This window comes from Salmo salar, chromosome ssa04, assembly GCF_905237065.1.
Source record: "Salmo salar chromosome ssa04, Ssal_v3.1, whole genome shotgun sequence".
NCBI classification, from domain to species: Eukaryota; Metazoa; Chordata; class Actinopteri; order Salmoniformes; family Salmonidae; genus Salmo; species Salmo salar.
In genome coordinates this window covers 41106782-41393720 of record NC_059445.1, presented here as the reverse complement: position 1 = coordinate 41393720, position 286939 = coordinate 41106782, and the positions used below count along the sequence as shown (strand labels likewise).

General features: G+C 43.7%; 12 protein-coding genes, 1 long non-coding RNA gene and 1 other non-coding gene across 36 annotated transcripts in view; 7 read left to right on the top strand and 7 right to left on the bottom strand.

The window, feature by feature from the left end:
• The window catches only part of LOC106603100 (disks large homolog 4), a 92726-nt gene extending 5275 nt beyond the window's left edge, over positions 1-87451 (top strand). Inside the window, exons 1-22 of one of the 10 annotated variants that reach the window (XM_014196315.2) lie at positions 17281-17393; positions 31048-31209; positions 41296-41352; positions 69626-69679; positions 69841-69891; positions 70697-70821; positions 75461-75630; positions 75893-76029; positions 76695-76836; positions 76923-77061; positions 77337-77571; positions 77835-77937; positions 78055-78169; positions 79236-79412; positions 79680-79722; positions 79853-79883; positions 80067-80114; positions 80223-80324; positions 80433-80605; positions 82979-83091; positions 83221-83312; positions 83893-87451. In XM_014196315.2, coding sequence (XP_014051790.1) covers positions 17352-17393; positions 31048-31209; positions 41296-41352; positions 69626-69679; positions 69841-69891; positions 70697-70821; positions 75461-75630; positions 75893-76029; positions 76695-76836; positions 76923-77061; positions 77337-77571; positions 77835-77937; positions 78055-78169; positions 79236-79412; positions 79680-79722; positions 79853-79883; positions 80067-80114; positions 80223-80324; positions 80433-80605; positions 82979-83091; positions 83221-83312; positions 83893-83999 — 2418 coding nt within the window. In that variant the 5' untranslated portion in view covers positions 17281-17351 and the 3' untranslated portion in view covers positions 84000-87451. Of the gene's footprint in view, positions 1-17280; positions 17394-22861; positions 22944-23153; positions 23624-31047; positions 31210-41295; positions 41353-47108; positions 48129-69625; positions 69680-69840; positions 69892-70696; positions 70822-75460; positions 75631-75892; positions 76030-76694; positions 76837-76922; positions 77062-77336; positions 77572-77834; positions 77938-78054; positions 78170-79235; positions 79413-79679; positions 79723-79852; positions 79884-80066; positions 80115-80222; positions 80325-80432; positions 80606-82978; positions 83092-83220; positions 83313-83892 lie in introns of those variants that run through there. The other 9 variants (XM_014196318.2, XM_014196313.2, XM_014196316.2 and 6 more) reach the window with 9 other exon arrangements.
• Positions 87452-91655: 4204 nt separating this feature from the next.
• LOC106603099 (ephrin type-B receptor 4a) lies at positions 91656-124779 on the top strand. Of its 2 annotated transcripts, none has more exons than XM_014196312.2 (16): positions 91656-92673; positions 107105-107175; positions 107581-107862; positions 109227-109617; positions 113193-113345; positions 114833-115168; positions 115294-115418; positions 115643-115817; positions 118959-119058; positions 120463-120524; positions 120693-120806; positions 120913-121160; positions 121641-121856; positions 121950-122293; positions 122781-122939; positions 123137-124779. In XM_014196312.2, the coding sequence occupies exons 1-16, from the start codon at positions 92595-92597 to the stop codon at positions 123240-123242; spliced, it is 2961 nt and encodes a 986-aa protein (XP_014051787.1). In that variant the 5' UTR covers positions 91656-92594; the 3' UTR covers positions 123243-124779. The 2 variants fall into 2 exon arrangements, with proteins under 2 accessions (XP_014051787.1, XP_014051785.1); XM_014196310.2 differs by having other exon boundaries at positions 120460-120524.
• A 22056-nt stretch (positions 124780-146835) lies between these two features.
• Positions 146836-149551, bottom strand: LOC106603098 (proteasome subunit beta type-6). The gene is made up of 6 exons (XM_014196309.1): positions 149403-149551; positions 148841-148908; positions 148513-148644; positions 148172-148301; positions 147932-148076; positions 146836-147108 (listed from the first exon to the last, which is right to left on the bottom strand). Exons 1-6 carry the CDS (start codon positions 149493-149495, stop codon positions 146981-146983), a joined length of 696 nt encoding a protein of 231 aa, XP_014051784.1. The 5' UTR covers positions 149496-149551; the 3' UTR covers positions 146836-146980.
• Positions 149552-156827: 7276 nt separating this feature from the next.
• On the top strand, positions 156828-186494 carry LOC106603097 (voltage-gated potassium channel subunit beta-3). Of its 4 annotated transcripts, XR_006769617.1 has the most exons (15): positions 156828-157698; positions 173618-173661; positions 173778-173815; positions 178000-178079; positions 178253-178297; positions 178563-178607; positions 178735-178778; positions 178876-178962; positions 179150-179235; positions 179361-179481; positions 179711-179805; positions 179967-180093; positions 180296-180384; positions 180637-181887; positions 184395-186494. XR_006769617.1 is itself a non-coding variant. In XM_014196306.2 (14 exons), the coding sequence occupies exons 1-14, from the start codon at positions 157418-157420 to the stop codon at positions 180724-180726; spliced, it is 1266 nt and encodes a 421-aa protein (XP_014051781.2). In that variant the 5' UTR covers positions 156829-157417; the 3' UTR covers positions 180727-184222. The 4 variants fall into 4 exon arrangements, 3 of the variants coding, with proteins under 3 accessions (XP_014051781.2, XP_014051783.2, XP_014051782.2); XM_014196306.2 differs by lacking the exon at positions 184395-186494 and having other exon boundaries at positions 156829-157698; positions 179973-180093; positions 180637-184222; XM_014196308.2 differs by lacking the exons at positions 156828-157698; positions 184395-186494 and adding an exon at positions 162539-163994 and having other exon boundaries at positions 179973-180093; positions 180637-184222.
• LOC123742641 (U7 small nuclear RNA) lies at positions 172055-172109 on the top strand. The gene has a single exon (XR_006769791.1). It is a non-coding gene; the product is annotated as a U7 small nuclear RNA (small nuclear RNA).
• A 7739-nt stretch (positions 186495-194233) lies between the features above and the next one.
• Positions 194234-203041, top strand: LOC106603096 (chordin-like protein 2). Its single transcript, XM_014196303.2, has 11 exons — positions 194234-194448; positions 195005-195117; positions 195381-195474; positions 195567-195712; positions 195974-196067; positions 196175-196236; positions 196550-196718; positions 200554-200742; positions 200835-201023; positions 201142-201234; positions 201571-203041. The coding sequence occupies exons 1-11, from the start codon at positions 194373-194375 to the stop codon at positions 201693-201695; spliced, it is 1350 nt and encodes a 449-aa protein (XP_014051778.1). The 5' UTR covers positions 194234-194372; the 3' UTR covers positions 201696-203041.
• A 10000-nt stretch (positions 203042-213041) lies between these two features.
• pold3 (polymerase (DNA-directed), delta 3, accessory subunit) lies at positions 213042-231020 on the bottom strand. 2 transcript variants are annotated; one of them, XM_045716200.1, is made up of 12 exons: positions 230872-231020; positions 230352-230407; positions 230156-230255; positions 229939-229978; positions 216594-216726; positions 216226-216472; positions 216058-216130; positions 215789-215939; positions 215457-215566; positions 215239-215330; positions 215031-215109; positions 213042-214391 (listed from the first exon to the last, which is right to left on the bottom strand). In XM_045716200.1, the coding sequence occupies exons 1-12, from the start codon at positions 230926-230928 to the stop codon at positions 214189-214191; spliced, it is 1341 nt and encodes a 446-aa protein (XP_045572156.1). In that variant the 5' UTR covers positions 230929-231020; the 3' UTR covers positions 213042-214188.
• A 3098-nt stretch (positions 231021-234118) lies between these two features.
• Positions 234119-235059, bottom strand: LOC106603183 (uncharacterized). The gene is made up of 3 exons (XR_001328381.1): positions 234755-235059; positions 234480-234616; positions 234119-234175 (listed from the first exon to the last, which is right to left on the bottom strand). It is a non-coding gene; the product is annotated as an uncharacterized lncRNA (long non-coding RNA).
• Positions 235060-239577: 4518 nt separating this feature from the next.
• On the top strand, positions 239578-242323 carry LOC106603094 (sialidase-3). Of its 3 annotated transcripts, none has more exons than XM_014196300.2 (3): positions 239578-239807; positions 240114-240269; positions 240409-242323. In XM_014196300.2, exons 2-3 carry the CDS (start codon positions 240234-240236, stop codon positions 241399-241401), a joined length of 1029 nt encoding a protein of 342 aa, XP_014051775.1. In that variant the 5' UTR covers positions 239578-239807; positions 240114-240233; the 3' UTR covers positions 241402-242323. The 3 variants fall into 3 exon arrangements, with proteins under 3 accessions (XP_014051775.1, XP_014051773.1, XP_014051772.1); XM_014196298.2 differs by having other exon boundaries at positions 239579-239811; positions 240021-240269; XM_014196297.2 differs by having other exon boundaries at positions 239580-239807; positions 240021-240269.
• Positions 241571-244920, bottom strand: LOC106603095 (WD repeat-containing protein 73). The gene is made up of 8 exons (XM_014196301.2): positions 244791-244920; positions 244475-244542; positions 244285-244370; positions 244094-244182; positions 243945-244012; positions 243588-243752; positions 243100-243468; positions 241571-242948 (listed from the first exon to the last, which is right to left on the bottom strand). The coding sequence occupies exons 1-8, from the start codon at positions 244895-244897 to the stop codon at positions 242710-242712; spliced, it is 1191 nt and encodes a 396-aa protein (XP_014051776.1). The 5' UTR covers positions 244898-244920; the 3' UTR covers positions 241571-242709.
• A 3042-nt stretch (positions 244921-247962) lies between these two features.
• On the bottom strand, positions 247963-249745 carry defbl2 (defensin, beta-like 2). Its single transcript, XM_045717654.1, has 3 exons — positions 249305-249745; positions 248764-248875; positions 247963-248505 (listed from the first exon to the last, which is right to left on the bottom strand). Exons 1-3 carry the CDS (start codon positions 249360-249362, stop codon positions 248484-248486), a joined length of 192 nt encoding a protein of 63 aa, XP_045573610.1. The 5' UTR covers positions 249363-249745; the 3' UTR covers positions 247963-248483.
• A 7372-nt stretch (positions 249746-257117) lies between these two features.
• On the top strand, positions 257118-270682 carry LOC106603093 (nuclear factor related to kappa-B-binding protein). 2 transcript variants are annotated; one of them, XM_045716936.1, is made up of 27 exons: positions 257144-257229; positions 257626-257761; positions 260799-261000; positions 261082-261209; positions 261295-261466; positions 261614-261712; positions 261805-261878; positions 262045-262156; positions 262253-262442; positions 262672-262783; positions 263537-263663; positions 263771-263848; positions 263951-264027; positions 264127-264173; positions 264295-264355; positions 264478-264652; positions 264735-264841; positions 264960-265083; positions 265448-265527; positions 266051-266185; positions 266265-266437; positions 266554-266806; positions 268339-268545; positions 268718-269428; positions 269658-269764; positions 269892-270027; positions 270167-270682. In XM_045716936.1, exons 2-27 carry the CDS (start codon positions 257636-257638, stop codon positions 270296-270298), a joined length of 3945 nt encoding a protein of 1314 aa, XP_045572892.1. In that variant the 5' UTR covers positions 257144-257229; positions 257626-257635; the 3' UTR covers positions 270299-270682. The 2 variants fall into 2 exon arrangements, with proteins under 2 accessions (XP_014051768.2, XP_045572892.1); XM_014196293.2 differs by lacking the exon at positions 266051-266185 and having other exon boundaries at positions 257118-257208.
• A 1536-nt stretch (positions 270683-272218) lies between these two features.
• On the bottom strand, positions 272219-282404 carry tm45b (Transmembrane protein 45B). 4 transcript variants are annotated; one of them, XM_045716208.1, is made up of 8 exons: positions 282230-282359; positions 280061-280159; positions 278198-278293; positions 274607-274809; positions 274264-274476; positions 273893-274077; positions 273649-273791; positions 272219-273485 (listed from the first exon to the last, which is right to left on the bottom strand). In XM_045716208.1, exons 4-8 carry the CDS (start codon positions 274794-274796, stop codon positions 273383-273385), a joined length of 834 nt encoding a protein of 277 aa, XP_045572164.1. In that variant the 5' UTR covers positions 274797-274809; positions 278198-278293; positions 280061-280159; positions 282230-282359; the 3' UTR covers positions 272219-273382.
• A 473-nt stretch (positions 282405-282877) lies between these two features.
• gbg8 (Guanine nucleotide-binding protein GI/GS/GO subunit gamma-8) lies at positions 282878-286209 on the bottom strand. 3 transcript variants are annotated; one of them, XM_045716221.1, is made up of 3 exons: positions 286023-286209; positions 283432-283579; positions 282878-283243 (listed from the first exon to the last, which is right to left on the bottom strand). In XM_045716221.1, the coding sequence occupies exons 2-3, from the start codon at positions 283513-283515 to the stop codon at positions 283115-283117; spliced, it is 213 nt and encodes a 70-aa protein (XP_045572177.1). In that variant the 5' UTR covers positions 283516-283579; positions 286023-286209; the 3' UTR covers positions 282878-283114.
• Positions 286210-286939: the final 730 nt, after the last annotated feature.

The following is a 286939-nucleotide window of genomic DNA, read 5'->3' as shown; positions in this document are numbered from 1 at the left end:
CAGTCACTTAGTCAGTCAATTAGCCCATGCCAGCTAACATTTTTTAGATTGCTAAATTAGTTTAGCGACCAGCTATCTAAACTTGTTATCATGGCCCCATTGATTTTGTTAGTCAGTCTCACTCAGATATCATATTAAAAACTGCAAACATTTCTCTCCACCCTATGGCTAAATGTGTAGAATTGCAGGAAATTAGCTATAAAACAGTACATTTTCCTCTCTGCCCCTGGCAAATTGAGTAGAATTGCACGAAACTTAGTGTCCCCCGACTGTGGATGTAGGTACGAAGACCCGCGAGCAACTGCGCCCCTCATGAGAGTTCAGTTTTTTTGTGCCCCCCACCCCAGGTCAAAGTAGCCCATCCCTGATCTAGAGGGTTTATTTCAGGTGTTAACTTCATGCAGGCGAGAGGCAGCCATGATGACATTTTATTTTGGATAATATTGTGTAGATTGATTCATTTCAGTTTGACCTTTCATCCCTTCCTTTAAAAAAAAAATCAAACAATTTTTACTGTTTATGTTGCTGGTTATTATTACAGTATAATAACTGTATTATAAGTTGAAAACATTACGTTACGTTTCCAACCATAAAGTATGTAGAGCAGCAATAGTAACAACCTGACAGGGGAAGTGAGAGAAATACTAGGAAATGAATTGTATGGTAGCAGAGAATGAGTACAAAATGGTTGTTTCATTGAATATATCCACATTAACAGTCACACTGGTATTCAGTACAGTATGAATAGCCATGACCTTAAGACTGATTGGAATGTACCAGAGTAAGTGCCCCTCTACAAGGCCCCCCTTAGCCCTTAGCCTTGTAAATTCGCCTATTTATAAGTTAAGATTTGTCTGTTTCTCAAAAGTCACTAGAAATGAGTATTTAAAATCTGTTTTTCCGCAACAAAAAAGTGCCCCCCCCTAATGTTGCTCCTACTCCTTACACACACACACACACACACACACACACACACACACACACACACACACACACACACACACACACACACACACACACACACACACACACACACACACACACATTCAATTACTCACACACGTTCACAAACACACAAACAACATGGCGGCTGCTCCTGCATGCTGGCTGTGGGATGCTGGCTGTGGGATGCTGGCTGTGGGATGCTGGCTGTGGGATGCTGGCTGTGGGATGCTGGCTGTGGGAGTGTGTGGGAACCATGCCAGTAGGAGGAGCGTGGGACAAATGAAAACGAGGCATCTCATACACACACTGAATGAACTTGGGCAGACTCTTGTCGTTTTTGATGGGAAATGTGGTCCAGTATTTGCTCAGTGTGTGGGAACTTTCACCACAAGCCCAGAGTTTTTTTTACAGAGGGGGGAAGAAAGCTTCGTTTTTTTTCTCAAATTAGGTAAATCATTGCTTACTTAGCCATGGAGAATCAGAATCATTCGCTTATCAATCAGTTCAAGTGTATTTGATGTAAGCTAGTTCCCTTGACAACAGAGCTCCTTATGGCCAGCTGACAGACATAGCAGTGATAGGGAAGATGAACGTGGGGGTTAGGGAAAATAGGATTTTGAATGGGAATACATTTTTTTGGTCCCCGCATGGACAGTAAAACAAAAGTGTGTGTGGTTTTAACGGTTGGCAAAGCATCTCAGTGTGTTGCACATTTTGATTCTGTACCACTGAGCAGAGACAATTAATGGTGTGCTGTAAATATGACAGTATGGCTAACAGGCTTCTCTGGGTTCCCTGGTGAGCTTCAATGTGTATTAATGCAGGCTGAGACGTATTTAAACTGCAGAGCAACGACAAGCTTAACTAGCTCAATTAAAGAGCAGAGAGAGAGAGAGAGAAGGAGAGGGAGAGGGAGAGGGAGAGGGAGGGAGCGAGAGAGAGGGAGAGAGAGAGAGAGGGAGAGGGAGGGAGCGAGAGAGAGAGAGAGAGGGAGAGGGAGGGAGCGAGAGAGAGGGAGAGAGAGAGAGAGAGAGAGAGAGAGGGAGAGGGAGGGAGGGAGCGAGAGAGAGGGAGAGGGAGCGAGAGAGAGAGAGAGAGAGAGGGAGAGGGAGAGAGAGGGAGGGAGCGAGAGAGAGAGACTCCATCAGGCCTTCATTTAATGAATAATACAGGTAAAATCTAACTCCTCACTCTCCCTCTATCTATCCCTGGGTAGGATAACAACGTACCGTAGCTATATTGTTATGTAATAGTTTTGTCCTTTGATTGCTTTTCATCTTTTGTACCCGACTTCAAGGTAAAGTGTTGCTTCAACTCGAATCCAAAATGGCTGTGTCTTCTGCCCATCAAGCTGTATTCTAGCTCTGTGCTTGGTGCAATGGACCAGTAGAGAGAGAGGAGGTCCATGCCTGCTTCCATAGGCATAGTCATACTCTTTCCTCCTCTTTTTGCTGTTTCACTCATGATGTTTCCTCTGTCCTCTTTGCTCACTATCACTCATTCTATTTACTCCCCCATACTTTTACCGATTTCATTTACAGAATAAAATGAAGGCTGAAATATCAATCCCCGTTTGAATATAATTATGCCGGCTAACAGACCTCAGGAGTTTCTTTAGACATGCCATGAACAACTGATCGAAGAATCGACTCTGAAAGAGCACGGCCAGTATCCATGGATATCCGACAACCTTGTTCCAGGATCAAACATCTCTCGCCGGATCAAACATCTCTCGCCGAATCTCTCTCGCCGGATCAAACATCTCTCGCCGAGTGAGAAAGAGCTCGAAGCTGGCAGAGAGAGGAAGGCCCACTTTTGCCAAACATTCTGAGGAAGATGGTGGTCAATTTGAAAAGGGAAGCTAAATTAGTGCATGGAGAAGCAAGTCTCTTTAATGGTGTGTGATAAAGCATTAATGGTGACTGGCGGTAGTGCAGGTGAGGAGTGTGACAGCTCGTGTAGCCGTCAGGTAGCAGGTCAGCTGTGTGATTTCACCTGTGACGCCCACGCTCAGGAGGTCATGTGAGTGGTAATTGGTTTCCTGCAGCACTCAGGGTCCTTTACATGTGTGGGAGACTTTGGATCTAGCGATGTGAGCTAGCATTTACTGCAACAGCAGATTGTATATGAGCACGATGTAAGGACCCTCTTAGTTAAATGGATAATAACAGATGATTGGCATTGAGCGTCACAGGCCACAGCCCCACTGTATCAAGGGTTTTGAATGAGACTGTTATTAACCCTTAACCCTTACTCTAAAGGACACAGGTCAGCTAGAAATAAAGGACGTGTCAGTCTGAGTTACAGTAGGTCACTTCCTACCTTCTCACAGAGTGACTGACCCCTAACCTCTGACCCTTAACCCTGTGGATGGCTCTCTGTGTTCACTGTGTACAGTAGGTGAAAGACACAGGGGAAGTGAGAAAGGTGGAGGGGGAGGTCAAAATCAATTCTGTAAGCCTTTTTCAATTCCACTTTAAATCGATGACAAAACATATATTTACAGTAATAGGTAATAATTATGGTAGGCAGGTAGAGTATAATTGCTATGAAGGTACAGCTTCTACAAAGCAGCTGTGATTGCATATTCAGGTTTTTGGGATTGCATCGTGAAGTTTATTTTTTTACAGGCATTAGGTTTGCAAACAAACGCAAATTGATTGTGATAAAAACCCCCCCTCACTCTAAAACGATGACTTTTTATTATCACAGTTTACAGTTTTGCAAATATCTGAGATTGTGTCATTTCATCCACCAGCAGACAATTGCACACGTGGACAAGGTTAGAAATTATGCAAGCCACAAGCCACAAGCCACAAACAGGTAAATACTTAACAGACTATTCTATGACCATATACAGTGGCGGCCTGTCATTCAGGGCAGGTGGGGCTTGTTATTTTGGTGTTCTTTTTTTGCAAACAATGTAAAAAAAAAATATATATATATATGTTATCTTGAGTAAGGCAGCTCCAGAATGCAGGTGTTTCAGCCTAGCTCAGTGCTTTCAATGGTAGTGGGGCAAGCCAGCAGAAAATACGGAGCATTGCGCCGTGATTGGCTCAGTGTTTTGTCACTCATGGCAAATCCTTTCTAATCCTTGTCATAGGAAGAGAAATTACGGAGAAAACGTATCGGTGCTCATTGGCCATTGGACATAAACATTACACAAGAAGTTGGAAATCGCAAATTCAACAATGAGTGGTTTGGAAGAAATCAGTGGCTAACTGCAAGCATTGCAAAGCAATCATTAGCCTGCTATTCAGTGGCTGTGGCTGTGTGGTCCCAAGTCTAAGATTAAGGGTCTCTTTTCCTAGTTTAAAATGATAAACATTCAACATTGGCCATGCTGTCAATGAAGCATGATTTGTGCTGCGCTCAAAACAACTGTTAACTCGGAACTGCAAAATCTGTCTTTAGTGAGTTCAAGACATCTGGAAACTCGGGAAAAATGAGCTACGACTAGGAAAATACGTTTTGAACATTCATCCAACTCGGAATTGTAAATCGGGAACTCGCCTCTTTCTAGAGCTACAACCTGAAGATTGCCGACATCATCATGATTCAAGGTTGTTGTTTTTTTTAGTTCCCAGTTGTCTTGAAAGCACCGTAATTCCAGAGAATTTCCAGACTTTGATGACAAAATTTGCCCACGAAGGACCGCCGCGCCACTTTCCTGTTCAAGTGAGTCCAAAAATGTCTTGTATGCTGCTGCATAAATGATGTAATATGCCAGGGAGATATGCATACTGTAGCTAAGAAAGTAATACTAAGTGTATGTTGTGTAATAAGCTGTTAGTCGCCCATGTGCCTCAACCTAATAATTTGGTTGATTTTCACCTCTTAATTTCGCTTACTGTTCTGACTTGGTGGTGCACATGTAGCATATAACCTGTTCTTGAGAAATGTAATCATTGAATATTGTAAGAGCTTTCATTGTCTGCTTATATTCCCCCTTTATTTATCCTACCGTTCTGACCTGGTGTACAGGGAGAACACTGTAAGAACGGCCCATGTTCTGAATTCTGTCGCTGTACATTTCAAAAGTGCTGAACATATAGATATATTGACAACGTCCATCGTCGCTCGCTCATTAATGTCTTTATCGAAATTACAGATTGCCTCTTATCTGCTTGTCCTCCCCTTATGCCACAGTTTGTCCATCTCAATTGTCATTAGAAACCACATTTGTTTAAGCAAGTCAGCCATCAGCTATGTTGTTTTTAGGCAGTAAATGAGGCTGAATGAACTGTTTCGCTGCCAGACAAGGCTCCGCTGATAGCCAGGTGTAGCAGTGTTATAGTGCAGTTCATGTATTGTTTAGTGTTGTGTAGTGGCTTTGCTGGCATGCATCCAATTATAATGTTTTTGCCCCACCAAGATTTACATGCTAAAATCCCCACTGACCGTATCTATCCATACTGTACCTGGTAATATAATTACCATGTAAATGCAATGTTTTTGGGGACATGCAGGACTTTAATGTCAAGGTGAGACATCCTATTAACTAAGATAAATAACATGATGACTGTAACTGGGGGCTATTGTGCAGGGTTCTGAGATGTGAAGAATGCTGGCCAGTGATTGAAAAGTTCTCCCTCATGGTCACTGTGATATGAGTTTATATGAACCAGCTGGTTAGGTCTTAAAATCTCATCCCTCTTTGAGAGGACACGGAGTTCTTTTCCCATTCTCCTTTCCTGTCGCTCTCTCTTCCTCCTCTCCTCTCTTGTGACACTCCCTTTGTCTCTCTCTTCCTTCGTCACATTCCCTAACCTCCACATCTCCTCTCACACCCCCTCTTTTCCAATTCTGCCTTTCCTCTCTCCTCCGTGTTCATTCTTCCTGCCTCTTCCACTCGTATAATCTCCTGGATTTGCCTCTTTCCTCTTTTCCCACTCTCCCCTCTTCTTATCTCCCTTCTCCCCTCTCCTAGCTCACCTCCCCTCTCTCCACTCCTCCTCCCCTCTTTCCCCTGTTCCACTGTCTCATCTCCACTCTCTAGGCTTTCCTCATTAGTGTTTCTGAATTATACATTTGACTAGATGTACTCAAAGTCAGCAGATATGGTCTATGCGGGCATTACTGGTGTTCTTGTATGTACTATATATATATGTATGTGGCTGGCTGCTTTGCTTTAGCTCCAGTATGAACATCTTTCCACCAGCTGCAGCCAGCTTTAGCCTCCATGTTTGTATTACTGTAACACTTGACGCTGTGTTGCCAGCTCTCCTTGGTATTTTAAAGAACATGAATATTCTTACTGACAATCTGAAGCTGTGTGTGTGTGTGTGTGTGTGTGTGTGTGTGTGTGTGTGTGTGTGTGTGTGTGTGTGTGTGTGTGTGTGTGTGTGTGTGTGTGTGTGTGTGTGTGTGTGTGTGTGTGTGTGTGTGTGTGTGTGTGTGTTGGCAGGATGGGGGTTGAGAAGCTGGTGACTGCTGCTGCCTGCATGTCGGCCTGTTCCTGAGAGTCTGTAAGATGGAGTTTAGCGGTCATATCTGAGCCCCCGTCACCCCTCACCCGCAATCAAACAGACCCAGCCACTTCATTATTCATTCAGCTGGTGCTGCTGCGCAAAACTCTGCTCACTTTAACTTCTCGGACAAGACTGTGTCTCCTGAGTCTGTGTGTTCACAGTGTGTCCAGGTGTGTGTTTGAATCAGGTGTGTGTTGACAGTGTGTGTTCACAGTGTGTCCCGGTGTGTGTTTGAATCAGGTGTGTGTTTGAATCAGGTGTGTGTTGACAGTGTGTGTTCACAGTGTGTCCCGGTATGTGTTTAAGTCATGTGTGTGTTCACAGTGTGTGTTCACAGTGTGTGTTCACAGTGTGGGTTCACAGTGTGTGTTCACAGTGTGTGTTCACAGTGTGTGTTCACAGTGTGTGTTCACAGTGTGTGTTCAAAGTGTGTGTTCACAGTGTGTTTGAGTCATGAGTGTGTTCACAGTGTGGGTTCAAAGTGTGTGTTCACAGTGTGTTTGAGTCATGTGTGTGTTCACAGTGTGTGTTCATAGTGTGTGTTCATAGTGTGTCCCGGTGTGTGTTAGAGTCATGTGGCTTTATATAACAGAGTAGGTGTGTTTTTGGTGTAGTGAGGAGTGTGTCTCTATTTGTAATATGTATTGTGTGGTGGAAATGTGTAGCTCGTGAGTTTTCAGAGTGTAGTATGTGAACTCATAATGTGAACGCATAATACAGGTATGAGTATCAAGCGTGCATTTGAAAGGTGCATTTTCAGTGATAGTAAAATTAGTTAGTTCAATTCAACTTTAATGTGTAGGGTGTGTAGGGTGTTGTGTGGTGTAGTGTGTGTAGTGTGTTTAGGGTGTGTAGTGTATGTAGGGTGTGTATGGTGTATTGTGTGTAGGGTGTAATATTGTGTGTGGTGTGTAGGGTGTGTAGTGTGTGTAGGGTGTGTAGTGTGTGTAGTGTGTGTAGGGTGTAGTGGGTGTAGTGGGTGTAGGGTGTGTAGTGTGTGTATGGTGTGTAGGGTGTAGTGTGTGTAGGGTGTGTAGTGTGTGTGTAGTGTGTGTAGGGTGTAGTGTGTGTAGGGTGTGTAGTGTGTGTAGGGTGTGTAGTGTGTGTAGTGTGTGTAGGGTGTGTAGGGTGTAGGGTGTGTACGGTGTAGTGTATGTAGGGTGTGTAGTGTGGGTAGGGTGTGTAGGGTGTGTAGTGTGTGTAGGGTGTGTAGGGTGTGTAGTGTGTGTAGTGTGTGTAGGGTGGGTAGGGTGTGTAGGGTGTAGGGTGTAATATGTATTGTGTGGTGGAAATGTGTAGCTCGTGAGTTTTCAGAGTGTAGTATGTGAACTCATAATGTGAACGCATAATACAGGTATGAGTATCAAGCGTGCATTTGAAAGGTGCATTTTCAGTGATAGTAAAATTAGTTAGTTCAATTCAACTTTAATGTGTAGGGTGTGTAGGGTGTTGTGTGGTGTAGTGTGTGTAGTGTGTTTAGGGTGTGTAGTGTGTTTAGGGTGTGTAGTGTATGTAGGGTGTGTATGGTGTATTGTGTGTAGGGTGTAGGGTGTAATATTGTGTGTGGTGTGTAGGGTGTGTAGTGTGTGTAGGGTGTAGGGTGTGTAGTGTGTGGAGGGTGTAGTGTGTGTAGGGTGTAGGGTGTGTAGTGTGTGTGTAGGGTGTGTGTATGGTGTGTAGGGTGTAGTGTGTGTAGGGTGTGTAGTGTGTGTGTAGTGTGTGTGTAGTGTGTGTATGGTGTGTAGTGTGTAGTGTGTGTAGGGTGTGTAGTGTGTGTAGGGTGTAGTGTGTGTAGGGTGTGTACGGTGTAGTGTATGTAGGGTGTGTAGTGTGGGTAGTGAGTGTAGGGTGTGTAGTGAGTGTAGGGTGTGTAGTGTGTGTAGTGTGTGTAGGGTGTAGTGTGTGTAGGGGGTGTAGGGTGTAGTGTGTGTAGTGTGTGTAGGGTGTAGTGTGTGTAGGGTGTAGTGTGTGTAGTGTGTGTAGGGTGTAGTGTGTGTATGATGTATTGTGTGGTGTATTGTGTGTAGTGTGTGTATGGTGTATTGTGTGTAGGGTGTGTGTGTGGTGTATTGTGTGTAGTGTGTGTATGGTGTATTGTGTGTAGGGTGTGTGTGTGTGGTGTATTGTGTGTAGTGTGTGTATGGTGTATTGTGTGTAGGGTGTGTGTGTGGTGTAGTGTGTGTAGGGTGTGTATGGTGTAGTGTCTGTAGTGTGTGTGTGGTGTAGGGTGTGTGTAGTGTAGTGTGTGTATGGTAGAAGTGTGTGTTGTGTGTAGTGTGCGTAGTGGGTGTAGGGTGTGTAGTGTGTGTGTGGTGTAGTGTGTGTAGTGTGTAGTGTGTGTAGTGTGTGTAGTGTGTGTAGTGTGTGTAGTGTGTGTAGGGTGTAGTGTGTGTTGTGTGTATAGTGTGTGTAGGGTGTGTAGTGTGTGTGTGATGTAGTGTGTGTGTGGTGTAGTGTGTGTAGTGTGTGTAGTATGTGTAGGGTGTAGTGTGTGTAGGGTGTGTAGGGTGTGTATGGTGTAGTGTGTGTAGGGTGTGTATGGTGTAGTGTGTGTAGGGTGTGTATGGCGTAGTGTGTGTAGGGTGTGTGTATGGTGTGTATGGTGTAGGGTGTGTATGGTGTAGTGTGTGTAAGGTGTGTATGGTGTAGTGTGTGTAGGGTGTGTATGGTGTAGTGTGTGTATGGTGTAGTGTGTGTAGGGTGTAGTGTGTGTAGGGTGTGTATGGTGTAGTGTGTGTAGGGTGTGTATGGTGTAGTGTGTGTAGGGTGTGTATGGTGTAGTGTGTGTAGGGTGTGTGTGGTGTAGTGTGTGTAGGGTGTGTATGGTGTAGGGTGTGTATGGTGTAGTGTGTGTAGGGTGTGTATGGTGTAGTGTGTGTAGGGTGTGTATGGTGTAGTGTGTGTAGGGTGTGTATGGTGTAGTGTGTGTAGGGTGTGTATGGTGTAGTGTGTGTAGTGGGTGTGTATGGTGTAGTGTGTGTAGGGTGTGTATGGTGTAGTGTGTGTAGGGTGTGTATGGTGTAGTGTGTGTAGGGTGTGTATGGTGTAGTGTGTGTAGGGTGTGTATGGTGTAGTGTGTGTAGGGTGTGTATGGTGTAGTGTGTGTAGGGTGTGTATGGTGTAGTGTGTGTAGGGTGTGTATGGTGTAGGGTGTGTATGGTGTAGTGTGTAGGGTGTGTATGGTGTAGGGTGTGTATGGTGTAGTGTGTAGGGTGTGTACGATGTAGTGTGTGTAGGGTGTGTAGGGTGTGTATGGTGTAGTGTGTAGGGTGTGTATGGCGTAGTGTGTGTAGGGTGTGTATGGCGTAGGGTGTGTATGGTGTAGTGTGTGTAGGGTGTGTATGGTGTAGTGTGTGTAGGGTGTGTATGGTGTAGTGTGTGTAGGGTGTGTATGGCGTAGTGTGTGTAGGGTGTGTATGGTGTAGTGTGTGTAGGGTGTGTATGGTGTAGTGTGTAGGGTGTGTAGGGTGTAGGGTGTGTAGTGTGTGTGTAGTGTGTGTATGGTGTGTAGGGTGTAGTGTGTGTAGGGTGTGTAGTGTGTGTGTAGTGTGTGTGTAGTGTGTGTATGGTGTGTAGGGTGTAGTGTGTGTAGGGTGTGTAGTGTGTGTAGGGTGTAGGGTGTGTATGGTGTAGTGTATGTAGGGTGTGTAGTGTGGGTAGGGTGTGTAGGGTGTGTAGTGTGTGTATGGTGTGTAGTGTGTGTAGTGTGTGTAGGGTGGGTAGGGTGTGTAGGGTGTAGGGTGTAATATGGTGTGTAGTCTGTGTAGTGTGTGTAGTGTGTGTAGGGTGTAGGGTGTAGTGTGTGTATTGTGTTAAGTGTGTGTAGGGTGTAGTGTGTGTAGGGTGTAGTGTGTGTGTAGGATGTGTAGTGTGTGTAGGGTGTAGTGTGTGTAGGGGGTGTAGGGTGTAGTGTGTGTAGGGTGTAGTGTGTGTAGGGTGTAGTGTGTGTATGATGTATTGTGTGGTGTATTGTGTGTATGGTGTATTGTGTGTAGTGTGTGTATGGTGTATTGTGTGTAGGGTGTGTGTGTGGTGTAGTGTGTGTAGGGTGTGTATGGTGCATTATGTGTAGGGTGTGTGTGTGGTGTATTGTGTGTAGTGTGTGTATGGTGTATTGTGTGTAGGGTGTGTGTGTGTGGTGTAGTGTGTGTAGGGTGTGTATGGTGTAGTGTCTGTAGTGTGTGTGTGGTGTAGGGTGTGTGTAGTGTAGTGTGTGTATGGTAGAAGTGTGTGTTGTGTGTAGTGTGCGTAGTGGGTGTGTAGTGTGTGTGTGTGATGTAGTGTGTGTAGGGTGTAGTGTGTGTAGGGTGTGTGTGTGTGGTGTAGTGTGTGTAGTGTGTGTAGGGTGTAGTGTGTGTAGGGTGTAGTGTGTGTTGTGTGTATAGTGTGTGTGTAGTGTGTGTGTGATGTAGTGTGTGTGTGGTGTAGTGTGTGTAGGGTGTAGTGTGTGTAGTGTGTGTAGGGTGTGTATGGTGTAGGGTGTGTATGGTGTAGTGTGTGTAGGGTGTGTATGGTGTAGTGTTTGTAGGGTGTGTATGGCATAGTGTGTGTAGAGTGTGTGTATGGTGTGTATGGTGTAGTGTTTGTAGGGTGTGTATGGCGTAGTGTGTGTAGGGTGTGTATGGTGTAGTGTGTGTAGGGTGTGTATGGTGTAGTGTGTGTATGGTGTGTATGGTGTAGTGTGTGTATGGTGTGTATGGTGTAGTGTGTGTATGGTGTGTATGGTGTAGTGTGTGTAGGGTGTGTATGGTGTAGTGTGTGTAGGGTGTGTATGGTGTAGTGTGTGTAGGGTGTGTATGGTGTAGTGTGTGTAGGGTGTGTATGGTGTAGTGTGTGTAGGGTGTGTATGGTGTAGTGTGTGTAGGGTGTGTATGGTGTAGTGTGTGTATGGTGTGTATGGTGTAGTGTGTGTATGGTGTGTATGGTGTAGTGTGTGTATGGTGTGTATGGTGTAGTGTGTGATTTGTCGTGGGGTCTGTGTTGAACTGATTGAGCGGATGGCTCATATTTGATCTCCACTCAAGGACACAGCCTCTGTCTCCTCTGTGCTTCCACCAGACGTGTGTGTGTCTGTGTGTGTCTGTGTGTGTGTGTGCGTTCAGCCAAAGGGCCAGAGGAGCAGAGCAACTGATCCTGCCAAAGTGCTCCCAGGGCGCTGTTAGTGGAGCGGGGAGGGCCTGCCCCGGTGCCAGCCTGCTGCCACCACACTGCCATATTGAGCTGTTCTGTCTGAGACGGGGCCGAGCATTACAGTGGAGATCCATGAAGAGTTTAGTTTCAAAATACTATATACACCAATTTTTCCCATTTGTGTTTTTTCATCAGAAATTCTTGCTTATGGGTACCTTCATGTGTGTGTAAAATATAACTAACTCTTCTTAGATTTTTTTATTTATAGATTGTTATGTGTATTACAATGGGTTGTAAAATGCTAAAATTGGTGCCAAACGCTATACACTGAGTGTATTACATATGAAGAACACCTTCCTAATATTGATTTGCACCTCCTTTTGGCCTCATTTCAGTCTAAGTTCATCGGGGCATGGACTCTACAAGGTGTCGAAAGCGTTCCACAGGGATGCTGGCACATGCTATTAACTCCAATGCTTCCCACAGTTGTGTCAAGTTGGCTGGATGTCCTTTGGGTGGTGGACCATTCTTGATAGACACGGGAAACTGTTCAGTGTGAAAAACCCAGCAGCGTTGCAGTTCTTGACACACTCAAACCGATGTGCCTGGAACCTACTACCATACCCCGATCAAAGGTACTTAAATATTTTGTCTTGCCCATTTACCCTCTGAATGGCACACATACACAATCCATGTCTCAATTGTCTCAAGGCTTAAAAATCTTTCTTTAACCTGTCTCCTCCCCTTCATCTCCACTGATTGAAGTGGATTTAACAAGTGACATCAATAAGGAGTCGTAGCTTTCACCTGGATTCACCTGGTCAGTCAATGTCATGGAAAGAGCAGGTGTTCCTAATGTTTTGTAAACTCGGTATATACCCGTTGTTTAGCTGGGATGGAATGTTGGTATCCTGTATATTTGACTGTGACAGGTGGTTGTCTCACCAAGCGATCTTAAGATGAATGGACAAACGAAGTCGCTCTGGATAAGACCGGTTAAATAACTAAAATGTCAAAGGTAAATCTTTTTCATACAGATGTCATATTACTGTATTGATTGATTCATTTAAATGTATATATATATATTATATTGATGTCACAAATGTATCATTTGTACAGTTCTTTATAAAAAATATAAAAATGGTTATTTTTCACATTTGACTGTGTAAAACCTAGCAGTACTACTGATTTCTCTGAGAGTGAGACAGATATATAGCATTTTGCAACCAAATATGATTATTTGCCTCTGAAATGAAACGATCAAGTGATAGATTTCAAACAAATACACGTCTGTCATTGAACAACCACATAGCCACGATTAATGTTCTGTAAACAACAAAAAAAAAGCTAATTTACCAACATTTCTGAAAATAGATATATAGTGTTTTGGAATGAAACTCTTCACATACTGTCAGATACGGTTGATACTTCACAGTCAGCGTTTTCTCTCTGTGCGTGTGTGTGTGCGTGTGTGTGTGCGTGTGTGTGTGCGTGTGTGTGTTTGTGTGTGTGTTCGTGCTCATTCTCCTGCTAGTGCGTTTTAGCGTTTGCACAGTTTACTTGTGTTTCATTAGCCGGATCTTCCTCCCTCCTCCTGCTCTCTCCTCATGCCTGATTCCAGTCTCTTCATCTCCTCTTCTCATCCTGACCTCTGTCGTTTCAACGATCTGCTGAATGTGTCTGTATTCAACCCCATGAAAGCTCAGAATAAGTAATAACATTAAATTATACCATAGATTTGCTTTACTGTATGACTTAGTAGAATTAACACACCTGAACACGATCTTTCACAGACTGCAACCCACACGTCACAACAACCCACATCACCTACACACTCAGACACCCCACACACTGTGCCCTCGATCCACACACTCCAACCGATCCACACACAAAGCCACACACCTAAAGTTGCACCCACTACACGCATTGTACAGTCAGAAAAATACACCAACCCACACGCAAACCACTTCAACAACCAAGTGCACTGACTCGAAGTGGGAATGAGGAAGAAACGGTCTCAAACCTTTGTCCCAAATCCTAATGGAATTCGAGATGTTGCGGTACACACAGAATCCACACACAGACCCTGTTTCCTGACCCTAGTCTTTATCTCGGTGCGTGTTGGTGTCTGTGTCACTGTCTGTCCGGGAATCATTCCTGCTACAGATGACAGGTTGGATCTGTTAGGGAGTGTTTGGGCTTCGTCCCTTCACATTGGGTTAGGCGAGTAATGCTGCAACGTGACGCATCCCTACTGTATGGACTTCTGAGTCTGACGGCCTGGTTTACACTGCTGAATGCCTGACTGTGGCTAACTGGCTGGCTGTTTGTCTGACTGAATAGCTGGCTGGCTGGAGAGGTGTGTGTGTGTCAGTGAGAGAGAGAGTGAGTGAGAGAGCGAGAGAGAGAGTGTGTGAGAGAGAGAGAGAGAGAGAGAGAGAGAGAGAGAGAGAGAGAGAGAGAGAGAGAGAGAGAGAGAGAGAGAGAGAGAGAGAGAGAGAGAGAGAGAGAGAGAGAGAGAGAGAGAGAGAGAGAGAGAGAGAGAGAGAGAGAGAGAGAGAGAGATGTGTGAGATGTCCTTTGGCGTCAAGGGAGGCGGAGATCCGTACAAGACATCCCTTTGATCCCACACTGTATAAAGATGATGATAATGGTGATGATGTCAGAGGTATTAGCCTTTCAAATGGATCAGATACTATCAGTGGTCAACACACTCTTCAACATAGAATAGGCTGACACCTTGTGGCGTATTGTTAAACTACAGTGTATGAGTGCATAAAAATGTACATTTAGCCCAGGGACACAGCGCTTTTTCTATGGCTTCACTACTCATTTCACGTCATTCAATTCATTATATTCCTGTACATTATCCTATATCCTAATTCACATAGCATCTGTCATTTAGCCTAGCTTTTAGAGCGGCAGGTAGCCTAGTGGTTAGACTGTTCGCCAGTAACCGGTTGCTAGTTCAAATCCCCGAGCCAATGGTGACCCTGGCTGTGACCCCACTCTCAGGGGGAGATGGGATATGCAAAAAAACACATTTACTATATGAAATGATTGTTATATGAGACCACTTTAAAACAAAGAATCAGTTGAGAGAATGAGTTTGACTGTCTCCAGAACTAGCCTGGTGGTTTGGGAACAATGGTAGTTTTCTCTGATCTGTTCATTTGAAATGGTCAAATCTGACATTCTAGTCAGGAAGAACAGGGGGCTTAAACAGGCTGCATTGCAAAGAACAGGCTCCACTGAAGTCTTTTGTGTGGGATAAACTGCAACCTCTGCATCTGTCTCAGGCAACACTGAATAGAGATACAAATATTACAGATTAATGAAGAGTAATGAACTGATTATATGAAGGCATAAACATACACACGTGCTCACGCGCGCACACACACACGCAGTACACACACACAGTACACACACACACAGTACACACACACACAGTACACACACACACGCAGCACACACGCAGCACACACGCAGTACACACACACACGCATAGTACACACACACACACACACACACACACACACACACACACACACACACACATTTGAGTGGTTTGTTTGTTTCTGACTCGGTATCTTCATGTTCCTCTTATGGGTGATGTCAGTTGCCTAGCAACCAAGCTATCAGGGCTCGATTGTTGCCATGACAACATGGCAGGGTATCATGAAGAGAATAGAGATGAAAGGAGAGGGAAGGAGAAATGAGAGAGGGGCTGAGAGACCAAGAGAGTGAAAGGGGAGGGGAGTGAGAGTGAGTGAGGGAGAGCGGGAGAGAGGGAGAGAGGAAGAGAAAGTGTGATAGACAGAGAGTGTGTGAGACATTGATGAGTGTTGATGGTATAAAATCCGTGGTGTGCAGGTAGGAGGGTGACCTCTGCGTAGGTGGCAGCAGAGAATGCCTGTGAATGCAGAGAATAGGAAATGATCACTTTTTTACACGGTAGTATTCACGCATTGAATACGATGCAGATGCTCTGTACGATAAACCATTTGTTGAGTACCGTGTCGATGAAAATGACTATATGACTGTTAGATACAGAACAGGATTGTCCAAATGCCCTCCATCTAATCCAAGGGGGCTCTTAGCCCAGCCACAGCTACTGTCAAAACACATCCAGCAACCCAGTCCAATGGAGCCGAGTCCAGTGTGGTCAGAGCTATTTTCACTCTGTTTACCTGCTGGTAAAATGACATCATGTTACGTAGCTTTGGTATGAATGTAGTTGGATCTGGGCCCTGTTTACACATGGTATTGGTGTTATACTCTGTGGCCACATCCAGTGACATCCATCCATAGTGGGCAGGTGTGGCTAGATGCTGTGACCCAGATAGGGTTCAGGGCTCAAAATGTCCTCCTGAGGCAAATGAGGCCAAGTGTCGACAAATCAGGTAGAATGTGTACCAAACGGCCCGCCACACTGCGCCCTAACACGTTTCTATTGGGCACGAGACGGGGAACCTGTCAAATAAGGTTCATGAAATCTCAATGCCGATACATGATATTATTTTGGACCCTTTTTTGAAGGCCCGGTGTGGTTGTGGTCACCAGGTGTAAATGGGGGTATGTTAATGTATGTTACGTATGACGGTGGAAGATAGACTTTTTATACTCATTAAATCATCGTAAGTAAATATTCTGTTTGGATGTCATTAGCAGATATCGTGACATTCATAATTCACTGCATTTGAACTCTCTTTCAGTCGATTTGATTTTGATTTATTAGGACCCCCCCTCCCCCCCACAGATTACTCCAAAGGCAAAGAAAAATATTTTTGTTCTGTGGCTGTAGGTTGTTTTGGGATTGGACCAGCCAATAGGTCATTTGAGTTGCAGATGAGTTGGCCTACTAATACCTCTACTGTTGCTTAGGTAGCTCCACATCATGTTGATTATAATGTGTACTCCAACTGCTGCCAGAACACAGTTGGCTATTAAACAGCTATAATTGACCCGCACAGTGCTTTCTCAAATGACAAATATGTTGGTTGGATTCCATGTGTCCTCAATAGAAAAAGCTGCAACAATATCACAGTCCAATACAGTGTTTCCTCCACTCTCAATTCCCACCGCTGTCTCAGACCTGAGTCATATAGAAGGAATCTAAATGAGGAAGGAAAGGGGGAGGTGTCTGTGTGTGTCAGAGAGAGAGAGAGAGAGAGACAGACAGAGAGAGAGAGAGACAGAAAGAGAGAGAGGGAGAGACAGACAGACAGACAGACAGACAGACAGACAGACAGACAGACAGACAGACAGACAGACAGACAGACAGACAGACAGACAGACAGACAGACAGACAGACAGACAGACAGACAGACAGACAGACAGACAGACAGACAGAGAGAGAGAGAGAGTGAGTAAGAGTGTGAGAGAGAGTAAGAACAGTACTGCATGTTTGACTGGAAGAGCAGAAAATACATGCGAAAAGCGTAGGTGAGGTCTACACTCTTACTCCTTCTCTCCCTCTCTCTCAATTCTCTCTCTCGCTCCCCTCACTGGCTGTGACAAAGATATTTTGTGAGTCACGGCTGGATCAGTCCGCCAGCTCTCTCTGTTCAGACCCTAGCCTTAACACTGAGACATACCCTACACCAACTCTGTCTTCCAGGAAAAACTCTCTCTCCTCATCTGCTACGACAACCCCCCTCCCCCTCCGTCTCTTCCCCTCCCCACTTCTCTTTTTTATTCCACCCCTACCCATCCACAGTCTCCCATCTCTCTCTCCCCCCATCCCTCCATCCCTCCTTTACTGCGGGTGTCTGAGCGGCTGTTTTTCTGTGTCTCTCGCTCATGAAGGGCCGCACTAAGCTCCCTTCACTCTGCTCGTGTGTGGTAGGTAGATTTACCTCTCTCTGTGTCTGTTGTCCTTTCCTCTCATTCCTCTCTCCGTCTGTGTCTGGCATGTCAGGTCGAAGTGTTGTTGATGAGGGGGTCGTTGCTGTGGGAGACGGGGGTCAATCTGTCTGTCTGGTCTTCTATAGCTTAGCACTGATAGGAGCTGGAGGTAAAATCTCTGTTTTTGTCGTATGTCGTGCATGCTGTGTTTGGGTGTGTTCCTTAGATTTATAGTCATGCAGGCGTACGTATGTGTGTGTAAGGGAGGGTGGGGACTTGTGTGAGAGCGTATGAACGTGCCCTGGCACATGTGGGTCTGTGTCAGAGTAAGTGCATATTGAGAGTGGTTTTAGTAGACTTGTTGAACACAGGAGTACATGGATGTATATGCCTTTGATATACTCCCTCTGTTTTTGCGTTAATAATATTTGTTTGGGTGTGTTAGTCTGTACAGTGTGTGTGTGTGTGCGCGCGTGCGTGTGTGCGTGCGTACGTGTGTGTAAGTGCATTAATGGGAACATGAGAGCATTGATTAGTTACTGGGAACCCAGGTCTCCTCCAGGCTTAATAAGCTGAGTGGACATAAACAGGGCCTGAGCTGTCTGGCCATTACTGCACTGAGAGATGACTTAATGTAGCCGGGCGCACAGAGCTGTGTGCTGTGTGTTTGTTTGTGTGTGTGTAATGCTGCATGCGCGCCAGTCTCACTGTGTTTGTTGTGTCTCAGGGTGGTGGGTGTCTCGTCTGGAGTGGTGTGACAAGGTGACGTGTGTCAGGTCATTGTTTGTCCAGAGAGGATGCAGGTCTCTGTGGTCATAGAGAGGTAGGGGGAGACAGACCGGGGCTAAGGGAGGAACATCAGACCCTGTAACTATTCACTCCACTACAATTGGCCCCTGATGAAACCCTATATCCCTAATGCAGGTAGGTGCATTTAGCATGTCTCGAAAATTTACTAAAGAGCAGAAGCCAACAGACAGGATTCTATGAATGTCTTTGCTCGTGTGTGTGTGTGTGTGTGTGTGTGTGTGTGTGTGTGTGTGTGTGTGTGTGTGTGTGTGTGTGTGTGTGTGTGTGTGTGTGTGTGTGTGTGTGTGTGTGTGTGTGTGTGTGTGTGTGTGTGTGTGTGTGTGTGTGTGTGTGTGTGTGTGTGCATGTGTCAGGGTGAAAGGGATATATTGTTTTGTCACATGGGTCACAGGGGCCTTGGTCACATTGGCTGTCATCTGTGGACTGAAAGCAGAAGTCATTTGTTTGCACCAACACACTATGCTATATATAGCTGTCATCTGCATGCATTGACGGCATAAGCATAACACATCGTTTATGGTAAATTATGCAATGTGGACATAGTTCTTGTGGAGAACCGACATTGGTACATTTTCTATGGAAATACAGGACATGAGGTTTTAAAAAAGGATTAGGCATAGATGACCCCTGTGTTAAAGTGACCAAACATCTGTTGACTGCGCCTTTAAAGAGGCAACAGGTCTCTGGCCTTCCCACTGGAGAGGACAAAAGGAATGTCTTCCTGCAATGTTAGTGTTTACCAATCTGTTCACAGAGACCCTCAGGATTGGACGTTACTCTTCCAGTCCAGCACTACAGCACACCAGATTCAACTAGTCAAATTACCAAGCCTTTGGTCAGGATTGAATCAGGTGTGTTAGTCGTTGCAGGCGTTGAGCTGGAAGAGAAATGTGTAGTCCTGTGGGTCCCTGACGAGGCTTCTCCTTCTCAGGTTGTCCAACACCGCTGCTGTAGGTCTTCAACAGGTTGCAACAGGTTGCATTCTCTCAACAGGTCCTTTCAGATAGAGCCTCTCCTTGGGTTTCATATCATGAATATCTGACAATCTGCAAGAGCTGTTATGCCGGGATGCTATTTATGTTACCTTCTAACTGGTTTTGAGTTGATTATACCATTTATAGTGCTTTCATCTGACCTTCCACTGAGACAATGACTGTAGTAGTATACAGTAGTATTCACATTTACATAGAAACTGTGTACAGAGAGTCTTATACTGGCCAAAATCCCATTCCCACGTTGATCTGAATGGTCCACAAAACATTCTGTGATGAGAGAAGAAAGAGAACCCTATTACAATCAAGCTTACATTTATCCAGGGTTAGCTAGCTTGAAGTTATCCAGGGTTAGTTAGCTTGACTGTATCCAGGGTTAGTTAGCTTGACTGTATCCAGGGTTAGTTAGATTGACTGTATCCAGGGTTAGTTAGCTTGAATTAATCCAGGGTTAGTTAGCTTGACTGTATCCAGGGTTAGTTAGCTTGAATTTATCCAGGGTTAGTTAGCTTGAATTTATCCAGGGTTAGTAAGCTTGAATTTATCCAGGGTTAGTAAGCTTGAATCTATCCAGGGTTAGTTAGCTTGAATTTATCCAGGGTTAGTAAGCTTGAATTTATCCAGGGTTAGTTAGCTTGAATTTATCCAGGGTTAGTTAGCTTGAATGTATCCAGGGTTAGTTAGCTTGAAGTTAGTCAAGGCCATTGTATCCAGTAATCCTGGTGGGACTGAGGAGTCTGTATGTTGGTCTAAGCCCTGTAGAGAGGGACCCAGTAATGAGTCTCAACACTTCCCTGCGTGGAACAATGTTACAACAGTTTAGATGACCTTTAACCAGCCCTACCAATAAAGGTATAATTCACCCAAATTCATGAATTGGTTCATTAATGAATCTGTTTTTTGTTTTGTAGTCTATGGGTCAGGAGTGACTGTAACCTACAATTAGGCTTTTGTCACTTAACTACAATAACAACGTATCCCCAGTGTTATAATCAAACCTAAGTCACATCAAATCACGAGAGAAAGGAGACTGTATCAGTCAAGGCCAGTGTGGTGGAATCCAGTGATAGCCAGTGTCGCAGGAGGAAGGAGACCTATGGCCTGACTATACTATGCAGGAGGCTGTATAGGAGAGTTCATGAGGACTGACTGTTCACTGCAGGAGGCTGTATAGGAGAGTTCATGAGGACTGACTGTTCACTGCAGGAGGCTGTATAGGAGAGTTCATGAGGACTGACTGTACACTGCGGGAGGCTGTATAGGAGAGTTCATGAGGACTGACTGTACATTGCGGGAGGCTGTATAGGAGAGTTCATGAGGACTGACTGTAAACTGCAGGAGGCTGTATAGGAGAGTTCATAAGGACTGACTGTACACTGTAGGAGGCTGTATAGGAGAGTTCATGAGGACTGACTGTACACTGTAGGAGGCTGTATAGGAGAGTTCATGACTGTACACTGTAGGAGGATGTATAGCAGAGTTCATGAGGATGTGTGCAGCCATCCTTTAGAGGAACATGACGACCTGACCATCAGGCAGCTAGCCAATGGACTATTCGATGGGGAATCCCGCCCCCTGCAGATGTTGTCATGGAAACGATCTGGCTCTTGTGGGGTTTCCTCTCTCTTCTGTGTGCTTGTTCACCCAATGCAGTGCAGAGCTGTGATGTGAAGTTCACCACTACACAATGCACTGCTGGGATACAAAAATCACTGATACACAACGCAGCAGTGAGATGTGAAACACTATTACACAATGCCAACTCTCAATGTAGCAGCTGTGGATAGTAGTTGAGTGGTTTTGCGAGTTCTATTTCAGAAAATGGGGGGGGTGTTGATGACTAAACAGAAACCTTTTTAAGATCCAGAGAAACGTTTAAAAACGGGCATTATTGATCATATATCCAAGCAGAATCCCACGTGATGCGAGAGCTAGAAAGCAGTACTGCCAGAGCCCACCGAGGGGCAGGCCAGCCCCACGTATAGGCTGCTGGGACCGGGGCAGCTAGGGGCCACACTGTCTGTGGCTAGCCATATAAGACACCAGACATTGACTACATCATGGTATATGTCCATAACCAACACCATTATCCAGAGCCGCTTCAAACGGGCTATTAGTATTTTGCATAACACTGTTTGGAAGGACTCCAGTTTCTTCTAACATGGATAATGTATATGTTCCCTTGAATGTTTCTTAAACAATTAGCGATTATTTCCTTTGGGTTGTTGTGACTAATAGTTTGTGGCGGTATGCATCTATCAATGCAATCTTTACCTTGTTTGTCCCCATGTGTTTGTTTGCATATATCTGAGTATTTTATCAAAGTACTGCCTCCACAATGTTTGGTACACCGCAACCAAGGTCGAAGCTCTATTTCAGAGCAAAATATCCATGGAAACCGCGTTGTGAGGCTACAAAGCACAGCATGCTTCGTCATCTACACATAATAACGGATCATGCAGAAACAGATAGAACCACCAACATGTTCTCTCGCTCTCTGTGTCTCTCTCTCTCTCTCTATATACACACACACACACATATATATATATACACTTATTTAGTTTTTCTACTTGTTTTTCTTTTCTACTTGCTGCTTTGTTCCATTCTATTATTTGTGGGCAAATAATACCGTGGTTTTAATGTTTTATGAAACAGTGAGCTTTCTTGTTTCAGACATTGAGATCGCTCAGATCTAAGTGTTTTGGTATTGATCGGATAAAGAGCCTCATGGAGTAACTTTGTTGTGTACACAATTGATTTGTTAGTTTATGAACCACTGTGGTCTCTCTGGATTGGCAGCAGGTAAAACAGAATCCAGGATATTTCACAGAAACTGGAAATGTTGAACTTCTTTTGGAATAATGACAGCCCACGCATACAAATGTTATCGTTCGCCACACTTTACTTGACTGAATCTTATTACAGGGGGGAGACAAGGTTTTTGGAATGACATGAAAAGGGTATTTTATCTTTGCACACCCTGTACGTCTCGAACGGTTGCATCTGTTCCATTTAACATTGACGTCATTCGAGAGCGTGGAGCCCCGCGCCGCAGTCGGTCCTGAGATGAATGCACAATATTTAGTCCACCTGCTTCTCTCGCTCCACCTTGTGGACGCAGTCAGCCAGCACCGACCACTTGAACCGTTTGATTCCGATCAGTTTAGTGTTACGTGTGTAAGTGTGTGAGAGAGAGAGAGAGAGAGAGAGAGAGAGAGAGAGAGAGAGAGAGAGAGAGAGGATGGGGGCATATTAGGCCTAATCTGGACAATAATTCTTTACCGGAAGAGGTAGAGCCTATAGTCTTTCCTGTGTTTTAGCTAGGCCTCTGCTAAGTGCTTTCTAAAGAGCATAGAATATGGAGGCTCTGTCATACAATGATACTAAGACCTTGGATGACCTTGTGTGTGTGTCTCTGTGGGTTTGATCATAAGCGTCTACTTTAGATTGTTTTAAGACGGGTCTTTCAGTGCTAACATACCACCTCATGCTGACATAGGCCTACAGGTGTGACAGCATTTGCACGCTGAAAGGAGCGTGTTGCTGGCCACTGCTGTGTTGAAGCTTTATTCGCATTTCAGGACCATGGACAGTTCCTTGCAGACACTTTTCCATTGGTCCACGGGGGGGCGCCATTAGCACACCATAGGCACAATAGACATTGTATGATCGCTGCAGAGTTGGTGTGAGCGTGAGCAGCAGACAGTGTGAGGAGACTATGATGTGGAAACGTCAGCTCATGATAGTAAATAATTTACTGTATTCGCTTGTGTGCATGTTTTGATCAAAGTAACCTATACCGTCTAATATCAGTCGTGCATGATGTGTTATAATCGATAGCCTATGTCCGCGTGGGAGCCTATAGCATAACTGATTTTGTCTTGCTTCACAGATGCAGACCCTATATGTTCCAATTAGAATTGCGCATGAAATCCAAACCTTACGGTGGAGAGAGAGAGAGAGAGAGAGCGAGAGAGAGAGAGAGAGAGAGAGGCCGATGTGGATGAAGACTTGTGCAAATCATGAATGATGGTGTTCTTGTAACACTTGAATAGGAGGAACATGAGGGAACAACTGCATTTCAACCTTAACATCTGCCCAGAGTCCAAGCTGCAATCCACAATTCATGTTCGTGAACGTAAAGTTATTTCTGAGTTGAACATCGGATTTCAACGTTGGGTAGCCTAGCACGTCTTCGGGTAGCCTACCAACCGTGCACAGCCTAGTCACCTGCCTCGACTACCGCTCTTCGACCCTCCCTCTTCTCCAGCATCGCGGCTCCGGTGGTGGACGGGTGTAGTCTAGTGTATGGGTGTTGAGCTGATGTCTCCGCCCGGTAGGAATCTAAAGTGCCCCTCTCCGGTGATGTGTCAGTGTAAGGTCATCTGCAGCAACCGGACTCTCTCCCTCATGTTCGGTTGCAAGGTAAGCTTGGAGCAGGTTCGGTGTAACAGTTGTTGTAGCGACGCTATTACGTCGACGGAGAGGAGAACGCGAGGAGATGATGAGCCGACTTTAAAAAAAGATGAATGAGATACCATAGTGCGCGCGCGTGTGTCTGTGTGTGTATTTGTGCGTAATCATGTTCCTAGTTTGTGATCCAAGTGCTATACAAGCCTAAACCATTCTGTTGACACAATGAAATTGCTGACTGAGCATTGTGATCATTTCCCCAAAGATAACCCCACTACCTTACATTTATCGGTGACTGTTGTGTTTTCACTTTCCCCATTATGATTTCCATCGCCGATTATCTGGGGTTTTGAAATGTGACCATCTGCTGGCAATATGTGTTACATGTGTTTCCTGGTGTTCCAGGCCTGCGCATATGGATTATTCACGCCTCATAATACAGTACGGTATGTTCAGATCAACACCGTGCTCAAGCGTGTTTGCATGCCGACATTTAGATGTTTCATTTCCATAGGCCATTTACATGGAATATCGACCGGCATAGCCTATCTGAGCCAACCATGCATGTTACGTAGTTGGTACCGTTTGATTATCTTATGAAGACATGAACAACTCACATTATACTTGACAGTTGTGCTGTTCGGGACAACGGGCAGGGTGTAAACCAACGAGAGCATTGTTCTGCTTTTACCATCCAGCTGTGTGGTCATGAGCTTGGTGTTTTGCTTCCCAACAAAGAGATACAGATATAGCTTGTTGTTCTTGTAATCTGAGAGAGTTGTTTGTGACCTTGGGATAAATCGCTAAGGGCGTTCACTTTGATGACACCCATCAGTCCATATAGGATGCTAATTGGTAGGGGCGATGTCTATTGTGAATCGCTAGTGTAAGGAATGGTGCCACTGCTAATTAAATCACTGTCATGGAGACTGTATTAATGCCACCAGCCTTGGTAGGCAAAAGGTCTTTTGGAGTGAGTTAATTGAAAAGGTCTTTAGAACGTCTGTGGAACCAGTAGATTTGTCTCCCAGTGGTGGGCTGGGCGTGTGTTTCCAGTGGGGCAACCACAGCCTGTGTATATAACTTAAAGGCCCAATGCAGCTGCTTTTATCTCAATATCAAATCATTTCTGGGTGACAAGTACCTTCCTGTTGTTTTGTTTTTTCTTCAGTTAAAATGGTCAAAACAAAGAGCAGTTTCTCAAGCAAGAATTGTGCTAGAACTGTCTGAGTGAGGGGCCTAGTTGAATGAGCCTAATGGGAGGGATATGTAACCTGAAAAGTAGCTGTTATTGGCAGAGAGGTTTGAAACTCTCTTTGTTATTGGTCTATTAACTTATACTAAGCCAAAACTCCATCCCACCAAAAGTATTTTCAAACAACTCTTACACTAAAATGGCGTCATCGTTTTCATTATTTCACAGAGTTATTCCAACCTCGTAGTGTGGAAATATATATGTCAAACACAGGGAAATCACGTTTTTGACTTCACTGGTCCTTTAATGGTTTCTATAATGCTTTCAAAGACACTTACTAATAAGATTGGGGTTGTCATATGGCCTTATCTGTAGGTTTGATTGCCTCACCCTCCCATTCACCCCCCCTCCCATTTTCAGGTGTTTCCGGCCTGACAGCTTGCTCTGTCTCCTTCCACATGGCATGGAATGGGTCTTCTGCCTGTTTTCCTCCCAGTCTGTTAGCTGTATCTAGCCAACCATTTCTTCTGTGACTCTGCCAAATGGCCATGCTGTGTCCACTAGCAAGGTGCCTAGGACTCCCTCCTTGATCTGGCCACAGTGCTCTGTGTGAAAGTGGGTTTCTCTCTGGCCCACCGATTGACGGGGCTGTCTCTGACGTGTACAGGTCCTTGGGTTCCCTCATGAGACCCAGGAAGCACCTCCACTTCGCCTCCTCTCACCTCCCTTCAGCACCAGACCCTACTGCCCACCTTCCCTCCCACCCTCAACACCATCCTGGTCCACACCCACACTCAAACAGACTCCACTCCAAAGCCACTACAAATAGCAATATGTCCCCTCCTCCCCTTCTACTCAGATCACCATGTGAACATGAGGCACCGGTGAGAATTGTTGGAGCGTACCAATCATTTGAAGTGTATTGAAAATCAAAATGGAAGTACTGACATGCACTTACTCAGAGACAGAGATTTTATATAAAAGGAGAGATAGTTGGCCAGCACTTGGTTTCAGTCTTAGCATGATTTATTGTTCTTCCTGTTTCACATGCTGGAAATAGGTCAATTTCCAGCCTACTTCCTGGGTACTACTTGACCAGGCTATTGTTCCACTGTGTGTGTGTTATGTTCCAATACTTTCTCTATACTGCTCAACTCCTAAGGTGATCTCCACGGTGATGATGTCCAGAATTAACCTCCGTGATGCACGTTCACCTCACTACCTGGCAGTCATGATAATGCTAGTCACTCCACTATCATTGAAACCTCTGGTTTTCATGTGGAAGAGAGCGATTGAGGAAGTTCTGTCGTGCACTTTGCTGCGGTTCATTACTCCTATTGGTGGTATGTGTAAATATTCAACTTTCTAAAATGAAGTCAGCGGAGCATGTAAGAGATGTTTGTTTTTCCTAGACCCATCATCAAAAACCTGAAAGCTGTGTTTAGCGTGACCTGGTTTGAGTTGCTGTTCTGGTTGAGAGGGATGGGGGAGGTCTTTGAGGATAGCAGTTCAAGTTGAGGCTAACTCTCCCAGTCGTGAATGGTTAAAGACTGTTTCGACCCAACGTGGAGATCAATGCTCAGCACACCCAGGGAATTTACTCATGAGCTCTCTATCGGAACACTGCCCTGGTCACTGGCTATTCACAGGAACCCAAGGACCCGCTGTCACTCACTGCCAACCAGCCAATAACACAATCAATAAGCCTGTAATACTCCTCACCTGCCTGCCCCCACAAAGACTCAGATGGCCACGAGTCATATGAGTCAGGTCCTGCAGTTCTGTGTAGGAATGTAAATCGGTGTTGTCTTGTAAGTGTTCAGTTTATTCAGAGAGTTCTATTCTGGGGGTGTTGCACTTCAGACAGCTAGCTGGCTTAGTAGTTTCACTAACACACTTTCCCCTAGATCAAGCTGACCCATTTATTCTGCCGCTTGTGTTGTCTTCTGTTGGATTCAGTACTGGACCTCTTCCACTCTGAATGATCTACTGTATCTACCATCATGCACTGGATCTGGGAATGGGCTGACGTATTCAGCAGAGTAACTGTGTGATAGTAAAGAGAGGATATTGAATTGACTATCTTCCCTCTCTTCCCCCTCTCTCCTCTCTTCTCTCCTTCCCTCTCTTTCCCCCCTCTCTTCTGCTCTCTCCTTCCCTCTCTTTCCCCACTCTCCTCTCTCCTGTTCTCTCCTTCCCTCTCTTTCCCCACTCTCCTCTCCTCTGTTCTCTCCATCCTTCTCTCCCCCCCCGCCTCTTCTCTCCTTCCCTCTCTCCCTGGTCTTTTCTATCATTCCCGCTGGCTGGCTTGGCGTTACTCTTGCACAAGCACATTACTGTGTAGACTTGCTGGGTTGAATCCCAGCCAATGAGTGGACAACTAAAACTAGAGATGCCAAAAGGTCAGTGGAACAAATGGAGTGAAGCCCGGGACTTATGTAAAGCCACATACACTAGAACATATGGTTCACATTCTCTTAATAACCCCAAATGATTCCAAATGTCTTTTTTGTCTTGATGTTTTGTCTGTGTAATCTCTTTATGGAGATGACCGGTAGTGATTGAGCTGAGAGCTGCTGTGTCGTGTGTAGGCTATCTTCTATCTCGGCCTGCGTAGCAGCTGTCCTGGACACACTGTCCCTTAAGACCACACATGAGAGATTTAATTGATTGAATTATCTTCCATTATCTTAAGTTAAGAGTAAGCATTCATTGGTATACAATTACGTTACATCTAACTAGCAGTGCATGTTGCCGGAACTATGGTGACACAAGGCGAGAGCCAGATTCAGACACAGGAGGCAGATGGTTGGAGTCTTACAAGGTTTATTCATTTAAAGAGGTAGGCAAGAGAATGGTCATGGACAGGCAAAAAGGTCAAAACCAGATCAGAGTCCAGGAGGTACAGAGTGGCAGACAGGCTCGTGGTCAAGGCAGGCAGAATGGTCAGGCAGGCGGGTACAAAGTCCAGAAACAGGAAAGGGTCAAAACCGGGAGGACTAGAGAAAGGAGAATAGCAAAAATCAGGAGAACAGGAAAACCGCTGGTTGACTTGGAAACATACAAGACGAACTGGCACAGAGAGACAGGAAACACAGGGATAAATACACTGGGGGAAATCAGCGACACCTGGAGGCGGTGGAGACAATAACAAGGACAGGTGTAACAGATCAGGGCGTGACAGTAACATACGTTATCACATCCAAAGTCGATTTTCTTCTCTACCTCCTCTCCTCTGATAAAAAAAGAAGGAATGTTTTCTTACATTTTTACTCTCCGCATTTCTCTTTGTCTCTGTTAGCATCTGTTGTTGGAGGAGTCTTGAAACACATTGTCATCACCTCACTCCTCCTTGCTCTCTCCTCCACCCCTCCCACCTTTGTCCTTGTTCTCCCTTTCCCCCTCTATCTTGACCCTCTTCCATTTCTCATCATTCCTCTCTCAAACCCCCCCCCCCCCTCTTTCTCATTTCTCCCCTTCCCTCTCACAAAACCCCTCCCTCTCTCTTTCTTATTTCCCCTCCCGCCTCTCTCAAACCCCCTCCCCCCTCTCTTTCTCATTTCTCATTTCTCCTCTTCCCTCTCTCAAACCCCCTCTCTTTCTCGTTTCTCCTCTTCCCTCTCTCAAACCCCCTCCCCCTCTCTTTCTCATTTCTCATTTCGACCTCTTCCCTCTTCCCTCTCTCAAACCCCCTCCCCCTCTCTTTCTCATTTCTCATTTCGACCTCTTCCCTCTTCCCTCTCTCAAACCCCCTCCCCCTCTCTTTCTCATTTCTCCGCTTCCCTCTCTCAAACCCCCTCCCCCTCTCTTTCTCATTTCTCCTCTTCCCTCTATGAAACTCTCTCCCCCTTATCCCCCTACCCATCTCTCCACATCTCTCTTCCTCTCATCTCTCTCCCACTCTCTCTCCCTGTGTGTTTTGTGGTCTTGCTGTCTCAGTGTAATGTGATCCAGCAGCAGTGCTGACTGCCCCCTGCTCTGGCACGGCAACGCACTCTCTGCTCTGCTCCGGTTGCTAGGCAGCTGATCTGAGACCAGTCCTCTCCTCAGTGCACCTCCCTCGCCGACCCGTCTGGCTGCTTCCAAAAAGAGCAGAGGGGATGGTAGCACCGTGACACCAATCCTAATGCCACACTCAATCTCAGGCCACCAGGAAAGGCAGGGGACACTCAGTTAACCCCTCGAATCTTCTAGGTTCTGAGAGGATAGGTGGAGGCTCATCTGACGGCAGTACGGCAGACTGTAGTGTAAGTGTACACAGCCAGGGAGTTGGGCTAGTCAGGGGTTAGCTGTGGGCTGGTTATACAAACATAAACAATAACCCTTAGGTCGCTCCTGCAGATTTGTTTTATGATGCCTTCTTTGGCTGTGTTTGTGTTAAAACATCGCATGCACTTTTGCAGCTCTCTGTGTCATTACCTGAGTGTAGGCTACTGTGTGTGGCTAGCGCAGTGGGCTAGTTGTTGGAAGGTTGCCCAGGTGTTGGAGGTCAGTAGGGTAGGAGCTATGGTTATTGGTTAGTAACAGAGTGTTATCTTGCTGGGTAGGTAGGCGTCATGTGCTGCTGTGGTGTTGCTCCATTTGGTGGTGGAAGATAATGGTCTTAGATTTACTTCACAGTGGCCCCATTTAGGGCCCCATTTTCTGTCCAGAAACAGCCTTCAGATGCACTTGTGGGTTTGCTACAACAGTTTTTGTTATTTTTGTGCATAAATGGAACCACGTCGGAGCCGCCCGGCCTCCTTTACGGGACGGAGTTAAAAACACATCGCTAAGGCTCTTTCTTGGTTGGTGCATTAAAAGTGTAACAACCACAGAAGCACAGAAAGTTGACATGGATATGAGTTACATTTTGCTGAGATGTCGGCTCTGTTTTGTTCCACAGGCACAGTGTCTGCATTGAAATGATAACTGTTATTAACACGATTTACCCCTGATATGTGATACCTAATAGCATTAACCCCCCTCTCTCCTTCTCTCTCTTCCTCCCCCACGTCTCTCTCTCTCCTTCTCTCTCGTCCTCCCCCACGTCTCTCTCTCTCCTTCTCTCTCTTCCTCCCCCACGTCTCTCTCTCTCCTTCTCTCTCTTCCTCCCCCACGTCTCTCTCTCTCCTTCTCTCTCTTCCTCCCCCACGTCTCTCTCTCTCCTTCTCTCTTCCTCCCCCACGTCTCTCTCTCCTTCTCTCTCTTCCTCCCCCACGTCTCTCTCTCCTTCTCTCTCTTCCTCCCCCACGTCTCTCTCACCTTCTCTCTCGTCCTCCCCCACGTCTCTCTCACCTTCTCTCTCGTCCTCCCCCACGTCTCTCTCTCCTTCTCTCTCTTCCTCCCCCACGTCTCTCTCACCTTCTCTCTCGTCCTCCCCCACATCTCTCTCACCTTCTCTCTCGTCCTCCCCCACGTCTCTCTCACCTTCTCTCTCGTCCTCCCCCACGTCTCTCTCACCTTCTCTCTCGTCCTCCCCCACGTCTCTCTCACCTTCTCTCTCGTCCTCCCCCACGTCTCTCTCACCTTCTCTCTCGTCCTCCCCCACGCTCTCTCACCTTCTCTCTCGTCCTCCCCCACGTCTCTCTCACCTTCTCTCTCGTCCTCCCCCACGTCTCTCTCTCACCTTCTCTCTCGTCCTCCCCCACGTCTCTCTCACCTTCTCTCTCGTCCTCCCCCACGTCTCTCTCACCTTCTCTCTCGTCCTCCCCCACGTCTCTCTCACCTTCTCTCTCGTCCTCCCCCACGTCTCTCTCACCTTCTCTCTTGTCCTTCCCCACGTCTCTCTCACCTTCTCTCTCGTCCTCCCCCACGTCTCTCTCACCTTCTCTCTCGTCCTCCCCCACGTCTCTCTCACCTTCTCTCTCGTCCTCCCCCACGTCTCTCTCACCTTCTCTCTCGTCCTCCCCCACGTCTCTCTCTCACCTTCTCTCTCGTCCTCCCCCACGTCTCTCTCACCTTCTCTCTCGTCCTCCCCCACGTCTCTCTCACCTTCTCTCTCGTCCTCCCCCACGTCTCTCTCACCTTCTCTCTCGTCCTCCCCCACGTCTCTCTCACCTTCTCTCTTGTCCTTCCCCACGTCTCTCTCACCTTCTCTCTCTTCCTCCCCCACGTCTCTCTCACCTTCTCTCTCGTCCTCCCCCACGTCTCTCTCACCTTCTCTCTCGTCCTTCCCCACGTCTCTCTCTCACCTTCTCTCTCGTCCTTCCCCACGTCTCTCTCTCACCTTCTCTCTCGTCCTCTCTCTATCCCTCTGTAGAAGTACCGGTACCAGGATGAGGAGACGCCCCCCTTGGAGCACAGTCCAGCCCATCTGGGTCAAGGGAAAAGCGCTGAAATGCTTCACATGAGTGACAAGAACCTCGCCGCCATGGAGGCAATGCATGGCTACACGCCACACACACACATCTCCCCTATCAAGGTAGGACACACACACATTTCTATAACTACACACTACACACATACATCTCCCCTTTAAAGAAGGACACACAGACAATCACAAGCGAACACATCCCTCAATGCATGGTACCACCCACACACAAACACTACTGTCACACTGGGCGCACATACAAGGTGTTACTTACAAAAATAGCCTTCATCTCACCCAGCAGGATCAACTAACTGTGTGTCATACAACAACACATCCATGTCGGACAGTTTGCCTCGCTGCTCTCTTCCGTCGCTCTGCTCTGGGAGAGATGTAGCCCGCAGATCCATCCCACTTGCTTACAGCTCCACTAGGGCCGCACAGGCTTCCTGTGTAGATTAAGACATCGCGGGGGCCGGTGCGAGATCTGGCTCAGGAAAACATACCTGTCTTAATCTACACAGGAAGCCCGTCCGACCCTAGTGCAACTGTAAGCAAGCGGGGTCGGATCTGTGGCTAGGGAGAGATTGTGAGAGCTAAGCCCCAAGACAAGGAGAATATAGAGGCTACAGTAAAGCTCATGGGCATGCAGCCAAAGGACACTACTGACATGAGTACAAACGTGAACACAGTCACCTTACAGTACATTAATACTACAGCACATTAATGGGTGTGTATGGGTGATTCTACAGAAGTGGTGCAAATTTCAGTCCCACCCCCAAAAGAACTATTTAAATAAACAGTTAGGTCTCCAAACTTAGGACATTTAATTACATCATGGTATGTTCTAAATCAATCCAAGGCAATAACAAATATATTGTTTAATTAATATTGTACAAAATCATTGTACCTGTTAAACTCTGAGCGATTGTTTTGGACCGGGTCCGGCGATATTTGGGTGGTACTCCCCTCCCCCATTTTTTGGTAAAAAAATGTGAAAGTGACATATCATTTGAAAGCTACAGTACTTGTCTTTTTGGAAATCGAACTCAAATCTTACTGCTGGCATTGTCATAAAATCTCCCTCTCCCAACACCCCTCCCCATAAAATACAGAAATCATGCACTATGGTCATGTTCATAGAGTATGCAATGTAGTTCAAGTCACCGAAAGTGCAAACATTTAGTATGCCTGGAAAGGGTACACCCTGACGGTCTTTGTAAAGCAATGCATTTCCTTCTCCATCCACATTACCTTGCATGCATCTGCCACATGCACCATTGATCTAGCTTATCGTTTGCAATAGTTCAAGTGAATGGGAAAAGAAGTTTGTCTTATTTCAACAACAAAAATAACTCCATAACTTGACAGCCCTGATTGCTAAGGTCCTTTTAAGATGTCAGGCTTGAAATTTGACCAGTGTGACTCACTACCCAGTTGTCCAAGAGACGTCATGTGATCTCCTACTGCTGTCTAGTGGATGAACTGGGAATCAGACGGGATATATTTACATCAATGCCTAGGTAGACTGAAGCTTTCGCCTCGTATGTATGCCATTCCTGTAAGACAAGTTGCACAAGCAATGTTCCCATGGGAATATGCGCATGTTTAGAGCGCCACAATAAGGCTTTCAACATGGCAACGTCATAGGATGCCACCTTTCCAACAAGTCAGTTTGTCAAATTTCTGCCCCGCTAGAGCTGGCCCGGTCAACTGTAAGTGCTGTTATTGTGAAGTGGAAACGTCTAGGAGAAACAAGGGCTCAGCCGCGAAGTGGTAGGCCACACAAGCTCACAGAATGTGACCGCTAAGTGCTGAAGTACGTAGCGCGTAAAAATTGTCTGTCCTCGGTTGTAACACTCACGATCGAGTTCCAAACTGCCTCTGGAAGCAACATCAGCACAAGAACAGTTAGTCGGGAGCTTGGGTTTCCATGGCCGAGCAGCCGCACACAAGCCTAAGAAGCCTAAGCTCACCATGCGCAATGCCAAGTGTCAGCTGGAGTGGTGTAAAGCTCGCCGCCATTGGACTATGGAGCAGTGGAAATGCGAACTCTGGAGTGATGACTCACGCTTCACCATCTGGCAGTCCGACAGATGAATCTGGGTTTGGCTAATGCCAGGAGAATGCTACCTGCACCAATGCATAGTGCCCACTGTAATGTTTGGTGGAGGAGGAATAATGGTCTCGGGCAGTTTTTCATGGTTCGGGTTAGGCCTCTTACTTCCAGTGAGGTGAAATCTTAACGCTACAACACACAATGACATTCTAGATTAGTCTGTGCTTTCAACTTTGTGGCAACAGTTTGGGGAATGTCCTTTCCTGTTTCAGCATCACACTGCCCCCGTGCACAAAGCGAGGTCCATACAAACTGACTTGTTTGTCGAGATTGGTATGGAAGAACTTGACTGGCCTGCACAGAGCCCTGACCTCAACCCCATCAAGCACCTTTGGGTTGAATTGGAACGCAGACTGCGAGCCAGGACTAATCGACCAACATCAGTGCCCGATCTCACTTATTATCTTGTGGCTGAATGGAAGCAAGCCCCCAAGCCTTCCCAGAAGAGTGGAGGCTGTTATAGCAGCAAACTCCATATTAATGCCCATGATTTTTGGAAAGAGATGTTCAACGAGCAGGTGTCCACATACTTCTGGTCATGTAGTGTATCTACAGAAGTATGACAGATCCTGCTTGTGTTGCTTGTATGAGTGTGTTTAATAGCCTATTGATTCCATGAGCAACAAGCCTCATTCAATCATTACATGTTGGATTAGCAATTTAACAACTTTGGCTGTTTTTAATTTTGCTATGCTGTAACAACTTTGCTATGCTGTAATAAAAGCTTTACACTTTAAAAAAAAAATGTTATTATTACAATTATTATGATCATCATTATAATAATATGTGATGTCGTTATCACTAGTTTATCACTAGTCAAATTTATTCCACACATCTGACTTCCCCTTTACCTCCTGAGCAACCAGTAAACATTCCCCCGTTTCGAGAGTTTATTTGTCACGTCCTCTGCATCCATTTTGCTGTCACATGTTACGGTGTTCAGAGTTTGTTATAACCAATTTATTGATGTGATTATGATATGCTATAGGTCAGGCCCTATTGGTCACATGCATGTGATGCATATATGTGTCACGTAAAGAGAGCAAGGGTTGAGGGAATGTTTTTCCTAAACAAATGAGGGATTTTGGTAACAGAACTTTTCAGTCAGAAATAGCTGTAATTATGTTGCAGGTTCAGCAACATGGACAGCGTGATAAATATTGTTGATGTTCTGTGGTGGTCGCTGCAGCAGAGAGGAGAGAGAGAGAGACAACGGGTGCTCGTCACAGTCACTCGCTGTCTTTTTTTTAAACACAGTGCAGCGAGTCAGACAAGCTCAGTGCATATAGTTGATTTGATTAAAACACATGGGATATGTGTCTGGAAAAATACTCTTGTTTGAAGATTTTTTTGAGTCGGGACAACCCTAATTTTTAAGAAGTTCACTACCGAACATCTACAATATCAATAAATATTTTAAGTACGGTTTTAGGATAAAAAATATGGGTTTGCTGGGATGTACATCTGTCCAAATGAAAGATACCCAGCCTATGTTAGCTATGATAATTCTTTAAAGTCGAAAATAAGTCAAAGTTGTCCAAAATGAAACAGTCACAATGGAAACAATTGACGTCATAGAGATATATAGAGGACTCATCTTTGTATCTGTGCTATTATGGTGTCTGTGACAGCACGGGCAGGCAGCACCATTGAGGCTATTTCCATTTTAAAGTTGCATGCGCCATGCTCTACCAACTGAGCTACAGAGGACCACCATGTGGGTAGTGGAGAGAATTGAGATGCATAGCCAGCAGAGGGGGCTCCAACCAGCCCAAACATTGACAACTATTTGACCAAACCATAGATGTCTATAATGTGCTATACTGTGCTCTTCTGTACTATACTGTGCTCTACTCTACTGTACTATACTGTATAGAGTGAGACAGGTAGCCTAGCAGTTAAGAGCATTGGGCCAGTAATGGAAAGGTCGCTGGTTCGAATCCCCGAGCCGACTAGGTTAAAAATATGTCGATGTGCCCTTGAGCAAGGTACTTAACACGAATCGCTCCTGTATGTCGCTCTGGATAAGAGCTTCTGCTAAATGACTAAAATGTAAATGTCCTGTACGGTACTCGAGTTCACTCTACTTGAGTTTCTGACAATTGAAGAAAGGGCCTATGGACTATTGCCTTGACCTTGTCATGGTCTCAACTCACTGCGTCTGGATCTGGATCTTGGGACCAATGTCCTGGTATAAATCTTGGTCTTGGTTCCAAACCATAGGCATTGGCTGATCACTCCCAAACCATAGGAATCCCCACCCAGTTGACTACTTTTATATAGTGGAAGCCCTCAATGGTAATAGCTACACTAAAACGAGTTGTACCCATACAGAGTCCTCTATTTATGATTGACACTTGACACCGAAACGCCTGTTATTTTGCCAAAATAATGATAGGTGTTTAAACATCTGACAACATAATTAATTAGATGCATAAGTCATTCAATCAATCAACAAGTTTCAGATTCATACAGTCAACACTGAACCTTTTACAGAGAACAATAGAGATTATATTTATCTTAATTCAATTATAAGGTTTTGAAAATCTGTTTAAAAATCATGTTTTTACTATTTTGTGAATTTGATATGCAAATACAATTTATTAAATGAATCTGTAATAGGTTAATCAAAATGATCAATACTGTGCATGATTCTCTCTTTATTGCGACTTTGTCAGAGTTTCAGTAGTGACACATTTAGTGGGGTGGTAAGCAATTCAGGTAAAATGTCAAATATGCAATACAAAATGTGTGTGTGTGTATTATATGACATATATTGGAAGACTTGTGCTGGACGTTTGGAAGAAATAGGTTAAAAAAAATACTTTGAACACCCAATTTGCACCACTTCTGTAGAATGACCCATATGCACAGACACAAGCAGACACATGTATACACACCCCAATGATATTTTCATTGTTGAAAGGATACCAGGCTCTTCCTCTCTGATCTATACAGAATTGTCTATTTCTATCACTCTACATCTTTTCCTGTCCTTCTCTCTCTCCGTGCATTCTCTTGGGAAACACGCATTTACATTTGTCTATGTTTCTGTAACCAACGTTCACAGTTTGTCTAGTGTGTCTCAGTCAGTCGGTGTGTTGGATTTCTTTTGTGTACTGTGACATGAATAATATGACTTCAGCCTTTTCCTGGACTTATTTTCGATCCAGTAGGCAGGAGGGTAGAGTCAAGGACCGTGAAAACGATCGCAAACCGTATAAAGTTACCTGAGGGAAAGATCATTATGACATCACTGAGAGTGTCTACGACGTCACATTTGGACCTTTGCAATATGACGTCACCGAAACATCATCGGTCCAGTTGAATCGTCCTACGCTCCCTGTCCACAGGGCCTAAGGGGACTTGATGTCTCTCTTTTTTTAGTTCTCTGTATATGCTGCTCGTATCAAATGCCCCTCAGTGGGACTGTCTGGTTAGTATAGATTTAGGCTGGATTAGATTATCACTGATTCGGGTTGTGTTGTTGCTGATAATACGTCACATGCATTTCATGATCATCTCTACGTTGTGACAAATCAATTCCAATAACATTTGATCGGTCCCGTACACATATTCTGTAGATGTTATTGCGGGGTTCTAGAGAAATGCTTATGTTTCTAGCTCCAACAGTGCAGGGTCTACCTAACAATAGAAAACGATACACGCAAATCGCACAAAAAAAAATAAAAGAAAGGTATGAAGAAAGATATGAATATTAGAACGAGCAATTTCAGAGTGTGGAATATAAATATAGATGTATATGATGGTGTACAGTATGTAGACATTATGGACAGTATATGAATAGAAAAGGTGTGTACAGCAGTAGTTACAGTGCATTGGGAAAGTATTCAGACCCCTTCCCTTTTTCCACATTTTGTTACGTTACAGCCTTATTCTAAAATTGATTGAATACGTTTTTTTCCTCATCAATCTACACACAACACCCCATAATGACAAAGCGAAAACCCGTTTTTTTTTTTTTTGCAAAAGTATTACAAATAAAAAGTATTCAGACCCTTTGCTATGAAACTTGAAATTGAGCTCATATGCATCCTGTTTCCATTGATCATCCGTGAGATGTTTATACAACTTGGAGTCCACCTGTGGTAAATTAAATTGATTGGACATGATTTGGAAAGGCACACACCTGTCTATGTAAGGTCCCACAGTTGACAGTGCATGTCAGAGCAAAAACCAAGTCATGAGGTCGAAGGAATTGTCCGTAGAGCTCCGAGACAGGATTGTGTCGAGGCACAGATCTGGGGAAGGGTACCAAAAAATGTCTGCAGCATTGAAGGTAACCAAGAACACAGTGGCCTCCATCATTCTTAAGTGGAAGAAATTTGGAACCACCAAGACTCTTCCTAGAGCCGGCCGCCCGGCCAAACTGAGCAATCGGGGGAGGAGGGCCTTGGTCAGGGAGGTGACCAAGAACCCGATGGTCACTCTGACAGAGCTCCAGTTCCTCTGTGACAATGGGAGAACCTTCCAGAAGGACAATTTGCAGCACTCCACCAATCAGGTCTTTATGGTAGAGTGGCCAGACGGAAGCCACTCCTCAGTAAAAGGCACATGATGGCCCACTTGGAGTTTGCCAAAAGGCACTTAAAGGACTCTCAGACCATGAGCAACAAGATTCTCTGGTCTGATGAAACCAAGATTGAACTCTTTGGCCTGAATGCCAAGCGTCACGTCTGGAGGAAATCTGTCACCATCCCTAAGGTGAAGCATGGTGGTGGCAGCATCATGCTGTAGGAATGTTTTTCAGCGGCAGGGACTGGGAGACTAGTTAGGGTTGAGGGAAAGATGAATGGAGCAAAGTACAGAGAGATCCTTGATGAAAACCTGCTCCAGAGCGCTCAGGACCTCAGACTAGGGTGAAGGTTCACCTTCCAACAGAACAATGACCCTAAGCAAACAGCCAAGACAATGCAGGAGTCGCTTCGGGACAAGTCTCTGAATGTCCTTGAGTGGCCTAGCCAGAGCCCGGACTTGAACCCGATCGAATATCTCTGGAGAGACCTGAAAATGGCTTTGCAACAATGCTCTCCATTCAACCTGACAGAACTTGAGAGGATCTGCAGAATGGGAGAATTTCCCCAAATACAGGTGTGCCAAGCTTGTAGCATCATTTCTAAGAAGACTTGAGGCTGTAATCACTGCTAAAGGTGCTTCAACAAAGTACTGAGTAAAGGGTCTGAATACCTATGTAAATGTAATATTCCAGTTTTAGATTTTTTTTATACATTTGCAAAAAAAAATATAAAACGTTTTTTTGCTTTGTCATTATGTTGTATTGTGTGTAGATTGATGAGAAACACATTTTTTTAAATACATTTTAGAATAAGGCTGTAACGTAACAAAATGTGGAAAAGGGGTCTGAATACTTCCCGAATGCACTTTATTTAGGATGAGCCTTGACTAGAATACAGTATATACAAATGAAGTGGGTAAACAGTATGTAAACTTTATTAAATTGACCAGTGTTCAATGACGATTTACAGTGACTTCTGAAAATATTCACACCCCTTGACTTACAGCCTGAGTTCAAAATTGATTAAATAAAAACATTTCTCACCCATCTTCACACAATACCCCATAATGACAAATTGAAAAATATGTTTTTAAACATTTGTGCACATTTCTTGAAAATGAAATACAGAAATATATAATTTACATAAGTATTCACACCCGAATCAATTCTTTGTATAAGCATCTTTGGCAGCAATTACAGCTGTCTTTCTGGATCTGGTCTCTAAGAGCTTTCCATACCTGGATTGTGCAACATTTGCTCCTTATTCTTTTCAGAATTCTTCAAGCTCTATCAAATTTGTTGTTGATCACGGCTAGACAACCATTTTCAGGTCTTGCCATAGATTTTCAAGTAGATTTAAGTCAGGTTTTCCTCTTGGATTTTGCCAGTGCTTAATTAACTCCATTCCATTTATTTTTTATCCTGAAAAAGTCCCCAGGCCCTAACGATTACAAGCATATCCATAACATGATGCAGTCACCACTATGCTTGAAAATATGGAGAGTGGTACTTAGTAATGTGTTGTGTTGGATTTGCCCCTAACATAACACTTTGAGTTCGGGACAAAAAGTGAATTGCTTTGCCACATTTTTTTGCAGTTTTACTGCAAATAGCATGCATGTTTTGGAATATTTTTATTCTGTACAGGCTTCTTTCTTTTCACTCTGTCAATTAGGTTGCCATTGTGGAGTAACTAAAAACAGTAACTACATCTTCAGTTCTCCTATCACAGCCAGTCAACTCTCTAACTGTTTTAAAGTGACCATTGGCCTCTTGAAATCCCTGACTGGTTTCTATGCTCTCCGGAAACTGAGTTAGGAAGTACGCTTGTAATTTTGTAGTGACTAGGTGTATTGATACACCATCCAAAGTGTAATTAATAACTTCACCGTGCTCAAAGGGATATTCAATGTCTCCTTTTCATCTACCAATAGGGGCCCTTCTTTGCGAGACATTGGAAAACCTTGGTCTTTGTGGTTCAATCTGTGTTTGAAATTCACTGCTCGACTGAGGGACCTTACAGATAATTGTATGTGTGGGGTACAGAGATGAGTTAGTCATAAAAAAAATACATTAAACATGCAACTTATTACTGTATGTGAGTTGTTAAGCACATTTTTACTCCTGAACTTGTTTAGGCTTGCCATAACGAAGGGGTTGAATACTTATTGACTCAAGACATTTCAGTTATACTTTTTTATTAATATATATATATATATATATATATATATATTTTTTTTAAAAACATAATTCCACTTTGACCTTATGGACTATTGTGTGTAGGCCAGTGACAAAATTTAAAATTTTAAATTCAGGCTGTAACACAACAAAATATGAAAAAAATCAAGGGGTGTGAATACTTTCTGAGGGCACCAGTCTCGGTAAGGTGCAGGGTTGAGTACCGGGTGGTAGCTGACTAGTAACAGTAACTAAAGTTCAGGGCAGGGTACTGGGCAGAGACCTGCTAGTAGTGACTATTTAACAGTCTTTTGGCCTGGAGATAGAAGCTGTTTTTCAGTCTCTCGGTCCCAGATGTGATGCACCTGTTCTGTCACTGCCTTCTAGATGGTAGCGGGGTGGACAGGCCGTGACTCGGGTGGCTGAGGTCCTTGAGGATCTTCTTGGCTTCCCTGTGACACCGGGGGAACAAAGTGATGCAGGTGCGAGGTTACTGCACCTGCACCACTTTGGAATAGTGCCCTACTTTGTTGCCTCCACTTTGAGGCTGTTAGATCCGTTATCAAGGTCTCATTTGCCCCCTCATGTGTTAAGAAAGAGGAACAGCAACTCAATTTCTGCACTGGAGAAACTGAATTTACTTCAGGCGAAATGTTCTGTTTGTTGACATCAAAAACAATTACAAGTCTGGCTTTAATGGTACAATAATCATCAGTGGTCCTCAGTGTTTATTTTAAAGTGGATAACTCCGGTCCTAGTTGCTGATTGGACGAGGAGAGACCAAGCCGTTCTACAGTTTATGATATGAAACGCTACACCCCATTGCAGGAATAATGATGGTGACTGCAGGTTTTTTGTGTTTTTATCTCATATTATTTTTGCACAAAACCTGATTGCATTTCCACATCCATGTCCCGATTCCATTCTTGTTTCTCGTCTTCTTATCGTCTGGCTTTCCCTCTCTTTCCTACCACCCTGCCCTGTTTGAACAAACAATACTAACCCCCTTCTATTCCCGTTGAATAATTGTATAATCCTTCCTTTGTTTACTTACGTCACTCCTCCTCCTTCTGGTTTGGGTTGGGCACTTCTTTCTGGATGTTTACCTGCTTACCACTCTGCAATATAACCTCTCAGTGTATTACCTGATTATTACTCACCACCCATTTATACTATTTTATCCCGACTCGCTTTCTTTGCTGTGCTATTAACGATTCCTCTCAGCTCACCCCCTTCCTTGTTTCTTACTTCCTCGCCAGTAGTTACCCCCTCCTCTTTACCCCTCTCCTGCTCTACTCTAGTTACCCCCTCCTCTTTACCCCTCTCCTCCTCTAGTTACCCTTTACCCTCCTCTGTTGTTTTGCAGCCGGTGTTGATGTCGTCAGGCCACAATCCTATGTACACCTCTGCTGTTTCCACACTGGTAAGAGCACAGCACCTCCTGATGCTCACAGCGCTTCTGTTCTATCATCATCATCATCATCGCAGTGGCTTTCTTACATCTTTACTAGTCCTGTATTGTGACATCATTTTGAGTCCTGCAAGTCAAGCTTGGTTGTATTATCACAGTTTACTCTCTGTTGCAATAATGAGGTCATCTTCGCTGTGGTCATAGTGCTCATCCGTGACATATGATTAGGAATTAGAATACTAGAATGTACATGAACCTTCATATGATGGTCCAAAGGTTAGCCATGTTGGGCAGGGAGTTGTTCAACCATGGTTTGCCAGTGCTGTGTTAAGATTTTGTGTAAAACGATGACTGTGAAGAATTTATCTGCACTGTATGTATGTTAATTAGCTAGCCAGACAGTTTTGAAGGAATGATTCCATTCATTTTTCACATTAACTGCCAGTATGCCAACATTCCATTTCAACAATGAAGTCAATCCACAGCCAGACACTGTCTGGAATCAGTTGATGATAGGACTTAGTTGTAAATACAACAAGTACTGATATTGTATCAGATAATAGCACTCACAGCTTTCCAAGAAATCTGTGACATTTATGGTCTGTTTAAATATATTTTAGAGGCTATTTATACAAAAAAATTGTATAACACCTCTATAAACTGTATTTATAATTATATGACTTTATTTTAGGTTGACTATAATTCCATTACACAATTTCTGATAAATCATATGCCTTACTTTCATTTTCCTGCATAAGTAAAAGCAGGAAATGCATCCCCTATGCCTCTACTGCCATTCATTCCAGTTAGACTGGTTTTGGATGTCTGCCATTTTTACCCCATTATGGAACTTTGAGGGCATATGACATATCCCCTCTAGTAATGTAATAGGATCTCTATTGTCTGTGATGTGGTCATGATGTGGTCATGATCATACAGAATCAACATCTGGACTGGTCGTTCTCACATTGCAGATTATGTTTGTTGCTACGGAGCGGTGTTACATCTTCTGCAGTATCCTCTTGGCTAATGTCTGTGTATTTCTTTTATGTGTGAAGTTTCACTCTGTTTTGAATCCAGGTGAAAAAATGTGTGATAAGCTCCTAGTATTGTTATTTTATGGTGAAAAGCAGGTTCTGACTAGAGGGAGTACAGCTACGACCGGAAGAGACGTTTTCATAGCAGGTTAGGGTGATTTACTCAGCAGGTTAGGATAATTAGCGTGGCAGGTTAGGAGACTTAGGATAAGGTTGAGAAAATGTTTAGGGTTAGTTCAAACTCTCTCCTAACCTGCTACGAAAAGTAACTTCCAGTCGTAGCTGCACTCCCTCTGGTCCCGACCTGAGAAGCATTGGCTGCCTAGTCTATTTGACTGGCTGATTGCCAAGGTCAGTTGTGATATTGTGTCAATGATCTATCTACAGGATATGGATATTTGGATAATCCGTCTGTGAAGTACTGTATATTTCAAAGGCGCTTTAGGCCAGTGCAGAAAGGCTTGACTGTGGCCAGGAGGGGGCAGTGTTTAACTGTGGAATTCTCATCTCTTTTTTTATAACCTTGAAAGGGTGGCCATGCTGCATAAACAGTGATGCATATGTTTAATGATGAGGGGCAGAGTTGTAGTGATCAAATTGAAGTTGCTGTTGGACCATTATTCTGGCATTGAGGCGTTCAGTTACTGTTCGATTGAACGTTAGAATTGGCAAAACGAGTTACCTAAGAGTTACCTAAGCGACTTTGATGATGCCAGGCGCGCCAGCTTGGTCTCATAGACTAGACATTATATAGTAACCGTAAGGTTGCAAGTTGGAATCTAATCACGGACAACTTTAGCATTTTAGCTAATTAGCAACTTTTCAACTACTTACTACTATTTAGCTACTTTGCAACTACTTAGCATGTTAACCAAGCCTTCCCCCTAGCCCTAAACTCAACCCTTTAACCAAATTCCTAAACTTAACGCTAACCTTAAACCTAACCCCTAACCTCTAGCCTAGCTAACGTTAGCCACCTAGCTAGAATTTGTAACATATCATACGTTGTACAAATTCGCAACATATCATACAAAAAGGGTGATGGCCATCCATAAATGAATACATACCATACAAAATGTAACATATCATACTAAATGGAGTGTCTCGGATTTACATACAGAATAATATGAAATGCTCTGAGACCAGGTTGGGCACCTCGGTTCCAGTAGCTCAGAAATGGCCGGCCTCCTGGGCTTTTCACGTACGATAGTGTCTAGAGTTTTCCAGAGAATGGTATGACAAACAAAAAACATCCAGCAGTCATGTGGGCGAAAACAGCTCGTTGTTGAGAGGTTGAAGGAGAATGGCAGGAATCGTGCAAGCGAACAGGCGGGCCACAAACAGGCAAATAACAGTGCAGTACAACAGTGGGGTGCAGAATGGCATCTCAGAACGCACAACTCGTCGGTCCTTGTCACGGATGGGCTATTGCAGCAGACGACCACACCAGGTTCCACTCCTATCAGCTAAAAACAAGAAGAAGCGGCTCCAGTGGACACGCCATCACCAACACAGGACAATAGAGGAGTGGAAAAACATTGCCTGGTCTGACGAGTCCCAGTTCCTTTGGCGTCCGTGGCCCCATCCTGCCAGGTGTCAACGGTATAGGCTGGTGGCGGTGGTGTAATGGTGTGGGGAACATTATGTCACTTAATAACAATTGAGCAATGTTTCCATGCCCGAAGAATTCAGGCTGTTCTGGGGGCAAAGAGAGGTCTGACCCAGTACTAGATGGTGTACCTAATAAACTGGCCACTGAGTGTATATGCAGCTCATTTGAAATGTAGAAGGCAGGAAGGGTGAGGAGGGAGTGAGGGAAAAAAAGGTTTTAACACATTTATCCCCATATGGCGGTGTGTGTGTGTGTGTGTGTGTGTGTGTGTGTGTGTGTGTGTGTGTGTGTGTGTGTGTGTGTGTGTGTGTGTGTGTGTGTGTGTGTGTGTGTGTGTGTGTGTGTTAATATGAGCTGGGGTGTGATGCTGCATTGTGTAGAGTGCGCCTGAGGGATTCAGCTCCCCAGACGGTCAGCAGTTATCCAATAAATGATGTCTCCCCCAACACACGTACACCCGCAGCCACACACACTCTTGCCTCTGCATTGACAGGAAGACATTGATGTGGTTTTATAGGCAGATGGCAGCAGTTGTGATGTCGTTGGCTGCTAGGTGCTTAAATGTGCTCAGTTTGCCAACAACACTGAGGACTCCTGCCCTGTTCTGCACTGTTCTTATGCTTTATGGGTAGGATCGCCTCAGGAAGCACTGCAGTGGGTTGGCATGGCAACAGGAGATGGCCCTGCCCTTACAAAAAAAAAGTTACGTGGGGAAAAAAAACATGTGGTTTTCGGACACGTGAACGTATGACGTGGAAAACATGTTATTCTCCTCACATGTGAAAAAGTGGTGTTAACATGTGAACTCTAAATGTAATACATGTGAAAATACGGTTACACGTCAAATTTAAGATCAACATGTTAAACCGCAAATTTGACGTGTTTTTTGTTGTTGTAAGGATGCTGGCTTAACCCTCCTCAGTTATGGAGATGACGGCACCAGGGTCTCGGTGCTTTGGCTTGGAGCCCTGAAGGCTGTTTTCAGTCTGAGATCTAAATGAGGTCTAAATTAGATCTGTTTATGATTGGGCCTTCTGACAGGAATTTGACTGATTGGCTGTCAGCGCCAATCCAATGGTGTGTTTTTGTATTATCACCACTCTGATCCTAATCAACCCTTCTTATACATGACTATATTGTTCCTTATTACCCAATACTACTCCCCCCTATCCACTGCACTACACTGAACATTAGCCTACTTTCCTCACTACACTATACTGTTCTATCACTCGACTGCTCCCTCACCCTGTGCTCAGCATCCTCCCTCTCTCCTCTCTCCCTCTCTCCCCTGTAATGTATACTATTAGAGTTCAGTCGTTTGACCCTCAGATTAACTGCCATGTTTGGGTTACAGTAAAGTAACCCAGTCATTTTTTTTTCTGCAGGAATTCAATTAAAAATGTTCTCTAGTGTATTCCACCGGGGCCCTGCATTCTCCCTATTCCCTGCCTCTCTCCTCCCCCTCCCTCTTTCTCTCTGCACTCCTCTCTGTATCTGACTTGTATCTTCATTTTCTCCGTCTTCCTTACTTTTCTTTAATAAATGTTTAAAGACGTCCCTGCAGCTCCAATGTAATTACTGTGCAGGAGCAGCTCGGGTCTACTGGGGAGGGGAGAGGAGAGAGCAGAGGGAGGCAAAGACGATGCACGTTAGAAGAGGAGAGAATCGTCAGCATTAGATGGAGGAGAGGGGGGATCGTAGTGGGAGGGAGAGTAGAGAGTAGAGTGGGCACTGTAATTGGAAGTGAGAGAAAATGAGGTAAGAGGGGGAGAAAGGTATTGTATTTACCAAAGTGAGGCTGTCAGCTCTGCTTGTTCTTACATAACTCTTGTGTGTGCTTGTGCGTGTGCTTGTGCGTGTGCGTGTGCGTGTGTGTGTGTGTGTGTGTGTGAACGCGTGCCCTTGTGCATATATACTGAGTGTACAAGACATTAGAAACACCTTCCTAATATTGAGCTGCACCCCCTTTTGCCCTCAGAACAGCCTCAATTCGTTGGGGCATGGACTCTACAAGGTGTCGAAAGCGTTCCACAGGGATGCTGGCCCATGTTGACTCCAATGCTTCCCACAGTTGTGTCAAGTTATCTGGATGTCCTTTGGGTGGCAGACCTTTCTGGATACACCCGGGAAACTGTTGAGCGTGAAAAACCCAGCAGCGTTGCAGTTCTTGACACAAACCGGTGCGCCTGGCACCTACTACCATAACCCTGTTCAAAGGCACTTAAATCTTTTGTCTTGCCCGCTCACCCTCTGAATTGCACACATACACAATGACTATGTCAGCTTTGCATGTTCTTACATAACTCCCATGTGTACGTGTGTGTGTGCATGTGTGAGTGTGTGTTTGTGCGCTTGTGTGTGTGTGCGTGCACTTATGCATTTACTTAGCGCTCCATCTCTGTCCTGTGTTGCTGTCCATGGTGCTCACTTTATTGGCTGCAGCAGAGTGGGGAGGAAGAGAGGAGGGAAGGGGAGGACACAGACATAGAAAGAGAGAGAGAGAGAGGGGGGGGGGGGGGAGAGAGAGAGAGAGAGAGAGAGAGAGAGAGAGAGAGAAACAAACAAACAAACAGAATATTGAATTAAATGTTAAAGTGCTCTCTGGTCCCAGTGATATTGTGGTAAAGTGACAGCCCTGTAGAGTCGGACAAGCCTGGAAGTGGAGCACTGTCAAACTCAGCTCAGACAGACAGACTGGCTGAAAGACAGACTGGGGCTGCCTGCTAGAGAGGACAAGCTCATTGGAAGGCTGCATGTCGGCAGTACATACTGCACTGCATTGGGATAACACTGTGTAAACTCTAGGATGGTAGAGTGGGTTGCTGCTATGCCATGTTTAGTTGATGAGAGGTGCAGATTATGCTTTGAGCAGACCACGGGGATATTAAACATGTATGACCAATCATATTGCAGTGGGTTTCACTTTAGATTAAAATGTCAATGTAGGTTTATCACCCATTGTGCCACAGTCCCCACCCCAACCCCACCTCTACCCTCTTCAAACATCGACACCACTAACACAATCATCTCCCCTCCCCCGCCATCATAATTGCCATAAAACTTTCCCACTTCCCCGGGGTGGGAGGGGGTGCAGCAGCCGCTGCAGCATCATAAACTGTATCTCAGTGAGCACAGGACAAGGGTAAAGAGACAGGGGATATTCGCTCAGGAGAGGGAGACTACAGCGGGCTGTTGTAAAGCGGAGGATGGAGCTCGAAGGGAGACACCGGTCGCGCTCCTCAGAATAACCCATTTTAGATCAGAACGAGATATCCAGATGTCGAATGTGTTTTTAGCTTGTTTTCCCAAATTAGATGCAGCCATATTCAGTTCGATCTGAATGGCAAATACGTAGCCCGGTCGTAGGCTATTCGTAGGCTTGGCTATTTTGACAGCTGTTAAAAATAGCGCTATTGCTCATATTTGAACAGTAGCCTGATTATCAGACCGACAGGTAGGCTATACAATCCCACTCAAACCGCCGTGTTGGGGATTCCTCAAATGACCGACTCCACACTTGGATTACACAGCAGAGCAGGGGGTGGAAGAAACATTGTCGCCGGAGTCCAAACTCTCTCCCGTTTCTCCAGAGTTATTTTGGTACCCAGCCCGGGACTGTGGCTCCCCCGGATTTAAAAGTGTTTGTCTGGCTTTGAATGTAAAGCTATCTGCGTTCCCAGCCCAATGCTTGATATCAGGGGTATTGTTGAGATTTTTGTCTTTCTATTGTTGAAGTAGGCTGGCCTAATTTTGCAATATCTGAAAGTGCATGTTTAGTATGAGGTTATGTTACAAGTATTTTTCACTTATATCGAGATATTCCCAGACTATACCGACATTCCTAATAATGTTGTCATGTGGCAGACAAACTGCCTTGATATAATATGGGTTAATGAATTTGTCATATTTTTTTGAGAGGAAACGCCCCTTGAGAGCACCTCCTCTCTTCTCTCTCTGCCACCCACTTATCCGGCTCGTCCATCATTTTGGGAGGTGAACGGTGTTTGTTAGGTTCCCCACGGCGGCTCAGTGTTCAGCACTCAGGCAGGATGTTCGTCTCCGTGTGGTATGCCAAAAAAATGGGCCGGCGGTTCATCAACAACGTCCGGAAAGCCAAGAAGCATCCGCACCATATAATGGTAGGCACCAATTAGAAGTGGTTGTTGACTGACTGGTTGACTGACTGCTCTGATGATAGATTTGTCAGATACAGCTATGTCATTTTGATATTTGGTATGGTTTCCGGTGGTTTCCTATGGATTTTGAAACTGGGAATGTATCTGAAATGATCTAAATGAAAAATGGAGATGTGTGAGTTTCTATGGAAATAGATATGATAGATCGGTTTCAATGTAATATTGAACATAGACATCCATTTTAAAGGGGGGTGCACCATGAGTGAAGGCTTATTCCTAAGAATCTCTAGATAAACTGCTTTATGGAGTCAAAGAAGTGAATTGGTATGGTCATATGGTCCATGTCTGTTCCAGCATTTGCAGTCTGACTCTCATCAAAAGCTTTGTTTGGTACCAGTTTATCAGGATGGTCACCTCTCTGTCCAGAATGCCAAATGGAAACTCTTATGCTGGCAAGATGGGGAGAAATTATAAACTCTATTTCTTGAGTGAGACTTTTCTCAATTCAGTGGATGGTTTCTTTCACGGATTCTTTACGCATTTGCTAACATTGGCACTTACAAACATAACGCTTGGATTTCTGGAATGAGGATATAGCAGCCACACATTTGGCCTCTGAGAAATGCGTGAATCACAGACCGTATGTCCCAATAATGTGATAAAAATCTTCCTTTGTAGCTCCTCTTTGTACTCTGTAGCGTTGTCTGTGTGGGAGTATATTGTGCTCATAACTCTCTGACCAAATCCTTTGAGTCCCTTCTGTTGTAACAAAGTGATGCTACGCATTTGTCATTTACAGCTTCAGTGTGCAGGGATGTGTAGGAGGCCCTTATCTCGCTCTCGTTCTCCCTCTCTCTCAAACACAAACACATGCAGCATTACACCCATGTACACACCCTATGGCTTTTCTGTGGGAGTGCATTTGAGGTTTTAATAAAGAACGGTGTGTGAGATAGAAAATGAAAGTGTATTTGTCACATGCGCCTAATAGAACGGGTGTAGACTTTACGGTGAAATGCTTGCTTTACGAGCCCTTCCCAACGATGCAGAGTAAAAAAAATCAAATATAGTAACAAGAATGAAGCTGTATACAGGGAGTACCAGTACCAGATCAATGTGCAGGGTACAAGGTATTTGAGGTAGATATGTACGTAAAGGCAGGGTAATGTGACTAGATAAGAATACAAATAAAAATAAAGACCAGAGTAAGGGCAGCATGAGTGTGAAACTGTGTGTGTGTGTGTTATGTGTGTGAGCGTATGTAGTGTATGTGAATGTGTTTGGGTTTTGTGTGAGAGTGTGTATAGTGCATATATATATATTATTGTGAGTGTACATAGAGTCAGAGCAAGATGGGGTCAATGCAGATACTCCAGGTAACCATTTAATGAACAATTTAATGGTCTTGTGGCTATTTAGCAGTCTTATGGCTTGGGGATAGAAGCTTACTCGGAGAATGTTTGTCCGAAAGCCAATGCTCCGGTACCGTTTGCTGGAAGGTAGCAAAGTGAACAGTCTGTGGCTTAGGTGGCTGAAGTCTTTGACAATGTTTCAGGCCTTCCTCTGACACCGCCTGATATAGAGGTCCTGGGAGACAGGGAGGTTGGCCCCAGTGATGTACTGGGCTGTCCGCCCCACCCTCTGTAGCGTTTTACGGTCGAGGGCGATGCGTTTGCCATACCAAGCAGTGATGCAGGCATGCAGCCAGTCAAGATGCTCTCGATGGTACAGCTGTATATGACAAACCTTTCAGCCTCCTGAGGGGTATGAGGTGCTGTCGTGCCCTCTTCACGACTGTGCGGGTGTGTGTGGACTATGTTAAGTCCTTAGTGATGTGGACGCCAAGAAACTTGAAGCTCTTGACCTGCTCCACTACAGCCCCGTAGATGTGGATGGGGGCATACTCTCCTCTCTTTCTCCTGTAGTCCATGATCAGCTCCTTGGTTTTATTGACATTGAGGGAGAGGTTGTTGTCCTGGCACCACACTGCCAAGTCTCTGACCTCCTTCCTGTAGGCTGTCTCATCACTGTCAGTGATCTATCAACATCATGTAGTCAGCAAACTTGTTCTATTGGGTCATGCAGTCGTGGGTGAACAGGGAGTTCAGGAGGGGACTAAGCACACACCCCTGAGGGTCAGCGTGGCGGAGGTGTTGTTGCCTACCCTCCCCACCTGGGGCTGCCCATCAGGACCTCCAGGATCCAGTTGCAGAGTGAGTTGTTCAGTCCCAGGATCCTGAGCTTGGTGATGAGCTTGGAGGGGACTATGGTGTTGAACGCTGAGCTGTAGTCTATGAACAGCATTCTCACATAGTTATTTCCCCTCTCATCCAGGTGGGAGAGGGCTGTGTGAAGTGCAATTGAGATTGCGTCATCTGTGGATCTGTTGGGGCGGTATGTGAATTGGAGTGGGTCCAGGGTGTCTGGGATGATGGTGTTGATGGCCAGCCTTTCAAAGCACTTCATAATTAAAGATGTGAGTGCTACACGGCAATAGTCCTTTAGGCAGGTAACCTTGGAGTTCTTGGGAACAGGGACAATTGTGGTCAGCTTGAAACATGTTGGGATTACCGACTTGGACAATGGGGGATTGAAATTGTCCATGAAGACACTTGCCAGCTGGTCTGTGCATGTTCTGAGAACGCACCCTGTGTTCTGTCTGGCCCGACGCCTTGCGAGTGTTAACCTGTTTAAAAGTTTAACTCGCATCGGCCACGCAGAGCGAGATCGCACAGTCATCCGGAACAACAGGGGCTTTCATGCAGGACTTTGTTGTTTTCCTCAAAGTGAGCATAAATGGCATTTAGATCGTTTGGGAGTTCTGCATCACTGGGAATCTCATGGCTGGGTTTCCCTTTGTAATTCGTTATCGTCTGCAAGCCCTGCCACATCCGATGGATATAAGCTGATATGTTGGTGTGTGAATGATGTCCCATCCAAATAAACCCCTGTAACATCCCCATTGCACGCACAGTGACACATGCGCACACACTGTTCATGCACGCACGCACACACACACACACACACGTATGGATCTGCTGGCATTCCCTCCCTTCCCCCACATATACAGTATCTCTCCCTCCTTCGTCCCCCCTCCTCTCCTCTCCTCCTGTCCTTCCTTCGTTGGAGCTGTACTGCCCTCAGGTCAGGGCCAGTCTGGAGTGTGCTGGCCTTTTCTGTTCCTGTCTCTTCTCCTGGTATCACTCTCTATCTCACTCAGCATCTGTTCTCCCTTAAACAGAGTACACATTTAGACACAGCAGCTACAGAAATAATCACAATCAGTGCTGTTTTGGAAGATTAAAACACTCCAATGAAAATGTCTGATTGTTGCTACTCACGCGAGTCCCTTTATGTCTCTAGATTGCAATATGAAGGGTATGCCAGATGAAGCAGTGAAACGACCAGAGGGTTGTGATTGATGTTATGAGTGATATAGTGTAGGTGTGTGTTAGTAGATCTTGTTGACATAGCTTTTAGGTTAATTGTGGTTAATTTTGTCCTGACTGACTGAAGCCATTTGATAAGCTGCTTTGTGTTTTGCTCGATGAACTGCTGAGTGTATATCGGGGCACGCTGTTCTGACACTTCTGGTGTTAACTTGCGGTGACACACATTGCTTGTAACACAGCTGCAACATACAGCTATCCTGCTCGCCATATGTTAGGCTTTTTATTTCCTGAAAATGAAGTCTGACAGAGACTAGGCCTGTAAGATCCCTATTATAGCTATGTCCTACTTCATTTGAAACAACACATATTCATTTTCTCTAAACGCTCTGTAGTCTTGAAGACAATATCTGCTGACAGCATTGTTCTGTCATTTTTCTTGGCTGTTTCCAACTGCTACAGTGACGTACACTAAATATACAAAAGTATGTGGGAACGCCTTCAAATGAGTGGATTCGACTATTTCAGCCACACCCGTTGCTGACAGGTGTATGAAATCGAGCAACAACGGCTCGAAGTGGTAGGCCACGCAAAGCTCACAGTACTGGACCGCCGAGTGCTGAAGCGCGTAGCGCATACAAATCGTCTGTCCTCGGTTGCATCACTCACTACCGAGTTCCAAACTGCCTCTGGAAGCAACGTCAGCACAAGAGCCACACACAAGCCTAAGATCACCATGTGCAATGCCAAGCGTCGGCTGGAGTGGTGTAAAGCTCGCCTCCATTGGACTCTGGAGCAGTGGAAACGCAAACTCTGCAGTGATGAATCATGCTTCACCATCTGGCAGTCCGACGGACTAATCTGGGTTTGGCTGATGCCAGGAGAACGCTACCTATCCCAATGCATAGTGCCGACTGTAAAGTTTGGTGGAGGAGGAATAATGGTCTGTTTTTCATGGTTCGGGAAATCTTAACGCTAGAGCATGCAATAACATTCTAGACGATTCTTTGCTTCCAACTTTGTGGCAACAGTTTGGGGAAGGCCTTTCCCTTTTTCAGCATAATAATGCCCCCGTAAACAAAGCGAGGTCCATACCAAAATGGTTTCTCAAGATCGGTGTGGAAGAACCTGACTGGCCTGCACAAAACCCTGACCTGGTCCTGTAGTGTATAGTGTTTTAAAAAGGAGCTTTCTGCTTCCTGCTGCCAGTACAGACATGTCCTCTAGTGCCAACTGATCCTGAGGAGAGGGATGATAGATTTGTGGCTGGAGCAGAAACAAAATGAAGGCTTTGTTTAAGGTGTAGCAGCCATCGATCGCTTTCTTAATGAACACACAAAAAGTACCGCTCCGTTGATTCTACCTTCCCTCCAAGCTCTCTCTCTATCGTTCTCTCTCGCTCTCATTCTCTCTCTCCCACCACTGTCTTTCTCTGTGCTCCCCTGTTGAGGCCTGGTGAAAGCCTGCTGGTCAGCATATTTAGGCTAGCTGTGCATTTATATTTCAGCACTCTCTGAGGCCTGACTCCGATTTGATGTTAAAACATTTCAACTCTGGGGAGGAAGTGATCATGTGGGGCTATTTTCAGTTGTCTGCCGGTAAACTACCTTTAACCTCTGCCTCTCCAGCAGACTGATTGACATAACACTGGCTGTCACTCCTCATCACCTAAACCTGCACACTGACTCACCACTCCCTCCTCCTCTTCCATAGGAGCATGTGCATACGTCAACAGTACACTCAGCAAAATGCACCCTTGCAAGCACACACATACACTATCTATCTCAATCAGATAACAAACAAAGCACACATTCTCTCTCTCTCTCTCTCTTTCTCTCTCTCTCTCTCTCTCTCTCTGTGTATCTCACAGACAGACAGACAGACAGACAGACAGACAGACAGACAGACAGACAGACAGACAGACAGACAGACAGACAGCATCAATAAATGAACAACCTTACTTTAGGAAACAAATATATTTGCATGTTGGTGTATATAGGGCTCTATCTCTCTTTTTCTGTCTCTCTCTTCTCTCTTCTCTCTCTTTGTAATGGCTCCAGGGTATCGTGAGTCTAGAAATCAAGCAATTACATCACGCTCCTTCAACCCCTTATCTGTCCTCGCAGTCACACTCCCCTCCATGGCTCTCCATCATTTCTCATGGCTCTCAGTGATTTTGTCATTTGCCCTTACCCCTTGTCCTCTGGTGATTACCGCTGCTTGTTTAGACCCGGTCGGCAGAGTGTGCTGGTGTAGTGGGCAGCAATACATGTGTATATACTGTGTAGATGACATTCTACATACCTCACATGCAACTCGTAATAAGACTAAGCAATTAGCCTATTCAAATGTTTATCTAACTCTACAAAGATAATAAGCAATATGCCGGAGGCTTCAGTTGAACCATGTGTAATCAAGTATTATGGGTTTAAATGACTAAGATCAAATGGTCATGAGGAGTGAATATCAGAGCAAGTATTATTTAATAACTTAGTCAAATGAATGGTTTCACATACAAGGCATACATCTTAATGTAGGCAACACTGACATTAACAAAGCCTTATTCTAGGCATATAGATTCTAAGGTTAACTTACAAGGCAAAGCATTGACAAAGAGATGCTTACTAGGCCAGAGGCCTAGGAGCCTAGCAAATGAGAATTGATCATCAACTTTCCTCCATTTGATTACATTTATAACATCTGAAGGTGTATCACAATTCCAGTGGATCAGAAGTTTACATACACTAAGTTGACTGTGCCTTTAAACAGCTTGGAAAAGTCCAGAAAACGATGTCATGGCTTTAGAAGCTTCTGAGAAGGCTAATTGACATCATTTGAGTCAATTGAAGGTGTACCTGTGGATGTATTTCAAGGCCTACCTTCAAACTCAGAGCCTCTTTGCTTGACATCGTGGGAAAATCAAAAGAAATCAGCCAAGACCTCAGAAAAAAAAGACCTCCACAAGTCTGGTTCATCCTTGGGAGCAATTTCCAAATGCCTGAAGGTACCACGTTCATCTGTACAAACAATAGTACGCAAGTATAAACACCATGGGACCACGCAACCGTCATATCGCTCAGGAAGGAGACACGTTCTGTCACCTAGAGATGAACGTACTTTAGTGCGAAAAGTGCAAATCAAAACCAAAACAACAGCAAAGGAGCTTGTGAAGATGCTGGAGGAAACAGGTACAAAAGTATCTATATCCACAGTAAAACGTGTCCTATATCGACATAACCTGAATGGCCGCTCAGTAAAGAAGATGAGGTAGGAAAATTATGTGGATATATTGAGACAACATCTCAAGACATCAGTCAGGAAGTTAAAGCTTGGTTTCAAATGGGTCTTCCAAATGGACAATGACCCCAAGCATACTTCCAAAGTTGTGGCAAAATTGCTTAAGGACAACAACGTCAAGGTATTGGAGTGGCCACAGAAAGCCCTGACCTCAATCCCATAGAAAATTGGTAGGCAGAACTGAAAAAGCGTGTGCAAGCAAGGAGGCCTACAAACCTGACTCAGTTACACCAGCTCTGTCAGAAGGAATGGGCCAAAATTCACCCAACTTACTGTGGGAAGCTTGTGGAAGGCTACCCGAAACGTTTAACCCAAGTTAAACAATTTAAAGGCAATGCCAATCAAATACTAATTGAGTGTATGTAAACTTCTGACCCACTGGGAATGTGATGAAAGAAATAAAAGCTGAAATAAATCATTCTCTCTACCATTATTCTGATATTTCACATTCTTAAAATGAAGTGGTGATCCTAACTGACCTAAAACAGGGCATTTTTACTAGGATTAAATGTCAGGAATTGTGAAAAACTGAGTTTAAATGTATTTAGCTAAGGTGTACAGTGAGGGAAAAAAGTATTTGATCCCCTGCTGATTTTGGACGTTTGCCCACTGACAAAGAAATGATCAGTCTATCATTTTAAGGGTAGGTTTATTTGAACAATGAGAGACAGAATAACAACAAAAAAATCCAGAAAAACGCATGTCAAAAATGTTATAAATTGATTTGCATTTTAATGAGGGAAATAAGTATTTGACCCCCTCTCAATCAGAAAGATTTCTGGCTCCCAGGTGTCTTTTATACAGGTAACGAGCTGAGATTAGGAGCACACTCTTAAAGGGAGTGCTCCTAATCTCAGTTTGTTACCTGTATAAAAGACACCTGTCCACAGAAGCTATCAATCAATCAGATTCCAAACTCTCCACCATGGCCAAGACCAAAGAGCTCTCCAAGGATGTCAGGGACAAGATTGTAGACCTACACAAGGCTGGAATGGGCTACAAGACCATCGCCAAGCAGCTTGGTGAGAAGGTGACAACAGTTGGTGCGATTATTCGCAAATGGAAGAAACACAAAATAACTGTCAATCTCCCTCGGCCTGGGGCTCCATGCAAGATCTCACCTCGTGGAGTTGGAATGATCATGAGAGCGGTGAGGAATCAGCCCAGAACTACACGGGAGGATCTTGTCAATGATCTCAATGCAGCTGGGACCATAGTCACCAAGAAAACAATTGGTAACACACTACGCCGTGAAGGACTGAAATCCTGCAGCGCCCACAAGGTCCCCCTGCTCAAGAAAGCACATATACAAGCCCGTCTGAAGTTTGCCAGGATAACTGGGTGAAAGTGTTGTGGTCAGATGAGACCAAAATGGAGCTCTTTGGTATCAACTCAACTCGCCGTGTTTGGAGGAGGAGGAATGCTGCCTATGACCCCAAGAACACCATCCCCACCATCAAACATGCTAAGGGGACAGGACAACTTCACCGCATCAAAGGGACGATGGACGGGGCCATGTACCGTCAAATCTTGGGTGAGAACCTCCTTCCCTCAGCCAGGGCATTGAAAATGAGTCATGGATGGGTATTCCAGCATGACAATTACCCAAAACACACAGCCAAGGCAAGAAAGGAGTGGCTCAAGAAGAAGCACATTAAGGTCCTGGAGTGGCCTAGCCAATCTCCAGACCTTAATCCCATAGAAAATCTGTGGAGGGAGCTGAAGGTTCGAGTTGCCAAACGTCAGCATCGAAACCTTAATGACATGGAGAAGATCTGCAAAAAGGAGTGAGACAAAATCCCTCCTGAGATGTGTGCAAACCTGGTGGCCAACTACAAGAAACGTTTGACCTCTGTGATTGCCAACAAGGGTTTTGCCACCAAGTACTAAGTCATGTTTTGTAAAGGGGTCAAATACTTATTTCCCTCATTAAAATGCAAATCAATTTATACAATTTTTGACATGTGTTTTTCTGGATTTTTTTGTTGTTATTCTGTCTTTCACTGTTCAAATAAACCTACCATTAAAATTATAGACTGATCATTTCTTTGTCAGTGGGCAAACGTACAAAATCAGCAGGGGATCAAATACTTTTTTCCCTCATTGTATGTGAACTTCCGACTTCAACTGTAGATAGCATCAGAGTTATCCTCAGTGGTCAAGTTTCAGAGAGATGACAGAGATACCAAACATAGAACAATACTATATTTTCCATCACATTCAATAGTCAGTCCTCTGAATACTGTAACAGAGAGAAACATTTCCACCCCTCAGAGTGGGGAAGGGCTGACTAGTCCTTTGTCGTTGTCCTCTGCCTTCCAACTCCAGGTGTCAGCGAGCATATACATTAGGGCCGAGTCTACACTGGATTGGATCTTAGCATGCACTCCTATGGGGAGGATAGTGATTAATATCAGGATCAATATTCTAGTCGGCTGTGATTTTTATCCAGAGGTTCAAGTTAGTGGCTAGGGTCAAGGTTCGTGGTTTGATATCGGAGAAGGGGAGACAGGTTTTGCCAGGGGTTTCAGTTTATCAGTGAAGGTTTAGGGGTGGCCCGGGAATTAGAGAGGAGGATAGGGTAACCGCCTCTAAGGCACGGAGATGGGAGAGCTGAGTAGGCGGCATAAAAATGGAAGTGGGCGACTGCTAAATCCACTGAATCCTGGCAACTCCAGCCTCCCACTCCCTGACAAAGCACAAGGAGGGAGTCGCCTGTCAAAACCCCCTGCAGGAGAAATGTGTGCACTGGTGGTTGTGCACTGACTGCAAAGTGTATGTTTCTTAGCCTAGATAGTGCCTATAGAAAATCTACACCCTCTTGAACGTTTTTCACATTTTGCTGCCTTAAAAATTGTATCTAAAAAGCGATTTGATTCCTTTTTGTCCCCTACATATATATACACAACCTACTCCACATTTTCAAAGTGAAAATGAATTCAAATGTCAAAATTTAAGAAAAGAAAAAAACTGAAATATCATAATTGGATGTCTCCACTCCTCCACCCCACTTGGTTGAAGCACCTTTGGCAGCCATTCCAGCTGTGAATCATTTTGAATAAGATTCTACTGATTTTGCACAACTCTTAAGGCAACATAAATCCATTGTTTTTGTCAAAATTGCTGGGAATCATTGATGGACAGCGATATTTAAATGTTGTCTCTGATTTTCAAAGTACAGACCCCTTCTATTTTTCCACATTTTGTTACGTTACAGCCTTATACTAAAATGTATTAAATAAAACATTTTCCTCATCACAATACCCCATAATGACAAAGTGAAAACATGTTTTTAGAAATGTGTGCAAATGTATTACAAATAAAATAAAGGAATACCTTATTTACATAAGTTTTCAGACCCTTTGCTATGAGACTTGAAATTGAGCTCAGGTGCATCCTGTTTCCATTGATCATCCTTGAGATGTTTCTACTAGATTGTAGTCCACCTGTGGTAAATTCAATTGATTGGACATGATTTGGAAAGGCACAACTGTCTATATAAGGTCCCACAGTTGACAGTGCATGTCAGAGCACAAATGGAAGAAGTTTGGAACCACGAATACTCTTCCAATCCATTCCTTGGTAGAAGGCACATGACAGCCCGCTTGGAGTTTGCCAAAAGGCACCTAAAGGACTCTCAGATCATGAGAAACAAGATTCTCTGGTTTGATGAAACCAAGATTGAACTCTTTGGTCTGAATGTCAAGCGTCACGTCTGGAGGAAACCTGGCAACATCCCACCATCCACCACAGATGGACTTCTCAGATAGAGTTCAGTGTGTAAAATCGGAGGGCCTGTTGTCCAGACCTCTGGCAGTCTCTATGGAGGTGCCACAGGGTTCAATTCTCAGGCCAACTCTTTTCTCTGTATACATCAATGATGTTGCTCTTGCTGCTGGTGACTCTCTGATCCACCTCTACACAGACGACACCATTCTGTAAACTTCTGACCCCTCTTTGGACACTGTGTTGACTAACCTCCAGACGAGCTTCAATGCCATACAACTCTCCTTCCGTGGCCTCCAACTGCTCTTAAATGCTAGTAAAACGAAATGCATGCTCTTCAACCGATCGCTGCCCGCACCCGCCCGCCTGACTAGCATCACTACTCTGGACGGTTCTGACTTAGAATACGTGGACAACTATAAATACCTAGGTGTCTGGTTAGACTGTAAACTCTCCTTCCAGACTCACATTAAGCATCTCCAATCCAAAATTAAATCTAGAATTGTCTTCCTATTTTGCAACAAAGCCTCCTTCACTCATGCTGCCAAACATACCCTCGTAAAACTGACTATCCTACCGATCCTTGACTTCGGCGTTGTCATGTACAAAATAGCCTCCAACACTCTACTCAGCAAATTGGATGCAGTCTATCACAGTGCCATCTGTTTTGTCACCAAAGCCCCATATACTACCAACCACTGCGACCTGTATGCTCTTGTTGGCTGGTCCTCGCTACATATTCGTCGCCAAACCCACTGGCTCCAGGTCATCTACAAGTCTTTGCTAGGTAAAGCTCCGCCTTATCTCAGGTCACTGGTCACCATAGCAGCACCCACCCGTAGCAAGCACTCCAGCAGGTATATTTCACTGGTCATCCCCAAAGCCAACACCTCCTTTGGCCGCCTTTCCTTACAGTTCTCTGCTGCCAATGACTGGAAGGAATTGCAAAAATCACTGAAGTTGGAGACTTATATCTCTCTCACTAACTTTAAGCATCAGCTGTCAGAGCAGCATACCGATCGCTGCAGCTGTGCACAGCATATCTGTAAATACCCCATCCAACCAACTACCTACCTCATCCCATATTTGCACTGCTTTGCTTTATCTTGGACAGGTCGCAGTTGTAAATGAGAACTTGTTCTCAACTGGCCTACCTGGTTAAATAAAGGTGAAATATATATATTTTTTTTGGCAGCATCATGCTGTGGGGATGTTTTTCAATGGCAGGGACTGGGAGACTAGTGAGGATCGAGGGAAAGATGAACGGAGAAAAGTACAGAAAGATCCTTGATGAAAACCTGCTCCAGAGCGCTCAGGACCTCAGACTGGTGCAAAGGTTCACCTTTCAACAGGACAACGACCCTAAGCACACAGCCAAGACAATGCAGGAGTCGCTTCGGGACAAGTCTCTGAATGTCCTTGAATGGCCCAGCCAGAGCCCGGACTTTAACCCGATCGAACATCTCTGGAGAGACCTGAAAATAGCTGTGCAGCAACGCTCCCCATACAACCTGACAGAGCTTGAGAGGATCTGCAGAGAAGAATGGGAGAATCTCCCCAAATACAGATGTGCCAAGCTTGTAGCATCATACCCAAAAATACTTGATGCTGTAATTCCTACCAAAGGTGCTTCAACAAAGTACTGAATAAAGGGTCTGAATACTTATGTAAATGTGATATTTCAGTTTTAGTTTTTTTTTCTTCATCATTATGGGGTATTGTGTGTAGATTGATGACGGGATTCAACCATTTAATCCCTTTTAGAAGAAGGCTGTAATTTAACAAAATGTGGAAAAAGTCAAGGTATTCAGACAAATACTTTCCGAATGCACTTTATATTCAGAGCCATATCCATGTAATGCTTAGAGAAGAGCTCATGTCAAGTGTTATTGAAGTGCTGCGGTTGTAGATTTACCTGCGTCATCTCAAGCCTATATTTTGGGGGTGTTGCTATAGGCCACCAAGTGCAAACAGTCAGTATCTAAATAATGTGTGTGAAATGTTTGATAGTGTATGTGATGTAAACAGAGAGGTCTACTTTCTTGGGGACCTGAATATTGACTGATTTTCATCAAGCTGTCCGCTCAAGAGGAAGCTTCTCACTGTAACCAGTGCCTGTAATCTGGTTCAGGTTATTAATCAACCTACCAGGGTGTTTACAAACACTACAGGAACAACATCATCCACATGTATCGATCACATTTTTACTAATACTGTAGAACTTTGTTCTAAAGCTGTATCCTTACCCATTGGATGCAGTAATCACAATATAGTGGCTATATCCAGGAAAGCCAAAGATCCAAAATCTGGGCCTAAAATAGTGTATAAGAGATCGTTCAAAATATTTTGCTGTGACTCTTATGTGGATGATGTTAAAAGTATTTGTTGGTCTGATGTGATTAATAAGGAGCATCCAGATGCTGCACTTGATGAATTTATGAAATTGATTCTTCCAATTATTGATAAACATGCACCTGTTAAGAAACTGACGGTTAGAACTGTTAAGGCCCTGTGGATTGATGAGGAATTGAAAACCTCCTTGAAAGAGATGGAGCAAAAGGAGTGGAAAATAAGTCTGACCGGCTGACTAAACTTAACAAAAAGAAGAAGAAACTGTATTATGAAGCCAAGATCAATGATATAAAGAATGATGGAAAAACACATTTGGAGTACTTTAAATGAAATTATGGGCAGAAAGACAAATTCAACTCCATCTTTCAATGAATCAGATGGCTTATTCATCACACAACCATTTCATGTTGCTAACTATTTGAATGATTACTTCATTGGCAAAGTGGGCAAACTTAGGCAGGAAGTGCCAACAACGAACAGTGATCCATCGTATTCATGCATTAAAAATAAATAATGAAAGAAAAGCATTGCAAGATTGAATTTTGTAAAGTTAGTGTGGGAGAGGTGGGAAAATGATTGTTACCGATCAATAATGACAAACCTCCTGGCATTAACAACTTAGATGGAAAGCTACTGAGGATGGTAGCTGACTCCATAGCCAGTCCTATCTGTCATATCTTTAATCTGAGCCTAGAGGAAAGTCTTTGTCCTCAGGCCTGGAGGGAAGCCAAAGTCATTCCGCTACCCAAGAGTGGTAAAGCGGCCTTTACTGGTTCTAACAGCAGGCCTATCAGCTTGCTGCCAGCTCTTAGCATGTGTAACCGATGTGAAATGGCTAGCTAGTTAGCGGGGTACGTGCTAATAGCGTTTCAATCGGTAACGTCACTCGCTCTGAGACCTTGAAGTAGTTGTTCCCCTTACTTTGCAAGGGCCGCGGCTTTTGGGGAGCGATGGGTAACGATGCTTCATGGGTGTCAGTTGTTGATGTGTGCAGAGGGTCCGTTGTTTGAGCCCAGGTAGGGGCGAGGAGAGGGACGGAAGCTATACTGTTACACAAACTGTTGGAAAAAATTGTGTTTGACCAAATACAATGATATTTCTCTGTTAACAAATTGACAACAGACTTTCAGCATGCTTATATGGAAGGGCACTCAACATCTACTGCATGGAAACAAATGACTGATGATTAACAAAGCCTGTGTGTACACTACCGATCAAAAGTTTTTTAGAACACCTACTCATTCAATGCTTTTTCTTCATTTTTACTGTTTTCTACATTGTGGAATAATAGTTAAGACATCAAAACTATGAAATAGCACATATGGAATCATGTAGTAACCAAAAAAGTGTTAAAAAAAATCTAAATCTATTTTATATTTGAGATTCTTCAAATAGCCACCCTTTGCCTTGATGACAGCTTTGTACACTCTTGGCATTCTCTCAACAAGCTCCATGAGGTAGTCACCTGGAATGCATTTCAATTAACAGGTGTGCCTTCTTTAAAGTAATTTGTGGAATTTCTTTCCTTTGTAATGCGTTTGAGCCAATCAGTTGTTTTGTGACAAGGTAGAGAATATAGCCCTATTTGGTAAAAGACAAAGTCCATATTTTTGCAAGAACAGCTCAAATAAGCAAAGAGAAACGACAATCCATCATTACTTGAAGACATTTTCAGTCAATATGGAAAAGTTTCTTCAAGTGCAGTCACAAAAAACATCAAGTGCTATGATGAAACTAGCTCTCATGAGTACCGCCACAGGAATGAAAGACCCAGAGTTACCTCTGCTGCAGAGGATAAGTTCATTAGCATTACCAGTCTCAGAAATTGCAGCCCAAATAAATGCTTCACAGTGTTCAAGTAACAGACACATCTCAACATCAACTGTTCAGAGGAGACTGTGTGAATCTGGCCTTCATGGTCAAATTGCTGCAAAGAAACCACCACTAAAGGACATCAATAATAAGAAGAGACTTGCTTGGGCCAAGAAACACAAGCAATGGATATTAGACCGGTGGAAATTTGTCCTTTGGTCTGGTGTCCAAATTGGAGATTTTTGGTTCCAACCGCCGTGTCTTTGTGAGACGCGGTGTGGGTAAACGGGTGATCTCAGCATGTGTATTTCCCACCGTAAAGCATAGAGGAGGAGGTGTTATGGTGTGGGGGTACTTTGCTGGTAAATTCAAGGTACTCTTAACCAGCATGGCTATCACAGTATTCTGCAGCGATACGCCATCCCATCTGGATGGTGTATCCCACACACCTCCAGGCTGATTAAGGGCTATTTTACCAAGAAGGAGAGTGATGGAGTGCTGCATCAGATGACCTGGCCTCTTCATTCCCCCGCCTCAACCAAATTGAGATGGTTTGGGATGAGTCGGACCGCAGAGTGAAGGAAAAGCAGCCAACAAGTGCTCAGCATACTCCAAGACTGTTGGAAAAGCATTCCAGGTGAAGCTGGTTGAGAGAATGCCAAGAGTGTACAAAGCTGTCATCAGGGCGAAGGGTGGCTATTTGAAGAATCTCAAATATAAAATATATTTTGATTTGTTTAATACCTTTTTTGTTACTACATATGTGTTATTTCATAGTTTTGATGTCTTCACTATTATTCTACAATGTAGAAAATAGTAAAAATAAAGAAAAACCCCTGAATGAGTAGGTGTTCTAAAACGTTTGACCGGTAAGTGTATGCTGATGATTCAACCAATGAAGTCACTGAAACCCTTAACAAGGAGTTGCAGTCTGTTTTTGGAATGGGTGGCCAGTAATAAACTGGTCCTGAACATCTCTACATCTAAGATCATTGTATTTGGTACAAATCATTCCCTAAGTTCTAGACCTCAGCTGAATCTGGTAATGAATGGTGTAGCTGTTGAACAAGTTGAGGAGACTAAATTACTTGGCGTTACCTTAGATTGTAAACTGTCATGGTCAAAGCAAAGATTCAATGGTTGTAAATATGGGGAGAGGTCTGTCTGTAATAAAGAGATGCTCTGCTTTTTTGACACCACACTTCAAAAAGCAAGTCCTGCATTCTCTAGTTTGTCCAGCCGTGTGGTCAAGTGCTGCGAAGAAAGACGTAGTTAAGCTGCAGCTGGCCCAGAACAGAGCGGTACGTCTTTCTCTTCATTGTAATCAGAGGACTGATATAAATACTATGTATGCCAGTCTCTCTTGGCTAAGAGTTGAGGAGAGACGTCACTTCTTTTTATAAGAAACAATGTGTTGAACAGTCCAAGTTTTTTGCATAATCAACTTACACACTTACCGAACCAGACATGCCACCAGGGATCTTTTCACTGTCCCCAAATCCAGAACAAATTCAAGAAAGCGTTATATAGATATACAGTGTTATACAGTGTTATATAGAGTCATTATTGCGTGGAACTCCCTTCCATCTCATATTGCTCAAATGAACAGCAGACCTGATTTTAAAATAGCAGATAAAGCAACATCTCACGGCACAACGCCGCTCCCCTATTTGACCTAGATATTTTTTAGTGTCTACTGATATTTAGGCTATGTGTGCCGTTTTTTAAATTCATGTAGTTCTGTCCTTGAGCTGTTCTTGGTTATTCATGTTCAGTATTATGTCATGTTTCCTGTTTTGTGTGGACCCCAGGAAGAGTAGACGCTAACGGGGATCCTAATAATATACCAATACCAAGCAGATTTAAGTCAGGACTGAGACTAAACCCTCAGGAACACTCAACACCTCTTGGAAAGCCATTCCAGTGTGTCTTTGTCATCAAAATGTGTTTTAATTGCCTCGCTGAAACTCTTTCCCAAGGTGAGGTTTACAGAAGACTGAGGTTTCATATAACTTTTTTTTTATTTTTTTAGGATGCACATTTTGGTTTTTCCCCGAGCACCACACAGCTGATTCAAATAACCAACTCATCATCAAGCTTTGGTTATTTGAATCAGCCGGGAGTGAGTTTGTGAAACCCTGGTCTAGAGTGTATAGTTTGTGTGGTCTGTAACTTACTGCTTGGATATTAAGTAGTGGATAAGAGCTGTGGGTTTTGAGTGGTTTAGCAGCTTGGTTTCGAGGTTGGGAACCTGGAATTGAGGTAAGGGAGAGGTTTTATAACACCTACACTCCAATAGGCTCTCAAAGCATCTGTCTGCCATGAGATATGAGCCTTCCTGGTTATTTTTATTCCTGCCCTCCTCTCTCTATCTTCTCTCGCTCCTCTCTCTCTCTCTCTGACAGCAATGAATTAAGAGCCTAACGAGCTGCATTAATGAGCCTGTTTGGGGGGAGGGAGAAGGGGGGGGGCACTGCAGAGAGAAGTTTTCTGTCGGGTCAGATGGGCTGTCTTTAGGTAAAAACGAAGAGAGAAAGACGAAGGAAAGGAGAGAGAGCCGAGTGAGTGTAGGACTGTAGCCCTGTAGGAACACAAACCTGGGTTTCTGGCTGACGTCCAGGTGAAGATGACATCATGCCTCAGGTGTCCTCAGCTCTGTCAGTAAGAGTGCGTCTCAGCTGAATGACTCATCACCATACAGATAGATTACCATGCACAAAAGGGAGATGGAAGGGAGACTTCTACTCCAGACGGGAAATGACACAGCTAATGACCATATCTCTTGATCTGCTCTCAAGTACCTCTGTTCATGATTGTATATTCTCTACATCATAGCATATTTTGTTTGTCTAACCCCATAGTTACAGCATAGGTAAGCAAAAATCAAATCAAACTTTATTTGTCACATGCACCGAATACAACCTTACAATGAAATGCTTACTTACAAGCCCTTAACCAACAATGTAAATAGTCCGCTGGCCATTTGATTAATTGTTCAGCAGTCTTATGACTTGGGGAAAGAAGCTGTTAAGGAGCCTTTTGGTCCGAGACTTGACGCTCCGGTACTGCTTGCCGTGCGTTAGCAGAGAAAACAGTCTATGACTTGGGTGACTGGAGTCTCTGACAATGTTATGGGCTTTCCTCTGACATCGTCTATTATGTAAGTCCTATAGACAGTTTATGTTAATAATCATTTTCCCATAGAAATGGCTCCCGAGTGGCGCAGTGGTCTAAGTCACTGCTAGAGGCGTCACTACAGACCCTGGTTTGATTCCAGGCTGTATCACAACCGGCCGTGATTGGGAGTCCCATAGGGCGGCACACAATTGGCCCAGCATCGTACGGGTTAGGGTTTGGCCGGGGTAGGCCATCATTGTAAATAAGAATTTGTGCTTAACTGACTTGCCTAGTTAAATAAAGGTTAAATAAATACAAATAAAAGCAAGTGCTCCCATAGGAATAGTTCTGGAAAGTACAGAGCAATGTCCATGAAACGCCTAACAGTTCAATGTACAACAAACATGTAGCTGTCAAGAGTTAATTTAAGAGCCAATTCATGCAGTGATGCTTCAGATTACGTAATAGACGTAGTGGAAATTATTTGTATTCCCCTGTTATTTTCGCTATGATTTTCTGTGCCATATAGCTAGGGCTTTTAGACCATCGGAATGGAAATCCAGGTTACCATGGAGACAAGCTTTCTACCATGGAGCTTCAGAGAACCCAGTGGCTGATGCTATACTGTAACCATGGTAGCGGTGGTCAGGACAGGAGTGAGGGATGGAGTGGGAGAGATGGTTGGCATCCTGGCTGGCTCAGAGCTGTGGGATGCCACGGTGAGAAATGGAGAGAAGGAGAGAGTGAGAGAATGACCTTTGTCCGTATGTTAACCTTATTATTGCGTAAGCACTTTCAGTGCAAAGGAATGGATTAGACGGGCCAAACCTCCAGAGGATAGTTTGGGACAATTTGGCCAATAATGAATAGAAACTGTCTGTACAGAGAGAACATGTGACGTTTCAATAGATGCGGTATGTGATGCATAAGCAGAATGGAGAAAGAGGAATGGTTGGATAGATTCACAATTTAAGGGATGGAGAGGGAATATATCTGGGACTCATTGGAACAGTATGATTGTGTGTGTGTGTGTGTGTGTGTGTGTGTGTGTGTGTGTGTGTGTGTGTCTCTCTCTGCGGGCTGTCAGCTGTGTGAAGGTCGGCAGGCTGATTTCATGCTGCTGCTGTTGTTTGCTGCTCTGTAAGCACTTTGCATGCCCAGTGTCTTCCTCATTTTAATCAGGGAGGGACAACATTAAGAGCGTAAAAGGATAGAGGGGGGGAGAGAGAGAGAGAGAGAGAGACTGCTGTGCATTCTCTAAGAAGGAGTACAGAATGCAGAATAGTGCATCCACTATTTTTACAGTACACTCTTAGATAAAAGGGTTCCAAAAGGGTTCTTCGTCTGTCCCCATAGGATAACCCTTTTTGGTTCCAGGTAAAACCCTTTTTTGGTTCCCTGTATGTAGAACCCTCTGTAGAAAGAGTTCTACTTGGAACCCGAAACGGTTCTACCTGGAACCAAAAAGGGACCATAAACAATATGAAGATGCACCTGTGGAACGGTCGTTAAGACACTAACAGCTTACAGACGGTAGGCAATTAAGGTCACTTATGAAAACTTAGGACACTAAAGAGGCCTTTCTACTGACTCTGAAAAACACCAAAAGAAAGATGCCCAGGGTACCTGATCATCTGCTTGAACGTGCCTTAGGCATGCTGCAAGGAGGCATGAGGACTGCAGATGTGGCCAGGGCAATAAATTGCAATGTCCGTACTGTGAGACGCCTAAGACAGCGCTACAGGAAGACAGGACGGACAGCTGATGGTCCTCACAGTGGCAGACCACGTGTAACAACACCTGCACAGGATGGGTACATCCGAACATCACACCTGCGGGACAGGTACAGGATGGCAGCAACAACTGCCCGAGTTATACCAGAAGCGCACAATCCCTCCATCAGTGCTCAGACTGTCCGCAATAGGCTGAGAGGCTGGACTGAGGGCTTGTAGGCCTGTTGTAAGGCAGGTCCTCACCAGACATCACCGGCAACAACGTCGCCTATGGGCACAAACCCACCATCGCTGGACCATACAGGACTGGCAAAAAGTGCTCTTCACTGACGAGTCGAGGTTTTGTCTCACCAGGGGTGATGGTTGGATTCACGTTTATCGTCGAAGGAATGAGCGTTACACCGAGGACTGTACTCTGGAGCGGGATTGATTTGGAGGTGGAGGGTCCGTCATGGTCTGGGCGGTGTGTCAAAGCATCATCGGACTGAGCTTGTTGTCATTGCAGGCAATCTCAACGCTGTGCATTACAGGGAAGACATCCTCCTCCCTCATGTGGTACCCTTCCTGCAGGCTCATCCTGACATGACCCTCCAGCATGACAATGCCACCAGCCATACTGTTTGTTCTGTGCGTGATTTCCTGCAAGACAGGAATGTCAGTGTTCTGCCACGGCCAGCGAAGAGCCCGGATCTCAATCCCATTGGGCACGTCTGGGACCTGTTGGATCAGAGGGTGAGGACTAGGGCCATTCCCCCCAGAAATATCTGGGAACTTGCAGGTTCCTTGTTGGAAGAACTGAACTGGCAGATCTGGTGCAGTCCATGAGGAGGGGATGCACTGCAGTACTTAATGCAGCTGGTGCCACACCAGATACTGACTGTTACTTTTGATTTTGACCCCCCCTTTGTTCAGGGACACATTATTCCATTTCAGTTTGTCACGTCTGTGGAACTTGTTCAGTTTATGTCTCAGTTGTTGAATCTTATGTTCATACAAATATTTTACACATGTTAAGTTTGCTGAAAATAAACACAGTTGACAGTGAGAGGACGTTTCTTTTTTTGCTGAGTTTAGGTGGCACCTTTTTTTCCAAGATTGCAGATGAGATGCAACGAAAAACATTTTGGAGAGAGAAGCAACGAGAGGAGAGGGGCTGAAAGGGATGAAGGGAGTTAAACAGAGAGAAAGAGACAGAGATAGATAGAGAGGCGGAAGTAAAATACAGTGTACAGAGTGTATTCTTCGTACAGGATGACAGATGACACCCAGTCGGGGAGCAGGTAAGCCTTCACCACCCTAATGCCAATAGGCCTGGCATGTATTAGAAGCAGCTCCCTGATTAATGGCATCTCGTCTGCTTAGAGATAGATGTCCTGTTCATGGTCTCAGCTTTCACAGGTTGGGCTCTGCTTTGCTCGCTACTCATCAGTGATGCAACATGCGCCCGGAGGCTTTGTTGACACTGAGTGAGAGGAACCACACTGATAGCCTTGAAAGCTAACAGCTCTGATAGATGTTGCCACGACGTTGCCTTTCGTGATGGTGTTATGAAACGACTTCTTCCTTCTCCCTAAACCTGAATGTATTTACAGAATCATTTCACAGAGCGTTGTCATTGTGACACCAACCTAGGGCTTTGTTAGATAACGTTGACTCACAGGAAAGAGCTGCAAAGTCAAGGCCTTGTGGCTGGTGGCTTGTGGCTGGGGTGTGGAGCAGTCAGTCAGTGTGCCAGGCAGGCAGGCAGGACATGTCACAGTGACTATGTGTGGTGTTGTCATCGTCATTAGGCTCTAAAATGGCCGTGCTGTGACTGCAGGGCCTGCCTGCCTGCAGAGGGAGAGGCTCCACAGCCTGAGCAGGGCAGACTGACTCCATGCCTGCTTATCCTGAGATTCACTCAAACATTGTCTCAGTGTACAGAAGTAGGGACTGGGACAGGAAATGTTGTTTCTGCCATAAGGCCCTGACCCTGAAGATTTGGAGTGTTTGTGTGTGCTTGGGTGCACGTGTGGGCTAAAACATTTTCTCTCCTTCTCTCTCTCCCTTTCCTCCCCTCTCTTACCTCTTCCAGGGAAATTCTCCTCCAGTGGTGGTGAACACTGACACGCTTGACGGCTCCCCATACGTAAGAGTAATACTCCGACTATACTGCATTATTTACTGCAGAATACTCGATTATTGATGACCATCCTACACAATACTCATCCCATATTGCTGCGTGGTTTTCGTCCTAGTTTTTACTCATCATTCATTGGAAGTGTGAAAAACACTGTCTTCCTCTCGCAGGTCAATGGGACAGAGGGGGAAATTGAGTATGAAGAGATTACACTGGAAAGAGTGAGTGTTTTACAGCAAATAATTAGAACATAGGGTCAAAGCCTTATTATTATCTTACAACTGATCAGGGATAGCCAAATAACATTGAAATGTATGTAATTTAGTACAGTTTGGTCTGTAATAGTCATGTTTGACACTGTGTGATGTTGTGTGTAATGCTGTGTGTGATGCTATTTCTGATGTGTGTAATGCTGTGTGTGATGTTGTGTGTGTGATGCTATTTGTGATGTTGTGTGTGTGTGTGATGCTATTTGTGATGTTGTGTGTAATGCTGTGTGTGATATTGGATGTAATGCTGTGTGTAATGTTGTGTGTAATGCTGTGTGTGATGCTGTGTGTGATGCTGTGTGTGATGCTGTGTGTGATGCTGTGTGTGATGTGGTGTGTAATGCTGTGTGTGATGTTGTGTGTAATGCTGTGTGTAATGCTGTGTGTAATGCTGTGTGTGATGCTTGTGTGTGTGTGTGATGCTGTTTGTGATGTTGTGTGTAATGCTGTGTGTGCTGTGTGTGATGTTGTGTGTGAGATGCTGTTTGTGATGTTGTGTGTAATGCTGTGTGTGATATTGGATGTAATGCTGTGTAATATTGTGTGTAATGCTGTGTGTAATATTGTGTGTAATGCTGTATCTAATATTGTGTGTAATGCTGTGTGTGATGTTGTGTGTAATGCTGTGTGTAATGCTGTGTGTAATGCTGTGAGGGATATTGTGTGTAATGCTGTGTGTGATGTTGTGTGTAATGCTGTGTGTAATGCTGTGTGTAATGCTGTGAGGGATATTGTGTGTAATGCTGTGTGTGTTTAGGGTAACTCAGGCCTGGGCTTCAGTATAGCTGGGGGGACAGATAACCCTCATGTTGGTGATGACCCCAGCATCTTCATCACCAAGATCATCCCTGGAGGAGCTGCGGCCCAGGACGGACGGCTGAGGTACGCCACTAATTACCTACCTACCTACCTAGCACAGCTAACATCATCTCCTCTTCACCACCCTCAAGTTGTCAATCCCAACCCTTGACTCTGTATACAGACACACACACATACAGTTGAAGTCGGAAGTTTACATGCACCTTAGCCAAATACATTTAAACTCAGTTTTTCACAATTCCTGACATTTAATCCTAGTAAAAATACCCTGTCTTAGGTCAGTTAGGATCACCACTTTATTTTAAGAATGTGAATTGTCCGAATAATAATAGAGAGAATGAGTTATTTCAGCTTTTATTTCTTTCATCACATTCCCAGTGGGTCAGAAGTTTACATACACTCAATTAGTATTTGGTAGCATTGCCTTTAAATTGTTTAATTTGGGTCAAACTTTTCGGGTAGCCTTCCACAAGCTTCCCACAATAAGTTGGATGAATTTTGGCCCATTCCTCCTGACAGAGCTGGTGTAACTGAGTCAGGTTTGTAGGCCTCCTTGCTCGCACATGCTTTTTCAGTTTTGCCCACAGATATTCTATAGGATTGAGGTCAGGGCTTTGTGATGGCCACTCCAATACCTTGACTTTGTTGTCCTTAAGCCCTTTTGCCACAACTTTGGAAGTATGCTTTGGGTCATTGTCCATTTGGAAGATCCATTTGTGACCAAGCTTTAACTTCCTGATTGATGTCTTGAGATGTTGCTTCAATATATCCACGTAATTTTCCTTCCTTGTGATGCCATCTATTTTGTGAAGTGCACCAGTCCCTCCTGCAGCAAAGCACCCCCACAACATGATGCTGCCACTCCCGTGCTTCACGGTTGAGATGGTGTTCTTCGGCTTGCAAGCCTCCCCCTTTTTCCTCCAAACATAACGATGGTAATTATGGCCAAACAGTTCTATTTTTGTTTCATCAGACGAGAGCACATTTCTCCAAAAAGTACGATCTTTGTCCACATGTGCAGTTGGAAACCGTAGTCTGGCTTTTTTATAACGGTTTTGGAGCAGTGGCTTCTTCCTTGCTGAGCGGCCATTCAGGTTATGTCGATATAGGACTCATTTTACTGTGGATATAGATACTTTTGTACCTGTTTCCTCCAGCATCTTCACAAGCTCCTTTGCTGTTGTTCTGGGATTGATTTGCACTTTTCGCACCAAAGTACGTTAATCTCTAGGAGACAGAACGCATCTCCTTCCTGAGCGGTATGATGGCTGCGTGGTCCCATGGTGTTTAAACTTGGGTACTATTGTTTGTACAGATTAACATGGTACCTTCAGGTGTTTGGAAATTGCTCCCAAGGATGAACCAGACTTGTGGAGGTCTACAATTTTTTTTCTGAGGTCTTGGCTGATTTCTTTTGATTTTCCCATCATGTCAAGCAAAGAGGCACTGAGTTTGAAGGTAGACCTTGAAATACGTCCATAGGTACACCTCCAATTGACTCAAATGATGTCAGTTAGCCTATCAGAAGCTTCTAAAGACATCATTTTCTGGAATTTTCCAAGGTGTTTAAAAGGCACAGTCAACTTAGTGTATGTAAAATTCTGACCCACTGGAATTGTGATACAGTGAATTATAAGTGAAATAATCTGTCTGTAAACAATTGTTGGAAAAATGACTAGTGTCATGCACAATGTAGATGTCCTAACCGACTTGCCAAAACTATAGTTTGTTAACAAGAAATGTGTGGAGTGGTTGAAAAACGAGTTTTAATGACTCCAACCTAAGTGTATGTAAACTTCCGACTTCAACTGTATGCAAGTGTATGTACACACATGAATATAGGCTCATGCATATGCAAATACACACACACACACACACACACACACATATAAACACAAACACACAACCCAGGGCTACAACAGTGATGTAGGCTACTCATGTCAATGCCAGCTGAGTCTCAGAGAGAGAAGTCCCACTCTGGTGCCCAACCCCCAACCTCCTCCTCCCCTCCTCCTCCCCTCCCCTCCCCCTCCTCCCTCCCCTCCTCCTCCCCTCCCCCTCCTCCCTCCCCTCCACAGACTGCATTCACTCAGTCAGCCAGACAGATGCTTTTCACCACTGAGTCCACTCATCACAGTGGAGCTGCCTAAATATAGTCCTCCCCCTCCTCCTCCTCACCCTACCTAGGCCCTCTGTACTAGTACTGTCTCTGTCAGCCTTGGCCTAGGGAATGGCTAGCACTTACACACTCTGTCCCTCACAGGCCTGTCCATTACTGAAGGAATTTAACATGGCATTTAAAGGGCACATCTGGGATTCTAGAAGGTATCATCAGAGGAGATGAATATGACACGTCTACCCGTCGTACAAGGCTGGCTGGGCCGCCTCCATCAAAATCACACTTTCCGTTATTCCTCATACATTTGATGTCTCTTAATGTTGTAGAAAATTCAATAGCTTTGAATGCATCAAAAGAACGTTTGACAGTCGCTAGAATGTGCAGGAATGTGTCTCTGAAATCTATATTTACCTGTGTAAATGGACATGTTAAGCGTGGTCCACGAATGAAGCGTATACAAAGGCTAGTTTCTTAATGTTACCTTAAGAGCAGATGGCGTAATGGATAAGGTCATACACATGTCAGGTCCTGAATATTTATGAGCACCAAGGCTTTGAAAAATATGACTCACATTATGGTGCTTTAAAAGCCTTGACAGCTCTGTATCTACACAGTGCATACTCTGTGGACTTCAAAAGCCTTGTCTTCTCTGTATCTACACAGTGCATACTCTGTGGACTTCAAAAGCCTTGTCTTCTCTGTATCTACACAGTGCATACTCTGTGGACTTCAAAAGCCTTGTCTTCTCTGTATCTACACAGTGCATACTCTGTGGGCTTGGAGCTGACGCTGAACTAAAGGGTTACTGGTGGGTGGACTGATTGACGGACTGACTGACTGACTGACTGACTGACAGACGGACTGACTGCTCTTCTCTCTGAGTAGTTAGAGTGACAGAGTGAAGGCCAGGCCAGCTGGTCACGTGACACAGGACAGGAGGATGGGGCCAAGAGAGTACGCTGTAGAGAGGATGGTGTGCAGGGCTGTCTCAAAGGGGTGAGAGAATAGACCCGCTCGACCCCATCCCCTCCTCCCTTCTCCAGACCATCTCTGGAGACCTTCTCCCGTTCTTCACGTCCCTCATCAACTCATCCCTAACCACTGGTTGCGTCCCCTCCGTCTTCAAAATGGCCACCGAGTCGCTCCCCTCCTCAAGAAACCAACACTCGACTTCAAAAACTATAGACCTGTATCCCTTCATTCTTTTCTTTCCAGAACACTTGAGCGTGTTGTCTCTGATCAACTTCCTCGTTATCTCTCTCAGAACGATCTTCTTGACCCTGACCAGTCAGGCTTAAGTACGGGTCGCTCAACCCGAGACTGCTCTTCTCTGTGTCACTGAGGCTCTCCGCGCTGCCAAAGCTGACTCTCTCTCCTCTGTTCTCATCCTCCTAGATCTATCCGCTGCCTTCGACACCGTGAATTATCAGATCCTCCTCTCCACCCTCTTAGGACTGGGCGTCTCAGGCTCTGCATACCCTTGGATTGCATCCTACCTGGCAGCCCGTTCCTACCAGGTGACGTGGAGAGGTCTGCACCACGTACTCTCATTACTGGTGTCCCCCAGGGCTCAGTTTTCTCTATACACCAAGTTGCTCGGCTCTGTCATATCCTCACATGGTCTCTCCTATCATTGCTATGTGGATGACACTCAACTACTTTTCTCCTTTCCCCCTTCTGACACCAAGGTGGCGGCAAGTATCTCTGCGTGCCTGGCAGATATCTCAACTTGGATGTTGGCCCATCTCCTCAAGCTCAACCTTGACAAGGCGGAGCTGCTCTTCGTCCCGGGGAAGGTCTGCCCACTCAAAAACCTCTCCATCACGGTTGACAACTCCACAGTGTCGCCCTCCCAGAGTGCAAAGAACCTTGGTATGACCCTGGACAACACATGGTTGTTCTCTGCAAACATCAAAGCAGTGACTCGCTCCTGAGGGTTCACGCTCTACAACATCCGTAGAGTACGACCCTACCTCACACAGGAAGCGGCACAGGTCCTAATCCAGGCACTTGTCCTCTCTCGTCTGGACTACTGCAACTCGCTGTTGACTGGGCTCCCCGCTTGTGCCATCAAACCCCTGCAACTTATCCAGAACGCTGCAGCCCGTCTGGTTTTCAACCTTCCCAAGTTCTCTCATGTCACCCCACTCCTCCTCACACTCTACTAGCTTCCAGTCGAAGCTCGCATCCACTACAATACCTTAGTACTTGCCTATGGAGCAGCAAGAGAAACTGCCCCTCCCTACCTTCAGGCTATGCTCAAACCCTCAACCCAACCTGAGTACTCCGTTCTGCCACCTCAGGTCTCTTGACCCTTCCACCCCTACGGGAGGGCAGCTGCCGCTCAGCCCAGTCAAAACCCGTCTCTGTCCTGGCACCCCAACAGTGGAACCAGCTTCTCCCTGAAGCTAGGACAGCAGAGTCCCTGCCCATCTTCCCAAAACATCTGAAACCCTACCTCTTCCAACACTCTTAAATAATCCTCTTCCTCACCTCGACACCTCACCTTGGTGGCAGATTCGTCACTAACAATAAACCTCTCTCTTCTCTCTCTCTATTTCTCTCTCTCTCTCCCTCTCTCAGTGTGAATGACAGTATCCTGTTTGTGAATGATGTTGATGTGAGGGAGGTGACCCACAGTCTGGCAGTGGAAGCTCTGAAGGAGGCGGGAGCCATCGTCCGCCTCTACGTGCTCCGCAGGAAACCAGCCGCAGAGAAAGTCACCGAGATCAAACTCATCAAAGGGCCGAAAGGTACAGCTCTGTTTGGGTCTGTTTGTGTGGTTAGTGCTTACATATTTATGTACCTGTCCGTTATTATTTACATCTTTCTTTCTACCTGCTCCATCTCTCTCTCTCTCGCTTTCTCTCTCCATCTCACTCTCTCTGTTTCTCTCCATCTCTCTCTCTGTCTCTCTCGCTGTCTCTCTCTCTCATATTCTCTCTTACTCTCTCTCTCTCTCTCTCTCTCTCTCTCTCTCTCTTTCTCTCTCTGCTCCACCCGTCCCTCTCATAGGTCTAGGTTTCAGCATCGCTGGAGGGGTGGGTAACCAGCACATACCAGGAGACAACAGCATCTATGTCACTAAGATCATCGAGGGCGGGGCTGCTCACAAGGACCAGCGGCTGCAGATAGGGGATAAGATACTGGCGGTCAGTCGTCACACACACACTGGCTAGTAGAGGCCCACTTAGACGAGCCAGCATATCTTGTCCACTTCAGCAGCGTAGCTGCATTAAGAATCTCGATAAATAACAGTTGTAATTTTCACAGCCTGAGATGACTTTCATTAATATGGTAATAGATGTGTGGGATAGGAGAGTTATTTAACATCACCAGCACTGCTTCTGCTGCTGCCTGCACTGTGTAGCTCTACTGCCATCTGCTGGGACATAGAGAAACTGCACTGTGTAGCTCTACTGCCATCTGCTGGGCCATAGAGAAACTGCACTGTGTAGCTCTACTGCCATCTGCTGGGACATAGAGAAACTGCACTGTGTAGCTCTACTGCCATCTGCTGGGCCATAGAGAAACTGCAGATGAGTGGTGGATTAGACTCAATATGGGCTCTATGCAGAAACTACAAAATGGTGCCTGATCCACTGCTTTATTTCCCAATGAGCTATGATACCATGCCTGTGATTTCGAAATAGCTTCAGAACGTCCTCAGAGAGAAGGATCACGTTGACATTCCATTGACTGAGAAGCTGTATAATATGCCTGTCAGCACTGCAGGGGCTATTTTACTCCGTCCGTGATGTACAGGTCAGCACCATGTGTAGCAGTAGGTCTGATCCCATGCTGTCTGTGGGTTCAGGTGAACAGTGTGTGTCTGGAGGACGTGATGCATGAGGATGCAGTGGGAGCCCTGAAGAACACAGCCGAGGTGGTTTACCTCAGGGTGGCCAAGCCTAACAACCTCTACCTGAACTCCTACAACCCGCCAGACCTTACCAGCAGTAAGTGTGGTGTGTGTGTGTGTGTGTGTGTGTGTGTGTGTGTGTGTGTGTGTGGTCCTCTAATGGTCCATGTCTTTTGTCTTCAGCTTACTCCGCTCACATGGACACAGATCTTGGCCACCCCACCTACCTTGGATCAGATTACCCACAAGCCCTCACTCCCACGTCACCCAGTCGCTTCTCTCCAGTGTTGCACAGCATGATGGGGGATGAAGACCTTCCCAGGTGAGCAAAGCTTTCTGGGCTGACTCATATGCCAAATCAACCTATGGCGTTTCCCAAAGCCCTCTCATAGGGATCGTAAAATGACGGGCTTGGTGTGAAAATGGAAAGCTCCTGATGGAAGTAGATTTGGTTAGCATAGGCCTGACCCAGAGCTAACCAACGATTATTTTCTTTTTCTCTCTGCCTCCCTCCTCCTTGTGCCCCAAAATGCGGTGTCCCCATTTCACTACTCATTTACATCTCTCCCTCCCCATGTTGCCTCTCCCTTTTGTTAGTCTCCTTCTTCCCCTCCATTTCTCCTCGTCTCTCCCTGACCCTCCGTCCCTCCCCTTCTCCCCTGCTCTCTCTGTCAGGGAGCCTAGGAGAGTGCTGATCCACCGGGGTTCTACAGGCCTGGGTTTTAACATCGTGGGAGGAGAGGATGGAGAGGGGATCTTCATCTCCTTCATCCTGGCAGGGGGGCCTGCCGACCTCAGCGGGGAGCTGCGCAAGGGCGACCAGATCCTCAGCGTAAGGACACACACACAAGTGGATTCATATTCTGTACACACACACACACACACACATACTCACATGTGTATAGTCACGCAACCACACAGGCACACACTTACGTATATACACACACTCTCGATCGCTCTCTTGCTTAGGCACATACAATACGCACACACTTCTCTGAGTGTTGAGGATGTGTTAGTATTGTGTGTGTGTGTGTGTGTGTGTGTGTGTGTGTGTGTGTGTGTGTGTGTGTGTGTGTGTGTGTGTGTGTGCGTCAGGTGAATGGAGTGGACCTGCGTATCGCCACCCATGAGCAGGCTGCGGCAGCCTTGAAGAACGCTGGCCAGACTGTCACCATCATCGCCCAGTACAGACCAGAGGGTGAGGCCAGCACTACAGTAACCTACCATTGCACACAACACTGCATCACCGTACGCCAATGGACCATACATGTACTAATGTGTGTGTGTGTGTGTGTGTGTGTGTGTGTGTGTTCAGAGTACAGCCGTTTCGAAGCGAAGATCCACGACCTGAGGGAACAGCTGATGAACAGCAGCATGGGTTCTGGTCAGACGACACTGAGGAGCAACCCCAAGAGAGGCTTCTACATCAGGTACTCATTAATACTGCACTATATACTATATACAACCCCAAGAGAGGCTTCTACATCAGGTACTCATTAATACTGCACTATATACTATATACAACCCCAAGAGAGGCTTCTACATCAGGTACTCATTAATACTGCACTATATACTATATACAACCCCAAGAGAGGCTTCAACATCAGGTACTCATTAATATTTATATACTATATACAACCCCAAGAGAGGCTTCTACATCAGGTACTCATTAATACTGCACTATATACTATATACAACCCCAAGAGAGGCTTCTACATCAGGTACTCATTAATACTGCACTATATACTATATACAACCCCAAGAGAGGCTTCTACATCAGGTACTCATTAATACTGCACTATATACTATATACAACCCCAAGAGAGGCTTCAACATCAGGTACTCATTAATACTGCACTATATACTATATACAACCCCAAGAGAGGCTTCTACATCAGGTACTCATTAATACTGCACTACATACAACCCCAAGAGAGGCTTCTACATCAGGTACTTATTAATACTGCACTATATACAACCCCAAGAGAGGCTTCAACATTAGGTAACTTATTAATACTGCACTATATACAACCCCAAGAGAGGCTTCTATGTCAGTTACTCATTAATAATGCACTATATACTATAATCAACCCCAACAGAGGCTTCAACATCAGGTACTCATTAATACTGCACTATATAATATGTACAACACCAAGAGAGGCTTCAACATCAGGTACTTATTAATACTGCACTATATACAACCCCAAGAGAGGCTTCAACATCGGGTGCTCATTAATACTGCACTATATACTATATACTACCCCAAGAGAGGCTTCTACATCAGGTACTCATTAATACTGCACTATATACTATATACAACCCCAAGAGAGGCTTCAACATCAGGACACAACACTGCTACTACCAGGCTAGTACAGCACTGTGAACACTTCAGAGCACAACAACCCACTTAGACTTCAAAGAATGGCTGTATCTACGTTTGTAACTGTGTCTTCTTCCTTTCCTCTCCCATGATCTCCTCTCCTCCGTCTGTCCCAGGGCCCTGTTTGACTATGATAAGACAGCAGACTGTGGTTTCCTGAGCCAGGCGGTGGGCTTCAGGTTTGGTGACGTGCTCCATGTCCTGGACTGTGGTGATGAGGAGTGGTGGCAGGCCAGGCGGGTCAGTCCGCAGACAGACGTTGAGGAGGTTGGCTTTATTCCCAGCAAACGCAGGTCAGACACCTCACAGCTGTGTGTGTCTGTGTGTGTGTGTGTGTGTGTGTGTGTGTGTGTGTGTGTGTGTGTGTGTGTGTGTGTGTGTGTGTGCACTATATGCTATTTGCTTTCTCCGTTTGCATGTGGAATTGCGCAGACAGCGTAACTGATGTTGTATTCTATGGTTATGTAGCGGATCTTTCACTTTCAGCCTTTCTTCCCCTCTCCCGCTCTCTTTCTCTCCCTCTGCCCTTTACTGCCTCATTTCATTCCTAACCCCTTCAGGGTAGAAAGGAAAGAGTGGTCTCGCATGGGCACCAAAGAGAGGGTAAGCACATAAGTTAGTGAGCGTCTATGAATGATCTTACATCAGTGTCTTCGTCTCTCTCTCTCTCTCTCTCTCTCTCTCTCTCTCTCTCTCTCTCTCTCTAAACATCTGTTTTCTCTGTGTTGTCTAGGATCACAGTCGGGACAGCCTCGGATCTCAAGGTAAGCAGCTGTAGCGGAGGAGATTGGCTCTGCCCTCAGTAGTGGTAGAAATGATTATGATTTGATTTAGCTAGAATGACACAGTGATCAGATGAACAGTAAGATCTGATGTAAGATCTGATGTAAGATCTGATTGACTAACTGTCAGACCGACTGGCTGGTGTCGTTGTGTTCTGGTTTCAGGGAGGGACGATTCTCAACACAGCTATGAAACAGTGACACAAGTAGAGGGTGAGAATAGACTTTCAAGTACTATTTTATTCACGTTATACTTCTATTTACTCCTTATTTATTCCGTCTTACCTGTCTCTCTCTCTCTCTCTCTCTCTCTCCATAAAGTGCATTATGCCAGGCCCATCATAATATTGGGTCCCATAAAGGACAGGGTAAATGATGACCTGCTGTCGGAGTTCCCTGACAAGTTTGGATCTTGTGTCCCTCGTAAGTATTGACCCGTCGTAGATGAACCATTTCCCTGCTCGCCCCATTGGTTTACGTCGATCTATTGACAGGGTGATTGGTTGACAGCCTTGTCCCCTCCCCCCACAGACACCACGCGGCCCAAGCGGGAGTACGAGGTGGACGGGCGGGACTACCACTTTGTGTCGTCACGGGAACAGATGGAGAAGGACATCCAGAGCCACCGCTTCATCGAGGCGGGCCAGTACAACAGCCACCTATACGGCACCAGCGTCCAGAGCGTGAGAGAGGTGGCGGAGCAGGTGCAGCATAGATAACACCCCCCCCCCAGAGATACAGTATATTATCATGATGTTATTAATGTGATTCTATATTATTTATAATGGGTTTACATGAGAGGGGTGATACATTAGGCCGCGCTACATTATTTAACATGGTCCCAACAGCTGCTGTACTGTATTGATTGGCTTAAGAAGTGTAAAAGGATCTGTCTGATTGAATCCCCTCCACCCTCCCTACCTCCCTCCGTCTCTCCCTCTGTTCTCTCCCTCCCCTCCACCCTCCCTACCTCCCTCCGTCTCTCCCTCTGTTCTCTCCCTCCCCTCCACCCTCCCTACCTCCCTCCGTCTCTCCCTCTGTTCTCTCCCTCCCCTCCACCCTCCCTACCTCCCTCCACTCTCTCCCTCTGTTCTCTCCCTCCCCTCCACCCTCCCTACCTCCCTCCGTCTCTCCCTCTGTTCTCTCCCTCCCCTCCACCCTCCCTACCTCCTACCTCCCTCTGTTCTCTCCCTCCCCTCCACCCTCCCTATCTCTCCCTCTGTTCTCTCCCTCCCCTCCCCCTACCCTCCCTACCTCCCTCTGTTCTCTCCCTCCCCTCCACCCTCCCTACCTCTCTCCCTCTGTTCTCTCCCTCCCCTCCACCCTCCCTACCTCCCTCCGTCTCTCCCTCTGTTCTCTCCCTCCCCTCCACCCTCCCTACCTCCTCTCTCCCTCTGTTCTCTCCCTCCCCTCCACCCTCCCTACCTCCCTCCGTCTCTCCCTCTGTTCTCTCCCTCCCCTCCACCCTCCCTACCTCCCTCCATCTCTCCCTCCCCTCCACCCTCCCTACTCCTCCCTCTGTTCTCTCCCTCCCCTCCACCCTCCCTACCTCCCTCCGTCTCTCCCTCTGTTCTCTCCCTCCCCTCCACCCTCCCTACCTCCTCCCTCCATCTCTCCCTCTGTCTCTCCCTCCCTCCACCCTCCCTACCTCCCTCCGTCTCTCCCTCTGTTCTCTCCCTCCCCTCCACCCTCCCTACCTCCCTCCGTCTCTCCCTCTGTTCTCTCCCTCCCCTCCACCCTCCCTACCTCCCTCCGTCTCTCCCTCTGTTCTCTCCCTCCCCTCCACCCTCCCTACCTCCCTCCGTCTCTCCCTCTGTTCTCTCCCTCCCCTCCACCCTCCCTACCTCCCTCCGTCTCTCCCTCTGTTCTCTCTCTCCCTCCACCCTCCCTACCTCCCTCCGTCTCTCCCTCTGTTCTCTCCCTCCCCTCCACCCTCCCTACCTCCCTCCATCTCTCCCTCTGTTCTCTCCCTCCCCTCCACCCTCCCTACCTCCCTCTGTTCTCTCCCTCCCCTCCACCCTCCCTACCTCCCTCCGTCTCTCCCTCTGTTCTCTCCCTCCCCTCCACCCTCCCTACCTCCCTCCGTCTCTCCCTCTGTTCTCTCCCTCCCCTCCACCCTCCCTACCTCCCTCCATCTCTCCCTCTGTTCTCTCCCTCCCCTCCACCCTCCCTACCTCCCTCCGTCTCTCCCTCTGTTCTCTCCCTCCCCTCCACCCTCCCTACCTCCCTCCGTCTCTCCCTCTGTTCTCTCCCTCCCCTCCACCCTCCCTACCTCCCTCCGTCTCTCCCTCTGTTCTCTCCCTCCCCTCCACCCTCCCTACCTCCCTCCGTCTCTCCCTCTGTTCTCTCCCTCCCCTCCACCCTCCCTACCTCCCTCCGTCTCTCCCTCTGTTCTCTCCCTCCCCTCCACCCTCCCTACCTCCTCTCCATCTCTCCTCTCCCCTCCCTCCACCCTCCCTACCTCCCTCCATCTCTCCCTCTGTTCTTCCCTCCCCTCCACCCTCCCTACCTCCCTCCGTCTCTCCCTCTGTTCTCTCCCTCCCCTCCACCCTCCCTACCTCCCTCTGTTCTCTCCCTCTCCTCCACCCTCCCTACCTCCCTCCGTCTCTCCCTCTGTTCTCTCCCTCCCCTCCCCTCCACCCTCCCTACCTCCCTCCGTTCTCTCCCTGCATCTCTCCCTCCTCCCTCCATCTCTTCCTCCCCTCCACCCACCCTACCTCCCTACCTCCCTCTGTTCTCTCCCCTGCATCTCTCCCTCCTCCCTCCATCTCTCCTCCCCCTCCACCCACCCTCCCTACCTCCCTCTGTTCTCTCCCCTGCATCTCTCCCTACCTCCCTCCATCTCTCTCCTCCCCTCCACCCACCCTCCCTACCTCCCTCTGTTCTCTCCCCTGCATCTCTCCCTCCTCCCTCCATCTCTTCCTCCCCTCCACCCACCCTCCCTACCGCCCTCCGTTCTCTCCCTGCATCTCTCCCTCCTCCCTCCATCTCTTCCTCCCCTCCACCCACCCTCCCTACCGCCCTCCATTCTCTCCCTCCCCTCATCATTCCATTTCCCTGCTGTGCTGTGTGAGTAGCAGGGGAAACACTGTATACTGGACGTGTCGGCCAATGCTGTCCGCAGACTACAGGCCGCTCAGCTACACCCCATCGCCATCTTCGTCCGGCCCAAGTCACTGGAGAATGTCCTGTACGTACACAATTACACACACGCACAAAGTATACACACACTCGCACACACACAAGATATACACACACTCACACACTAGCTGTCTGACTTGTGTTGATTTGACGATTGCGTGTGTTGTTTGTTGTGCAGAGAGATCAACACTCGTCTGACAGAAGAGCAGGCCAGGAAGGGCATGGACCGTGCTCTCAAACTGGAACAGGACTTCATAGAGTGCTTCTCAGGTAACACTGGAACACTTTGGGCTGTAATTCCAATAATGAACCTTTCACTGCAGTGGGCTACATCAGGGTCACACAGAGGTTTCTGGGTAGTCTTAAATAAATCTACTTTGAAACCAAAGTATACACCTCACACTCATGGTTATGGGCTTATAAAGAAGACACCTGTACTATGTCAGATATACAATTGAAGTTTTAAAATATAACAGAACTGTTTGACATAAAAACAACACATGTTCATCTTTTTTTTATATATATATATAATTGTTATTAATTATAAAATGATGAAAAATATGAATAGTATTCCTCCCATGAGGCCAAAGAGGGCGCTTTTGGTCATTGACTGCAGGAAAGGGCTACACACAGGGATGTTTTGACCTAATTCTCCTCTGACTTGATCTTGATGTTGCCTCATAGTTCCTTCCACACACGGACAGACACATATCTGACTCTCTCTCTCTTTCTCTCTCTCTTTCTCTCTTCCTCTCTGTCTCTCTCTCTTCATCTCTTCCCCTCTATGTCTCCCTCTCCCTCCGCATCACCTTACCTCTCCCTCTCTCTCTCTCTCTCTCTCTCTCTCCAGCTGTGGTGGAAGGTGACAGCTTCGAGGAGGTTTACCACAAGGTGAAGACGGTGATCGAGGAGCAGTCGGGGCCTTACATCTGGATCCCCACCCGGGAGAGGCTGTGAGGCTGCCCCATAATCCACCTCCACCCCCCCCCCCCCCACCCCCCCCAACCACCCTCAGCCAGTCTGCCCTCCAGCCCAACCAGCGCTCAGAGAGACAGAGAGAGACACAGAGAGACACTAAGGCAGACACACACACACACACACACACACACACACACAAACAAACACAAACACACACAGGGGGACACGTGAAGATAGAGACACATAATCACACAGAGAGAGAGACACAGAGTAATACTAAAAGACAGACACAGGTATAGAAACCCAGAGAAACAGGTAAGGACAGTATTTAATCAGTATTCATATATAATCCATGTGTGGTGAGTACTGAGCGAGACAGAGAGGTGACCAAGTTGGGCGTGGCAAGGCAGGGCGGTGGGCGTCCCCAGGATAAGCACAGGGTAACGGATCGCCATCTCCCCCTCTCCGTCTCCCTCAGTCTCATTGGCTGCCTATGACATCCCCACTGACAAACAGGCGGGCAAAACCATCAGCGGCCCCTCCGATCCCTCCTTTTTTTATATCCCTTTGCCTCCTCTCCTCCTCCTGTCAACTCTCTCTCTCCATTCAGGACATGAAACGGAGAGAGAGAGAGAGAGAGAGAGAGAGAGAGAAGGAGTGCATAGACTATGGAGGGACACACAGATCATATTGAGTCCCTCTGACCCGGAGGAGGCTCTATTCTAGTGAAAAGGCTTTGCTCCGTGTATGAACAACTAGGAACATCATCCCACTAACCAAGACTGGCATTCGCTCAATCACCCATGAATAGCATTTGCGAGGGCATTTTTCAAAAGCAGCTCAAATATAAACTCAAATTCTGAATTTGTGCATGCGTCCTCAAAGACAACAGATATGGGAGTTGAGGAAAATGGTGGATAATAAGAAGAAAGGATGTAGAAGAAGAAGAGGAGAAACCCGTTTCCCCCTCCATGTTGATGGGCGGGGAGTTTCTAGCATGTCTCAGCAGAGAGAGGAGCAGAGCGGTACAGATGGAGAAAGAGGGGCTAACTCACTGTGTGCATAGACAATGGAAGACCTCGTGTATAACCTCTGGGTCTCTTCTGTAAGGCACACACAGTCAGCCGTACAGCAGGGCCATTCTAAATCCACCCGGCTCTTCTCCAGAAGCACTGGGCGGTCTGCCCTGTTTGTAACGACCAGGCAGATTCCATGCTGAATGTTCTCTTAAGGCACAACAGCAGAGTCCTTAGCTTCAGCGCTTTAGTGTTAAGAGCACCACAGCCAATTCTCTGATCACTCTTCCAAATAGACCCTCAACAACCCACACACAGTGTTCTCACTGGCCTGTGTGTGTGTGTGTGTGTGTGTGTATGTATGTGTGTGTGTGTGTGTGTGCGTGTGTGTGAGTGTGAGTGTGTGTGTGGACTGTGTGAGGATTAAATCTCTCTTCCTCTCTACCACTCTTTCTCTGCCTCTTTCTTTCACTCTCTCTTTCTTTCCTCACAAATTAAGGCTACGTATATATAACACGTTTAACAGACAAAAAGGCCTATACAAATATATATTTTTAATGACGATTTATAACAGGAGTTAGAGCCTGTAAAATGTAATATCTCTTCAACAATATTCTATTGCTTTGTTTGGGTAAACTTTCTCTTGTGTTTGGGGATTTGTTTTGGTCCTTGACCATCGATTTGCCCTGCCACAACACACAGTCCTGACACACAAACACACAAAGAAACACATAATAACTGAGGTATAACTGAGATATAACTGAGAAATAACTGAGGTATAACTGAGGTATAACTGAGGTATATCTGAGATATGACTGAGCTATAACAGAGCTATAACAGATATATCTGAGATATAACAGGTATAACTGAGCTATGACTGAGCTATAACTGAGCTATGACTGAGCTATAACAGAGCTATAACAGATATATCTGAGATATAACAGGTATAACTGAGCTATAACTGAGCTATAACTGAGCTATAACTGATATAACTGAGCTATAACTGAGCTATGACTGAGCTATATCTGAGCTATAACTGAGCTATGACTGAGCTATGACTGAGCTATAACTGAGCTATAACTGAGCTATAACTGAGCTATATCTGAGATACAACTGAGATATAACTGAGCTATAACTGAGCCTCAGTGCAGCATGTGTATTATCTTCTCCAGTTACACATCTCACTTCCTGTGGCTAGAGTGTTTTGAGTTGAGGTACAGTAGCTATATAATACACTAGTCCAATCTTATGGATGGGGTAAGGTGGTGTGTGTGTGTGTGTGTGTGTGTATGCGTGTGCATGTGTATGTGGGCGGTTGTGCATGTGAATGGGTGGGTATGCAAATGTGTGTGCTTGCGTGTGTGAGTTCCAGGCTCATGAGATTTGGTGCAATAGTGTAATGATGATATGCAATGAGACTGGGTTTGGGTGTCTTCGAAGATATATAATAATACGTTATAGGTATGATATATAAGTATAATAATATGTTTGCACTGACAGCATTAATACAGGTTTTAATAGGGGGAGTGAGAATAAGACAAAATAAAATATGGATTCCAGGGGTTTACAGACACTCGTTTGTATTTTTAACCATTTGTTTAGAACTTTTGATTTGACGTTTAAAGAGTGAAGTTACTGGTGGAAGTGACCGTTCATATTTATTGTTCTTTTATTTCGGCTCACTTGCTTTTCCCAGTGAGAGATGGAAAGTAGTAATGTTTTGGATTGATTATTTATTATTAAGTGCTCTCACTGTTTCAGTTTTATTCACTTAGAAGTCTGTATATTCTAATTTGTATCATTTTTTTTTTTTTTTTACTTAAAGAAATCTCAGTTTTTGGGGACTGGCCAGAACTGTTGTAAATACAGAGATGTGTGGGGTGTGGGACGCTCTTGCAATGCATACTGCTCATTGGACATTAGAGAAACCATCAGTCTCAGCACTGGGACCTGAGCCCACAGCCCTACTACCCCCTCTAATACACAGGAACACATCACTTTGAGTGGGTCTCACACACACACACACACACACACACACACACACACACACACACACACACACACAAGGCTAAGATATCAGCACTTCTTATTCTCTCTCTCTCTCACACACACACACACACACACACACACACACACAAACATACACAAGCACACACATTCTACATGAATGGAATAATAGTATGTTATTAATTTCTTTATTTGAAAAATCAAATGTATTTCTTATTCTCTGTCTCAGACATCCATATCATAGTGTGATACTCCTAAACAAAATATATATACATTTTTACTGAATAGACTGATGATAAAATTACATCGAAGTCAACTGATGCAGAACATATGTTTAAAATGATTTATCTTGCAAAAGATATTTAACAATGACAATATCAAGCAAACTAATATGTTTCATTTAAGTGAATCGCTTGTTGTAAATTAGCTATAAAGACAAGACAATTAATTAAAATAAGCTTTCTGGAAGAAAAAAATTGTGTCATGGCACCATTTTGTTTTTGCAGAGACTGTTTCATGTTGTGTTTTGGGAACAAGCCAGGAACTAACCATGCAGGTAAGGTTGGTCCTCAGCCTGGGAAGAGGAAAATGACCAGAACATTTTGTCCTTTAGGGGGCGCTCATGTTCCATTTCTGTAGAGTACTTCTCCGCAGTCTCTAGTTTCACCTACTGCAATCTTTTATTTTGGCTCTCCTTCCTTTTGTTGTGGTGTGTTTTTGTGTGCTTCTTGTTTTCCCAAATGTATTGTTTTTTGTTTTGCTCTTTCATTTTTTTCTGTCTCTCCATGTTCTCCACACCCCCCCCCCTTCTCTCTCTCTCTCCCTCCCTCTCTCCTCACTCTGCTGACACCTAGGGGACCACCCTTTTCCCTTTAGGAAATCACACAACAAAGATGCTTCCTCTGTGAGCCTGAGATTTAGAGGTGTGTGTGTGTGTGTGTGTGTGTGTGTGTGTGTGTGTGTGTGTGTGTGTGTGTGTGTGTGTGTGTGTGTGTGTGTGCTCAGTGAAGACAGAACGCATGGCACTGGGCACTGCATTGTGTGAGAGGATGAGGTGAGCCCCCCCCCCCCCCGCTTACAATGTCAAGCACTTTGAGCATTGGAAAATCACTATATAACCAGTCCCGCTTACAATGTCAAGCACTTTGAGCATTGGAAAATCACTATATAACCAGTCCCGCTTACAATGTCAAGCACTTTGAGCATTGGAAAATCACTATATAACCAGTCCATTAGGTGTGTGTGTGTGTGTGTTGCCTGTGTAGCTGCGGGTGTGCACTTGGTGTGACTAATTAATAGGGCATGAGAAGAGAGGATCACGCCATATTGGCTCCCCCAGTGTGACTAGGATCAGTCTGAGAGGCCAGTTACCATAGGCATATCTAACCCCCGACCGATCTGACAATTTGATATGCAGGGGACACTTCACCAAACCAGTAATGGGTACCTGTTCCTACAGTATTTTACTTTCACTCTCGGTGGTGAATTCTAGCTATTCAGCTTCTTCCTTTGTATGTGTGTGCTGCCTGGCAGGATCCTTCATTTGCGCTCTGTGCTGATGTTCCACCTTACACTCACGGTGTGTACAGTCTTTGTGTCATCCACATATTTTTCACCGTGGCTCAGCACTTCAGGTCACAAGTATTCCATTACCGTTTCATTCATGAGCACATTATCTCGTCAGAACTGGGTCAGCTCTAGGGTTAGCTGTTAGCCCAATGAGATTTGAAATCCCAGTACTACAGGCATATGTCTCTGTTGAATGGATTACATGAGACTGTAAAACAACACCATTATCGTCATCCTTTAACAGTAATACCTGGGTTATCTCCCTGTAAGTAACCGGGTGTATGGCCAGGGTGTCACTGAACTAGGGATACAGGCATGAGGTGTGGGATTATGGAGCCGATTTGAAAGAGTGCCGGTGTTAGGATTGGGGTGGGCTGTTTTTACGATGTGAGGGGCTGAAGGTAGGGAGGGGTTGAAGTGAAGGGAGGGGTGGGTGTACTGTATGTTGGGATGGAATGGGACAGCACCTGCTATGGCAGCAGTCTGCTTCTGTTCCATTGGCTTATGGCTGTGCTGCTTAAGGTCTCCCTGCCAGCTAAACATGAGAACATGCCCATGAGCCATGAAAGCAGTTCTTTCACAGCTCTCTCCCCTCCCTCTCTCTCTCTCACACACACACACACACACACTCTTTCTCTCTTTCCCTCATGCCCGTCTCCCATCCTCTCCCTCACTCTCACTTCCTGTGTCTCCTGTGTCCTTATCCTCTCCTCCTCCTCTCTCATCCCCAACCCCCCCCTCCCTTCCCCCTCACTGCCTCTCTCTTTTGCATAATGAATTATTTTGTGTCTGCGTTATTATTTAAATCCTGCATTCCACAGCACAACTTAGCACCCCCCCGCGCCTTTCTACCCTCCACGGTTACCATGGCAACCCCCCTACTTTCATGTTATTTCCATTTCGATATCCCAATTAAAGATGGGTGACGTGAAGTGATCACGGCGGGAGGAGAGGGGCTGAGGAAGACTGCAGCTGAGCGCCTTTGGGGGTAATCGCGGTGACTGTGCAGTTATAAATCAGTCATCGGTATTATGGATGGGAAGGCTAAATGTTGTGTTGCGTATCAGAAGCAGAGATAAGCCGTCGGTGATTGCTAACTCACACCTGCTCCACTGTCTGGGGGATAGAGGGTGGACGGGTTTTGGTCCGAGCTGTAACAGTAGCATCAGATGTCCTGAGGCCATGGCAGAACAGTAGCCTGCTCATAGCCCCCCTCCCCCCTCCCCCATTTACACACACTGACGCTGAACCGCAGCAGTCTTCACACCTCTGTGGCACTGTGTGAGTCTCAGCCCTTCACGCTGTGTGTTTCTTTCATTCGTTATTTCTGGTTCCCTCTGTTCTCACCTCCACCGTGTCTCTGTCTCAGCCCAGAGAGGGAAGCCCCAGAAGTCTCGCCCAACACCCTCAGAGCTGTTAGCATATGTGTAAGGGAACATGGGGTTTATGGCCCGCTGTGGACGCGTCTCTGAGAAACTTGCTGATCCAGCCTTATTCCCACCAACGTCTGCCTTTCATTCACATTGACAGAGTGAAAGACAGTGTTGTATACTGCTGATGTAGTATTGTGTAGAGTATGAATGGATCTTGTCCAGGAGTGTGTGTGTGTGTGTGTTAGACCTGACCCCATTTAACCTTCATCTGACCCAGTTACCCATGGACCAGACTTTTTTGGGGCCACCTTGGACTCAAAAACACAACCAAATATGCTTCTCACTGCAACACACAGCTGCCTACACCACCTGCACTATGGGTGTACAGGTATGGTTTTGGTATTGGTTGTGTGTTTTCTATGCATACTGCTCATATTCTGTATCTGTGGCATATAAATGTCGGTCAAAGTGATATTTTCGTGCAAATAGCTCAATTCAACACCATTGATTATAATGCCCTAATTATTATAAGCTGATTATCACATTCAGCAATGTAGGTTACATTAATTTATGTTACAGCAGTTTCTGTGTAGGACAAGGAGTTTTACGTCGCCTAATATCTCGAGTGGAAATGCTTACGTGATGTTTTTTTATTTATTTTTAGTTAACCTTTATTTAACCAGGCAAGTCAGTTAAGAACAAATTCTTATTTACAATGACGGCCTACCAAAAGGCAAAATGCCTCCTGCGGGGCCTGGGGCTGGGATTAAAAATAAAAAATATAGGACAAGACGCACATCACGACAAGAGAGACATCACAACACTACATAAAGAGAGACTTAAGACAACATAGCGTGGCAGCAACACATGAAAACACAGCATGGTGATGTGAGCATAGCATGCGCTAAATGTGGGGTGTGAAAAAGATTTGTAGGCCATTAAGTCACACACCCTAAAGAAATGAATAAAGAATCACGTAGATCTAACACAAGAAATGTCGGTTTTCTGACTTGCGGACTATACCATAATATAGGTATATCATAGAATATCATTATAAAATGCACTGTATATCATAATAAGCATTCTTTTTCATTCTCAAAGCGTTCTTGTTCTCAGCTGAGAGTGACAGTCTTCCACTGCTACTAATTGTTTTCCACCGGTCTTCCAGATAATTTACGTAAGAAAAGGACAAACCGCTCCTTCACTTTCATGAAGTCACTGCCGAGGAAATAACAGGCTAATACACAAAGTGGGCCCCTGAGACCCTGAATTGAGAGTGCATTTATTTGCATGGGAATGACATGAAACCAGACACAAGTCTGCTGGTTTCTTCACCATATAGATGGTAGTAAGTCGCCTACATATATTGTATGCTTGCAGAGCAGACTGGGACGAAACTAAAGACCATAAAAGAGAACATTGTAATATTATCTCCACATCCCAAAAACCTGTAGGCTATTTCAATGCGTGTATCATGAATGAAACACGATACCACTTTTGGTATGAGCAATATCACTCACCAGTATTTAGGCTACAGAAACTCTCAACAACGAAAAGGAAGACACAGCTCTTCCCCATGAAATACAAGATCGCAAAAAAAAGATCACAAAAGTGGGGTCGAGTGAATGCATACATTGATTTTCATATTCCTATTTGACTGACAGCTGAAATTGACCTATGATTGGCCGAAAGTGTGTGCGTGAAGGCGGGGCGTATGCAGTCAGTGGAGGTTCGTGCTGTTCGACTGTGATTGTGTGGTGAAACATCCCCAGTGAGACGACTACGAGTGGACGGTGGATAAGTCCATAACTTTTTGGTTTTTGTTTATTTGACCCGAAAGTGATTTATCGCAACAACAAAAAAAAATATTACTTAAACTCTTTAATTTGTCAATCATTCTACATCACTGGAAACGTACAGGCAGTGGCAACGAGACACGCAGTTGTTCCCGACCCATCGACTCGATTTTTTTTTTTAGGAGGATTTTTACCAAAGAATATTCATACAATTATTGTTCTGGTCGTTTGGAAAGAAAATAGGCTACCGAAACGAACAAAACGCAGCAGTAACATTATTTTCGTTCACGTTGAGAATCGAGGGGGGTTTTCAAGTGCTTTAATTGCGGAGTCTAGACATCGAATTGAGAGGACATTTGGGAGAAGCAGAGGGCTCACGGACAAAGAGTGGACCGAATCCATCCCAAGGAGACGATAAGTTTCACATACATGCGTCCCCTTTTTCAATATGACAGAGGGGACATAGGACAACGGTGCTATATAATTGTACAGCCAAGCGATACAATATTCTTTACCACTCTAAAGGAAAGTTTTCTATAATATGAAAGTTCATATTTGATTGACTATGCTAGATTTGTAAAGAAACTGGTGGTTGATTTTAATTTTTTTTATCGACTCATTCCATGAGATATTGACTTGCAGCCGTCCGTCAAAGCAAGGTTTTCCTCGAAATGTTGTGACCACATTTTTGCATTACTCATTCCCAGTGAAACTGGTGTTTGAACTGTGGTCCGCGTCAGATGTGGTCAGTGTTGCGGCCAATGGGTACACGGTCCAGCTGACGGTGCCACTACATTCCCAGTTACTCGTTTTTTTTTTTTACCAACACGACCGAAGGAGTTCGTTTATATTACGGATAATTTGTATGCCATTATGAATTTCATATCCAGGCGCATTGCCCCACTTTGGCTGGTCCTGCTGGAATGTGTGCTTCTGTCGACAGCAGAGGAAGGTAGGTTGGATTACCTCCTGTACAATGTTCTCAAATATAACACGGCTGTTTCATGTTCTGTCATCGTGCTTATTATCGACGAAAAATGTGCGGTGGGGTTATTAGGTTGCCTAATAATAGGTTATTGAAAATATGATTAAGGCCCATTTTGCCTTCAGATTGTGGTTACATTGTAACAACAGCACCGTTACGTTGTAACAGCCGGCCGCACATGGCAATGTAACATGCTAGTTGACAATTATCGTGATGGTTAATCAATCATACACTCCTACATTAACTATGTTTACTGTACAGTATGTTGTCTTTGTATAGAGAATCGTCACCCTCCACTATCTAACTATTGCAAGGAGACTTTTCCCGTTAATGAAGATTAACTTGACTGGCCTGCACAAGAGCCTATGCAAGTGTCTGTACATAGCATTTTAAAAACAGCCCAAGACAACATAAATACCTGGATTCATTTAAGATACAAAGGTGATAATGAATTAGCTGTGTGTGTGTGTGTGTGTGTGTGTGTGTGTGTGTGTGTGTGTGTGTGTGTGTGTGTGTGTGTGTGTGTGTGAATTTAGTGTGTCTTCATGTATGTGTTCTGGAAAGGTGTGGAACAGCACAGAAATGGTCTGTGTGGAAACATACTTTTAGCCATGTAGAGTATGTGGACACCTGCTCGTCGAACGTCTCCTTCCAAAATCATGGGTATTAATATGGAGTTGGTCCCCCTTTGCTGCTTTAACAACCTCCACACTCTACTAGATGTTGGAACATTGCTGCGGTGACTTGCAGCGATTCAGCCACGAGCATTAGTGAGGTCGGGCTCTGATGTTAAGAGATTAGGCCTGGCTCGAAGCCGGCGGTCCAATTCATCCCAAAGGTGTTCGATGGGGTTGAGGTTAGGGCTCTGTGCAGGCCAGTCAAGTTCTTCCACACCGATCTCAACACACCATTTCTGTATGGACCTCGCTTTGTGCACAGGGGCATTGTCATGCTGAAACTGGAAAAGGCCTTCACCAAACTGTTGACACAAAGTTGGAAGCTCAGAATCGTCTAGAATGTCATTGTATGCTGTAGCGTTAAGATTTCCCTTCACTAAGGGGCCTAGCCTGAACCATGAAAAACAGCCTCAGACCATTATTCCTCCTCCACCAAACTTTACAGTTGGCACTATGCATTCGGGCAGGTAGCGTTCTCCTCGCATCCTCCAAACCCAGATTTGTCAGGAGGACTGTCAGATAGTGAAGCTTGATTCATCACTCCAGAGAAGGTGTTTTCACTGCCCCGGAGTCCAATGGCGACAAGCTTTAAGCCACTCTAGTCGATGCTTGGCATTACGCATGGTGATCTTATGCTTGTGTGCGGCTGCTCGGCCATGGAAACCCATCTCAAGATCCCAACAAACAGTTATTGTGCTGACCTTGCTTCCAGAGGCAGTTTGGAACTCTGTTGTGAGTGTTGCAATCGAGGACAGACGGTTTTTATACGCTTCAGCACTCAGCTTCCCCGTTCTGTGAGCTTGTGTGGCCTACGACTTCGCGGCTGAGCCATGGTTGGTCCTAGATGTTTCCACTTCACAATAACAGCACTTACAGTTGACCGGGGCAGCTCTAGCAGGGCAGAAATTTTACGAACTGACTTGTTGGAAAGGTGGCATCCTATGACAGTGCCACATTGAAAGTCACAAAGCTCTTCAGTAAGGCCGTTCTACTGTCAATTTGTTTTTCTATGGAGATTGCCTTTCTGTGTGCTCGATTTTATTCACCTGTCGACAACGGGAGTGACTGAAATATCCAAATCCACTCTTTTGAAGGGGTGTCCACATACTTTTGGCCACACAGTGTACCAGCCTCTAGACCGCATCCACCCAGACCATTTCTACGGCGTCTCACTACCAATCAATCCCGAACGGCATGGCTCGGATTAGTTCCACATTACATGCTGAAATGAAGACACCTGGTCCCTGCTATCTACAAACAATTAACATGGTGCTGTTTGACAGGCATGGATAGCTCCCGAGCACGCCTATGGCATTACAGGTGATTTGAAGGGATCCGTTGGGTATGCCTACTACAACCTCACTGTAGTTAGCCACAGCAACGCCGAAATCGATTCACAATTGTGTTTTTAGTTGATTAATTGAAGTTAAGCTCTTTTATTTAATTTTTTTTCGGTTTTGCCCTCAGTCAGTGTCTGAACTATTGCGATTCACTCTACGTCCTGGCCTGTAATGCTACTCTGTAGGCCTGCTTCACTTCCATTGAGAAGGTTTTTTGTTGTTGAGGATCTAGGCCTAGAATGTATCGTTTTCATGTCATGAACCCACCTCCAACATCTGTTCGCTAATTCCCTTTTCAACTCCCAACAGATGGAGCAGAAAGAGAAGCAACGCTGGGAGTTAGGCTAATCTATTGAATGTGACCTCTCCCTTATCTTCTGAAACTCCACTTAAACATCTTATTTACTTTTTTTGGGATAATATTCACAGGGCATTTGACGGTTTTTGAAGTGTTACCTCCGTGTGGTGACTGCAGGACTGTGAAGGTATTAAAAAGGGCAATGCTGGTGATGATTAATTTGGCCCAAGTTAAGCTTGGTGTTCGTGGGGGGTAGATTGGATTCTGTCCACAGGGTAAGATCCTCAAAAGTGCCCCAAACCCTCTGAGATTAGACAGTGTGTGTGTGTGTGTGTGTGTGTGTGTGTGTGTGTGTGTGTGTGTGTGTGTGTGTGTGTGTGTGTGTGTGCGTGTGTGTGCGCGTGAATGATTAAACAAAGGCTAATCCCTGTGCATATTGTATATTAGATATTTAGTGGTCTTTGTCGGGAAGAGTTTGAAGAAGGAATACACTTGTGAGCCGGTGAGCCTTCACAATCAGCCTCCAAGATGAACTAGCACCCCAACAGACACCACTCTGAAGGCCCATCCTCTCTCTGTTGCGTTCTCATTTCCTCCACCTACGCTTCTTTCTCTCTCTCTCTCTCTCTCTCGCTCTCTCTCTCTCCCTCGCTCTTTCTCATACTTTGAATAGAGTGCCGCGATGAGTGACATTCTGCTTCACAACCCGTAAACCCAATGTCTAAAACCAGCAAACGCTAAAATATTGTTTTTATTCCGAATGCAAGAGGCCCTAGGTGAAAGAGTTAGGCCCCCCCCCCCCCCTTTTTATTTTGTTACTCTTTCCGTTGACTCTCTTCTCTGCTGTGTGAGCGAGGCAGTGCAGTCTGGACTTACCACTGTCTGCCCCGCCGCGGAAATGCGGATTTCTTCCCCCTGAAATCCTATTAAATGGAACTGATTTTTATAAGAGAGGGATTTGCATTTAAAGCAATCCTCCCCCCTTACTGACACCCTCAGCCCATCATCCTCTGTGGCTTAATCCCACGATTAGCCCCTTGAAGAGTTAAACAGGCATCCGAGTCGTGCAGCTGTAATGTACAGGCCAGTTTCCCTCTACTCTTCAGCAGCACTCTTTCTCTCTCTCTCTCTCTCTCTTTTTCTCTCGTGGCCTGATGAAGTTGCCTCGCTGGCTGGGCTCGGCCTAGACAGATGGGTTCCTGAGTGGGTCTGGGCTGGCTTATCAAGACTACTTTAGTCACAAATGAGATGCGATGCATATGGAAATATGACAGGTGGATGGTAGTCCGGGTTGATGAGGGGATAGAAAAAGCCCCGCAGTCCACCACCACCAGCCCCCCAGTCCACCACCACCAGCCCCCCAGTCCACCACCACCAGCCCCCAGTCCACCACCACCAGCCCCCCAACCCATGCATCAACGTCAGTGGCACGCTGACAGGCAGGCAAGAAGCGGGGCAGGTGACCCACGTCCTCTCCTCTGCACCTCCACCCACACACCACTCACTGTGAGAGGGGACACAATGGGGACGACTAGAGAGAGGACAGGGAATGAGGTCACAGCCTTTTTCAAATAAGACAGGGACCGAGAACGACACTTATGGAGAGAGTCATTTCTGCCAGTGGGTGAGAGGGGGAGAGACTGCTATCAAGTCAAGTAGAAATGAGAAAGGGCCGACGAGAAAGTGAGAGGGTGTGTGTCTGTGTTGAGCGTGTGTCGTAGGTGACAATCAGAAGCACCTGGCTGTGAGACAGAGGGACTTCCCATGCCTGTGCGCTCGCTGTGATTCCCCCGAGCCCCAGAATATCTGTCCTATATACAGTAACGACACTGAGGCTCAGCAGGCAGCGGGCTTCCAGTCCCACCACACAGCTACTCAGACGAGAGAGAGAGAGAGAGAGAGAGAGAGAGAGAGAGAGAGAGAGAGAGAGAGAGAGAGTACACGACGTGTTCACACTGGTTTCACCATTTCATCCATCATCATGCGAGATATCTCCGTCTCGTTTCCCTCTTTGGAACCTACCAAAATCTGTTCCAAAGCCTGTACCCCCTCAATGTGTCTGGCTTTCCTTGGCTGCTGAAAGGGAGAAAGAGGGGGATGAGTCAGAATGAAAGAGAAGACCCATGCAGGGCGAGTATTCTCTTGTATCTGGGCTTGGACGTGCCGATCTTTGGATGGTTGATGTAGCCTAAGTCTGTGCTGCCATTCAGAGTGACTGTCTTCCAGCTTCAAGCTGTTCACCTCCCACTGCGGATTAGTCACTGAGAGCCTGTGTGTGTTTGCGCGTGTGTGTGGTGTGTCTGCATGTTTCATGTCACAAGGACCATAGACAGTTGGAATAGTCTGTAATGTTATTCTGTAACCAATGGGGACCCCAAAAGCTTGATGTGTTAAAGAAGGCAGATATTGGAGAGAGCCCCGACACTAAATGTTGGTCGTATTATGTTCCGCAGTCGATGTGTGTACTTATTTTCCGTCAGAGCATATTCGAGTGCGTCTGCAGAAGTGTGTGTGTGTGTGTGTGTGTGTGTGTGTGTGTGTGTGTGTGTGTGAGAGTTGACCTTTTGTTTGGTATTTTTCCCAGTGTTCAGTGGGAGGGAGACTCTCTCAGTGTGACTGACATGGAGATGCATGCAAACACATTTTTTTTCGTCCAGAGATAATTATAAGGCAGCGAATTGAGTCGTGGGATGGGGAGAGAGTAGTGGGCGGAACGGCGGAAGATTGAACGGCAGAATTACAAAGACAAAAAGAACCACGAAAAGCAAACCGACGGTAAACATGCTAAAAGTGCACGGAGGTTATACAGAATTTGAAAACGGACCTGTATCAGAGCCAAAGTGTGTGCTTCCTTCAACCCATGAGGAGAGTTCGCGAACTATCTTTATAATCTCTTTGCAAATTCTTCTGAACGTACAGAGTCATCGCCGTCACGCCTGTTACCGCTGAGTCCCTATCAGTTATTAAACAGAAACCATTACAAACAAACACAACTCCTTTTAATTGGAGGTTGACTCTATCCTAAACCCTTTGTTCTAAACACACCGTTGTTTCCCCCTCAGTAATCGGCGAGGTTACTCCATCTTGTAGCGAGCTGTTCCACGGTGGTTCTCTCTAAGGGATGGAGGTGAGGACTCGAGAGTTCTTTTTGTTCCACTCCAGCTCTACTTAATTAGGCTTTTATGGAGATTAATCTCACAAATAGCTCAGTGTCTTTTGTTAGCCAGGGGAGGAAGATGTGGGAAGTCACCTGGACTCTTTCAGATCACCCCTTTTGGTGTGAGATTAGCTAAAGGACTCAAAATCAAACCAGCGAGAGACAAACCCAGAACATTACGACTGCTGAACAATCTCCGTAAATTAGCTAGCTGAAACGTGACAGAAATGTTGTGGTAATATTTCCCTACGTTCTGGAGACAACTACCGCAGTCTGTCGTGTGGAAATGCTGCTGTCTCTACTTCTCTATCTTCTGCTGTGGCACGGGAATTTCAGCCACCGTATTTTACCCCAAAATTCAGAGGATTGAGTCAATTGGAGCCTGCACATTTCGGAGCCAAAATGAATACCAGACTCGGAGGGTAGGTTTAAGACACTTAATCCCCACTGCTATGGTCAGCCATTTTGGTTCCCAGCTAGCTGTGTTATTTAACTCTGGCTGCATACCCACACAGAAAAGTGACCCTGTCCAGTTCTAATAGCCAGTAGCCTGCTCCCAACAGTCACTGGATCAGGTTGTGGCTTGGGAGGGAAGGAGAGCACAGGGACCCTAGCATCTACCTGCCTGGACCAGCCTGTTTGGCATGCATCCCTGAAGAGGAGTACATCCAACTAGGAGTCCAACATTAACACCCTCATTCTCACTTTCTTTCCTCACTCCGTTCTCTCTCTCTCTCTCTCTCTCTCTCTATATATATATATTTACAGTATATACACTGTGTGTACAAAACATTAGGCACACCTTCCTAATATTGAGTTACACTCCCTTTTCCCCTCAGAACAGCCTCAATTTGTCGGGGTATGGACAATGTGTCAAAAGCGTTCAACAGGGATGCTGGCCCATGTTGACTCCAATGCTTCCCACAGTTGTGTCCTTTGGGTGGTGGACCACTCTTGATAGACACGGGAAACTATTGAGTGTGAAAAACCCAGCAGCGTTGCAGTTCTTGACACAGTCAAACCGGTGTACCTGGCACCTACTACCATACCCGGTTAAAGGCACTTAAATCTTTCGTCTTGTCCGTTCACCCTCTGAATGGCACACACACACAATCCATGTCTCAATTGTCTCAAGGCTTAAAAATCCTTCTTTAACCTGTCTCCCCTTCATCTACACTGATTGAAGAGGTTTAACAGATGACATCAATAAGGGATCATAGCTTTAACCTGGATTCACCTGGTCAGTTTGTCATGGAAAAGGTGTTCCTAATGTTTTGTTCGCTCAGTGACATAGATGTACCTCTCAAACACACACAGGCTACATGTAAACACACACAGGTCCATGCGCTATCACAACGGGGCCCTTATTGTAAAGAGCAGAGAGTGAAGTGTATTGTTTCCTCAGAGGGCCTCTCGCTCCAGTAGGTCTGCTGAATGCAGTGTGAGGATGTCAGTGGCCAGTCCATCACTCCTCAGCTCCCTCCAGATCAGGAGAGGAGCAGGAAGCAGGGAGGAGGGGAGTGGGATTAGAGGAGAGGGGGAGACCTAATCTCACAGGCTCAACTCCATGTCAAACACACAAACACACACACTCTAAGAACTGCCGGTCTGCACAAACACACACACACACACTCATGCTCACATGCACATGAATAGTGGAAGGCGTTGTCTTAGTGGCAAAATGCCCTGATAAGCTTCCACTAGTCTCTTTTCTTCTCTCCCTTTCTCCCTTCATCTGTTTCTGTCTCTCTCTCCCTCCCAGCTGTCCCATAACTGCTTAACCCAGGTCAGCCCTGTCCAACACTCTCCCGCCCACCCTTCTCCCCACTCTTCTCTCCGCTCGCCCTCTGTTTTTCCTGCTCTTTCCCTCTCTCCCCTCCGCATGTTCTCCCATCCTACCCTAACCTGAATCTCTGTTCTCTCCCTCTCCTTCTCAGCTACCCTCCCCCTTTTGCTGTTCCTCTTCCCTTCTCTCTTTCCTACTCTATCTCTCCCTCTCTCTCTAGGCGTATAGGGGGTAATTGGCACTCTGAGTTTCCTTAATTAAAGCGGGGGTCTAATTGTAGTCGATGCAGGGCGAAGGCTCACAGGCCTATAATTTCCCTATCACACTCCAGAGCCACTGGAGGGGAAAGAGAGGGAGAGAAAGCAAGAGAGCGGAAGGGCAAGTAGCGGAGAGGTAGAGAAGAAAGTGAAGAAGTCGGTCTGTGATTAAAGAGAGGGTTTGTGTTCCAACTCGATGGAGTCATGCTGTCATATTCAAGGTCACTTATGCAAAGAGCAGAGGCATTTGGGTTTATTCACCTGCTATGTGGAGTGGATGGGGTCGGAGCCTACGGGGACAGAGCTGGTAGTAGGAATCCTAGACTCTTCTGTACAGCCAGGCCCTGCTCTCTGGGGTGGTGGAAGGCCAGGATGAAGGATGGCACCAGCTTATATGGAACACTCTTGGGCAGGGGTCTAAGACCTGCTGGTCTGCAAAAAGCAGCAGGTGTGTGTGTGTGTGTGTGTGTGTGTGTGTGTGTGTGTGTGTGTGTGTGTGTGTGTGTGTGTGTGTGTGTGTGTGTGTGTGTGTGTGTTCAGTCAGCCCCATCTCAATGATAACGTCCATTTACTGTTGGATGGCCTGTACTCTCTTGGACATGTTTTTTCTAAAAGGGTTCTTCGAGGCCTCCCGAGTGGCGCAGCGATCTAAGGCACTGCATCGTAGTGCTTAAGGCGTCACTACAGACCCGGGTTCGATCCCAGGCTGTGTCACAGCCTGCTGTAGTTGGGAGACCCATGATGCGGCTTACAATTGGCCCAGCATCGTCCGGGTTAGGAGAGGGTTTGGCCAACCGGGATGTCCTTGTCCCATTGCGCTCTAGCGACTCTTTGTGGCTGGCCGGGCACTTGCAAGCTGACTGCAGTCGCCGGTTGTACGGTGTTTCCCCCGACATATTGGTGCTCGGTGTTAAGCGATTGGTTCGGAGATTCGGAGGACGCATGGCTCTCAACCGTCGCCTCTCCCGAGTCCATACAGGAGTTGCAGTGATGGGACAAGACTGTAACTACCAATTGGAAATTGCGGAGAAAAATGGGTCCCCATAGGAGAACTGTTACGAGAATTTTCAATCCCAATGTTCATAAACTGAACTTCAATTAAACTACTCAGTCTGCACCCCAGAGTTTGTAAGATTCTGGTTGAATGAAACAGACAGAGGCCCAGCTTACAATAATCAGAATGTTTATTCACGAGAGCTCTGAAAATTATACAATGCACATAGCCTTTTATACCTCACATAAATGCCCCTCCTCTTCTCTAACACTGTCAATGCTGTTTACAAGTCTTCTCCAACACATACATTGCTTATCATATCCTGCAACATGTTACATAATCTACTGCAAGCCTAACGGTTTCTCCCCTCCTGGGAGGGGTGTGACGCTCGTCGTAGAGAGGAGACCAAGGTGCAGCGTGGTAAGTGCTCATGATTAATATTTATTATAACTCAGAACACTAAATCAAAACAACAAACAAAGGGAAACGAACGTCACGTTCTGCAGGCTTTACTGAGCTGTACAAAAGCAAGATCCCACAACTGAAGGAGGGAAAAAGGGCTGCCTAAATATGATTCCCAATCAGAGACAACGATAGACAGCTGCCTCTGATTAGGAACCATACTCGGCTAAACACAAAGAAATAGAAAACATAGAATGCCCACCCCACACCCTGACCTAACCAAACAGAGAAAAATGTCTCTCTCAGGTCAGGGCGTGACATGGAGAGACCTCTGTCCTGTTATCAGTTTCACAGTGGTCACAAGTTGTCTGTCACAAGCTATCTGTTAACAGTTTCCCTTTTCCTTGAATGTCTCACTTACATTACTAAATAGTAAAGTCTTAGCTTGTCCTACACACATTTCGAGAATTAGTCTTAAAATCACTCAGTTATATGTTTTCAGGGTGGAATCATTTAGACATTACCTTAAACATATAAATTCCATTATCAAGAACCCTTTTGGGTTCCATTTAAAACCCTCTATAGAAAGGGTTCTACATGGAACCCAAAAGGGTTCTACCTGCAACCAAAAAGTGTTCTTCAAAGTAGGGCTGACCCAATATAGTCGACTGGTTGATAGGCTGTTGGTCGACCAAGATTTTTTTAGGCAAGCAGTGGCAAATATATTTAAAAAAATGTATGGCACATGAGACCCCTGTCTGATTCACCCCTGTCTCAGTGGACTAATCCATTGCAAAGGCCACGGGGGTGGCTCACCAGTAGTACATTTACCATTAATTCCCATCATTTATCATCTACAATGTTTGTTTGATTACGGTCATTTCTGTTAATATATTATTATTCCAGTCTTACCGTTGTCATTGTCGGAGTGGACACATTGTTTGCAGAGCGCACAACCTATGCTACACGTGAGAAAAGAGAAAAAAAGTTTTGGTTTAGAGGTGGGTCTAGGCTACCTGGCCTGCATGTAAACGTAAGCTTATAAATGTGCCCATTTGGGGATCTGGTAGTATTTCTGATTGTCTTAACTCGCCACCACTGTGGAGCTTCTCACAGTCATTTTTTCTTCGCCTCAAACAGCAAGTAAACAGAGTCTGTTTTTACATCCATTGAGAATGACAATAGTTCCTCAACGTAGCCTACAGATATTTCCAGCTCTCTCCCTTTCCATAACCTGTCAGCATGAAACGGGGGGAAAATGTCATGCTCCTATCCGGTGGAAACGTCATAAAACAGGCCTACCTGATTCCTTCTTATCCCTTGAGCAAATAGTCTACAGCTGTGTCTGTTTGTCTGGAGCTCGGCCGGCGCAGGAAACTGAGGGCCCAGAATATTTATACAATGTTGCAAGTTTGCTAGCATGATTGGGCCAGACCAAGTTAAGTAGTTGATACAATGTTTCAAGTTTCTTGCAGACAGGTCATGCGTAGCCAATGTGATTTATTTGATTTTATCAAGATATTTTCTACCTGCAGGCTGCAATGTTTTTATTTGTTGGTTTATGTTGGCCATGGCAATAGAAGTTACTTTTATATTTGTATAATTTTCATTTAGATACAATTTCTATTAACCACATGACATTGATTTTGAGACATGTAGACTTTATTATAAATGAAACTGTTCCACAAAAATGTGCATATATGAAAATCAAAACTGTCACGCCGATCAGTAGGAATGGTACGATAACTTGGCACTCCAAATGGAAAAGGTTGCTGACCGCTGGTACCGGCAACTTTAGGAGTGTAATGGCAGAATCGGCAAAGGCCAGCAGTAGCAGGCAGCGGGAGGAGGAAGGTCGGAACAGGTTTACTCCTTCTGGTTAGGCTATATTCATCTCTGGCTCCCTCTTTAGTCATTTGTGTGTCTTCATTTGTAATCACAGTGCTTAAAGCATCAGACAAGCTCAGTAGCCAACATGTTGTTGATTATATTCAAACATAGGGTGTGTCTACAGTACATGAACTCTCGGTCGACTAAGATTGTTTTTTGTGGGACAGCCCAACTTCAAAGGGTTCTGCTATGGGGACAGCAAAAGAACCATTTAAGGTTCTAGATAGCACCTTTTTTTCTAAGAGTGTACTCTGTCATATAGCGCGGTACTACATGTCTGTGCATGCATACACACTGAGTAAACATAACATTAGGAACCACTTCCTAATATTGAGTTGCACCCCCATTTTGCCCTTAGAACGGCCTCAATTCGCGGTGTCGAAAGCGTTCCACAGGGATCCTGGCCCATGTTGACTCCAATGCTTCGCACATTTGTGTCAAGTTGGCTGGATGTCCTTTGGGTGGTGGACCATTCTTGATAGACACGGGAAACTGTTGAGCGTGAAAAACCCAGCAACGTTGCAGTTTTTGACACAAACCGGTGCACCTGGCACCACTACCATACCCTGTTCAAAGGCACTTAAATATTTTGTCTTGCCCGTTCACCCTCTGAATCGCACGCATACACAATCCATGTCTAAATTGTCTCAAGGCTTAAACATCCTTCTTTAACCTGTCTCCTCCCCTTCATCTACACTGATTTGAAGTGGATTTAACAAATTACATCAATACTGGATCATAGCTTTCACCTGGTCAGTCTGTCATGGAAAGAGCAGGTGTTCCTAATGTTTTGTCCACACAGTGTCGAAAAACACACAGACAGACACATGCATCCTGTCTCATAAAACATAATGATAGTTCAGTGGTAAACACTGATTACACACCTCATACTCACCACACACTCACCTCGTACTCACATGGCTAGCGTAACCGGCTGTGCCTGGAGGGGGATGACAGTTGTGTTTCCGCTGCTCCTTATGATTGATCCTCATAGGACATCAGTAGGAGCAGGTTAGGAATGGCACAGTGTGTGCACGCACGCGTGACTCCATTTTATAGTAGCACACCAGTTACCACCATGAAGACGGTGTGTAATTTGGTTTCCTGTGAACTTGAGGCAGAACACACAATGGGGAAACACCGGGTGAGATCGTGTTTTCTTCAACCCTCCATTTCCACCTCACCAGCATGCCTTCCCATTCCTCCATCTCCACCTCACCAGCATGCCTTCCCATTCCTCCATCTCCACCTCACCAGCATGCCTTCCCATTCCTCCATCTCCACCTCACCACCATGCCTTCCCATTCCTCCATCTCCACCTCACCACCATGCCTTCCCATTCCTCCATCTCCACCTCACCACCATGCCTTCCCATTCCTCCATCTCCACCTCACCACCATGCCTTCCCATTCCTCCATCTCCACCTCACCACCATGCCTTCCCATTCCTCCATCTCCACCTCACCACCATGCCTTCCCATTCCTCCATCTCCACCTCACCAGCATGCCTTCCCATTCCTCCATCTCCACCTCACCACCATGCCTTCCCATTCCTCCATCTCCACCTCACCACCATGCCTTCCCATTCCTCCATCTCCACCTCACCAGCATGCCTTCCCATTCCTCCATCTCCACCTCACCACCATGCCTTCCCATTCCTCCATCTCCACCTCACCAGCATGCCTTCCCATTCCTCCATCTCCACCTCACCAGCATGCCTTCCCATTCCTCCATCTCCACCTCACCACCATGCCTTCCCATTCCTCCATCTCCACCTCACCACCATGCCTTCCCATTCCTCCATCTCCACCTCACCACCATGCCTTCCCATTCCTCCATTGGATTTACACTTGTTCCACTCCTGTCTAAAGCTGAGAGCGACCCTGCTCCCCCTTAACACCCCTCATCTCCCTCTCTCCTTGCCCCCTGGGTGTCGATTTCTTAATTCTGGCTGTTGGATTGTGCTTATCAGCCCTCTGCAGCCTGCTACTACCAGGGAAGGATGGGAGAGAGAGAGTGGTAAAGATACGGAGGGGAAACAGGAGGGAGAGAGAGAGTGAGAGGGAGATGTCAGGGCTCTCAGGGACTGTCAATGGAGATGGAGAGAGTGAGCAATATGGATAGAGAGGGAGGGAGAAGTGTTTGGCTTGTCAGAGACAGGGAGGGGAGACTGTTAAAAGGCGCATTATATCAATTGTGCCTCAGTGTAAATGACAGTCTGTCAAACCTGCCGGTTTCATATCAGCCTATCAGAATTATTGATGGCATGGCGCTGTTCTGTTCTGTTCTAAACGCAGCTGACCCAGAAAACACACAAGTGATAGAATGAAAGTTTTCTATCTTTCCAAAAGCAGACTGTGCCAGAGAGTAGGGTGCACTAAGATAGATAGAAGTAATTCCCTTACGAGGCAGAGGGAAGGTGGGGTGAGAGAGAGAAGGAACGGAAGACAGAAGAGTGCGAAGTTAGTAACTGTGCACTGAGGACGTGTATTAATAGATCAAAGGAAGCCTGGTAGTGGGGAGATGATGTGGGCACGGCTGGGGATGGGTCATGTGACCGTCTTACCTGCAGACAGCCTGACCCCTTAGAAGGACCCCTGCAAGGAAACCCCTTAGGGACGGACAGACTCTAAAAACACACCGCTGGGCTTCTGATGGAAGGAAACCTCATTCCATCAATAAGTCATGGGCGGACCACAATGCAGCAAAGAGCCAATCTACCGAGGGACGTCTGGGGGGGGAAGAGGCATTTTCGCAGGAAAAGAAATCATTTCAGCTCCGCTTGCCTGTGACATTTCTGCATTGTTCCAGTTCCGGGCCCCAGTCCGTATTGAATTACTCAATCATAGCAGAACAGTTCTTGGCTGTTAGGGACCTGGCAGTCTGCCTACACTCCAGGAGATTACGCAGAATCAATTCATTTGTAACCACGGCTGGAGGGGTGTTGTGGTGCTGTAGGTGTATGCGCAAGACAAGTGTGTGTGTGTGTGTGTGTGTGTGTGTGTGTGTGTGTGTGTGTGTGTGTGTGTGTGTGTTTGTGTGCGCACCGTGACTACTCCGGGTAGTTTGTTGTGTGCGCGTGCATCCATGTGTCTATTGCGTTGCGCATGTGGCATTTTGAATATCCCCTTGTTCCCACAGCTAGTCCATATGCCCCCCCCCTCCCTCTGAGAATAGAGAGGTTTCTCAGCAGGTTCTTTTTTAGCTAGAAACAAGGGGGGCTTAGGGGGGGCTTAGGACAGACCTGTATGGCACACTGACCGCAAACATGGAGGAGAGGGAGGGTGGGAGGGGTGTAGGGCTAAACAGCGCTAAAAGGCGAGGAAGGGAGCAGGGTCCATTTGGCTCGGGACTCAGTTGCTCCCTCTCTCTGTAGTGACTATATAATCAACCGCCTCTCCCTCCCTCTTTACATTGAAGCGGAGCGTTTAGCTAGAGCCGGCTGAATGACACAGTTCTACTGCCTCAGTCAGTTGATCACGGTGAGCACCGGGAAAGTGTGTCTGTCCGTGCATCTCTGCGACGGCCGTTGGAAGTGTGTGAAGTGTCCTCCCGTGCAGTGTGTGTCCCCTCACATCTCTCGTGTCCGTCTTCACAGAGGTCCTGATGAACACTAGGACCGAGACGTCAGATCTCAGATGGACCATCTACTCGCGTGACAGCCCTCTGGTGCGTAGACTGGCCCCCAAGCCTCTCTCTCTCTCTCTCTCTCTCTCTCTCTCTCTCTCTCTCTCTCTCTCTCTCTCTCTCTCTCTCTCTCTCTCTCTCTCTCTCTCTCTCTCTCTCTCTCTCTCTCTCTCTCTCTCTCTCTCTCTCTCTCTCTCTCTCTCTCTCTCTCTCTCTCTCTCTCTCTCTCTCTCTCTCTCTCTCTCTCTCTCTCTCTCTCTCTCTCTCTCTCTCTCTCTCTCTCTCTCTCTCTCTCTCTCTCTCTCTCTCTCTCTCTGTGTAGAAATAGGTCCATCTCATCCTGGATCCTACCTTTGACCTCACTTTATTCCTCATAAGTTTAGAATCTGTTTACCCACTGTATGACAATGTCATTGATGGGCGTGCTATCTAAACATATTTTCTCAGTGGGAGGAGGTGAGTGGTCTGGACGAGGAGAACAACAGTGTGAGGACCAATCAGATCTGCCAGACGGACGGCTTGTCCAGCCATTGGCTGCGCAGCGGGCTGATCCAGCGGCGGGGAGCGTCCCAGGTGTACGTGGAGCTGCGCTTCACCATGATCGAGTGTTCGTCCAGTGTCACACACCACCGCAGCTGCAAGGAGACCTTCAACCTCTTCTACTACCAGGCCGACTCTGACGAGGCTACACCCACTCACCCATCATGGATGGAGAACCCCTATACTAAGGTACACAGCTATTGTATACACACACACACACACACACACACACACATCAGCACTCAGCAACACATTCCTCATGGATGAAGAACCTCTACACTAAGGTATACACACCAAGGGTTGGAACCGGTTCAGGGAACAGAACCGAAAACCGGAAAATAACAAAAGTATTTGAGGAACAGAATCAGAATCAGAAACGAAAGTGATCTATACTGTTTTGGAACAGAAACGTTCTTTTTTAAAGCATGGGAGCTGGTTAATAACGTCATTTTTTCCCCAGTTCCACAAAAATCGCAAAACAAAACGCCTATGCAAAGCCCTCACTCTGTCAATTCCAGTGTCTGCCTGCCTGCCAGCTGGAAGTGTGTGTGTGTGTGTGTGTGTGTGTGTGTGTGTGTGTGTGTGTGTGTGTGTGTGTGTGTGTGTGTGTGTGTGTACTGTAGGTTACCTGCCCCTCCCCTCTGAAGCATAGGTTACTGTAGCCTACGACAACATTACAAGCGTGATTCGGAAATTAAGGAGAGATGTTTATAAGAATGGATGAACTTTTTCAATGCCAGTTAAGGATATTATAGTTATCATGTTTCACATTGGATTTCTGAACTGTTCTTAAATTCTAGCGCTGCTCTGAAAACACGAGCTTGTTAGCTCGGGTCCAACGTGAAACCGACTGGGAAGTTCAAAGACTTTCAAAGTTCCTGCGTAGAAGCCGCTCTTCCGTAGATATAATTCTGTGGGCCTAATTCAGATCAGGCATGTCATGACAAGATGGTCGGCGCTGCAAGGCAAGCTTCCCCCATCCTCTCTCCCTCTCTCCCCACCCGCAAAATATGTCAGTTGCATCTCACGCCCTACATTGTGACTGGCAGCACAGTTTGTGTGTTTGTCTTTCATTATGATTAAGCCATGTTGTTACGGCGAAATACAATTAGCTCTTAACGACTTTACAGATTAAATCGCTTACCCGCTCAATAGCCAGTTGCTCTCTCTCTCTGCGTTTATTGGGGAAGTCATTTAATGTCGAGCTAAATAAAATTAAAATAAAACGATTTCAAAGGTTTGAAAAGGAAAGGAATATTAAACTGTACTTTTGGGTCTCGAACCGGTTCAGAACTTTATTTTTCTGGTTGGAACAGTGCAACGGAACCCCAAAAAATGATGGTTCTGTTCCCGAACGAAACGTTTGGAAAACAATTTGGGTTCCACACACAGCCTGCTCTACACACACTGACATACACAGATATACATGTACACCCGTTATGGATGGAATCCACTGGAATGTGAGTAGGCTGTTGGAATGTTGGATACCACGTAGAGATATTACTTCCTGTGTTTGTGTTGACCGTCTGCCTTTCCCTCCTGTCATCTTGTAGGTGGACACAGTGGCAGCAGACTTCCTGCTGAGGAAGGGCGGGGAGCGTAAGTTCAATGTGAAGACCCTGCGGCTGGGGCCTCTGTCTAAGAGGGGTTTCTACCTGGCCTTCCAGGCCCAGGGTGCCTGCATGGCCCTGCTGTCTGTCAGGGTGTTCTTCAAGAAGTGTCCCGCCCTGGTCAGCTCCCTGTCCTCCTTCCCTGAGACCGTGCCCCGCACCCTGGTGCAGGAGGCCCAGGGGGTGTGTGTGGACAACGCCGCCCAGCAGGGGCCCCGGCCACGCCCTCCCAAACTCTTCTGTGGAGAGGACGGCCAGTGGGTGGGCCAGCCCACTACGTCCTGTGGCTGTCTGCCTGGATATGAGCCTGCTGATGGACACAGCCGCTGTTCAGGTGAGAGGAAGGGGGGGGGGCAAGGGGAGTATGCCGTCTCATCAGTTTAGGTGGAAATCTATTCTGTCTGTCCTTTCACACTCACACAGAGTTGAGGCCTAAACAATGAAACAATGGAGAAGCGGCCGGGTGGGGGGTTAGGGGGGGGGACAGGAGAGAAGAGGCTTACAGAAGCAGTATTAACCGGGAGTGTTGTGGTGGGGCAGGTTAAAGCCTGGGGGGACTGAGGGAGGTCGGGGAGCAGGGCATAGGTTAGAGGTGAGGGCGGTGTCACAGGGCTGGGCGGCTGAGGGTGGCGCTTAGGACATGTCACGACTGGCTGCCAGACGGACCCAGTGAATCAGCCATGAATGGAGGGAGGGGAAGAGAGGAGGGAGGGAAAGAGAGGAGGGAGGTTGCAGGTAAAGAATCTTCCATTACCGGTACATCGAAGCCAACCTGACAACGGAGAGAAGCAGGGAGTATTCTCTCTGGGGAGGTACAACTCTCCTAATGAGTCAAATTATCCATGTACACACACACACACACACACACACACATTCACAGGTGGAGAGAAACAGATGGACAGAAATAATGATAGTGTATAATGAAAAGCCAAATGTTTTACTCAAGCCTCTTGTTTGAAGAGAAAAAAAGTACGGAAATGTCTGCACTCACTACTGTAAGTCCCTCTGGGTAAGAGTGTCTGCTGAATGACTCAACTGGAATGTTCTTATGTTCTATCCTCCATTTCAGTGGTTAGATACAGTCTTTTGCTGCTCTGACAGGGAGTTGCTCTTGGGCCAAAACAGCCACACTCAGCAGGTCATTACAGGCACTCTGCATCATTGCAGATGACTGAAAATGTTGGAGAAGAGCTCGTAAAGGCAGTAATAGAGCTCTGCCAAGCTAACGCCAGCACACACACTGGTACGCACACGCACACAGTACGGGACACTTCTCTTCCTCGTGTCCACACCATCACACAGACACAATGCCACAGGCAGGTGGTGGGTTGCCTCTGTCTAGCTAATTACTGTGCTCTTATTTAGTTCTTTCAGTGTGTGTGTGTGTGTGTGTGTGTGTGTGTGTGTGTGTGTGTGTGTGTGTGTGTGTGAAACGGGCCTCCACCCCTGTCTCCCACTCCCCCCCTGGAGAAATGTAAAGGCAAGGTCACAATAGGGTCACATTCCACACTCTGTGCTTTAAGGAGAATGGGAACACTCTCTCAACTTCTTCTTCTCTCCCTCTCTCTCTCTCTCTCTCTCTCTCTCTCTCTCTCTCTCTCTCACTTTGTCTCTCCCACATGCTACCGCCTCAGTAGCACTTGTCTGCACAATGACATTAGCATACACACACAGCCAAGTATATCATTTAGCGGACAGTGTTTAACTTCTGTTGCTGTCTTCTCGTTTTAATGTAGCAGGTTGTACTCTTATTTTAGCATCCCTCTCCACCAAAGAGGAAAGCGTGTCATTAAAGGCAGTGTGTGTGGGTTGATGTATGGAGAGTGTGCCGTCGTGGGGGGGGGTCATAAAGCTCTTTAAGTGGCCCGGTTGGAGCCTATCTGTTAGCTATAAAACTCTCTCATCCCACCAGCAGCCGGTCTTTCTCTATCTCTGTCTCTCTCTCCCTCTTTCTCTGTCTTTCTCAGTCTCCGTCTCTCTCTTTCTCCGCCCTCTGTCTGTCTTTGTTTCTCTCGGTCTCTGCCCCTGTGCGGCTTCGATGCTCCCTGGCGTCTGGTCACTGAGGTCGAGTCTGTTAAGGGAACTCTGACCCTCAGACCTTCTGTCAAAAAGCCTTTTACTAAGATGCATTGTGTAGTCTGCTCAGTATCGCTGTACGGATTCTTTTGTGATTCTTTGGAGATACTTATGGTTTGTGTCCGGTACCTGTTTGCACATGTTTTTAAAGCATGCACTTCTATAGTACATGGACTACTATTCAAAGGCCCTCTTCACACACAAGAGAGAGAGAGAGAGAGAGAGAGAGAAAGAGAGAGAGGGTGAAAGTTACACCGTGTACACGGATAACAAAGAGAACGTCTATTTATACTGTCTGGGAAAGGAAGGCCAGGGCCACTTGAATTGTAATGATGTCATCTTATTCAGCGATTAGGTTTGACGCGGGGCTTTTATGTAGCTTCCTGCCTGGCTGAGTTAGCACCTTAACTGTTTAACCTCCCTATTTGGTTAATGATAACTCGGCTCCAGGGAGCCGGAAAATCCTCCACTGTTAGACAACCCGGCTTTGTATTAATCCTGTAAACAGTGTTTCCCCTATATTCATTTGGCAGTGGCGGGCCGCGGCTGCTCAAACTTTGCCGCCACTCCAAGAAATATGATATATATATGATGAAATATGATATATATGAGGAAATATGATATATATGAGAAATATGATATATATGATGAAATATGATATATATATGATGAAATATGGTTTAAAAATATCAATATTTTTGGGAGGGTAAAATGTTGTCAGTGTAACCTTAAATGACTAAAAATAGATATAAGTATGTAGAAAATATAAAGAAGGTATATCTTTTTCAATAAGATCATGTTTGAGTACGAACAATCACCTATAAATACTCAACAGTCAGAGAGAATCTCACTTTTAAAAAATGTCATGGCATGGGGCCCCCCATTGATTTTGTTATATCGTTTGAGTCACCCAGATAGCGTAAGAACACGGCATAAGCTACGGCAAAATGTGTAGAAAACGCAGGAAATGTTCTTTTAAACTGCCGATTTTCTCTCAGAAACGCTGATCTACCCATTAAACATAGACACAGTACAAGTGGAACAACCCAAACTAGCTCTACCTTACTGCTGATGACTTGCATAACCGTGTTATTCGATCCAGAAAATACAGTACGATAAAACCCAACTTTATTGTTCCTCACGGGGAAATTGCAATTAGTAGATAACAACTAAAACTTCAGTTATTTTCCTAAGTAGAGCAGCAGCAGTTTGTTAAAGTCTTTATCCATGGATGGTGTGTGTATGTGATGTGATGTGGCTCGTTGTCATACTGAGTGGGTGTTATGACTAATGTTTTAGGAGTCTGTTATTATTACCCAGTACTTCACAGGGGCTCACATAGCTCAAATTAGACCTTCAATATCCGCAAATGAATACATACGATCCCCAGTTATGTATTTGATTCATTTCTGTAGCCGTTTATTTAAACAGAAAGTGAACAGAGCAGATATTACAATAACACATGCGCACACACACACACACACACTCGCTGTGCCGGATCACCCCTCGCTGAATACGCCCAGTGCGTCAGGGAGCGAGCTTGATTTATGGGCTGTTTACACTGAAGCCGGGTGTCCGTGTGAGTCGAAAGGATCAGAGGAGAGGCGAGCGCATTCACATCCATTTCATTGTGTTTATGTATCTTGGCGATGATTAATGAGCGTTCCTGTACTGTTTGTCTTTTTTTTAATATGCTTTTTGGCTCCCAACCCGACCTGCTATGATGGGACGCTATGCTGCCTGTGGTGTTGGTTTCTGATGTTACGGTTTGTGGCGACGTTCAGGGCCGTACTAACTTTCCTTCTCCCCTCTCGCTCACCCTCGTCCTCTCAGCCTGTCCTGTGGGCCAGTTTAGGTCCGCCTCGGGGGGCCAGTGCCATGCCTGTCCAGGGTTTAGCCATGCTATGGTGACGGGCTCACCTGTGTGTCAGTGTCGTCCAGGTTACCTCCGCGCTGATTCGGACACCCCAGACACCCCCTGCACCAGTAAGTAAACACACACCAGTGGAGGACAGCTCATAGTAATGGCTGGAACGGAGCGAGTGGAATGTCGTCCAACACATGGAAACCACATGTTTGATGTATTGTTTTATTTTTTATTTAACCTTTGTTTAACTAGGTCATCAGTTAAGAACAAATTCTTATTTACAATGACGGCCTAGGAACAGTGGGCTAACTGCCTTGTTCAGGGGCAGAACGACATATTTTTTACTTTGTCAGCTCGGGGATTTGATCTAGCAACCTTTCGTGTACTGGCCCAATGCTCTAACCACTAGGCTACCCTGCCGCCCCATACATACTCCACCCTTTATCTACTCTCCCCGGATACTCTGTTTCTGCGCTATTTTCTTTCCCTTTCAACTTGAGTTTCACTTGTTGCCCTCCCTCCTTTGTTGTCCCTTGCCCCTCTTCTATTTCTGTTCTCTGGTGTTGTGCTCAGCCCCTCTCACCTGCTCTGTGGCCTTTTGTCCCAGGGCTGAGAGTATTGAGATGCGGTTCCTTTGTAACGGGTGTAGAGCGGGGGCGGAGCCTGGATGTCACTCCCAGGAAGGGAAGCGTTGATGGGTCGTGAGGGACACCTCAGTGTGGATTCAGGAATTTCAATTCAGCCACGTGTGATGTGTGAACTGGAGGCCTTTTGCATTGGGCACGCTCACTCAGAATGGCCACGAAAAGAGTTCGCAAGGAACAGCAGTCTGAAACTCGTCTGAAGACTGAAACCCGTCGAGGACAAACAGAATTCCCCGTAGACTCTGCTCGCCTATTAAATCACAGGTTAAGTTACAGCTGTCCCTAATTAAGTCAGACAGTTGATTTATTTGACCGCTCCAGATGTTTTGACTAATCACAAGCCGTTTTTCCCCCTCATCCTAGATGTTGACGTGAATTAAACCTAAATAACAGTAGGCCGTTGTGATGGTACACAAATGCCTCCTACTTGTGGCCACCCCAACCTCCCAGAGAGCATTGTGGCTGATTTGACTAAGCACTACTATCACAGAAGCTGTAAATGGCCAAGCCACTGGCTCAATGACAAGGCACAGTCTCCTTAGCAGGAACTAATTCACACTGGCTGAGTGGCATTGCAATTGTGTTCCGCTTGGCTGGCAGCAATCACAATCCCCCTACTACAATCTTTAGCTGCTGATCATTATAATTTAAAATGTAGACGTGTGTAATTGGAGCACCAATTCAATTCTGCATCACAATGTTGTTTCCTGCTGTGCCCCCTCAGCCTCTCGTCCCTGGTGGCTCCTCCAAACGCTAGCTGGAAATGTATCTGGAACATGACGAGTAGCATGCAAGCGATTTAATTGACAATGCAAATCTGAAACAGAGGAACCGTATTATGTCACATTGGGCCAGTAAAGTGCCTTCAAATAGAAAATGTGTTAGTACTTTTGTCTGATGAAATATTAGTGATTTCCTGATGAGGTGGTGTGTGACCCTCTCCTCTCCCCCCTGTCCTTCAGGACCCCCCTCTGCCCCGCGTAGCATCGTCACCCAGATTAACGACACCACGGTGACCCTAGAGTGGAGCGAGCCCCAGGACAGTGGTGGCCGGACTGACCTGAGCTACTCTGTGGAGTGTTCTCTGTGTGGGGCCCCCTGGGGCCCCTGCTCTCCCTGCGGGGACAGTGTCAGCTACCGGCCCTCTCAGCGTGGCCTGCTGGGCCGCAGGGTGGTGGTCTGGGGCCTCATGCCTCACACTACATACACCTTCTCCATCCAGGCCCTCAACGGGGTCACCCCGCCCAACGGCAAGGGGGCACCCAGCGACAGTGTCAACATCACAACCAGTCACGACGGTGAGAGAGAGACACAGAGAGGACGAGAGAAGGGTTTGTGGTTGGGGTCGTATGGTTAGAAGAGGAAGATTGAATGTTGTTTTTTTATCTTATAATGTCGTTTCTTTGTGTTGGTCTGAGTGCAGTTCCAGTTCTGGTGTCTGTGATCAGGAAGAGTATCTCTACAGAGAGCAGTCTGACTCTCCACTGGTCAGTTCCAGCCCAGCTGCACTACACCATCCTGCAGTACCAGCTACGTTACTGTGAGACGGTGAGGATGACCAGACGCTCTGTCCTCCCACTGTTAAATACTCTAGCTCTGACTCACCTCAGATCTTAGGGAGTCGACCGTTACATCTGTGTACATCACTCTGACCTCCCTCCCACTGGCTCAACCTGGCGCTCTTATCTGCTTTTGTTCTCCCACCGTCCCGCCATCCCTCTCTTCCTCTATCCCGCTCTCTCTCCGTCCCTCTCTCTCTCTCCGTCCTGCAGGAGCGTCGAGGTGAGGAGCAGGAGCAGTTGTGTAGCTACAGGGAGAGTGACAGTAACCAGGTGGTGCTGAGCGATCTCCGCAGGGCCACTCAGTATGAGGTGCAGGTCCGGGCTCGCACCATGGCCGGCTACGGCAGCTTCAGCCCAGCAGCCTCCTTCCGCACCATGCCTGATGGTAAGGAAAGGCCCAGGCTTCACTCTTTCAGGGAGGCCTATCCATGTCCAGGCTCACAAAGTATTCTGGGGGTTTTCACCTTTTTTGTGTGTTCTTTCCACCTTCTTGTTAATTTGCCAAATCACATTAGTTCATTAGTTACAACATTAGTTTTAGTTACAACATTAGTTCATTAGTTACAACATTCATTAGTTACAACATTAGTTCATTAGTTACAACATTAGTTCATTAGTTAAGACATTAGTTCATTTGTTAAGACATTAGTTCATTAGTTACAACAGTAGTTAATTTGTTAAAACATTTGTTCATTAGTTAAGACATTAGTTAATTAGTTACAACATTAGTTCATTAGTTATGACATTAGTTCATTAGTTAAAACATTAGTTCATTCGTTACAACATTAGTTCATTAGTTACGACATTAGTTCATTAGTTACGACATTAGTTCATTAGTTACGACATTAGTTCATTAGTTACAACATTAGTTCATTAGTTACAACATTAGTTCATTAGTTACAACATTAGTTCATTAGTTACAACATTAGTTCATTAGTTATGACATTAGTTCATTAGTTACGACATTAGTTCATTAGTTATGACATTCATTCATTAGTTATGACATTAGTTCATTAGTTACGACATTAGTTCATTAGTTACAACATTAGTTCATTTGTTACAACATTAGTTCATTAGTTACGACATTAGATCATTAGTTAAGACATTAGTTTTAGTTACAACATTAGTTAATTAGTTATGACATTCATTCATTAGTTATGACATTAGTTCATTTGTTACAACATTAGTTCATTAGTTACGACATTAGTTCATTAGTTACGACATTAGTTCATTGGTTAGTTCATTACTTACAACATTAGTTCATTAGTTACAACATTAGTTCTATAGTTACAACATTAGTTCATTAGTTATGACATTCATTCATTAGTTATGACATTAGTTACAACATTAGTTCATTAGTTACGACATTAGTTCATTAGTTATGACATTCATTCATTAGTTACGACATTAGTTCATTTGTTACAACATTAGTTCATTAGTTACAACATTAGTTCATTAGTTATGACATTCATTCATTAGTTACAACATTAGTTCATTTGTTACAACATTAGTTCATTAGTTACGACATTAGTTCATTAGTTACGACATTCATTCATTAGTTATGACATTCATTCATTAGTTACGACATTCATTCATTAGTTACGACATTAGTTCATTAGTTACGACATTAGTTCATTAGTTACGACATTAGTTCATTAGTTATGACATTAGTTAATTTGTTACGACATTAGTTCATTAGTTACGACATTAGTTCATTAGTTACAACATTCGTTCATTAGTTACAACATTAGTTCATTAGTTACGACATTAGTTAATTTGTTACGACATTAGTTCTATAGTTACAACATTAGTTCATTAGTTATGACATTCATTCATTAGTTACGACATTAGTTAATTTGTTACAACATTAGTTCATTAGTTATGACATTAGTTCATTCGTTACGACATTAGTTCATTAGTTACGACATTAGTTCATTGGTTAGTTCATTAGTTACAACATTAGTTTTAGTTACAACATTAGTTCATTAGTTACGACATTAGTTGATTAGTTATGACGTTCATTCATTAGTTACGACATTAGTTAATTAGTTAAGACATTAGTTCATTAGTTACAACATTAGTTCATTAGTTACATAGTTCATTAGTTACAACATTAGTTCATTAGTTACGACATTAGTTCATTAGTTACAACATTAGTTCATTAGTTACGACATTAGTTCATTAGTTACGACATTAGTTCATTAGTTAAGACATTCGTTTTAGTTACAACATTAGTTCATTAGTTACATAGTTCATTAGTTACAACATTAGTTCATTAGTTACAACATTAGTTCATTAGTTACAACATTAGTTCATTAGTTACGACATTAGTTCATTAGTTACGACATTAGTTCATTAGTTACGACATTAGTTCATTAGTTACGACATTAGTTAATTTGTTACAACATTAGTTCATTAGTTACAACATTAGTTCATTAGTTACGACATTAGTTCATTAGTTACAACATTAGTTCATTAGTTACGACATTAGTTCATTAGTTACGACATTAGTTCATTAGTTACGACATTAGTTCATTGGTTAGTTCATTAGTTACAACATTAGTTTTAGTTACAACATTAGTTCATTAGTTACGACATTAGTTCATTAGTTACGACATTAGTTCATTAGTTATGACGTTCATTCATTAGTTACGACATTAGTTCATTAGTTATGACATTAGTTCATTAGTTACAACATTAGTTCATTAGTTACGACATTAGTTCATTAGTTACAACATTAGTTCATTAGTTACAACATTAGTTCATTAGTTACGACATTAGTTCATTAGTTATGACGTTCATTCATTAGTTACGACATTAGTTAATTTGTTACAACATTAGTTCATTAGTTACAACATTAGTTAATTAGTTACGACATTAGTTCATTAGTTACAACATTAGTTCATTAGTTACAACATTAGTTCATTAGTTACAACATTAGTTCATTAGTTACAACATTAGTTCATTAGTTATGACATTAGTTCATTAGTTAAGACATTCGTTTTAGTTACATTAGTTCATTAGTTACGACATTAGTTCATTAGTTACGACATTAGTTCATTAGTTACGACATTAGTTCATTAGTTAAGACATTCGTTTTAGTTACAACATTAGTTCATTAGTTACAACTAGTTCATTAGTTACAACATTAGTTCATTAGTTACGACATTAGTTCATTAGTTACGACATTAGTTCATTAGTTACGACATTAGTTCTATAGTTACAACATTAGTTCTATAGTTACAACATTAGTTCTATAGTTACAACATTAGTTCTATAGTTACAACATTAGTTCTATAGTTACAACATTAGTTCTATAGTTACAACATTAGTTCTATAGTTACAACATTAGTTCTATAGTTACAACATTAGTTCATTAGTTACAACATTAGTTCATTAGTTACAACATTAGTTCTATAGTTACAACATTAGTTCATTAGTTACAACATTAGTTCTATAGTTACAACATTAGTTCATTAGTTAAGACATTTGTTTTAGTTACAACCTTTTTTTCTTTGCGTCTCAGGGCATGACTCTCCTTCCCAGCTTCTGGTGACCGGTGTCCTTATCGCCATGGGGATGCTGCTGCTTGTCACTGTCATCACTGTGGCTGTCTTTTGCATACGGTGAGAACCAGGGAGAGAGGGAGGATTGGGGGAGGGGGAGAGAGAGCGGGCAAGATGGGGACAGAAATACTGTAATGTGAATTTTACAAAAAGGGAAAAGCTAAAATAGAAATCTGGGTCTTAACATTTGCCATGCTTTTGTCTTTTTGCAGCCGCTGACTGTTACCTTCGTACACTGTGTCATATTTGAGCGAAACTCTCAAAGAGCCAAATCATTTCTCTTTGTGACTTTGTGCTTACGGGGCTAGAAGTTATTCCGCTCATGATAACACTTTCCCTTGGCTTCATTGTTTCAGCAAATAGCTCCACATGCCCTCTGAAAAAAGGTTCTGGGAATGTAGGGAACTAGAGAGTGAGAAAGAGAAAGGGAGAGTGGGAAAGGTAGAGAGAGAGGGGGGGGGTTGGAGAGAAGGGGTGAGAGAGAGCGGGAAAGGTGAATAGAGAGAGAGAGGTAGAGAGAAAGGTAGAGAGAAAGAGGGGGGGTGGAGGGAAGCGGTGAGAGAGCAGGAAAGGTAAAGAGAGAGGGGGGGGGTTTGGAGAGAAGGGGTGAGAGAGAGCGGGAAAGGTGAAGAGAGAAAGGGGTAGAGAGAGGGAGAGAGAGAGGTAGAGAGAGAGAGAGGGGGGGGTGGAGGGAAGGGGTGAGAGAGCATGAAAGGTAAAGAGAGAGGGTAGAGAGAGGTAGAGAGAGAGAGAGGGTGGAGAAGTGGGGGTAGACAGGATGCAGCCGTCCCAGCCCTGTCTCCACAGGACAGGAGAACAATAGCTCTAACCTTGGGGCACACACTACACACACATGCAGAGTTGTGCACACACATACACACACATTGTGTATTTGCGCATACACTAAGAAGTACACAGTGTGTACACCCTCACGCACACACACACGCGCTCACACTCACAGTTGTCGGCCTGGTTCTACCGCCAGATGAGGGTGGAACAGTGGAACAGTATTGCTATTTTGGGCCAGGAGGAGAGTTAGAGAGAGACAGAGAGAGAGAGAAGCAGGGGTCCAGTAGCTACAGGGCTGTACAGTCCTACTGGGATGGGCCTGGGCCAAAGGAAGTCTCACTAATGGAGCCCTCCATCACAGCAGGCACAGACACAGAGTGGCTCCTGAATGTGCAGAACAGTAGAGGGCCCAGGGTCAAGGCATTACTTCATCTACCAGTCATGTATTGTTTCTGAGACCGAGAGAGAGACTAAATGAGCTTGTTTGTGACACTAAGAAACCCTCACACACCCTAACCAGTGGTGTTACGTCACTGGACTAGCAATCTCTTTCTTCCCCTCTCTCTCTCTCTCTCTCTCTCTCTCTCTCTTTCTCTCTCTCTCTCTCCGACCCCTCGCCCCTTTTCTCTCATCCCCCCCTCTTCCTCTCCCACACACTGTTCTTCTCGGTAGTAGACACAGCAGAATGAAGGACCCAGAGCTGAGTGACAAAAACGGCCAGTACCTCCTGGGCCAAGGTGAGTACACACATACACACACACACACACGCACACACGCACACACATAGAAATACTGCATACAGCTATTTTCAAAGTCATGTTTTTCATGTTTTAGTCTGTCTGTTACTTTGGCTGTTCCGTCGTTGACTTCCCCCTACCCTCCCTCTACTCCTCTCCTCACCTCAGGAGTCAAGGTCTATATTGACCCCTTCACTTACGAGGATCCTAACGAGGCCATACGGGAGTTTGCCAAGGAGATCGATGTTTCCTTTGTCAAGATCGAGGAGGTCATCGGTGCCGGTTGGTCTCTCTCATCGCTTTGTTTTTCATGATGTAAACAGACTGGTTGGTATGGTGCTGCAGTATCATGTTTGACCTAAAGTGTATTTCCCTGGCTCGGCCGTAGGGGAGTTTGGGGAGGTGTGTCGGGGTAGACTGAAGGTTCCAGGGAAGAAGGAGAACTATGTGGCCATCAAGACGCTGAAGGGCGGCTACACAGACAAGCAGAGGCGGGACTTCCTGTCGGAGGCCAGCATCATGGGCCAGTTCCAGCACCCCAACATCATCCACCTGGAGGGCATCATCACTGCTTCCTGTCCCGTCATGATCCTCACTGAGTTCATGGAGAACGGAGCGCTCGACTCCTTCCTTAGGGTCGGTCTATCTATTGTCCTGTCACGTTGTCTCTCCGAGAGTCCTTTACACACACACACACACACACACACCAACTTGGCCGTGACCCTGCTCTCCGGGGGTGTCCCAGGGGGAGTTGGGACATAAATATACATTTGAGTCATTTAGCAGACGCTCTTATCCAGAGCAGTTAGTGCATTCATCTGAAGATAGCGAGGTGAGACAACCACATGTCACAGTCGTAGTCATTTCATTTTTCCTCAATAAAGTAGATATCAGCAAAGTCAGAGCTAGTAAGGGGGGAAAAACTCCAGTGGGAGTGTTACTTCACACTTTTTTTGGAGGGGGGGGGTTAAAATACACTCAGGACAAATATAATCCCCCACCAAATTATTATTATTATTATTACACATAAACACACACAAATGCAAACGCACACACGCTCCACTTGTTCTCCTACAATTCAAACTTCCCCATCTCTCTCTCTCTCTCTCTCTGTAGTTGAACGATGGTCAGTTCACTCCCATCCAGCTGGTGGGCATGCTGCGTGGCATCGCTTCGGGCATGAAGTACCTGTCTGAGATGAGCTACGTCCACAGAGACCTGGCCGCCCGCAACATCCTGGTCAACAGTAACCTGGTGTGTAAGGTGTCTGACTTCGGCCTGTCCCGTTTCCTCCAGGAAAACTCCTCAGACCCCACCTACACCAGCTCTCTGGTGAGACTTACCGTTCTTCCTTCATACCAATCCCATAGTGCATCTGGTTATGGTGTGTGGTTGTTGACCCCCCCCTGTCCTCTCTTCTATCAGGGTGGTAAGATCCCCATCCGCTGGACCGCCCCAGAAGCCATCGCCTTCAGGAAGTTCACCTCAGCCTCCGACGCCTGGAGCTACGGCATCGTCATGTGGGAGGTCATGTCGTTCGGGGAGAGGCCCTACTGGGACATGAGTAACCAGGACGTGATCAACGCCATAGAGCAGGACTACCGCCTACCGCCGCCCCCTGACTGCCCCGCCCACCTCCACCAGCTGATGCTGGACTGCTGGCAGAAGGAGCGCTCGGCCCGCCCTCGCTTCGCCGCCATCGTCAGCGCCCTGGACAAGCTGATCCGCAACCCCGCTTCGCTGAAGATCGTGGCCCAGGAGGGTGCAGGGTGAGTGGGCACAGATCTCTAGGCAAGGGGCTGGGTGTGGAGGGTGTGTGGAGAGTCAGAGAAGGCCAGTGTGGGATTGAACACAGCCTGTGGTAAAGACAAGGAGATGCCTGTCTCACCAGCTGGAGAGAATATACTCTTAAAAGAGCCCAGTCTTTATTCTATTGCTTCATCCCTAGAATACAGTCCTGTCTGTCAGAGTCAGTCTACATTAACCTCCTACTGTCCCTCCTCCTCTGTCCTGCTGTGACCTGTCACACTCTAACTGTGCCCATTCTCTCCCCCTATCCCACCCCGAATACTAACCTGTCACTCACAGCTTGGGCCACACCCCCTTCCCCCCTCCAACAGCCATTGTTGTTCCCTGCCACTCATGCAGCCTTAGATCCCGCCCCCATTCTGTGGAAATGCCTGTCCCTCAAGGCTACATGCCTGTGAGGCCCCTGGTGTGCTGGTGACAGAGAGAGTGTGTGTCCCCTGTCCCCAGGCCGTCCCACCCCCTGCTGGACCAGCGGACCCCCCCGGCCCCCTCAGCGTGTGGCTCCGTAGGGGAGTGGCTGAGGGCCATCAAGATGGAGCGTTACGAGGACAGCTTCCTCCAGGCAGGCTTCACCTCTGTAGAGCTACTGGCCCAGATCACTGCTGAGTAAGTTCACAGGTCACACCCGCAACAATGAGTCTCTCTGACTTACAAACCTCTTGAAGTTGAGTCCCACTCTACGACCGTAGCTCTATGTCTCTGTCCGCCTATCTGTCAGTCACTCAGTCTGTCTGTCTGTCGGTCCGCCTGTCTGTCAGGCCTTCTGTCCGTCTGTTTATCTAACAGTATGTCCTTGTCCTCAGGGACCTGCTGCGTCTGGGAGTGACCCTGGCTGGACACCAGAGGAAGATCCTGTCCAGCATCCAGACTCTGACCATGACCAAGAGCCCTGGCACCATACGCTTCTAACCCCGGCACCATTCACCTTGACCCCTGACCTCTGACCCTCACCCAACACAGACACCAGCACGCACACAGCACATCGCACACCCATGGATCCAACCAGCACCCTGCTACAACCACACAGTCCCCGACCCTGGCACCAGCCGGGCCCATTCTTAGAAGTCCATCAGTGACTGGGCGTAGTGACAGCACCGCAAGTTGAACTAACTGTAGATGACCTTCCCTACATCCTGAGCAACCTGTCCTTACTGATCAGTCAAGTGATCAGTCAGGCCTGGTGCTGAGGGCTGGTAGGAGGCTGCTGGGCTCTCGATCCTCGATGCAGTGAAAATAATACAAGAGGTTAGCTTTATGCAAAACCTCTTTCAGTGAGGACCCATTACACTTCTTTGCTCATCTGAAGTTACGGGTTTTACGCGCCCAACCAAACTTCTGGGAGAGTGTGATCGTCCCCTTTTGATAGGCTGCTGGAGCCTCTCAGACTGCCTCTCTGGCCAGTTCACCCTCACTCCGCCTCCACTGCTTCAGTGTTTACCTGTGGTCCTAAACAAACTGGTGATACCATTGGAGGAACAGGTCAGTGCCAATGCCAACCCAAGGACTAAAGCTTATCTATTGGTGTATTTCGCCAGTGGCAGACTGCAACATGGATTATTACTCCATGGGAATTATACGATGATGTGGTGTGGAGGGGTGACACCTTTTTCAGCGGACCCGGAAAACGTGTGTTTGGACTCGAATCGGCCTCACTTTTTCCTTTGGTTTCAAAATGGCCTCGGCTTTCCTCAGGTGTTATGGGTAATGTAGGCGTTTGGACCAGAACAGACTGTAGTCATACAAGCCTTCATTTCCTTATCTTCTTCAGTGACAATGTGTGACCCTCCTGGGTCAGTCGTGTGGGAGGAGAGCAGGACTGAGACGTATCAGCACTTTTATATATTGAACAGACAGAAGTTGGGTTTTTAGTCAGTTCTCTGTCTCTCCACCCCTCCTGTCAGCAGCTACATTACTTCCTGTGTTTCTCTTGGAGTATGGCTGGCTGGCATTTCCACTTCCTGTTGCTGCTGGACTGGGCAGCTCACTTCCACACACTCAGACTGAAGGAGGTCCCTGACCATTTTTACTTGGGACTTTGACCAGGAAAAATACCAGTCTGGCCTCTCATTATTTGGTTGATATTATAGGTGGTCAGTTTTTCGTCTTGCTCGAGTGCCATTTGATCTTCTATGTGGACTGATATCAAAATGCCTGTTCTATAAAGCAGAAAGCCCTCCCTGGGTTATGTAGTTAGATCTGCCATACAGAAGTCTCTTCAGATGCCACCATTTTCACATGTTTGGGGATATTGTGTGGTTCCTTGTTAACTAAAGGATTGTGGGAAATGTGGTCTTCACATTGAGGATCTGTTATGAAAACGGGAACCCCTCTTTTATAAAATTCCCTTTCAAAATATAATGTATAGATATGTATGATTTGATTCGCCCATCCTTTCTGTGTGTAATCTGTACTCAGTCACAATAAATACACACACCGGTGTCAATCATCGAGACTCCTCATTTAGCAGCGAACTGAGCTCATAATAACGACATGTTACACACACTCCCTCCAGAGATCTCAAACGCGCACACATTAATGCAAACACGCGCACGAATACAGAACGAAAAACACATGGAAGTGCGCGCACACTCGTGCATTCTAAGTGAAGCATCCCAAAAACAGAGTGCATACGCTCACCTACAGTATAATATCCATACTCCTGTAATCGTTTTAAGGTGATCCGTTTCCTTGGCAGCTCTTGTTTCAGACATTCCTCCCTGCAGATACTGTGACCTTCTCCACGGTGAAGGAGTGGAGGGGGGAGATGTGGTTCGGGGATTGAGCTTACACCCCTCCTCACCCTCACCACTTTCAGCTTAACTCCCTCGTGGACATTCCTCTCTCCTTCCTTAAGAGGGACAGCCCAAACCACTGAGAGCTCTCAGCCTGTCCTTGACTCTGTTCTCTGACACTTAGCTGGATGTTCTCCCCTCTGTTCCTCAGCTTTCAGTCCACTGGAATAGTCCCTACTTTGCTCTCACCCTGCCCCTGCTACTACGGCCCCAGAGCCACGGCCCCAGAGCCACGGCCCCAGAGCCACGGCCCCAGAGCCACGGCCCCAGACCCACTGACTGAGAGCCACAGCCCCAGACCAAGAGCCTCAGACCCACAGCCCCAGACACACAGCCTCAGACCCACTGACTGAGAGCCACAGCCTCAGAGCCACAGCCCCACAACCACAGCCTCAGAGCCACAGCCTCAGAGCCACATTCTCAGAGCCACAGCCTCAGAGCCACATTCTCAGAGCCACAGCCCCACAACCACAGCCTCAGAGCCACAGCCCCACAACCACAGCCTCAGAGCCACAGCCCCAGACCCACAGCCCCAGAGCCACAGCCTCAGAGCCACATTCTCAGAGCCACAGCCCCACAACCACATTCTCAGAGCCACAGCCCCACAACCACAGCCTCAGAGCCACAGCCCCACAACCACAGCCTCAGAGCCACAGCCCCAGACCCATAGCCCCAGAGCCACAGCCTCAGAGCCACATTCTCAGAGCCACAGCCCCACAACCACATTCTCAGAGCCACAGCCCCACAACCACAGCCTCAGAGCCACAGCCCCAGAGCCACAGCCCCAGAGCCACATCCTCAGAGCCACATCCTCAGAGCCACATCCTCAGAGCCACATCCTCAGAGCCACATCCTCAGAGCCACATCCTCAGAGCCACATCCCCAGAGCCACAGCCCCAGAGCCACAGCCCCAGAGCCACAGCCCAAGAGCCTCAGAGCCACAGCCCCAGAGCCACAGCCTCAGAGCCACAGCCTCAGAGCCACAGCCCCAGAGCCACAGCCCCAGAGCCACAGCCCCAGACCCACAGCCCCAGACCCACAGCCCCAGACCCACAGCCACAGACCCACAACCACAGCCTCAGAGCCACAGCCTCAGAGCCACAGCCCCAGAGCCACAGCCTCAGAGCCACATTCTCAGAGCCACAGCCCCACAACCACATTCTCAGAGCCACAGCCCCACAACCACAGCCTCAGAGCCACAGCCCCACAACCACAGCCTCAGAGCCACAGCCCCAGACCCATAGCCCCAGAGCCACAGCCTCAGAGCCACATTCTCAGAGCCACAGCCCCACAACCACATTCTCAGAGCCACAGCCCCACAACCACAGCCTCAGAGCCACAGCCCCAGAGCCATAGCCCCAGAGCCACAGCCCCAGAGCCACATCCTCAGAGCCACATCCTCAGAGCCACATCCTCAGAGCCACATCCTCAGAGCCACATCCCCAGAGCCACAGCCCCAGAGCCACAGCCCCAGAGCCACAGCCCCAGAGCCTCAGAGCCACAGCCCCAGAGCCACAGCCTCAGAGCCACAGCCTCAGAGCCACAGCCCCAGAGCCACAGCCCCAGAGCCATAGCCCCAGACCCACAGCCCCAGACCCACAGCCCCAGACCCACAGCCCCAGACCCACAGCCCCAGACCCACAGCCCCAGAGCCACAGCCCCAGACCCACATCCTCAGACCCACATCCCCAGAGCCACATCCCCAGAGCCACAGCCCCAGCCACAGAGCCACAGCCCCAGAGCCACAGCCCCACAGCCACAGCCCCAGAGCCACAGCCTCAGACCCACATCCCCAGAGCCACAGCCCCAGAGCCACAGCCTCAGAGCCACAGCCTCAGAGCCACAGCCCCAGAGCCACAGCCTCAGAGCCACATCCTCAAAGCAGTCAGAACAGCTCAGAGAGAGATCACCACAGGCTTCCTCACACAGACTGTCTCAACTCTTACTCTGGGTGTCGTTTTTTTCCCACTGCGTTCAAGCGAATGTATGTGTTTTGATTATCTGTGTTATTGATGAGTCATTGCCAGGTCCCATGACCCTAATGTGCCCTACGCTCGGCTGTTTCAGAGGAAGTGTGTCACAGAGATAAACAATGAGAGGATGACCCCTCCGAACTCTGACCCTTATTCAATGTAAAACAATAAATACCCTCTCCAACCACACCAGCACACTTCAAATAGGGTCTTTCTGCTGAAATCTGCCATTAAGTCCTGCTCTTAATTCTCCACACTAATACAATAAGTGTAGTGTCCCAGTTTGTAATGGTTTTATAATTTGACGTTTTCAACACAGGCAGTCCTGGGCTGTGTGAGTGGGTGGGTGTGAGAGATGGGTATTGAGCTAGCTCTGGTTTCTGGTGTTGACAGTGTCTTTGTGACCTTTAACCCCTATCTGAATGCCCAACCATTAGGGCCTTTGTTGAGGAGATAAGAGACTGGGCCAATCAGGTTTCAGCACTAAAGTAATTGTGTCATTCCCCTTGCATTCCTGCGTGCAGTCAAGTGTGGAGCCAGGGTGGTGGAGGCCCGAGCAGAAAGACAGGTGTGTATGTTTGAGTGTGAGGAAGAGAATCTGTGTATGTGGTGGGGTTGTTGAGAACTGTGTCTGGTTACTTTCGTTCCATATAGACTTCTTCTTACTGCCAGGAGCAGGTCGTGGAGAATGCCTCTTGGGATTGAGGACTAAAGTTACGAGATTTTATCCATTTAATTATCAGTGTGTCCATCCATCTCTCTGTCAACCAGTCTGTCTGCTTTTTGTGTGTCCACAACGACACTGGCCAGCCTCTCCGTCTGTCTGTCTTTACTCAAGCTTCAGTGTGTGTTTGTATAGTCATCACGCACATATCCCTCATCCCCTTATCTGTCAATCTGTCTGAACTTCCTCTATCTATCGTTCCCTCTGTCCACACATCCACACCATCCATCTCATCCCCTGTCCCTTTCTCTCCCTTATTGGATGATCTCCCCTAACCATGTAATGAGGAATTGAAGGGTCTGGGGGTGTAGCCTTCCATTACCCTACATCCTCCCCCCCCGTGCTGAAACTCAAGCCCCAGGCTTCTAGGTCTCTCTGGCCACCTCTGGGTAAGGATACCAACAGGCTCAGAGACAGTTTCTATCTACAACCCATCAGACTGCTGAACACTTGAACTGGACTGACCACCTGCACTGAATCTCTGCACCTTAGCATTCATGTACTCACACACACACATACACACACACACACACACACACACACACACACACACACACACACACACACACACACTACACACACACTACACACACTAACACACACATATACATTGATGCTACACACACATCACAACTCCTGTTATTATTGCTAAATACTGCACAATTTAGCACCACAATCCCCTCTTCCCCCAAAACATGTACAAATATTAGACTATAAATTGTGCCTTCCTGTATTATACTTGTGCTAAAATGTTTATTCTATTCTACCGAGCCATTTACTTTACGTTCGTGTTCTTATCTTGTATTATTTCTTATTGTTGTTGCGTTGTCAAGAAGGAACCTGCAAGTCAGCATTTGGTTGAACGATGTATGCCAGTGGTTCACAACCAGGGGTACTAGGACCCCTGGGGGCACTTGGCCTATCCACATGAGAAGACTCATGAGACCATAGTCCTACTGCTAAAATGCACATGAGGAGGTAAATCAGGGATACTCTAGGCAGAGAGCAGAGCAGTGGTGGAAAAAGTTCCCAATTGTCATACTTGAGTACAAGTAAAGATACTTTAATAGAAAATAACTCAAGTTAAAGTGAAAGTCACCCAGTAAAAGTAAATGTAATTGCTCAAATATACTTAAGTATCAAAAGTAAAAGTGTAAATCATTTCAAATGATTAATTTACGGATAGCCAGGGGCACACTCTAACACTCAGAATATCATTTACAAACAAAGCATTTGTGTTTAGTGAGTCCACCAGATCAGGGGCAGTAGAGATGACCAGGGATGTTCTCTTGATAAGTGTGTGAATTGGACTCTTTTCCTGTCCTGCTAAGCATTCAAAATGTAAGGAGTAGTTTTAGGTGTCAAGTAAAATGAATGGAGTAAAAAGTACATCATTTTCTTAAGGAATGTAGTGAAGTTAAAGTAAAAGTTGTCCAAAATATAAAGAGTAAAGCAAAGTACAGATACCCCCCCCAAAAAAACTACTTGAGTAGTACTTTAAAGTATTTTTACTTAAGTACTTTACACCACTGATGTATACTATGTGTATCCTGTACATATGACTTAGAAAACGTGAAACTTGAGTAGCAAGTGGAAGAACACGAGTTATTCCAAGAAGCCACCAAAAAGAGTGAGAAAGAATGACTTTGAGGTGAGAGGAGTGATGTGATGTATTTTATGTGTGTGGGGGGATGTTGAAATGTGCCCATTATCTTTAGCTGAGTGCTGACCTCTCATAGCTTTCTTATCAAGGTGAGTTCTGTTTTAAGGATTAGCTTGGCCAGGGCCCCACTGCTGCTCTTAATTCTCACCAAATTGTCAGGCAAGGGGATTTCTTCACTCTAATTTAAAACCCCTTCTCTGCCGTTTAATTCCACTGTATGACTGACAACTCCAGCTGAACTCCCTGATCCCAGGACAGCATTTCACACGGCTCTGCACAGCCATCTTATACAACTCCAGCTGAACTCCCTGATCCCAGGACATCATTTCACACGGCTCTGCGCGGCCATCTTATACACACCTCCCTCGGAGAGAACGTCTGACCTCCAAAGGATCTTAGCTCCTATATTTTACCTTCTCCAAAGGCGGAAGTTGGGTAGGACAGAAGTTGGTCATGTCCTTGCACTATACCACTACCAAAATGAGGAGATTCTGAAGGCTTTGCAGCAAGGCACTATTGTCCTTATGTTTCTTACTTACCAGGATGTATGCGAGATTGGGAGATTGCATACTTTGCAGGGGAGTTAAATGTACGTTACATTTTCAAAATGTTTACCTAAGCTTGGGTTTGAATGCTTTGAACCATGCTCCACCCAGAGCGGTTTCCCAGTCAGCCTTGCACTTAACCTCTCACTGAGGCCCCAGCTTAATCTCCCATCTTAAACCCAACCCCTCCTCACCTCTGACCCCCACAAGCGTAAATCCTTTTAGCCAATCCCCCTTGGTTTCTCTGCTTTTTCTTCTGCTGTTCTCTCCTCCAGTAAGCTCGGTTCTTTACGTGGTCTGAATGTCCTTCACCCTAACAGGGTCTTGATCTGGTCCTTGTCCTATCCTGGTTTACTCTATCCTATCTGGGTTTGGGATCTTTACTATTGTGGTCTGGTCTCTAGACCACCTCATCCATAAATAACTGTTATTTGTCCTCAAGCAGGTCTGGGCGTCTGGCTCTTCGGAGAATTGCCCAATCGATGACCGATTCGACAGATTGTGTCAGAATTAGTGGAACGATGATACCGATCAGTATTCAATCTAGTTTGTTTGTGTTCTGTCCAAGTAATCATTTCTAGGTCCTACCTCTGTTTCAGACAGTTGACTGACCTAGAAAACACATACATTTGTCCAAATAAGACAACTTAAAAGAGCTATTATCAGTGATTTATGCATCTGATAAGACCCATTTACAGTGAATTTGTAGCTGAATGGGATCTCCCCACCTGGGCTTAGATCCCCCCCAACTCCCCTCCCCCCTCTAATACCTCTCGCCGAGCCCCCCTCACCTCCTTTTCCCTTCAGGCCCGTGTGGATGATTTACAGCCCCTCATAATCACTCATTAGACTGAAAACACATGCTCACTCATGCTCAATACTGACCTGTTCTACAAACCGCCAGCATGCTTTATGGAAACTCCCATTGTGACGGTCTGCAGGGCACTCAAGAGTTTGTGTGTGTGCGTGTGTGGTTTTTTTCTTTCTTTGAATCCCTGTATCATTGTTCACAATGTACATACTTAGAACCTTGAGGACAGGGCATATGGTTTTGATTTATCCAGCATCTGGTGGCAATATGCATGTTTTGTTGTGTGTGTGCTTGTGTGTGCTTGCGTACGTGTGTGTGTGTGTTGTTGGTTAGGGGAGCCCTGAATTCCTCCTGGAGATCAGTGGACAAAGTAAAAGAAGCATGTCTGGGGAAAGCTACTGGAGTAGTTCAGTCTGTAATGAAACGCAGCCAAACACACTCAATATCCTCAGTAGTGTGTCCTCTCAAATTACAATGTAGTCATTTCAATACATTTCAGTAACTACCGGTTCATGAGATTCGTTATGACATTCTGAAAAGTCGATTTGTTATGTTTGGGGAACTTTTGAGGATAATGGAGGGTGCTGTTACACAAAATGGCTGCAGCAAATCATCCTGTGGATGCCTCGGTAAAATGGAGGGAGGGTAACTACCTCATCCTTTCTCTGTTTATTTCCACATTACAGACAGAATATGCATGCATTCACTTTGTAGTGTATAATGAGAACCTCACAAGACCGCTGTGTGTGTGTGTGTGTGTGTGTGTGTGTGTGTGTGTGTGTGTGTGTGTGTGTGTGTGTGTGTGTGTGTGTGTGTGTGTGTGTGTGTGCGCGATCAGACAGAAATGTGTATGTAACAGAGAACAGAGCCTACCCTCTCCTTGAACCCCTGGTCCTGCTCTCTGCTGGTAATGAAAGGCAGGTTTCTCCGCTCACCTCTGTAACTAGCACCCGACCCCTCCCCCCGGGCTCTTTTCTACTAGTGGTAAACATGCAGAGGGTATGATGAGGGTAGTTAGCGGGTCACGTGTGCCTGAGAGGGTGATACAGGGGGACAGTTTTGGTCTGTTTGGGCTCATTTTAAGGAACCCCTATCTGTGCTAGGTGCTAGGTGCTAGGGGCTAGGTGATAGGGGCTAGGCGCTAGGTGCTAGGGGCCTGGTTGCACTGACATGTAGGCAAGAATTGAAGTTAGCTTAGTTGTTGTTTTATGAAGTGACATTAAGTCACTGCTCTGACTGAGGTACCTGGAGCACTGTGGTCTCTGCTGACAAGAGTTTCTCCCATTCTCCATCACTCATTTCCCTTGTGGTTTGGGAAATTAGAAGGCTCATTCATCAAACACGCTGTCACAATATTATTCTACCAATTATCCCTGGCTTTTTCCTCGCTTCTTCTACATTCCCAGACCTCTGCCTTCTCCCAACATTACCCCAAAACACCATTTGAATGACTACCATAACTGACAGTAATAACTGTGTGTTCATTTATCTAATTGAGCCTCTTATACCATTAAGGACCTCAACTCCCCAAGGATGCAGTGTGTGTGTGTGTGCGTGTGTGTGTGCGTTGTGTGTGTGTGTGTGCGTGTGTGTGTGCGTGTGTGCGTGTGTGTGTGTGTGTGCGCGCGTGTGCGTGCGTGTGTGCGTGTGCGTGCGTGCCTCTTTTCCTCTTTTTCGCCTCTGTTTTACACTGCAAACCTCACCCAACATTCACAAATGACACAGGCCCACGTCTGTTCATCTGTTCTCTGTCATGTCCTGTCTCTCACTGATTCGTATACAACCACGTACAGGCCCTACGCGAACCGAGCGACGGACCGTCATATACGGCCCATTTCCAAAACTTGAGCCGCACAAAAGCGCGTCGAACAACATAGAAAACGACGCTCCATTTGCGTAAAAGCGTGTAGCGGTCTTTACACTGTTGGCCATTCAGTGGCATGGAGGCTGTTCAGCTTAATCACTACCACCTTATTCATATACCACACACACATCACCTCACACTTCTACATCCCCGCAAATCCCACACTCACTCACAACTGACATATTTTCTAAGCTGTCTACCCCACAGACAATACAGACTATAATTGTCCTTATATTGAAAACAAATATTATTCTAATTGTGTCAAGCATGTCTTTATGTTTAGGTCTTGCAACAATATTTTCCCCTGTCATTCACTAACTGAAAATCCCCTTTAGAGTTCAAGCTCCACAAGTAATCATTATTTAGTTTTGCCCCCCAGCTTCCTGTAGCAGGTATAAAGATCGATTATAGACCCCCTGCCAGTCACACACTCGCCTCACCCCTGCAGGGTGAGGAACTGCTTTATAATGACAGGGGAGTTTCTCTGTATAATTCGACACAGGTATTCATTCGCCTCTGTCTGTGTGTCTGTAGACAGCTAAGACATTCAAAGTAGTCCTTTTAAGTAATTGTTGTCTTTAAACATGAGATTGATTGTTCACACAACTGACAAAAAAAAACAGCTCATTCTGAAAAAGATGGACTTTCATAAGTCTTTGTTTGCTTTGAGATGTTGAAGGGGTAGAAAAGAACTAAGACTTTGTCTTTTCTGCCTGTAGATTCTCCTCCGGATTGAACCCAGTGAATTAGCTAAAGCTGCAGAGAGCTCTTTTCTCCAGGTCTTAGCAAACAAAGGTCAGATGCACAACTGGACACACTGCAGCATCTGCCCGTAGTTAAAAATAGATGTGCATTTTTGAACCTGGTCACTTGAAGATGACAGGAAAAGTACAGGGAAGCGGTTTAAGCGGCTGGGTGGTTTGAGAGGCCCAAGGTTCCATAACGATACGTGGCCTTGCTGCTTGACCATCTGACCACTGGTCCAGATGAGCCTTCTCAGATAAATAAAGACTGATAAAGACTGTCTGTCTCCATGTTGAAACCAATCTATAACAATCTATACCGCTGTGGTAGATGACGAGCAACAAGAGCCATGAAGCATGACGGATCCAGGAATTAGTATCTGGGGGTGGTGGTAATACAGGGACTAATTGTGTGGAACCGGAGTGGTGTAACCACCATACTCATCTCTCTCTGACAGAACATAAGAGTCCTCTTCACACAACCTGTCTTCCTAAATGGCCTGAGGGACCAAATACACCCACTGACTGGAGTGTTGCTCATCTGTGGAGCCTCTCACACGTAGGCTGAGGTGGACGGGTACATCACACGACGTAGAGAACCTTTTGTTTTATACTGACTCAAAATGCTTTGCTTCAACTCATGTGTGCTATGTGGAGGGGCTGTGCCATATTCCAGTAGACAAGAGTAGAGTTGAGCTCATTGTCCTGAATTGTTTGATCTCACTTTTAGAGCACTGACCGCACCACAACCTCTCGTTAACAGACATCTGCCCACCAGTTTGTCAACCTCGTTTGAGTATTAAATGGTTCAATGTGTTTCCTGCTCTCTGACTTTTGATGTCAGGTTGGAAAATGTACCGTAGTGAGTGATTGTGTCGATCACAGTTTCCAGACCCATTGCCCATGACTGGTTTTGGCAAAGCAGCATGTAATCTCAAGCTCATTCTAATGTCCCAACTCTTAACCATTGGGGAAACCGATTGTTTGGATTACGAAGCCATTGCAATGTACATGAGCAATTCTGAGCTTGAATTTTGTTCAATGTTTGGTCTCTGGGTCTGTATACGAGTGTCTGTTTATGGTTGTGCTTTCATCCTTAGATTTAGCCAGTCCCATTTCTAAGTTTAGCTTTTGTTCCTGTTCCAAATGTAGACTCGGGTAATTGCTGATTTGCTAATTTGCATGTATAATTAGCATCTTCTCAACAAAGGACCAGCTCCCTAATTAGCGCTGATCAATTATGAATGAAATCTCCATCACAACCAATCCCCCACTGGCTATCTGGGATTCTGTGTCTACAGTTTTTCTCCCAGGATGTGATGTGAATCTTTATTGGGGATCTTACCAGCGTGCAGTTTACAGAAATAAACACAGTCCCTGAAGTACTGGAGCTTAGACTCCCAGCATGTTGAAATCCATAAATTATTGCTGCTTCTGAGTTATTAGGATTTAGGGAGAGACTCAGATGTGCGATATCAGAAAGGATGAGAGTGTGGAGGGGAATACAGAAAGGATAGAGTCCTGGGTGGGAATACTGAAACCAAACAATCGGGCAATAGTTTGTAACGGTGGCGCGTTTAGTGGGGCGAAATAGAAGCGCCATAGCTCAGATGTATAGTAGGGAATGAGACGGAGACTGACAGATAGACACTAAGTCTGTTTCAGTGTAAACAAGGTCATGTGGTCTGTGGTCAGAGAGTGTTGGGTTCCTCTCCTTGAACCGCATCCTGAGTAGAGAGAAAGGGAGAGGGACAAACAACAACACAACTGCTGCGCCTGTGGTTACGGCGATAAATCAACAAATCCGCACTGACCATAACAACACCTCCTCTTACAGCTAAACATGTCCTAATTTCAGCCTAATTTCTTTCTTTCTCTCTCTCTCTCTCTTTCGCTCTCTCTCTCTCTCTCTCTCTCTCTCTCTCTCTCTCTCTCTCTCTCTCTCTCTCTCTCTCTCTCTCTGTGACAGAAGGTTTGTAGTCTGACAGAGGTAAGAGAAAGATTTCATTTCACAGCCTCGTCCTCCCTGTTCTCTCAGGATTACTCTGTATTCCTGCCCTCCTGCCTTAAAGCAACACTAAGCCCAAGGCAGCGGGGAGCCTGAGAAATGGTTCAATAAAAAACCAAGCAGAAGCAGAGGAAGAGAGCATTATGGGTTTGATATGGCTCGGTCACAAAAATACAGTTGTAGAAGCCATGCTTTCATGCATTCATGCTTTGCAAATACACAATTAGATACAAATCCAATATAAAGACCACAATAGATCTCATTTGTTTCCTTTCCCATCATCTCTGTGGACTTCACTTTGCTTCATAAACATAGTAGAAACATTCCTCAGCTGAAATCTCACTTACAGCTGTAGAGACTAGCAAAGAACCTGGGAGGCAAGATATGGTATGACCTTCCTGACCCAAGTTTACAGTGCCCTCTGGAGTTTTCTTTAGGCATCGCTATTCAGACCTACAGTGGGCCGGACACGAACCCATATTATGCTATAGCTATTGGTTGCAGTCTCAGAGAGGTTTTCAGTGCTAGTGTGTGTGTGTGTGTGTGTGTGTGTGTGTGTGTGTGTGTGTGTGTGTGTGTGTTGTGGTTAGGGACTCTTCACCCTGTTCCATTGTATTCATTTCTGCTATGTTGCAGGATATAAATAATACCTGTGTGTTCATCCTGGCAGTGTAAATGGTGGGAAGTTTACACACACTTAGGTTGGAGTCATTAAAACACATTTTTCAACCACTCCACACATTTCTTGTTAACAAACTATAGTTTTGGCAAGTCGGTTAGGACATCTACTTTGTGCATGACACGTGTCATTTTTCCAACAATTGTTTACAGACAGGTTATTTCACTTATAATTCACTGTATCACAATTCCAGTGGGTCAGAAGTTTACATACACTAAGTTGACTGTGCCTTTAAACAGCTTGGAAAATTCCAGAAAATGATGTCATGGCTTCAGAAGCTTCTGATAGGCTAATTGACATAATTTGAGTCAATTGGAGGTGTACCTGTGGATGTATTTCAAGGCCTACCTTTAAAATCAGTGCCTCTATGCTTGACATGATGGGAAAATCAAAAGAAATCAGCCAAGACCTCAGAAAAAAAATTGTAGACCTCCACAAGTCTGGTTCATCCTTGGGAGCAATTTCCAAATGCTTGAAGATAACACGTTCATTTGTACAAACAATAGTACGCAAGTATAAACACCATGGGACCACACAGCCGTCATACCGCTCAGGAAGGAGACGCGTTCTGTCTCCTAGAGATGAACGTACATTGGTGCGAAAAGTGCAAATCAGAACAACAGCAAAGGACTGTGTGAAGATTCTGGAGGAAACATGTACAAAAGTATCTATATCCACAGTGAAACAAGTCCTATATCGACATAACCTGAAAGGCCGCTCAGCAAGGAAGAAGCCACTGCTCCAAAACCGCCATAAAAAAGCCAGACTACGGTTTGCAACTGCACATGTGGACAAAGATCGTACTTTTTGTAGAAATGTCCTTTGGTCTGATGAAACAAAAATAGAACTGTTTGGCCATAATGACCATCGTTATGTTTGGAGGAAAAATTGGGAAGCTTGCAAGCCGAAGAACACAATCCCAACTGTGAAGCACAGGGGTGGCAACATCATGTTGTGGGGGTGCTTTGCTGCAGGAGGGACTGGTGCACTTCACAAAATAGATGGTATCATGAGGCAGGAAAATTATGTGGATATATTGAAGCAACATCTCAAGACATGAGTCAGGAAGTTAAAGCTTGGTCACAAATGGATCTTCCAAATGGACAATGACCCCAAGCATACTTTCAAAGTTGTGGCAAAATGGCTTAAGGACAACAAAGTCAAGGTATTGGAGTGGCCATCACAAAGCCCTGACCTCAATCCCATAGAAAATTGGTGGGCAGAACTGAAAAAGTGTGTGCGAGCAAGGAGGCCTACAAACCTGACTCAGTTACACCAGCTCTGTCAGGAGGAATGGGCCAAAATTCACCCAACTTATTGTGAGAAGCTTGTGGAAGGCTACCCGAAATGTTTGACCCAAGTTAAACAATTTAAAAGCAATGCCAATCAAATACTAATTGAGCGTATGTAAACATCTGACCCACTGGGAATGTGATGAAAGAAATAAAAGCTGAAATAATTCATTCTCTCTACTATTATTCTGACATTTCACATTCTTAAAATAAAGTGGTGATCCTAACTGACCTAAAACAGATAATTTTTACTAGGATTAAATGTCAGGAATTGTGAAAAACTGAGTTTAAATGTATTTGGCTAAGGTGTATGTAAACTTCCAACTTCAACTGTATCTGCCTTTGAACACTATCTAGGTCAGGGTGATCGCTCCGCCTGGAAACCATGGAAATACAAGACCAACACATTTTTGTCAGTGGGACAATCTCTCACTCACTCCATTCAATGCTCACCTTTCTAATCTATATCTCTACCACCTCTGCTAGCCCTTTCCTCCCCCTGTTATTAAGCAACTGTACTTTTCCTGTAAGCAACTGGTTGCCTCTTGTAAATCCTCTCTTGGCAGGGCATTCTATTGGATACATTTGACAAGTTATTAGTGTTGCCTTAAGTCATTAGTGTTGCCTTAAGTCATTAGTGTTGCCTTAATTCTTAAGATTCTAAGCCATTGGGGGGGGGGGGCTAAACTGACATACGGAATTGTTTTAAGATTATATAAAAAATGTTTGATCAAATTTCACATTTACTACTATAGCCCATAGAAATGCATTGAATAACATATTCAAAATGGCAAAAAGACAGTGAGAAAATCATAAGGAATAATGTTTTGAAGTGTCTGTCATATATCTAGGTTACATAAGAAAGCACAAGAAATATAAATTTTGTACACATATTTAACTCCTTTATTTGGGGAGGCACAAAACTACCTCCATACTTCCACGTTTTTACCGGGTACCGGTTACCCTCAGACGGGTCCCGTGGTTATTGTGGGGGTTGTAGAGCACAACAGAGAACACCATCGTGTTCTTGTGAATCTCCCCTTTCTACAGTGGGGTCAGTTTAAGTTTGTAGCCCGGACGCTACTAACGGAAGTTGGCACATCGACGGTACCGTTCAGACACGACAGATGTTTTTGTGAGAAGACCGATTTTCGCTAGATATCTCTAGCTTAAACTGAACGATTATGACGGGGATTTTTGTATTATGTTAATCAGGTCTGTTTATGGGAACTTGGCGAGAGAGGGCGTGGTGCTGCTTCACCCTGGAGTGGATTGTTATTAAGTGTCCAAGCTGACCCTACCACACAATAAAGGTTACAGCGCTCTGATACGGCCAGGGGAGAGGAAGAGGAGACTTTCTATTTTCACTGGCTGACCCTTTTGGCCACACTTCCTCGCCTACATGAAGTGACTAAAACAGTGTATTAGTCAGACACGTCACTGTAAAGTATTACAGACATTATTACAGTCATTGTGACCGTAAACAACAACAGGATGCCATACAGTAATGACGCTATGCTACTCCTACAGTCGATGATGCCCATGCCCTGTGCTAGGGGCTATAAACAGTCTGTGTTATACCACTGAGATACACATTACATGGGCCAGGTTTATGTCCTTCTGGAACTTTGGTTTTACCAACCATCAAATGTGTTGTACGCTATTTATTAACATAGCTCAGACTTTGATGGACTTACATGTATTTCTCATTTTAAAAATTAGATAGCCCTTTTTCTGAATATTCCATCATACATGATAGTCTGAGCTGTGTCAATAGCCTACTACAACACAGTTGCCTGCACCAAATGAATTATTTGTGTGTATAATAGCCTATCTCATTAATTCCTAATCCTAACCCTAATCCTAACCCTAAATAATTTGTGTGTATAATAGCCTAGCTCATTAATTCCTAACCCTAATCCTAATCCTAACCCTAAATAATTTGTGTGTATAATAGCCTAGCTCATTAATTCCTAAACCTAATCCTAATCCTAAATGATTTGTGTGTATAATAGCCTAGTCATTAATTCCTAATCCTAACCCTAAATAATTTGTGTGTATAATAGCCTAGCTCATTATTTCCTAACCCTAATCCTAAATGATTTGTGTGTATAATAGCCTAGCTCATTGATTCCTAATCCTAACCCTAAATAATTTGTGTGTATAATAGCCTAGCTCATTGATTCCTAATGGATAGCCTTAAAACAAAACTATAGTATAACTATTGAACAATAACATGAGAAAGTTGTCAAAATTAAAAGCCATCATGCTTATTTAGAAGACTTGCCAATGAGTATTGCAGTCCAAAAAGCAATTTACAGACTAATGTGACATGTTTAACCTAGTCAACTAATGGCCCAGTGGTGGAAAAGTACCCAATTGTCATGCTTGAAAAGAAACCTTAATAGAAAATGACTCAAGTAGAAGTGAAAGTCACCCAGTAAAATTCTACTTTAGTAAAACTCTAAAAGTATTTCGTTTAAAATATACTTAAGTATCAAAAGTAAATGTCATTGCTAAAATATACTTAAGTATCAAAAGTAAAAGTATAAATAATTTCAAATGACTTATATTAAGCAAACCAGATGAGATGGCACAATGTTTATTTGTTTTGATAGCCTGGGGGACACTCCAACACTCAGACATAATTTACAAACCAACCATTTGTGTTTAGTGAGTCCACCAGGTCTGTAGGCAGTAGGGTTGACCAGGTTTGTTTCCTTGATAAGTGCAGTGGATTGGACCATTTTCCTGTCCTGCTAAGCATTCAAAATATAATGAGTACTTTTGGGTGCCAGGGAAAATGTATGGAGTAAAAAATACATTATTTTCTTTAGGGATGTAGTGAAGTAAAAGTAGTCACAAATATAAATAGGAACGTAAAGTACAGATACCACAAAAAACGACTTAAGTAGTACTTTAAATTATTTTTACTTAAGTACTTTACACCACTGCTGCTACCCCCAAGCCTTCTACGCCTGGTTGGGCTGAGGAGGTGTGTTTTCTGGGCATTTTGATGACCGGTATTTCACGCTATATCGATTAGGTGATAGGTGATAGGTTAGGTAGGTAGGTAGGACTGGAGCCTGATTGGCTATCTCAGAGCTTCTGCTCTTTTCTATCCATCCATGCATCTCATGGGATGAGAGGAGAAGGCAATGCAGATAGCGGGAAGGAAGAGGGCGTGGTTAACTCCTGGTTTGTCATAGCGTGGCTGGCTCAGCTTTTATAGTTTTGCGCGAGTGACGTCATGAATCATTTACATGACGAAATAATCCGTGCTTGATTTGGGCAGGAGCTCACCGGAGCTGAGTACCGGCACCTCAAATGTTCCAGAACCATTGACTACAACGTACCATAGTCACTAATGAATTGACCACAAGAGGTCCCTGTTGGCTCATATATCAGTCTTCCAAGGATTACAAACTGAGAAAGTCGAATTTAACAGAGGGAAATGTACAATGATTCTGTACACTGTAGTACTGTATAATATTTAGTTTGATTATTTAATATCTATATATTTTCAATCATGGAATTCAAACATCACATCCGTGCACTTTTCAATATTGAAGTAGGCTTCTGGTCAATTTTGTGATATTTGGTAACATTTCTGTATCTGGGATACTACCACGAACGCTGAGAGGAAAATACTGCCGGCTTAATACGTGCAGACATTTTACATTGATAAGAGTTCATAAAATATGAGGTAACACAGCGCAGTAGGTCAACATGTTGGGTAATAGATACTGAGGGAATGGATTGTAGGGTTGTGGAGGGAAATGGTTTTGTGTTAGATCATCACTCAGTGCCAAGGAAAGTGGTGTGAGGCTTGAGGTCGAGTCCAGCAGATTTCCTGGGAATGCAGAGTTCCAGAGTGGATCCAGGCTCCAGGTAATGGACACCTGTGGGAGAAACACCAGGAACTTCAGCACTGGGTGCAGTAGTGCAGGAATTGTGTTCCGTATTCTAAGTAATTCATTTGAATTCCGTTTGCAACACACACTGGCTGGGGTGGGGAAGACTCACCGGCTGTGTAGCAGGTGTTTTGGGCCACAGTGATGTTGCTGGGCATGCTCTGTATGCACGTCATCATGCTGGTTTCGATACCATGTAGACGCTGCTTGATCACATGACCCACAGTTCATTTGGTGTCTATACAGCACCTGTACACAAACAAAGCGATGGTATAGAGGGGATCTTGACATACTCTCAAGAGATGACAATATGTCTATGTTTCAATAGGCTATCTGACTGTAGATGAAGTAAGTCCTTTCAGTTACCACGGTGACCGTTTCTCCAAAGACCTGCAGACCCTCCCCTAGACTCTGTCCTAAAGACCATTTCACCAGAGACCTTCAGCCCCTCCCCTAGACTCTGTCCTAAAGCCCATTCGCCAGAGACCTACAGCCCCTCCCCTAGACTCTGTCCTAAAGACCATTTCACCAGAGACCTTCAGCCCCTCCCCTAGACTCTGTCCTAAAGACCATTTCACCAGAGACCTTCAGCCCCTCCCCTAGACTCTGTCCTAAAGACCATTTCACCAGAGACCTACAGCCCCTCCCCTAGACTCTGTCCTAAAGCCCATTTCACCAGAGTGTAATCATCTTCATCTGAGATAACAAACATGAAGTGTATGTGTGTGTTAGAGACAAAAGAATGTTGGAAAGTATTGTAGTCAGTGCCAACATAGTGAGTGAGTGAGTGAGTGAGTGAGTGAGTGTGTGTGTGTGTGAGTGAGTGTGTGTGTGTGTGTGTTACAAGAGACTGACCAGTGCACCGCTCCCTCCTTCCTCTAATTCCATCCCATTTGGTAGGTCTGTGAGAGTCAGATATCTGTATCAAATGCCAGATGTGATGTCAGATGTGAACCTCAGAGAAATCAGATGGTTCAGATATGTGGTAAACAATCAACTAGCCTAATTGTCATCCTTTGTTCCAGACTTCAACTCCATTGAAAAGTGTGGTGGATAATCAGCCTTATTTTTTTAAGCATTAGGCTAATAACAAGCATGTTGATTGATTTCTTAGTTCAACATCAGAAATAGCCTAGTGAGCATAGCCTAAGAATATTTATTGACTTCTCATAAGTTCTCAAAAACATACTTCACAAATCAAAGCAAAGTTTTACAGTTGTGTTTTCTTTTTCCTATAGCCCATAAGCTATGGAGTAGGCCTAAATGTGTGAACTCGCCTGCCCCGCAGCGCGAGATGTCATCCGCAGATAATTCTATAGGCCCCTGCACACCAAACTGGTCCACTGACGCAGCTCCCGCAGTTCCATCTGCATCTCTCTGATGCGGTTGGACTGCAGGACCATCATGCAGCCAAGAACACCGACACCGCGTACAGGAGATATGTGCCATGAACATTTACTGTACATTAACTGTATAACTGTTTGTCTTTATGTCACACAGGCGATCGTAACTGCTGCAGGGATGAAGGGTCGGCGTCTCTTGTAAATGAAGGCTTTGTAAGGGCTGTAATGATCCTGTTATATGTTATGTTAGGCTACTTTCTTTTTCTGGATGTCATCATGACAGAATGGGCTCGAGGAATTATTGATCCCATCATTTGGAAAGCAATGACTCATGCATTCTATAATTACAAAATAACTTATATCGAGACTTGGAGGACGGGTGAAAACAAAGTGATAGACTACAGTAGGCCTACATAATGACATTAGGACAATCCTACATTGAAGTCTAAAGCAAAGGTCCATGCAATTTTTTAAAATGAAATGTGCATAATACAATTTGTTTTGAGAAAGACAGTGACCAAGAAAGGAAAGTTGCTGATAAAGATAACTGATTTTAATAACTGAACATAGTTCAGTGGGTTTGCAGGACTATACATTATAATGAATGGATTTATATGCTTGGCTTTCGAGGGAAATGGCTTACCGCACAGCATATTCCCCTTGAAAGCCAAACATAAATAAATAAATGTCTAGTCAGGTTGTCTGGGTTTGACAGAACAAGGTCAAAGTCCTTTAAGAGATGGACTCAGACGAAGGCTGAGGCCGCAAGTCTCCCACTTCACTACCTCAAAAACTGCCTCGCCAGCCCTTCGAGAACTGAAAGCCTTCTCAGACAAGAGGAATGGGCTCGCTGTCAAAACAGCAGCCAAGGCAAATCCTTTAGCGTTTGTGTTCTCTAATATATTTCCTCATATAAAGCTCCCCAGTTCAAGACCATACTAGTCACACTTGGAATGCAAATTAAAATGTTAAGTTTTCTGTATTTATTTCCTCACTTTTTTTTCATTGCCTGGCTATCCGGTATAAAATGAACTGTCCAAGTGTTGTACATCGTTTTTAAGCTGTAAAATATGAACAAATGTAATGTAACAATACAAAACATTTCCCTCAAACTCTTAATCTGATCAATACAAACTATTTCCCCTTTATACAATGTGAACTGCTTTGGATAAATATATTAAAAATACAATTACTACTCTGCAGTGTGCCCATTGCCCCAGAATTCATTATGGGACAGACAAGAGCCTTGCCAACCCCCCTTGGCTTGTCGATCAGCAGTTGCCAGGACAAATGACATCATCGGATTCGCGCCAGGAGCAAGATGGGATGCTTGTTCAAATCCTCCAAAGAGACTCTGCAAAGACATCCCAGTAGAATAAGGGATATTCACACTTGCTGATCAATAGAGCTCTGTCTCCTGCAGAGGTCCCCAATGTGCTGCATCACTGCTGCCACTCTGGTTTGCACCACCTGGCTGCCCTGCGCTGCTCCCGTCCTCCCCTTCTTCTTCCGGCCCATCAGTTCAGCTGGAGAGGTTAGTTTCCCAAGACCCAACCTTCCTCCTTTTTTTACCTCTCTATCCTGCTGGAGGTGCTTCTGCCATGACCACGCCGACCTTGTGTGTACGTAATGAACAACAAACAAACTCTTTACCTCAATCATAGGAGGTTGTACCAATTAAACATAAGGACAGCCCCAGTGAAACATATATTTAGGCTACTAAGTCATAGGCTAATTGTCTGTGGTTTACTCACTAGTCCTTCGGGTTTGTTTTAGAACCTCTGCGTCTGAAAAGGGCTGTAGGATGTGGCGGGCTCAGGAGACACTTCTTCATTAAGGAAACAACAGACACAGACCTCTATCAGTAAGAGTGCATTTGACTGGAGCATTTACAAACATTGATTGCATACTGTACGTGTTTATAATAGAGTGAGCTTGTTGGTGGTGAGTCATCTTGGCTGACTTTGAATCCTGTGGCAGAAATCTTCTCTGCTCTGTGACAGGGAGCTAGACTGTGGGGGAGGAGGGCTGGGCTCAGTCTCAATCTCTGAAGCTGAACAACCTTGGACCTCCGGAGGGTGTGGAAAACACTTGAACATTGTCGAGCAACAACACAATGTAAGTTTCTTATTATCTGAAATAATGGCTTATCTTTTGAAATTATACATCCTGAATTCTTGCAACTTAAAGCAACTCACTTGGCAAAGGAGAGGAATCAACGTGCCCTCTTCAAAAATGAAAGTTACAGACCCCACAAATATCATACCAAAATGCTAACCTCCCCTGTTATTGTAATGGTGAGAGGTTAGCTTGTCTTGGGGGTATGATATTTGTGCGTCTGTAACTTTCTCACTCATCATTATCACGATTCATTCAGGACTGTCCGTAATTATGGTAGCATCCACATTAATGTAGAAGTGTTTAGAAACACATTCTATTCTTATTTACAAAAAGTGCTGTAATTTCTAAACGGTTCATCTGATATGGATGAAAATTCCCCCAAATTGACAGTCTGCACTCATAGTCATTGTATCATTTCAAATCCAAAGTGCTGGGGTAAAGAGCCAAAACAACAGAAAACGTGTCACTGTCCCAATACTTTTGTAGCTCACTGTATATGCCATTTAAGTAGCAGGCGCTTTTATCCAAAGTGCCAACAGAGAATTCATGCATTTTCCTATGTGACCCCAGTGGGAATCAAACCCACAACTCTGGTGTTGCTTGGGCCATGCTCTTACTAACTGAGTCACACAAGACCACTACAATACATAAGTACAATACAATACTGTAAAATACCAGATTATAGTACAGGTAGAAGGTGTATGATTGCCATGGATTTGATTCAGGCCATTCATTTGATTACCTTACATCTACGTTGTAATTATATCTGATCAATACATGTATTTTTTAAAAAATCAATAACCACGATTCCATCCAGTTTTTATGCGAGTAAAGTCATACCGTATAAATAAATAAAAATAGCCGTGATAGAAACAGGTAGTTTCAGTACAATTTAATAATTGCAGATAGTTAGTTCGACATGGTGGGATCTTTTTGTGTCGGTAACATTTATGCTATAAATGGTGGTGGAAACACCTTTATTCTCAAATATTGATATAATAACCATCACATAGAAGTAAACTTGGGAGTCACGCAATGATATGGTGTGTTTCTCCCACTATAAATGATGATTCACGGGGTGGTGAAAGTGAACTGTGATCTTGATGCTTCTTTCCAATAAATAAAGATAATCTTATTCTGGAGATATGATCGATGCTTGACAAATAAAATGATTCTCGCCCTTATCTATAATACTATCATTATGTAGACTAGCCTACCTCCATATCTGCGAGCTATTGGCTAGAGCAAGAACATTTGCTACTTAATGCATCAGTTTGTGGCAAAACTATCCGTAGAGTTGAAAATGCGATTTTTATTCGGTGCAGAAAAATATATTTTTTGCACTACATCGCACTGACTTTTATCCGCAACAAGTACGTTTGGAGGAAATACCACTGACGGGCAAATCAGCATATTTTCTTTACATATGTTTTGAATATTTGCATGAAAATCTGTCACCAATTGGATGAAAACCTAGCTATGGACTGTGAAATAAGTCTTCAATTGATCACACATGGAAATGTGCTATTTTTTGGGGTGCAAGTGCATCGCCTAATGTGAAAACAGTAATGTATCCGTGCAGACATAGCTACCTTTCCTTTTATCTTTGTCTACTCTCCAATGTTCTTCTGACAAATTGTAGGTTAAATGGCAAAACACCCCATGCTTGGACTGAATAAACTAGTTCCATTCCAGATGAATGCCCTTGTAGTGTGCTGGGGCGCTTTCAAGTCTCCCGTTTCTAACACACACACACACACACACACACACTTGCCTCCAGTATATTGCAGTCCTTACTCATTTACTGACTCACTCGTTCTCAAACATGCTCCAAGGTCAATTCTCAGTCTACTGATCCACTATCACCAAGAGAGTTCTCTGCCCAACTGTACTGTTTTTATCTGTGCAGTCCGTGTTTTATCACATGTAAGAAACGTTTTTCCTGTTATCCTTCATAGCATATCGTGTGAAGTTCCACTTCATTTCCAGGAAATAATATCAAATAGGGAACAGACATGAGAACAAATGTATTTACGTTTCAGTATTTTTTTATTACAACCCGATCTTACTCTACAAAATGGTTTAAAGCTTATGTGAATGGACTTAAAGTGTGTGTGTGTGTGTGTGTGTGTGGAGGGGTCGTTGTCTGCAAAGCAACTTCCCTCCGCTCCTTGTCTAGGCGTTGGAGAATCTGGGCAGCTGGTTTCCCAGAACAACCCGTCTCTCCAGGCCCTCCTCTGTGATGGCTGCCAGACGGGCCACTCCTCCACTAGAACCGTCCCGCTCCATGGCCAGCGCCAGGGCTGAATGGAGAGGGACACGTTAACAACACAGCCTGTTCCCCAACACATTAAGTATTTTTCAATTCAGTGGTTATGATTCATGAGTGAACAGAGATTAGAAAAGCAGTAGCTGAAGAGATTTGAAACAACCGAATGACATTGTGAAGATCAGAGGTGGGTTACAGGGGCTGCTGTGTGTGCAGGCATTTGATCAAGCGCAACTGATTCAAATGAATCAACTCGTGGTGTAATCAGGGTATTCAATTTAGAACACCACTAGTAGGCATATTTCAATCAGCTTTGTTACTGCAGGGCTTGAACAAAAGTCTGCACACACTGTGGCTCTCCAGGACCAGAATTACCCCCCACTTATACATTTTTAGCAGTTCCTCTTATCCAGAGAGACTCACAGTAGTGAGTCATTTAGCAGCTCCTCGTATCCAGAGAGACTCACAGTAGTGAGTCATTTAGCAGCTCCTCTTATCCAGAGAGACTCACAGTAGTGAGTCATTTAGCAGCTCCTCTTATCCAGAGAGACTCACAGTAGTGAGTCATTTAGCAGCTCCTCTTATCCAGAGAGACTCACAGTAGTGAGTCATTTAGCAGCTCCTCTTATCCAGAGAGACTCACAGTAGTGAGTCATTTAGCAGCTCCTCTTATCCAGAGAGACTCACAGTAGTGAGTCATTTAGCAGCTCCTCTTATCCAGAGAGACCTGCAGTACTGAGTGCATACTTTAATATCCGTTTTGTACTGGTTCCTCGTGGGAATCGAACCCACAACCCTGGCGCTGCATGCTCTACCAACTGAACTACACGGGACTGTCAACCTCTGGCCTTACTCACCCTGGGTACAGAAGTGAAGGCACTCTTCCTTGGTCATTCCAGGCTTGTAGTTAGAATCCATGAAGCCATAGATGTAGGAGCTGCCAGAACCCCCTACTGACACTGGTTGCCTCACTATCATACCTCCCATTGGGACTGTGTACACCTGGGGAAGAGGGAAGGGTCACATAACAATTCTTTGAGACAGTGGGGGAAGAGTGGTTAGAGTGTATGATCCAAATACAGATGCTGGAAACTCACCTGTCCACCCCTTCTTTTGTCCCAGCCAGCCACAATGATGCCAGCCATCAGCTCCTCTCTGTATCTGTAGCACGTCTGCTTGAAGAGGTTGGCTGCCGTTTGCACAAGTGGAGGCTCATCCAGCTCAATACTTCAGCAGGTCCAGAGAAGATATATTTAATGGTGAATAAATGTAGAATCAAGACACGCTCGAGACAATTTTTTTGAGTGGTATCGAGAGACACACTTGCTGTGTCCTGAGGAGTTATTTTAGTGTAGAGGTATTTGTCAATGTTGAAGTAACCAATTATTTAAAAAAAGTATATATTTTAAATCATACAACCTAGGCCCTAGGGTGTTACCTGTGAAAGCCCAGCTGATAGGTGACTATATCAGCAACAGCCTGTGTGTCTGCTGCCGACCCAGAGCGGCAGCAGAAGATGTGGTCGTGAATGGGAGTCAACTTGTCAGTAACTCGATTGGCAATGTAAGCGCTACAATGAGATGCAAAAGAGAAGGATGGTGACTTTTAGGCTGTACTGGCTGTACAAGGCTGTAAAAGCACATTAAGAAAATGTTTGTGGAATAGAGGTCAACTTATTAATCAGCCAACTAGTATTGCTATTACCTAGATCAGGAAGCCAGCAAGAAGCCATCATACATTTAGCTGCTTGATCCAAATTAACTTACCCTGTTGTTGTTCGGGAGTCAGCAGCAATCACAACCCCTCCATCAAACTCCACTGCCATTATGGTTGTCTGCAAATAGACATGAAGAATCAGCACTCTATCGCTTTATATGGAGGGAAATAATCTCAGTGACATTAGCTATGTAGAAGAGAACAATGGCTAACTGGCTAGCAACTATATGATCTAGCATTGCCTGGAAACCAGACGTTGAATTGCATGTAATTATACTTTCCTGTGGATGCATTGTCTCACATTCCATCCACACCGACAACCGGTAAAGCACGTTAACATGTCATTGTATTCAACCTTCTGGCTTGTAATGGTCGTGAGAGCAAACTTTCCGGATTCAAACGCTAACTTCTGCCCGACAATGCAATTCAACGTCGGGTTTCCAGGCAAGATCTGTAAAATGCTGTAACTAGCTAACTAACTTTACATAGACGAGCGCTTCTGCAGTCTCATTGTTAGCTAAGATAGCTAGCCACGTAAATGGCCTGGCGTTCAGCTTGGGCAACTCACTTAAACATATGTAAGATGAACGGTGCTATATTCAATTTCCTCACCCCAGTGCTAACTTCTTCTTGTGCCCATTCTGGTACAAAATCATGTGTACTAAAAGCATTTTCTGAATGACTCGCTGACATGTACGCAGCCATCTTGGACAGCTAAATAATGCTCTTCTTTGCTGGTGGACAGGTTTAGTTTAACATATTCTGTTGTGCTGAATATCGCCCCCTTCTGAATTGCATGAGTTCATTAACTCCAAGGGTGGTGGTTCTAGATGAGTCCAATCATTATCTATCAGTATCTATCTATGACAAAGCCAAATGCCAGACTTTCTAGAAGTATTATTTTAGGCTTTAAGAAGGGAATTTTCAAAATAATATTCTGTGAGAATATTTCAAACACTGAAACACTCTTTGGTATTGATTGGGTTGGTGGTTAAAACATGTGGTGGGATTCATCTGGGACTGGGGAAAAGCTTTGCAACAAATCAAATCAAATTTTATTGGTCACATACACAGATTTGCAGATGTTATCGCAGGTGCAGCGAAATGCTTGTGTTTCTAGTGCCAACAGTGCAGTAATACCAAGCAATACAAAACAATACGCAGATAATTGGAAAAGTAAAAAGAAAGAAATATCAGAATGAGCAATGTCAGAGTCTGGAATATATATATATATATATATATATATACATATATACACATACATACATACATACATAACACACACACACACACACACACACACACACACACACACACACACACACACACACACACACACACACACACAGCTCAAAAAAATAAAGGGAACACTAAAATAACACATCCTAGATCTGAATGAATGAAATAATCATATTAAATACTTTTTGGTTTACATAGTTGAATGTGCTGACAACAAAGTCACACAAAAATAATCAATGGAAATCCAATTTATCAACCCATGGAGGTCTGGATTTGGAGTCACACTCAAAATTAAAGTGGAAAACCACACTACAGGCTGATCCAACGTTGATGTAATGTCCTTAAAAGAAGTCAAAATGAGGCTCAGTAGTGTGTGTGGCCTCCACGTGCCTGTATGACCTCCCTACAATGCCTGGGCATGCTCCTGATGAGGTGACGGATGGTCTCCTGAGGGATCTCCTCCCAGACCTCGACTAAAGCATCTGCCAACTCCTGGACAGTCTGTGATGCAACGTGGCGTTGGTGGATGGAGCGAGACATGATGTCCCAGATGTGCTCAATTGGATTCAGGTCTGGGGAACGGGCGGGCCAGTCCATAGCATCAATGCCTTCCTCTTGCAGGAACTGCTGACACACTCCAGCCACATGAGGTCTAGCATTGTCTTGCATTAGGAGGAACCCAGGGGCAACCGCACCAGCATATGGTCTCACAAGGGGTCTGAGGATCACATCTCGGTACGTAATGGCAGTCAGGCTACCTCTGGTGAGCACATGGAGGGCTGTGCGGCCCCCCAAAGAAATGCCACCCCACACCATGACTGACCCACCGCCAAACCGGTCATGCTGGAGGATGTTGCAGGCAGCAGATCGTTCTCCACGGCGTCTCCAGACCCTGTCACGTCTGTCACATGTGCTCAGTGTGAACCTGCTTTCATCTGTGAAGAGCACAGGGCGCCAGTGGCGAATTTGCCAATCTTGGTGTTCTCTGGCAAATGCCAAACGTCCTGCACGGTGTTGGGCTGTAAGCACAACCCCCACCTGTGGACGTCGGGCCCTCATACCACCCTCATGGAGTCTGTTTCTGACCGTTTGAGCAGACACATGCACATTTGTGGCCTGCTTGAGGTCATTTTGCAGGGCTCTGGCAGTGCTCCTCCTTGCACAAAGGCGGAGGTAGCGGTCCTGCTGCTGGGTTGTTGCCCTCCTACGGCCTCCTCCACGTCTCCTGATGTACTGGCCTGTCTCCTGGTAGCGCCTCCATGCTCTGGACACTACGCTGACAGACACAGCAAACCTTCTTGCCACAGCTCGCATTGATGTGCCATCCTGGATGAGCTGCACTACCTGAGCCACTTTTGTGGGTTGTAGACTCCGTCTCATGCTACCACTAGAGTGAAAGCACCGCCAGCATTCAAAAGTGAGCAAAACATCAGCCAGGAAGCATAGGAACTGAGAAGTGGTCTGTGGTCCCCACCTGCAGAACCACTCCTTTATTGGGGGTGTCTTGCTAATTGCCTATAATTTCCACCTGTTGTCTATTCCATTTGCACAACAGCATGTGAAATTTATTGTCAATCAGTGTTGCTTCCTAAGTGGACAGTTTGATTTCACAGAAGTATGATTGACTTGGAGTTACATTGTGTTGTTTAAGTGTTCCCTTTATTTTTTTGAACAGATATATATATATATATATATACTATATATATACTGTATATACAGTACCAGTCAAAAGTTTGGACACACCTTTTCTTTTTTTACTATTTTCTACATTGCAGAATAATAGTGAAGACATCAAAACTATGAAATAACACATATGGAATCATGTTGTAGACAAAAAAGTGTTAAACAAATCAAAATATATTTTATATTTGAAATTCTTCAAAGTAGCCACCCTTTGCCTTGATGACAGCTTTGCACACGCTTGGCATTCTCTCAACCAGCTTCACCTGGAATGATTTCCAACAGTCTTGAAGGAGTTCCCACATATTCTGAGCATTTGTTGGCTGCATTTCCTTACCTCTGCGGTTATCCCAAACCATCTCAATTGGGTTGAGGTCGGTTGATAGCCCTTACACAGCCTGGAGATGTGTTGTGTCATTGTCCTGTTGAAAAACAAATGATAGTCCCACTAAGCGCAACCAGATGGGATGGCGCATCACTGCAGAATGTTGTGGTAGCCATGCTGGTTAAGTGTGCCTTGAATTCTAAATAAATCACTGACAGTGTCACCAGCAAAGCACCCCCACATCTCCTCCTCCATGCTTCATGGTGGTAACCACACATTTAGATATCATCCGTTCACCTACTCTGTTCACCGTCTCACAAAGACACGGCTGATCAGTAAAAATAAGGCAAAAGGGTGGCTATTTCAAGAATCTCAAATATAAAATATATTTTGATTTGTTTAACACTTTTTTGGTTAGAACATGATTCCATATGTGTTATTTCATAGTTTTGATGTCTTCACTATTATTCTACAATGAAGAAATTAGTAAAAAATAAAGAAAAACCATTGAATGAGTAGATGTGTCCAAACTTTTGATTGGTACATATATATATATATATATATATATATATATATATATATATATATATATATATATATATATATATATTTATTTATTTATCAATTTATTTATTTATTTATATATATATTTGCAGTGGGGGGGAAAAAAGTATTTGATCCCCAGCTGATTTTGTACGTTTGCCCACTTACAAAGAAATGATCAGTCTATCATTTTAATAGTAGGTTTATTTGAACAGTGAGAGACAGAATAACAACAAAAAAATCCAGAAAAACGCATGTCAAAAATGTTATAAAATGATTTGCATTTTAATGAGGGAAATAAGTATTTGACCCCTCTGCAAAACATGACTTAGTACTTGGTGGCAAAACCCTTGTTGGCAATCAGAGGTCAGACGTTTCTTGTAGTTGGCCACCAGGTTTGCACACATCTCAGGAGGGATTTTGTCCCACTCCTCTTTGCAGATCATCTCCAAGTCATTAAGGTTTTGACGTTGACGTTTGGCAACTCGAACCTTCAGCTCCCTCCACAGATTTTCTATGGGATTAAGGTCTGGAGACTGGCTAGGCCACTCCAGGACCTTAATGTGCTTCTTCTTGAGCCACTCCTTTGTTGCCTTGGCCGTGTGTTTTGGGTCATTGTCATGCTGGAACAGCCCCCAAAGCATAATGTTTCCATAATGTTTTGGTCTCATCTGACCACAACACTTTCACCAGTTGTCCTCTGAGTCATTCAGATGTTCATTGGCAAACTTCAGATGGGCATGTATATGTATTCTTGAGCAGGGGGACCTTGCGGGCGCTGCAGGATTTCAGTCCTTCACGGCGTAGTGTGTTACCAATTGTTTTCTTGGTGACTATGGTCCCAGCTGCCTTGAGATCATTGACAAGATCCTCCCGTGTAGTTCTGGGCTGATTCCTCACCGTTCTCATGATCATTGCAACTCCACGAGGTGAGATCTTGCATGGAGCCCCAGGCCGAGGGATATTGACAGTTCTTTTGTGTTTCTTCCATTTGCGAATAATCACACCAAATGTTGTCACCTTCTCACCAAGCTGCTTGGCGATGGTCTTGTAGCCCATTCCAGCCCTGTGTAGGTCTACAATCTTGTCCCTGACATCCTTGGAGAGCTCTTTGGTCTTGGCCATGGTGGAGAGTTTGGAATCTGATTGATTGATTGCTTCTGTGGACAGGTGTCTTTTTTACAGGTAACAAGCTGCGGTTAGGAGCACTCCCTTTAAGAGTGTGCTCCTAATCTCAGCTCGTTACCCGTATAAAAGACACCTGGGAGCCAGAAATCTTTCTGATTGAGAGGGGGTCAAATACTGATTTCCCTCATTAAAATGCAAATCAATTTATAACATTTCTGACATGCGTTTTACTGGATTTTTCTTGTTATTCTGTCTCTCACTGTTCAAATAAACCTACCATTAAAATTATAGACTGATCCTTTCTTTGTCAGTGGGCAAACGTACAAAATCAGCAGGGATCAAATACTTTTTCCCCCACTGTGTGTGTGTGTGTGTAATATATATATATATATATAATTGTGAATATAGACAGTATATTAATAGAAAAGGTGTGTACAGCAGTAGTTATAAAGGATGAGCCAATAATAGAATACAGTATATGCATATAAAAATGGGCAAAACAGTATGTAAACATTATTAAAGTGACCAGTGTTCAATGACTCACTGTACATAGGGAAAAGCAGTCTCGGTAAGGTGCAGGGTAGAGTACCGGGTGGTAGACGGCTAGTAACAGTGACTAAGGTTCAGGGCAGGGTACTGGGCGGAGGCCGACTAGTGCTAACTGTTTTACAGTCTGATGGCCTGGAGATAGAAGCTGTTTATAAGTCTCTCGGTCCCAGCTGTGATGCACCTCTACTGTCTCCTCCTAGATGGTAGCGGGGTGAACAGGCTTTGACTCGGGGGGCCAAGCTGAATTTCTTCATCATCCTGAGGTTGAAGAGGCGCTGTTGCGCCTTCTTCACCAAACAGTCTGTGTGAAGGGACCATTTCAGGTCGTCAGTGATGTGCACACTGAGGAACTTGAAGCTTATCACCTTCTCCACTGCGACCCTGTCGATGTGAATGGGGGCGTGCTCTCTCTGCTGTCTCCTGTAGTCCATGATCAGCTCCTACGTTTTGTTGAGTAAGCTACAGTAGGGGCAGTGTGTAGATGGGGAATACTATAATAGAAAATCTGACTGCAGAAGATTGAAGTGACCATTAGTATCCTGACCATTCATTTTTGTAATTTTCATTTGAATACAAATACATTTAGAATAGATGCTGTCTCGGTTGGTAGAGCATGGTGTTTGCAACGCCAGGGTTGTGGGTTCGATTCCCACGGGGGACCAGTACGGAGAAGAAGAAAAAATATGAAATGTATGCATTCACTACTGCAAGTCGCTCTGGATAAGAGCGTCTGCTAAATGACTAAAATGTAAATGTAAAAAATGTACATTACTTTTACTTTTACTATCAGAAAAATAATAGTCGTGTTCGCAAAAGAAAATGTGTCAATTGTCCACACCGACTTGACCTCTTCCTCTGTGTAAATACCTTGAGGCATAGGTCAATACAGGAAGACAGGCCCTGAATAAAATGATGTTTTAGGTCAAACTCATATGAAACATCACCTGTTAATGTACTGAACTGCACTCCTGGAGGTACTGGAGGAGAATAAAGGCCACCCTAGTAATGTGTACACCCTGACTCTCCCGCACTCTTAGTAACCATATATAAGGTGCCTAGCTATTGGAGAATCTTGGGGTCTGTCATTTTCAATGGGAAGAGAGAGATTGGCCTAAGCCAGCTGCCAGTGGGATTTTAGTCAATCAAAAGAGTGCTTAGAGAAGATTAATCTCAGATAATCGCCACTCCTAGAAGACACTGCAGCATAAACCAGGAGTAGCACAGCATAGACCAGGAGCAACACAGCATAGAAATAGTCCCTACTGCCGCCTCCACTAGGCTAATTGATGGCCCTACACAAGACAAACTGATGAAAGTAGACCTACTGATAAATCCACTCCAACAACTGAATGGGTTCTTGCGGAGTCAATGAGCTTTCAGGGAATCCATGAGTTTATCTGTACTGATGCCCCGCTCATTCATTCATGCATCTTAAAGCTGTCATCAGTCAGACCTCCCGTTGTATTCAATCAGAGTTCCAGAGTCCTTATGACCGTGACTACTTCAAGATTCAACTTTGACAGTCAATTGCTGGGTCACCACATAGGTGGAGAATGGATTTTTCAAACTCCATGCACATTAGGAGTAAACATATTTTCTTTAGTTTAGAATAGCAAAATAGTAGACTATATATATCAAGTAAAAGTCAGGCTGTTTTGCTGTGGAAATTTGTTCTGTAAAACTTGAGCGTTCCACGAGGGCTCCGGACTATGGATCCACAAATGTCTCCTAGGACAGTGGGCGGGGGGCTGTAGCCTTGACAGGCTCATTGAGATGAGTCATCACTTTCTGTCATTACTTACAGTCTGGTTTCTCAGAAACTCATTTGGTTAAGGCCCCATTCTTCGGGACGTAGCGGTCCTACTGTGTGTTGTTGCTCTGAATGTACATGAGTTGCATGCCTTTTTCTCTTTCTACTTATTTCCATCTGTCTCTTTCTTTTATCTTCTTCCTCTTTTCTCTCACTCCTTCCCCAATCGTCTCTGGGAGATGGACAGACAGAGGAGCCCACTTCATTACATAGAAGATGCGCCCAGATGTTCCTGTCCTATACTGTCCTACTTAAGCAGTGAGAGATGGAGTGGCAGCCCATAAGAGGCTTTTCTCCAATGAGGAGAGGAGATGTTCTCTCATAGAGCTCTCCTAAAGGGATCGTGTGAAAAACAGAGCGGGCTGGGACTCAGCCAGAACACTAGCCCAGCAGCTGCCAATAACACTCACCGCTGGTCAGATGCCTGTGCCAGCTGCTGGCTGGAAGCCACCCTTTCGCTTTAGAAGCCAATGGAAGCTGGAGAGCATGAACCTCGGTTGTTATAACACATTCACAAGGTGAATAATATCTGAAATGATTTTGGAATCAAATTGACTGTTTTTTACACTAGTGAAAGAGTCTGAGGTTGTCAATGGCCCAGGAAAAGGTCAGAGAACAGATCTCTAGACTCCTTGGCTGAGCTGCTATTGACATGGCTGTAATCTCCAGAGCTGGAGATAAAGATTTGACCTCAAAATGGGACTACAGCTGATTGATGTGTAAGTAGAGGGGTTTGGTCTCCCTGTCTCCTGGTCCTCTCTTATTTTGCTTTCATCTGGGTCTCCTGCTAATCTGCACAACTGTAAACTGGTGGGTCTTCAACATAAATCCCCCTCTGTCCCTCATGAGAGGGAGATAAAGATTCAGATTGCTGTTTCTGTCCATCTTCAGCAAAATAAGCAATGCTCATCAGTCCATCTCTCTTGGATGTTGTTGTCACTTTAGGATTTATTTAGCTGGATTCTGGATTGTTACGTACGCCTCTTGGAGGAGGGAACGCAACACCCTGCTACATCTCAACTCCCCGTGGAGCGAAAGACATCAGAAAAGAGAGGTGTTTTGAATAAGCGGGACCAGTGAATACTTTTTTTGGATTGATTCTGTCTTCAATCATATCCTACTTGTATAAACCTTGCATGTGAAGGATCAGATCTGTAACAGTGACACTGGTTTGCGTACTAACTTTTTGTTGTTATTCTTTGCATGAATAACACATCTGTATCATCAAGGATTCCGTGTCCAGTCTAGTTTTTGGTCACATCAATGCAAAAGAAAGAAGACTTTGCAGGCAACAAGTAAGAAAGTCAGATCTGCTAAGTCAATTTCACCTCAGTCAAAATACTTTTATCAGTCATGTTTGCTGGAGGCAGAGGTGGCGGTGGCAAGGGTGGGAAGTTTTCGGTGGAGGACCTGTATGGCATCAGCAAGAAGCCCAAATCTTCATCATCCGCTGGAGGCACAACAGCCAAGAGAGGGTCCAGGAGAGCCCAGCAGAGGAGTGAGTCAGAGCTGGCCACCCAAATCCTGGAGGCCGCCCACAGGCTGGTGGAGAAACGCAGACTGGAATTGTACCTCAGAGAATGTGCAATCTCCCTGACTGACTGTGAGGCTGAATGCAGTGCCATGATATACAGGTGAGCAAGAGGGAGACAGAGAGAGAGAGAGAGAGAAAGAAGAGAGAATGTAGCCCCACTCTCACTGCATTGAGTGATACATAGTCAAATATTTAATGGTACGAAACATAGTCATATCCTTTTAACACCTTGTATGTCCTGTGCACTTTCTCAGATTCAATCCCTCCGTTAACTATGAGAATACATTTCCTTAGAAATGTGTTTTAAATCTGATTTCCTAGTGTAGTGGAAGCTTTCTGATTTCACACACACATAATCAAATGAATTCCGAGAAAGATGGGATGGGATTATGTTCTTATAAGAGAGAGGAGGGCATAGGGTGTGGGTTGAGACAAATCAAAACATCAGGCTTTGGGAGAGAGACAGAGAGGGGCACAGTCTGACCTCATTACTTCTGCCATCTGTGGATAATCCACTGGCTGTTTTAAAATGACATTTTGGGCATAGAGTTGTCACTTTGAATGGCCTATTGTTGGTGTGTGTGTTGTTTTTCTATTCCAGAACCCAGGTGTTTATCATCACTACGAGAGTATTTGTATGACCTAAAAGATGGTGACAGATGTGCCGCTTTTGAAAAATGGTCACCTTGCAGTTACACATTTCCCCCACTAGAGACCAACAGAATGCCGGCGTGTCCTGCACAACAGGATTTTACACACATGTAAAATATGGTTGTGTGAAGAATATTTCTGGCTGTAAAATTGTATGTTTGTGCCTGACAGTCTAATCATGTTAGTAGGATGTGAGCCGCCTGTCACATTTTCTGTCATCCTCTTCTTACCCAACAACTACCCATTTCTAGCCTATTACCCTCAGATTGACAGGGTCCGTTTAAAACTGCGGTCAAGTGAGACTTAGTGGTTAGTAGTGATTTTACAGCCATTAAGATTTATAAAATTTTAGGGTTATGGATCAAAGCTTGTGGTTAAGGTCTGGGTTATGAGCACTAGTAAGTAGAGTGTATTTTCAGTATCCACAGCAGTGGTGTGAATGTTTGAACGTTTAAACGACATTGTTAACGTTTAGAAAAAAAATCCCTAACCGAACATATTATGAACCAAAACTCATCCACGGTGACCCGTGAATGCGTTGTCTGCACCATTCGGTCACATGACAGCTCAAACAGCTGTTCGATTTCACTTACCTGCATGTCAACTGAGCCAAGATCACAGTCAAACGGATTTCTCTGATTCGGTCACTCATCTGTAGATTCTTTTTTTTGCATTCAGTTCGTTCAGTTTGGGAATCCCTCCCCATATCTAGAACCAGACTATGAGATGCCATGTCGAAAAACCGCGACGCCCCTGATGGAGGAATTGTACAATGATTGCTCTGCTAGTACAAATCGCGAGCTCTCAAACGCCATACCTGTGGCGTTAACAACAGATTGTTGGAAGTATATGAACACGCTGTCATACATCATGAGCCATCACATTTATGAGAAGTGGGACATGAAGTACGTACTGACTTACTGAGAACACGGAGGAGATGCACAGAACGGAGAACCTAAAACGGCATTAATACCACCATTGCTGAGAGGGTGACAGCAGTAAGGTGAGCGCCGTCTGGTAGAGTTTCCACTAGTTACCACAGCCACAAAGTTGATGACTAAACTCGAGTCACAGCGCATTATTTCTGCCTCATGCTCAAATTCATGTTGTTACTCCTATGACCAGAGAAAGTGAAATATTCCTCGATTTTTAAAAAAGACACCGCCGCTAATAATAACAACGCAAGCCTATCGATACACAAAATTCAGTTTTGGTGGTAGGCCTACAGTAACCGGAAAAGTTTGGGAACCACTGATTAGTGGTGGAAAAAATACCCAATTGTCATACTTGAGTAAAAGTAAAAATACCTTACGAGAAAATGACTCAAATAAAAGTGAAAGTCACCCAGTAAAATCCTACTTAAGTAAAAGTCTAAAAGTATATATTTTTATATTCTTAAGTATCAAAAGTAAATTTAATTACTTAAATATACTTAAGTATTAGAAGTAAAATTATAAACCATTTTACATTCCTTATATTAAGCAAACCAGATGGCACCATTTTCTTGTTTTTTTAAATTGTATAGCCAGGGGCACGCTCCAACTCTCACACATAATTTAAAAACGAAGCATGTGTTTAGTGAGTCCGACAGATCAGAGGCAGTAGGAATAACCGGGGATGTTCTCTTGATAAGTGTGGGAATTAGACTATTTTCCTGTCTTGCTAAGCATTCAAAATGTAACGAGTAGTTTTAGGTGTCAGGGAAAATGTATGGAGTAAAAAGTACATAAATTTATTTAGGGATGTAAAAAATGTAAATAGTAAAGTAAAGTACAGATACCCCCAAAAACTATCAAATTAGTATTTTCAAGTATTTTTACTTAAGTACTTTACACAACTGGATACACTTCGCTACTCATTCAAAAAAGTGTTGAATAAAAAGTATTGACAGTGCTGACATGAACTCACTCATAAAAACAGCAGCTTTTTGTTGTATTCGTTGACAGTCTCTCTCTATTCGTGGTTTTAGACGTTTTGAAATAACAGTATCAATTTAGGTTACTTTTCTGTGCGCTCGGGTTTTCACTAGTTACCCCGGCCACAAAGGCAAAATTGGCTATAGGCCTATCGTAAAAATTAATAAAAACGAAAATTATCTTTTTGGTCTTCATTTAAGGTTACGGTTAGGCATGAGGTTAGCAGTGTGGTTAAGTTTAGGTTTAAAATCATTTGAAGAGAAATTGTAGAAATAGGCCATGCGGGCATTATGGCTGTGGTAACTAGTGACGACCGGTAGGTAGCCAGGGCAGTCCTGATTTAGATTTAACTGCATTTCCCCCTAGCGGTCGCAGAACCATATCTGAATTGTGAATTCACTACGTTTTATTTTTTTAATTTTACATTTTAATTTTATGGCACTTTACATTTAAAAATATATATTTTTTTTTAAACATTTGTTACTTCCGTAATACGCAGATGGATGGGGATCTGGCCATGGTGCTGAAATTAGCACAGCTATACTCTCCCAGTGTAACCCTCACATAATCACTGGTCCTGAAAACCCAATAGGCTACATCAAACACTCTGCAGCACACCAAAAAAAGGCATTGGAAAAAAGCAGACCTTTACTTATAATCCTAACTCTCCAATGCATATTTCTTCTTTATTTGTTATTCATATCCATTCTATAGTTACACATCATCATCCCAACTCCTCTCCTGCTAAAATATTCCACAATATGATGTAAAATGTCATTGTGCAGAACTATATCCTGGAAAAGTAACACAAGTTATATCCTTTCAGCTATGAAAGGCTGTGTGATTCAAGGACAGTTTCTTGGAGCTGAGATAGCTCTCTTGTATATTAACAGGTTACATTCATGCATCTGGTTACTTTGGACTGCACCCTCATCTCTGAGCAGTGAACAGATTATATCCTCTCATTGCACAGATGCACTGCTCGTTGATTGGCTCGCTGAGCCGAGCTATCCCTGTGTGATTGGTTCTCGCCGACAGTTGTCCAGTGTTATCAATAGAACACGCGTTCATCCCTGTAGTTTGGGGACACTTGCTCATTTGCAAGCAATGCCAGAAGGCCACCGTCATGCACTCCCATGCACAACAACTTTACAATGATGTTATTATACACGATTCTGCAAACCCAATTGAGCAGTGAAGAAGAAGAAGCATGTATTTCACACAACTGTATTTGAATGTATGTTAAATGTTGTTTCTAATGGGATATTATAATGGCACATTTTATTTCATGAACTAAATGTGAGTAAATCTCACAGGTAAATGCAAGAGAGATCAACGCTTTAGGTTTTCTTGTCACGCCCTGATCTGTTATACCTGTCCTTGTGCTTGTCTCCACCCCCCTACAGGTGTCGCTCATCTTCTGTGTATTTACACCTGTGTTCTCTGTTTGTCTGTTGCCAGTTTGTCTTGTTTGTCAAGTCAACCAGCGTTTTGTCTCAGCTCCTGCTTTTCCCCAGTCTCTCTTTTTCTCGCCCTCCTGGTTTTAACCCTTGCCTGTCCTGACCCTGAGCCTGCCTGCCATCCTGTACCCTTGCCCCACTACTCTGGATTATCGACCTCTGCCTGTCTTGACCTGTCGTTTGCCTGCCCCTGTTGCTGTAATAAACATTGTTACTTCAACACAGTCTGCATTTGGGTTTTACCTGAAACGTGATATTGCTTTTAGAATCATTGATTTGTTTTGGTCTCCCAGAGCACGCCAGCCAGCCATCTCGCCCATATACCCATATACCTGGTGACTTATGTCATGATTCCTTCAAAAGCCAATTAGGCAGAATGAGAGCTGCCACCACCATTCACTTATTGCACTGTATATCCCCATCCCCACCATTCACTCATATCTGCCAAAAGTATTAGGCTGCATAATATACAGTACCACTTCCTCATAAACTGTAATTAAGAGATCCTTCGACTGCATGCCTGTGTTTCAGTATGGGGAAGGGACAAGCAGGAGATAGGGTGACAGATAGAGATACCATGACAAATGGGGGGAGGGAGAATCCTCAGTCAATATGCTTGAGTGACAGTAGGGTTTATGTAATAAACCGGGTGGCCTTTAACAGACCTGCATGTGCGTGTTTCTTGAGTATCGAATTTAAGGCTGCCATGCAGTTCAGGTTTATCGATGTGTACGCGTATGCACCGGTAAAAGGGATTTGAGATGTTTTTCATGCGATTCCCCCCCCTCCCCCCCGAATGGTGCTATAGATTCATGCAGAATAATGTATGTTATATGCATGTGTTAGAAAGCACACATTATGTTTAATGTGTAAACTATACAGAGAAAGAGAGAGAGAGAGAGAGAGAGAGAAGGGGGGCGCCTCTCGCAATCATCGATTTTACGTGTGTCGTGATTAACACTTTGGGAGCCTCTGCAATGAGAACCAGGGATTGGAATTATAGTTCTGAAGAGAATTAGCCATCATCATCATCATCAACAGCTCAAATGAGGCAGCTGGACACAAGGACATAGTAGCATCGCTTTATGCATTTGATTAGATAGTCTCAATGTTGCCCACCAATTATGCTGTGAAATGGTAACCTTATGCCACGGGGATCCTGTTTTGAAGTGGATGTGAAAGTGGATGAAATTAGCACGCCATTTGGCGGTGCTGATGTTGCCTTTTCTGCACCAGTTCGATGTCGTTGCGTGAGGCTGGGCACAATGTTAGACATAGGAAAGACATTGGATGTGTGCATGCGAAGACCATGGTGTTTTAGCGCGTGTTGAATTCTGTGAGCCTGTGAGATGTAGCACATCCCCGGTTTTTATTCGTTGTATTTGCGTCGAAATATGCAATGCGACCCGAGGTGTGAGAAAAATGCCTGTAGCTCATGTCGTTGTTGCGCCGCGCTCCGGGGCTCTAGCTGGGCTCGACAACGATAGACTAACCTCAGTTTGTAGCTGAAGAGGAGACAAGCAAGTTGATGAATGCTTTACCACCCTACCTTTTTAATTTGTAGCAAAAACATAGAGCAAGCATCTTCCTCGCCTCCAGGATCTTTCCGGATGTCTCTGCAAGACTAGTCAAATCAGCCGGCTTGTTTTAAGTGAGGAATCTGTTGCGCTCCCGTGCCGTGGAGAGCGCGGTTGGAGAGGTAGCCTACCCCAGCCCGTGGAACTGCTTGATCAGCCTCCGACTACGAGCCGAGGACCACACTGTATACCAGCTCCCAGCTGATGATGGGAGGAATGTTCTCACTAGAAACCTCTTGAGACTGAGCAACACCAGACAGGAGAGGAGAGGAGAGACGGAGACAGACCAGACGCTGACTCGCCAGGTTAGGGCCTGGATTCTTGCCGGCGCCTGTGGATCTGGCCAAAAAATACAAACCTTCCCTGTTTGGGCATTTGTCTGGACAGGGACATCCTCACTGTACAAGCAGCTTGACGTTGTAGCAGCAATTTTGCAGCCATTAGTATTTTGGGGTCTGACCCTAAGCAGCATCCCAAAGAGCCTCTCCAGGGGCCAATTTAGTAAACCAGAGACTAGGCAGTGGTCACTATGCAGGTTTCTTTCGCCTGCACTGAGCACAACCTGAAGAGCCGCAGTGAGGACCGACTATGTGGCCTTCGCACCGCGCCACCCCCTGGGGGAGGCAGTGGGGGAGGTGGGGGAGGTGGCGGAGGAAGCAACCAAGGGGGTAATGGCAACTACAACACCCATGGCTCAGCCAAGCCCAGGGAGCAGTCGGGGTCCCGCCCGGTTCCCCAGGGCCATGCCCACATGAAGGAGGCCATAGGGCGCCACAGCAGTATGAAATACAGGTGAGCATGGGGGAGGGAGGGGTACGGAGAGGGTTGCTGGATATTTGGGGTGGAGAGGGAACGGGCACGCCAACAGAGGTGGCACAGACAGATTGGGAGGGTATCTGATTCAATGAGTGAATGAGAGTTGTCTGGTTTTCATGTTGTGCCTGAAGAGCGATGAAGTCTCATTGACCTCCACTTAAATGATGGATCATTATGATGAAGGACTCAGACACAGCCCTCTCTCTGGAACATGACGGCAACTCCGGTTACCCCACTTTCACTTACCATGAAGGGCCTCTCAGACAGCCAGCTGCCATGGGGTAACTTCATTGCATTTCAATTAACACCTGAGTTGTAGTGGACGGTGAACAACTATGTTAGGATTACATCATTTACGTGGCTGGGAGTTTTTGTTTTTAGTGTTTCTCATGTCTATTTTTACATGTAAGCTACTGTGTGAAATCACAACAGCCTCATCCTATTTTGCTGGTTTCCTGAACATTTATAAGCATAGAATTCATCCAGCTGTGAGCGTTATAGTGGAAAGTAAGTACTATGTATTCATTTCATAGGATTAGCATCACCAGATAAGAACGACAATGGGACTGTTTCAGTGTCACATATTGTGATATTGAAATACAACAGACAGATCTGTATTCCTTTTTAGCCTGCTCCAGAATAAGATGGAGCGTAATAGGAGTGAGTAGTCGTTAAACAGATTGACAGCTGCCTACGTCAGAGGAAAGAATCATTCCCGATCCACTGTCCCACTGTCTTATTCTGGATGGGCAATGGAAATGCCCCTTAGCTCAATCGTGACACCATTCTCTTCACTCAATTAGGCTTTCATTTAAGAGGCCATTTAAATATGGATTTAGGCAGAAGAGGAAATGGGATGCCAGGACGTGGTGTTTTATGTCATTTGTGCATACTGCATATTGATATAATTGGATGGGGAATAACAACCTGATTAGTGGGTTTCTGTCATTGGGTTTGTTTTGAAATGAGTACACAGCCCATAAGGCCATGGCATTGTGCCTAGTGCCCACAGTGTGTGTCTGTGTTATTTTCAAAGCAGCAGACATCCCTGATCCTTATCAGACGCCCTCTGCCGGAGTACTCATCCCCAAATTCACCCTGTTGCCACCACCATCGCCCCCAGGGAACAGTGTCACTAAGCCCCATGTGCAACGATGACTATCAGAGAGAAGTTTTTTTTTTTGAACGTTTTCTTTATTATTCGTATGAAACATTCCTTTGACACACAATACACTAAAATGTTATGCACGAGAATCAGTTTGAAAATGAACTTAGAATAGGAAGTCCCTTTCCCTCGCTAACTACAATGGCCAGCGAAGACTATGCCAGTCTGGCCTAAAACAAGCTTAATCAGCATCAGTGTCCCTGTCCCACCATCATAACATGACGTTACCACACACAAATATCTGCTATGCTCATTTCAGTTCTCGTAAGGAAAACAGCCGATAGTGATGATAGTGATTGGAGTGAGCTCCCCTGTGTTGACTGTGTGAGCCTTCTCGTTCCGCATGTCGTCATCCACTCTGAGGGAAACAGCTGAGAAAGGGGAGAGGAGGTGGAGGTTGGAGAACTCACTTCCTCCCTCCTCCCGCCGCCTCCCTTTTCTCTGCATGTTCCCTAATTGCATATTGTAACTCATTAGCCAGATCATTCATCGGAGCTGAGAGGGACTCCTCTTTGGCAGGTCTCAAAATAACACTGACCACCACTCCCATTAACTAACTGTCTGTCTGTCTGTCTGTCTGTCTGTCTGTCTGTCTGTCTGTCTGTCTGTCTGTCTGTCTGTCTGTCTGTCTGTCTGTCTGTCTGTCTGTCTGTCTGTCTGTCTTTCTTTTTCTTTCTCTCTGTAATGTTGTCTCTCACCCCCTCTCTCACTCTTACTCTCACGCCTGTCTTCCTGTCTCCTCTCGAATTCTCTCTTCCTCTCTCTCCCTGTACTCTCTCTCCCCTTGCGCCACCATTCTACCCCTCCTGTGATCTGTCTCCCCTCTTCTCTTTTTCCCCTCTCACACTCCCTTCCTCTCCTCTCCTTAGTCAACACTTGCGGTGCATTGCAGCATTCTCTGCACAGTAGCCGGGAGAAGCTGTTATGTGTAGCCTAGCGGTTAAGAGCGTTGGGCCAGTAACCGAAAGCTCCCTGGTTCAAATCCCAAGCCGACTAGGTGAGAAATGTTCCCTGGAGCAAGGCCCTTAACTCTAGTTGCTCCTGTAAGTCGCTCTGGATAAGAGTGTCTGCTTAATGACTCAAATGTACGTGTGTGTTTGTTTAATATTGGTTTTCAAATATAATGTCAGTTATAAAAGACTATGCATGCCTTAGTATGTATGGGCATGTTTCTTTTGTGTTGTGTGATGCACTCCTTTGGGTGTTGCTTAAGTAATACAGTATGTACATGTATATTAGCATAGTATGTCTTTCCAGTTTGAGATGAAACTCCGCTGTCTGTCTAGTTGTATGTTCCAGTTGTGTGAGTGTGCTGATCTGAGTTGGAGCAGATCCATCACTGATTGTTCATGAAAACAGCCATCTCGTATATAAGAGATTCCAGGATTAGAAGAGCCACTGATGGAAGAGTGACAGGAGAACAGGGTTATTGATGACGTTAAGGTTGTTAGTAGAAGTTGGTCGGAGTTGAGTAGAGGATGTATTTGTGGCAGGAGGGTAGAGGGCGTGTGCCTGTGAGCATGCATGCTAGTGCCTGTGTGTGTGTGTGTGTTATTGTCATCGTTGGTGTGTATGTGCGCGTGCGTACGCGTGTGTGTGATGTGCCCCAGTGAACTGCACGCTCAGTGTGAGTCTGTATTGTGACAATTTGTCACAGCTGTATTTGTAAGAAGCCATCGCCCTGAGGAGCTGTGCACTTGCACTGAATCCACATGAAAAATATATACTACAGTTTACTATAGAATACTACAGTCCTTACTGTAAAATTCTATAGTAAACTGTAGTATACTGTAGAATACGATACTACATACTGTAGTATCCCTCGATCATGTGTAGTACTTACTATAGAATTTTGTAGTATACTGTAGAATACTATAGTAAATACTACAGTATTATCAGAAAGAAAGGCACTAGTACAGTTGAAGTCGGAAGTTTACATACACTTAGGTTGAAGTTATTAAAACTCGTTTTTCAACCACTCCACAAATTTCTTGTTAACAAACTATAGTTTTGGCAAGTCGGTTGGGACAAACAATAGTACGCAAGTATGAACACCATGGGACCACGCAGACATCATACCGCTCAGGAAGGAGACGCGATCTGTCTCCTAGAAATGAACGTACTTTGGTGTGAAAGTGCAACTTAATCCCAGAACAGCAAAGGACCTTGTGAAGATGCTGGAAGAAACAGGTACAAAAATATCCATATCCACAGTAAAATGAGTCCTATATCGACATAACCTGAAAGGCCACTCAGCAAGGAAGAAGCCACTGCTCCAAAATCGCCATAAAAAAGCCAGACTACGGTTTGCAAATGCACGTGGGGACAAATATTGTACTTTTTGGAGAAATGTCCTCAGGTCTGATGAAACAAATATAGAACTGTTAGGCCATATTGACCATTGTTATGTTTGGAGGAAAAAGGGGGACGCTTGCAAGCCAAAGAACACCATCCCAACCGTGAAGCACATGGGTGGCAGCATCATGTTGTGGGGGTGCTTTGCTGCAGGAGGGACTGGTGCACTTCACAAAATAGATGGCATCATGACGGAGGAGAATTATGTGGATATATTGAAGCAACATCTCAAGACATCAGTCAGGAAGTTAAAGCTTGGTCGCAAATGGGTCTTCCAAATGGACAATGACCCCAAGCATACTTCCAAAGTTGTGGCAAAATGGCAACAAAGTCAATGTATTGGAGTGGCCATCACAAAGCCCTGACCTCAATCCCATAGAAAATTGGTGGGCAGAACTGAAAACGTGTGTGCGAGCAAGGAGGCCTACAAACCTGACTCAGTTGCACCAGCTCTGTCAGGAGGAATGGGCCATTATTCACCCAACTTATTTTGGGAAGCTTGTGGAAGGCTACCCAAACGTTTGACCCAAGTGAAACAATTTAAAGGCAATGCTACCAAATACTAATTGAGTGTATGTAAACTTCTGACCCACTGGGAATGTGATGAAAGAAATAAAAGCTGAAAGAAATAATTCTCTCTACTATTATTCTGACATTTCACATTCTTAAAATAAAGTGGTGATCCTAACTGACCTAAGACAGGGATTTTTTACTAGGATTAAATGTCAGGAATTGTGAAAAACTGAGTTTAAATGTATTTGGCTAAGGTGTATGTAAACTTCCGACTTCAACTGTATATATTACAGTATACTATTGTCCACAAAAACACTACAGTATATACTACAGTATAGTATTCACTGTAGTGTTTTTGTGGACTTAAAGTATTATACTACAGTTAAGTGTAAATGCTACAGTATTCTACAGTGTACTACAGTATTCACTGTGGTGTTTTTTTCTGACTTTAGTCCGCAAAAACACTACAGAGAATACAACAATAAAGACAGCAAAAGCACAGTGAATACAATAGTATTTAGACCATAGTACCATAGTATTTTTTTCATGTGGGAACCATCTGTACTGTATATCTCTCTTGTCTCGGGTGAAACCTAACTGTAGGCATCAGCAAAGACTATAATGCTGACTTTACTGTAACAGACCAACCTGTGTGCTTCCAGTGTGCTTGTGTAATGATGTAAAGAATGTCCAGATCCCTAAAATCACCTAGCATGGCTCCGTGATTTATGGCAGGAGAGAAAATAGATGAGAACTTAGTGTAGGAACAGAAAGCATCTGTGCCTCTGTGTGTGTTCACTCTGTATGAGACTGTTCAGTATGTAGATTTGTGTGCATCTGCTCATCAAGTGTGAATATTCATATGAGCACACAGACCAGCAACCAGCCAGCTCATATGTAAGTAGGCTATGTGAGTTTACATTTGTGTACTGTGTTTCTTTTATACGTCTTCACATTGTCCCCCACAGACTGACAGACAGCAGCTCTGCAGATTGCAGCTCTGCAGATTGCAGCACTGCGGAGGAGGGAGGGGGGGCAGTTGTCAAACATACTGACATTGACAGGGACACTCTATCATAATCACCCAGAACCCAAAAGAAGTGTATGTTACATATCTACCAGCAGCAGCTGTAATTCGTACATTCCCCTCTGTTTGTGTGTTTGTCTCTCTGATTGTCTCAGGGCCAGATCCTAACTTCATTAGGCAAGCATATTGAGCTATAGACATAAGCTACTATGCCCACATGATAAAAATACTATAGTATACTACAGTATTTACTATAGAATTCTGTAATAAACTGTAGTGTAGTACTATACTATACACTAGTATCCCTCAATCACGAGTAGTACTTACTATAGCATTTTGTAGTAAACTATAGAATACTATACTACACACTGTAGTATCCCTCAATCAGGTGTAGTACTTACTGTAGACTTTTGTAGTAAACTGTAGAGGTCCACGGAGGTACTGCAGGAGGTCTGCGAATATATATATATATATATATATATATATATATATATATACATACATACATACATACATACATACATACACATATATATATATATACAGATGAAGTCGGAAGTTTAAAAACAAACAGGTTTGGCAAGTCGGTTAGGACATCTACTTTGTGCATGACACAAGTAATTTTTCCAACAATTGTTTACAGACAGATTATTCCACTTATAATTCACTGTATCACAATTCCAGTGGGTCAGAAGTTTACATACACTAAGTTGACTGTGCCTTTAAACAGCTTGGAAAATTCCAGAAAATGATGTCATGGCTTTAGAAGCTTCTGATAGGCTTATTGACATAATTTGAGTCAATTGGAGGTGTACCTGTGGATGTATTTCAAGGCCTACCTTCAAACTATTTTCCTCTTTCCTTGACATCATGGGAAAATCAAAAGAAATCAGCCAAGACCTCAGAATTTTTTTTGTAGACATCCACAAGTCTGGTTCATCCTTGGGAGATATTTCCAAATGCCTGAAGGTACCACGTTCATCTGTACAAACAATAGTACGCAAGTATAAACACCATGGGACCACGCAGCCGTCATACCGCTCAGGAAGGAGACGCGTTCTGTCGCCTCCAGATGAACGTACTTTGGTGCGAAAAGTGCAAATCAATCCCAGAACAAATAGCACATATGGCATCATTTAGTAACCAAAAAAGTATAAAAAAAATCTAAATATATTTTATACTTGAGATTCTTCAAAGTAGTCACCCTTTCCCTTGATGACAGCTTTGCACACTCTTGGCATTCCCTCAACTAGCTTCATGAGGAATGCTTTTCCAACAGTCTTGAAGTAGTTCCGACATATGCTGAGCAATTGTTGGCTGCTTTTCCTTCACTCTGTGGTCCAAGTCATCCAAAACCATCTCAATTGGATTGAGGTCAGGTGATTGTAGAGGCCAGGTCATCTAATGCAAAGACATAGCAATTGGAACCAAAAATGGCAAATTTGAACTGATCAGACCAAAGGACAGATTCCCACCGGTTAAAAGTCCATTGCTCGTGTTTCTTGGCCTAAGCAGGTCTCTTCTTATTATTGGTGTCTTTTAGTAGTGGTTTCTTTGCAGTCTCCTCTGAACAGTTGATTTTGAGGTGTTTGTTACTTGAACTTTGGGAAGCATTTCTTTGGGCTGCAATCTGAGGTGCAGTTAACTCTAACATATTCTCTGCAGCAGAGGTAACTCTGGGTCTTCCTTTCCTGTGGCGGTCCTCATGTGAGCCAGTTTCATCATAGCGCTTGATGGTTTTTGTGACTGCACTTGAAGAAACTTTCAAAGTTTTTGAAATATTCTGGATTGACTGACCTTCATGTAATGATTGACTGTAATTTTCCTTTGCTTATTTGAGCTGTTCTTGCCATAATATGGACTCAGTCTTTTAGCAAATAGGGCTGTGTTCTGTATACCACCCCTACCTTGTCACAACACAACTGATTGGCTCAAACGCATTAAGTAGGAAATAAATTCCACAAATTAGCTTTTAACAAGGCACACCTGTTAATTGAAATGCATTCCAGGTGACTACCTCATGATGCTGGTTGAGAGAATGCCAAGAGTGTGCAAAGCTGTCAAGGCAAAGGGTGGCTACTTTGAAGAATCTCAAATATAAAATATATTTTGATTTGTTTAACACTTTTTTGGTTATTACATGATCCCATATGTGTAATTTCATAGTTTTGATGTCTTCACTATTATTTTACAATGTAGAAAATAGTACAAACAAAGACATTCTGTTGAATGAGTAGGTGTGTCCAAACTTTTGACTCTTACTGTATATATTAAAAGTTTAATTTTTTTAATGTTTATTTCTATATTTTTATGTGCTAGTAACAACATAATAAACACATTTTGTGTTGACATACCTGCAGTAGAAAAGAGGATAATATGTTATTTTTAATAACATCAACTTTTCATTTGTTAACTCCTAATATTGAGCAAATTACACTCATTGTAGCCAATTACACTGACTGGAGTATCTGACATAGGCTCTGAAAAAGCATCTGTGAATAGGCTACCAGTGGGGCAGTTGTGTCTGACTGCTAGTAAGCTTTCTTGACATGTACTTAATTTTTTGTCAACACATGGCTGACCTTTGTTTAACCAGCAAAACAGCTGCTCATTGCGAAAATGTGTTTGGAGTTACCTGTTAGAGTTCACACTTTCTCTTCCAATTATAATATCAGGAGGTCAAAATAATGAAGCACTACCTACCAAATCTATTCACTTTAAAATGTTGATTACTTCTCTTCGCCATTATCATTCACCTGATGATAAGACAAGACGTGGGGGAACAAAAGTTTGGTTAGAGTATGATGGGTGTCCCTGGGTCTCCAGTTTTCCTGGTTAGGAGTCCCTGGGCAACAAAAGGTTGAAGACCCCTGCTGTAGAATACTGAAATACACACTGTAGTATCCCTCGATCATGTGTAGTACTTACTATAGAATTATGTAGTAAACTGTAGTACACTGTAGAATACAGGTTATTGAAAATTTGCTCCTTTATCATTTTTCTAGTAGGTTTCCTCAAGGAGAAAGCCCACACTTCTATGTCAAAGATAATAAAACAAAAACACTACAGTATACTACAGGCAGCAAAAACACTACAGTATACTACAGTATAGTTTTTAAAATAATATCTGCAAAAAACACTATAGTAAATGCTACAGTATACTACAGTAATATCCGCAAAAAAACAACTATAGTAAATACTACAGCAATGTCCGCTAAAACACTACACTACAAAAGCACTATAGTAATACTACAGTACTACAAAAACTATAGTATTTGTTTATGTGGGTGGGAGTGGTGAAAACATGGGCGTTAAGGAAAGGCTTGCGATTTTTTGTTTTGTAGTTATCAGCTAAAGTGTCATATCTATGTTGATGTGGTTAGTATGCTGTGATTTGAATCCCTGTCAGTATTGAAAGTGAGAGTTAGTGTGTTTTGCCCAGAGGCTAGTTTGTGGGGGATAAAGAATGACTCATGCCATTTATTATAAAGTGCTCCATCCTCCCTCTCCCTTCACATACAGGATCATGCACAATTTTTTTTGAGTACATTTGACTGATACAGAAACACACAAATCACGTATGTATGTGCTGTATTTACGCACACAATGGCACACAAATGCACACATGCACAAGTCTAAAAATAGCTGCCTGGGCAAATAATAAAAGAGCAGGGAAAATAAAGCAGTGCCCGTCTGCCAGGATCTAAACGCTCTGACAGTCTGTCTCTTTCCATCAGGCTATTTGTGGCAAACGCAGGCAGGCAGACAGGCAGAGGGGCGAGGCGCTGGAGATAAAAAGATGGCGAGCAGCAATGAGTTCCGCTGCAGTTCTGCTGCCTCTCCAGCTGGCTTATTAGATTGAAGGAGAGCATGCGTGGAGGAGAGCGAGGATGAAACCCGCAGAATTTCCAGTGGCACACACTTGCATGACCAGAAGTCACTGCAGCTCTCTGATCCCACTTCTGTCCTGCCCGTCAACAGTCAGCTGTCTGGATAATCAGATGTGGCAGGCCCGGCACTGGGCTCTAGAACCATATAAACCATTTCAATCAGCCCCATGTTATTACTTATATGCAGAGTATATACAGCTTCGTCTGGCGTAGGGGTGAAACCCCCCAGTGCCCTCCCATTGTTATAGCTTATGCACTATATTACACTGAACTGTTGATGTGAGAAGGGTAAAGGTCAACTGTTCAACATTGGCCGTCTGTGCACTCAGGCAAGGGCGATCATTTTATCACTGCCAGAAATACACTCACTTGTCCAGATTTCCAAGCAGATCAAAAATAAATGTATTGGCCTTACCCAAAGTTATTCAGAATTTGTATCTGCAGATTGTGTTGAAAAATCTAGTGGAGAGGTGTAGGCATTGACCCTTGTAATTTAGGAAACTCAATTCTGTGAATGTACCTACTGTGCTGGAAGCACTAGAAGTGCTAATGTAGGTAGCTTCGAGGTGCAGTACATCTTTGTCATGTCTCTAACAAATGTTCCTACCTCTTGTTTTGTTTTCCCGACCCCTGTCTTTCTCTGTCTCAGGAACCTGGGGAAGTCTGGTCTGCGTGTGTCCTGCTTGGGGCTGGGTTAGTACAAAACAAATGGACCAGAACAATATGCATTAGAGACTCCCTGAGCAATGTAACAGAACTGATTCTCTCTGTCTCTCTCCGTATGTCTGTCTCTGTCTGTCTGACGGTAGGCACCTGGGTGACATTTGGATCGCAGATCTCTGACGAGGTGAGTTTTTTGTATTATGTAACAATGATTTGGGACGCCATGTTTAACCCAATCTGAGGGTGCAACTGTTAGTCTCTCTCTGTCTCACTCTCAGTCTCTCTTTTAGTCTCTCTTTCTCTATTTCTCTCTCTCGCTCTCTCTCAATTTAATTCAAAGGGCTTCATTGACATGGGAAACATTACATTACATTACATTGCCAAAGAAAGTGAAATAGACAGGAAATAAACAAGGTAAATAAACAATCAAAAATGAACGGTAAACATTGCACTCATAATTTTTTTTAATAGAATATAGACATTTCAAATGTTATATTATTGGCTATGTACGAAAGTGAAAAGAAATAAACTGATAGATATAGGTTGTATTTACAATGGTGTTTGTGCTCTCTGTAGGTGAGGGCTTTGTTATGGAAGCTTTGAGATTCACTTATTTTTAGGTGGTTGTAGAATTGTAAAAAAAAATCTGGATTTTGATAATTAGCGGGAATCGTCCTAATTCTGCTCCGAATGCATTGTTTGGTGTTTTATGTTGTACACTGAGGATATTTTTGCAGAGTTCTGCACGTAGAGTCTCAATTTGGTGTTTGTCCCTTTTTGTGAATTGTTGGTTGGTGAGCAGACCCCAGACCTTAAAGGGCAATGGGTTCTATATCTGATTCAAATATTTTAAGTCAGATCCTAATTGGGATGTCAAATTTTATGTTCCTTTTGATTGCGTAGAAGGCCCTTCTTGCCTTGTCTCTCAGATCATTCACAGCTTTGTGGAAGTTACCTGTGGTGCTGATGTTTAGGCAGAGGTAGGTATAGTTTTTTGTGTGCTCTAGGGCAGCAGTGTCTAGGTGGAATTTGTATTTATGGTCTTACTGAGATTAACTGTCAGGGCCCAAGTTTGACAGAATCTGTGTAGAAGATGTAGGTGCTGCTGTAGGCCCTCCTTGGTTGGGGACAGAAGCACCAGATCTTCTGCAAACAGTAAACATTGACTTCAGAGTCTAGTAGGGTGAGACCGGGTGCTGCAGACTGTTCTAGTGCGCTCACCAATTCATTGATATATATGTTGAAGAGGGGGGGGCTCAAGCTGCATCCCTGTCTCACCCTGAGGAAAGAAATCGATGTGTGTTTTTTGCCCATTTTAACCGCACACTGTTGTTTGTGTACATGGATTTCATAATGTCATATGTTTTCCCCCCAACACCGCTTTCCTTCAATCTATACAAAAAATCAACAAAGCATGAGAAGACTTTGCTTTTGTTTTGTTTTGTTTGTTTGTCAATTAGGGTGTGCAGGGTGAATACGTGGTCTGTCATATGGTAATTTGGTAAAAAGCCAATTTGACATTTGGTCAGGACATTGTTTTCATTGGGGAAATGTAGGAGTCTGCTGTTCATGATAATGCAGAATATTTTCCAAAGGTTGCTGTTGATGAATATCCCACGGTAGTTATTGGGGTCGAATTTGTCTCCACTTTTGTGGATTGGGGTGATCAGTCCTTGGTCCCAAGTATTGGGTAAGATGCCAGAGCTGAGGAGGATGTTAGAGAGTTTAAGTATAGCCAATTTAAATTTATGTTCTGTATATTTTATCATTTCATTTAGGATACCATCAACACCACAGACCTTTTTGGGTTGAAGGGTTTGTATTTTGTCCTGTAGTTCATTCAATTGAATTGTAGAATCTATTGGGTTCTGGTCGTCTTTAATACATTACTCTTAAGATTTTTTACTGAACATGTATATGTTTTTGCTATTTGTTCTTTGTTATAGAGCCAAAAAGATTGGAGAAGAGGTTTATCCATACATCTCCTTTTTGGGTAGACAGCTCTTCATGTTGTTGTTTGTTTAGTGTGTTCCATTTTTCCCAGAAGTGGTTAGATTCTATGGATTCTTCAATTAAATTGAGCTGATTTCTGACGTGCTGTTCTTGTATTTATGTACTGCTTTGGTGAAACCATGGTGAAACTGTAGGCTCATGGTTTCTGTAGGAGTCTGGGTCTGGGTCTCTGTGTTTTTGGTTGGAAAGGTTCCTCAATTCCTTTCTTAGGTTTTTGTGTTCTTCATCAAACCATTTGTCATTGTTGTTAATTTTATGAGATTGTCTGGTTGAAATGTTTAGATTTGATAGGGAAGCTGAGAGGTCAAATGTATTATCGAGGCTTTGTACTGGCAAGTTTACACCTTCACTATTGCAGTGACACGTTTTGTCCAGGAAGTTGTCTAAAAGAGATTGAATTTGTTGTTGGCTTATTGTTTTCTGGTAGGTTTCCACACTACTTTCCTTCCATCTATAGCATTTCTTAATAGTATGCAGTTTATTTGGCTTTGATGTCGCATGATTGAGTATTGCTCTGTTCAAGTAGACTGTGATTTTGCTGTGATCTGAGAGACTCTGGGTTGAGGTCGGTAGTAGTCTACAGTACTGTGACCAAGAGATGAGCTGTAGGTGTACTTACTGTAGGAGTCCCCTAGAAAGCCTTACTTTGTCTATGTACAGACCCAGCGTGCGACAGAACTGCAGGAGTTATGACCTGTTTTTTTGTTGGTTGTTTTGTCGTAGCTGTGTATTGCGGGGCATATTGGGTAGGAAATGCTGTCACCTCCAGGTAGGTGTTTGTCCCCCTATGTGCTGAGGGTGTCAGGTTCTTGTCCAGTTCTGGCGTTTAGGTCGTCAAAGACTAGTACATGTCCCTGGGTCTGGAACAGTGGCGCTCGGTGCTGTTTAAGAATAGGGAAGACGATTTTTACTTTTCATGAGCATAGCCTTATTTCTATTACAGTATATTAGATGACTCTCATTCATATTCCATTCACCCAGTTCACTGTAACAGCAATAGGTTTAGGCTACAACATGATTAAAAAATGTTCTCTATAGCCACCATGAGGTTGCTACAACCTAGCCTATGAATGAAAGTTTACCACGTAGGTGCACACAGGTCGAGAGAAAATGTTGAGGTGACAGACAGTGATACATTCAGAGTGTAATCATTAGTCCAACAGTTGCAAATGAGACTTTCTATTGTTTCTATTCAAATTAATATTGTTTCTATTCAATATTGTTTCTATTCAAATTAATATATGTTTATCCCCTTTTCTTAAAGTTTGCTTACGTTTAAGAAACGTTGTTCTACAGAATCGGCAGAATAAATACCCCCCTGATCATGCGTAAACACAATGCACTTTCATAGCAGCCATGTTGTATTCCTTCTCGCATCTATGCGCTCTCCTCCTCTCACCTTTTCCCTTCGCTTGTGGACTTCAATGCACAACACATCAGCTGTATGTGACCATGCCAAAAAAACTTTCCAAGCCAAACCATATCATAACCACTACACACAGCTTACATCATTGTCACCATATTAGCTAAAGTAACGTCACAGTCAACATAGCTAATAGAACGAATGCGTTAGTAAACCCGTTACAATCATGCACTAACGTTACAGTGTACAGTCAGTAAGTAATTTAGTACTTACACCGGCGTGCCCCCGTGACAATAAATTAGTTCAACCAAAAGCTTATCTTGACTTTGAAGAGTTTCAGTGTTGTGTTGGATAGTCATAGCCAGCTAGCTAACATATCATTTTTATGAAACTCACTGAGGAGGATGGTCCTCCCCTTCCTCCTCTGAGGAGCCTCCCCTGGTCTGGAAATGATTGATCTGCCCCTTTATGATGGAGAAGCTGTCTTCATTAAAGTATGGAGATTCTAGTGGGGGGATATAGGTAGCACACAGGAGAACATTTTTTTCTGTGGAGATAATTTTCTTATACATTTCTAGTCAGATGTCAAATGTTCCTGTTTTTATTAATTCAATAGAGTTAGTTAGGTCTGCTCTATAACAAATTAGCATACCCCCTGAGACACTTCCTTGTTTCACACCTGGTAGTTTGGTGGATGGGACTACCAGATCTCTGTAACCTAGAGGGCAACCAGTGGGTCCGTCTCCTCTACAGCATGTTTCTTGTATGATGACAATGTCTGTTTTTCACAATTTCTTTGGTGAAGTCTGGTAAAGTGTGTGTCTCTTTCACTCTCGCTCTCTCGCTCTCTCTCTCTCTCTCTCTCTCTCTCTCTCTCTCTCTCTCTCTCTCATTCTCAGTCCCAGTCTCTATCTCTCAGTCTGTCTCTCTGTCTGTCCCTAATTTTCTCTGTCTCAGTCTCTCTCTCTCTCTCTCTCTCTTTGTCCCCTCAGATGGCTGAGAACCTGATGACCATTGCCTATGAGGCCGGGGTGAACCTCTTTGACACAGCAGAGGTGTATGCCTCCGGCAGGTCAGCTTTGTGCACCATCCTCCACTGCTCTCTTCTGTTCCTTCTCTTTGTCTCTATACACTCTGCCTGCCTCTGTCTATCACTCCCTCTCTTTCTGTCCATCGTTCAGTCTCCCCACTGTTTATTCCCGTTTGTTCATATTGTCATTCCATCACGTCTTCTCCTCTCCACAGGGCTGAAATCACCCTAGGGAACATCATCAAGAAGAAAGGATGGAGGTGATTTGAACCATACTTCTAATGTGACTCATCTGCATATGAGGAGCTGTCTGTCTAGTTATACTACATCATACATATTTTTTCTGTGAACTTTGCTTTTCACATTTCATAAGCACAGACAGACATCGTTTTTTAACATAGATTGGATCTTTTTTTTCAAATGCTTTTAGCTTCTCTGTGGTTGTCATCGTATTACTGTGTCGTGAAAGGATACGTTCTATTTCATTCTTGTGCTCTCTAACCTCTCCTCCCATTTCACTGGCAGGCGTTCTAGTTACGTTGTGACAACCAAGATCTATTGGGGAGGGCAGTAAGTATCCTGGGGGGGGGGGGGAATGCCAGATATAACTGTCATTATTTCTCCATTGTTCTGGCAAAGTGCCTCTGTATTGTTGCTATTTATCCCCTGACTATACTGGAACTCGATCACTCTACAGGGCGGAGACAGAAAGGGGACTCTCCAGAAAGCACATCATTGAAGGTACAATCAAATTAAGGATACAGTGGCAATGGTGATGACGACGATGATGAGAATGACAATAAGGACGGTGATGACGATGATGCCCATTACATTGCAGGTTTGAGAGGATCCCTGTCCAGACTCCAGTTAGATTATGTGGACATGGTCTTTGCCAACCGTAATGATGTCAACAGCCCTATGGAAGGTCAGTCACAGTCACACCAGTCCTACTACTCCATTGTCATGTGTTCATTGCTCTGCCCCCAACCCTTTATGGTGTGTAATATGCACTCGAAAACGTGTCTTGAGGTTTGCATTCTAAGCATGTAAAGCTGTGTTGTTACAGTATGTTTATTACCAGCGTGTAACAAGTTGGTTCATGTCATTTGCAGAGATAGTCCGGGCCATGACCTTTGTAATAAATCAGGGCATGGCAATGTACTGGGGCACCTCTCGCTGGAGTCCCATGGAGATCATGGTGAGTCCCCTGTTATCGCTCCCTGTTACCTAATACATTCCAGTCAACACCTGCTCCTGTTAGGCAATGGCGCAAGGCCATTGGTGCTCTGGGGTGATGGTGTTACTCTGTTTCCCTGCCACCAGGAGGCGTACTCAGTGGCGCGTCAGTTTAACCTGATCCCACCAGTATGTGAGCAGGCTGAGTATCACTACTTCAAGAGGGACAAGGTGGAGGTGCAGCTCCCTGAGCTCTACCACAAGATAGGTCAGTCGTCCACAGTCCAGCGAACAGCGCCAGATGTCCTCACAATGCTGCTTGCAGAGAACTCTTAATACATTGTCATTTCTCTCTCTCTCTCTCTCTCTCTCTCTCTCTCTCTCTCTCTCTCTCTCTCTTTCTTTCTCTCTATTTCTCTCTCTCTCTCTCGCTCTCTTTTCTTTCTCTCTATTTCTCTCTCTATTTCTCATTCTCTCTCTCTCCCTCTCTTGTCTAGGTGTAGGGGCAATGACCTGGTCTCCCCTTGCGTGTGGACTGATCACAGGGAAGTACAGTGAGGGTGTACCTGACATCTCCAGGGCTAACATAAAAGTGAGTTCTCCAGACAAAATACAATTCATTCATTAGTGGATATTCTCCTGTGTTTTCTACTTGATTGGAATGATTTAGTTTCTATCCCACTTTTTGTCCATTAGGCCTACAACCGTGGATGACACAATTAAATATTTCTGTGTTTGTTCTGTCTAATATTGGTGCAGGGTTACCAGTGGCTGAAGGATCGGGTCAACAGTGAGGAGGGACGCAAGCAGCTGGCCAAGATCAAAGAGCTCCACCTAATGGCCGACAGACTAGGCTGCACCGCCGCACAGCTAGCCATCGGTATGGACGACGTGCGTGTGTCTGTACATGCGTCTCTGTTTTTTGTCCATCTCTGTTTACCTAATGTCTCTGTCTGACACTCTAACATACCGTTTCGAATTGAAACACAGACTTAAATAGAAAGCCTCAATCTGCCACATCAACTCAGCCTCCATCTCTGATCCCTCTCAGTGTTCTCTCCTTGTTCTCTGTCCTCCTGTAGCCTGGTGTCTGCGCAGTGAGGGAGTGAGCTCAGTGCTGCTCGGTGTCTCCAATACTGACCAGCTGATGGAAAACCTGGGTGCCCTTAGGGTAACAACCCTCCCCTCAACATCATACCGCTCTGATTTTACACTTTTCACTGAACACTCAATCAGAGCTCTTCAAACTAATGACATTGTCATAAGCATGAAATGTAACAAATAATTATATAATACAGAAAGTCTGTGTTTTTAGGCATCCTTAATGTCACTTAAGATTCCATTTTAGATTAAGCAAACAAGCAAGCAATCACCAAACCATTATGTCCTAGTCCTAAACTGACATTCCATGTTATGCCTGCAGCTTATTTCACAGATGACTCCTCAGACCGTGGCTGAGATTGACTCACTCTTGGGAAACAAGCCCCACTCCAAGAAAGAGTCGCGAGCATGAAGAGGAACTGATGGAGTAAAGGACAGTGTCAGAGAAAGATGACGAAAAGGTGATGACGTCGAGGAACATCGCTCTTTCACCCTCCAGTATAATCAACAACCTGCATGTCCTCAGCAACATTGTGCTTCCAGTATTTGCGCATATCCATTCGGCGCATTGCATTGTATCATGTATGAAAAAAAATCTATATTTTAATGTGCAAAAACAATGATTAGATCAGATATATTACAGATCCCTCACTGACTGATAATGTCCACAAACAGAAGGTGAGGCAGGTAGCCAAGCGGTTAAGAGTGTTGGGCCAGTAACCGAAAGGTCGCTGGTTTGAATCCCTGAACCGACTAGGTGAAAAACCGTTTCGATATGCCCTTGAGCAAGGCACTTAACTCTGTAAGTCACTCTGGATAAAAGTCTCTGCTAAATGACGTAAATGCGAGGCCAAATCATGGAGCGTTTGGTTTCTTCCAGAAAGACCAATGAGGGTAAAGTTGGAGATAGGAGGTAGTTAAATGGAGGCGCTCAGTATCTTCAAGCAAACTGCACTCTCCTTTATCAACAATGAGATGAGAACTTTTTGATGCCATGAAGCAACTTGAGACACAGCTCTGCACTCTCCCATTGACTGTGTGACCGGTGCTGTCATACGACGCTCTTTCCCCACAGTTAGTGAGTCGCTATGACGTTTAGTACCCAGCAGAGAGCCAAAGGTTAGCAGCACATAGGTGTCTGGCTTGTCATCTCCTTATGTGACTGGCCCGTCACTCTGTGTCCTTTAACAGCAGTGTCTTCCTAGGTGTCTTCTCTGTGTGTAAACTGTGTGCATGTCCCTTTAAGAGAGACCAGCCCAAGCAGGGTGTAAACGTGGCATGGCTTTTGTGGTTTGTGTAGATTTGCAGTGCCCCTCGAAGCAGTCTTTTTGCACTAGCAGGTGGGACGGGCTGATCCAATCTCTGCACTGGCGGGCACATTTTGGAGCTTTACTTTAATTACTCTCTGCAAGCCCGCTGACAGGGTCTGTGTCTGTGTGACATGTGTATTGTCCTCCACATCAAAGCAATTTCTGCGTCAATAACAATGACAACTAAGGCTTTTCCTGCTTGTTTGGAAGAGCCTATTTACTCATCCACTAAAGACTGTGGAGAGTGGACCCCCTAATGAAAGGTACTGTAGGTAATTCCTCCTCAGCCTTAGACAGTGGGGTACAACCCACTGTGGTAAACTAGCGATCTTTCAATGTGTTTTTGTTGCTTTGTTTTAACATTTCAAATGAGGCCACCTAACATGCAAATCATGACCTTTACATGAAGAATTCCTCTGTCTTCAAAGTGCAACGTTCGCCCCATAATGTTCTGTGTGTTCTGTCTCACTGGGAATGAGTCAGACAGAGAGAGGTAGCAGAGTGAACTCAAGTGTGTCTGAATTGAGAAATGATTGGCACCCTTGATAAAGATGAGCATAAAAGACCTTATAAAATAACAAGACAAATACTGAGCTATATTGTACGCAAAAGAAATGGGGAAATTATATAATTTTATAAAAATACTATTTCTCAGAGAATAGATTTTGTTTAACAAGTAATCATTTTGCTAAAAAGATGGGGGTCAAAAGTATTGTAATCTCTGTTTTCAATACTCCTGCACCCTCCCCATCCGAGGATAACAGCATTGAGCCTTTTTCTAACATGTTTTATGATATTGGAGAACACATTGGGAGGGATCTTAGACCAATTCCTCCATACAGAATCTTTCCAGATCCTGATATCCTTTGTCTGTGTTTATGGACTGCCCTCTTCATTTTAAACCACAAGTTTTCAATGGGGTTCGACTCCAGAGACTGAGATGGCTATAAATTGTATGGCCATTTCAGTCTCTGGACTTGAACCCCATTGCATTGCAAAATGTTGATTTTGTGGTCAATTAACCATTTCTTTGTTTATTTGTATGTGTGCTTGGGGTTATTGTCTTGCTAGAAGATCCCCTTGTGGTCAAGTTTCAACCTCCTGGCAGAGTCAACCAGGTTTTTGGCTAAAATATCCTGGTAATGGGTAAAGTTCATGATGCCGTTGACCTTAAAACAAGGGCCCCAGGACCAGTGGAAGCAAAATAGCCCCATAACATCAAAGATCCACCACCATATTTTACAGTAGGTATGAGGTACTTTTCACATATGCATCTTTCTTTCATCGCCAAACCCACCACTGGTGCGTGTGGCCAAAGAGCTCTATTTTCATGTAATCTGACCATAGCACCGGTTCCAATCCAATCGCCAATGTTGTTAAGCAAACTCCAGGCGTTTACATTTGTTGGATGACGTTAAAATAGAGGTATTTGGCCACGAGAGTATTGAAAACAGGGATGCCCCTATCTTTTTCATGTTTGTTTTTTTACTTAATAGTCAATCTCCTTCTCTGACCAATTGTATTAGTATAAAGTATACAGGAGTATACAATATACATAGTTGAGTATTTGTATTATTAGTTTTATACAGTCTTTTTTGCTCATCTTAATCAAGGGTGCCAATAATTCTGGAGGTGACTGTAAATAATAATTTAGACTTTGATTAAATGCAATGTGCTTTTTTGCACTTCCCTGGGGATGAGATTTAGACAGTGTTGTGTTGGAAGCAGATTATATTGGGTGTTTCAGTGGGCAGCCTGAATCCAGCTGCTTAGCCTACTTCTGTAGTTCATTGTAGTTTTTCCTTACCAAATATGATTATTGTTTCCCAATTGTATTAGAACTTTCAGTCCATTTTCGTCTCTATTTAACTTCTGTTAATTACATGTAGATATTACTCCTAGTATCAGGACGTACTCCTGCTATGTGAACCTCTCATGTAAACCCTTGGTTTGTGGTCAGGCTCGGGAAACGCTCCAGGGCACTAGTGAATTTGGGATGAGAGAGATTTGTACCACACTTGTTATCCCCCTGTCATCACTGATGATTGATCTCTTTTGATACTGGTTTGTTTGTGTTCAAATCACTGGTGTATGTAAATACTAGAATATGGAATATTGGAATAGGAACATTTTTGGATTCTGAAGTGAGCAAACGACAGATCTAACCAGATTGACATGTTGTTTTGTTCTGTGTTTATGTATTTTATTAACAGGCTCCAAGTGGAACTGAAAAGCATCCACCTAATGTACATACATGCCTAGATCGCTCCTTAAGACTAACTTTGCCTGCATAAGTTATATTTTACTGTCTTGAAACAAAAAACTGAAAAAAGACAAAGAATCCTTGAATGTATTACTGTATGCTTGCCCTTAAAATATCAGAAGAAAATTATACCTCATATGTCTTTTGGTGGTCATGCAACCAGATCTACCGGCAGCTTGGCAGGGCCACACACACGCACACACAGTAGTTATCATGGTCTGCCTGCCTTTTGGCAAAGCTGAAAATCAAGTAAAGATTTTGCATTGATTTAAAATCATGTCAAGCTTCTGTATATCCATGTTCCCACAAAAACCATTAAATGGCTAAAAAAAGTGTTTTGCAATATTGCGCAGTATTTCATTGGCATGCTAAGAGCAGGTTAGAGAAAATCGTCCAGTGGTTTTCTATTGAATGCATCTCTTATATGCATTATTTGATGTTAATTACTTGCTCATCTCACACAGTCACTCATTAAGGGTTCTGCTCATCCTTTTTTTGTGTAAGCAGAGAAAAAAAATGCAAGATGGTTTGCATTTTGCTGACAACCGTGAGTGAAGGGAACCTCAAGAGAATCATTACCATGGCAGCAACGGACAGGGATATTTTGGAGATGACCAGACATTCATCATTGCCACCTCGTGCCAGTGTGATTTAGATGGACTGGTCACCACTAACACTCATCACCATCTCCATGCCCCTGGACATTGTTAAGACCACAGTACATTATCCAGGTGCCTGTCACCCCCTTGTTCTATGCCTTCCTTCTTTTTCTATCTCTCTTCCCTCTTTGCAAGTCTCAGTTAATTCAGCCTGTGGTTTCTGTTGAAACCATAGCACCAATTTTCTTAATGAATTTCTGCCCAATGCAGTTTGAAATGTATTGGGATGAATCTTGTCCTGGAGGCAAAGCTGAGCGGTTTCCACTAGATGAGCCAGCCACAAAGTCCAAATCGTCTATATCGTTAAAAAAAAATCATGAAAACAAAAATTTGCTTTTTGGTCTTAATTCAATGTAAGGGTTAAGCATATGGTTAGCAGTGTGGTTAGGGTTATGTTTAACATCAGATTTGAGGCTAGGCCAGCTAGTGACCACCCTGCAGAGCTGCCTCCAAGACAAGATTCATCCCAATAAATGCCAACCTCCCAATCCACATACTTATAGAGTAGTCGTTTTTTTGTTCAAATGTAAAAAGCCACACCTTCATGGACCCACAACCTTTCCCAATGCATTTACAGGCTCTTCTCAACCTTATGGAATTGATTGTTTTCCACAGGACGCAGACACAATGTGAGTGACTAATGGCCAGCAATAGCACAGATGTGGCCTGGTGAATCTGCCTGCCTTCTCACTGCATGTCACATCACCTCTATGCGCTCTGTCTACTTCCTCATCTTCCCCCTTCAGTCTGTTCTCTGTCACCAGTCTGTCAACCCTACTCCCCTCGGCGGACTCTCTCCTTCTGCTCAGTTCCTCTGTGTTGAAGTAAACACTCTGAGACAGCTGGATGTCTGACCTTTACAGAGTAAAAGAGAGAAGTGGGGAGGGAGAGACATCAAGGTAACAGACCAGTAGGCTCTGTTGTGTTTCAGATGATGACAGCTTTTTGTGTTAGGACTCTGAAAAACATGCACTGCACAGACTGGAAAACCAGCATTTCTGTCAGATTCCATCGTTCAAGCACCTTCAAGTTCCACCAGGTCTTATTTAGACAGAACAAACTGATCTAAACTGACAGATCAGATTGTGTCTGACTCCCAGACAAGGGGCTTGTCCAGCTCTTCACCTGCTGCTCCTTCCATTTGCTTGACAGAGAAATCACATTGACTGATACAATGTCAACAAAGTTCTATAAAGCATCCGTCTACAGACTGCATGGTATACTAGACTTCTGGCCTCCACAACTGTTTACAGATTTCCTCTTTTCAAACGTAGTTTGACCTGTACAATAGGACATCATCCTCCCTTCAACTGATCAATCGCTTAGTTTATTTATTCATGAAAAGTAAAGGGATAGTAATGCTTTCAAATTTAATTCATGTTTTAATATTTATTTAATGAAAAAAATATGTTCTCATTGATACAAGCTGTTTAACATGAATATTGCAATTTATTGTCTGCGTTTTTTTTGTGTGTGTAGATTGGCCATCAGACAACAGTAAATAAACTCAAGAAACAAAACAATAAAAGTTGATTCAACATATATTATTTCAGTACATTCACTACCAACGATTTGTCCAGACATAGAAGGCCACAGTAAATAGCCTGTTACGTTGATTATTCTAACAAAGAATTGGCTAGCATCTTTTTTTGTTTTGTTGTTGTGTTATTTCTTACATTATTTGCTTAGAACGTTTCTTGTATTATTACCGACAGCCGGACACACCATTATATGTATATATACTGTATTTACATTCAGGTCTCTGACTGCTGGTTTTAATATTTCTTCATTTCTATTTATTTTCTGGATTATGCGTGTATAGTTTGTTTTCTTTTTTCTATGTATTAGCTACTGCACTGTTGGAGCTAGAAACACAAGCATTTCGCAGCACCTGCGATAGCATCTTCAAATCTGTATACATGACCAATAAAAATTGATTTTATTTCAATATTCTTTCTGTTGATATGCGCATGCGTATTACCCCCCACGAATGTTTTTAAACAACGTGCCTCTGGTAGTGATCATTCAGTCCAAGATGGCGGACCTCTTAGGCTCGATCTTAAAATCAGTGGAAAAACCTCCAACAGTGGGCGACAAAGAGACCCGACGAAGGGACCGAGGTATCAGCAATGTCAATCTATAGTCATTTTTCCTCAATTCGTTTGTAACTAGTTGATTGTAATGAAAAGTTACAGGATCCCTTACGTGGTATTCCCAACCTCCTTATCATCTGTACAGAAAAGTATCCAGTCACATACGAGTATTTGCACTTGTGGTGAATTGCATCCTTTTTCAATCAATAAGATGTCTCCGATTGGTAAAAAAAAAAAAAAACTGTTATTTTAGTCCACTCATTGGCCAAAATTATCCTTAATTGAAGTGCTGCGTGGGAAGCTGTTTGTTCATGCAAAGCATCTCCGCCTCTTTCACAGTCTGCGTTAGTTGATAATAATGAATATTATATGGTACAGTTCATATGTAAATCACATGCAGGCTATGCTAGTAGTCCCTAATCAGGGAAATGATATGTGAATTACACCTAAACATCTATAGCATATGATCCTCATATTTACTCAACCGTACTAAATCCAAAACCATATCATATCAACATAATGAAAGTTATTTTTCGTCAATAAAAGTCAGTGGTATAGGAGATATATTCATATATATTCTACTCATATGAACATTAATAGGCCTATATTTTCAGTATTAAAACAATTGAATAATATAACCTTGTTTTCTATCCCTCAACAGAACAGGCAGCAAGAAGGAAGCAGATGCAGCAGGATGAGAAGAAAAAGAAAGCAGAGTTCAGGAAAAGGGTGAGAGGCTCTGCCTGCAGGCCAAATGATTATGTTCTGTCTGTGGGGTTATTTTCTGCTCACCCAGATCAATGTCCAGTCAGTAACTTGGACAACCCAGCTCCAAAACCCCTGCATTGTTTCTAATTCTTCAATGGTTGTGGTCTTTTGTGGGTAAAGATCAACCTAGCTTACCGCCATCTCTTTTTTTCAGATGGAGAAAGAGGTGTCCGAATTCATTCAAGACAGTAAACAACAGAAGAGGAAGTACAATTCCATAGGAAAGATTGAAAGGAGCATATTGTAAGTGACGACAGAGCATGATCAATGCAATAAAACATAATATGGAACAGTTGCACATCTTTCTTTACATGTAAACTTTTACTGCCTTCCTGTCTTGTTAGAGGCATGATGTTGCAGAGGTCGCTGGTCTAACATCGTTCTCTTTCGGAGAGGATTAGGAGAGCAGATACATCAGGATTTTTAAGAACGTCAGTCCTCTTTGGGTATTCTTTATGGCTGCATTCACCAATGTTCAAGTTTCAAGTGTCACTAGATTTACAGTGCATTCGGAAAGTATTCAGACCCCTTGACATTTTCCACATTTTGTTACGTTACAGCATTATTCTAAAATGTATAACATTGTGGTTTTTTTCTCATAAATCTACACGCAATACCGCAAAAGGACATAGCAAAAGTGGGTTTTTCTAAAAAAAAACATCTCTGAAAATAAATAATGAAATATAACATTTACATACAGTAAGTATTCAGAGCCTTTACTCAGTACTTTGTTGAAGAACCTTTGGCAGCGATTACAGCGTTGACTCTTCTTTGGTATGACGCTACAAGCTTGGCACACCTGTATTTGGAGAGTTTCTCCCATTCCTCTGCAGATCCTATCAAGCTTTGTCAGGTTGGATCGGGAGCGTCGCTGCACAGCTATTTTCAGGTCTCTCCAGAGATGTTTGATCGGGTTCAAGTCTGGGCTCTGGCTGGGCCACTCAAGGACATTCAGAGACTTGTCCCGAAGCCACTCCTGCATTGTCTTGGCTGTGTGCTTAGGATCGTTGTCTCGTTAGAAATTGAACCTTCACCCCAGTCTGAGGTCCTGAGCGTTCTGGATTAGGTTTTCATCAGGATCTCTCTGTACTTTTCTCCGTTCATCTTTCCCTCAATCCTGACTAGTCTCCCAGTCCATGCTGCTGAAAAACATCCCCACAGCATGATGCAGCCACCACCATGCTTCACAGTAGGGATGGTGCCAGGTTTCCTCCAGATATGACGCTTGGCATTCAGGCCAAAGAGTTCTATCTTGGTTTCATCAGACCAGAGAATCTTGTTTCTCATGGTCTGAGAGTCCTTTAGGTGGCTTTTGGCAAACTCCAAGCGGGCTGTCATGTGCCTTTTACTGAGGAGTGGCTTCTGTCTGGCCACTCTACCATAAAGGCCTGATTGGTTGGGTGCTGCAGAGATGGTTGTCCTTCTGGAAGGTTCTCCCTTCTCCACAGAGGAACTCTGGAGCTCTGTCACAGTGACCATCAGGTTCTTGGTCACCTCCCTAACCAAGGCCCTTCTCCCCCGATTGGCCGGGCAGCCAGTTCTAGGAAGAGTCTTGGTGGTTCCAAACTTCTTCCATTTAAGAATGATGGAGGACACTGTTCTTGGGGACCTTCAATGCTTCAGAAATGTTTTGGTACCCTTCCCCAGATCTGTGCCTCGACACAATCCTGTTTCGGAGCTCTATGGAAAAGTCCTTCGACCTCATGGCTTAGTTTTTGCTCTGACATGCACTGTCAACTGTGGGACCTTATATAGATAGGTGTGCATCAGTGATGTTGTACCCACAGCGTCTATTAAAACATTCCCCAACCAGAAACCGTGGATTGATGGCAGCATTCGCACAAAACTGAAAGGGCGAACCACTGCTTTTAATCAGGGCAAGGTGACCGGAAACATGACCAAATACAAACAGTTTAGCTATTCCCTCCACAAGGCAATCAAACAAGCTAAGCGTCAGTATAGAGACAAAGTAGAGTTGCAATTCAACGGCTCAGATACGAGAGATATGTGGCAGGGTCTACAGTCAATCACGTACTACAAAAGAAAAACCAGCCCCGTTGCGGACCACGATGTCTTGCTCCCAGACAAACTAAACAACTTCTTTGCTCTCTTTGAGGACAACACAGTGCCACTGACACGGCCCACTAGCAAAACCTGCGGGCTCTCTTTCACTGCAGCCAACGTGAGTAAAACATTTAAACGTGTTAACCCTCGCAAGGCTGCCGGCCCAGACGGCATCCCCAGCCGCATCCACAGAGTATGCGCAGACCAGCTGGCTGGTGTGTTTACGGACATATTCAATCAATCCTTATCCCAGTCTGCTGTTCCCACATGCTTCAAGAGGGCCACCATTGTTCCTGTTCCCAAGAAAGCGAAGGTAACTGAGCTAAATGACTATCGCCCCGTAGCACTCACTTCCGTCATCATGAAGTGCTTTGAGAGACTAGTCAAGGACCATATCACCTCCACCCTACCTGACACCCTAGACCCACTCCAATTTGCTTACCGCCCCAATAGGTCCACAGACGACGCAATCGCAATCACACTGCACACTGCCCTAACCCATCTGGACAAGAGGAATACCTATGTAAGAATGGTGCTCATCGACTACAGCTCAGCATTTAACACCATAGTACCCTCCAAACTTGTCATTAAGCTCAAGACCCTGGGTCTCAACCCCGCCCTGTGCAACTGGGTCCTGGACTTCCAGACGGGCCGCCCCCAGGTGTTGAGGATAGGTAACAACATTTCCACTCCGCTGATCCTCAACGCTGGGGCCCCACAAGGGTGCGTTCTCAGCCCTCTCCTGTACTCCCTGTTCACCCATGACTGCATGGCCATGCACGCCTCCAACTCAATCATCAAGTTTGCAGACGACACTACAGTGGTAGGCTTGATTACCAACAACGACGAGACGGCCTACAGGGAGGAGGTGAGGGCCCTCGGAGTGTGATGTCAGGAAAATAACCTCATGCTCAATGTCAACAAAACACAGGAGATGATCGTGGACTTCAGGAAACAGCAGAGGGAGCAGCCCCCTATCCACATCGACGGGACAGTAGGGGAGAAGGTGGAAAGTTTTAAGTTCCTCGGCGTACACATCACGGATAAACTGAAATGGTCCACCCACACAGACAGCGTGGTGAAGAAGGCGCAGCAGCGCCTCTTCGATCTCAGGAGGCTGAAGAAATTTGGCTTGTCACCAAAAACACTCACAAACTTTTATAGATGCACAATCGAGAGCATCCTGTCGGGCTGTATCACTGCCTGGTACGGCAACTGCTCCACCCACAACCGTAAGGCTCTCCAGAGGGTAGTGAGGTCTGCACAACGCATCACCGGGGGCAAACTACCTGCCCTCCAGGACACCTACACCACCCGATGTCACAGGAAGGCCAAAAAGATCATCAAGGACAACAACCACCCGAGCCACTGCCTGTTCACCCCGCTATCATCCAGAAGGCGAGGTCAGTACAGGTGCATCAAAGCAGGGACCGAGAGACTGAAAAACAGCTTCTATCTCAAGGCCATCAGACTGTTAAACAGCCACATTGAGTGGCTGCTGCCAACATACTGACTCAAATCTCTAGCCACTTTAATAATGAAAAATGTATATAATAAATGTATCACTAGCCACTTTAAACAATGCCACTTTATATAATGTTTACATACCCTACATTACTTATCTCATATGTATATCTACTGCATCTTGCCTATGCCGTTCGGCCATTGCTCATTCATATATTTTTATGTACATATTCTTATTCATTCCTTTACACTTGTGTGTATAAGGTAGTTGTTGTGAAATTGTTAGGTTAGATTACTTGTTAGATATTACTGCATGGTCGGAACTAGAAGCACAAGCATTTCGCTACACTCGCATTAACATCTGCTAACCATGTGTATGTGACAAATAAAATTTGATTTGATTTATGTGTCTTTCCAAATCATGTCCAATCAATTGAATTTACCACAGCTGAACTCCAATCAAGTTGTAGAAAAATCTCAAGAATGATCGATGGAAACAGGATGCACCTGAGCTCTCTTTTAGAGTCTCGTAGCAGAGGGTCTGAATACTTATGTAAATAAGATATTTCTGTTTTTTACTTTTAATACATTTGCAACATTTCTAAAAACCTGTTTACACTTCATCATTATGGAGTATTGTGTGTAGATGTATGACGAATAAGGCTGTAACTTAACAAAAATGTGGAAAAAGTCAAGGGGTCTAAATCATTTCCGCATGCCCCGTACATGCCCTTCCCTTCAGTTGTGCTATGCATTTTATCGTTCTCCCAGAAGCATAACTGAGTAGATGTATTCAAAATGAAAATAAACGGAATTGATCCTATGTATCTGGCAGGAGTTTGCTCCATCAGACGATGAGCTGGAGGCTTACCAGAAAGGAATGGAGTGGGACCCCCAGAAAGCTGATTACAGGCGCAGACTTAAAGTAAGATATTCACTGAGGAACTAAACTGAAGAGCAGCACAGGCCACTATGCTACTTTATGTAATGCTGTGTTGTCTCTCTTGTTGTGATGTGTGTTTTGTTCTATATTTATTATTTATTTATTTATTTTTAATCCCAGTCTCCGTCCCCGCAGGAGGCCTTTTGCCTTTTAGTAGGACGTCATTGTAAATAAGAATTTGTTCTTAACTGACTGGCCTAGTTAAATAAAGGTTAAATAAAAAACTAGATAAACATACGCTAGAGGCCGACCAGGCATGGGTGAGTGTAAAGAGGCTCGGTATTGATTTGTATTCCTAAGTGCATCACATCTCCTCATGATCTGTGCTCTGTTCTTTGCATAACAAAATGTGTTTGTCTCTCCCCCCCTCAGTACCTGTGGCCAACAAAAGGGACACCCGCTCCATAGAGCAGGCCATGAATGAGATCCGGGCCACGAAACATCAAAAGACAGGAGCGGAAGTCACAGGGGACAGGCAGCAGTACCACCTCCTGAGAGGGTGTGTGTGTGTGTGTGTGTGTGTGTGTGTGTGTGTGTGTGTGTGTGTGTGTGTGTGTGTGTGTGTGTGTGTGTGTGTGTGTGCGTGTGTGCGTGAGTAAGTGGTAGTTCTGAGTGTAAAAGAGAATTAAGAGAAAATGTGTGAGGAGCACAGAGGGAGTACCTCAAATCTGTTCTTGTACAGTATTAACCTACAGTTGGCCTAGTGCTGTATATTGGAAGACCCTACGTGTTTTCCAGGACATATACAATAGGTGAAACTCGTGGGTATGGATGGAAGGTTCTTGAATTATGTATGTCCTCTGTCCTAGACTGGTTGACATTTTTATATTCCATGTTCCAACCAAATTGGTAACTTGAAAGTCTGATAAGAGCATTTTCTCTATTGCCATTTTTTCTGTCTACACCAGTGTCCTGTCATTTCTCCCACGCAAATGAGTCCCTTTCCCAGTTAAAGTATAGAGGATCGGAGCACAGCCATGAGGGCCAACAGTTGGTTGCTGAAAGTGTAGCCTTTGTCTGTTTTTGCTCTTTACAAGGAAAATTATTTGTTTTGCGACATCTAGTGGCAGTAAGGAATTACTGCATATTTTGTTATTGGAACATTTTTGTGTTGTTTTTTTGTGTTGTTTTTTATGTAACCTTTTTTTAACTAGGCAAGTCAGTTAAGAACAAATTCTTATTTACAATGATGGTCTACCGGGGAACAGTGGGTTAACTGCCTTGTTCAGGGGCAGAACGACAGATTTGTTACCTTGTCAGCTCGGGGATTCAATCCAGCTACATCATGTCTTTGTTATAATTTCATTGTTGGTGTCATATTCATGCCGAAGTGTCTCATTTAAAGACGCAAAACACTGTTTGGCATCTCACTGTCTATAAATCACAGTTGTGTAATCTAGTCTGGTCAAACTGAATCAGTGAGTCACACTTAAATGAGGATTGGAATGAGTTTTCTATGCTATGTGGACATTGCTGTGCTATCGTTGTTTTATTCTCTGTTTTTTCCCATGCCCTGTCTGTAAAGATTTCAGCATGATGGCATCTAGCAGTTTGAAAGTAATCGTTTTAATCCCTGTGTGTTTCCTGTGTCTCAATAAATGCTGGAGTAATGTTAAATAATAGGCTTTCCTCTCGTGTCCCATAACATTGCAGTGTGTTGGTAGCCCTACTAGGCGCGTTTGCCTTTTAGGAGGGTAGATGTCTTGAGACAAAAATGCATTAGGCCTAAAAGTATCTTTAAATATGTTTTACTGCTTTGAGACCTAAAAAAATACACACTGTCATATCTAATTGGGCAATTCTCCAACACGAATTACTGTGCGTCGGCCCTTCAGTCTTCATCTCACATGTGCAAATTATCTTGACAGTGGAAGTAAGCTTAATCTTTTTCACTGCCATTTCAATTTCTCAACCATTGGACCCAATTGACAGTTGCCGTGGCCTCTCTCGCTGACGTCTGTCATGACGGAGCCTCAGACTTTGTGTCGCTCCACCGCCGCGCGAACGCTGGTCGTTCCGTTGAGCAAACAGCGCCACTAGTAGGAGCTTCGTTCTCCCTATTGAAAGTTCTTATCTGCCTTTGAATCTTTAACAAATGAGCAGCAGGCTTTTGACCTGAAAATCATGTCATTTCCATTATGACATCATAGGCTCCCATCCCATTTTTATTATGACATCACAAGCACCCATCCCGTTTTCATTAGGATGTCATCGAAATGTCTAGTTGGATGTTGTTGAACATGTTTATTTTAGGGCTACTGTGCATTTTAGAGACAAAGCATATGATTTCAACCTCCTGACGACCTGAACTTTGACAGCGTCACGTCATTCATTTCACCCCAGTTTATAAATTGGCGTATTCTTCCTGTAGGAGGCGCCTTCGTGAAAACCAATAATAAATTCGTGATTTTATGGGGAGTTTCACACTGTCCTGGGGTTTGCTGTCGCAGTTGCTGCAATTTCATTTCATATTGACAAGGAGTTATCCCTCAACATGAAGCATATGTTCTTATTAATTTGCATTCGTTTGTTCGTTGGTTGTGGTGGTGATGTTATAAGAACAAGGAAAGGTAGGACAGACGGTCTGCAAATCTAAAGTTAAATCGTTACCTGCAACTGATAGAAATGCGTCTATGATGTAGTTAAAAACAACATGTAACATTCTGAGCTTTACTATATGAATACATAACAACCGGTACTTGCGATGATATACGCTTGTGTCATTTTTCATTTTCTGACTTTCATCATTGCAACCAACTTTTTGATATATTTGGCAAGTGTATACAGTGCGTGTATTTCTGTAATATCTATAAGGTTAGTGTAGTATTCCTCCAGTACCTTGTTTCAGAACTTTGTTTAACTATCTTTATTCCGGTAGCGTAATATTTTGAATGATATAACCACGTAACATAATTTCTGACTGCGCATAGTGATTTAATTCACGTGTGTTTTGCCAGTAGATAGTTATTCTGACAGGTTTGTCAGCCATGGATGACTTTTTTTTTTACTGAGATCAGTCTCTTTCATGTTATGTTTATGAAAACTCCTGTTTTGCTTCATATGGTAAACGCTTCAGCCGCTCAAATAACTTCTTACCTTCCATCTTTCCCTTTTTTTTGCACCCAGTGTCTTCAGTTTTCTGTACTTTCAAAGACAAAACGTACAGTCCAGGAGACAGCTGGCATCCTTATCTGGAACCATTTGGATTCATGTTTTGTATGCGCTGTTCCTGCACTAAGGTACTGTACCCATAGAATTAGAATACGCCATTAGTCCGTTTAGTCTCATCTGTAGGTTAGCTTAATACAGTATGAAGCCACAACACTGTCATATAGACTACAGTATCAAACTGTCTGAATCTGAGTGATATTGGATTGTAGGCTACTGCATGCAGAGGATTTAGGCTACACGCTATCTATAATATTGGCAGTCGATTGAAAGGATTTTGGTGGCTGGGATTTTAAGGTATGCCTGTAAAACATGTACCGTTTCCCTCTCTTAGACAGGCCATGTGAAATGTAACACAATTAAGTGTCCTACTCTGCGGTGTGAGAACCCAGTGACTGACTCTGAGCAGTGCTGCCCTCGCTGTACAGGTAGGATCAGACATTGCCATACAATACAGCAAGAACAACATCCTGCTTTGGCACTCACCGACATTTCTTGTGCTTGCCATTTATCTCCTCAGATGAGCCTAGGATTCCAGCTGGCCTGAGAGCCCCGGTGAAGTCCTGCAGGTATAATGGAACTATCTACCAACCAGGGGAGACCTTTGCCAACCACGACCTCTTCCCATCTCGACAAACCAACCAGTGTGTCATGTGTACGTGTTCTGTAAGTCACACTTCTCTCTTCCTGTAGATTACGGTGTTGTTCTTTTACAACGGCGGCTTCGAGGTACAGCTCATTATTCTGAGAATGTAACTGGGAGTTTTTCCTCGCGTGTCATATCTGACGACTTAGATATGACCTAGCCATAATACTGGAGCTGTTATTGTAGCTACAATGCCCTGTGGTAACCAATGCCACCCTATTCTGCAACGTCTGAACTCCCTTCTGTCTCTCCTTCACCTTTTCGCCCACTGTTGTTTTTAGAATGGAAATATCTTCTGTGCTCTGAAAACTTGCCAGCCACTGACCTGCTCCTCGCCATTCTCAGTCCCAGATACCTGCTGTCTAGTGTGCAAAGGTGCTAACATGTATTTCTTGCCACATCAGATTTGCATCATACTTTCTGTTATTAAAGGAAATATCAAAGTAAATAAGTATGTCTCCTGTTAATTTTTCTGTGATCAGATGGTGGCGTTAATGGGTTCTCATCGGTGGAGCATAGAGGCCACCAGCTGAACCGAGGTGTTGTATGTATTTCTCTGTTCATTCATTAATGACTCTAGTCTTCTAGATTTGTAAAACCATCATATCCACAAAACAAAAAAATAATGTTTCATCTTCATTTGTGAGACATGCAAATCAACTTTGATGAAAACGTGTGTGTAGGGGATTTTGATTTGAGGGGAAATATCTGTACTGTCCATGTGTCCATGTTCATATCTACCTGTGTTACTGTATTTTAAAAGGGGGGGGGGGGTCAAGTCATTGGCGTTGGAACTGCACGGGAATCTAAAATAATCCCGTAGTAACTGTGTCTATTTGTGTCCGTGAATATACAAGAGGCATTCATTGGACCAGTGTGCTGGAGAGCAGCTCCAAGGGCGCGCTGTCCGTTCTACTCCATCTACAGTCAGGGGTACTCCCAGAGGCCTGAGCCTGCCCAAACTCCACTTCAAAGGTGCTGCAGAGACCACCGTGAATTTCCTGCTGCAGAAAAACCACCAGAAGGGTGAGAATTTAATGACAGCCCTACATTGATAATAGACTTATTGATAATTCTCCTATTTTCATGGCCTACAATAGGAGACCGGTTCTCTGGTCATTGAGCAGTCCATGTATTACAGTTTTCCACAATTGTTTCCACACGTTTGCTGAATCTTTGGGCCATTTTCCCAAAACTCTCGACACAAAACACAAAACCACAAACACAAAATGCTAAACTCTACAAATCTCTAGCAAAAGCAAACACTGCATTCAGAACTGTTTTCTCTCTTTCCAAAATAGTTTTTTTTGCATCAAAATCATACACACACACCTCATATGAATAGACCTGTCTACCAACCAACACGCTGATGTGCTCAACACAAAACACTACTATTAATATCCCATCAGTAGATGTATGCCTTTTTGTATTTTCAGTGTTACACTGTAGCCGGTTGTAAAAGATTGTTACAGTAATGTATACCTACTCAAATATACACACACAAATGCAATACTGTAACAAAAACATTGTCATTTATTTCCAACACTTGTGTTTTGTATGTAACACTTTCCATACCCAACAGGAGAAAACCAGGAAAAACGTTCAGTAAGATAATGGGTTTTCTGTACAAAAATTTAAAATGAAATTGGCTCATTCTTTCAAAACTCTAAACACAAAAAGAAAAACACATTCAAAATGTAAGAAAAAAGACATTGGGCTGCATCCTGCCTCCTATTTGGGTCTGGCCACAGCACCTCATCTACGGTCGTGGCCAAAAGTTTTGAGAATGACACAAATATTAATATTCACAAAGTCTGCTGCCTCAGTTTGTGTGATGGCAATATGCATATACTCCAGAATGTTATGAAGAGTGATCAGATGAACTGCAATTAATTGCAAAGTCCTTCTTTGCCATGCAAATGAACTGAATCCCAAAAAGACATTTCCACTGCATTTCAGCCCTGCCACAAAAGGACCAGCTGACATCATGTCAGTGACCCTCTCGTTAACACAGGTGTGAGTGTTGACGAGGACAAGGCTGGAGATCACTCTGTCATGCTGATTGAGTTTGAATAACAGACTGGAAGCTTCAAAAGGAGGGTGGTGCTTGGAATCATTGTTCTTCCTCTGTCAACCATGGTTACCTGCAAGGAAACACGTGCCGTCATCATTGCTTTGCACAAAAAGGGCTTCACAGGCAAGGATATTGCTGCCAGTAAGATTGCACCTAAATCAACCATTTATCGGATCACCAAGAACTTCAAGGAGAGCGGTTCAATTGTTGTGAAGAAGGCTTCAGGGTGCCCAAGAAAGTCCAGCAAGCGCCAGGACTGTCTCCTAAAGTTAATTCAGCTGCGGGATCGGGGCACCACCAGTACAGAGCTTGCTCAGGAATAGCAGCAGGCAGGTGTGAGTGCATCTGCACGCACAGTGAGGCGAAGACTTTTGGAGGATGGCCTGGTGTCAAGAAGGGCAGCAAAGAAGCCACTTCTCTCCAGGAAAAACATCAGGGACAGACTGATATTCTGCAAAAGGTACAGGGATTGGACTGCTGTGGACTGGGGTAAAGTCATTTTCTCTAATGAATCCCCTTTCCGATTGCTTGGGGCATCTGGGGGAAAAAAGCTTGTCCAGAGAAGACAAGGTGAGCGCTACCATCAGTCCTGTGTCATGCCAACAGTAAGGCATCCTGAGACCATTCATGTGTGGGGTTGCTTCTCAGCCAAGGGAGTGGGCTCACTCACAATTTTGCCTAACACAGCCATGAATAAAGAATGGTAACAACCAACACATCCTCTGAGAGCAACTTCTCCCAACCATCCAGGAACAGTTTGGTGACGAACAATGTCTTTTCCAGCATGATGGAGCACCTTGCCATAAGGTAAAAATGATAACTAAGTGGCTTGGGGAACAAAACATCGATATTTTAGGTCCATGGCCAGGAAACTCCCCAGACCTTAATCCTATTGAGAACTTGTGGTCAATCCTCAAGAGGTGGGTGGACAAACAAAAACCCACAAATTCTGACAAACTCCAAGCATTGATTATGCAAGAATGGGCTACCATCAGTCAGGATGTGGCCCAGAAGTTAATTGACAGCATGCCAGGGCGGATTGCAGAGGTCTTGAAAAAGAAGGGTCAACACTGCAAATATTGACTCTTTGCATCAACTTCATGTAATTGTCAATAAAAGCCTTTGACACTTATGAAATGCTTGTAATTATACTTCAGTATTCCATAGTAACATCTGACAATATCTAAAGACACTGAAGCAGCAAACTTTGGAAATTAATATTTGTGTCATTCTCAAAAACTTTTGGCCACGACTGTACATCACAAGCCATGTTCTCCCTGGCTAAACAGCAGGGAAAGAATCTTCTGGAGTGACGGATCCAGCCGCCGAAAGCCCCCACATCAACTTCACCACATGCATCATCCATTGCCTGGAGAAAAGGCATGCGTGCAAGGGGATATCGGTCATACACCTTCCATCGCCGAAAAACCTCTTCAATTGGATTTAGGAATGGGGAATATGGTGGGAGGTATAGAACAAATTGTGGGTGGTCGATGAACCAGTTGCGGACCAGAGCAACCCGGTGGAAACTCCCGTTGTCCCAAGAGAGAACATACCTGGACTGGCCGTCTTCCACCATGGCCTGGCCTCTGCTCGGCTGGAATGAGGATGCTATGTAGTGTGTCCAGGAATGTGATGAGAAGGGCGGTGTTGTAGGGACCAAGGTTGGCATGGTGATGGAGGACGCCTTGCTGGCTAACAGCTGCGCACATGGTGATATTTCCTCCACGCTGTCCAGGGACATTCACAGTGGCACGGTGGCCAATAATGTTCCGTCCCCTTCTTTTGGCTAGGTTGAAGCCAGCCTTGTCATTGTAAATATAAATGTGCTGAATTGCAGCGGCATCCAGCTCCAAGACAATATGTGACGTAGACCTAGACCAGTCAATATGGTGAGGCACAATACACTGGATTACAGTACTGTAATGTGTCTATACAGTGCTGATATGATAGTAAATTCACAGTAGTACTTTCTAGCACATATTAATAGCGCTGTTCTTTAACCCTCTCTGAGTTTCGCTCAAATTGCACCCTGTAGACCTGTTTCATCCGGATTCGGTTGCACTGTAATACACGGCCCAATGTTGACAAGCCCACCTGGTGAATGTTATTGTATATTGTGTTGTCTGCAATTATGCGGTTCTGGAGTTCTCGTAGTCTAATGGTATTGTTTGCCACCACCGTGTTCACAATAGCAGTATCCTGTTCCGGTGTGAACGGTGTCTTCCACCACGGCCTGGCCGTCTCTCAGCTCTGCAGAAGATCCACAAATATGATATGATTGGTTACAGTAAGCTAAAATAATATTTTCTTTCCATATGAAATTACATTACTGTAACATTGGCCAACAATCACTGAGTAACACAGGCCTAGTGATTCGTCGGACTGCAGTACACTACAGTATACCTACATAAAGAGCATAGTGAGTGTAGATGGTAGGTAACTTACCGGTTGTCATTTCTGAATGTACGGATGATAGATGCAACCGTGTAGCAGGTTGGGCTGAACTCTCTGCCCAGCCTCCCTCCTACTCATTCCGTGGTTGAACACATGGTCAACCAATGTGGCCCTGATCTCATCTGAGACAACTGTCCTTCCTCGTCCTCCTCTTCCTCTCACTTCCATCTTCCTCCAAAACAGGAGAGCTCATCTGTGGCCTTTTTATAGTGCAAAAGCTCTGATTTCTAAGTGAACAATTCAGCAACTAGTGTATACAATATAACCCTTACAGCTTTGTGATTGTAATAATATTTAATACAAGAATATATGTTTTTCTTTTTCTCTCAGCATGTCAATACAGCAGCAACACCTACTCTCATGGTGACGTGTGGCATCCTGTCCTGGGGAAGATCCTGGAGTGCATCCTGTGTACCTGTAAGGATGGCATACAGGACTGCAAACGCCTCACATGTCCCAGCCAGTATCCATGCCAACATCCCACGAAAACCGAGGGGAAGTGCTGCAAGATTTGTCCAGGTAGTTCAGCGTCATTCACAATGCAAGTCTGAACAATTATTTTAACCATAGGTTTTGACAAAACAAGTAATCTCTCTGTTTCTTGCCCCTAGAACTTAAAGCTGAGAGCAACAGGACTGACTGTTACATGAACATGAATCTTGGACATGACAATAACAACCTCTCGGTGTACAAAGTTAAGCCATCGTCAAAGGTTCAGACCGAGGACACAGTTAGGGTAATTGCTATTGAAAGACAAGGGACTGCTGAAGTTGAAGTGCAAGTATGGAAGACAGTAGGAGGTAACTATGAGGGGGGAGTATAGAGGGCACTTGCATGGCAGTGTTAATAACAAAGTTACAGCTGTGGATTACCTTACTATTTGGAATATCACCCATTTTGTATTTTCACTTTTCCCAGGAGTTTTGCAATTAATGGAAACTGGGGAAGTTCTGAAGAAAGATCTTCTAGATAATCCAGATAACTACACCTTACTGGCAACATTAGATGAAGGTGAGTTTATCCTATGTTTTCCGGTAATTAAAAGTAGAATAGTCCTCTAGTTATAAATCTTGTAATCCTTTAGTTTCTTTTAAGTAGAGCTTTTCCTTGCCAATGTGAATAGTTAGGCAATACAGCTCAAACCATTTCTAGACATAAGGTCATAGACTAGACATATTGTAGACCAAAGGAAATTGAATTTCATTTCAACAGATAAAACATTTTTTTTTTACTGTTTTTCTTTGTCAGTGACCATCTTGTTTCCTGCTGGGGGGGAAAAGTTGTTATGGGTTTGTATGCTGTTTGTCTGCTGTTGGATAGCAACATGTCTTTGTTCTTTTTACACAGAGACTTGGAAAAGATTCAAGGAGGAAGAAGACAATCAGAAGAAAATTCCCAATCCCAGGACCTGTGAGAATGGGATCAGGGAGGTGGTGAAGTTCTTGTATCCAGACCAGCTGTGCTCATCTTAACTTTCATTCTCTGACTTACATATTTACTACAGAGGACATCAGTGGAAAATGCACAGCATTCATATCTATTTCATTAAACATGAATCAGAGCATTGTTTATTGGTTAGAGAAAAACAAGCTTTTGTTTCTTTTTAAATGTCAACATAACTCATAACAATGTGATGTCCCATATTCTCAGTACAACAACATTGTTGGTAGCATTTTGGTAGTAGAAGACATAAAAATTGGGGAGAAAATTCTTTCAATTCATTGCAGTTCTCATTTTTGTTTTATGGCATGCTGGAATACAGTAAATCTGGTATTATCTAAACATACAGGTGTACATGTATATAATAGAAAAATACAGCTAACTGGCCATAGCATGTTTTTATAGAGTAGACTATTTTTACAATCACTTTACTGTTCTGCTAAATACTGCTGTTTGAAACTATATGCCTTTTCAGAATGTACCAAGAAATATTAATCAACATATTTATTGTAAATACAAATATGTTAACATATGTAATTTTGGCAGAGCGTATAACATGGGTTTGTTTGATATGTTTTGTTTGTACATTATGTATACATTTGAGTGTGTACTGGAAGGTCCTTGCCTGAGACGCCAAGGCTTTAGCCCATTGGGCTATACACTAGTGATTTCTGCCGGAAATGTGGGTTTGTTATCTATGCATTGGTATTGCCCTGAAAAAGTGTTTGTATGTATTCTCTCATGAGAGTGGTTAAATTGGTCTGATATTTGTCATTATGCTAGGTCAGTTTTCTACGGGCGAATTTTCCATATGATTCTGTGCGATTTCAGTACTTGATGTACGTCTTTCCCTTTTGCACAGTCGCACGGCATTCTTGCACGTAATGACGAGGCTAAACGTTATGATATTGTTGAGCTCTACCTGAGGCAAGAATTCCAGCACAAGACAGGCTGTTGTTTTTCCTTGGACTATCCTCCAGTGAACACAGTCGACCAGGAGGATTTGTGCTTTATAAATTGTGCCTGTAATTTGGATTTGCGCTCCGGTGTTATAGTTTGTTTTCTCAAGGGTTATAGTGGCCTAACGGGGATGAGCACAACAATAGAGCTCTGTTCATTTGATTTGATATAAATGTAGGTCAGGAGTTGGAAGGACACCAACATTTTCCAATAAAGAGAACTGAAGAAGACGAGATTGTCTCCGGGAGGAATAATATTGAAAAATAAGAATAATATTGATGAAGGCCCCAGTCTTTTGAAAAAGAGGTATAGAGCACAACTGTAACAGGATTGTCAAATAGTTAGACATAATTTGATTATTTGCAGGATGTATAATCTACCAAAACCAAGACAAATAAACCCTTGGTCTTTAAAAATGGAGGATATTATTGGTGTTTTTTCTACCACATCAAATAACTATTATGACAAGTTACTGAGAAAGTATGTCATTACTGTTCTACACACATTGAGATAGCTGGCTTATGATCACATCATCTAAAGTCCATGTTTGCCTTTGAGTTGAGTTGCCCTGTGAACAGCTTGTCAACAGGCTTGTTTAGGTCAACAGGTGTAAAAAAAAAAGAAGCCCCATTGTCCCTGTGCCATATTCGTTGCAGTAGACTAGCCGTACACAGAGTCCTGTCGATATGGGAGCAGTGCACCGACTTGTGACTAATATCCCTCCTCTGTGAATTTCAACAGTCCACTCTCTCCCGTTACAGCCACAATGACTCATTGTGTTGGCCTCACACATTGCGCCAGACAGTGCTGCACATCTCTCACTAAAGGCCTGACAAAATATTTTGAAACAGAAGACCCTCAGTTGTAGACCTTAATAGTTTCACAATGAAGCTGTGATTTATTTCTGCTGGCTGTTGGACTTGACAGTTCCTGGCAATATCTTTTTTGGAGAGGTTCAAGGTGGTCCTCCTCAATGAAGAAGGTAGATGTGTCCCTTTCAGCTTCTCCATTATAAACCCTTCTCCATTATAAACCCTTCTCCATTATAAAACCTTCTCCATTATAAAACCTTCTCCATTATAAAACCTTCTCCATTATAAACCCTTCTCCATTATAAACCCTTCTCCATTATACACCCTTCTCCATTATAAATCCTTCTCCATTATACACCCTTCTCCATTATAAAACCTTCTCCATTATAAACCCTTCTCCATTATAAACCCTTCTCCATTATAAATCCTTCTCCATTATACACCCTTCTCCATTATAAATCCTTCTCCATTATACACCCTTCTCCATTATAAATCCTTCTCCATTATACACCCTTCTCCATTATAAACCCTTCTCCATTATACACCCTTCTCCATTATAAACCCTTCTCCATTATAAACCCTTCTCCATTATAAAACCTTCTCCATTATAAACCCTTCTCCATTATAAAACCTTCTCCATTATAAACCCTTCTCCATTATAAACCCTTCTCCATTATACACCCTTCTCCATTATAAATCCTTCTCCATTATACACCCTTCTCCATTATAAATCCTTCTCCATTATACACCCTTCTCCATTATAAAACCTTCTCCATTATAAAACCTTCTCCATTCTAAATCCTTCTCCATTATAAATCCTTCTCCATTATACACCCTTCTCCATTATAAATCCTTCTCCATTATACACCCTTCTCCATTATAAAACCTTCTCCATTATAAACCCTTCTCCATTATAAACCCTTCTCCATTATACACCCTTCTCCATTATAAATCCTTCTCCATTATACACCCTTCTCCATTATAAACCTTTCTCCATTATAAATCCTTCTCCATTATAAATCCTTCTCCATTATACACCCTTCTCCATTATAAATCCTTCTCCATTATACACCCTTCTCCATTATAAACCCTTCTCCATTATACACCATTCTCCATTATAAATCCTTCTCCATTATACACCCTTCTCCATTATAAATCCTTCTCCATTGTAAACACAGCTTATTTCTCTTACAACTTGATATGTTATTAGTATTTGCTATATGCCAGATTGTAATGTTATATTTTGAGAAAGTAACTTAATCCTGGAAAATAACGCAAAGTCCAGTATCTCTCATTGTGGCAGTTAGTGGTGGAGCTGACAATTTTAGCACATTTTCACCTAAAGAGTATGTATTATATTGCTGGTGGAAAATCTTGAAACTTTAAGTATATATGTGGTCTGTTCATTTGTTGAGTGGATGTTTCAAATCCCCTCTAAGTAGCATTTGGCCAATTCAGCTATGCATGATTAGTTTTGGCTCAGGCAATAGTAACAGCTGGGGGCAGTTAGTGGGTATAAATCAGCTAGTGGGGTCAGCTCTCTGTAGGAGCATGTCTCGTCAACCCTGCTGCTGCCCATCGTTAAAGAATATGTCACACCAGAAAATTCTCCCAGAGCTGAAGAAAACCTCACTAGATGTCAAGTAAATTAAAGGTTAAAATCGGAAGTAAGAATAGTTACTCTGCTTATTACAATACTGCTATTACATCTGCATTTTGAAACACTGTCTTCTCTGGTGTTTTATTGAAAAGTGTCTCAACATGTGAGTAGCAACAATATATTATTGTACGCTAGATAGCAACAGTATATAGGCCTGCTGTACATGCCCACATCTTACTATCCTAAATGTAGCCATTTCCTGTGGATAACGGGCTACAGAGAGCTGTTAGTTGCAGTAGATGGAGGCAGGTGAGGTGAGCAAACAAAAAATTAATATCAGCAATATCTGGCCCTAGGCTGCTACACCAGATGGTGCCTCACAGATACAGTGTTTGTGAGGCAGGCAGTCTTTCGATTCAAAGCTAGCCAAATTGTGTTCAGTTAATTAATTCTGCTTTCATAGCTGGTTAAGGTGTTCAAGAGAACCCCTGAGTTTATGCTTCATCAAAATACTTCTGAAATCTATTGAGGGCACTGTTTTTTACACCCTTCCCCTCTCCTTAACTAAGTTGGCCCTGATCATTTCAGCTGATGATCAGGGCCGTGCCAAGAAAATATGGACAACACCGGGATTCATGTCATAAACACTTCAGTCATTACACCCTCTTTCCTGAACCCCACTGTTCGAGGTTCACGTTTTCAAACACATGCTTGTAATGGACGCATGACTGACAGACCAAGACCACATTTCAGAAGAATGAGTGTTGTTCAAGGGTTTTGGAAAAATGGAGCACAACTTTACAGTTATGGAGGCATCTATTTAAAACATGGTCAGACCACTCAATCACTCTCCCTATGATTACGTACTAAGTGTACTACAGTTTCCAAGTACTGTATACTTGTGCATCAAAAAGACTATGATGAATGGGGACAATCTTGAATGAACTCATTTGGCACATTGATTAATGAGTGTTAGTGAGGCAATTAGCTGCCTGGCCTCAGAGCCAAATGTACTGTTTCAGCCTCCACACACAGTAGGATTCTCCAACAACTGTTAGGTCTCAATGTATGAGCCCCCCCCCAAATAGTTGTATCCAAACATCTCTCAGGCTTGATTACAACGGTTATGCCAGATGTGGAGATACTGGCACACACAGATACACTGAAATGGACCTGAGGATATAAATTCCTGAAGATCCTCCGAATCCTCAATGCCTTCATCAACAATGTGTCTTTTGGACAGAGAGCAGAGAGGTTCTCTCTTGCCAGATTCCATTAAATCACCAAGTCCTAAGAGCACGCGTTAAAAAAAAACCTGGTTTCCATTAATGATTTACTTTTGAAGAGTTTTTCTAATGAGAAAGAATGGGACTATAAAAGTAAATGACCAGTGAATGTTTATTTGCATTAAAAGTTGTTAGTTGACGTTGACTTGAACAAGAACTTAAAATAGAAATAAAACCCAAAATGTTTTCTCAAGTGCTTGGCTGTAAGCAATTCACAGCTTCGTGTTTCGCTAAGATCTGGAATCAGAGAGAGAAATCTGTTAAATAAATAATTTGTTACTGGCAATACGTGCCTTTACAATAGAATCACCAGTATCAAGAAGTTGAGCAGTGACTATGCTAGTAGTCAAATGTGTGCTGTATTTGTATAGTGTAGTATGTCTTCATAATGTAGACATACTTGTATATTACAGCATGCTTTACCTTGGGATAACTTCATAATTGTGGTTTTCTGCCAGGCCTTAAAATAAACATAAATATAATATGAAACAGTCTTTTATACACAAAAACAAACAGGAGGGCAATTAACCGTCTAATAACCTCCAGATGTCCTCTGTAAATCATAGGATTTCATGTATTTAAACATACAGGACCGCAACATACACGTAGCTGCCAAAATAAAGGAAACACCAACATACAGTGTCTTAATAGGGCGTTGGGCCACCACGAGCCAGAACAGCTTCAGTGCACCTTGGTATAGATTCTACAAGTGTCTGAAACTCTATTGGATGCCATTCTTCCACTAGAAATTCCATCATTTGGTGTTTTGTTGACGGTGGTGGAAAACGTTGTCTCAGGTGCCGCTCCAGAATCTCCCATAATTTTTCAATTGACTTGACATCTGGTGACTGAGACGGCCATGGCATATGGTTTACATCGTTTTCATTCTCGACAAAGATTCAGTGACCACTCGTGCCCTGTGAATGGGGACATTGTCATCCTATGGTGGCATAGCCATGGTAGCCAAAATAATGACCTGCCCAGCATTTTTATACATGACCCTAAGCATGATGGGATGTTCATTGCTTAATTAACTCAGGAACCACACCTGTGTGGCAGCACCCACTTTCAATATCCTAATTTACTCAAGTGTTTCCATTATTTTGGCAATTACCTGTATTTATTCTTTGTATGCATGACATCTATCATAGATTTATTTCTACAGGCAAGTGATTTTTAATCATCTTGCCCCTGTAAGAATGATGTCCACACTTTAACACTTTTTTACTCCAACATTTGCAGGTAAGTTACCATAACATCTTTTCTTTGGATTTCATCATGCATTTCTGCTTGTTCGAGTACTAATGTATGTTTGGTTTTTGTACGTGAGCATTGACAGAGATACTTGTAATGAAGACTGGAGAAGGAATGTGCAGGGCCCATTGGTTTACCCCAGACAACATCATATTTAATTTATTCAGAGACTAGGACGAAATCAAGTGCCCAAGGCCTGTTTGAATATAATAATGTGGAATCGCTTGATATATTTTTTTAAGTGCCTATTGATTTATTCCACCTGGGCTTAAAAGTGCATTCCACATCTGCCTAGATGGAGTATAATTGAAATCGTACGGTGGGCAAGACCATGAAATCAAGGAGAGGGGAAGAACAAGGGATGGACAGAGAAACCAAATTGTGGAAAGAACTGAATAGTTTGGGGTTTGAAATGACATGGATCAATTTGGGTGCACATTCAGTAACGAAGACTGGGGATGGTTTAACACTTTTCACCTTTTCATCAGTTTCTCAGAGATCGTTTATGGGGGTGTGTTCACAACTTGATACAAACAACCTACATCTGTCCTTTATCAAATCAAATCAAATCGCATTTTATCGGTCACATACACATGGTTGCCGATGCTAATGCAAGTGTAGCGAAATGCTTGTGCTTCTAGTTCTGACAGTGTGGTAATATCTAACAAGTAATCTAACAATTCCCCAACAACTACCTACGACACACAAATCTAAAGGGATGGAATAAGAATATGTACATATAAATATATGGATGAGCGGTGGCCGAGCGGCATAGGCAAGATGCAGTAGATGGTATAAGATACAGTATATACATATGAGATGAGTAATGTAAGATATGTAAACATTATTAAACACAAGGAGTGAAGTGTTACAATCTACCACATGGTTTGGGTTAGTTGTAACAGTGCTTGGTGTGAATTGTAACATTGAAAAAGTGCATAAATCATGACATAATTTATTGAGGCCATGAGAGCAACATTGCCATGTTTAACATTTTGTTTGTCAGAAATAATCATAAATATAAATAATAAAAGGTTTATTATTTACCCTCCACTAAATGGTCTTTCTCAACCAAACAAACAACAAGGCTAAACTAAACACCTGAACGTTTCTGGTGTGTGTGTGTGTGTGTGTGTGTGTGTGTGTGTGTGTGTGTGTGTGTGTGTGTGTGTGTGTGTGTGTGTGTGTGTGTGTGTGTGTGTGTGTGTGTGTGTGTGTGTGTGTGTGTGTTTGTGTGTGACTGAATGTTGGACATGTTCACTTAATCAGTTGTGACAGTGGTACAGGCTTGGTGGGACCATCATTTTCATTCCCAGCACTGCAACCAGACCTCATTGGACTTGGAATTGTTAAAGTGCTCCATGCACACAATGCAGAAGTTTTCCTCGTTGGAGGAATCTGAATCTTCTGGTTCAATCTGCTTTGTTTTGTCTTTTTTCTTAAGCAGGATAATTTTTTGTTGTTGTTCAGTGTGGTTTGTTTTGGCTTGCTTCTTTCCAGCTATTTTTTTAGGCAGGGCAAATTTTGCCTTTTGAGTGCTTGAATGGGTGTACATCAACTGGGTTGAAATCAGAAGAGTAATCAGGCGTTTCCAGCTGGCCTGGAAGGCAGCCGGAGAGGTGGCCTGGAAGGCAGCCGGAGAGGTGGCCTGGAGGGCAGCCGGAGAGGTGGCCTGGAAGGCAGCCGGAGAGGTGGCCTGGAGGGCAGCCGGAGAGGTGGCCTGGAGGGCAGCCGGAGAGGTGGCCTGGAGGGCAGCCGGAGAGGTGGCCTGGAAGGCAGCCGGAGAGGTGGCCTGGAAGGCAGCCGGAGAGGTGGCCTGGAAGGCAGCCGGAGAGGTGGCCTGGAGGGCAGCCGGAGAGGTGGCCTGGAGGGCAGCCGGAGAGGTGGCCTGGAGGGCAGCAGGAGAGGTGGCCTGGAGGGCAGCCGGAGAGGTGGCCTGGAAGGCAGCCGGAGAGGTGGCCTGGAAGGCAGCCGGAGAGGTGGCCTGGAAGGCAGCCGGAGAGGTGGCCTGGAAGGCAGCCGGAGAGGTGGCCTGGAAGGCAGCCGGAGAGGTGGCCTGGAAGGCAGCCGGAGAGGTGGCCTGGAAGGCAGTTGGAGAGGTGGCCTGGAAGGAAGTAGGAGAGGTGGCCTGGAGGGCAGCAGGAGAGGTGGCCTGGAGGGCAGCAGGAGAGGTGGCCTGGAGGGCAGCTGGAGAGGTGGCCTGGAAGGCAGCAGGAGAGGTGGCCTGGAAGGCAGCAGGAGAGGTGGCCTGGAGGGCAGCAGGAGAGGTGGCCTGGAGGGCAGCCGGAGAGGTGGCCTGGAGGGCAGCCGGGAGAGGTGGCCTGGAAGGCAGCCGGAGAGGTGGCCTGGAAGGCAGCCGGAGAGGTGGCCTGGGAGGCAGCTGGAGAGGTGGCCTGGAAGGCAGCCGGAGAGGTGGCCTGGAAGGCAGCCGGAGAGGTGGCCTGGAAGGAAGTTGGAGAGGTGGCCTGGGAGGAAGCTGGAGAGGTGGCCTGGAAGGCAGCTGGAGATGTGGCCTGGGAGGCAGCTGGAGAGGTGGCCTGGATAGCAGTGGGCACAGTGGGCATAAATCAGCTGCCCTCAAGAGATACACTGACAACTTCTGCTCCTGCTCATCAATGAAGACCCCGTTTCCACTACGGTAGCCTACAAGCTCTCTCGACCCCTTCTCCAGTAGCTTCTTTCTCTGCAGAATCTGCACAGCATCACATGATATATGCCATACAACTTTGCAACCGATCTGATTGATTTCCCCTGCTCTGTTACATAATTTGACGCTCTTTTCAAAGTGTGGAGAGGTACTCCCCTGTCTGTTTTTCTTTTCCATGATCTAGGCATGCTGAAAGTAAAAGAAAACATTTACCAAAACATCCAGTTTTAGTCGGGGTTAGTTGTAACATTTTCTCACAAGTTGTTACAACTTTAGCATTGCTAACTTTCATCAAATATCTCTACACAGACTGGTTATAAACCTGATATAACTTTGCTGAATGAAACTACAAAGCACTTTATGCCATCACAAAAACAAATTTGGTCAAAATAATTACTTTCTTACCTCAACATTTCTGTCAATAGCATTTGCAGAGTTTATCACAGGGACTTGCTTTTTCACGAGGGTTCAGGACTAAACTGAGCATGTGCACAGAGAATCATATGATTATACCTCGCTCCTGATTGGAGGAATTTTCCCGTGTTACAACCATCCCCGGTCTCCCCTACCACATTCAAGTGGTGTGGTAACACAAGACCACAATGTTGGTGTACTTTGTAATTGACTGTATGTTACACAGTAGAGAGATCTTAAACATAAGTATTCACCTCCCTTGGATTTCTTCACATTTTATTGTGTTACAAAGTGGGATTAAAATTAATTGAATTGTCATTTTTTGTCAACAATTTACTCAAAATATTCTGTAATGTCAAAGTGGAAGAAAAATTTGATTTTTTGTTAAGATTAATGAAAGATAAAAGACTAATATACCTTGATTAGATAAGTATTCACCCACCTAAATCAATACATGTTAGAAACACCTTTTTACAGCCATAGCCATAGATTTTTTAAAGCAGATTTAAGTCAAAACTAACTTGGCCACTCAGGAACATTCACTGTCTTTCTGGTAAGCAACTCCAGTGTCTGCAGACTGAAGCAGGTTTTCCTCTAGGATTTTGCTTGTGCTTAGCTCCAACATGTTGTGTTTTGCATTTGCCCCAAACATAAGGCTTTGCATTTAGGTCAAAAAGTGTATTATTTTGCAGTTAATGTTTTGTTGTTGCAGTATTACTTTAGTGCCTTGTTGCATACAAGATGCATGCTTTGTAATATTTTTATTCTGTATATTTGTATTATTCTTTTCACTATGTCATCTGGGTCATTATTGTGGAGTCACCACGATGTTGTTGATCCATTCTCAATTTTCTCCCATCACAGCCATTTAACTCTGTAGCTGTTTTAAAAACACCAATGGTCTCATGGTGATGGCATCCCTGACCAGTTTCCTTCCTGTCCTGCAGCTCAGTTCTGTATACTTGATGTGTCTAGGTGGTTTAATACATCCACAGCATAATTATTAACTTGACCAGGCTTAAAGAGATTTTCAATGTCTGATTTGTAATTGTTACCCATCTATCAGTCACTGTCCGTCTTTATGAGGCTTCAAAAAGCTAATGTCTTTGTAGTTTAATCTGTGCTTGAAATTCAATACTTGACTAAGGGACCGTACAGATGTTGTATGTATGAGTGACAGAGGAATGGGTAGTTATTCAAAAATGATGTCAAACCATATTATTTCACATGGTATCCCATGTAACTTATGTGATTTGTTAAACCAACTTTTACCCTTGAACTAATTGAATAATTGCCTAAACAAAGGGGGTGAATACTTATAAACTACTATAATTTTAATTTTCTTTTCACTTCAACATTATTTTGTTTAGATCATTGACAACAAAAAAAAAACACAAATCTATTTCAAACCCACTTTGTAATGCAACAAAATGTGAACAATTCTGAAGTAAAGACATTTATTGAGAAAAGTTATGTCCCTCCTTTTCACTAAAACACAGCTGACACTCTCTTCATTTCTTTCTTTCCTTGAATTCAGTTTTAAGGAATACCTTTTTTTTTTTTTACTTAAACCACCAGCAGGCCGGATTGGACCCACACGCAGGCTGTAAGCTTGACACCCCTGTTCTAGACTCAGGTAATTATCCATAGAGTATATTTGATGTTGTGCTGTTCTTGGGTTCTGAAACATCAGATCTGCAAATAACAAGTCCTTCAAAGTGTTGCAACTTTTATTTGCCTGGTTTCCTTTGTTTCGTTTTCATTGTTTGTTTCTTTGAGGATAGGTTTTTGTCAGTCTAGATGTAGACATTTTGACAGTGTTGTTTCAAGTACTAAACTACAATTCATTAGTCCAAAATACATACCTGCATGCCCCATCCCCTCCAAAAGATTTATAACCAGCTGCCTGCTTTTGATAGTAAAATGTATCACCCAGGTCCTCCCTCACACAAACGTACCTTTGAAGAAACCTGGAAACCGTTTATCATGTTCCCTCATTGCATAGCCAAGTCTCGGAGATGGAACCCTGCCTCAGTTTAGACCATCCATGGCCTGTTTTTCCATTGCATGTGTTTGCTTAACAGTTGCCTTTTACTCATGAAAAAATTACTTATTTACTAATATATTTTATAAATGTGACGTTCGTTATGTTGGCTGCTTAAAATGACACATGAACCTTCATGTTCGTGACTCGGAATCTGTGTTTACACAAGCAGCCCAATTCTGATCTGCCAATAATTAGCCTAGTGTTTGACCAATCAGATCAGACATTTTTGCCAATAATTGGGCAAAATATCAGAATTGGGCTGCCTGTGTAAACGCATCCAGAGCCCCAAAAGTAAGATTGGGGTCAGTTCAGATGTTGTTCCTGGCGGTCAAAGCTGAACTATTGCACTACGCAAACATTGTTTCCATTGAATTTATTAAAATAATCTAAACATACATTCCCAAAGCACATGAACATTGTTTAATCTTATCCTGGGAATTTCTGGAGAGCCAGTTTCAATTGCTTACAGCGAGTTGGTTTATAATTTGTCAGAATACAGCCTGTCAAAGGGTATTCTCTTGCATCAACGGGTGTAGTAAGCCATGCAGCAATCAATAACACAGCTATGGCACTGGATCAGACACGTCATTTGATTCCAAAGTGTGCTTCCAGATTCAAGCCTTGCCAACAGCTGACCATTTTCTATCAATCACAATCTGAGAGCCTGAGTGACGTGTCAAAACCACAGGAAGCAAACCTATTACTCAAAGATAAAACAGGATACAGCTGAAATGCCACACCTGTATTTTCTACACAAACCAGTTACATGATTGTTCATATATTGTGAATATTGAGCACGGTTCAACTTGGCTTTAACATGTTGTACAGAACACAATATATGAAAATAGATTTAATGAATAGACACGTTAAAACATTGAAGATCATATTCTACCAGCAAAAATATCATAGACATGTTTGTTTTGTACTGGTTCACCACAACATGAACCCTTCAATACTTGCAGAATTGTAACTAAATGTAAAAAAAAAAAAAAACTAATATAAATGCTGCAATGATAAATTAGCTCTGATGGTACTTTGCAATGCAACTTTATATATCTATTCAATTTGATCATATACAGTAATGTGGAAATTGATTGAAAAGCATGATAAAAAAAAAAAAAGAAGTAGTACAGCATTCCACCAAATGTTGCCAAATGATGGGACATCGATCCACGCTCTTCACTTGGGCCCACTAGCGGTTCTGGGGGGGACCCCCCTAAATGTGGAGTACGAAATAATTTTTACATAACAAATTTTTGCTATCATTCTTTTTTTTTTTACATCTGTTATTAGACAGTGGCAACGATGATGATTATGAACATGGTCTTTTGCCTGCTAATGCCTGCAATGCAGTGAAGAAAACAATATGACAATACCATCTAATGTAACTGGCCCCTCTAACAGTACAACTGGCCCCAGCTTGGCCCCCCCAGTTGAAATAGTCTAGAACCGCCACTGCTTGGGCCTCAAGCTCCTTATTCAGTGCAACAACATGAGTATGTCTGTCATTTCTTCTGGAAGAATCCCATAATAGAAGCCTGCTTAGTAGATTTATTAGAGGCTGCGGCAGCTTTCTTACTTCTCTTCTCCTCCTCTTTTTTGCCAGTTGATGGTTTTGGTGGGTTTGGATTCTTTGGTGTTGGTTTACTGAACTTAAAGTCATCCTCAGTCTCGGAGTAGGATTCACTCTCATAGCCTTTCTCAGTCACTGGAAGGTAGACAATATTTAAATGATTTTTCAGCTCAGACAGCCTATAGAATATATTTTTTATTTTGCATATAAAGAATGGATTTAGTAACTTTGGGGAATATACAGTACCAGTCAAAAGTTTGGACACATCTACTCATTCAAGGGTTTCTATATATTGTAGAAAAATAGTGAAGACATCAAAACTATGAAATAACACACATGGAATCATGTAATAACCAAAAAAAGTGTTAAAAGAAATCAAAATATATTTTATATTTGAGATTCTTCAAAGTAGACACCCGGTGCCTTGACAGCTTTGCACACTCTTGGAATTCTCTCAACCAGCTTCATGAGGTAGTCACCTGGAATGCATTTCAATTAACAGGTGTGCCTTCTTAAAAGTTCATTTGTGGAATTTATTTCCTTCTTAATGCGTTCAGTTGTGTTGTGACAAGGTGAGGGGGGGGGGTATACGGAAGATAGATGTAGAAAATGGTAAAAATAAAGAAAAACCCTGGAATGAGTAGGTGTGTCCAAACTTCTGACTGGTACTGTAAATAACCTTCATGTTTATGTCAGAGGAGTTAGGCCTAAGCAAAATGTTTCCATGTAAAAGTTGAATAGAAACAAAACTCAAAACATAACTCAATAAATTACCAATGCATCCTTCGTCATCCACAAATGTGCGCGATTTCAAGACACGTCTCCTCTTCCTTCGTTTACAATCTGAAAGATCCTGCATGGATCGACAGGTAGTCGATCACAAATTGGTGATTAAAACTAAGTTAAACACGCTAATTATATATCCTACAACGTCAACAGTTTAGTACCCAAATAAAATAGCAGTAAAATGTGAAAAGCTTACATCTGAATGGGAAACAGCAACTGGTTCTTTCTTTACTTGAATCTCAAGGCTTGGTGATGGGTCCCTCTTTTCTTGCAACTGTGGAGGAGAGTCTGGAATAACTGTTAACATAGAATAGTTCTGTGTTCAATCATGAAACAATTGAATAATGAAGTCCAGTGTGACTGTCGAGGGGAGCCCGAGTAATACGCTTCCCGTCCCTTTACAGCTGGCCTTACCCTCATCGTCACTACTGTCTGGCTCGGGCTTCTTTATCCTCCGTCTCTTCTTCCTCCGACTCTCGTTCTTCTCCTCTTCACTATCAGAATGTTCAAGACGCTTGGTCTTACTACCGAGAGGAAAATATCCTGTTAAAGCATACTCCGTTCAAAATGTCAATGTTCACCACAAAGACAAGATTTTAAAAAAGTTTTTGTTCTGAGATACTACACAACCATAGTGTCCCAAAAAATCCAATCTTTTATAAATCGCTAAAGTACCCATTTTACTTTCGTTAGGACAAAAGTTGTATATTCATACAAGGACTCCTACCAGGTTTAATAGTACACACCTTGTAATATCTTTCTCAACCACAGAATCCTTTGCTAGTTCCTCCTTGACAGGAGTCTCTGCTTTAGGAGGTGGACTAGAGGGCTTCTCATCCACTGAGGAGGATGTCTGGGCTATTTCTACCTCTTCCTTGATGGATTTGTCAGGTTTTTCTGTGGTGGATATACAGGATTTATTTTAAGAGATTTAAAGGACAATAGTAGTATTTACATGTGAAACTATAGAAAGACATTCACCATATATATGATATGGGGTTGTTGAAATACTTACTGGCTGCTTGTTTCCCAAAGAAGTTACTCACAGGATTTGTTTTCGCAGCAGGTTTAGTTTTGGAGGTCTCAACCTACAACAACAAACAAATGTGACATTGCAAATTAACATTACATCTTGCAATTTTGAGCACATGTACACACTAACCAAAGAAACACAAACACATACCACAGGTGCATCCTCTTTCTGCTCCAATTTAATCTCTTTGCTTGAATCTTGACTCTTGGAGACATTCTTGTTTGCAAACATTCCCATAATGCCTTTGGGCTGCTTGGAGGTGGGTTTAGAGGCCAGATTAGAATGGTTTGCTTTGATTTGCTCCGTCTCTGGTGGTGGGGCCTGTGTCGTCTCACAGGCCTGCTGCACCTCTGCCGAGGACATAGGCACCGCATCAGCACAACGAATTGCACTGTACCTGCAAATAGATATGTCCTGATAAATAGCCTAGGTCACTAAACCTTTGAATATTTCACCAAAATGTCTCAAATCTATTATTTTCACTTTAAGTGTAGTTTAAAGTGTAAAGACCGATGTACCTGCTGCAATTTCTTAGATTCTCTTTCACAGCGTCATAATCAGCACTGTACAGAGGACCGCTGTCTTTCAGCACAGCCTTCTGAACACTGTACACGTGTACGCTGACCGTCAGGCTCATCTTTGACTTCGCATCTACAAAGGACGACAGATTATGTTTAGGTGACAATTTCAGAACACTTCATATTCATCTTGATGAGAAGGAAACACCATAACAAATCAAGTCAGGAAATGAGGCAGGTGAACAGATCCCTAGTAAATTAGTTGAATCTTTCCTTTCAAGCGCAATTCGATACACATCAATTGTAGATATGCCTTCAGAATGTATTCCTACCTTGACTTATTCCACATTTGTGTTACAGCCCAAATTCAAAATGGATTAAATATATTTTTTCCCCACACATCTACACAAAATACCCCATAATGACAAATTGAAAACATTTAGACATTCCCTCAGAAACATTCACTTCTTGGTAAGCAACTCCAGTGTATATTTGGCCATGTGTTTTAGGTTATTGTCCTGCTGAAAGGTGAATTAATCTCCCGGTGTCTGGTGCAAAGCAGAGTGAACCAGGTTTTCCCTCAAGGATTTTCTCTGTGCTTAGCTCCATTCAGTTTATTTTTTATCCTGGAAAAACTCCCCAGTCCTTAACGATTACAAGCATACCCATAACACGATGCAGCCACCACTACGCTTGAAAATATGGAGAGTGGTACTGTGCAATGTGTTGTATTTGCCCCAAACACTTTCTATTCAGGAAAATAAAAGTGAATTGCTTTGCCACATTTTTTTGCAGTATTACTTTTTATTCTGTACAGCCTTCCTTATTTTTCAGTCTGACAATTAGTATTGTGGAGTAACTACAATGTTGATCCATCCTCAATTCTCTTCTATAAGAGCCATTAAACTCTGTAACCGTTTTAAAGTCACCATTGGCCTCATGGTGAAATTCCCAAGTGTTTTATTTTCACATGTATCTTTGTAGATGCACCATCCACTGTTTTTTTTTAAGTTCTACCCAGCTACCAATAGGTGCCCTTCTTTGTGAGGCATTGGACAACCTCCCTGGTCTTTGCGGTTGAATCAGTGTTTGATATTCACTGCTCGACTGAGGGACCTAATTGTATGCGTGGGGTACAGAGATGAGGTAGTTGTTCAATGTTAAAGACTATTATTGCACAAAGAGTGAGTCCATGCAACTTATTATGCACATGTTTACTCCTGCTATAAACAAAAGGGGTTGAATACTTATTGACTGAAGACAGTTCAGCTTTATTTTTCATTAATTTGTCAAAATAACGAAAAACATAATTCCACTTTGACACTATGGGGTATTGTGTGTAGAACTGAGACAAAAAAAATTAAATCACAATTTAATACATTTTAAATTCAGGTTGTAACACAAAATGTGGAAAAAGACAAGGAGTGTGAATACCTTCTGAAGACACTGATACTGATTGTTTCAAACAATCTGGTTTGATTTAGCTTTTTGTCACCCCCACTGATTAACTTGTAATTTTAGCAACAGCAAAAATAGTTTGAGCTAGTAATATGTCAATATCTTTATATTGGCTTTGTCATAGCGCATCACTAATGTATTTCAAAATCACCTTTTTATTTCAGCGGGCTCTCTCTCTTTGAAAAAACTTGAAGCCAATTCACAATGATAATGGGCTGGATGCTAATATGGGAAAACTGCTGAATGATCAGAGAAATTATAGATGAAGCTTTTCTTTTAGGCTATTTACAGAAAAAGAAGTCCTGGACGCTTTGCTAGAAATAGGCAAGAAATCCACAGGGGCCGACTAATTGGATCCCTGCTTTAGTGTGCGGGGCCCATCATTGTTGGCTTTAACATCCCACATTTAACATTGTTATCACGAGAAGAAAAAGCTACAAAAAAAGTAGAGAAATCAGCTTGTGCTGCCACTCCATAAGGGCGGGGATAGTAGAGATCTTACAACATTATCGCCACACTTCAAGGCTTCCTTGTCTAGCTAAGATTATTGAATCTTTAGTAAAATGTACAATTTTGCTCTTTTTGTATATGAGAAATGTATTTAGAATGTAAACCAATCAGGGTTTAGGCCTGCGTCCTTCACCTCTCGAGTCCATATGGGAGTTGCAGCGACGAGACAAGACTGTAACTACCAATTAGATACCACAACAAATGTGGAGAAAAAGGTGGGTAAAATAAAAATAGCTTTCCTCAATCTTCCCACAATACAAAAACAAGTTGTTTGACATTTTGGAAAATGTATTACAAATAAAAACTTAAATATATATATTTTTTATGTAAGTATTCAGACCCTTTGCTATGAGACTGAAAATTGAGGTCAGGTGCATCCTGTTTCCATTGATCATCCTTGAGATGTTTCTACAACTTGATTGGAATCCACCTGTGGTAAATTCAATTGATTGGATATGATTTGGAAAGGCACACACAGGTCTATATAAAGGTCCCACAGTTGACAATGCATGTTAGAGCAAAAACCAAGCCATGAGGTCCAAGGAACTGTCCGTAAAGCTCCGAGACAGGATTGGAATGGCCGATTAATTAGGGCCGATTTCAAGTTTTCATAACAATTGGAAATCGGTATTTTTGGATGCCAATTCGGCCGTTTTTTTTTAGACCTTTATTTAACTAGGCAAGTCAGTTAAGAACACATTCTTATTTTCAATGACGGCCTAGGAACGGTGGGTTAACTGCCTTGTTCAGGGGCAGAACGACAGATTTTTACCTTGTCAGCTCGGGGATTCAAACTTGCAACCTTATGGTTAGCTAGTCCAACGCTCTAACCACCTGCTTTACATTGCACTCCACGAGGAGCCTGCCTGTTACGCGAATGCATTAAGAAGTTGCTAGCTAGCAATAAACTTATCTTATAAAAAACAATCAATCCTAATCACTAGTTAACTACACATGGTTGATGATATTACTAGTTTATCTAGCCTGACCTGCGTTGCATATAATCGCTTAGGTACACGTTGCTCCAACCATAAACATCAATGCCTTTCTTAAAATCAATACACAAGTATATATTTTTAAACCTGCATATTTAGTTAATATTGCCTGCTAACATGAATTTCTTTTAACTAGGGAAAATGTGTCACTTCTCTTGCAAACAGAGTCAGGGTATATGCAGCAGTTTGGGCCGCCTGGCTCGTTGCGAACTGTGAAGACTATTTCTTCCTAACAAAGACAGCCGACTTCGCCAAACGGGGGATGATTTAACAAAAGCGCATTTGCGAAAAAAGCACAATCGTTGCACGACTGTACCTAACCATAAACATCAATGCCTTTCTTAAAATCAATACACAGAAGTATATATTTTTAAACCTGCATATTTAGCTAAAAGAAATCCAGGTTAGCAGGCGATATTAACCAGGTGAAATTGTGTCATTTCGCGTTCAATGCACGCAGAGTCAGGGTATATGCAACAGTTTGGGCCGCCTGGCTCGTTGCGAACTAAATAGCCAGAATTTTACGTAATTATGACATAACATTGAAGGTTGTGCAATGTAACAGGAATATTTAGACTTATGGATGCCACCCGTTAGATAAAATACGGAACGGTTCCGTATTTCACTGAAAGGAAAAACGTTTTGATTTCGAGATGATAGTTTCCGGATTCGACCATATTAATGACCTAAGGCTCGTATTTCTGTGTGTTATTATATTATAATTAAGTCCATGATTTGATAGAGCAGTCTGACTGAGCGATGGTAGGCAGCAGCAGGCTCGTAAGCGTTCATTCAAACAGCACTTTCGTGCGTTTGCCAGCAGCCCTTCGCAGTGCATTGCGCTGTTTATGACTTCAAGCTTGTCAACTCCCAAGATTAGGCTGGTGTAACCGATGTGAAATGGCTAGCTAGTTAGTGGGGTGCGCGCTAATAGCGTTTCAAACGTCACTCGCTCTGAGACTTCGAGTAGTTTTTCCCCTTGCTCTTCATGGGTAACGCTGCTTCGAGGGTGGCTGTTGTCGATGTGTTCCTGGTTCGAGCCCAGGTAGGAGCAAGGAGAGGGATGGAAGCTATACTGTTACACTGGCAATACTAAAGTGCCTATAAGAACATCCAATAGTCAAAGGTATATGAAATACAAATCGTATAGAGAGAAATAGTCCTATAATAACTACAACCTAAAACTTCTTACCTGGGAATATTGAAGACTCATGTTAAAAGGAACCACCAGCTTTCATATGTTCTCATGTTCTGAGCAAGGAACTTAAACGTTAGCTTTTTTACATGGCACATATTGCACTTTTACTTTCTTCTCCAACACTTTGTTTTTGCATTATTTAAACCAAATTGAACAATGTTTCATTATTTATTTGAGGCTAAATTGATTTTATTGATGTATTATAAATTAAAATAAGTGTTAATTCAGTATTGTTGTAATTATCATTATTACAAATAAATACATTTTAAAAATCCATTAAAAACTATATATATATATAAAAATTTAAAAAAAAAATAAATAATAAAAATCGGCCGATTAATCCGTATCGGCGGGTGTTTTGGGTCCTCCAATAATCGGTCGACCTCTATTTGGAACCACCAAGACTCTTCCTAGAGCTGGCCGACTGGCCAAACTGAGGAATCGAAGAAGAGCCTTGGTCAGGGAGGTGACCAAGAACCCGGTGGTTACTCTGACAGAGCTCCAGAGTTCCTCTGTGGAGATGGGAGAACCTTCCGGAAGGACAAGCACCTCTGCAACACTCCACCCATCACACCTTTATGGTAGAGTGGCCAGACAGAAGCCACGCCCGCAGTAAAAGGCACATGATAGGACTGTTTTGCTATCACAGACTGGTAACATGTTCTGGGATTCTTCCGATGGCATTGAGGAGTACACCACATCAGTCACTGGCTTTATCAATAAGTGCATCGAGGACGTCATCCCCACAGTGACTGTACCTACATACCCCAACCAGAAGCCATGGATTACAGGCAACATTCGCACTGAGTTAAAGGGTAGAGCTGCCGCTTTTAAGGTGCAGGACTCTAACCCGGAAGCTTATAAGAAATCCTGCTATGCCCTGCGACTAACCATCAAACAGGCACGCGTCAATACAGGGCTAAGATTGAATCATACTACACCGGCTCTGACGGTCGTCTTATGTGGCAGGGATTTCAAACTATTAGACTCCAAAGGGAAGCACAGCCGCGAGCTGCCCAGTGACACGAGCCTACCAGACGAGCTAAATCACGTCTATACTCGCTTCGAGGCAGGCAACACTGAGGCATGCATGAGAGCATCAGCTGTTCCGGACAACTGTGTGATCATGCTCTCCGTAGCCGACATGAGTAAGACCTTTAAACAGGTCAACATTCACAAGGCTGCGGGGCCAGACAGATTACCAGGACGTGTGCTGACCAACTGGCAGGTGTCTTCACTGACATTTTCAACATATCCCTGATTGAGTCTGTAATACCAACATGTTTCAAGCAGACCACCATAGTCCCTGTGCCCAAGAACACGAAGGCAAACTGCCTAAATGACTACAGACCCGTAGCACTTACGTCCGTAACCATGAAGTGCTTTGAAAGGCTGGTAATGGCTCACCTCAACACCATAATCCCAGAACCCTAGACCCACTCCAATTTGCATACCGCTCAAACAGATGCAATCTCTATAGCACTCCACACTGCCCTTTCCCACCTGGACAAAAGGAACACCTATGTGAGAATGCTATTCATTGACTACAGCTTAGCGTTCAACACCATAGTACCCTCAAAGCTCATCACTAAGCTAAGGATCCTGGGACTAAGCACCTCCCTCTGCAACTGGATCCTGGACTTCCTGACGGGCCGCCCCCAGGTGGTGAGGGTAGGCACCAACACATCTGCCATGCTGATCCTCAACACTGGAGCCCCCCAGGGGTGTGTGCTCAGTCCCCCCCTGTACTCCCTGTTCACCCACGACCGCATGGCCAGGCACGACTCCAACACAATCATTAAGTATGCAGATGACACAACAGTGGTAGGCCTGATCACCGACAACGACGAGACAGCCTATAGGGAGGTCAGAGACCTGGCCGGGTGGTGACAGAATAACTACCTATCCCTCAACGTAACCAAGACTAAGGAGATGATTGTGGACTACAGGAAAAGGAGGACCGAGCACGCCCCCATTCTCATCGACAGGGCTGTAGTGGAGCAGGTTGAGAGCTTCAAGTTCCTTGGTGTCCACATCACCAACAAACTACAATGGTCCAAACACACCAAGACAGTTACATTTTTACATTTTAGTCATTTATCAGACGCTCTTATCCAGAGCGACTTACATTTCTTTTTTCCCCGTACTGGTCCCCCGTGGGAATCGAACCCACAACCCTGGCGTTGCAAACACCATGCTCTACCAACTGAGCCACACGGGACTTAGGGTGTGAAGAGGGCACGACAAAGCCTATTCCCCCTCAGGAAACTAAAAAGATTTGGCATGGGTCCTGAGATCCTCAAAAGGTTCTACAGCTGCAACATCGAGAGCATCCTGACTGGTTGCATCACTGCCTAGTACGGCAATTGCTCGGCCTCCGACCTCAAGGCACTACAGAGGGTAGTGTGTACGGCCCAGTACATCAATGGGGCTAAGCTGCCTGCCATCCAGGACCTCTATACCAGGCGGTGTCAGAGGAAGGCCCTAAATATTGTCAAAGACCCCAGCTAAAGACTTATCTCTACTACCGCATGGCAAGCGGTACCAGAGTGCCAAGTCTAGGACAAAAACAGTTTTTACACTCAAGCCATAAGACTCCTGAACAGGTAATCAAGTGGCTACCCGGACTATTTACGCTGTTGCTACTCTCTGTTTATCATATATGCATAGTCACTTTAACTATACATTCATGTACATACTACCTCAATTGGCCCGACCAACCAGTGCTCCCACACATTGGCTAACCGGGCTATCTGAATTGTGTCCTGCCACCCACCACCCTCTTTTACGCTACTGCTACTCTCTGTTCATCATATATGCATAGTCACTTTAACCATATCTACATACTACCTCAAATCAGCCCGACTACCCGGTGTCTGTACATAGCCTCGCTATTGTTATTTTTCACTGTTGTTTTTATTTCTTTACTTACCTATTGTTCACCTAATACCTTTTTTGCACTATTGGTTAGAGCCTGTAAGTAAGCATTCCACTGTAAGGTCTACACCTGTTGTATTCGGCGCACGTGACAAATAAACTTTAATTTGATTTGACATGACAGCCCGCTTGGAGTTTGCCAAAAGGCACCTAAAGGACTCTGACCATGCGAAACAAGATTCTCTGGTCTGATGAAACCAAGATTCAACTCTTTGGCCTGAATGCCAGGCGTCACGTCTGGAGGAAACCTAGCACCAACCCTACGGTGAAGCGTGGTGGTGGCAGCATCATGCTGTGGGGATGTTTTTTAGTGGCAGGGACTGGGAGACTAGTCAGGAATGAGGGAAAGATGAACGTAGAAAAGTACAGCGAGATCCTTGACGAAAACCTGCTCCAGAGTGCTCAGGACCTCAGACTTGGGTGAAGGTTCACCTTCCAACAGGACAACGACCCTAAGCACACAGCCAAGACAATGCAGGAGTGGCTTCGGGACAAGTCTCTGAATGTCCTTGAGTGGCCCAGCCAGAGCCCAGACTTGAACCCAATCAAACATCTCTGTAGAGACCTGAAAATAGCTGTGCAGCGACACTCCCCATCCAACCTGACAGAGCCCAAGAGCCTCTGCAGAGAAGCATGGGATAAACTCCCCAAATACAGGTGTGCCAAGCTTGTAGCATCATACCCAAGGAGACCCGAGGATGTAATCGCTGCCAAAGATGCTTCAACAAAGTACTGAGTAAAGGGTCTGAATACTTATGTAAATGTGATATTTCAGTATTTAATCAAATTAGCAAAAAATTCTAAACCTGTTTTTGCTTTGTCATTATGGGGTAGCGTGTGTAGATTGATAAGGAAAAACATTTATTTAATACATTTTTGAATAAGCCTGTAATGTAACAAAATGTGGAACAAGTTAAGGGGTCTGAATACTTTCTGAATGCACTGTATATGCGGATGATACTAGTATGCATGCCATTGCCCCGACTGTTGATCTGGCTGTGTCAAAACTAGTCAGATTTTATAGCTGTGCGGGAATCCCTTGACGATTTAAAACTTGTGCTTAATACGGGCAAAGCAAAATATGTTTTTAAACTCTCATAAATGTTTCAGATGAACTACATGTTCACTCATTAGATGGCTCACCAATCACACCTGTTGCCGCATATAAATACTTAGGCATTAGGATCAGTGGAGGACAGCTCATAATAACGGCTGGAACGGGGCTGATGGAATGGCATCCAACACATAAAAACCATGTGTTTGATACCATTCCACTGATTCCGTTCCAACCATTACCAACGAGCCAGTTCTCCCCAATTAAAGTGTCACCAACCTTCTTTGATTTGGATTGATCTGGAGTTGACGTTTAAAAAATATGTAATAAAAAAAACGTATAGATGACCTGGTTAAGAAGCCAAGATTTAAAGTTGGCTTTTTCTACCTAAACAGATCATGCCTCTAAGCAGTAGGAAGCAGATTATTCAGTCAATCTTTATCTGTTCGTGATTAAGGTGATATTATTTATCAAAGTGCAGCTGCTACAACTCTTAAACCTTTGGATGCCCTTTTTTGATACTCACCACTGCATCAAAAGGTTGGCTGGACTTTGCTAAAGACCCGTCGAGCTCTACATTGTTTATAATGTAGTCTTATCGAACTATGCTGTTGAAGTATATGTATCGGAGTTGCTTAACCCGTTCACATAATTGGTTAACTCGAGGTTCCTAGGGTCTCTGACTACATAAGTCTACTTTTAATTTTAATGCACCGTATTCCTGGAACAAAATACATTTCATGTTGATGTTCTGGTGCCATTGGGGCAATTTAAAGCTTTGATTGGGGACTTATTTGGGGAGGAATGTAACTATTTTTCTGGTTGATTTGTGATGTTTTATCTGTGCTTCCCATGACTGTTTTTACACACACACACAAGTTTGGACACCTACTCATTCAAGGGTTTTTCTTTATTTTTACCATTTTCTACATTGTAGAATAATAGTGAAGACATCAAAACTATGAAAACACATATGGAATCATGTAGTAACCAAAAAAAAGTGTTAAATCAAAATATATTGTAGATTCTTCAAAGTAGCCACCCTTTGCCTTGATGAAAGCTTTGCACACTCTTGGCATTCTCGCAACAAGCTTCCCACATATGCTGAGCACTTGTTGGCTGCTTTTCCTTCAATCTGTGGTCCTACTCATCGCAAACCATGTCAATTGGTTTGCGGTTGGGTGATTGTGGTGGCCAGGTCATCTGATGGTGTGCTGCATCACTCACCTTCTTTGGTCAAAATAGCCCTTACACAACCTGGTGGTGCGTTTTGGGTCATTGTCCTGTTGGAAAAACAAATGATAGTCCCACTAAGAGCAAACCAGATGGGATGGCGTATCGCTGCAGAATACTGTGGTAACCATGCTGGTTAAGTGTGCCTTGAATTCTAAATAACTCAGATTTATTTGGGCTGCAATCTGGGGTGCAGGTAATTTCTGATTTCTGAGGCTGGTAACTCTAATGAACTTATCCTCTGCAGCAGAGGTAACTCTGGGTCTTCCTTTCCTGTGGCAGTCCTCATGAGAGCCAGTTCCATAATAGCGCTTGATGGTTTTTGAGACTGCACTTGAAGAAACTTTCAAAGTTCTTGAAATATTCCAGATTGACTGACCTTTGTGACTTAAAGTAACGACGGACTGTCGTTTATTTTTGCTTATTTGAGCCGTTCTTGAAATAATATGGACTTGGTCTTTTACCAAATACGGCTATCTTCTGTATACCACCCCTACCTGTCACAACACAACTGATTGGCTCAAACGCATTAAGGAAAGAAATTCCACAAATTAACTTTTAACAAGGCACACCTGTTAATTGAAATGCATTCCATGTGACTACCTCATGAAGCAGTTGATGTCTTCACTATTATTCTACAATGTAGAAAATAGTAGAAATAAATAAAAATCCTTGAATAAGTAGGTGTCCAAACTTGACTAGTACTGTGTGTATATTAGAGGTCGACAGATTATGATTTTTCAACGCCGATACCGATTATTGGAGGACCAAAAAAAGCCGATATATCTATCTTATGTGTGTAATAACAACAATTACAACAACACTGAATGAACAATGAACACTTATTTTAAGTTAATATAATACATAAATAAAATAAATGTAGTCTCAAATAAATAATGAAACATGTTCAATTTGATTTAAATAATGCAAAACCAGTGTTGGAGAAGAAAGTAAAAGCCCAATATGTGCCATGTAAAAAAGCTAATGTTTAAGTTCCTTGCTCAGAACATGAGAACATATGAAAGCTGAACATGAGTCTTCAATATTCCCAGTTAAGAAGTTTTAGGTTGTAGTTATTATAGGACTATTTCGCTCTATACCATTTGTATTTCATAGACCTTTGACTATTGGATGTTCTTATAGGCACTGTAGTATTGCCAGCCTAATCTCGGGAGTTGATAGGCTTGAAGTCATAAACAGCGTTGTGCTTCAAGCATTGCGAAGAGCTGCTGGCAAACGCAGGAAAGTGCTGTTTGAATAAATGCTTATGAGCCTGCTGCTGCCTACCACCGCTCAATCAAATATGAAACCATAGACTTAATTATAATATACTGCTCAAAAAAATAAAGGGAACACTTAAACAACACAATGTAACTCCAAGTCAATCACACTTCTGTGAAATCAAACTGTCCACTTAGGAAGCAACACTGATTGACAATAAATTTCACATGCTTTTGTGCAAATGGAATAGACAACAGGTGGAAATTATAGGCAATTAGCAAGACACCCCCAATAAAGGAGTGGTTCTGCAGGTGGTGACCACAGACCACTTCTCAGTTCCTATGCTTCCTGGCTGATGTTTTGGTCACTTTTGAATGCTGGCGGTGCTTTCACTCTAGTGATAGCATAAGACGGAGTCTACAACCCCACAGGTGGCTCAGGTAGTGCAGCTCATCCAGGATGGCACATCAATGCGAGCTGTGGCAAGAAGGTTTGCTGTGTCTGTCAGCGTAGTGTCCAGAGCATGGAGGCACTTCCAGGAGACAGGCCAGTATATCAGGAGACGTGGAGGAGGCCGTAGGAGGGCAACAACCCAGCAGCAGGACCGCTACCTCCGCCATTGTGCAAGGAGGAGCAGGAGGAGCACTGCCAGAGCCCTGCAAAATGACCTCCAGCAGGCCACAAATGTGCATGTGTCTGCTCAAACGGTCAGAAACAGACTCCATGAGGGTAGTATGAGGGCCCGACGTCCACAGGTGGGGGTTGTGCTTACAGCCCAACACCGTGCAGGACGTTTGGCATTTGCCAGAGAACACCAAGATTGTCAAATTCGCCACTGGCGCCCTGTGCTCTTCACAGATGAAAGCAGGTTCACACTGAGCACATGTGACAGAGTCTGGAGACGCCGTGGAGAACGTTCTGCTGCCTGCAACATCCTCCAGCATGACCGGTTTGGCGGTGGGTCAGTCATGGTGTGGCATTTCTTTGGGGGGCCGCACAGCCCTCCATGTGCTCGCCAGAGGTAGCCTGACTGCCATTAGGTACCGAGATGAGATCCTCAGACCCCTTGTGAGACCATATGCTGTTGCGGTTGGCCCTGGGTTCCTCCTAATGCAAGACAATGCTAGACCTCATGTGGCTGGAGTGTGTCAGCAGTTCCTGCAAGAGGAAGGCATTGATGCTATGGACTGGCCCGCCCGTTCCCCAGACCTGAATCCAATTGAGCACATCTGGGACATCATGTCTCGCTCCATCCACCAACGCCACGTTGCACCACAGACTGTCCAGGAGTTGGCGGATGCTTTAGTCCAGGTCTGGGAGGAGATCCCTCAGGAGACCATCCGCCACCTCATCAGGAGCATGCCCAGGCGTTGTAGGGAGGTCATACAGGCACATGGAGGCCACACACACTACTGAGCCTCATTTTGACTTGTTTTAAGGACATTACATCAAAGTTGGATCAGCCTGTAGTGTGGTTTTCCACTTTAATTTTGAGTGTGACTCCAAATCCAGACCTCCATGGGTTGATCAATTGGATTTCCATTGTTTATTTTGTTGTCAGCACATTCAACTATGTAAAGAAAAAAGTATTTAATAAGATTATTTAATTCATTCAGATCTAGGATATGTTATTTTACTGTTCCCTTTATTTTTTTGAGCAGTGTATAATAAACACACAGAAATACGAGCCTTAGGTCATTAATATGGTCAAATCCGGAAACTATCATTTCGAAAACAAAACTTTTATTTTTTCAGTGTAATACGGAACCGTTCCGTATTTTATCGAACGGGTGGCAACCCTAAGTCTAAATATTGCTGTTACAATGCACAACCTTCAATGTTATGTCATAATTTAGTCAAATTCGGGCAAATTAATTACGGTCTTTGTTAAGAAGAAATGGTCTTCACACAGTTCGCAACAAGCCAGGCAACCCAAACTGCTGCATATACCCTGACTCTGCTTACACTGAACACAAGAGAAGTGACAATTTCAGGCACCGCATTGATTATATGCAGCACAGGACAAGATAGTTAAACTAGTAATATCATCAACCACGTGTAGTTAACTAGTGATTATGTTAAGATTGATTGTTTTTTATAAGATAAGTTTAATGCTAGCTAGCAACTTACCATGGTGCCTTGCTGCCTGCACTCGTGTAACAGGTGCCATTAAACTCGTGTAACAGGTGCCTGTTTAATTGGCGATTGTTATGAAAACTTGAAATCGGCCCTAATTAAATCAGCCATACATGGCACATTTGAAAAAAAAAATACCTAGGTGTCAATAGGTCTTCCCTGGTCAAATGAAAGGCTAAACACAACAACAACAACATTCTAACACAGCTTTAGATTTCACCCAGTCTCAAAAGTTTGAGACTTCACCCAGTTTTGATCATTTGGAACTTGCAAAATGATTGCTGTCCTTGTCATGAAATTACAACTTTACCCTGTTCATGTAAAAATGACCAAATGCACTTGTAGATCAATGTCATACACATTCACACGCATAAAGGTTTGATAGGCTACAGAAGGAGAGGACGCATCAATTCAGTTAACAGATTTGAGGTATTTTCAGAATAAGGCAGAAAGAAAATGATTCATAGCTTTTGAATCAGTTTTCTGACCAATGAATACTTCATTGGGATCGGTCTGGACTCCAGCGGACCGATGCGCTCATATCTTAAACATTTGAAACGGTATCGATGCATATCGGTGAATTGTTAAATCCTTACAACTTACCCTCCAGCTGATCCTCTCGCACTACTGACACCTTGTGACTCTGAAAAGAAAGCAGTAAAAAAAAACATTGAAAAGACCTAAGCACTGCGTAAAACACTGGAACTAAAACAATGCAAGAATCTTATGTCCAAATAGGCTTATGCCATGTTCTGAAGGGGCATGGTGAGCAGTTGTGTGCATTGTGCATAAAAATTGGTATTTTGGCTTGTTCTCTTACCGTGGTACCATTCTCAACAAACTTCCCAGACACAAGGTAGGTAGCATGGAGCCGAGCAGAGCCTTCTTTCCTCTTTTGATCCAAGTAATGGTAGAGCATTCTGAAATAGACACATTGTGATGGACCCATAGTGGTTTAAACACAACAAAACGTTGGAGGGCAAGTAATGTGGGTGGTTCTGGATAACGTTACTCACTGTTTGGCTAGGTTGACATGGACCCCAAGGGTGAGACTCAGCCATTTGTAGGTCACCTGTTTGAACACAACAGTCTGTCAACATAGATGTGGCCGGGATGCATTAAACTCGGTTAACCCAGAACTAAAGTATTGCGTAATTGGTCAGACGTTTACGCAGCTAACGTGGTCTGTGCACGAGAGATTAGGGATGCATAACTAACTACAGTACCTAACTAACAACGTAACTTACAACAATGTATTTAACCCTGACAACTTTGCAAGTTCTGGTGTATTCCTATCTTCAAGGATTGCAGCTCCAACCTTCCCCAATTCAACCAACTGTAACTAGTCTCAAAATGTGGGGCCTGATGATGCTGTCCAAACCCACTGCACCATTCAAGCTGGGCGAGTGATGGCTAAAGTTAGCTAGCTAGCCTGAGCACAGTCAGATAGCTACTGTAGCTAACTTCTATTGGCCCCAGCAGCTAGCTAACAGTAGGTGGATAGATCGAGATATATTAGTTAACTAGGTGACTTACGATTTTATTCTGGTCGTTGACAAATTCATCAATATTATCCAAGTAAAGGTCATCCATTGTGCAATGTATGTAGCTAACGAGTCGATAGCTCTTCTACCTCAGTTTCTGTTTCAGGCGGGAAGGGAAGACACTGACGTCACTGACGCGCTTTATTTACTTTCTTGTGCGATATGTTCAAGAGCATCAAGTGCTCGGGGTCTGTGCATTGCATTTGTACAGAATCACCATGACACACAAAGTTGATGCTATATCACATTGGCACCCTTGAAAGACGGACAGTTTTATAAACTCATTTATTAACACAGATTTTATTGATGCCCATCTGAATTACAAAAGTATTCCACAAGCCTGGATGACAGCCCAGACATTTGCAAGATCCACTGTCACCCTCTTGTCAAGGTTGAATAAAGTTTAAACAGCTATTTGAAATAATGTAACAGACTACCATGGCAAACAAATGCATGATGTCATACATTACAGTTGTAATAGGCTAAAGAAACTCAATAAAGAACGTTTTCCCTTCAGTCAAAAATAATTTGAAGTTGATCATAATTTGTAGCTGATCAATAACTTGGAAGAAGAATGTTTGGTTAATTGTTTCATGTGCATATTTGATAAAAGTAACAGAGTTTGTGAATCTCTACTTGTCTACTTCTTGATGGTGGTCCTCTCACACTCAATATGTGCTGCTTGCTCCACTGCTTTCATGTGAACCATCTTGCAGCCTACTTTTTCTTCATACTCCTCAGCAAAGTCAAAGCCTCTTCCTTGAAAAACACCCTTGCCTTCTAAGACGCTGGTTACAAAACAAACAGGATTACATATTCAACAAATACTATTACATAAAATAGATATGCACTTCATGTAATTGATGAGGATAAAAATAGGTTTAGTAGGCCTACCTACTTAGAGGGATTTTGCTGATTGTTGTCCTCTCCTTTATTTGTATGAGCATCTCTTCAACTATTTCTCCTCTCTGCTGTATGATAGATTTCCAATCTGAGAATTAAAGGTTGTTGTTTCATTATTAAATATGGATGACTGACATTACTTTTGAAGCAGATACCTCGTGACATCCTTCAATAGTTATTCACATAGCTCACCCCCCCCCCTTCTATATGGTTTCTCTATGCAATCAAGATTAGGTTTGGGATTTCTTTAAACTTGGAGATTCTTGAGTGTTCCAACATTCTCGCCATATGTTCTATTCCTGTATGACACACATTTACATTACTTAAGGTACTGCAGTGTAGCATTGAAATTGCACCAAATTGCTTTGACTTGTAGAAAAACTCTACTTCAAGTAATCATAAAAGGGCCCTCACCAACAGGCTCCACCATGTTTGGATCTGGTTTGGCAACCAATAGCAATTTATAGCCTCTGAATTTTCCTGGAATTGCATTTGACTCATTTTTCTCAAACTCTTTGACGTCTTCTGTCTCGTCAGATAGCAGATGGTATTCAGATTCATCGTGTAAATCTGTCACCTGAGAACAAGTTAAGTATTATACTCAAGTCACCATACTGTACATAGGCATGTTAAACCACAAAGCAAATAACTATCCTCCTGAATATCATGACCATGAAAATCACCTGTGTCACAAATACAGGAGGTTGGTGGCATCTTAATTGGGGAGGGCGGGCTCATGGTACTGGCTAGAATGGAATGGTATCAAATAGCTTGTGTTTGATGCCATTCGCGCTGTTCCTGCCATTATGAACCAGTGGAGGACCCTCGCAGGAGGAAGGGGAGGACCATCCTCAGTGAATTTCATAAAAATAAAACACAGACAATAGCTGAACAGTAACAAATTTCTTCAAAAATGAAGCAGCAAGAGTGAGTCACGTTCTTCATTTTCACTTAACAAATGCAGCTGGCTAGTTTAGTTACGCAAACACCTGGTTTTAACAGAGGGATGCTATGTTAGCTAGCTGGCTATGACTAGCTAACACTAGAACTTTTCCAAGGTAAGCTTTTGGTTTTACAAATGTATTTCCACCAGGGTCTGCTGGTGTAACTGCTAATCTGCTTACTGACTGTACGCTTAACGTTACTGCATGAGTGTAGTGTGTTTAGTAACATGTTAGTTCTATTAGCTATGTTGACTAGGACATTACTTTAGCTAATATGGGGACAACGATGTAGGCTGTGTGTAGCGGTTATGACATGGCATGTTTCCCCCCCACCTGGTCACATACAGCTGATGTGTTCATTAAAATACACAAACGAAGGGGGAAGGTGAAAGGATGAGTGCATAGAGGCGAGAAGGAATACAATGAGGCTGAACTTTGTTTATTTGTGATCAGGGGTTTATTCATTCCGACGATTCTGTTGAAAAACATTTCTTAAAACGGAAGCAAACAAAATTAGGATAAAAATAAAGAAAACACTAGGATTTGGCCAATAGAAACATGTTTGTAACTGTTGTACTAATAATTACACACTAGATAAGCGATGCAGGCAAGGCAGTATTGAATGTGTCACTGTCTAATCTTAAATGACATAAACTAGGTTGTAGCAACATCATGGTGGGTATAGGGAAAATTTGAGAATCATGTAATAGCCTAAACCATCAATGTTACATTGAACTGGGTGAATACAATATGAATGACAGTCATCCAACACGCTGTAATAGAGGACATGCTCACGAAGGAAAAAAATTAATAAATTCCTCCCTCATCATAAACAGCACTGACCGCCACTGTTATGAAAAGTTCTTCCCTCAGCAGCCACCACAAAAGAATGACTCCTCATTTTGGAAGGGTCATCTGATGACTATTGTATAGTGTGATCTTCAACATCTTTCACCTCCAGAGAGCCAGCAGCGTCAAGGAGCATCAATAAAGGCACCTTTGGAATTTTCATTTTTACCTAAAGAGAAAGATAAAATGTTCATCAATTAGTTTCAATATGAAAAGTGAGTCACTGTTAGACCAAAATGTAGCGTGTTTGAAAAATACTGAAATTAAAATAATGTGCAGTCATATTTAACTTTCCAGTTGAATGCAAAGCCAAAATGTGGATACATTTTTTTTTATTATTACAAAAATTGCATTTGAACCTTTCGTTTTGAGTCAATACATAATATCAAAGGGGGTTTCACAACTTCTGGCGCCAGTTTCCTAGACACAGATAAAGCCTAGTCCTGGACTAAAAAGGACTTTCAATGGAGATTCTCTATTGAGGATGTGTTTTAGTCAAGGCTTAATCTGTGTCTTGGAAACCAGCCCCTGATGTCTTCTTGCACCTAATTCTAATACCCAGCCTTTCCTGGAGGAAGTAAGTCAGCAGTAGGGGGGCACCTGGATGGAAATACAATGAATGATAAGCAAACATTTACATTAATAAAATGCTTGTTAATACTTGAATGGACTATTTAACAAAAGCTCAAATTCATAGCTAATAATGGCTTCACATAAGTATAGAGTTAACATGCCACTTCTGTGTGGTCAGTGGGTTGGAGTGAATAACAATCTCACTGAGCATAGGACGAACACAGCTACAGACACTGCTTCTTCCTCGACAATCTGGAGGCAATAATGAGACAAGGGACTTCACTGACTCACAGTATAGTCCTCCCGAAATATATCTTGACAATGTACATACCTTATTGTCAGCCACATTGAGGAAACAAAGCTCTGGTGGTGGCAAACCGTATACTCCATACAATTCCTCTCTGTCCTCAGCCCCAGTGTCAAGGAATATGTGAGTGGGGGAATCGTTTTTTGGATTGACCACACATCCTATAAGAGAAAAAAACATGCAGAAAACAAGTAGTATGTGTTGGTTTTATAGAACATGAAGTAGTAATAAAAGCAAAGTGAGCTAAAATCAACTTTATACAAGCCAACTACGTTATTTTGACAATATAGTATACCAACCATTAATGTATTCAGTCTCCTACCCCTCAGAGACAGGGGGATTCCTGAAGTCCTGTTCATCACAATTTTGTTTGAGAGACACCTGCTGGTGTTGCAAATACCCCTTCTGTTGCAGGTTCCTTGGTAACACCTCTGGTACTACTGAGATGTGGTTCCCCTGCAGGTTTCAATGCTGTAGTCTAAAACGGACAATGATGTACAGTGAGTTTACAAAGCATTAAGTGCACCTTCCTAATGTTAAGTTTCACCCTACCATACCCCGTTCAAAGGCACTTCAATATTTTGTCTTGCCCATTCACCCTTTGAATGGCACACATACACAATCCATGTTTCAATTGTTTCAAGGCTTAAAAATCCTTCTTTAACCTGTCTCCTTCCCTTCATCTACACTGATTGAAGTGGATCTAACAAGTGAAATCAATAAGGGATCATAGCATTCACCTGGGCAGTCTATGTCAGTGGTTCCTAACTCCAGTCCTTGAGTAACCCCAAAAGCACACATCTGTGTTGTAGCCCCGGACAAACGTACCTGATTCAACTCGTTGAGGGCCTGATGATTAGTTGTCAAATTGAATCAGGTGTGCTTGTCCGGGGCTACAATAAAAATGTGTACTGTGGGGGATACTCGAGGACCGGAGTTGAGAACCACTGGTCTATGTCATGGAAGAACAGGTGTTCTTAATGTTTTGTACACTCAGTGTATTACCACGGCAGTTTACAGATAGACAGGAATGCAGGTAGGTGTGCATTATGCACTGTAATGTACTACACTGTTTTCTTTCATTTACCATACTGTGGACAGGAATAATACTACGTTTTGAAGCTATGACTGACCTTTTTAGGTTGGCAAGGCTTCTGAAGACACCAGGGGACAGCTTATTGTTATCTACTGTAGCATCAGCACCTCAAGAGTTTGAAATCACATGCCATTATCCTTTGCCCTATTCAGTAGGAGTAAATATTAACATATTCCACATACTTCTAGTATTCAAAAAGTTACTTACGTGTCTATTGTCCATCCCTATTAGCAGGTATTCTGTTCAAATGTGTATTATGAGCGCTTGGTAAATTTCTCCTCTTTGTCATCCTATACTGCCACCCAGTGGAATGTAACTGGACCATAAACTTTTACCAGGTAACAAATCATAAGAGCCACATTTCTGAGCACTTGCACACCAGGAAGCCACTCATTTCATTCTAGTGGTTAAACCGTGTTGAGCAGGAAGGTTATCTATGACTGAGGGAACTAAACCAGAAAACTGCACTTACCTACAGTTTAAAATCTACAATAAAAACAACAATATGAACATGAACTCACAGCTGTGAGAGGTCATGGCGAGGGGCAGCCTTGTTGGGAGGAAGGGCCTGAAGCTGATTCCCGGTGAGATGAAAGACTTTCAGATAGAGAAGTAGACCAACAGACATCTCCAGACAGATTGTTGTAGGACAAATCTAACACCTGTGTCAAATGCAATACAGATGAACATAAAGTTATTTTAATTGTAAGTTGCTCTAGATAAGAGCATCTGCTAAATGACTAAAATGTACAAAATTGAAGGTAATCTCCCATGGGCAGATTCTGATGACCAAATTACGCAAGATTTTACTTCTGGATTAACAGATATTAAATTGAAGGTAATTCCATATGTAACAGGGTTATATTGGTGATTCCCCTTGCCACTTTATTGTTAAGCCAATGGGGTTTTGGTTTTATTTTTGTCTTGCCTTCACCTACTCAACATGGCATCTTATTGGCTGGTTTGCGTAGCTTGCTTACGAGGAAGATGTTTCAATTAGAATCTTCCCAGTGAACAAGCACCAAACCAGCGGTAAATTGATGGTTGCAAAGCACTGTACGTCAAAAGTGATTTTTATACTCCCAAGTGATGATTTAAATGTACAATTTATATCAATTTGTTTGTAAATGTTATTCGAACATCACACATAAGATGCAGCGGTTTTTGGTGAATATTTGTCGTGCGTTTTCCAGAATTCCAGCTAACACTAGCTAGCAACTTACTGTGTCGGGGGGGGGTTGTATATTTTGTACAGTGCGTGAGTGCAGAGTTGGATGGTGAGCCGTGCATTGCATGACGTGCAATTGTGTGCTGTTCCTATCAGGTACATTGTTAAATATATTATATTGTAATTGTATTATTGTAATTGTGTTACAAGTTGGAGTTCGTGTCGATGATTGATTGTACACAACGCATGAAGAGTACTGTTACACATATCAATCCAAGTCATTGTAGCGATTTAATTAGAACATCTGGCATGAACTATAAATGTATATGCCTTTCCAATAGACTTTTGATGACATGTTGATTATGTGACTACGGGGTATTGTAGAACCACAGAGTCATTTTACCTCCAGGTGAGGGAAGTCCTCAGCATTGAGTGTCACGTTGCAGAGGCCATTCAATGAAAGCTCAAGTTCCCCCAGGAAGGGGAATTTACCAAAAGGCTCTGAGACAGTCAGAAAGGAAACATGTTTTTTGTTACTTTTCTATTCTGTTCCAATTAAAATGTTTGTCTAGGAGGTTTAATGATGAAAACACATAATTATATGATATGATACCTATGGTTAGACAGTTGGCGGTGACATAAGCAACATTCTCAAAATCCAGTAAATCTACATTTTTTGGGAGGGCTTGCCTGTTTTGCATGTTATTTTGGCATTAATACGTGTCACATATACCTTTGCAAACAATGTAAAAATATATATTTATATCATTGAGTTAATACAAACATGGTCTCTTTTTTGTTTTCTTGAGTCAGGCAGCTCCAAAATGCAGGTGTTTCAGCCTAGCTCAGTGCTTTCTGTGGTGGTGTGGCAAGCCAGCAGAAAATACAGAGCGTTGCACCGTGATTGGCTCAGTGTTTTGTAACTCATGGGGACACTACATCACCACCAAGTCTAAGGGTAGAGCTAGAAAATTCTAGCCCCTTCGGTGCTGCCATAGAGTTAGATTAGAAGTCCCCATCCAAGAAGACTCAAGGTCATTGGACACAGATAAAATTACGGCAAATCACGTTATATGTACAGTAGCTTTGATTGGACTGATCATGTCAACATCATACTTTCAAAATCTTAGCTAGCAGTCATCATCATGAATCAAGTCGACAATCTACTGGCAAATCATTTTTAATCCTTGTCATATGAAGAGAAATAATGAAGAGAAATTATAGATAAAACGTACCGTTGCTTATCGGCCATTGAACATAAACAAGTTGGAAATCGCAAATTCAACAATGAGTGGTTTGGAAGGAATCAGTGATAGTGGCTAACTGCAAGCATTGCAAAGCAATCAGTAGTCTGCTACCCGGTGGAGTGGCTGTGTGGTCCCAAATCTGGGATTAAGGGGCTCTTTTCCAAGTATAAAATTATAAACATTCAACATTGGCCATGCTGTCAATGAAGCATGATTTGTGCTGCGCTCAAAACAACTGTTAACTCTGAACTGCGGAAACTTGACTTCAGTGAGTTCAAGACAACTGGGAAGTCGGGAATAAACGAGCTCTGACTGGGAAAATACAACTCATCCAACTCGGAATTGTAAATCCAGCCTCTTTCTAGAGCTACAACCTGAAGATCATGACGTCATCATGATTCGACCATGTTTTTTTCTGAGTTCCCAGTAGTTTTGAAAGCATTTTTTATGCTGCTGCATAAATGATGTAATATGCCAGGGAGATATGTATGCTGTAGCTAAAAAAAGTAATACTAAGTGAATGTTGTAAGATGTTAGTAGCCCATGTTCCTCACCCTAATAATTTGGTCTATTTACCCCTCTTAATTTAGCCTACTTTTCTGACTTGGTGGTGCACATGTAGCCTATAACCTGTTTTAGAGAAATGTAATCATCGAAAATGGTAAGAGCTTTCGATAACGAGGTCAGGGCAGGCTGAATGGTCAGGTAGGCGGGCTGTGTCAGGGCAGGCAAGAGGTCAGAACCGGGAGGACTAGAAAACAAGACTGTGAAAAAACAGGAGCTCGGAAAAACACGCTGGTAAGCAAGACAAGACAAACTGGCAACAGACAAACAGAGAACACAGGAATAAATACACTGGGAAGATGGGTGACTCCTGGAGGGGGGGTGGAGACAATCACAAAGACAGGTGAAACAGATCAGGGTGTGACACTTTCATTGTCTGCTTGTATGCCCCCTTTGTTTATCCTACAGTTCTGACTTGGTGTACAGGTAGAACTCTGTAAGAACGGCCCATGTTCAGAATTCTGTAACTGTACATTTCAAAAGTGATGAACAAATAGTTATATTGACTATGTCCGTCCTAGCTCGCTCATTAATGTCTTATTCGAAATTACGGGTTGCCTCTTATCAGCTTGTCGTCTCCTTATGTCATAGTTTGTACATCTCAATTGTCATTAGAAACCACATTTGTTTAAGCAAGTCAGCCATCAGCTATGTTTTTTTAAAAGGCAGTAAATGAGGCTGAATGAACTGTTTTGTTGACAGGCAAGGCTCCGCTGAGAGCCAGGTGTTGAAGTGATAAGACGTTGGGACTGTTGTTGGGACAGCTTTATGTCGGCCCTAACAGTTTGTGGGCACCGTTTGTCACCGTTATAGTGCAATTAATTTATTGTTTAGTGTTGTGTAGTGGCTTTGTTGGCATGCATCCCACTTCCAACCCATACTAAAATCGCCTCTGAGTAGGCAACCTATGTTTGTCGTGAGCTGTACTGGTTAAATATATACACAACTTACTTCCCGATGTTACTTTCTCTCCCATAACTAACCAACCAGATATCAAAAAATAAAATACCCTTTTCACGATATGGGAATTTGTAGGTATCCTAGCAACACGCTAGTACCACATTCCCACCAGCGGTCGGCGGTACTAGACAATAGTTCTTGGTCTTTTGCTGCGCTACTGACTTCACACAGCACAACGGATGAGCCAACTACGCTTCTATTTCACGACACTCTTCCAAATTAGCCAACAAATTGTTTTAGAGATAGCTAAGCTATGACCGTTTTAACTGGGTCTCACGACACAACGGTGTGATTTGTAGCCTAAAAAAACAGCTCCCGTAAGTATGTGTTTTGACTAATTTCGACGTAGTACTAGCCTATCTTTTTGCATGTTGTTTATCATTTTTCTTGAACGTCAGCTGTCGTGAAATACGAGCGTAACGTTAGCCGATTAAACTGAGAAACAGTGTTTTCATGTCCAGGCAGGGAATATTGTGAAATTTGTGTCTAAGGTGATTTGTCATGTGTGTAAGTAATCCCTCTGTTTGCAGGAACCAGGACATTTAGCTATGGGGAATACCTCATCAAGGAGTTATTTCCAAGGAATCAAAATGCAACCTGATAAAACGACTCTGTTCAAACAGGAGCAAACTGGGACGACATACAGAATCCCGGCTCTCATCTACCTAAAAGAGAGTCAGACATTCCTTGCCTTTGCAGAAAAGCGTACTTCCCCTAGTGACAGTGATGCAAAAATTATTGTTATGAGGAGAGGCACTCAACAAAATGGATCCACTCAGGTAAATGTCGACATCAAATCTAAACACATCATAGTCATAATACACAGTTGAAGGTTTTCATGTTTAATTTAGTTGAGTTACTTTCTTAATTTTTTTTTGTTATTGATGATTGTTTCAATACTTTCACCTTGTTCCCCAGTGGTCAGAATCCCAGGAGCTGTTATCAGCATGTTTACCAGACCACCGCACCATGAACCCCTGCCCAGTGTATGAAAAGAATACCAAGACTATATTCCTCTTTTTCATCTGCATTTTGGGGAACACTCCAGAGCACCATCAGATCTGGACAGGCAAGAATAAGGCCCACTTGTGTTACATCACCAGTAATGATGAGGGCCAGAGCTGGAGCCAGACAAAGGACTTGACAGAGAGTGTGATTGGCAAAACGGTCAGAAGGTGGGCTACGTTTGCTGTGGGACCAGGCCATGGCATTCAAATGGAGAATGGAAGATTGATCATTCCTACCTATGCCTATTATATCCACTTCAAATGCTTCTCCTTCCCCTTCCCCTTCACGGTACAGCCACATGCTTTCTCAATATACAGTGACGACTTCGGTCAGACATGGCAAATGGGCAGGATGCTTCAAAGAAAGTCCTGTGAATGTGAGATGGCAGAGATCATAGACCACGAGGGCAGCAGTCACGTGTACTGCAATGCCCGCCATAGAGGTCACAGAGTGGAAGCTTTGAGTGAGAGCAGTGGGGTTTACTTTGACAAGCCCCGCTTGGCTCCAAGGTTAGTGGAGCCAGGTCTTGGTGGTTGCCAAGGCAGTGTGATTGGCTTCCCTGCCCCTGAGCAAGGTGAAGAGGGTATGGGTGGTACCACATCACCACTGGCCTCAGACACACAAACCTGGCTACTCTTCACCCACCCGACCAATAAGAGGAATAGGAAAGACTTGGGAGTGTATTTGAACCGTTCCCCACTGCACACGTCAGGTTGGGACCGGCCCTGGATCGTCCACAGTGGACCCAGTGGCTACTCAGACCTGGCCTACAGTGAGGACACTGAGCACTTTGCTTGCCTGATGGAATGTGGCGAGAATAGTGAGCTTGAACAGATTGCCTTTGTGTCTTTTCCCCTCAGTGATGTCATGCAGACCGTTGATGAGAAAGGAAATACCTTCTAGTTTTTGTTGTGGGGTTTTTATTTCAGTATTACACTCCAATTCCAATCAGATTCAGTGGTCAGTAGAGGCACACGATCATCTTTATCCTCAATTTATATAAAAAATAAGCAATCTGACAATGAAACATTTATATCAAAGTTGTTTTGTGTAAAAAAGGCAACTGACACAATTTATTGAAATGCGATCATAGTTAGATCAAATGTAATATAATATGTAGATGTGATCATTTTATGAAGTCTGAATGTATGGACTGCAATGCATGCTGTCATCGGATGCTAATCTCTAAGCAGTGGTCTATTTAAATGGCATACTTTTACTTGCAGTTGTACAATGTAACTCCTTTCACCTCAATGTAGAGTCATGCAATTCCTTATGTTTGCCAAGCACACTTTGAAGACAACCACCCACAAGCCTCTGCTCCTCAGGCGTTAATTTAAGTCATGCGCCCCATTGAATGAACAGACATCCCTGTATCATCAAGTGCATGCTCATCTACTGTGACTCATCTGTTCAAACTGCATTGGTTTCCTAAACCCACACTCCATTCCTGTCTTTAAGCACTTTATATCTTATGTTGGACAGTTCACAAACAGTCCTCATAGCACTGTAAATGTATGACTAGTTAAGTTGTAAATGTTTTTTTTTGTTAAATGTATGTTGTTCAGACCCTATGTAATGCACTGACAGTGAGCCTCTCTGTAGTGCCTGCTAATGCACAGGTGATAACTCCAATGTGCAAAATTAATTGAATATGTTCCTTATCTCTAAATGATGCTACAATAGTAGTCCTGCCTCAACTACCTCCACATTACTATCCTGCCTGCATCTGTGGCTATGCAGAAGATGCATTAAAACATTGTTAATCATTCATGTGAATGGCATGCAGTGCTCTCTTTTGAAAATAAAATGTAAAAAAATCTAACAGGCTGTGTTTATCTTTTTGATTGACATATTGTGAGCGAAGAAAACGCGATGCAAGTGATACTGCCGTCCACCTTTAGGTTCATTGTCCAGGGTTTGTCTTATTTATCAGGTACATGAAGAGATCAGTTTAATGAAAATGTTATCAAATGTCTCTTACAAAATATAATAGTACAAACTCAGAATACCCCTTCCATGTAAATGTGTGTACAGTATGGGAATAACAACTACTCATAAGGATGGGAAGACGAACAAGTGTCATTTTCATGTCATCTTATCACAAATAGTGCTTTACATATTCCTTACATAATGAAAAGAACATGTAGACTTCAGGCAAGGTCCAAAGCTGGATAATGATTAACATTGAGCTGTAAGTGTGTTTGAATGTCAACAGCTGGCAGTGGCTTTGTCGACCCAGTCCCATACATGCACAGACCCGTCTACAGCAGCAGAGAGGACAGTCCTGGGTCGACTTGGATGCCAAACATGAGTGGTGACCACAGCTGATGAAGTGTCAAACTGATCATCGGACATCATGTGACCTCGGTGGATAAAAAGAGGCTGGAATTCCATCAACTCTGGCCTCCAAGAGGCAGTGTCGTAGATTTGCACCATTCCATCAAAACCTAGAAGGGAAGACAAATGCAATGGAAAAGTTATGTATTACAAGAGCCTTCAATTGGAATGTGCATTTAGAAAGCAAGAAACGACTTTGTACTATCCATAAGACATGAATTAATCACATAAAGCAGGATGAAGCAGTGACATTTTGCTCACCTGACACAGCAAGACAGTTGTCTAAAGCAGGCGCCCATGTCACCTTCATGAAGTCATCACCAGTAGTTTTCCTTTGAACATGAAGCTGGGCTTGACACAAGGGGGCTCTTAGGTCCCTTAGATCAGACACAACCACTTGGCAGGAGGTGGAGAGCCGTGCTACACTACAGGAGGATGGGTCTAATGAGGACAGGTCTGTCTTAACACCCATACACCAGTGGGCACCCTCTCTCCCTCCAGCTGGGTTATTCTGAAGAGCGGAAGGCTTCCGTGTGTCCCCCACATACAGGTCACCATTGCAGGCACAAGCGACAAATACACTGCCACTCACAAATTGCAGGGAGCTTAGTAAATCTGGAATGTCCTTCCCTGAGATGGAAGGAAAAAAGATATCCATGACTGTTATACACGTACACCAACATTATACTCTATAGGAAATTAGAGTTGCCTAGAATGCTTCAGTGTCACTATATAAAACGGGTTATTACCCAGAGAGTAGAGTGGCTTCCCTGACGTCAGCTCAGTCAGTTGAATATCGCTGATCTGAGAGCCATGAAGAACACATGGGGCTCCAGTTAACCCAGGGGCTATTTTGACACCTTTATCTGATGATGCACTCTTCAGTTGTAAAACTCCTGTCCTCTTTATGACATCTATCATTTGAAGACAAATCACACAACAGAAATAAGATTTCAATGTGGGTAAAACCGATGCTGACCGGGGCCTAATCAGGTTGTAAATCATCATTTGAATGTGCAGTATAAAGTGGAGAGTAGATAGGAACTGCAGTCTGATTATACTGTAATACACAGAAAAGGAGACAAGGAAACAGTAGGTCTACTCACCACAATCGTCTCCTCCTAAGTCCCACACCTGGAGATTGGAGTTGAAGCCATCATTGGTAACGACACACCTTAACAAGAAACAACAGTTTGAAGATGAAAGCTCACGGCAACAGAAATAAGTTACATAATCAATGGCTACTATGATATACCTTGTTCCTGGAATGTGTTTGAGGCCATGAATGGAGCCATCTGAGAAACCTCCATGGACCACTTTGAAATCTCGCTCTGCACAAAGACCCTGCCCACATTGAATAGACACATTGGTAGTCAGTGACGTTCCAATACATAATTGATATCTTGAAACGTTTTGTTTCATGCTTTAATCATTTCAATCCATTACCTGATTTTCATCAGCGAAAAGTTTCAGTGGCAAAAGCAACTCTAAAATTTCATTTTTATCTGAACTGTAACCTGCAACACATATAGCTGTGGGATAAAGACAAAAAGTCATTTAAACACAATCAATGTGGTTGGTTATAATCAAAACGTACTATAGCCTTGCAAAATGTGACAATTATGAATAGGCCTACTTTTTTCTGATGTCCATTCAATTACTCTTGTAGGATGTTCAAGTTGATACTCGTGAATATTATTGTATCTGAAAGAGAACTACGTGTGTAAGGTGAACTCGGTTTAGAGCAGGTGCAGCACATTTAATAAGAAAAGCAGCAAGTATGTACTGTTAGAAATATTCTAGTCTTATCTGCAACGTCCTAAAACATTCCGCCTGTGAATGTACCCCTATTGTTTTCCCACAGAGACACGTGAAGCATGATTTAAGCAACTTAAATATATCAAGGAAGTCTCAACTCACTTTTATTAGTTCACAAAAGAATTCGTACTTACATTTTCAAAGACTCGATAAACCAGTCATCAAATTCATTCTCAACCGAAGAGGATTCACCCATCTCGTCCGCCGCTAAACAATTTATGTACCTTCGCCTGTATTTCATTTGTAGCAGATAAGCAGCGGTGTTGCCACCTAGCGGATTGGAGTGTAGATCAGAGCAACTCTCTGTAATGTGCATACAGTCAAAGAGTGGGCCAAGTCCACCAACCAAAACATAAACAATGAAGCAAATACATCCATCCCATTACATTTTCACATGCAAACAGCACTTAATTTAATATTTAATATGACAGTAAAAACATAAGAATGTTTTTACTGCTGCTCTTGAATTATTTGTTACTTTTATTTCTTGTTTTTTTTTAGGTATTTTTCTTTAAAAAATAACTGCATTGTTGGTTAAGTGCTTGTAAGTTAACATTTCACTGTAAGGTCTACACCTGCTGTAACCGAGCTACAGGTTAGCTATCTGCAGAGATACAGGTTAGCTACAGGTTAGCTATCTACAGAGATACAGGTTAGCTACAGGTTAGCTATCTGCAGAGATACAGGTTAGCTACAGGTTAGCTATCTGCAGAGATACAGGTTAGCTATCTACAGAGATACAGGTTAGCTACAGGTTAGCTATCTGCAGAGATACAGGTTAGCTACAGGTTAGCTATCTGCAGAGATACAGGTTAGCAATAGGTTAGCTATCTGCAGAGATACAGGTTAGCTACAGGTTAGCTATCTACAGAGATACAGGTTAGCTACAGGTTAGCTATCTGCAGAGATACAGGTTAGCTACAGGTTAGCTATCTGCAGAGATACAGGTTAGCTATCTGCAGAGATACAGGTTAGCTATCTACAGAGATACAGGTTAGCTACAGGTTAGCTATCTGCAGAGATACAGGTTAGCTATAGGTTAGCTATCTGCAGAGATACAGGTTAGCAATAGGTTAGCTATCTGCAGAGATACAGGTTAGCTACAGGTTAGCTATCTACAGAGATACAGGTTAGCTACAGGTTAGCTATCTGCAGAGATACAGGTTAGCTATAGGTTAGCTATCTGCAGAGATACAGGTTAGCTACAGGCTAGCTATCTGCAGAGATACAGGTTAGCAATAGGTTAGCTATCTGCAGAGATAAGGCCATGAACAGTCATGACATGGAGGTAGGTTTGTTCTGCCAGCCTGTTTGTTCTGCCAGCCAAGAAAGTGAGTATTTTTGACTCACTTTCAAAGCAAAGCATGCATTTAATTATCTACCCATAATTTAATCTTACTCTTTAATGATAATTATTTTAACACACATCAAACAGTACAGTACTAAAGACAAAAATATTAAAAGTTACACCGTGTTGTTCCAGAAAAGAGCATTCATGATTCTGTTAAACAACGTCCAACTCAGCACAATTATTCTTAATTTCAAATAGAGTAGGGTATTTGTTAAAGTCTCTTTTCAAAAGAAAAAGTTTCAGTTTATGAAAATAAAGTACTACTGAATAACATCAGAAACACACCCTGTTCACTCCCCCTAAATTGCTGGGCTAAACCAGCTGGTGTAAGGTCTGTGTGGTTTGCTGTGATATAACTGTGACGATAGAAAGCCTCATGTAAACAGATTTGTGGGGTTTACTCCATTGTGGTAGTGTCACGCTGTGCTGACTGAATAGCAGAGGTACAAAGATAGAATGATAGACGAAGAATACAAAGCAGTGCACAAAGCAGTGGCACTTGTTTACAGATAACATCCACGCCTTTAACCTCTACTGCACCAGGCCAGTCACAAGCCGTATCTTCCAGTGGTGTAAAGTACTTAAGTAAAAATACATTAAAGTACTACTTACGTAGTTTTTTGGGGTATCTGTACTTTACTATTTATTTTTGCCAACTATTACTTTTACTTCACTACATTCCTAAAGAAATTAATGTGCTTTATACTCCATACATTTTCCCTGACACCCAAAAGTACTCGTTACATTTTGAATGCTTAGCAGGACAGGAAAATGGTCCAATTCACAAACTTATCAAGAGGACATCCCTGGTCATTCCTACTGCCTCTGATCTGGCGGACTCACTTAAGACATGCTTAGTTTGCAAATCATTTCTGAGTGTTGGAGTGTGCCCCTGGCTATCCATCAATAACATTTAAAAATAAAATGGTGCCATCTGGTTTGCTTAATACAAGGAATTTGAAACAATTTATACTTTTACTTTTAATACTTAAGTATATTTTAGCAGTTCCATTTGCTTTTCATACCTAAGTATATTTAAAACCAAATACTTTTTTACTTTTACTCAAGTAGTATTTTACTGGGTGACTCACTTTTACTTGAGTCATTTTCTATTAAGGTATCTTTACTTTTACTCAAGTATAGCAATTGAGAACTTTTTCCAGCACTGATATCTTCAGTGACATCTATAAGTCCATAAGCGGTTGTTACTAGTTAAAGCACTGAGTAGCCATCAATTAGAATTTTGTGGGAAGTTTTATACAATTTGGTGACGTATTACTATTTGTGAATTGGTCGCAATATATTTGTACTATACCGAAAGGTGACCTGGTCCAAGATAGCAGCAGGTAAACAAGTCTAGAGGCTACTGTACATCTGTAGTGTCTGCGATATTAGCCATCCCACTAAAAGGGCAGTGCTTTGGCATTGTAATAAATTGTCATATAACATAGTATAATGGCCTATGACAGAGTTATGCCATAGAATATGCCAAACAAACATATTCATACATAGAACGACTGGTGAGATGACATAAACATGAGCGTGAATTATTACACTTCATTCACAAAAGAACCATTCCACCACAGCTGCTGGCTGGCTGGCTGGCTGGCTGCTATTGGGGTCAGTCACTTGACTGTCATTGTCCCCTCGTTGTACAAAGCACACCAGTTATTTGTAGAAAGTTTAAAAAAAATAAAGGAAACTATTTTTTTGTCTTCATTGATTCAACCACTGTTCAGAGTACATGCGTCTATCTATATATCTTATATCTTTCCTTCCATGACAATGTTATTGACTAACAGCATTGCATCAGTCAAAGGATGTAAAACGAAAGCACCTGATACACCCTTTATTATTGACTTATCATCAGTTCTGGTCAACAGAGTGGAATCTATCATCTAACGTTATATCATTAAAATACCTGATATTTTGAATAAAAAACAAAACAACAAATAAAGTATTATTATGCCTTTATTGTCAGTCAACCACTCATTTCCAAAGCGCATATCCACTGTTTGAAAATGCATTAATAATAGCTATGGAAATAATTTCACTGTGGACTATAAGATTGAGCGGACAGTATTTTAGAGAGGATTTCAGTACTTTGAGTGTTGCTTTTCAAATTAACTCTATTTTAGTTGCATTACCATGTATCATGTTCCATGTACTGTAATGAAAGCAGTCACAACTACATGCTTTCAGATACACATATTCAGGTTCCAAAATACTGTCAATTGATCTTGACATCATCTGAAATTTCCACAAACATTGTCATTGTCGTTTACCATAAGGCTTGCAATTTGTTCACAGTAGGCTTTATCCAAAGGAGTCTCCAAGATTAGTTCCATAGGTGCCACCATGATCATCTATTTCTATGCAAGAGCAGTGTACCCCTTTCAATCCAAGCCATGTCAAAAAGGCAGACCAGTCCTCAGCCTGTGATGTCCTGCTGCAGGTATGAGACTGTCAGTCACTGCTAAAACCGCACAGCACAGCACCTGCAAATAATGAACAAAAACACAGTGAGGGCTTGTGCAAAAAGTCCTCTCAGATACTTCTTAGCTGACAGAACTCAACAGAATTTGAAGGATCAGGAAATAGCACAAAAACGTGTTACATCAGAACAGCAAAAATCCAACATACTACTGTTATTGTGGATGTCTGACAATGCTGATCAGACACCACCAAGGTCTCTTAGACAATATACATGATACAAAACGTTACATGTGTACATTTCAAATAGATCATTCATGTACCTGTATCTGCGAGGACAACCATGGTGTCCAACAATATATTCTTGGGCATAACAGAACCGTCTGCAGAGTCCTCTATAACCACACGTCCAATATTGCATCTCTGCATCATCAGCTGTTAGAACAGTAAAACCATCATGGAATAAGTAGCAGAAGAACTTTTCAACTATATATACTACATATACAATTTTCGTCATTTGCTAATGACTAGAATACCTTCACATCAAATGTTCATCTGATCAAATCAGGAACTGTTATTATATTAGCTTTGATGTTGATCAATCAATGTTAACAGTATAACTGATGTCAAGCTAAAACACTAACATTGAAGATCACACATTTACTGTATGATCTGTATAATAAGGCATTTGCAATAATGTCTTTAATGGTAAAATAACTCCGAAAGCATATCAACTGTTAGGAATTCCGTTTCATTTCTCCCCAATACACATCAGAAAATACACTAATATAATCCCATTTTACAGGTATGATGCACACCTGCACCACGACATAACAAAGCCAAGGTACTGTATCCACTGCTTACCCTCAACAGCTGAGAGCATCAGGAGAAGTACAAGGACAACCAGGCCCAATCCCTTCATGTTTTGGCACTGCTAAGTTCTCAGGCAAATGCAATTTCCAGGGCTGATGCTGCATTTATACAACATTTCACCCCAGGGGGAGGAGTCGATGGGCACTGCCCAAATCACAATTGCAGAGTATTATTGAAAGAAAGGTGTTTTTGGGGGTTAAAATGGGTACTATATCCTTACAGAACACATCAGGTGCAGGTTCTTGGAAATGTGGGGCTGTTTTTGTTACTTTTTGTTACTTTGTTACTAGGGAAATGTTTCTGACTATATGGGCAGAACAACATTGTGGAATCTATCCTATGATAGAGTCCAGCATGTCCAGCATAGATTAAGAATGAATTGAATTACCAAATACTTTTTCTCAAAATTTGTGAGACATGAGGAGAGGCAAATTTGGCCTTTTGTTTAGTACCTGACGCAATTTACTTGTACTTACATAAACCTCTATGACTGGACAGCTGCAGCATAGTCCAGCAAAGTGAGTCAGAAGAAGAATGAGCAAAACTACCACCACAAACGATTCCCTCAAAAGAATGAGGTCGCCAAGTCAGATCACACAGTTTAAGGTGACTCAATCATCTATTTAATTAGAAACAAACCAACCACTCATCCAGCCGTCTGTCTTTTCCATGGGGTTTCAGTGCATACCGCTCTGCCCAGGTCTAAATATGGCAGTCGTTTTTGTGATACTGCTGATGCTGTAAAACTGCAATCAAACTGCACAAAACATACCACTCTGATGATGCATGAGCTATTGTTAACTGCACAACAATGATAAGCACGTACACTCACATTCACATGTAGCCTATTCTACGCCCTCTAGTGCTGCTTGGTCAGACAGACTACTGGCCCTCCAGTGAGAGACCAATATACCATATGTTGCCTCATGAGCATACCAACTTGTGGTCATATACACTGAACAAAAATATAAATGCATAGTCCCATGTTTTATCAGCTGAAATAAAAGATCCCAGAAATGTTCCATATGCACAAAAATGTCTCTCAAATTTTGTGCAGAAATTGCTTTCTACTTGCAAGTGCGCACACACACAAACACAAACAAATTTGTGCCATGGACAGCCACATCATATTTAGCTTATGTTGATGGACACATTATTTTTTTCTTTTTTTAGTTGTCACTGTATTAGACTAAGCATAAGTGATTTGGTGATGTTGAAATGTTAAAGTTGAAATGGTGCAGGCTGGAATCGTGGAGGCAGCTCCTGTTTTCTTTGCAACTTGCACTAACTCTCTGTGGTTCTAAATCAGTAGTTGTTTAGTAGTCCGAAAATGTCGGAAACATTAACTTGCTTTTCCCATGCTGTAGGTCATGTACTGTTTGTTACATGCAATGTGCTTTGTGGACTTCATCGGACAGAGTTTGCTCTCTGGTTTTGTGATGAAACAAATGTGTGGTTGAATTTATTCTGCCACTGTATCTTCTATTGTCTCAGCCTTAGGCCTAAGCACCCCCCTATCCACATTGGCGGGACAGTAGTGGAGAAGGTGGAAAGTTTTAAGTTCCTCGGCGTACACATCACGGACAAACTGAAATGGTCCACCCACACAGACAGCGTGGTGAAGAAGGCGCAAGCTTTTTGTGGGATTGGCCTCGTGGGATCGGCCTCGTGGGATTGGCTTTGTGGGATTGGCCTCATGGGAATGGCTTTGTGGGATTGGCAGCAGGTATTGCGCTCACAACAGAATACTGTTTTTTCTTTTTCACTGTGAGTATTATCCACTGTCTCTTATCTGAGTGTCACCCCACCCCTACCCAGCCATTAGTATAAATATACACTTATTCTGGTCCTCACTCCTGTCACTCTCTAATTTTATTTTAAAGTGAATCGAGCAGAAGTAAGATTGACAAAGATGTATTTTGGCTCTACGAGTATCATTAACCATAGATGAATAGATTCCTATGACAACCCCAACAGCAAAGAGTTCACACAACTGGACATGCAGGTGTCACAGCAGATAAGACAGGGTTGCGATCTTTTACGCTATGAGTTCTCTACACTAAAACCACATGTTGCTAAATGGCTTTTGGATAAAGGATTAGTGTGTCAGTTTTCTGTTGCTTCTGCTCACTGTATCACCTTCTCCATTATTTTGAGCAGTACTGTACATTTCAGTTCCTGCCAGTTACAATAACCAGTTTTATCTTGCTACTTTTCAGCGGAAGGTGATCTACTCAAAAATGAAATAACTGGATAAATATTTTGTGGGCTCCACAGTGCAATCCTTTAGCTATTTGTTCTCCACTCAACCACTCCCAAGAAGACATTACAACAAAGGGTAGCAGATTGTAAGGAACTAAGCTGCAGAAGAGAAGCAGGTACAGGGGAGTTGATGTTTAATTAGGAACGGACATGCAACAGGACAGGAACAGCGTCAGAACTTGGAAACACAAAGACAGATGACAATCAATGCAGCAGCGGGGACCAGAGCTGGGTAACTGACAAATACAGGGGAGGTAATAAACAGGTGATTGAATCCAGGTGAGTCCAATATCGCTGATGCGTGTGACGAGGGAAGGCAGGTGTGTGTAATGATGGTGGCGGGAGTGCGTAATGCAGGGCAGCCTGGCGCCCTTGAGTGCCTGGGGGGAAGAGCGGGAGCAGGCGTAAAGGCAGACAGTACATGTACATTTGTTTAAATTCGACCCATGATTGTTATGTTTCTTGCTGCTTAATCTCTCAAATATAAATTGAAATCACAATGCACTATGTGTCTGTCCACTGTAGTGAAGGCAACGGATGAAGTGAGGACAATGTAGTGGCCTACTACCTGTCTGAGTTCAAAGTACCGATTGGTCAGGATTCTGCAGTGAAACTCTTGGCTCCATGGATCCGCTAGAGCGAAGTCAGCAGGGGAGGATGGGCATGGGGATGGGCCGCTGGCCAACCAGCTCCCTGCTCATCAACAATGTAATGTCTGTAGGTACAGTACAGGGATGTGACGTTCCCTATTGTACTACAGTATGTCCATCCCTATCTATTAAAGCATATGTTATTATGACCTTTTGTAGTCATTTCCTTCTAATTCTCTTTTGCAAGGATGAAAAAGAGGTCTGTTAAAGATCAGACCGGATGTTTTGCTTTGCTCCACACTACTGTCTCATATAAACCTACAGCTCTGAATGCATGTATGACAAAGGCCATCAATGGTGAGAAACAACATCTGCTGTTTAGGTTTCAACTATTATCTTTCTGGATGTCACAGGCCATCCATGTGCAGCTAACTGACCTTGTCTACTCTGCCTGTCTGTTCGTCTGTCTCTTCGTCTGTCTCTCAGCCCCTCCAAACCTATTCCTATCACACACGTAAGCGTCGCACAGGCACCTTAGTCACCTGGCTTTCCTGATTCTCCGTACCCTCCAAACACAGACTTGGCGTGGAGGCTACATGCTGATCGAGGCTACAAGGTCCAACTGGAGTTTGACACCTTCAACTTGGAGGATGACTGTCAGAACGACTTCATCAATGTGTATGACTCCCTGGTGCCAATGGCAGAGTGAGTAGTGAGAAAGTGAAGACAAGAAACAGTCAACATTTCCCCATTGATATTTACTTAAGATGCCTGACTCATGACTCATGAGTTCCATCCAAGTGCAATTGTCTGCCTCAGTTAAATCATGTTTTGATCTCTGTGCAGGAAATGTGGATATTATACATGCAATGAGCATCTGTCGTTCATTTCCTCTGGAAACGTCATGCTGCTGATGCTGGTAACCAACGAGGAGAAGAACTTCCCTGGCTTCAGAGCCACTTACTCTGAGCCTCCCCTAGAGCCAAGGTGAAGCTGGTTGCTGTGGATATACTATGGAATAAATATAATTTTGTGTCCCCAATGGTGATGATACTCCTTATCCGTTTCTCTTCCTGCATAGATTGTGGCTGTAAACTATCAGGACTTAAAGGCACCTTCACTTCTCCAAATGTTCCCTCCCATTACCCACCTCTGAGCAAGCGTGTCTGCTTCAGACGAGCTTCAATGCCATACAACTCTTCTTCAGTGGCCTCCAACTGCTCTTAAATACAAGTAAAACTAAATGCATGCTCTTCAACCGATCGCTGCCTGCACCTGCCCGCCCGTCCAGCATCACTACTCTGGACAGTTCTGACATAGAATATGTGGACAAATACAAATACCTAGGTGTCTGGTTAGACTGTAAACTCTCCTTCCATACTCACATCAAACATCTCCAATCCAAAAATATTTTCCTATTTCGCAACAAAGCATCTTACACTCATGCTGCCAAACATACCCTCGTAAAACCGACCATCCCACAGATCCTCGACTTCGGCGATGTCATTTACAAAATAGCCTCCAATACCCTACTCAATAAATTGGATGCAGTCTATCACAGTGCCATCCGTTTTGTCACCAAAGCCCCATATACTACCCACCACTGCGACCTGTACGCTCTCGTTGGCTGGCCCTCGCTTCATACTCGTCGCCAATCCCACTGGCTCCAGGTCATCTACAAGACCCTGCTAGGTAAAGTTCCCCCTTATCTCAGCTCGCTGGTCAACATAGCAGCACCCACCTGTAGCACGCGCTCCAGCAGGTATATCTCTCTGGTCACCCCCAAAGCCAATTCCTCATTCGGCCGCCTCTCCTTCCAGTTCTCTGCTGCCAATTTAGTTCCTTTGCACCCCATTATTTCTATTTCTACTTTGCACTTTCTTCCACTGAAAATCTACCATTCCAGTGTTTTACTTGCTATATTGTATTTACTTCGCCACCATGGCCTTTTTTGCCTTTACCTCCATTATCTCACCTCATTTGCTCACTTTGTATATAGACTTATTTTTGTACTATATTATTGACTGTATGTTTGTTTTACTCCATGTGTAACTCTGTTTTGTTGTATGTGTCAAACTGCTTGCTTTATCTTGGCCAGGTTGCAATTGTAAATGAGAACTTGTTCTCAACTTGCCTACTTGGTTAAATAAAGGTGAAATAAATAAATAAAAATAAATAGCCATGTATGTGAAGCCTCAGTTATCAACGACCGCTGGCCCGTCACTGCTGCCCACTGGGTCCAGGATGACGTCAAAGTCAAGTACGTACTCACCTTATTGTTCCAACTATTTCACTCACACTACTGTACGTTTGAGCCACGTTTCCCGACTGTTACCTGTAACCTCTCCTGTTTTCAGTTCAGCTTTCAAAATCATTGTGATCTTTGTGATATGTAGGATCATGAACTAAGAGTGTGTATTCCAACAGGTATTCTCAACAATGGGAGGCTTACCTTGGGCTTTAATGTTCAAAGTCAGACTAACGATTGGACAGTGAAGAACCTGAAGCAGATCATTCATCACTCTGTCTACCACCTGTGCACCATGTCAGCGTGCACTGCGCCCAGCGTGCAGTTGAAAATGCCACGTCCATTTGCGATATTACAACAAAAAAGAAGTTACTATAAGCAACCCTTTTTTTCGCTCAAACATGATTGCATGTGCGATAGAACAGCATAATATATACTGCATTTATTTTTTACCTTCATGCTCCCCACTGCTTTGTCAAACAAAAACAAAAACAATGGCAGTGGGGCAAAGAGTGGCGCTGTTTCCTCCTACCATGGTGGATTTCATCTTTAAAGAAAGTGCGCTTTCTCAATTTTGCTAAATGTTACTTTAAATCAAGAAGTCAATATTCTTCTATTTTTGTATGAAAAATATTAAATTCAAGCTCACTTTGAGCAAATTCAGACAATGCACAGCAAATCCTGCAATTAACTCAATACATTTATTTTTTATCAATTGACAGCCCTAGTAAGAATAGTTTGTTTTTCCAAACACAGCCCTAACACAATGTACAGTCGTGGACAAAAGTTTTGAGAATGACACAAATATACATTTTCACAAAGTCTGCTGCCACAGTTTGCATGATGGCAATTTGCATATACTCCAGAATGTTATGAAGAGTGATCAGATGAATTGCAATTAATTGCAAAGTCCCTCTTTGCCACAAAAGGACCAGTTGACATCATGTCAGTGATTCTCTCGTTAACACAGGTGTGAGTGTTGACGAGGACAAGGCTGGAGATCACTCTGTCATGCTGATTGAGCTCGAATAACAGACTGGAAGCTTCAAAAGGAGGGTGGTGCTTGGAATCATTGTTGTCCCTCTGTCAACCATGGTTAAATGCAAGGAAACACGTACCGTCATCATTGCGTTGCACAAAAAGGGCTTCACAGGCAAGGATACTACTGCCAGTAAGATTGCACCTAAATCAACCATTTATCGGATCATTAAGAACTTCAAGGAGAGCGGTTCAATTGTTGTGAAGAAGGCTTCAGGGCGCCCAAGTCCAGCAAGCGCCAGGACTGTCTCCTAAAGTTGATTCAGCTGCGGGATCGGGGCACCACCAGTACAGAGCTTGCTCAGGAATGGCAGCAGGCAGGTGTGAGTGCATCTGCACGCACAGTGAGGCGAAGACTTTTGGAGGATGGCCTGGTGTCAAGAAGGGCAGCAAAGAAGCCACTTCTCCCCAGTAAAAACATCAGGGACAGACTGATATTCTGCAAAAGGTACAGGGATTGGACTGCTGAGGACTGGGGTAAAGTCATTTTCTCAGATGAATCCCCTTTCTGATTGTTTGGGGCATCCGGAAAAAAAAAACGCTCACCTTGTCCGGAGAAGACAAGGTGAGCGCTACCATCAGTCCTGTGTCATGCATCCTGAGACCATTCATGTGTGGGGTTGCTTCTCAGCCAAGGGAGTGGGCTCACTCACAATTTTGCCTAAGAACACAGCCATGAATAAAGAATGGTACCAACCAACACATCCTCTGAGAGCAACTTCTCCCAACCATCCAGGAACAGTTGGTGACAAACAATGCCTTTTCCAGCATGATGGAGCACCTTGCCATAAGGCAAAAGTGATAACTAAGCGGCTCGGGGAACAAAACATTGATATTCTGGGTCCATGGCCAGGAAACTCCACAGACCTTAATCCCATTGAGAACTTGTGGTCAATCCTCAAGAGGTGGGTGGACAAACAAAAACCCACAAATTCTGATAAACTCCAAGCATTGATTATGCAAGAATGGGCTGCCATCAGTCAGGATGTGGCCCAGAAGTTAATTGACAGCATGCCAGGGCGGATTGCAGAGGTCTTGAAAAAGAAGGGTCAACACTGCAAATATTGACTCTTTGCATCAACTTCATGTAATTGTCAATAAATGCCTTTGACACTTATGAAATGCTTGTAATTATAATTCAGTATTCCATTGTAACATCTGACAAAAATATCTAAAGACACTGAAGCAGCAAACTGTGAAAATTAATATTTGTGTCATTCTCAAAACTTTTGGCCACGACTGTAGTTCTATGAAGTTTTGTGTATTATTATAATCTAATTTGTCTTTTTGTATTGTGTTTTGTTAAAGTAAGGTGGGGTTTTTAAGGGAATGTTTTCATTGCCTGTAAATATATATATTTTTAATTGCACTTCAGACTGCTGTACCTCAGTAAACCTGACAGCTTGTGTACCTGCCTGGTTTAACGTGAACGTCTAGCAGCCAAAAGGTTGCATGTTCTGATTTCGTAACGGACAACTTTATAATTTGAGCTAATTAGTAACTTTTCAATTACTTTTTGGCTACTTACATATTAGCTAACCCTCCTCCTAACCCTTTTAGCGAACCCTTTAATAACCTAACTCCTAAAGTTAATCCTAACTGTAACCCTTACCACTAACCTAGCTTGTTTTAGTCATCGCTTGGCCGTACCTCGAACACAACCCATATATGGGAAATCGGAAGTACCCAAGGCTGCAGACCGGAAACAGTATCGGTACGTCTTTATTATGATCCCCCGCATCTGACTCTTGTCCGATGTAAGTGTGCTCTATTTTCAGGTAAATTCGTTAATTTTGGCTTTATTAGCAAAACTAGCTAATTATATATTGTTTAAGCACACAATGCTAGCCAGCATAGCTATCCAAAGTGTGCAGAATACTCAATTGAATCGTAATTTTGCTGGTGTCTTATTTTGCTTTGGCTAACTAACGTCGTTAGCGTTCATAAGTCAGCTAGTTTGCATTGGCTTGTTTTTCCATCCATGACATGAATATAATATATAGTTAGCCAGCTAGGTAGCAAGGTAGCTGATTTCTGTAGAAATGTGGCTAACGTAGGCTAAAACGCTTCTAGTTAAGTTTACCTTATCCTAGCTAGTTCGCTAACTGTCAATGCCAGATTCGAGTAATTTTTAGCTAGATACCAATGCAATTCATTCTTATTTTTATCTATAGGAATATCAGAATGGATGTCCTTGATCACATGCTGACAGACCCCCTGGACTCAGAGAAGGCCAATGATGGGCGCATCACTGAAGAGTGCATGTTGGGAGACTTTCAAGTGAGCCTTCCAGAAGACCTGCTTGAGGATGTAAGTAGCTAGGGTTTCCATGTAAAAAGCCACATGAGCACTAACGTGAAGTTCTTATGATCACATCAAATTGTCAAATTAAAGCTAAGAGTCTATATATATTTTTTATATTAAAGCATTTACAGTACCAGTCAAGTTTGGACACCTACTCATTCAAAGGTTTTTCTTTATTTTTAATTTCTACATTGTTGAACATTAGTGAAGACATCAACTATGAAATAACACATATGGAATCATGTAGTAACCAAAAAAGTGTTAAATCAAAATATATTTATTCAGCCACCCTTTGCCTTGACAGCTTCCCAGAGGGAATGGCGTATCGCTTCAGAATGCTGTGGTAGCCATGTTTGTTAATTGTGCCTTGAATTCTAAATAAATCACAGACAGTGTCACCAGCAAAGCACCCCCATATCATCACTCCTCCTCCATGCTTCACAGAGGTAACCACACATGTTGAGATCATCCATTCACCTACTCTGCCTCTCACAAAGACACGGTGGTTGGAACCAAAAATCTCAAATTTAGACTCATCAGACCAAAGGACAGATTTCCACTGGTCTAATGTCCAATGCTCATGTTTCTTGGCCCAAGCAAGTCTCTTCTTCTTATTGGTGTCCTTTAGTAGTGATTTCTTTGCAGCAATTCTACCATGAAGGCCTGATTCACGCAGTCTCCTCTGAACAGTTGATGTTGAGATGCGTCTGCTACTTGAACTCTGTGAGGCATTTATTTAGTCTGCAATTTCTGAAGCTGTTAACTCTAATGAAATAATCCTCTGCAGCAGAGGTAACTCTGGGTCTTCCTTTCCGGTGGCGGTCCTCATGAGAGCTAGTTTCATCATAGTGCTTGATGGTTTTTGCTGCTGCAATTGAAGAAACTTTCAAAGTTCTTGAAATGTTTTGTATTGACTGACCTTCGTGTCTTAAAGTAATGATGGACTGTTGTTTCTCTTTACTTTTTTGAGCTGTTCTTGCCATAATATGGACTTGGTATTTTACCAAATAGGGCTATCTTCTGTATACCACCCCTACCTTGTCACAACACAACTGATTGGCTCGAACGCATTAAGAAAGAAAGAAATTCCACAAATGAACTTTTAAGAAGGCACACCTGTTAATTGAAATGCATTCCAGGTGACTACCTCATGATGCTGTTTGAGAGAATACCAAGAGTGTGCAAAGCTGTCAAGGCAAAGAAAAAAATGTACAATGTAGAAACTATTAAAAATAAAGAAAAACCCTTGAATGAGAAGGTGTGTCCAAACTTTTGACTGGTACTGTTTATATGTATATACTACATGACCAAAAGTATGTGGACACCTGGTTGTTGAACATCTCATTCCAAAATCATGGGCAGTAATATGGAGTTAGTCCCCCCTTTGCTGCTATAACAGCCTCCACTCTTCTGGGAAAGGCTTTCCACTAGATGTTTGAACATTGCTGCGGGGACTTGCTTCCACTTGTTGGGCGATTAGGCCTGCCTCGCAGTCGGTGTTCCAATTCAACCCAAATGTGTTCGATGGGGTTGAGGTCAGGGCTCAAGTTTTTCCACACCGATCTCGATAAACCAATGACCTCGATTTGTGCAAAGGGGCATTGTCTTGCTGAAATGGGAAAGGGCCTTCCCACGACTTTTGCCACAAAGTTGGACTCACAGAATCGCCTAGAATGTCATCGTATGCTGTAGCCTTAAGATTTCCCTTCACTGGAATTAAGGCCCCTAGCCCGAACCATGAAAACAGCCCCAGTCCATTATTCCCCCCTCCACCAAACCTTACAGTTGGCACTATGCATTGGGACAGGTAGCGTTCTCCTGGCATCCGTCAGATTCGTCCGTCCGACTGCCAGATGGTGAAGTGTGATTCACCACACCAGAAGACGCGTTTCCTCTGCTCCAGAGTCCAATGGCGGCGAGCTTTACACCACTCCAGCAGACGCTTGGTATTGCACATGGTTATCATAGGCTTGTGTGCGGCTGCCCGGCCATGGAAACCCATTTCATGAAGCTCCCAACGAACAGTTCTTGTGCTGACGTTGCTTCCAGAGGCAGTTTGGAACTCGGTAGTGAGTGTTGCAACCGAGGACAGATGATTTTTACGGGATATGCGCTTCAACACTCAGCGGTCCCGTTCTGTGAGCTTTTGTGTCCTACTGCTTCACATTCGAGCCGTTGTTGCTCCTAGAAGTTTCCACTTCACAATAACAGCACTTACAGTTGACTTGGGCAGCTCTAGCAGGGCAAAAATTTGACGAACTGCCTTGTTGGAAAGGTGGCATCCTATGACGGTGCCATGTTGAAAGTCACAGCTCTTCAGTAAGGTCATTCTACTCCCAATGTTTCTCTATGGCAATTGCATGACAGTGTGCTCGATTGTATACACTTGTCAGAAACGGGTGTGGCTGAAATAACCGAACCCACTGAATTTACGTTTGTGTATATTTCTATGCTTGGTACAGATTTGGTCCGATCTGGACCAACCAAATTTGGTATTGTTTGGTGGCAGAGCTCATTGGAATAATAGCCAGTGTGTAGAATAATACCCAAACATGCAAAGGAGGATATTACATGTTTACCTTTTGTGTGCCTGTTCATAATTAGACATTTCTGTATAGTACAGATCAAGAACCCATGATGTCATTCTGTTACCGTCATTCGGTTACTGGGTGTCGATCCACTTCACACACTGTAGTTCAATAACCAAAATAGATGTATTGTTGTTGTTCAAACTCAAGGTGTTATATCATAGCTGACACCACCATTCCTTCTGCAGACATCTGAATCTGCACTGTTCTTTGAGTAAATGTGTCTTTGTAACATGTTCTATTCAAATGATTCCTTGTGGATAGAGTTGTATGGTTTGATTAGCTTTGCAATCAATGGTTTTTGTTTGGCATACTTTTTAAAGTGAATAATCGGAGTCTCTGCGTCATTCTGGTACTCGTGGAATTGCTTCTCATCATATGCTGTGCATCCATTATGTTTACTGTATCGTGATCGTTGCATTTACAATTCTGTGTATATGTTGTTTTGCAAACAGCCTGAAATCTTCTTCGATGTGCTGAGTGAAAGCACATGGTCTAAAGTGCTGACCGATGAACAGAGGCAGCATCTCCGTCAATTGTTACCGCACTTTCCCGACGACAACACCTCTGAGCAGGACCGCACCATCAGCGACCTCTTCAACAACCAGAACTTCTGCTTCGGAAACCCCTTGCACCTTGCACAGGAACTGTTCAGAGGTAACACATCCCATCTCTCTCAAACTGCTCGTTTTTTTTGAGTACGTTTCTGGATTATGTGTGACTCTGTGCTCTCCCCAGATGGCCATTTTAATCCAGAAGTGGTCATGTACAGAGAGCTGTGTGCCAAGTCCCAGAAAAAACGTCAGCTCTCCTTTTTGCAGCAGTACTACCACAAACTCCTCAAACAGATCCTGGTCTCTAGAAAGGTACGGCAGACATCTTCAAGCTTCGGTCTCAAGCACAAGGTGAATGGCCTCCGTCACTATGTTCATATTATTTCGGCGGGTTTAGGAACTACTGGAGTTGGCGGTCCGCAGTGGCCCTGACATCGCGGTAAAGAGAAAGTGCCCCGCCCGGACGCCTGGTGAGATGCAGGAACAGAGGGTCAGAGGAAGAGTCTGCTGGATACTAAGGGAAGTTAAAACGGAGTGTGGAGACCGGTATCCGTCATCTGACGATGATGGTGAGCCTGCTTTCATCAGCCTGGATTGAAATGGAATTGCGTTTAGCAGCATTGATTAAGAGTCATAGAGTTCATCTTTCACTGTTTGCTATGGGTCAATCCAAATCTGAACCAATCATATGTTGTCCTTTGTGTTTGCGGGTACAGCCTCTTCGCTGCCAACACCTCAGTCTTCTTCCTCTCCCAAACCTACTGTCTTTGTCAGGGGTCTGCCCAGTCTCTCCACCCAGGACATGAAAACCACCGGTCAGTTACAGTCTATCTTATACAGCTACTGTAGTGTATGTATAGGCTGTGCAGATAGACCGACTGAAGATTTGGGACATTTGCTCACACAGATAAGCCAGAGCTGGGAGCGAAGGACATGAGAGCCATGCTACGGAGACATAGAGAAAAGAGGAGACGACAACCGGTTAGTTTCTTCTATGCATCTCCATACACAAAAACATCCCAGAAGTCTGCCGTCCATTTGAATCCTGAAATCAATGTGTGAATGGATATGAGGGACACTCTCGACCTAATATCCTCTTGTACAACATCCCCTCGCGTCCTAATCCTAGTCATTCTTATTTGCACAGGATCATCCAGATTTGATGACCTCTGACATCCACTTGGGCGACATGATGTCTAGAGTGGACATTGGTCGTAAAGGCGCCATGATGGGCGAGTACGAACACCAACATCATAAACGTAAAGCGAAATGAATCGTACATAGCTGGACTCTATAAGATCCTGTGATCACAGCTAATGTCGAAACAATCTGAACTTGTACCTTCTATTATCTAGCACTGTTTGACCCGGCTCTGCCCAAGAGGAAGATGAGGGAGGAGAGGAGAAAGAAGATGAGGAGAATTAAAGTGGAGTCCGAGGATCCCTGTCAGGCTCTGATGCCTTCAGAAGCTCCAGCTCCATCACTTGACATCCCAGCTGCTCTTCCTAACACCCCAGTCACTCCGCTGCCCAGTGTCAAGGAAGAGTGAGTTTATGTAGTCATCCCACAAAGATGGCATTTTTACCGGACAAGAGTTTCTAATTAAATATGGCATGCTATTGATACATTAGGACATCTGTGGTCATACAGCTTTACTGATATTCCTGTGCTACAGACATTTCTATGCGGTCATGAATTCAGTTGCACACTGCACTCCATGCTTTTCACTCTGCGTATGCCTGCTCTCATGTGCATCTTCTATCGCCATCTACAGGCCGTTGGGGGTGGTGCAGGACAACCCTGTCATGGTGGAGGAGATTGCTGTGACCTTCTTCAACCTGCTGGAGAATATCCTGAGACTAGAGGGGCTCGCCAGCACAGCCATGGTATTCACTCATGCCTACCTACACAAGTACATAGCCACACAAAGGTTTTTTTTGTCAGTGGTTCTCAAACTTTTGACCCTCGACCCCCAAGAAGAAGAGGTTCAAATCTTGCGTTTTGAAAACTTAAGATACAGAAATAAACGACATTTTATACCTGCATTTTTAGCTGAAAGTCATTCATGTTAGGAGCCAATATCAAGTAGAGATATCGTGCCATTTCTCTGGAGTCCAGAGCAAGCAGCTACAGTAGGATACAGCCTGCTTGTATGCAGCAGAGGTTGCAGGAGTGGATGAAAAGTATGGCCTTTTTCTTCCTCACAAATATCGTAATTCATTCGCCAGAATATGTTACATCTTCATCCCATAAGTATTGAAGGTAGTGCGATGTTACTGCTGTTTTGAGAAATAGTTTTTGCCAGGCAAAAATCAGGGAAAATGTCACTAATCTAGTGATGTGCGCCCACCAATGCTGACTAATTTATGTGCGCCCAGCAATTCTGATGACTGGTCATTGGTCAACAGTCAAGACGTGCAACTTTTTGGTTCTGCACAGATGAGATGTTTTTGAGACAACCAATTTGGTGCAATACCGTAGGCTTATGTTAGTAACCAGATCAAAATGGGTCAGTTTTACACTCGCGACCCCCAGTTTGAGAACCACTGGTGTATGTGATGAGCTGAACTCTAACTTTGTATTGGAACTGTTATAAGACTTGAAAAGGATCTAATGATTCATGCATGTCCTGGTGTTAGTTGGAGGAGAAGGTCCGACAGTGGCAGACATCTCCAGCTAGTTCTCTGAACCCCCGGTTCTCCTCGGCCTCCTGCTGGTCAGAGATGGTGCTGCCGGCCCTGCACTTCCTGGCTGGGGAGACTAAAGGTGAGCACGGCAGACTCCCTCTCCTCTGGATCATTTAAAGCAGTAATGTGTCATATCGTTATCTTTCTTTCTGCTCTTCGCTCACCATCTTTCGATCTCTCATTCAGTTGGTAAGATGGCTCTTCCCAGTGGCTTCACCCCTTATGTTGTGTTTAGGGAAAGCTCACAGCAATGGAAATGGATTGGTAAGATCTCTTTTGTCAGTTAGTTGATTTGTCCAAATTCTGGCACAATGCAAATGAAAATATTTCAGAAGTTTGAGACGTAAAGATTTGTCTCAATCTCAGGTCTTGAAGGTCCCAGTCAGGATTTGAGTGCTCTGTGGCAGCTGTGGGTCGACTCCAAGGACCTGGTTGTGGTCAAGGTATTACAATTACTCATTTTCACCTCTCACTCCTCTCTGTCAGGGTGGTCGTTTTCTCTTCTCTGTCCACTTTGACTAAAATAACAATGTCCTCTACAGGCAGAATGTGAAGAACTAGGAGAGATGACTTCTCCCACCCCTAGAGCGTAAGTTTCCATGTTACTCATGTCACGGATGACCTTACTCAGAATTACTTAGTGCATGTGTTCATTGCCATAGAGGGATTTTATTGTAATACTGTTTGCTGTTCTCTCTGGAACCGTGCAGTTGGATAGACTACGTGGTGCGGGCCAGCACTGGAGACGAGAGGCATGTTTTTCAAGTGCAGGTCAGTGTCACATCTCTACCTTTTTTTTAGTCTAGGATCTCTTCTGTATCGAGTATTATTCATAAAGACCACACACATTCTCTGCAATCGTTACGTGTCCATGTTCTTGTTTTGATCATCAGGAACAACAGCGGTATGACCAGCCACACAAAGCCTTCACCTTCAGAATGCATGGCTTTGAGTCTCAGGTGGGGCCTGTTAAGGGGGTCTTTGACAAGGAGATGTCTCTCAACAAAGCCAGAGAACACACTCTGCTGCGCTCGGACCGCCCAGCCTATGTCACCATCCTCTCCCTGGGTAAGACTGACCCCGTCGTCAGTGTGAGATGTTGTTGCGGAAGCTTTAGGTTAGATGTGACTGGACTGCTGCTCCTCCTCAGTGCGGGACGCAGCAGCCCGTCTGCCCAACGGAGAGGGGACCAGGGCTGAGATCTGTGAGCTGCTCAAGGACTCGCAGTTCCTGGCACCAGATGTCACCAGTGCTCAGGTTAGAGATTCACTGTTGCTGGGTTATTGTTGTCACTCGTATACACAATGTTTTGACACAGCTGTTCGGTCGGTGTTTGTCTGACTGAGCAAGGCACCTGGTGTGCTGTTTCCTGCAGGTGAACACGGTTGTGAGTGGGGCTCTGGACAGGCTGCACTATGAGAAGGACCCCTGTGTGAAGTACGACATCGTCCGCAAGCTGTGGATCTACCTGCACCGCGACCGCGGTCAGGAGGAGTTTGGTGAGCAGCACATTCTGCCAATGGAATAGGATAGGAATTGTCACAAATGCCGTAACCTCGTCCCCAGGCTATTGTGCACCGTGCATATACACCTGGGATATCAACCACTCAAAGTTGGCCTTGGTGGGAGTGACCTACTGAGTAAAATATTTGTCGTCTTTTAATTTTAGCGAATCGCACGACTGCGAGGCGTGGCTCTGCTTTTGACGTGCTAGCGAATGGGTGAAGGTGTTGTGGGAGATCTGTTGGTAGATTAAGCCAATGCGCCGAGAGTTTCTCCCGGCTCTCTGTGTTGGCTAACGAAAGGCCAAGTTTGACGATTACAACTACTTTAACTACAAGTCGTTATTCTTTCCCCGTCCAGAGAAAATTCACCAGGCTCAAGCTACCGCTGCCAAGGCCAGAAAGACACTGCAGCAGAAACCTAAACCTGCATCCAAGCCTGTGAGTCCCACCGCCTCTACTCTGCTGTACTGCTGACAAATAGATGGTTCATAACCTCTATACTGTATACTCTTACATACCCTCTCTGGAGACTTGGCATCTTTGAATGTGGAAAGTCTTGGCTGAACCACTTGTCAATGGGATCCTGATGGACTAATCAAACTGTTTCTATATAATGAGCGCCGTTGTTGTCTGACATGCACTGAGTGGACAAACCATTAAGAATACCTGCTCTTTCCGTGACATAGACTGACCAGGTGAAAGCTATGATTCCTTATTGATGTCACCTGTTAAATCCACTTCAATCAGTGTAGATGAAGGGGAGGAGACAGGTTAAAGAAGGATCTTTAAGCTTTGAGACATGGATTGTGTATGTGTGCCATTGAGGGTGAATGGGCAAGACAAACTATTTAGGTGCCTTTGAACAGGGTATGGTAGTAGGTGCCAGGCTTCACCGGTTTGTGTCAAGAACTGCAACACTGCTGGGTTTTTCACGCTGAACAGTTTCCCTATGTGTCTCAAGAATGGTCCACCACCCAAAGGACATCCGGCCAACTTGGCACAACTGTGGGAAGCATTGGAGTCAACATGGGCCAGCATCCCTGTGGAACGCTTTCAACACCTTCTAGAGTCCATGCCCCAACTTAATATAAGGAAGGTGTTTCTAATGTTTTGGACACTCAGTGTATATTATGGTATGTGTGTTGATGGTGACTAACCATCCTGTGTGTTATAAGTCTGGCAGTAAGGAGGGTGGTGGTAAGACCTCTGGAGGCCTGGATGCAGGTGATATGGTGGGTCCCATGTCCCCAACTCCCAGCACCCCTGGAACCCCCAAATCACCCCTCACCCCTGTAGCCACAACCCCCACAAAAGCCGGGATCCCAGATTCAGTCAAGACCGGTCCTGGGTCAGTATAAAACAGCTTCCGTGGATGAAGTCTTTTCAGGCTCGATTGAACACATACAGTATTTGTATTTTCTTGATGTTATGGAAGTACTAATGCCCTGTTCTCTTCCCTCTTAGTGTTCTCTTAGTGTCTCCTCCCCCCATTTCTCAACTGGGGACCCTGTTGTCCAGCAGCCAGTCTGGCCCACAGGTCTCTCAGCCAGCTACCTCCCAGCACTCAGCCAGGGTAGTGGGCCACCAGTCAGGCTCTCTGCCCCAGGTAAGAGTGGTCTCTGCCCAGACAGCAAGAGGACAGCAGGCCATGTTGGTGCACCAGACCCCTCGACAGATCAGAGTGCCAGTCACCGTGGGTGCTAAGGCCATCACACAGGTGAATAACTGACCATTCTGTTACCAACAATCTTATTCTGACTACTGAGTCTCTTTAGTTTGAAATCAATTTTGAGAAGAGCTAAAAATATTTACCTGGAATTTGCACCGTATTTAACTCTATTAATCAGCAGTGCTGAGCGATTAACCAAAACTTTGGTTCATTTTCATTTTTTTAAACAACTAACTGACCGATGTCTGTTCAATTATTTGAATTCCATTTTGTTTGTTCTTTTCCTGAGCTCGATGTGCTGTTTCTGTAGAGAGAAATCAGATCAGGCCTGAACTGTGCGACGTAGTAACGAGCTGTAGTTACAGGCCAATATTCTACATAGTTTAGTGCAGAAAACATGGTAATTAACTACAACGACCATAATCCATTGCGCGGCCGGTTAAACTTGTCCGGTCTGTGCGGAGCAGAGAAGAGAATGCGCAATCGAGAGGGATTGAAAGCATTTGCTTTGAGAGCATGAAAGTACTGTGTGATTGATAGTTATTTAGCAGTCAAAAGTATGCCTTATTTACTTTGAAGAACTACTAAAATAGTGATTTTTGTCAGACAGCACAAGCAGCAGCTCTATAGAGATGAGATGACTTGGAATGAAGTAATAAAGTCATCAAATAAAACAAATATTAAAGTAATGTGAATAAATTATGGTTAATAAGTGATACGCAGTAATACAGCAGTGGTGTAAAGTATATAAGTCTAAATTACTTGAAAGTACAACTTAAGTCGTTTTTTGGGGTATCTGTACTTTGATAACATTTACTTCACTACATTCCTAAAGAAAATAATGTAATTTTTACACCATACATTTTCCCTGACACCCAAAAGTACTAATTACATTTTGAATGCTTAGCAGGACAGGAAAAGGGCCTATTTCACACACTTATCAAGAGAAAATCCCTGGTCATCCCTACTGTCTCTGATCTGTCGCACTCACTAACACATGCTTCGTTTGTAAATTGTGTCTGAGCGTTGGAGTGTGCCCCTGGCTATCAATAAATAAAAATACAATTATTCCGTATAATTTGCTTTATATGAGGAATTTGAAATTATTTATACTTGTACTTTTACTTTTGATACTTAGGTATATCTTAGCAATTACATTTACTTTTGATACTTAAGTATATTTAAGACCAAATACTTTTAGTATTTTACTGGGTGACTTTTACTTGAGTAATTTTCTATTTCTATCTTTATTTTTACTGAAGTATGACAATTGAGTACTTATTCCACCACTGATGGACAGTCTCTACCATCATGGGACTTTTATAAATTGTATTATTCTGTGTCACAGCATTCAACCCACATAGTTCATAGTGCGTTTTAATGTCCCAAAAAATAATCGATATCGAAAACTGTGATAATTTTTTCGGAATTGAACCGACCTCAAAAAGCACTAATCGCTCAGCACTATTAATCAGACATGGTCTTGAACCACAGACGAAACATTTCTTTGCTGTAATGCACCGGTGCATGTAATTTGAAGGGTTGTGTTTCTCCTCTCTTCACACTGTTACCGTGAGCAGACCGTGGTGTCGTTACCACTAAGGACCCAGTCTTTTGGTAGCCCCATCCAGGGGCAGGCAGCCAGAGGGCAGACGACCCTGTCGATGTCAGGCCTGACCACTGCTCAGACTGGCTTCCCTGGCAGCCCTGCACACCACCCAGCCTCCCCCGCTGTCCTACAGGGAGTCACCAGCCAGAACATCATCCAACAGCTGAACAGGAAAATGGTATATTTCCGTAGGAGCCATTTTAAGAAGGGTTTGCATGGAAAAAAGCTTTCAAAGAGAACATTTTAATCTTTATAGTTTCAATGTAATGTGTTCACGAAAGAGCCTTCTTTTTACATTTTCTTGAAATCATTTTCTGTGTTTCATGCTCACATCATTTCTGTCTCTAAAGGTGGCCATCACAGGCCAGATGGGCGTGAAGGCTCAAGGTGGAGCAGCTATTCCAATACCCGCTACGAATCTCCGCATCCAGGGCAAAGATGTGCTCCGCCTGCACCCCTCCTCCATCACCACAGACTCTAAAGGACAGACGGTGCTGCGGATCACACCTGAAATGATGGCCACCCTCACCAAGTCCCCCGTCACCACCTTCAAACTCACCCCCGACATGTTAGGCACCGCCACCACCAAGAGGATATCCACTACTCTCCATTTGACCCCACCCCACCACTCCTCCCCCTGCAGCCCAGCCTCCTCCTCGGGTGACGTTCTGACGAGCAAGGCCTCCGCTGGCACCACCACCCTGCTGAAGGCTGCAGGGGACGCTATGCGCCTGATGCCCACCCTGGCAGTCGCTATGGCCGAGCAGAAGGCCAGAACCTTCTCCACCGTCTCCTCGTCTGACTCGAAGAGTGGCACCACCGTACGAATAATGCCCGGCCTCGGGGTCATCCCTCAGAAACGGGGTCAAGCCATCACCGTGACAACCAACACCGGCAGCAAACCAGTCTCCACTGGGGCTGCGACTGTCCCCATAGCCACCAGCGGAGTGGCCGTAGCTAGAGGGGTGACGATTGGCCCTTCTGCCTCAGGCCCTCTGACTCAGGGAACAGCTACTGTTCGCCAGGTCCCCGTCACAGCCACAGTGGTGTCCACACAACCAGTAAGACCCACAGCTTCATCAACATGACTATTATCTACCTCTTCTATTTACTGTGGGATTCAGGATGGTTGTATAATAACAGCACTCTAGGAGTCGGGAGGTTTATCGTAAAGGGATATGTTTTATTTTCAAGACATTCTATCTAGCCACGTTCTCTATAGCCCCCACCACCCCACCTTTTGAAATGGTCTTCCAATGATTCTCCCCATCTTTGTCTTTATTTCCCCAGGGGAAGCTACCAGCTCGGATCCCAGTGCCTCTGTCTCTCCTCAGCCAACCACTTAAAAGCAGGAGTGGGATGACCACGCCCATACTGAAAGGGAACATCAGTACGAAGTGAGTCGTCATGTTCAGTTCAGCCTTAATGGTCTGTAACAATATATGTGTCAAGTCTACCCCATGGCAGTAAGCAGCCTGGTATAGACTGACTGGGGTGTCTCTCTCTGGTCTCTGCTCTGTGCAGTATCAGCAGTCTGGGCAGGAACATCATCCTCACCACCATGCCTGCAGGCACCAAGCTGATAGCTGGGAACAAGCCAGTCAGCTTTGTCACGGTGCAACAGTTACAGCAGCTGCAGCAACAGGGACAGGCCACTCAGGTCAGTCAGCAGCTTATTCAATACTCACCCAGCACCCAAACAAACTGAATTCAGTTGTAGGAAAAGTAACGTTTAGTATGCAGGAGCATTTCCTGACCAGTGGTTGGTAGGAGTGGTTGATGTGCCTTGTCTCCCCCAGGTGTGTATCCAGACGGTGCCAGCCCAGCAGCTCCAGCAGCGCTCTGCAGCAGGCTCCCCCGAGTCTGTGTCCGCTGTCGTAGTCACCACCGCACCCTCACCCAAACGGACCCCGGACCCGCCGGCACAGTGAGACGCAGTCCCAAAGCCTGCTACTGCTCTCTGCGGTGCTACAACCTGCGCTTCAGAGGCAAGTGATGCTTGGGAGCCATAGCGCATCTCAATGTCTCTCAATGTTTTGGAGGACACTGATGTCTGGAGCGTTTGCAGCAGAGGAACGGAGGAGAAATCCCAGGACAGCGTGAGACATTTGGTTTCACCTGACATACAGTGCCTTCTGAAAGTACTCCTACCCCTTGACTTATTCCACATTCGTTGTTACAGCCTGAATTCAAAATGGATTAAATAGATTTTCTTTCTCACCCATCTACACACAATACCCCATAATGATAAAGTGAAAACATGTTTTTAGAAATATTAGCACATTTTATTGAAGATTAAAAGCATATCTCATTTGCATAAGTATTCACACCCCTGAGTCAATACTTTGTAGAAGCACCTTTGACTATGATTACAGCTGTGAGTCTTTCTCGGTAAGTCTCTAAGAGCTTTCCACACCTGGATTGTGCAACACTCCCCATTATTCACTTCAAAATGATTCAAGCTCTGTCAAATTGGTTGCTGATCATTGCTAGCCAACCATTTAAGTCTTGCCATAGATTTTCAAGCAGATTGAAGTCAAAACTGTAACTCGGCCACTCGGGATCATTCACTGTCTTTTTGGTAAGCAACTCCAGTGTAGATTTGGCCTTGTGTTTTAGGTTATCATCCTGCTGAAAGGTGAATTCCTCTCCCGGTGTCTGGTGTAAAGCAGACTGAAGCAGGTTTTCCTCTAGGATTTTGCCTGTGCTTAACTCCATTTATTCCAGTCCATCCATTACGATGAGCCGTCCTCCCCTCAGCAGCCTCAACTGATTACAAGCATACCCATAACATGATGCAGTCACCACTATGCTTGAAAATATGGAGAGTGGTACTCAGTAATGTGTTGTATTGGATTTGCCCCAAACACAACACTTTGTATTCAAGACAAAAAGTGAATTGCTTTGCCACATTTTTTGCAGCATTACTTTAGTGCCTTGTTGCAAACAGGATGCATGTTTTGGAGTATTTTTATTCTGTACAGGCTTCCTTCTTTTCACTCTGTCAATTAGGTTAGTGTTGTGGAGTAACTACAATGTTGATCCATCTTCAGTTTTCTCCTATCACAGCCTTTAAACTCTGTTACTGTTTTAAAGTCACTGTTGGTCTCATGGTGAAATCCTGATTCAGAGGAGTTGTATTAAATGCAGAAGACACATTTCAGTTGAATGCATTCCGTTGTACAACTGACTAGTGTGTAGGCCAGTGACAAAAACAATCTACATTTAATCCTTTTCAAATTCAGGCTGTATGGAAAAAGTAAAGGGGTGTGAATACTTTCCGAGGGCACTGTATCTGTTGTGCAAGGCTAAGATTTTGCATCACCATGGAATAGATGGAATTTAATTGCTTTACTACAGTAAGTGTCAGGCAAGGTTCGGTCAACAGCTTGCAAATGTCATTATGCAAACTAGACTGAAACTACCCTAGTTTCTTCTCATGGTAAACAGACTGGAGGTGTTTTTTCACCTGACCTGTTGATTTCTATAAAACATTTCAAGTTGATTTGCTATTCATTTCCATCCACTTTAACGCCTGACTAGTATGATGTCTTATCCAGTAAGCAGATACCTAGAACAATGTATCTTTAATCTCATGGATGAGGTGATAAGGCCCTCCATAGACTTATCTTATCACTGCGATTAGTGAAGATTCCAGTGCGAAGTTTGTAGTTCCATCTTTTGGGTATGGTATGAAAATATGATCACAGAATGTAATCGCTCCATAATCTTGTCTCATTTGTTTGTGTTAAATGTTGATGAATCTGGTAGTAATAAAGTATTTTTTTATGTGGTCTTGTAAGTATTTTGTACCTTAAATAAATAATTATTTTAAAAAAATTACTACACAATGAATGAAACAACATTTATTGGAAATATATTATCTCTGACAATCATTAGACATTCTGTTTTCCGGAGGGAAAGAAGCATGTTGCTCTGTAGCAGGGATCTCCAACCTTGTTCCTGGAGAGCTACTGTCCTGTAAATTCTCTCCAACCCTAACCTAGCATACCTGGTTTTAATATTTAGCTGGTTGATCAACTGAATTAGGCTAGTTACAACTTGGACTGGTGCGAAAGCTACAGGACGGTAGCTCTCCATTCTGTATAGCCATAGGCGGGACGAGTATGCAAATGTTTCAACTGTCTTAATAAGAGGAGAGGAAACCCTGGCAGGTAACGTTGTCGATGTCGGGTTATAATGTCGGGTGTATTCATTAGTCAGATTGTGTTTTCAAAATGTTTGGTCTGCTGCAAAATGTTTCAGCAACAGAAACCGTCTACTCCAAACTGAGAACGTTTCCATTGCAATACAATATGTTTATATTGGACAAATTCAGGTAGGTCCTATCCCCGTTTCGTTCTGTTTGGTTTTTAAATTGTTTTCCATTGCACAACGTAATGAATACACAACGGGTGTTAATGTGTCACAACACAACAAGAAACGTTGAAATTCTCTCACCTCCAAGGAATACTTTTACATCTCACCTATTTCCCCCGGTCTCATAGCAACCTCAGTTTTGAAAATCAATTATTAGCTTTTATACTTTGAATTACATTACATTTGTCAGGGCTCAGTAAAGCATTTTATTTCAAATTAATTTGTCTTGAATCTGAACTCGACAAGGCATGTCATTATTTAATTGTTAAAATGACGCTCAAAATACACATACACAGTAGCACGGTTACAAACCTCGACTAACCGGTGCCCCCGCACATTGACTCTATACCAGTACCCCCCTGTATATAGTCTCGCTATTGTTATTTTACTGCTGCTCTTTAATTACTTGTTACTTTTATTTCTTATTCGTATTTTTTATTTTATTTTTTCCTTTAAACTGCATTGTTGGTTAAGGGCTCGTAAGCATTTCACTGTAAGGTCTACACCTGTTGTATTTGGCGCATGTAACTAATACAATTTGATTTGTAACGAGAAACCAACAAGAGAAACCACCAAATTTCAGACAAAACAATTGTGGAGAATCTACTACTGTAAACACTTCATGATGTGTCTTTCTACTCTTCATCTGACTCCTGTAGCAGGGCCTTCTGGGAGCTAGATGTCTTTCTCATCATGATCTCTATGTCACTTCCTCTTCCCGAACATCTTTGTACACAGCTGTTAGGACCAGAGAAGAAGAAGACATGGATTAGAGTTGGCTCATACAGGCAGTGAATTTACCCAAGCTATGTCAATGTAATGAGTTTATTTGATGATGTTAAACTGACCTATTAAAGATGCGATATGACAAAGATATATTGATAAAAAGGAAGATGCTCACCACCAGCCGATGCAGTAGTTGATGGCAACGATCAGCAGGGCCACAGCTAGATGCCAGCAGAAGCACATGGTGATGAACATGGTGTTATCGTGTGCCTGCAGATCCCACTGTGCTCCGTTTAATGGGTACAGCACGAATCCAATCTGAAAGAGTACCCACTTTGCTCAGTTCCTCTGTGGGAGCGTGATGCGATTGACTCGTTTGAAAATGACAGTGGTTCATTTGGTGGTGGTTACTGTTTTACCTGAAAGAACCAGGAGCCTTGCAGGATGGTCATGCTGGTCCTGAGCAGTTCCAGTACGACGTTATCTCGCATGAACACCTCCAACAGGGTGATGGCCGCCCCACCAAACACCGGCATAAACAGCATGGAGTGGATGTGGGTATCCAGAGGAGGACGCATGTGCACATGGAAGTAAAACAGGAACCCTGGAGGGGAATGGAACATCCTGGAATATTGATACAATATGCAGATAACATCTAATCTGTCTACCGGTCAAAGAGCAAATAAAAACGGACAATTATACTGATGGTAGGAATACCTGCTAATTAATATCTGCCTCTAGTCTGGTAAGGGATATGTAACAAATAACATTCAAACTTTTGATACTGTACCTTCAATAAAAAAAGCCAGGGAGAGAGCAAGGCGGTCAAGACCAAGTGGGACTGGAAGCGATGACATAGTGAGGACTTTAACAACTCCAGCGATACTGAAGAAGAGGTACATAGTGCTGTGCTGCCAGTTCATCAGCTTCACCCAGGACTGGGTCTCTCTGTTGTAAAGGTGGGCATGGGGCCCATCAGGCACAAACTGCTCTGCCATGATGCCTACAGAGTGACAGGACAACATCAGGGTCAAACATCAAGCCTCTGGCAGATCATTCAGAGGTTGAGAGACTCAATAGTGTAAGATCTTAAAGAGAGAGCAGTCCAAATAAGTGCACCAGGGAAGACTCACCCACAAAGGCAAAGAAAGTCATGAGTGCCCCCTCGATTAAGTCTATTCTGTTAAAGAACAGGGGCAGTTTTTGTCTTCCTTTAGGCTGATGCCTCCTCCAACAGTGTCGGAGAGGGTAAATCACTGACCAACACAGGCCTAACAGCAGAAAGCAGCTGCCAGGAAGGGCATGTCCCTTGAAGTTGGCCATCCTCCAGTCAACCCTGACAAATGAGGAATGTGAATTATGCATTAAATGTGAAATAAATTATAGGAAAATTGTTTTGTGCTAAAATTAAGTACCATGGCAAATAATTGTTTGAGCAACTTAATATTTTCACAAAACTTTAATAAAAATGTGCAAAAAGGCGTGTGTGAACTAAACAATGTGTCGGGGTAGGTTCCTTGTCAATCATTGGCTTATTGGTGCAATCAGCAATCAGACAATATCTTCTTTAAGTAAACCAATCAAACCTTTATTAATGCAATTGCAGACAGAAGTTGACAACGGAAACACAGCACGCATGTTTCAGAGTAAGTTCTGCACCCCACCTAAGGGTGCAGCTGATTTTATACACTCCCTAGTGGTATGATCACCTACGTCAATGTATGTGTTTATCAATAAACTGAGGTTACCTTATAAGGCAACCTAGTACAGTAGCTTCTCAGAATTTATTAGCATTGTCCAATGTCACACAAGATCAAAAATGTCAAAACCAGACAGTGATTACTTCTCTTTATCTAGTGTCGGTCTGACTTAGACCTGCAAGCACACTCTCACAACAGCCAGGGCTTAACCACAAATACTAATATAGATAGCTTGTGCAACGTATTGCGGCAGAGATTTTAGACACATAGCAACAGTATCTATTATAAGGCCTGCAGCAAAACATATGAATCTTAAGGTCCCCTTAATCAAAAATGGGTAGGGTCTTTGGGACCCACCCCGTACATTCCCCCCTCTGAGACAGGTTCAATCATAATATTCTCCTCTGAAATAAAAAGAATTGGCAAATCCCCAGGATCCATTTGATCCCAGGGATGGCCTGCTAAAGGGAGAAACAACTCCTGAGTTACCTGGAATGCTGGTGGGGTGGGGTGAGTCTGTCTATATTCCCATTCCTCCTGAGTCCTGGGAAGAACCTCACGAGATGGATAGACAATGGGATTAAGAGAAACCAGAAATGCACCGGTCTCACCTTCAGCACGATTTGTATCAGCTTCCACCAACACCATCACTCCAGCATGTTCAAGAGCAGTTTCAGTCATTTTCTTACAAATACAAACAGTAGCCAAAATCACCAAACCTCCTACAACCCTCTAACCCCAGCTGTGCACTGGACACCATATGTGAACTGATTCCCCCATCTATCCTCAGAGCTCGTGCTGCTAGGTGACCTAAACTGGGACATGCTTAACACCCCGGCCATCCTACAATCTAAGCTTGATGCCCTCAATCTCTCACAAATTATCAATAAACCCACCAGGTACAACCCCAAATCCGTAAACACGGGCACCCTCATAGATATCATCCTAACCAACTTGCCCTCCAAATATACCTCTACTGTTTTCAATCAGGATCTCAGCGATCACTGCCTCATTGCCTGCATCCGTAACGGGTCTGCGGTCAAACGACCACCCCTCATCACTATCAAACACTCCCTAAAACACTTCAGCGAGCAGGCCTTCCTAATCGACCTGGCCCAGGGATCCTGGAAGGATATTGACCTCATCCTGTCAGTAGAGGATGCCTGGTCATTCTTTAAAAGTGCCTTCCTCACCATCTTAAATAAGCATGCCCCTTTCAAAAAATGTAGAACTAGGAACAGATATAGCCCTTGGTTCTCTCCAGACCTGACTGCCCTTGACCAGCACGGAAACATCCTGTGGTGTTCTGCATTAGCATCGAATAGCCCCCGTGATATGCAACTTTTCAGGGAAGTCAGGAACAAATATACACAGGCAGTTAGGAAAGCTAAGGCTAGCTTTTTCAAGCAGAAATTTGCATCCTGTAGCACAAACTCAAAAAAGTTCTGGGACACTGTAAAGTCCATGGAGAATAAGAGCACCTCCTCCCAGCGCCCACTGCACTGAGGCTAGGAAACACTGTCACCACCAATAAATCCACTATAATTGAGAATATCAATAAGCATTTTTCTACGGCTGGCCATGCTTTCCACCTGGCTACCCCTACCCCGGTCAACAGCCCTGCACTCCCCACAGCAACTCGCCCAAGCATCCCCCATTTCTCCTTCACCCAAATCCAGATAGCTGATGTTCTTAAAGAACTGCAAAACCTGGAACCCTACAAATCAGCCGGGCTAGACAATCTGGACCCTCTCTTCTTAAAATGATCTGCCGAAATTGTTGCAACCCCTATTACTAGCCTGTTCAACCTCTCTTTCGTATTGTCTGAGATTCCCAAAGATTGGAAAGCTGCCACGGTCATCCCCCTCTTCAAAGGGGGAGACACTCTAGACCCAAATTGCTACAGACCTATATCTATCCTACCCTGCCTTTCTAAGGTTTTCGAAAGCCAAGTCAACAAACAGATTACCGACCATTTCGAATCCCACCGTACCTTCTCCGCTGTGCAATCTGGTTTCAGAGCTGGTCATAGGTGCACCTCAGCCACGCTCAAGGTCCTAAACGATATCATAACCGCCATCGATAAGAGACATTACTGTGCAGCCGTATTCATCGACCTGGCCAAGGCTTTCGACTTTGTCAATCACCACATTCTTATTGGCAGACTCAACAGCCTTGGTTTCTCAAATGATTGCCTCGCCTGGTTCACCAACTACTTCTCTGATAGAGTTCAGTGTGTCAAATCGGAGGGCCTATTGTCCGGACCTCTTGCAGTCTCTATGGGGGTGCCACAGGGTTCAATTCTCGGGCCGACTCTCTTCTCTGTATACATCAATGATGTCGCTCTCGCTGCTGGTGATTCTCTGATCCACCTCTACGCAGACGACACCATTCTGTATACTTTTGGTCCTTCTTTGGACACTGTGTTAACTAACCTCCAGACGAGCTTCAATGCCATACAACTCTCCTTCCGTGGCCTCCGACTGTTCTTAAATGCAAGTAAAACTAAATGCATGCTCTTCAACCGATCACTGCCCGCACCTGACCGCCCGCCCGTCCAGCATCTCTACTCTGGACGCTTCTGACTTAGAATATGTGGACAACTACAAATACCTAGGTGTCTGGCTAGACTGTAAACTCTCCTTCCAGACTCACATTAAGCATCTCCAATCCAAAATTAAATCTAGAATCGGCTTCCTATTTCACAACAAAGCATCCTTCACTCATGCTGCCAAACATACCCTCGTAAAACTGACCATCCTACCGATCCTCGACTTCGACGATGTCATCTATAAAATAGCCTCCAACACTCTACTCAACAAATTGGATGCAGTCTATCACAGTGCCATCCGTTTTGTCACCAAAGCCCCATATATTACCCACCACTGCGACCTGTACGCTCTCGTTGGCTGGCCATCGCTTCATACTCGTCGCCAAACCCACTGGGCTCCAGGTCATCTACAAGTCTCTGCTAGGTAAAGCCCTGCCTTATCTCAGCTCACTGGTCACCATAGCAGCACCCACCTGTAGCACGCGCTCCAGCAGGTATATCTCACTGGTCACCCCCAAAGCCAATTCCTGCTTTGGCCGCCTTTCCTTCCAGTTCTCTGCTGCCAATGACTGGAACGAAATGCAAAAATCACTGAAGCTGGAGACCCATATCTCCCTCACTAGCTTTAAGCACCAGCTGTCTGAGCAGCTCACAGATCACTGCACCTGTACATAGCTCATCTTTAAATAGCCCATCCAACTACCTCATCCCCATACTGTGTTTATTTATCTTGCTCCTTTGCACCCCAGTATCTCTACTTGCACATTCATCTTCTGCACATGTACCATTCCAGTGTTTAATTGCTATATTGTAATTACTTCGCCACCATGGCCTATTTATTGCCTTTACCTCCCTTATCTTACCTCATTTGCACTCACTGTATATCGATTTTTCTTTTTTCTACTGTATTATTGACTGTATGTTTGTTTTATTCCATGTGTAACTCTGTGTTGTTGTATGTGTAGAACTGCTGTGCTTTATCTTGGCCAGGTCGCAGTTGTAAATGAGAACTTGTTCTCAACTAGCCTACCTGGTTAAATAAAGGTAAATTGTTTTCCAATTTTTATAGGGTCATCCTACAGTGGGTGTAATATGTATGAATATGCCTATACAAATTCTTCTCTATCTCCTTTCAGTGTGTGTTAAACAACGGTGGGTGACACTGTAATCCTAATTCTACTCTCACTTAATCCAGGCTATAGTAAACGGTTCTACTAAACTCAAATATATTTCACACGTGGGACGCACAGAGACAACCGCATGATAGACTTCAATTCCTAATATTATATCTTAAGGGTGTAGAGTAACAGTAATATTATATTCACCAGTGCCCCTGGTGAAAGCGTCACAAAGTAATCTTCTATGAAAATCTCTACAGAACACAACTTCCTTGTAGTAATTGTACTGGTATACTAAGGGTTGTTCATTTCCTATACTGTCCAATGGTAGGAAAGTGCCACTAACAAATATGTTCAACCTTTTATTCAAATAAGTTCTGTCCTACTCCTAACTTTTTATTCCACCATTGGGCCATTACCCAATAAAACCACCATAATCTGCAAGAACAAACAAACAAATAAAACACAACACAATATTCATAAACAATCCAACTCATTATTTAGGTAATTGACGCTGAATTACCTCTACAAAATCATCCTACCACTCTGGAGTACTACATTTATTCATCAATCATTCATTCCAGGCCTCCCGGGTGGCGCAGTGGTCTAAGGCACTGCATCGCTGTACCACCAGAGATTCTGGGTCGAGCCCAGGCTCTGTTGCAGCCGGCCGCGACCGGGAGGCCAATGGGGCGGCGCACAATTGGCCCAGCGTCGTCCGGGTTAGGGAGGGTTTGGCCGGCAGGGATATCCTTGTCTCATCGCGCACTAGTGACTCCTGTGGTGGGCTGGGCGCAGTGCACACTGATCAGGTCACCAGGTGTATGGTGTTTCCTCCGACACATTGGTGCGGCTGGTTTCCGGGTTGGATGGGCATTGGTGTCAAGAAGCAGTGTGGCTTGGTTGGGTTGTGTTTCGGAGGATGCATGGCTCTTGACCTTCACCTCTCCCGAGTCTGTACGGGAGTTGCAGTGATGAGACAAGACTGTAACTACCAATTGAATACCATGAAATTGAGGAGAAAAAAAGGGTAAAAAAAAAAAACATTCATATATTGACATCATGCATTTCACCAATAGCCAGTTATGTAATATCTCCAATCTAGAATTCGACTATGTCATATTCAAAGTTTATGTAAATATTTGGGTTGAGTGAGGTGCCACTTACTTGGTGAATGCCAATTAATTACAGACTTAGATTAAACAGGTGTCTGCTTACCTTGTTTGATTTGGAGCTCTGGCACACTGGTGTGGAATCTCCTCCAACCGGACTTGACACTCACTCCTGGTAGGTTCCTTATTCCTTGTCAATCACTGGCTTATTGGTGAAATCAGCAATCAGACAATATCTTCTTTAAGTAAATCAATTAATGCAATTGCAGACAGAAGTTGACAACGGAAACACAGCACGCATGTTTCAGAGTAAGTTCTGCACCCCACCTAAGGGTGCAGCTGATTTTATACACTCCCTAGTGGTATGATCACCTACGTCAATGTATGTGTTTATCAATAAACTGAGGTTACCTTATAAGGAAACCTAGTACAGTAGCTTCTCAGAATTTATTAGCATTGTCCAATGTCACACAAGATCACAAAATGTCAAAACCAGACAGTGGTTACTTCTCTTTATCTAGTTTCGGTTTGACTCAGACCTAGCCTGCAAGCACACTCTCACAACAGCCAGGGCTTAACCACAAATACTAATATAGATAGCTTGTGCAAAGTATAGTGGCAGAGTTTTTAGACACATAGTAACAGTATCTATTATAAGGCCTGCAGCAAAACATATGAATCTTAAGGTCCCCTTAATCAAAAATGGGTAGGGTCTTTGGGACCCACTCCCTACAAATGGAAATGGGAGTTATTTTAAAATAGGCCTATTCAGTCATTAGTAATCCAGATTGTAGTATTTGTTCATCTTGTGAGGTCAATTTAGAACAGGCATTGTGTACAGGTAATTCCTCCCATGCATCCAGAACAGGGCTGGATTACCGCATTTGGGGCCCTGGGGCAAATTTCCTGCAAATATACACATTTTGTCATTGCTTATGACGTGTTCAAGACGAATAGTTTGAGAAATGGGATCTATCTCCTGGAGGGCCGGATGATCAAAAGGGCACGCAGGGCACATGCCCTTTTTTTAGAGGGGGTTGTGGGTCCCCTGGAGGTCGTGGGCCCCAGGGCACTTGCTCTGCATGTCCTTTCGGTAATCCGACCCTCCACAAGATAGATACCAGTTCAAACCATTTGTCTTGTAAATAGAAAATGCCTATTAATTTGTGCAGTCCCAAAGGAGAGAAGGGTAGAAAGAAACTTGAGATGGATAGTAAAGGATAACAAGGCAAGACAATTCTGTAGTTTGCACACCAGTTTGTTGTTTCCAGCCATGTCAGATAATTGATGTTAAAATATGTCATAAAATATTTTGTTTGTGAGATATTGACAGCAAATCTATAAAAAGGCACCTGGTATTATTGTGAATGTACCTTACTAAAAATGGTGTGTTGACTATGTAGGCTACACTTTGCTATGTTGTCTTTACTTGAAAAACAAGAGTTTGAAAACTGGCTGTGTGAGTGATGTAGGTGATATCATTGTCCTTTAAGTCATGCTTGCAGTGAATATTGGTTTGTTATTTGTTTATTAGACTTTACACTAGGCTAAAGTGCCATCCTTTTTATTTGTTGGTTGTTACGTTCGCTGTAATGTAATGTATTGTATACCTTTGGTTGGTTAAAGCTTACTGTTGTTTCGACAGAGGACATATGAATAAGGTGTGTGTGTGTTGACTCCAGGATCTTAAGCACAACAAATTTGTAACATATAGTACAAATTGGATTCATAACATATCATATGAATTGCAAAAAATATTTATAATAATAATAATAATAATTTGCCGGCCGTGACATATTTTACGAAATGGATGACGTAATAGACAATTTGATGAAGTAGTACACAAAAAACGGGGCCCACTTTTGGCTCGTGAACGCCACTTTCAAAACTACTGGCCGAAATAATCAAATGTTTGGGAGTGGATATTTAACATAGAAGAGGAGTGGTAGGTATTTCTACCTGGATTACTATTTGTCAGAAAAGGTTTTCTCGACTGGTCGCCTCGCATTCGACATTGCGTAGAATATAGTCTTATTTTCTGTCAATTTGTATTTTCTCATTAAAATGATAAACTAGGAAACATTGATTTTAAGTTTGAATGGAGCAATTTCTCCTCTTCTGTTCAGTCCTATAAATGTAGCCTTCAGACTTGTTGACATTTGGCCCATTGTCGGGTTAACGCCATAGACTTTGGACCCTCACTCATCAATCATGAGAGAACAATGTTTTTACACAACAACCACAAAAACACAGAGACAATTTTAAATGTTCATACCTTGTTCGTTGTCACGGCGCAGTTGGCCGACCTCTCCCTCCCAAATCAGTGAATCCTGTTAGTTGAGATGAATATTGAACTAACAGGGGGTCTAGTACCTGTGTCCACACACACCTGCTCATCTACCTGTAGTGTAAGCATCACGTGACAACGCCCTTGCTTGCTTTGCATGACTTGACTGCGACCAAGGAGCACAGCACCCAGGGTACTATCTACAAATGGATAACACATGATACGCTTATGTTGACTATCTGTTCATTTAATTAATATATTTTTCTTTGATCATTGTAATGCGTCAATGGAATGATGTGAGGCACCTGCAGTGTAGGCCTACTTCAATAATACAATACTAGTTTTATATGCAAACAGTTTGATCCTCAATATAATATAGCTATTTTGTGTTAAAGTTGTCAATTTCAAAATAACCAAAATTGGGCTATTATTGGCACTACTGGTGTTTAACCCCTGAAAAGGTTCACATCACTCTTAGATGTTAGACATTTTACAGAAAAGTATTGCTGAGGTTTCTAGAAAGATTTAGGTGCAATTTAAGTTAATGTGTAATCTCTAATTGTCAGGGCAGTGTGCTGAAAGGGAGAGGTTAGTATGTAGGCTAGGCTTGTAGGCCTCGAATGAACTTTGCTCCCATCGTAAAGAAGGTTTTATTTCAGTCAATCTGATCAATCCAGATAAATAATTCAAGCACTTACATATACAGCTTTTTAAATACAAAATCATCACACTGATTAGGCCTACCAAAACCAAAATATTCAAGGGTTCTTCAAATGTGTTAGCATTATTTGTCCTGAGAACTGTCAATGAATTATTGCTAATAGTGACACAAAATTTAGGATTATTGTATTTAATAACGTGAATTTGTGGGGATTAGAGTATTGCACAGAATAATTTCTTCTCCCGAAAAGGGTTCTCAGAGGATGACACTGGTACCACCAGAGGGTCCTCCTTGGCATGAGCCTCACAGAAGGCCATCAGATCAGCTGCTGCTTTGGACACCTGCACATAGAGCACATGATTATTAACAAGGACAAAGCTATCAGATTGGAGAGTGGGAGCCAATGTGCTCGATTTACAATGTAAATTGATAATGGACAGCTTTTTTGTTACATAAAGAGATCAAAAATAAAACAAAAAAGGATATTGTGCCTAATAACCATTGTGCCTAATAACCATTCCTTGCTCACCATCATTCTTTCGATGTTGACTTCCAGTTTCAGCTGTTCCACTGTCTTGCGGGTATCTGCAATCTTAGCCATGTTATTGGACATCCTGCTTCCTCTCACTGTACCTCAGCCTGGTCCAACAGTTTGTAGATCATGTATTATGTTAATGCTTTTAAGAAGAATGATCAGAGTTACATTTTAATCAGTTATACAGGTAGTGCATATACCATGCATCAGACATAAATGCCAAAGCATGAGATGGAACCATGCCAGTGTATAATGGTTTCATTTGCTTGTTATTGCTGCTGCCTGGGTCTCAGCTGGAAGTGCCACAGTGAGGGCCTCAGAGGGAAGAGGTGCAGGGAGAGGCATGCATAGGCAGCAGCATTATGATTCCCTGATAAAATAAAGGTGGAATAAAATAAACAAATAAATTACCCAGGGGGTTTCTGCTAGCACATCACCTGTTTCCCTGTTTCCCTGTTGCTGTATCTGTAAATGAAATGTGCTGAACACTCATTATTACCTTGTCATGATGGTCTTACTGTATTTGTGATGATTGAAATTAGTAGCATTAGTTATCTTACAAATTGCATGTGAATAAAGCAAATAACAGAGGAAATCCCACAATCACCTCTCTCATCCCTCCATACCCAATTATGTAGCTGGTCATCATGCGGCACAGTGTGGCTCTTAATGACAGTTGCCCACTCGGCCCCTTCAGAGGGCAGTTTCTTTTCTCAGCCTTTAATTTGTCCCCAATTTCATAGTCAACTGAATTAATTGATGATGAAAACTAGCTTTGTTTTTTACATGAACATTTACATAACATGTAGGCCTACTACACTTTAATGGACTGTACAACAACACATATCTCAAAATGTATAGTTTGTTGTCTACATCAGAACACAGCCAAATATACACTGAACAAAAACCTACAGTGCCTTCGGAAAGTATTCAGTATTTCAGTTTTATAATTGTAATACATTTGCAAAAATGTCTTAAAACCTGTTTTTGCTTTGTCATAATGGGGTATTTTGTGTAGACTGATAAGAAAAACAATTATTTAATCCATTTTAAAATAAGGCTGTAATGTAACAAAATGTGGAAAAAGTCAAGGGGTCTGAATACTTTCCGAATGCGCTGTAAACGCAACACGCAACAACATTTCTAAGATTTTACTGAGTTACAGTCCACATAAGGAAATCAATCAATTGAAATAAATAAATTAGGCTCTGATCTAGGGATTTCCAATGACTGGGAATACAGATATGGAACTGTTGGTCACAGATACCTTAAAAAAAGGTAAGAGCGTGGATCAGAAAACCAGTCAGTATTGTGTGACCACCATTTGTCTCATGCAGCTTGACACATCTCCTTCACATAGAGATGATCAGGTTGTTGATTGTGGCCTGTGGAATGTTGTCCCACTCTTCAATTGCTGTGTGAAGTTGCTGGATATTGGCGGGAAATGGAACAAGCTGTCGTACAGGTTGATCCAGAGCATCCCAAACATGCTCAATGGGTGACATGTCTGGTAATTATGCAGGCTATGGAAGAACTGGGACATTTTCAGCTTCCAGGAATTGTGTACAGATCCTTGCCATATGGGGCTGGGCATTATCATGCTGAAACATGAGGTGATGGCATCGGATGAATGGAACAACAATGGGCCTCAGGATCTCATCACGTTATCTCTGTGCGTTCAAACTGCTATCGATAAAATGCAATTGTGTTCATTGTCCATAGCTTGGCCTGCCCATACAGTAACCCCACTGCCACCATGGGACACTCTGTTCACAATGTTGACATCAGAAAACCGCTTTTCCACGCAATGCCATACACACTGTTTGCCATCCGCCCAGTACATTTGAAACCGTGATTCATCCGTGAAGAGCATACTTCTCCAGCATGCCAGTGGCCATCGAAGGTGAGCATTTGCCCATTGAAGTTGGTTACAACACCGAACTGCAGTCGGTTCAAGTCCCTGGTGAGGACGACGAGCACCCAGATGAGCTTCCCTGAGACAGATTGTGCAGAAATGTGGAGGTCCTGGGCTGACGTGGTTACATGTGGTCTGCGTTTGTGAGGCCGGTTGGACGCACTGCCAAATTCTCTGAAACAACGTTGGAGATGACTTATGGTAGATAAATTAACATTCAATTCTCTACCAACAGTTCTGGTAGACATTCCTGCAGTCAGCATGCCAATTGCACGCTCCCTCAAAATTTGAGACATCTGTGGCATTGTGTTGTGTGACAAAAAGGCACATTTTAGAGTGGCCTTTTATTGTCCCCAGCACAAGGTGCACCTGTGTAATGATCATGCTGTTTAATCAGCTTCTTCATATGCCATTCCTGTCAGGTGGATGGATTATCTTGGCAAAGGAGAAATGCTCACTAATAGGGATGTAAACAAATGTGTGCCAAAAAATGTATGGAAAATGTCTGGGATCTTTTATTTCAGCTCATGACACATGGGACCAACACTTTACATGTTGCATTTATATTTTTGTTCAGTGTATATCAATATTCTATTTACCAACAACATCAACTGTCACTATGGACCAGAACACAATCAATCTAATTTAAGGATTATAATTAGCCACTTACCGCAAAAACAAGACAGACAGGTTGGTAGGTCCAGGGCTGTCGAGTTGAGTTGGGATGGTTGAACAAGGCAATCTCTCTACAAACAAATGGAGAGTTCCAAATGGAGAGAGATTAGTGAGTATGATGGGGAGGAGGGCTTGAATAGGTTCCCTCCTCTCATACAGTAATTACCTCTCGTTCTTCCCCCATGTTGGGCTCAATGCAACGGTAGCAGACGACATAGGGTGTGACCTTCCTCTCTTGAAAGTGTCTATCATTTGCTTGTCATCAATCAGACTTGTCATTTGAGACGCGTGCAGTTTTGTTGTAAAAGGTTGTCATTTCTTCCTCTAATCATTTTTTACAGCAAATTTGGGTTATGCTTATTAGTTCTTATTATTTATTATAAACAGAAAATAATCTGTGTTGCTCTTACATTTTCTGTTTAAGACTGTATTTATTTTGTATTGTTGTATTACTGTACTACAGTTCTGTGGAAAAAGTCAGTGATTTGCATGTAACCAAGAGCCTTAGGCAGGAGAGGTGTCATGAGAGATAAGCCTAGTGGTTGTTTTCCACATACTACCCATAACAAATATTTACCTGAAAGATTACAAGGGGGAGGGTTCATACCACCGTTGTTGTGCTACACTGTGGCATACTTAAATACTCGTGTAGTACGGAGTGTTATAGTGTCTAATACCATATATTGTGTGGTTAGGGATCCTGATGGTCTAAAATAGAGTGTGATGTGGAGTCGCTGAAGGAGAAGTTAGTTAGCTTCCAGTCACTCTAAGTACTGTCTGGATTTTCAGTATCTCTAGCAGGGCTTGCAGGGTTGCCAGGCTACAGCAGGGACAACAGTGCCTGCCTCATAGTTTAATGCGAAGTGCCTCATTAGCAGGTGTTTCCCTGCATTGATTGGTTGTCTCACTGCA

What these genes read in the sequence shown, in the direction of transcription:
- LOC106603099 (XM_014196310.2), top strand. Translation starts at nt 92,595, where the DNA reads ATGAATTTCATATCCAGGCGCATTGCCCCACTTTGGCTGGTCCTGCTG. An exon ending in CCAGTACCTCCTGGGCCAAG is followed by an intron (nt 120,525 to 120,692) that starts GTGAGTACACAC and finishes TCCTCACCTCAG; the next exon opens with GAGTCAAGGTCTATATTGAC. An exon ending in GTGGCCCAGGAGGGTGCAGG is followed by an intron (nt 122,294 to 122,780) that starts GTGAGTGGGCAC and finishes CCCTGTCCCCAG; the next exon opens with GCCGTCCCACCCCCTGCTGG.
- LOC106603098 (XM_014196309.1), bottom strand. Translation starts at nt 149,495, where the DNA reads ATGGCTGCGTACATGTCAGCGAGTCATTCAGAAAATGCTTTTAGTACA. An exon ending in TATCAGCTGGGCTTTCACAG is followed by an intron (nt 148,302 to 148,512) that starts GTAACACCCTAG and finishes GACCTGCTGAAG; the next exon opens with TATTGAGCTGGATGAGCCTC. An exon ending in CCTTCACTTCTGTACCCAGG is followed by an intron (nt 147,109 to 147,931) that starts GTGAGTAAGGCC and finishes CTCTCCATTCAG; the next exon opens with CCCTGGCGCTGGCCATGGAG.
- LOC106603097 (XM_014196306.2), top strand. Translation starts at nt 157,418, where the DNA reads ATGTTTGCTGGAGGCAGAGGTGGCGGTGGCAAGGGTGGGAAGTTTTCG. An exon ending in GATCGCAGATCTCTGACGAG is followed by an intron (nt 173,816 to 177,999) that starts GTGAGTTTTTTG and finishes TTGTCCCCTCAG; the next exon opens with ATGGCTGAGAACCTGATGAC. An exon ending in CGCCGCACAGCTAGCCATCG is followed by an intron (nt 180,094 to 180,295) that starts GTATGGACGACG and finishes GTCCTCCTGTAG; the next exon opens with CCTGGTGTCTGCGCAGTGAG.
- LOC106603096 (XM_014196303.2), top strand. Translation starts at nt 194,373, where the DNA reads ATGAAGCATATGTTCTTATTAATTTGCATTCGTTTGTTCGTTGGTTGT. An exon ending in ACCAGCTGAACCGAGGTGTT is followed by an intron (nt 196,237 to 196,549) that starts GTATGTATTTCT and finishes TGAATATACAAG; the next exon opens with AGGCATTCATTGGACCAGTG. An exon ending in GTGCTGCAAGATTTGTCCAG is followed by an intron (nt 200,743 to 200,834) that starts GTAGTTCAGCGT and finishes TCTTGCCCCTAG; the next exon opens with AACTTAAAGCTGAGAGCAAC.
- pold3 (XM_045716200.1), bottom strand. Translation starts at nt 230,928, where the DNA reads ATGGATGACCTTTACTTGGATAATATTGATGAATTTGTCAACGACCAG. An exon ending in CATGTCAACCTAGCCAAACA is followed by an intron (nt 230,256 to 230,351) that starts GTGAGTAACGTT and finishes TGTCTATTTCAG; the next exon opens with AATGCTCTACCATTACTTGG. An exon ending in GTTGAGAAAGATATTACAAG is followed by an intron (nt 215,567 to 215,788) that starts GTGTGTACTATT and finishes TCCTCTCGGTAG; the next exon opens with TAAGACCAAGCGTCTTGAAC.
- LOC106603094 (XM_014196298.2), top strand. Translation starts at nt 240,039, where the DNA reads ATGGGGAATACCTCATCAAGGAGTTATTTCCAAGGAATCAAAATGCAA. An exon ending in AACAAAATGGATCCACTCAG is followed by an intron (nt 240,270 to 240,408) that starts GTAAATGTCGAC and finishes CTTGTTCCCCAG; the next exon opens with TGGTCAGAATCCCAGGAGCT.
- LOC106603095 (XM_014196301.2), bottom strand. Translation starts at nt 244,897, where the DNA reads ATGAAATACAGGCGAAGGTACATAAATTGTTTAGCGGCGGACGAGATG. An exon ending in TTTATCGAGTCTTTGAAAAT is followed by an intron (nt 244,543 to 244,790) that starts GTAAGTACGAAT and finishes GTTCTCTTTCAG; the next exon opens with ATACAATAATATTCACGAGT. An exon ending in CAACTGTCTTGCTGTGTCAG is followed by an intron (nt 242,949 to 243,099) that starts GTGAGCAAAATG and finishes CTTCCCTTCTAG; the next exon opens with GTTTTGATGGAATGGTGCAA.
- defbl2 (XM_045717654.1), bottom strand. Translation starts at nt 249,362, where the DNA reads ATGAAGGGATTGGGCCTGGTTGTCCTTGTACTTCTCCTGATGCTCTCA. An exon ending in GATGCTCTCAGCTGTTGAGG is followed by an intron (nt 248,876 to 249,304) that starts GTAAGCAGTGGA and finishes CTGTTCTAACAG; the next exon opens with CTGATGATGCAGAGATGCAA. An exon ending in GGTTGTCCTCGCAGATACAG is followed by an intron (nt 248,506 to 248,763) that starts GTACATGAATGA and finishes CATTATTTGCAG; the next exon opens with GTGCTGTGCTGTGCGGTTTT.
- LOC106603093 (XM_045716936.1), top strand. Translation starts at nt 257,636, where the DNA reads ATGGATGTCCTTGATCACATGCTGACAGACCCCCTGGACTCAGAGAAG. An exon ending in AGATCCTGGTCTCTAGAAAG is followed by an intron (nt 261,210 to 261,294) that starts GTACGGCAGACA and finishes CGGCGGGTTTAG; the next exon opens with GAACTACTGGAGTTGGCGGT. An exon ending in GGCTCGCCAGCACAGCCATG is followed by an intron (nt 262,784 to 263,536) that starts GTATTCACTCAT and finishes TCCTGGTGTTAG; the next exon opens with TTGGAGGAGAAGGTCCGACA.
- tm45b (XM_014196131.2), bottom strand. Translation starts at nt 274,796, where the DNA reads ATGGCCAACTTCAAGGGACATGCCCTTCCTGGCAGCTGCTTTCTGCTG. An exon ending in GACTTTCTTTGCCTTTGTGG is followed by an intron (nt 274,477 to 274,606) that starts GTGAGTCTTCCC and finishes GTCACTCTGTAG; the next exon opens with GCATCATGGCAGAGCAGTTT. An exon ending in AAGGCTCCTGGTTCTTTCAG is followed by an intron (nt 273,792 to 273,892) that starts GTAAAACAGTAA and finishes GTACTCTTTCAG; the next exon opens with ATTGGATTCGTGCTGTACCC.
- gbg8 (XM_045716221.1), bottom strand. Translation starts at nt 283,515, where the DNA reads ATGTCCAATAACATGGCTAAGATTGCAGATACCCGCAAGACAGTGGAA. An exon ending in TCAACATCGAAAGAATGATG is followed by an intron (nt 283,244 to 283,431) that starts GTGAGCAAGGAA and finishes CTCTATGTGCAG; the next exon opens with GTGTCCAAAGCAGCAGCTGA.